Source organism: Xenopus tropicalis, chromosome 8, assembly GCF_000004195.4.
Source record: "Xenopus tropicalis strain Nigerian chromosome 8, UCB_Xtro_10.0, whole genome shotgun sequence".
Taxonomy (NCBI): Eukaryota; Metazoa; Chordata; class Amphibia; order Anura; family Pipidae; genus Xenopus; species Xenopus tropicalis.
In genome coordinates, this window is record NC_030684.2 from 140,848,730 (window position 1) to 141,097,083 (window position 248,354).

General features: G+C 43.5%; 4 protein-coding genes and 1 long non-coding RNA gene across 5 annotated transcripts; all 5 read left to right on the top strand.

Annotated features, from left to right (window-relative positions):
• Nucleotides 1-294: 294 nt before the first annotated feature.
• On the top strand, nt 295-18,339 carry LOC101733331 (butyrophilin subfamily 3 member A2). The gene is made up of 6 exons (XM_004919652.2): nt 295-386; nt 2,598-2,791; nt 5,668-6,015; nt 10,683-10,769; nt 12,354-12,383; nt 15,824-18,339. Exons 2-6 carry the CDS (start codon nt 2,656-2,658, stop codon nt 15,865-15,867), a joined length of 645 nt encoding a protein of 214 aa, XP_004919709.1. The 5' UTR covers nt 295-386; nt 2,598-2,655; the 3' UTR covers nt 15,868-18,339.
• A 20,498-nt stretch (nt 18,340-38,837) lies between these two features.
• On the top strand, nt 38,838-65,669 carry LOC101733514 (selection and upkeep of intraepithelial T-cells protein 1). Its single transcript, XM_031891170.1, has 11 exons — nt 38,838-38,885; nt 41,950-42,110; nt 46,272-46,619; nt 53,000-53,020; nt 53,974-53,994; nt 55,400-55,420; nt 58,330-58,350; nt 59,558-59,578; nt 61,299-61,319; nt 62,458-62,475; nt 65,097-65,669. The coding sequence occupies exons 2-11, from the start codon at nt 42,026-42,028 to the stop codon at nt 65,105-65,107; spliced, it is 588 nt and encodes a 195-aa protein (XP_031747030.1). The 5' UTR covers nt 38,838-38,885; nt 41,950-42,025; the 3' UTR covers nt 65,108-65,669.
• A 2,770-nt stretch (nt 65,670-68,439) lies between these two features.
• LOC116406861 (butyrophilin subfamily 3 member A3-like) lies at nt 68,440-103,212 on the top strand. The gene is made up of 8 exons (XM_031891844.1): nt 68,440-68,485; nt 70,523-70,614; nt 80,716-81,063; nt 89,522-89,791; nt 97,735-97,833; nt 101,447-101,473; nt 103,048-103,061; nt 103,165-103,212. The coding sequence occupies exons 2-8, from the start codon at nt 70,530-70,532 to the stop codon at nt 103,210-103,212; spliced, it is 891 nt and encodes a 296-aa protein (XP_031747704.1). The 5' UTR covers nt 68,440-68,485; nt 70,523-70,529.
• Nucleotides 103,213-103,253: 41 nt separating this feature from the next.
• Nucleotides 103,254-132,485, top strand: LOC116406656. The gene is made up of 7 exons (XR_004219723.1): nt 103,254-103,275; nt 109,548-109,561; nt 110,832-110,852; nt 118,458-118,478; nt 124,773-124,793; nt 130,583-130,600; nt 131,877-132,485. It is a non-coding gene; the product is annotated as an uncharacterized LOC116406656 (long non-coding RNA).
• A 23,328-nt stretch (nt 132,486-155,813) lies between these two features.
• Nucleotides 155,814-241,845, top strand: LOC100496402 (E3 ubiquitin-protein ligase RNF213). The gene is made up of 66 exons (XM_012953685.3): nt 155,814-156,099; nt 158,636-158,819; nt 160,209-160,381; nt 160,602-161,780; nt 162,170-162,261; nt 169,770-169,925; nt 174,630-174,826; nt 175,223-175,503; nt 176,829-177,082; nt 177,591-177,794; nt 180,670-180,862; nt 183,165-183,220; nt 184,885-185,035; nt 186,104-186,256; nt 188,898-188,987; nt 190,324-190,446; nt 190,964-191,147; nt 192,491-192,664; nt 192,992-193,138; nt 194,726-195,369; nt 196,845-197,010; nt 198,216-198,433; nt 198,635-198,775; nt 199,585-199,749; nt 202,185-203,334; nt 204,360-204,553; nt 204,647-204,802; nt 205,517-209,083; nt 209,277-209,413; nt 211,161-211,256; nt 211,543-211,670; nt 211,887-211,991; nt 212,457-212,545; nt 213,580-213,721; nt 215,178-215,313; nt 215,685-215,876; nt 216,160-216,293; nt 216,867-217,021; nt 217,202-217,411; nt 218,384-218,565; nt 219,755-219,875; nt 220,574-220,674; nt 220,873-221,006; nt 221,112-221,208; nt 222,842-222,941; nt 223,384-223,588; nt 224,270-224,454; nt 227,160-227,282; nt 227,638-227,742; nt 229,257-229,499; nt 230,436-230,511; nt 233,171-233,205; nt 233,705-233,799; nt 234,297-234,450; nt 234,556-234,736; nt 235,652-235,746; nt 237,041-237,298; nt 237,413-237,545; nt 237,639-237,722; nt 238,465-238,645; nt 239,138-239,339; nt 239,471-239,548; nt 240,106-240,303; nt 240,845-240,934; nt 241,218-241,396; nt 241,522-241,845. Exons 2-66 carry the CDS (start codon nt 158,669-158,671, stop codon nt 241,664-241,666), a joined length of 15,663 nt encoding a protein of 5,220 aa, XP_012809139.1. The 5' UTR covers nt 155,814-156,099; nt 158,636-158,668; the 3' UTR covers nt 241,667-241,845.
• The last annotated feature ends 6,509 nt before the right edge of the window (nt 241,846-248,354 follow it).

A 248,354-nucleotide genomic window follows, 5' to 3' on the forward strand; every position in this document is an offset into this window, starting at 1 on the left:
GATTATCTGTATTATCTCTCACCCCTCTGTATCAGTAGTGTTACCTGCATTGTTAGTAAGTGTATCAGGATGAATTCGTCTTTTCTTTCCCAGTAACAGAATGTGTATATATATATATATATCCGTGTGTGTCCCAGTCTATGAATGTGTCTATTCTCCCCACTCCCGGCCCCTCCTGGCTGTGCCAGTCTGGATCAGGCCCCCACCCAGCCTGTGTGTGAGATACACTCTCTGTGTGTTATTGTACCCTCCCTTCCTCATTCTGCCCCCCCTCCCCATGTCAGGCGGCTTCTCTCGTCCAATCACAGCTGCTCAGCTCTAAAGGGAAAGTGAAACTGTTTCTTCTTCCCGGAACCCAGAGCAGAGACACAAACAGCACGGTCACTGTGAGTAATAATTAGCATTAATATTGTTCTTTATAAATCATCCGATACATCATCATTCTCTATAAAGGGTAGGGAATATATTTCAGGCTTTTTATTTTCTGTTCTTTCATGTATTTTAGCTCCAGTTCAGCTCAGGGCAGAGAGGGTGTCACTGCAATAAACATTGTCCTTCAGCAGACAAAGGGAAGCCGGGAGTTAAACAGTATAAGTTGCTATATGGTATATAGTGAATAAAGTGCCCCCTATTGTAAAATATAGGGATATTATAAGGCACAGAGGGGTTCCATGGCCATATAAAGGTTATTTGTGGCTCCTGTATATTATATAGTGAATAAAGTGCCCCCTATTGTAACATATAGGGATATTATAAGGCACAGAGGAGTTCCTTATAATATATAGTGAATAAAGTGCCCCCTATTGTAACATATAGGGATATAATAAGCCCCCGAGGAGTTCCTTATAATATATAGTGAATAAAGTGCCCCCTATTGTAACATATAGGGATATTATAAGCCCCCGAGGAGTTCCTTATAATATATAGTGAATAAAGTGCCCCCTATTGTAACATATAGGGATATTATAAGGCACAGAGGAGTTCCTTATAATATATAGTGAATAAAGTACCCCCTATTGTAACATATAGGGATATTATAAGGCACAGAGGGGTTCCTTATAATATATAGTGAATAAAGTACCCCCTATTGTAACATATAGGGATATTATAAGCCCCCGAGGAGTTCCTTATAATATATAGTGAATAAAGTGCCCCCTATTGTAACATATAGGGATATTATAAGGCACAGAGGGGTTCCATGGCCATATAAAGGTTATTTGTGGCTTCTGTATATTATATAGTGAATAAAGTACCCCCTATTGTAACATATAGGGATATTATAAGTCACAGAGGGGTTCCATGACCATATAAAGGTTATTTGTGGCTCCTGTATATTATATAGTGAATAAAGTACCCCCTATTGTAACATATAGGGATATTATAAGGCACAGAGGGGTTCCTTATAATATATAGTGAATAAAGTACCCCCTATTGTAACATATAGGGATATTATAAGGCACAGAGGGGTTCCTTATAATATATAGTGAATAAAGTACCCCCTATTGTAACATATAGGGATATTATAAGGCACAGAGGGGTTCCATGGCCATATAAAGGGTATTTGTGGCTCCTGTATATTATATAGTGAATAAAGTACCCCCTATTGTAACATATAGGGATATTATAAGTCACAGAGGGGTTTCATGGCCATATAAAGGTTATTTGTGGCTCCTGTATATTATATAGTGAATAAAGTACCCCCTATTGTAACATATAGGGATATTATAAGGCACAGAGGGGTTTCATGGCCATATAAAGGTTATTTGTGGCTCTTGTATATTATATAGTGAATAAAGTACCCCCTATTGTAACATATAGGGATATTATAAGGCACAGAGGGGTTCCATGGCCATATAAAGGTTATTTGTGGCACCTGTATATTATATAGTGAATAAAGTACCCCCTATTGTAACATATAGGGATATTATAAGGCACAGAGGGGTTCCATGGCCATATAAAGGTTATTTGTGGCTCCTGTATATTATATAGTGAATAAAGTACCCCCTATTGTAACATATAGGGATATTATAAGGCACAGAGGGGTTCCATGGCCATATAAAGGTACAAGGCTGAAGGCTGAGTTCTTTTCTACAGGCCATGGAACGCCGAAGTGAATATCCTCACATTTTACAACAGGGGGTACTTTATTTATTATAATATACAAGTTTGAGTGAGTCATGTGACAGAAATGAAATCACTAAGCTTCGATTATAACTGATGACATCACTAAGCACCGTTTATAAGGATATCATTTGCAGTTAGGTCCCATATGGAAATGACCAAACTGTGTATTATATGGTTATTATATCCACATCCTACCCAGGGCCATATTTATATATAGGCACCCGGGGGCCTGTGCTTAGGGCGGCAGCTCTCCTGTGCCTATATAACTGAGTAATATTTTTTAAAGAAAAATAAAAAATCACCCTAGGAGACTTCCTATGTAAATACGGCAGTGGAGCTAGTGGAGGGGAGAGAGGTATTTGCGTGAAAGTGACATCAATTGGGGGGGCACACTTAGGTCCCTTCTTTTTGTTTTTTTTTTTTAAATGTGTCTATTATGCTCTTTTTTTATAATGAGTTCTTCTTCTTTTTAGGCCAATTTCTCTTACTTCCAGATTTGAAACCCCCCCCCCCCTATAAAAAGAAGACTGAATGAGAAATTGTTGCTATAAGAAGTCTACCCCCCCGTATTGCAGAGATCACATGATCGAAGCCATGGCCGGACTCAGGATAACCACCATCTTTACATTCATGTCCCTTATAATAACCCTTCAGACTTCATCTGCACGTAAGACTTTTATTAAATCATTTTTATCTTCTTTTTTTCTTATAGAGATGTTATACTGTATATGCCTTGCATGATTTAGATGGTAAGCTCTTTGCTATAGGGACTTCTTCTTATACGTAGAATAGATATTTTCTTTTCTGTCTGGAAAGTGAGTGCTGAATGGAAAGTGAAGGTTTTTGTTATATCTTAAAGGACAAGTCAACCCCAAAATAATTCCAAGCAACTTTCCAATGGGAACTTATTGAACATTTTTAGTTATTTAGAATATTGTGTAAATGTAATTGTTATTGAAAGCAGCATTTGCTGAACTCCTGGTTGTTACTTTCAAAACATTGTTGCAAAGTTCAGTCTCCTCCAGCGAGTCAGGTCTGTCTGTCAGGGGTAGGCAGAAGAGGCAGCTGCCTAGGGTGCAATGATTGGGGAGTGCCAGACAGGAGCCTCTCCTGCCTACCCCTAGTCCTCCTCCTTTGTCATTGCCTCCGCCGCTTGTCATTAGCAGTGGAAGCAATGACCAATCGGATCGATCCCTGGATCGCTGTTTGGCGGGGGGAGACGGAGGTGGCCGACCGGGTTGCCTAGGGTGCCCAGATGGCTTGGCCCGCCCCTGCTGTCAGGCTGCTGCCTTGTGTCAGAGTCAGAGCCCCCAGGGCAGGGAATAGAAAGGGACAGACAAACAAGGCTTCTAATAGCAATTATATATACAAATAACTCTAAAACTGTTACAGATTTGTTATGAATGTATATTGCAGAGTTACTTAGAATTTTGTTTTCTTTTATTAGTTAAAAATTATATTTTGGGTTGACTTGTCCTTTATGTCTGCAGCCTTATGCCTTGATATGGGCACAGAACCCCTCAGTGACTTCTAATATCCTTATCATTTACAGTAGGGGGTACATTATCCCTTATAATACATGAGTGATACTCAGAGTTCCCTGTATAACTCAGCCTGCAGCCTTGTGCCTTTATATGGGCACAGAACCCCTCAGTGACTGCTAATATCCTTATCATTTACAGTAGGGGGTACATTATCCCTTATAATACATGAGTGATACTCAGAGTTCCCTGTATAACTCAGCCTGCAGCCTTGTGCCTTTATATGGGGGGCACAGAACCCCTCAGTGACTGCTAATATCCTTATCATTTACAGTAGGGGGTACATTACCCCTTATAATACATGAGTGATACTCAGAGTTCCCTGTATAACTCAGCCTGCAGCCTTGTGCCTTTATATGGGGGGCACAGAACCCCTCAGTGACTGCTAATATCCTTATCATTTACAGTAGGGGGTACATTATCCCTTATAATACATGAGCGATACTCAGAGTTCCCTGTATAACTCAGCCTGCAGCCTTGTGCCTTTATATGGGCACAGAACCCCCCCGTGACTGCTAATATCCTTATCATTTACAGTAGGGGGTACATTATCCCTTATAATACATGAGTGATACTCAGAGTTCCCTGTATAACTCAGCCTGCAGCCTTGTGCCATTATATGGGCACAGAACCCCTCAGTGACTGCTAATATCCTTATCATTTACAGTAGGGGGTACAGTATCCCTTATAATACATGAGTGATACTCAGAGTTCCCTGTATAACTCAGCCTGCAGCCTTGTGCCTTTATATGGGCACAGAACCCCTCAGTGACTGCTAATATCCTTATCATTTACAGTAGGGGGTACATTATCCCTTATAATACATGAGTGATACTCAGAGTTCCCTGTATAACTCAGCCTGCAGCCTTGTGCCTTTATATGGGGGGCACAGAACCCCTCAGTGACTGCTAATATCCTTATCATTTACAGTAGGGGGTACATTATCCCTTATAATACATGAGTGATACTCAGAGTTCCCTGTATAACTCAGCCTGCAGCCTTGTGCCTTTATATGGGCACAGAGCCCCTCAGTGACTGCTAATATCCTTATCATTTACAGTAGGGGGTACATTATCCCTTATAATAGATGAGTGATACTCAGAGTTCCCTGTATAACTCAGCCTGCAGCCTTGTGCCTTTATATGGGGGGCACAGAACCCCTCAGTGACTGCTAATATCCTTATCATTTACAGTAGGGGGTACATTATCCCTTATAATACATGAGTGATAATCAGAGTTCCCTGTATAACTCAGCCTGCAGCCTTGTGCCTTTATATGGGGGGCACAGAACCCCTCAGTGACTGCTAATATCCTTATCATTTACAGTAGGGGGTACATTATCCCTTATAATACATGAGTGATACTCAGAGTTCCCTGTATAACTCAGCCTGCAGCCTTGTGCCTTTATATGGGCACAGAACCCCTCAGTGACTGCTAATATCCTTATCATTTACAGTAGGGGGTACATTATCCCTTATAATACATGAGTGATACTCAGAGTTCCCTGTATAACTCAGCCTGCAGCCTTGTGCCTTTATATGGGCACAGAACCCCTCAGTGACTGCTAATATCCTTATCATTTACAGTAGGGGGTACATTATCCCTTATAATACATGAGTGATACTCAGAGTTCCCTGTATAACTCAGCCTGCAGCCTTGTGCCTTTATATGGGGGGCACAGAACCCCTCAGTGACTGCTAATATCCTTATCATTTACAGTAGGGGGTACATTATCCCTTATAATACATGAGTGATACTCAGAGTTCCCTGTATAACTCAGCCTGCAGCCTTGTGCCTTTATATGGGCACAGAACCCCTCAGTGACTGCTAATATCCTTATCATTTACAGTAGGGGGTACATTACCCCTTATAATACATGAGTGATACTCAGAGTTCCCTGTATAACTCAGCCTGCAGCCCTTTGCCATTGTGTGACATTAATGACAATCTATTAGTGCACTGATATAGTTTCTTTTATCTATTAATTGTCTTTATTTTGCAGAGAGGTTTGACATTAAGGTCACAGAGACACCAGTTATCGCCCCTGAGGGCAGTGATGCAGATCTGGGCTGTTCCCTGGTACCTGCAGGCAGCGCTGAGAGTATGACAATCAAGTTCCATCGGGGAAATGCAAGCTCCTATGTTTATATGTATGAGAAGGGAAAGGAGGATCTCAGTAATCAGAATGAGACATATAAGGGCAGGACGGAGTTTCTGACAGGGAACATCACACAAGGACAAGTGACATTAAAGATAAAGAATGTTCGGCCGTCGGACACAGGGAACTACACCTGCCTGTTTGTTTCTCCCAATCATTACAGCACAGGAATTGTGGAACTACAGCTGGCAGGTCAGTGATCCCTTTCTCTACTGCTTTGTACTCTGTTAATAAAGGGGAATTATCATGAATGGAATCTGCGTAACTGGGCTCAGTGCTGACCCAATTCCCCTTATATTGTCTGGCACTTTCCCTCTCACTCAGCTGAATCACTAACAAACATAGGAAAACATGAAAGAAGCCACAAATCACTTGCTTTTTCTTTGCTGAGCAGAGCGATATAGTTATTTGGCACAAAGGCCCAGCAATACATACATGCCAAGTGAGCTGGCAGGGGATGCTGGGAGTTGTAGTTAAAAAATAACTTACTGTATATATTAACATTTGCCTGTTGTCGAACTTATAAATAGGGATGTAGTGAACATCGCCAAAAATGTTCGCGGACCCGTTCGCGGACTTTCGGCAAAACTCGCGAATATTCGCGAACTTTGCGAACCCCATAGACTTCAATGGGAAGGCGAACTTTAAAACCTAGAAAAGCCATTTCTGGCCAGAAAACTGATTTTAAAGTTGTTTAAAGGGTGCCACGACCTGGACAGTGGCATGCAGGAGGGGGATCAAGCAAAAATTTCTCTGAAAAATACTTCGTAAATAAAACGCCAAAAAAAAAAAAACGCAAAACAATAACGCAAAAAAAAAAACGCCAAAAAATAACGCCAAAAAAAAACCGCCAAAAAAAAAAAACGCAAGCTATTCCTATGTATATGCATAGGCGATAAAACGAAGCGAAAAAACGCGGCGGAAACAGAAAGGCGAAAAACCGCGGCGCCAAAAAAACCCGCGGCGAACCCAAAGTGGCGAACATCGGCAAAAGTCCGCGAATTTGCGCGAACGCGAACACCCGCGTGAATTAGTTCACCGGCGAACAGTTCGCTACATCTCTACTTATAAATAAATGTTATTGGAACAATAACTTGCGCTACTGTTTGTGCAATAACATTGCAGTCACTCTTTATATGCATGCAAGCTAATCGATAACAGAATATATGGCCATTTCTTAAGAATACAGGTTATAATCCATTATCGTTTACGAGAATTTATTTATTTAATTTTAACTTTGGTTCCAAACTGGGAACCACAAATACAAAAGAGACATTACTCAGAAGGCAGATCAATCAATTCAGGGGAAAAGAAAAATCCATTAGAAATAGAAACAGTGCCCCCCTGCAAAAAAATCTTTGGAGGGGCCTGGTGCACACTGAAGCCTAACCCACCCCCCCTACAGGCCAACACATGCACAAATAAGTGTGCACCATTAGCATCAGTAGCACAATCAGTGGCTATAGGGAAAGCAGACCCCATGGTCTGAGCCCCCTAGCGACCAGAGAATCTGTTTCGCCTATAGTTACACCTCTGTTAGGTTACAGCCCATACCCCAGAAACTATTCTACTAAATTCTACAGATTGATCAGGCGGCCTGATGAGACTCAGTCAATCTCAGGGCAATCAAGAAGCCTGAGAGCGTGGCTCAGGGTCAGACTGGGCTGGCCCAGACCCAATCCCCGCTGGTGCTCCAGAGTAGCGCTGGTCTCCTTTTCCACCCCCTTACATATGTGGGCAAGAAACCATAATTAGGGGGCTGATTTACTAAGACACGATTTCGAATCCGAATTGGAAAAATTCCGATTGGAAACGAACATTTTGCGACTTTTTCGTATTTTTTGCGATTTTTTCGGCGTCTTTAAGATTTTTGCGTAAAAACGCGAGTTTTTCGGCGTCTTTACGATTTTTGAGTAAAAACGCGAGTTTTTCGTAGTCATTACGAAAGTTGTGCAAAGTCGCGATTTTTTCGTAGCGTTAACACTTGCGCGTAAAGTCGCGCCTTTTTCGTAGCGATAAAACTTAAAAGGCGTGACGTTTCGCGCAAGTTTTAACACTACGAAAAAATCGCGACTTTGCGCAACTTTCGTAATGGCTACGAAAAACTCGCGTTTTTACGCAAAAATCGTAAAGACGCCGAAAAAAAATCGCAAAATTACCGATCATTACGAAAAAAACGCAATCGGACGCAATCGGCCCGTTCGTGGGTTAGTAAATGTGCCCCTAAGTGTTATTGCTGTTCCTGTGCCTCCCTCTCCTTCTTTCATCATCTTTTTTTTTTTTTTTTTACTTTTAAAACATTTTATTGAAGTTTTGCAATAAACATGTAAGATGAATAATGACAGATTATTTAAACATACGTTGTACAACAATAGTCACATTCGACAGTTCGACTTACAGAGAAACAAAATAAGTGATTTAAATCGAGAAAAACAAAAAAAAAACAAATGAACTAACTTTGCCCAGTGGATAAACTATAAAAAGAATAGGGAAGAAAAGTTTCCTAGAGAGCAAAATTAAGGATAATTTTGCTCTATGTTTGTGAATTTTTGAAATAAATCTATATATGCTGCATTTTATAAATCTGATCCTTATTACTTATATCTATAGCATTAAAGAAATCCTTCTTTCATCTTAATCCCCAAATCTTTTAATCTGGGTACCACATGAGATTGGATCATCATCTGCTAAAGCCTCACCAGTATCATCAGCTAAAGCCTTGTCACTTTACAGAAGTCTCTGTATTACTGGCCAACCAGCTAGCCAACCTTCTAGTAGTGTCTTTTTTACTATCAGAAGAAGATGCAGCAGATGAAACTTGCCTCATGGATCTGTATTTATCAGGCTGTTTAAAAACTTGCCAAGATTCCTCAAATCTTCTTTTGTTTATATATTGTTCAGAAAGGGGGGGGTATTTTGTAAAATTCTGCACAATTCGTTTTTCTATAGCTCTGAGCTCTTCATTTATTTTGTCAACTTTTGATAAATAAAAGTCTTGCATATCCACAGCAGCAGTTGCATAGATATTATGTATTGTAACTGACTGGGTTAGGGTTCATTTAGGAAAAAGAAAAGATAATGGGGCTCAGGGTCAGACTGGGCCCCCGGGACACCGGGAAAAATCCCGGTGGGCCCCGGCCCTAGTGGGCCCCAGCGGCCCAGTCCGACCTTTGCCGGCGCTCCCCCTACTGACTGTTCCTCCCCGACGCATTCAATTTATACGCGCTCGGGGAGGACGTCAGACGGGGGCCCTGCGGGGGGGGGTTAGGGGACGCGGCTGGGCACCTGCAGGGCCCCTGGGTGGGAGCCTCAGTGGGCCCTGCACTCCCCAGTCCGACCCTGATGGGGCTTCTGCTATTACCACTTGTAAGGGTGCCCTACAGTTAACATAAGCCTTAAGCTGCCAGTAATACCAAGGATCCCCTAAAGATAAACATTTTGATTTCTCCCCCAATAATGTAAAGGAAAGCATGCACTTACTGTACCTGTAGGAAGTGGGTTCATCCAGGATAAACATAGTGAGAGAGATTGGTGGGACCATATTTATTGGTTAGTGCCCCAATCCTTACCCACAGGGATATATTAAGGGCGGTACAGTGCATAAAGCAACTAACAAATTCCCTTCCCTTTAAAGGAGACATATCCTATAAAAATTAACAATGTACCAGTGAATTATACTCCTCTAGATATAGAAGGATTGTGCTAAAAAAGTTGTGTTTTGGACTGATTTATTGAGAAATTTAACCAAAACCCCACTAGCCCCGCCCATCTGTGCCACTTCCTGCTGGCTGAATTCTCTGGATGAACTGGGGAGCCGGCGGCCCTCCGTACCCTGCACTGTAGGATAGGAACCAATCAGCAGCTAGGCTGACTTGATAGGGAACTGAAGCCTGTCTGTGCTTGTGTGAGTGCAGGGCTGTGATTGGCTCTCCCCCTCCTACTGTGCTTCTGGCAGGGAACGTTAGGACACGCCTACTCTTCATTTCAAACTCGGACAGAGAAGTGAGAGGATCTATAGGGAGCTCCAATAAAGGGGCCATTGTTACAGATAGGGTTAATGTTTAGCCAAAAGGGAAACCAGCACCGTATATTATTCATAATTGCCTACAAAATTAGGGTTTTTACCATTTATCCAATATGTCTCCTTTAAAGGCAAACTATACCCCCAGAATATATACTTTACCAACAGACAGTTTATATTATGTTAAGTGGCACATTAAAGAATCTCCCCAAACTAAAATATATATATCAGTAAATATTGCCCTTTTACATCCTTTCCCTTGAGCCGCCATTTAGTGATGGGCTGTGTGCTCCCTCAGAGATCAGCTGACAGGAAGTGCTGCAGCTCTATCTGTAACAGGAAGTAGTGTGGGAGCAAAAGGCAGAACTCTACCCATTCATTGGCTGATGGGGCCTAGCATGTATGTGTGCCTTGTTTGTTGCTCAGAGTCCACCGCTGTACTTACATGACAGATCTGTCACTCAATAACATGGCAGTAAGCAATTGCACTAGCAAGAAAGTAGAGCCGAGAAGGGAACACAACAAAGGCACGGGGATAAAGAAAAACAGGCGAGACAGAGAGAACAAGGGAGCAGGAGAGAAATTGCAGAATGGAAAGGCCAAGGCAATGGCAGAAAAATACTAAAAAATGAAGGTGAATGTTCCAATAAAAGATGGATTATCACATTCTATAGAAAGTGGCACTGCAGGAGTGGCCCTACTTATGTGTAGGGAGTGGCACCAAACTGAGGCAGGAGGGGGCGCTGTGGGGCACAGTAATGAGGGGGCACAGCTTGCATGCAATGGGGGAAAATCATTTATTTAACTAATTCACCCGGTCTTTTTTCTCTTCCTAAAGGCTCCCTGAAAGCCTGGCAGATTGCACTAATAGCCGTTGGGTGCATTGCTGCTGTTGCTGCCTTGGGTTTGCTCATCTATAAGTTCAGTAAGTATCAAGCATGGAAAGTTTTAGTCTAAAGAAATGGAAAACCCTGTTTGCTTAACCAAGTGGCACTTTTATTCTTGCAGCCAAAATGGCCGCCACACTTCCTGTTGTCTTTCCTTCTTGTTTCAATCAACTTTATCACTTTATACTTTGAAAATACTTTCCTTTTGTATTACTGCCACCTTGTGACCCCACCGCCTAAAATACTAACAAACATAATACATTTCACTTCTTTACACACCTACGGTACCTGCAAACTATATTGCTTGTCCCGAGGCAGGAATAGGGGCGTGCTTAAATGGGGCACTAAACCCTGCTGCACAGTGCGGCTCAACCAAACTTTACTCAGTTGTTGCCGGACTACAAATCCCAGAATAATATAACATATAATGAAGGGTGAGGCATGCTGGGAGCTGTAGTCCAGCAACACCAGGGTTGTATTCTTAAAGCAATATTGCACAATGCAATTTTTCCAAAACTTTCCCCGAAATCTCTAGGGCCAAGGGCTGCATTAAAATGCAAGAAATCCTCCAATGAGAATTTTATAGCTGGTCTGTATAAATGTTACTCCATTTTCTCTATTCCTGCAATTGGAGTTGGGAGCAAAAAGCACAGTTTCCCAGCACTGAACAAGTCTGTCCCTTTATCCCCATGTCTGATTCCTGTGAAAAGGGAATCATTTAACCATGAAATAAACCCAATAGGGCTGTTCTGCCCCAATAAGGGGTAATTATATCTTAGTTGGGATCAAGTACAGGTACTGTTTTATTATTACAGAGAAAAGGGAATCATTTAACCATGAAATAAACCCAATAGGGCTGTTCTGCCCCAATAAGGGGTAATTATATCTTAGTTGGGATCAAGTACAGGTACTGTTTTATTATTACAGAGAAAAGGGAATCATTTAACCATGAAATAAACCCAATAGGGCTGTTCTGCCCCCAATAAGGGGTAATTATATCTTAGTTGGGATCAAGTACAGGTACTGTTTTATTATTACAGAGAAAAGGGAATCATTTAACCATGAAATAAACCCAATAGGGCTGTTCTGCCCCAATAAGGGGTAATTATATCTTAGTTGGGATCAAGTACAGGTACTGTTTTATTATTACAGAGAAAAGGGAATCATTTAACCATTAAATAAACCCAATAGGGCTGTTCTGCCCCCAATAAGGGGTAATTATATCTTAGTTGGGATCAAGTACAGGTACTGTTTTATTATTACAGAGAAAAGGGAATCATTTAACCATTAAATAAACCCAATAGGGCTGTTCTGCCCCAATAAGGGGTAATTATATCTTAGTTGGGATCAAGTACAGGTACTGTTTTATTATTACAGAGAAAAATAAAATCATTTTTAAAAACTTGAATTATTTGATTAAAACGGAGTTTATCAGAGTTAGCCTTCCTGTATTTTGGAGCTTTCTGGATAACGGATCCCATACCTGTAATTCAGGACAAATTTTTATTGGGGTTGCCTTGGCTTTTACGTATCTCTAAGGATATTATTCCCCTAATACACAGCAAGCAGAAGTGTTTCGGCTGAAATAGTAATCATTTTTTTTCTTGTTTTTTCCTTAACAGTGAAAAAGAAAGCAGACAGTAGAGAATATAGTAAGTAATTATTTTTCATGCTGCCTGTTTTGAGGCCACACTTAACTCCCAACACATCTTCTTGCTGAGAGAAACACATCTGGGAGATTCATTGTTCAATATGACCAATTATTGCCCGTGGTCCCAAACATTTGTTTATGCCAGGAGTCCTCAAACTATGGCCCGTAGGGCAGATCTGGCCCCCCAGGGTAATTTACCCGGCCCCCACTGTGTCCTCACCCCAAGCAGCGGAGAGAGGACTCAGCAGGGAGTGGGACTGGAGAGCCGAGAGGGAGAATGGGCTCTTACAGAAAGAGGACTAGATGGAGGGAAGACTGGGGGGAGCTGGAAGAGTTAGGACTCAGTGGGAGGGTGGACAGACGGAGCTCAGGAGGTTGGACAGACTGTTAGACGGGGGAGGGGGCAGGTTGGTGAGGGGTGCTGGAAGAGAATGCAGGAGCGGGGGAGTGGGCCATAGTTTGATGACTGTCTGTGGTGCCATGAACTGGCCCCTTGCCTAAGAAGTTTGAGGACCCCTGTTTTATGTGTTCAGGTTTGACTGCACCTAAACGCATTTGCTAATGGATTCCATTATATTCCATTTTTGTCTGCAAACACCAGATCCAATGACATGATAAGGGGATTCCTCAATTGACCCTTCGCCTTGTGGCACCCCACTGAACCCCCTTGTTACACACCTTAATGAAACTCCAGGAGACAGAGGTGGAGAAAATGGCCACAGCATTTATTCACATTTTATCAAATAAATAGGACCTTGCCAGCCTCACCCCAAGGCAATATTCAAAGCCAGAATTCCATAAGAGATTGCTACTATGATCTGCCGTTCCCCACTGAAGACTGGAATTTTACTTCCATAGTGGCCATTTGTGATCAGCACTATGTCATTATATCTGCCACTGAGTATTAGGCTGCCTCTACCTACAGAAAGGAGGGCCCCAAACTCTGCTACCAGCAGGAGCTGCATCTCCCAGCATGAAAGCAGTTCAGCAGCCCTGCTGCCGGTCCTGAATCTGCAGTGTATAGGAAATCCAAGCAGGCTGTCACCTAGCACAAGCAGTAGTAGCGTCTGTGTGCAGTAACAGGAGAGACCCTCCTTCCTCCCTCTGCTAAAATGACCTGTGCAGTACACTGGCAAGGTCCTACTGCTGCTGTGACAAGTAAAACTTAAAATACATTATCATACCTCCCAATATTTCATTAAGAGAAAGAGGGACAAAAATATTTGGCGTGGGTAGTGCGGCAAAAAAATGTTTTGCCCATGCCCACTTTGTGACCATGCCCATGTGTCACACCCACCTTACATGCCCCAGATGTGCCAGTATAATCACTAAATAAAAAGAATAAAGGACATATTAACTTCAAACGTGCCAGTATGACTACATTAAATTGATAAAGGGCATATTAACCCCAGACATGCCAGTAAAATTACTAAATGAAACTGATAAAGGACATATCAACTTCAGACATGCCAACAGTTCTGTGCATTTGCCAAAGTTATAAACAGGGCCAATTCTAGTGGTACATAAATCTATGTTATTTCCTTCCATTCTTAATCAGTTGAAAGCAAAACAATATTAATGTACCACTAGAATTTCTAGCCATATTAACAAGGCCAGCCTAAGGTTCCCAAAATTATAAGGGCCCCTTATAAATGTCTGCTAGATTTTATGAATGGATCAGCGTTACCTCTGTCTTTTCCTGCATGCTGTGCTCTGCCAGAGATTCCCAGGAGTGAGAGATATATGTTAGGGGTGGGAAGGTGAAACCGCTCAGCACACAAATAAAGGCAGCAGCCTCTTCTGCCTGATACAAGACAGAGCGCACTCCCAGCCCCTGACCCACTGAGCAGGAGCAAGGAGAGGGATGCCGCCAATGCCGATAGTTGACCCTTGTCTGACACAAATGCTCCTCCCAGGACAATTAAATGGGTAAACCTGTGAGCTTGAAGTAGCAGGGGAGATTGAAGAGTTAAGGGGGTGGGCTTTATTCCCCGGAGCAGAGCAGGCACAGCAACCAATTAAATGGCAATGCTGAGAAGCGGGACATCTAACAATGAATCCAGGACAGCGGGCAGTGCCATAAATATCGGGACAGTTGGGAGGTATGCATTATTATATATAAACTCTTTTAACCCAGAGGATGGCAAAAACCCAACCTGAAGCCTGTGCCAATTATGCCCCAAGAGGGGAAAAAAAATCCTTCCTGACCCCCATGGCGATCGGAAACATTCCCTGAATCAAGCAGTCGTAGTCATCATGAATTAAATACAGTGCTGACTCTCTTTATACCGTATAAAATACAGAAAGCGCAATATAACAGTGCATTCAGGAAAATATCCACATTCAGTTATTAATATGAGAACTTAAAGAAGAAAATTCTTGTCATTTTTGCAAAATATCCTTTTTATTTTTACTGCTGCGCTGCAAGTTGGAGTGATATCCCACCCCCAGCAGCCGATCAGCAGAACAATGGGAAGGGAGCAAGATAGCAGCTCCCAGTAGGTATCAGAATAGCACTCAATAGTAAGAAATCCAAGTCCGGCTTGGGACTCCTCCAGTTACATGGGAGTAGGAGAAACAATAGGTTAGCTGAAAGCAGTTCTAATGTGTACCGCTGGCTGAAAGCTCAGACTCAGGCACACTTTACTGCTGCGCTGCAAGTTGGAGTGATATCCCCCCCTCACCCCCAGCAGCCGATCAGCAGAACAATGGGAAGGGAGCAAGATAGCAGCTCCCAGTAGGTATCAGAATAGCACTCAATAGTAAGAAATCCAAGTCCGGCTTGGGACTCCTCCAGTTACATGGGAGTAGGAGAAACAATAGGTTAGCTGAAAGCAGTTCTAATGTGTAGCTCCGGCTCCTTCTGAAAGCTCAGACTCAGGCACACTTTACTGCTGCGCTGCAAGTTGGAGTGATACCCCCCTCCCCCCAGCAGCCGATCAGCAGAACAATGGGAAGGGAGCAAGATAGCAGCTCCCAGTAGGTATCAGAATAGCACTCAATAGTAAGAAATCCAAGTCCGGCTTGGGACTCCTCCAGTTACATGGGAGTAGGAGAAACAATAGGTTAGCTGAAAGCAGTTCTAATGTGTAGCGCTGGCTGAAAGCTCAGACTCAGGCACACTTTACTGCTGCGCTGCAAGTTGGAGTGATATCCCCCCCTCACCCTAACTTATTCCAGGTTCCCCTATGGAGAAACATGGACATCCCCCGTTGTGCTCCTACATTAGAGACCCGTAGGGGAGATTCAAATTAACTCCTGCCTTGCCGGGTTTTGGAATGGGCAGAATACTCACCAAATGCCAAAAGGCCCTGGGGGGCAATACAATGCAGCCTGTATTATGTGTGTGTGGAGGCAACTCTATTAATGGCTTGGTGGTAAAGGGAAAGAGCTGAAGGGAATAAAAGATAATATTTATTTTGTTTTTCTCTTCTATTCTAGGGACAGGAAACAGAGAGGAGTACGGAAAGCCTTTAGATGATTGATATTTCGTCTAAGACTGGGGGTCCTGGGAATGCTGCACTGAGGCCCTAAATGATGTCCCCATGAAGGAGCATTTCTCCCACAGGGTCCCCCCTTCATCCCTTTTATATCAGCCACATATATAATCCCCGTGCTACATGGCTGGTTAGCAATGAGCAAGAATGCTGCAGGACACACTGGGGCTCATTTACCAACGCATCGCAGCGCTGTAATAGTCGCAGAGGCAAAACTTTTGCCCTGCGCATAAGCATATTTAAGAGTATATTGCAAAAAGGTTCATGCTCTATTTTTGACGCAAACTGCTGCGCCATACAAACATGCGCATATGACGACGCAAATGTAGATGGCGCAAGCTAATGCTCTAATAAACCCGCAGTCAGAATTACGCCACAAATGAACAGGCATAAAGATTTCAATGCAGCCGTGCCTGCCCAAATCTGCCCCTATATACGCGCCAATAGCACATATATAGGTGCAAAGGGCACACTCACGCAAAAATCGGGCACTTAAAACCCGCCCCTAGCCACACACCCCAAAAAATACGTTGTTGCTTGCAACATTATTGCCCAGTATTTGCGACATGCGCATAAAAAGAACTGGCGGAAAAATAAATGAACCAACACAATGTAACGCATATGCGATTGCGTGTGCGCACAAAATGGCGCATAATCATAATTGCGCCTGTTTGTGTGCTGCGATGCATTGATAAATGAGCCCCACTGAGTTCTAAGCAGCCATGCAATTCTTACCTATGCTGATTAGTACTCAGACATGTACATCAGAATTTCATATCTGGTCCGTAACTGAGGAGGCAGCACTTCTTTCTGGTATTTTATTGTACAGCGCTGCGGAATATGTTGGCGCTTTATAATAATAATAATAAAAAATATGTTATGTAATATGTTATGGGACCACAGGTCAGACTGCTTCCGCATTAGCCCCACCCACTGGGGAATTTTTCCACCTTAATAACGTAATATATTTTATGGCTTAATAGGAGATCAGTCTCCCTGTGGGCAGGGCCATATACAGTAGATACTTACCAGCAATTACAGGCAAGAAGGGGCCATGACAGATCCCAAAGGCCTGCTGGGTAAAGCAAACTGAATTATGGGGGATAATAGCCAAGCTGCTCCCGAATAGAGACTTCTCATTGTGAGATGGGAAATTTAGTTACTGTCGAATGTTATACTCAGCTTTAGCTCACAAGCTCAAGTCAGCAACTTCACCCCAATAATAAACATTTGCTGACCCCAGAAAATGTATTTAGATTGTACAGGGTTTGTTTTTCTTATCACTTTGATAATAATATTATCATTCTCTTTGCAAGGGTTGGACTGGATCGCGGAGCACTGGGTTAAAAAACTCAGGGGGTCCTATCAGCCCAGGCTTGGGCCACCAGTCTCCCTTTGTGCACTCGGGGGTCATATGGGCCCCTATGGGGAGTGTGGAGGCTGTGGCAGGGGCCCCGGGGCACCCCCCCAGTCCAACCCTGCTGTTTGCTATTTAACTATGAATACTATATTTTAAGTATTTACTGATGTTATATTTCTTATGTTTTGGTGTTGTGTTTATAGAATAATAAAGTATTGTATGTGTTATACATTATGTACATAGGATCCAGTACAGAACATTAGGGCAGTGCCCCACAGAGAGATTAGTCACTCATGTTAGATCTCTGCTACCGCGGGGGACTAATCTTTCCGAAATGCCGAAAAGGCATTGCTTCTGCTTTCCGAAGTTGCACAAAGTTGTCTGCAACTGTCTGCAAATTTCCCGCAACTTCGGAAAACTAAAGAGATGGGTAGGCTTTTCCATTGGCGAATCCCTTTGTTGCTGGTGGAAAGGCATTTCGGAAAGATCTATCACGGTGACTAATCTCTCTGTGGGACATAACCCTTAGCAGGATAAGTAATGAGAATAGGATTAGACCCTTGGGGGCGGGTACTGCTGGTGGATCCTCCCACATCCTTCTTCAATGAGCGGCATTGCTGGCACTTACTCAGGGTGGCAGTCACAGCACCACCCATTGGGTTCAGTAGGGCCCCAGTCACCTTGGTGATACAGACGTGCTGTAAACTGCCCTGTCTTCCTTTGACCAATAATGGATATATTAGGATAAATGATTGTATTTTGTGACTACCAAAGAAAATGGGTTTCCTGTGATCTGTTATTTAATGTAAATCTCAGGCTTAATTGGCTTTTGTGTTACCGAGTACAAATGCACAAACACCACAAGAGGGATGGGAAACCAATGGGAAGGATAGAGGAACATTAGTAACTCCACGAAGAGATCAAGGACATACAGGGGCTTATCATAGATTGTAAGCTCTTTTGGGCAGGGCTCTCTTCACCTCTTGTATCGGTTATTGGTTGCTATCTTGTCCATTAAGTGTCTTAATTTGTACTTTTGTAATGAAATTTGTACTTTTGTGTCTGTGTAATGTAACAATAAAACTTGATATGGAAATAAATCATGTTCTACATTCTGATCTATTATGGGGAGTTGCCACTGGGTGGGGATCCAATGAAAGGAGCCCCCCAACAGAAGTCATAGAGTTTATGGATAGTGTGTTTATATGTATATGTTTTATATCTTGCAACATTTTCAGGAAGTGATTGGTAATGCAACCATATTTTAAGAGCCAGCCAATCAGGAGTTGCCAAATTTGTAAAATTTTTGTGCCAAAACTTCATGGAATTTCACAAAAAAAGTCACCAATGGCGTCATGTGGAAATTCGCTGCCATTCCATGCCTGGTAGTTCATCGCTAGTCTGTTTCATACCACCCACCTCAATGAGATTAGAAGTTCAGAACCAATTAGGTGATGTTAGGTGATCATTTCACCCCAGATCTACCCAAGCTCCGCCCATTTGACGGGTTCACAGGCAAAATAGGCTAAAAGGTAATTTTATTAAAAATTAACTCAAAGGTGAATCACCCCATTAATGAAAAAACAGTTGCAATTTAATATACTACACAATAAATATTTTATTATGTTATGTATTTAGTACAGATCAGGAGAAAGCTTTCGTCACAGTGGTGCAATCTAGAATAGCTGCTTTTTACTTGTTGCCCCAACAACAAGTATACATGCTCTTTTGTTTCCTGCTCTCAAAGATCCTTCAGAGCTTGGCAGGAGTCTACTCAGTTTGCTCCTCTCTCCCTCTTCCCCTCCCATCTCTCTTCTCTCCCCCTTCCTTCTCCTCCACTCCCCTCCCATCTCTCCTCTCTCCCCCTCCCTTCTCTGCTGTGTAATCTGAGCTTAGAGCTGTCAGACCAACCTAAAATGGCAGCTGCTATCTTAAACAGACAGAGGGAGCTTCTATGGCTGTTTACTCAGTTATGGTAAAGCTTTCTGCTGAATAAATATATGGTTTACGTTGCAGTATATCATTTGAGAGTGTGACTAACTTTGGAAAGCAAGCTGGACAGAGCTGAGAGACGACTGGAAGAACCAAGGTGTTGGTTGGGCAATTAAAGGGACTGTGGGACATTTGAACAACAATCTGGGACAGTGGGCTGTGCTATAACAATTCAGACATTCCCATGAAAAGCAGAACAGTTAAGAGATATGAATTAATATGGCACCAAGTGCTCTAGAACTGCTCACCAAGAATCCAGTGTATCTCAGCACTAAGGGGCCTGTGGTTTGGCTGCTTCCGCTTTCTCCTCTCCCTGACACAGAATGTGTGAAAACTTCTCTTGTATTTATGTGTTACAGCAGTTTTACACTCACCCAGCCCAAGTGCTTGGTGCCAATGCAGGAGAATCTCTCTGTGACTCCAGTGGTAGGGGGCTGGGTGCAAGGGGGCTCCAGAGGTGAGTGTGGGTGCCACTTGGAAGTCATGATGGAATTTGTACCTATTATGAGTATTTGGGGAGGGAGGTATCTTTATCTGGAAGGACTAGACACTAGAAAGGAACTAACTAAGCAAACTGTGAATAAAGTAGAATCATTACTAATGAACATTGTTTCCAAAATGAAATAACAAAATGTCTTAGTTAAGATTCCAACTAAATAAAAATGTGTTTATTGCAATAGAGACAGCAGCTGGGTTATGTGTTTATTCTTCCTTGCATTCACTTTTACCAGATACCAGAAAGCCTTCTAAACTCTAGCACCTCCTCCCAAGCCCAAGCTCCTATGGCTTTGCTGCCACCTAGTGGCCAATATCTGCCATACACATAGGCATTCAGAGTGGGTGCCCACCCTCTAGGACAGGGGTGGGCAAACTTTTTGGCTCACGGGCCACATTTACTTACCCCCGGGCCGGACCGGGCCAGGGCGGGCAGGGCCAGGCCAGCGTTACGCCCCCTTCGTCTCTTTAATTCCGGCCCACCAATGACACTTAGTCTCGCGTCGTCGGCGGGCCGGATTAAAAAGTCCAAGGGGCCGGATGTGGCCCGCGGGCCGTAGTTTGCCCACCCCTGCTCTAGGAAGTGGCTTCTGTGGGAGCTCCAGGTAAGTACCTCAAGAAAACACAACATTGATACTAGCAGTTACAATGATTTGTATAAAGGCAACACACAATGCAATGTGTGAATGCAATGTAGAATGCAAATACACAATATTTGTATGAATATGTTGCAAACACAACACACAAGCAGCTCAGGCACACTTACAGCTCACTCCCACCACAGCTGAGATGCACACCAAACACAGTAAGGCTCCTATATAAGCATTATAGTACATTGTTTAAGGAGAAGGAAAGACATTTTGGCATTTTACTGCCAATAGATCAGCCACATTAGTGCCACCTAGAGCGCTATATTTATACTGCTGAAAGCATTACATGAGTAACAGCCCTAGAAGCTCCCCTGTTTGTTTAAGATAGCAGCTGCCATTTTAGCTTGGTCTCAGTAGCCTCCTGCTGCAGCTCTGGCTGCTGGTAGCTCAGATTATATACAGTAGCACAGTTAAGAGGGGGAGCATATTCTGATGGGAGGGGGAGAGGCAGAAAGGAGAGAGCTGAGCATGCTTGTGCCCGTGCCCTGAAGGATGTTTCTGAGAGAGGAAGTCTGACACAGAAGAACATGTTTACAAAAAAGGAGACAAGAAATCCTGTGTTTCTTTTGATAGAGAAGTCAGTGCAGCGTTTCTGTGAGTGCTTATGGCTGTATTTACACCTTTCTGATAAAGCTTACTTAGTGTAACCCTTTCTTGGCACACTCACTAAATTTGGGCTGTATATATATGCTTGAAACAGGAGATGTTTATTCTCTTGAATTATAAGATACTGGGAACTGGGAATCAGCGCAGTGCCTCCACCTAGGAAGGCTCATAGTAGGACTTCTGTACTGTTGAGCCTGTGTAAGTCTTACAGTTCCGGGCCTGATGACCCATCACATGGTACTTGTACATTTCCCTTGGAATCTCTTACGCCACCGACGTACTTTACACAGTGCAGACTGGACCTGAACCTCATCAGGAACAGGGCAGTTTGGCTGTATGTGGCCTATTCTACCACACCGGTAACACTTTGGAGGTTTCCTTGTCTCAGTTGGGGTTTTGGCTCTCAGACAATTGAGCTTTTAACTCCTCCAACTCTTTGTGAAGTTTCTTATTTTCCTTCAACAGTCTTGCATCAGCAGGGGACTTCTCTGCATGCCCTTGGGTGGAACTCCTCTTCCCCCTCACATAGGCATCAGCCTCCTCCCGCCAAACTCTCTCCATCAGAGCAACATAGCCAGGGGTTAGTGTATCCTGGTAGTGAGCTCTAATTGTCACGGCAACAGGGTCACTATTCAAAGTCCCTCTCCTCATTTGGTGAACCCTCAGGGAATCCATTTCAGAGCTTTGGATTACCCCACGACTCACCTGCAGTCTCAGGCCTTGCTCCACCTGCACCAGATAGGCAGACAGGGCTTCCTTCTCTTTCTGGGAGGTAGAGTGGAAGTTGTGGAGCATCTCTGTAGTACCTCTAGGACTTCAATCAGGTCGCCTGAAGTAGCATCAGGGTGACTAACTAGGTAGGATTTCACCACATCCACAGCCGGATGGCAAAGACTCTCAAGGATCTTCTTTCTCATGGTTGCCTCAGGGCCGGCCCAATCTCTCATGGACACCACAGTAGAATCTCTCCAACTCTCAAAGGATTCCTCACCCGAGGGTACAGGATCTGCACCTGAAAACACTTCTAAGTCTTTTAAAATTACCATTCCAGGCCAGCTGAGTCAGTTGGTCAGTCAGTAGCCCCAGGGCACTCACAATATCTGGGGTATCCAGCTGGCCTCCTGAGCTAGGCCGACTCCCCTTGGAGACCACGCTCTCGCAGGATGGACCTTGCTTTACTTAACTCTGTTCAACTGGTGAATCAAACAGTCTCTTATTGGGCAGCACACCTCCTGGTGCTGTAACTGCAAACTGGGAAACAAGGGTGTCAACATGGGTAGTTAAATCATCTGCGTCATCAGACAGATCTGGCAGAACAACCCTCCATGGCCCTTCATCTGCCGCATCAATATCCTGGGGAACCCTCTCACGGTCTATCTCTCTGGGGCTCTCTATAAGGACATTCAGCAGAACCCCGGCAGAATCTCGCCGTGATGCAACCACTCTTGGGTGGTAAAATATTTGTTCCCATCAAGGATTTCATAAATAGAATCTTCTTTTACTCTTGGCATCATGGGCCCCACAACAGCAACCTTCCAGGGGTTAATTCCCAAAGCATTGCACCACTGGCGAACAGTTTGTGGGGTTTCATGTGCAGACATGCTTTCATCCAACATTCCCAGCTTCCCAATAGCATCTCAGCAGTGCCTCCAAAATGTAACCCTTTATTGGCACACTCACTTCTGTTGGGCTGTATTACTTGTTTTGTACAGGAGATTTGCTCTCTTGAATTATAAAGATACTGGGAACTGGGATTTTAGCGCAGTGCCTCCACCTAGTGGACACTGAGGAGCACACCTCAAGGGACTTTCCACTAGGAATAATCACAGCAATATTAAACTTTATATAACTGTTGAAATAGAATAAAACAACTTTATGGATAACTGAATTTCCTGCCCTGAGGAATCCATACAGTCTATCCATTCCTGGCACAGTCTCTGTAGGTGCCCAGTCCCAACTTGGATCCGGATAGACCCCCAACCCTTTTATTCAGTTCAGTCCCTTCCCCAAGAGCTGTTAAGTCCCCCTAGGTAGCGCTACCTGACCAGAGTACCTTCCCCTTGGAAAAGGTGGCTGCTCCCATGTAACAGGCAAACAAGCAATACCTGTCCTCACCAGGGGACACACACAGAGATTCCACAGAGGACTTTGTAATCACTGGCAGCCCTGCAGACTCTTTTCCTTTTAGTCTGAACTCACAACAGTGGTACTGGCTGCTCACTCTGTATCTCTCTTTCAAAACTGGCAAAAACAACAGGGGCTCCCTTTATCAACTGCTGGGCCCACCCCTAGAATTTTGGCTCCAAACCTTAAGCACACCTCCTCCCAGAGGTGCACTGCTACATCCAGCCAATCGGGTCCATCCCCAGTCTGTAGCTGGGCAGGATGATGTCAGACTGAGAAACAGGGGAGAGAGTTCTCTGATCCCCTACACACCAATATTACAGACAATTGTGTGTGTACAGGAACATAGAGAGGTGTCAATCCAACATATAGGAGTCTAAGTCTCTCAGTCAGAGCTATATACTGGCTAACCAGGCCAGGGTCAATTTAGGGGGGTGCAGGGCCCCCACACCTGCCCTGCAGGGTCCCAAACCACCCACCTAACTCCCTCCCCTGAGCTTACAATTTTTAAGTAAAAAAATGTATTCTATTCTGCCCCAATAATTGCCCTATCCTGTAAACCATTTATTATTTTGAATGTTTTTTTAGAAAATACCTGTTAAAACTTGGCTTCTGGTGATTTGAAAAAAGGCAATACGGCGATGCAGGGGAAGCATCCACTATGCGACGATCGATTGATCGATCCTAGCCTATACAGAAGGAGTCTGTTACTTTTCCTTTAAACTTACTTATGTTTCCCTGGAGCGCCAGCGGGGATTGGGTCTGGGCTGGCCCAGTATGACTCTGAGCCAGGCTCTCAGGCTTCTTGATTGCCCAGCTGAGTCTCATCAGGCCACTTGGTCAATCTGTAGAAATTACTAGAATAGTGTCTAGGGTATGGGCTGCAATCTAACTTTATATTCAGAGGTGTAACTATAGGTGAAACAGCAGTTCATAAAGGGAGCCCCTGTTGGTTTGCCAGCTTTTGGAAGAGAGACCCAGAGTGAGTAGCCAGTACCAATTGTGTGAGTTCAGACTGCAAAGAGAGAAGGCTGCTGGGCTGCTGGTGATTACAGAGGCCTCTGTGGAATCTCTGTGTGTGTCCCCTGGTGGTGAGGGCAGGTATTGCTTGCTTGCCTGCTATGTGGGAGCAGCCACCTTTCCAAAGGGGAAGGTACTCTGGGGCAGGTAGCGCTACCTGGGGGGACTGTTGGGGAAGGGATTGAACTGAATAAAAGGGTTGAAGTCTATCCGGATCCAAGTTGGGACTGGGCACCTACAGAGACTGTGCCAGGAGTGGATAGACTGTATGGATTCCTCAGGGCAGGATAATCAGTTATCCATAAAGTTGTTCTTTATTCAGTTTCAATGTTTATAAAAAGTTAATTGCTGCAAAGTGTGTGCTAATTATTTTTCCTAGTGGAAATACCCTTGAGGCGTGCTCCTCAGTGTCCACTAGGGGGAGGCACTGCACTAAAATCCCAGTTCCCAGTACCTTTCTCATTGCAAAGAGAACTATAATTTTCCTGTTATAAAGAAAGTATACAGCCCTGTAAGATATTTTCACAGAATTATAAATCCACAGCATATGAAATGTATACCTGCCAGTCACACATACTTGTAAGTTAATTTGGGAAAGGACTGAGCCGCCTTTTAACATATGTTCTTGCCTTTTATAGATACTTGGGGGGTAGGGACATACTGACACCCGGCATATACTCTGGGACACAAGTCTCTTGCTCTCTCTCTCTCTTCCCAGGAGGGACAGACACATCTCTCTCTCTGCCCTGGAGGGACAGACAGGTCTCCCTTCCTGAGAGATGGACACACACACACATATATGAAACATACACACATATCACATATACTTAACATTATATTTATATGTAGAGATGTAGCGAACTGTTCGCCGGCGAACTAATTCGCGCGAACATCGGGTGTTCGCAAGTCCGCAAATTCGCGAACTTTTCGTGATGTTCGCAATTTGGGTTCGCCGGCACCGAAAAAATCGCAAAACTTACGATAACGGTACGAAAAAGTCGCAAAACTTATGATAACGGTACGAATGATCCGAAAAAGTCGCAAAACTTACGATAACGGTACGAATGATCCGAAAAAGTCGCAAAACTTACGATAACGGTACGAATGATCCGAAAAAGTCGCAAAACTTACGATAATGTTACGAAAGCTCCGAAAAAGTCGCAAAACTTACGATAACGTTACGAAAGCTCCGAAAAAGTCGCAAAACTTACGATAACTTTACGAAAGCGCCGGAAAATACGAAAAAGTCGCAAAATTACCGATCATTTCGAAAAACGGCGTGTGTCAATTTTTCAGAGGTTTTTGCCCTTGATCCCCCTCCTGCATGTCACTGCCCAGGTCGTGGCACCCTTTAAACAACTTTAAAATCAGTTTTCTGGGCAGAAATGGCTTTTCTATTTTTTAAAGTTCGCCTTCCCATTGAAGTCTATGGGGTTCGCAAAGTTCGCGAATATTCGCAATTTTCGGCGGAAGTTCGCGAACAGGTTCGCAAACTTTTTTTTTGAGGTTCGCTACATCCCTATTTATATGCATTAATTGTACAGATTACTCCTGTGAGCTGCCAAGGGTATGTGTGACTGGCTGTTTGTACTTTGCATATAATTTATAATTCCACACAATAAAATATATTTTGTTATCACCTTGGTGAGTGGTACTTTGACCATAATACACAAAATTTTATAATAAATAGATGGGATTCTGCAAGCCTAAATAAGTGAGTGTGCCAAGAAAGGGTTACAGTCTATTTTGTATTTGTGGTTCCCAGTTTGGAAACAAAATTAGAAAAAAGAAAAAATAATTTCTCGTAAACGATAATGGATTATAACCCTGCTTGAGGCCAGTCCCTGTATTCTTATGAAATGGCCATATATTCTGTTATCAATTAGCCAGAAAAGATGGACAGGTGGGGGTTGAAGTTTAGATGTCAGTCAAGAAAAGGTTGGCCCCTCCCATCCCTCTCTGCTCAGAACACAATGTGCCTGACAGCACTGAGCCCAGTTACGCAGATCCCATTCATGATAATTCCCCTTTATTAACACAAAGCAGTAGAGAAAGGGATCACTGACCTGCCAGCTGTAGTTCCACAATTCCTGTGCTGTAATGATTGGGAGCAACAAACAGGCAGATGTAGTTCCCTGTGTCCCACGGCCGAACATTCTTTATCTTTAATGTGACTTGTCCTTGTCTGATGTTCTCTGTCAGAAACTCCGTCCTGTCCTTATATGTCTCATCCTGACTGCCGGTATCATCTGATCTCTTGTTATACACATACACATAGGAGTTTGCATTTCCCCGATGGAACTTGATTGTCATACTCTCAGCGCTGCCTGCAGGTACCCGGTAACAGCCCAGATCTGCATCACTGCCCACAGGGGCAATAACTGGTGTGTGAGAGGCAATAACATCAAATCTCTCTGCAAAATAAAGACAATTAATAGAAAATAGATCAGTGCACTAATAGATTGTCAATAATGTCACACAATGGCAAAGGGCTGCAGGCTGAGTTATACAGGGAACTCTGAGTATCACTCAGGTATTATAAGGGATAATGTACCCCCTACTGTAAATGATAAGGATATTAGCAGTCACTGAGGGGTTCTGTGCCCATATAAAGGCACAAGGCTGCAGGCTGAGTTATACAGGGAACTCTGAGTATCACTCATGTATTATAAGGGATAATATACCCCCTACTGTAAATGATAAGGATATTAGCAGTCACTGAGGGGTTCTGTGCCCCCCATATAAAGGCACAAGGCTGCAGGCTGAGTTATACAGGGAACTCTGAGTATCACTCATGTATTATAAGGGATAATGTACCCCCTACTGTAAATGATAAGGATATTAGCAGTCACTGAGGGGTTCTGTGCCCATATAAAGGCACAAGGCTGCAGGCTGAGTTATACAGGGAACTCTGAGTATCACTCATGTATTATAAGGGATAATGTACCCCCTACTGTAAATGATAAGGATATTAGCAGTCACTGAGGGGTTCTGTGCCCCCCATATAAAGGCACAAGGCTGCAGGCTGAGTTATACAGGGAACTCTGAGTATCACTCATGTATTATAAGGGATAATGTACCCCCTACTGTAAATGATAAGGATATTAGCAGTCACTGAGGGGTTCTGTGCCCCCCATATAAAGGCACAAGGCTGCAGGCTGAGTTATACAGGGAACTCTGAGTATCACTCATGTATTATAAGGGATAATGTACCCCCTACTGTAAATGATAAGGATATTAGCAGTCACTGAGGGGTTCTGTGCCCCCCATATAAAGGCACAAGGCTGCAGGCTGAGTTATACAGGGAACTCTGAGTATCACTCATGTATTATAAGGGATAATGTACCCCCTACTGTAAATGATAAGGATATTAGCAGTCACTGAGGGGTTCTGTGCCCCCCATATAAAGGCACAAGGCTGCAGGCTGAGTTATACAGGGAACTCTGAGTATCACTCATGTATTATAAGGGATAATGTACCCCCTACTGTAAATGATAAGGATATTAGCAGTCACTGAGGGGTTCTGTGCCCATATAAAGGCACAAGGCTGCAGGCTGAGTTATACAGGGAACTCTGAGTATCACTCATGTATTATAAGGGATAATGTACCCCCTACTGTAAATGATAAGGATATTAGCAGTCACTGAGGGGTTCTGTGCCCATATAAAGGCACAAGGCTGCAGGCTGAGTTATACAGGGAACTCTGAGTATCACTCATGTATTATAAGGGATAATGTACCCCCTACTGTAAATGATAAGGATATTAGCAGTCACTGAGGGGTTCTGTGCCCATATAAAGGCACAAGGCTGCAGGCTGAGTTATACAGGGAACTCTGAGTATCACTCATGTATTATAAGGGATAATGTACCCCCTACTGTAAATGATAAGGATATTAGCAGTCACTGAGGGGTTCTGTGCCCATATAAAGGCACAAGGCTGCAGGCTGAGTTATACAGGGAACTCTGAGTATCACTCATGTATTATAAGGGATAATGTACCCCCTACTGTAAATGATAAGGATATTAGCAGTCACTGAGGGGTTCTGTGCCCATATAAAGGCACAAGGCTGCAGGCTGAGTTATACAGGGAACTCTGAGTATCACTCATGTATTATAAGGGATAATGTACCCCCTACTGTAAATGATAAGGATATTAGCAGTCACTGAGGGGTTCTGTGCCCATATAAAGGCACAAGGCTGCAGGCTGAGTTATACAGGGAACTCTGAGTATCACTCATGTATTATAAGGGATAATGTACCCCCTACTGTAAATGATAAGGATATTAGCAGTCACTGAGGGGTTCTGTGCCCATATAAAGGCACAAGGCTGCAGGCTGAGTTATACAGGGAACTCTGAGTATCACTCATGTATTATAAGGGATAATGTACCCCCTACTGTAAATGATAAGGATATTAGCAGTCACTGAGGGGTTCTGTGCCCATATAAAGGCACAAGGCTGCAGGCTGAGTTATACAGGGAACTCTGAGTATCACTCATGTATTATAAGGGATAATGTACCCCCTACTGTAAATGATAAGGATATTAGCAGTCACTGAGGGGTTCTGTGCCCCCCATATAAAGGCACAAGGCTGCAGGCTGAGTTATACAGGGAACTCTGAGTATCACTCATGTATTATAAGGGATAATGTACCCCCTACTGTAAATGATAAGGATATTAGCAGTCACTGAGGGGTTCTGTGCCCCCCATATAAAGGCACAAGGCTGCAGGCTGAGTTATACAGGGAACTCTGAGTATCACTCATGTATTATAAGGGATAATGTACCCCCTACTGTAAATGATAAGGATATTAGCAGTCACTGAGGGGTTCTGTGCCCCCCATATAAAGGCACAAGGCTGCAGGCTGAGTTATACAGGGAACTCTGAGTATCACTCATGTATTATAAGGGATAATGTACCCCCTACTGTAAATGATAAGGATATTAGCAGTCACTGAGGGGTTCTGTGACCATATCAAGGCATAAGGCTGCAGGCTGAGTTATACAGGGAACTCTGAGTATCACTCATGTATTATAAGGGATAATGTACCCCCTACTGTAAATGATAAGGATATTAGCAGTCACTGAGGGGTTCTGTGCCCCCCATATAAAGGCACAAGGCTGCAGGCTGAGTTATACAGGGAACTCTGAGTATCACTCATGTATTATAAGGGATAATGTACCCCCTACTGTAAATGATAAGGATATTAGCAGTCACTGAGGGGTTCTGTGCCCATATAAAGGCACAAGGCTGCAGGCTGAGTTATACAGGGAACTCTGAGTATCACTCATGTATTATAAGGGATAATGTACCCCCTACTGTAAATGATAAGGATATTAGCAGTCACTGAGGGGTTCTGTGCCCATATAAAGGCACAAGGCTGCAGGCTGAGTTATACAGGGAACTCTGAGTATCACTCATGTATTATAAGGGATAATGTACCCCCTACTGTAAATGATAAGGATATTAGCAGTCACTGAGGGGTTCTGTGCCCCCCATATAAAGGCACAAGGCTGCAGGCTGAGTTATACAGGGAACTCTGAGTATCACTCATGTACTATAAGGGATAATGTACCCCCTACTGTAAATGATAAGGATATTAGCAGTCACTGAGGGGTTCTGTGCCCATATCAAGGCATAAGGCTGCAGGCTGAGTTATACAGGGAACTCTGAGTATCACTCATGTATTATAAGGGATAATGTACCCCCTACTGTAAATGATAAGGATATTAGCAGTCACTGAGGGGTTCTGTGACCATATCAAGGCATAAGGCTGCAGGCTTAAAGTAGAAGTCAACCCAAAATATATTTTTTAAATAGTAAAAGAAAACTAAATTCTAAGCAACTTTGCAATATACATTCATTACACACAGTATTTGTAATAGTTTTTGAGTTATTTGTATATACAATTGATATTAGAAGCAATGCTTGCCTGTCTTTTTCCATCCCCTGCCCTGGGGGCTCTGGCATATGAAACAGTGTAACACAAGGCAGCAGCCTGACAGACCTGACTCACTGGGGGAGACTGACCCCTGAAACACTGTAACACAAGGCAGCAGCCTGACAGCCCTGACTCACTGGGGGAGACCGACCCCTGAAACACTGTAACACAAGGCAGCAGCCTGACAGCCCTGACTCACTGGGGGAGACTGACCCCTGAAACACTGTAACACAAGGCAGCAGCCTGACACACCTGACTCACTGGGGGAGACTGACCCCTGAAACACTGTAACACAAGGCAGCAGCCTGACAGACCTGACTCACTGGGGGAGACTGACCCCTGAAACACTGTAACACAAGGCAGCAGCCTGACAGACCTGACTCACTGGGGGAGACTGACCCCTGAAACAGTGTAACACAAGGCAGCAGGCTGACAGACCTGACTCGCTGGGGGAGACTGACCCCTGAAACAGTGTAACACAAGGCAGCAGGCTGACAGACCTGACTCGCTGGGGGAGACTGACCCCTGAAACAGTGTAACACAAGGCAGCAGCCTGATAGACCTGACTCGCTGGGGGAGACTGACCCCTGAAACACTGTAACACAAGGCAGCAGCCTGACAGACCTGACTCACTGGGGGAGACTGACCCCTGAAACAGTGTAACACAAGGCAGCAGCCTGACAGACCTGACTCCCTGGGGGAGACTGACCCCTGAAACAATGTAACACAAGGCAGCAGCCTGACAGACCTGACTCCCTGGGGGAGACTGACCCCTGAAACAATGTAACACAAGGCAGCAGCCTGACAGACCTGACTCCCTGGGGGAGACTGACCCCTGAAACACTGTAACACAAGGCAGCAGCCTGACAGCCCTGACTCCCTGGGGGAGACTGACCCCTGAAACAATGTAACACAAGGCAGCAGCCTGACAGACCTGACTCGCTGGGGGAGACTGACCCCTGAAACAGTGTAACACAAGGCAGCAGCCTGACAGACCCGACTCACTGGGGGAGACTGACCCCTGAAACAATGTAACACAAGGCAGCAGCCTGACAGACCCGACTCACTGGGGGAGACTGACCCCTGAAACAATGTAACACAAGGCAGCAGCCTGACAGACCCGACCCACTGGGGGAGACTGACCCCTGAAACAATGTAACACAAGGCAGCAGCCTGACAGACCCGACTCACTGGGGGAGACTGACCCCTGAAACAGTGTAACACAAGGCAGCAGCCTGACAGACCTGACTCACTGGGGGAGACTGACCCCTGAAACACTGTAACACAAGGCAGCAGCCTGACAGACCTGACTCGCTGGGGGAGACTGACCCCTGAAACAATGTAACACAAGGCAGCAGCCTGACAGACCTGACTCGCTGGGGGAGACTGACCCCTGAAACAGTGTAACACAAGGCAGCAGCCTGACAGACCTGACTCCCTGGGGGAGACTGACCCCTGAAACAGTGTAACACAAGGCAGCAGCCTGACAGACCTGACTCGCTGGGGGAGACTGACCCCTGAAACAGTGTAACACAAGGCAGCAGCCTGACAGACCTGACTCGCTGGGGGAGACTGACCCCTGAAACAGTGTAACACAAGGCAGCAGCCTGACAGACCTGACTCACTGGGGGAGACTGACCCCTGAAACAATGTAACACAAGGCAGCAGCCTGACAGACCTGACTCACTGGGGGAGACTGACCCCTGAAACAATGTAACACAAGGCAGCAGCCTGACAGACCTGACTCACTGGGGGAGACTGACCCCTGAAACACTGTAACACAAGGCAGCAGCCTGACAGACCTGACTCGCTGGGGGAGAATGACCCCTGAAACAGTGTAACACAAGGCAGCAGCCTGACAGACCTGACTCGCTGGGGGAGACTGACCACTGAAACACTGTAACACAAGGCAGCAGCCTGACAGACCTGACTCCCTGGGGGAGACTGACCCCTGAATCAATCTAACACAAGGCAGCAGCCTGACAGACCTGACTCACTGGGGGAGACTGACCCCTGAAACAATGTAACACAAGGCAGCAGCCTGACAGACCTGACTCACTGGGGGAGACTGACCCCTGAAACAATGTAACACAAGGCAGCAGCCTGACAGACCTGACTCGCTGGGGGAGACTGACCCCTGAAACAGTGTAACACAAGGCAGCAGCCTGACAGACCTGACTCCCTGGGGGAGACTGACCCCTGAATCAATCTAACACAAGGCAGCAGCCTGACAGACCTGACTCACTGGGGGAGACTGACCCCTGAAACAATGTAACACAAGGCAGCAGCCTGACAGACCTGACTCGCTGGGGGAGACTGACCACTGAAACACTGTAACACAAGGCAGCAGCCTGACAGACCTGACTCCCTGGGGGAGACTGACCCCTGAATCAATCTAACACAAGGCAGCAGCCTGACAGACCTGACTCACTGGGGGAGACTGACCCCTGAAACAGTGTAACACAAGGCAGCAGCCTGACAGACCTGACTCACTGGGGGAGACCGACCCCTGAAACAGTGTAACACAAGGCAGCAGCCTGACAGACCTGACTCGCTGGGGGAGACTGACCCCTGAAACAGTGTAACACAAGGCAGCAGCCTGACAGACCTGACTCACTGGGGGAGACCGACCCCTGAAACAGTGTAACACAAGGCAGCAGCCTGACAGACCTGACTCGCTGGGGGAGACTGACCCCTGAAACACTGTAACACAAGGCAGCAGCCTGACAGACCTGACTCACTGGGGGAGACCGACCCCTGAAACACTGTAACACAAGGCAGCAGCCTGACAGACCCGACTCGCTGGGGGAGACTGACCCCTGAAACAGTGTAACACAAGGCAGCAGCCTGACAGACCTGACTCGCTGGGGGAGACTGACCCCTGAAACACTGTAACACAAGGCAGCAGCCTGACAGACCTGACTCACTGGGGGAGACCGACCCCTGAAACACTGTAACACAAGGCAGCAGCCTGACAGACCCGACTCGCTGGGGGAGACTGACCCCTGAAACAGTGTAACACAAGGCAGCAGCCTGACAGACCTGACTCACTGGGGGAGACCGACCCCTGAAACAGTGTAACACAAGGCAGCAGCCTGACAGACCTGACTCACTGGGGGAGACCGACCCCTGAAACACTGTAACACAAGGCAGCAGCCTGACAGACCCGACTCGCTGGGGGAGACTGACCCCTGAAACAGTGTAACACAAGGCAGCAGCCTGACAGACCTGACTCCCTGGGGGAGACTGAGCTTTGCAACATTGTTTAAAAAGTAACAACCAGGAGTTCAGCCAATGCTGCTTTCAATAAAAATTACATTTACACAATATTCTAAATAACTAAAAATGTTCAATAAGTTCCCATTGGAAAGTTGCTTGGAATTATTTTTGGGTTGACATGCCCTTTAAGATAAAACAAAAATCATAGAATTTTTTTAAAATTAAATCAATAGGCAAAAAGTATATTCGGCTCATGCCCGATTCATTGCATTGATGTAGAGCCGGGGGGGTATATAGTCCCTTTACATAAAGGCACATTTTATTTAAAGCGGACCTGTCACCCAGACATTAAAAAAAAGCTGTATAATAAAAGTCCTTTACAAAAGTCCTTTTCTTATTAACACATCCATACCCATTATAAAGGCATTTAAAAATCCCAGCTGTCAATCATATATTGCCTCAGGCATGGGGGCGGGGCAGATAATTACTTTCACTTTCCATTCAGCACTCACTTTCCCTCTTCCTTTTTACCATCTAAATGTGTAGCCAGTACATGGGCATGGGCATCAGGCCCCCATTCTGGCAAATAAACTAGATTTTGGCAGGATACAAAGCTTGCCTTAGTGCCCACAAAATGGCAGCTGCCTGCTGGCTGTGAGTGTGTAATTCCCAGACTGAAGGAAACAAGATTTATATTATTTATATAGTGTAAGTGAGGGTTATTTTGCTTGACAAGCACAATAGAAAATCACTCTTTACGTTATATTAAACGTTAATATAAAGGTTAACAACCCATTTAAGCCCTTTCACTGATTATAAATGGGATATTTTGCCAGTGGGTGCCATGCTGCCATCTGCTTTCCTGCCCCTGGGTGCAGCACCCCTGGGCTATGTCTATGGGCAGCTTTTCATATCTAAGTTCCCAGTTTGCACAGCCCGGGGCAGCTGAGAGGGATCCTGGGAGAGATGATCAATGCTATACACAGTGCATAGGAGTAACTATTATAGAATATTATAAAAAAGAGCATCACAGACACATTTTTTTAAGAAACAAACATTTTTTACCTTGGTACTTTTTCCAGTTTTTCACGCCACCATTGCCAATCTGGTATACCTATAAGTTATTTTTTAATTACCAGCTTCTGACCAGCATTGACTAAAAATGTGCTCTTGTTTTTAGGCATGGTGCCACCCTAGGCAAGGGACCTAAGTGTGCCCCCCCCAGTTTGCGAAAGTGACAACACTTCCACGCCAAATACCCCTCCCCCCCCACCAGCTCTTCTGCCGTATTTACATAGGAAGTCTCTGGCAGTTGGGGAGATTTTTTATTTTTCTTAAAAAATATTACTCTATTATATAGGCACAGGAGAGCTGCCCCTAAAGCTGCCGCCCTAAGCACAGGCCCCCGGGTGCCTATATATAAATATGGCCCTGAGTAGGATGTGGATATAATAACCATATAATACACAGTTTGGTCATTTCCATATGGGACCTAACTGCAAATGATATCCTTATAAACGGTGCTTAGTGATGTCATCAGTTATAAGCAAAGCTTAGTGATGTCATTTCTGTCACATGACTCACTCAAACTTGTATATTATAATAAATAAAGTACCCCCTGTTGTAAAATATGAGGATATTAGGAGTTCCATGACCTGTATATATGCACTCGACCTATGGTCATGGAACCCTTCTGTGACTCTTAATATCCCTATATGTTACAATAGGGGGTACTTTATTCACTATATAATATACAGGAGCCACAAATAACCTTTATATGGTCATGGAACCACTCTGTGCCTTATAATATCCCTATATGTTACAATAGGGGGTACTTTATTCACTATATAATATACAAGAGCCTCAAATACCCTTTATATATGGCCATGGAACTCCTCTGTGCCCTATAATATCCCTATATGTTACAATAGGGGGCACTTTATTCACTATATATTATAAGGAACTCCTCTGTGCCTTATAATATCCCTATATTTTACAATAGGGGGTACTTTATTCACTATATATTATAAGGAACTCCTCTGTGACTTATAATATCCCTATATGTTACAATAGGGGGTACTTTATTCACTATATAATATACAGGAGCCACAAATAACCTTTATATGGCCATGGAACCCCTCTGTGCCTTATAATATCCCTATATTTTACAATAGGGGCACTTTATTCACTATATATTATAAGGAACTCCTCTGTGACTTATAATATCCCTATATTTTACAATAGGGGGTACTTTATTCACTATATAATATACAGGAGCCACAAATAACCTTTATATGGGTATGGAACCCCTCTGTGCCTTTTAATATCCCTATATTTTACAATAGGGGGTACTTTATTCACTATATAATATACAGGAGCCACAAATAACCTTTATATGGCCATGGAACCCCTCTGTGCCTTATAATATCCCTATATGTTACAATAGGGGGTACTTTATTCACTATATAATATACAGGAGCCACAAATACCCTTTATATGGCCATGGAACCCCTATGTGCCGTATAATATCCCTATATATTACAGTAGGGGGTACTTTATTCACTATATACCATATAGCAGTGATCCCCAACAAGTAGCTCGGGGGCAACATGTTGCTCCCCAACCCCTTGGATGTTGCTCTCAGTGCCCCCAACAGGTAGTTATTTTTGAATTCCTGACTTGGGGCAATATAAACAAGACTTACTACCAAATAAAGCCCCTGTAAGCTGATGCTGAAGCTGTGAGCATAGAGGCCCCTAATAGCCAATCACAGCCCTTATTTGGCTCCTCCATGAACTTTTATGGTGCTTGTGTTTCTCTCCAAGTCTTTTTATATTTGACTGTTTATCACGAGTGAAAAAGGTTGGGGACCCCTGCCATTTAGCAACTTAATACCATATACTGTTTAACTCCTGGCCTCCCTTGTCTGTTGAATGACAACATTTATTGCAGTGACACCCTCTCTGCCCTGAGCTGAACTGGAGCTAAAATACATCAAAGAACAGAAAATAAAAAGCTGGAAATGTATTCCCTACCCTTTATAGAGAATGATGATGTATCGGATGATTTGCTGATTTATCATATATCATAATATATCATATTAATGCTAACTATTACTCACAGTGACTGTGCTGTTTTGTGTCTCTGCTCTGGGTTCCAGGAGGAAGAAACAGTTTCACTTTCCCTATCTATATATATCATTGTAACCCCTTATTGGCTGAAAAGCACTTGTAAACACCAGGCTATGGTAAGAGCATGGGGCACATTAGGACTCTCTTTCAAAGGAGTGCACCTTTGCTAAGTGGAAGGTGACTTTCACGATGTTGTTGTACTACAACTCCCACAGTACTGTGTATGGTGTTAAGTAATAGGATGCCAGGAGCTCTTGCAGATTGACTAGTTAACTCTTTATTATCCAATTCACATGTTATTATCACAGGGATCAGTAAATACTCACAGCAGTTGAGGTAGATTGATACAGTTGGTAATAGCAGTAGTAAAGCACAGAAACAGCGCAGCACCTCAATAGATACTCTTTGTGAGGTACTAGCAGGAGTCCCAAGGATGAATACCCTTTACTGGACCAGATCCCTACAGCCAACGGTGGTTCAGGGGTAAATACTAGCCTGATACCTGTGTCTGAACTGGGGTCCCTACAGCAAGGCAGACAGAGCCTGGGGAATGCTAAACCCACTAAATTCTCCTATGTTGGAGCGATAGCTTCTCTTTCTAAGTAGCCCTGACTGAGTCCCAATCCTAGAGCTGCTATAACAGAGTCTGAGACTAACTTAACCTCGTTCACGGGGCCCTGTCCCCGACTTCTCCAGATAGTGTGTATAATGTGTATCTGGGGTAAAATGGCTGTACTGGGGCCTATGTCTGCACCCAGGCTCAATGGAGCTGTTGATGGAAAGCAGACAGGCAGCCAAAGAGGAAGCCACTCCTCCTTGCTAGACACTTTATCAGTCTGCAGGGGGAGTGGTCAACCTGTATAGACCTATAGGGCATAGTGTTAGAACTGTAACTTAAGTACAGGGGCTAGTACTATCATGTCTCCAGCACAGCTTCCATCATTTTGCTTTATTGTTTATTGTTGCTCATCTGCTGGCTGTTTGCTGCAAAAGCAGGTATTCGTTTTCTGTGTAACCTATGACCTATGGGACCACCATACTTCCTGACATGTGACATTTTGCAATGCATTGTGGGAGCACATACTCCATTTTGTAGCCCATGCTGTGGAAGAATAATTACCCAATAACAATAGAGGTGTGAAGAGGTAGGGGATAAAGCGATAGGGAGCTTAACCCTATGGGTCACTACATAATAAAGTGTCAGCACTCACAGGTTTTAAATTTTTTTGAAAAAAAGGTACATTTTATCACAAAATATGAAAAAGGAACATTACAGACCTCAACGTTTCAGTCCCCCACAGGGACTTTCATCAGGAGGCAGAGAAAAGACAGTACAAACATCTCTCACTCAAGACCTTTATATATACTCCCAGGGGGAGGTTCTTTGGCACCTGTATACGGCTGCCTGCCCACCCCCCCAAGCCCCAATTGTAACTCTTAGATCAACATGCAGGAATGTATAAAAGCAGTTAGATCGAGATTATAGTCATATGATAAATATATCATTAGATACTTAGATTGTAAGCTCTACGGGGCAGGGACCTCCTTCCTACTGTGTCTCATACCACATGGCACTTATATATATATACATATATGTATTTATTGTATTTATTTATTATATCACTTGTCCTCCCTGTGTGTAATTTTGTATTCTGTAAGACTGTACAGTGCTGCATACCCTTGTGGTGCTTTATAAATAAAGTTATACATACATACTGTACATACATATGCCCCATACAGCAGTAAGGGAAGCCATTAGTATTTGTACAGTGCCACTGGGACCCCACGTGGGGAAATATACCCTCTGTGCAACTGTATGTGTGAGTTGTAGTTCCACAATAGATTCCAGCTGAATATCGGGGGGCATTTTGACTCATACCCACATGTTCCCATCTATATACACACCTACGTGGCTTTGTAGTGTGTAGTAATGTAGTTCTGTTTGAACTCCAACAAGAACAGGTTGGCATATGATGGAGCTAATGCACTGCCATTGCCGTACCAGTCAGCTGTAGGAAGAATGTATTTTCAAATCTAAAGTAGTTGTGAGTGAGAACTAGTTCCAAAAGTTCCAACCGGAATTGTTTTGTTGGACTATAGTTACTATAAACATGACATTTTATCACAACTAACATACTTACTGTAAGCTTCCAAGTAACCCTCACAATCCTCACAATGGGGTTTGTGGGGTCCCAGTGGCACTGTACTAATGGCTTCCCCTACTGTTGTATGGGGCATATCTAATGATATATTTATCATATGACTATAATCTCGATCTAACTGCTTTTATACATTCCTGCATGTTGATCTAAGAGTTACAATTGGGGCTTGGGGGGGTGGGGGCAGCCGTATACAGGTGCCAAAGAACCTCCCCCTGGGAGTATATATAAAGGTCATGAGTGAGAGATATTTGTACTGTCTCTTCTCTGCCTCCTCACAAAAGTCCCTGTGAGGGACTGAAACCTTGAGGTAAGTAATGTTTCTTCTTCATATTTTGTTATAAAATTTACCTTTTTTCAAATAATTTCAATCCTGTGTGCTGACACTTTTTTGTTTTTGTCATTGTGAGTAATAATTAGCATTAATATTGTTCTTTATAAATCATCCGATACATCATCATTCTCTATAAAGGGTAGGGAATATATTTCCAGGTTTTTATTTTCTGTTCTTTGATGGATTTTAGCTCCAGTTCAGCTCAGGGCAGAGAGGGTGTCCCTGCAATAAACTGTCATTCAACAAACAGAGGCCGGTAGCCGAGGAGATGACCAGGAATGTGCAGGGAGACCAGTGAGGGAATGTAGTGAGGAGCAGGGAGACCAATGAGGGAATGTAGTGAGGAGCAGGGAGACCAGTGAGGGAATGTAGTGAGGGGCAGGGAGACCAGTGAGGGAATGTAGTGAGGGGCAGGGAGACCAGTGAGGGAATGTAGTGAGGAGCAGGAGACCAGTGAGGGAATGTAGTGAGGGGCAGGGAGAACAGTGAGGGAATGTAGTGGGGAGCAGGGAGACCAGTGAGGGAATGTAGTGAGGAGCAGGGAGACCAGTGAGGGAATGTAGTGAGGAGCAGGGAGACCAGTGAGGGAATGTAGTGAGGAGCAGGGAGACCAGTGAGGGAATGTAGTGAGGAGCAGGGAGACCAGTGAGGGAATGTAGTGAGGAGCAGGGAGACCAGTGAGGGAATGTAGTGAGGGGCAGGGAGACCAGTGAGGGAATTTAGGACAAATGTTATAATAAATAAATACAAGTGTTATAATAAATAAATACAATAAATAAGTATAAATACACAGGGAGTAAGTGCCATGTGGTATGAGACACAGTGGGAAGGGGGTCCCTGCCCCGTAGAGCTAAGTGGGTGGGTAACATACAGGCACAAACTGAAGGTAAGAGTGCACCAGGTATGGGCATTTGCCCTTGAGCGCAGGACTGGGCAAAATAATGTTTTAGTGCTCCAGAAGGTAACAGCTGAGCTTTCTCTTAAAGAGAGTGGGTGAGTGTTCCCTACGGAGGTATTCAGGGATAGAGTTCCAGAGGGAAGGAGCAGTGAGATAGAAAGGGTTAAGCCGAGAGAGCGCAGTGGGTGTGGGTGGTCAGGCTGGTTTGGGAGAGGGCCTTTTGTTGCCATGTGCAGCACTGATATCTGACCAATTTCAGTCCCTCCTGAGAGCTGACTGTACTAAGATTTACTTGAACTTTTTTATTGTCTGGGCCCATTCATTGCAGGGATCTTGGAGCTCTAATAGTTAAACTATTGAGGAAAACAAAATTGCATAATGTGTGAAGAGAGGAGGGAAAAATATATGATTATGCGCCTGATATACGTTGTACCAACTGGATTTGCCCAGAAACAGCCCAGTGTGTAATTACCCACAGCAGAGACTAGTGCTCTATTTGCTTTTACCAGGGGGTCATCTTAATCACTCTTAGCACTTCCCACATTCCAGAAAAAAGATAAGGAAGGAGAAGCCTGGTGTCAAAATGGACCCCTTCTGTGCACGTTCACGTTACTTTCCAGGCACCACCTGCTGTCTGAAAACAGAATTACAGCCTAAGAAGGATTTTTTCCCCTGACACAGCAGGGAGGTGGCATGAGATAACACAAGATAACACAGGCTATCCTGTTTGTAACTAGTTAAGTTTTGGGATGCCCACCGCTTCATCTGTAAATCTTGTTTTTATTCAACCAAAACTTGCCACCAAGTCAGGAATTCAAAAATAACTCCCTGGTTTAGGGGCACTGAGAGCAACATCCAAGGGGATGGTGAGCAACGTGTTGCCCCCGAGCCATTTGTTGGGGATCACTGCTATATGGTATATAGTGAATAAAGTACCCCCTATTGTAACATATAGGGATATTATAAGTCACAGAGGGGTTCCATGGCCATATAAAGGTTATTTGTGGCTCCTGTATATTATATAGTGAATAAAGTACCCCCTATTGTAACATATAGGGATATTATAAGTCACAGAGGGGTTCCATGGCCATATAAAGGTTATTTGTGGCTCCTGTATATTATATAGTGAATAAAGTACCCCTATTATAACATATAGGGATATTATAAGTCACAGAGGGGTTCCATGGCCATATAAAGGTTATTTGTGGCTCCTGTATATTATATAGTGAATAAAGTACCCCCTATTGTAACATATAGGGATATTATAAGCCCCCGAGGAGTTCCTTATAATATATAGTGAATAAAGTACCCCCTATTGTAACATATGGGGATATTATAAGGCACAGAGGGGTTCCATGGCCATATAAAGGTTATTTGTGGCTCCTGTATATTATATAGTGAATAAAGTACCCCCTATTGTAACATATAGGGATTTTATAAGGCACAGAGGGGTTCCATGGCCATATAAAGGTTATTTGTGGCTCCTGTATATTATATAGTGAATAAAGTACCCCCTATTGTAAAATATAGGGATATTATAAGTCACAGAGGAGTTCCATGACCATAGGTCAAGTGCATATATACAGGTCATGGAAGTCCTAATATCCTCATATTTTAAAACAGGGGGTACTTTATTATAATATACAAGTTTGAGTGAGTCATGTGACAGAAATCACATCACTAAGCTTTGATTATAATTGATGACGTCACTAAGCACCGTTTATAAGGATATCATTGGCAGTTTGGCCCCATAGGGAAATGACCAAACTGTGTATTATATGGTTATTATATCCACAAACTGCCCAGGGCCATATTTATATATAGGCACCCGGGGCCTGTGCTTAGGGCGGCAGCTTTAGGGGCAGCTCTCCAGTGCCTATATAACTGAGTAATATTTTTTAAAGAAAAATAAAAAATCTCCCCAACTGCCAGAGACTTCCTATGTAAATACGGCAGCAGAGCTGGTGGGGGGGAGAGGGTTGCTGATCAGAAGCTGGTAATTAAAAAATAACTTCGAGGTATGCTAGATTCGCAATGGTGGCGTGAAAAACTGGAAAAAGAAACAAGGTAAAAAATGTTTGTTTCTTAAAAAACTGCGTCTGTTATGCTCTTTTTTATAATATGAGTTCTTCTTCTTTTTAGGCCAATTGTGACTCTATAAAAATAAGATTGAAATTGTTGCTATAAGAAGTCTACCCCCCCGTATCGCAGAGATCACATGATCGGAGCCATGGCCGGACTCAGGATAACCACCATCTTTACATTCATGTCCCTTATAATAACCCTTCAGACTTCATCTGCACGTAAGACTTTTATTAAATCATTTTTATCTTCTTTTTTTTTCTTTATAGAGATATTACATACTGCATATGCCTTGCATAATTTAGATGGTAAGCTCTTTGCTGTAGGGACTTCTTCTTATCCGTGGGAAAGATATTTTCTTTTTTGTCATTTTTTGCTAATATAACCCTATCTTGGCCTAAAAGTTCCTTTCCAGCTAGTGAAGGTAGAACATGGGTCAGACTGTACTCCTACCCAGATGGGCCCTCACTAAATGGAAGAGGATGTGGGATGGTGTTGTGCAACTAGACCTCTTCTGATGCAGTGTAGAAATAAGGCTAGTATGCAAGAGGTTCTTGCCAACACAAGCAAAGGGTTTTTTGAACCACACCACAGGGTTAATACTCACAGATCAATGGGGTAGTATGCTTGCTGTGAAATACAGTCATAGGTAAAGCAGGGTTCTGTGACACTACAGTGGAAATGCTTGTCGGCCTGGGAGTCCAGGAGTAACTGGGAGAACATCCTATTCAGTACTGTGGTCCTTTCACTTTAGGACAGTTATGCCTAAGGGAGCGCTACCTCTATCTATCTATCCTTGGGTAGAGCACAAGCTTGCCTTACTATCTTACATTTCTAGAACTTACTCCTGACACAGGTAATCCTGTAATCTAACCTAACTCACAGGGAATCTGGTCCCTTTCACAAAGGGTTGTCTGTCAGGAACCAAACTGTACCTGCACTAACCTTCTGAGCCACTGGAGACTCATGGGGTTGGGGTTGGCCAGTTATTCTAATGTCCATCCTTTATGCCTCTGTACTGCTCTCTCTTCTCTGCCTACCTCATTATTTTCATGTGGCTTCAATTAAGCCCCTATATAAGCCTGTTTCCTGCAACCCATGTTGCTTGATCATTGAAGCCTTTCAGCCTGATCTAGCCTATGTATCCATTGTCCTGTGATTCCCTTGCCTGGTTCCTGCCCGTATTCCTGCCTTTTTCTCTGTTCCAGGTTCCTCCACTTTAATTCTCTTAACCTGAATCCAATTGTATCTGCTATTATGTGACCTTGGCCTGTTTTCTGGATCCTCCTCTATCTCAGCCTGCCCCCAACTTTGGCCTCTTATATGGACTTGTGATTGTTGCTGCTTGCCCCTGACCCCTGGCCTGGTATAAGGACTCGAGTATCTCTTACATTCACTCTGTATTTTGGCATCTTTCTGTTTATCATTAATAGATAGTTTCTCTATTAACATGGCTTCTGCTTCTCATCAAGCCCCATTTGTTACCCACGTTACTCAGCTTTCAGGCTCCAACCTGCCAGTTATTCACCGGTGACCTTACCTGACAGAATGATCAAGCAACATGGGTTGCAGGAAACAGGCTTATATGGGAGCTTAATTGTAGATTGAAGCCACAAAAGAATAACAAAGTTGGTGAAGAAGAGGGGGCAGCATGGAGGCATAAAGGATGGACATTAGAATAAGTGACCAGCACCAATCCCATGAGCCCCAGTAGGGTTTGATTCTGTGTGGTTCCTGACAGTTGTCCCACTAGGGCAGAACTCTTTACTGGGCCTTGTAGACACCAGACTTCACCAGACACATCCACCTGGGGCAGAAGATGGAGGCCAAAGAGGAAGAACCATCCCTTTCTAATCACTATTAAAGTGCCACAGGAAGCAGGCACTAAGCTGGGCCAATAATGGAGATATGCTACTAAGATAACTTAGATCAGTGGTTCTCAACCTGTAGGTCGGGAGCCCTTTGGGGGTTGAACAACCCTTTCACAGGGGTCGCCTAAGACCATCAGAAAACACATATTTCTGATGGTCTTAGGAACAATTTTATGGTTGGGGGTCACCACAACACGAGGAACTGTATTAAAGGGTCGTGGCATTAGGAAGGTAGAGAACCATGGACTTAGATAGACAGGCTTCTGCCTAGCAACTAGGGGTATAGCACTTTTAGGGGCTTTCTATCTACAGGGACTGTTAACCCATTAACTAATTAGCAATTTGGACTTTACTTAGTTTATTACATGGTTGGAACACACAGTACATACAAAGCACCCTAAATCTGATGGGTTCATTGCATTGCACTTCACATTAACAAACCTCTACAGTGACAAGATATCACCCCCCAGTGCTGAAGTCATGCCTGACCCCACCCCAGATATACTCCAACTCAGTGCCAACACATCTGAAAGCTGATTGGAGCACAGGGGTGATTCTCGGCTTTTGTTTATCTGTGTGGCTTAAAAACATATGTTGACCAACATAAGTCAAATTCCCATTGTGAAGCAGTGGGAAAATGCCCTATCATTTCTCCCAGGATCCCTCTCAGCTGCCCCGGGCTGTGCAAACTGGGAACTTAGATATGAAAAGCTGCACATAGACATAGCCCAGGGGTGCTGCACCCAGGAGCAGGAAAGCAGATGGCAGCATGGCACCCACTGGCAAAATATCCCAATGGCACCCACTGGCAAAATATCCCATTTATAATCACTGAAAGGGCTTAAAGGGGTTGTTCACCTTTATATTAACGTTTTACGTTATATAACGCAAAGAGTGATTTTCTGTTTTGTTTGTCAAGCAAAATAAACTTCAGAAAGTAAAGGTAATTGCCTGCCCCACCCCTATGCCTAAGACAATATATGATTGGCAGCTGGGATTTTTAAATGCCTTTATAATGGGTGTGGGTGTGTTCATAAGAAAAGGACTTTTGTAAAGGACTTTTATTATACAGTTTTTTTTAATGTCTGGGTGACAGATCCGCTTTAAATAAAATTTGCCTTTATGTAAAGGGACTATTTACCCCCCTGGGTCTACATCAATGCAATGAATAGGGCATGAGATGAACATACTTTCTGCCTATTGATTTAATTTTAAAAAAATTCCATGATTTTTGTTGTATCTTACAGTCAACCCCAAAATAATTCCAAGCAACTTTCCAATGGGAACTTATTGATCATTTTTAGTTATTTAGAATATTGTGTAAATGTAATTGCTATAGAAAACAGCATTTGCTGAACTCCTGGTTGTTACTTTTTAGGGCTCTGTCACACGGGGAGATTAGTCGCCTGTGACAAATATCCCTTTTCGCGGGCGACTTATCTTCCCGAATTGCCATCCCACCGGCAAAAAGCAAAATCGCCGGTGGGATGGCATACGCAGCACCACAATTTCAACGTAATTCGGGGAGATAAGTCGCCCGCGAAAAGGGAGATTTGTCACAGGCGACTAATCTCCCTGTGTGCCAGAGCCCTTAGACAATGTTGCAAAGCTCAGTCTCCCCCAGTGAGTCAGGTCTGTCAGGCTGCTGCCTTGTGTTTCAGTCAGAGCCCCCAGGGCAGGGAATAGAAAGGGACAGACAAACACTGCTTCTAATAGCAATTATATATACAAATAACTCAACAACTATTACAAATATGTAATGAATGTATATTGCAAAGTTGCTTAGAAATTAGTTAGAATTATTTTATTAGTTATTATTATATATTATTAAAATATATTTTGGGTTGACTTGTCCTTTAAGCCTGCAGCCTTGTGCCATTATATGGTCACATAACCCCTCAGTGACTGCTAATATCCTTATCATTTACAGTAGGGGGTACATTATCCCTTATAATACATGAGTGATACTCAGAGTTCCCTGTATAACTCAGCCTGCAGCCTTGTGCCTTTATATGGGCACAGAACCCCTCAGTGACTGCTAATATCCTTATCATTTACAGTAGGGGGTACATTATCCCTTATAATACATGAGTGATACTCAGAGTTCCCTGTATAACTCAGCCTGCAGCCTTGTGCCTTTATATGGGCACAGAACCCCTCAGTGACTGCTAATATCCTTATCATTTACAGTAGGGGGTACATTATCCCTTATAATACATGAGTGATACTCAGAGTTCCCTGTATAACTCAGCCTGCAGCCTTGTGCCTTTATATGGGCACAGAACCCCTCAGTGACTGCTAATATCCTTATAATTTACAGTAGGGGGTACATTATCCCTTATAATACATGAGTGATACTCAGAGATCCCTGTATAACTCAGCCTGCAGCCTTGTGCCTTTATATGGGGGGCACAGAACCCCTCAGTGACTGCTAATATCCTTATCATTTACAGTAGGGGGTATATTATCCCTTATAATATATATTATCTATTTATTGTCTTTATTTTGCAGAGAGGTTTGACATTAAGGTCACAGAGACACCAGTTATTGCCCCTGTGGGTAGTGATGCAGATCTGGGCTGTTCCCTGGTACCTGCAGACAGCGCTGAGAGTATGACAATCAAGTTCCATCGGGGAGACCCAAACTCCTATGTGTATGTGTATAACAAGAATCCCTATGACCCCGGCAGTCAGGATGAGAAGTATAAGGACAGGACAGAGTTTCTGACAGAGAACATCAGACAAGGACAAGTGACATTAAAGATAAAGAACGTTCAGCCGTCGGACACAGGGAGCTACACCTGCCTGTTTGTTGCTCCCAATCATTACAGCACAGGAATTGTGGAACTACAGCTGGCAGGTCAGTGATCCCTTTCTCTACTGCTTTGTACTCTGTTAATAAATGGGAATTATCATGAATGGAATCTGCGTAACTGGGCTCAGTGCTGACAGGCACATTGGGCCCGATTCACTAAAGTGTGAAATAACGTGCGCTAAAAATTTTACCGCTTCTTAATTTTGGCGACTTTTCGCACGATTCACTATAAGCATACTTGCGCTTTTTTACGCGCGATATTGCATGCATTATTTAACTCGCGAAGACTATTTCAATGCGGTATTTGCCGGTACATGCACTAAATTACGCACGCGAATAGTTGCCGCATATGAATGGTAGCTTAGAAATAGTGTATAAAAATTGTCGCCGCATATAAATGGTGTATATAAATATTAGCCACATATAAATGGTAGCATATAAATAGTATCATATAAATGGTAGATGCTTATAAATAGTAGCCACTAGTGATGAGCAAATGTGTTCTGGTTTCTTTAGTGAAAAATTAGCAAATCTTTCGAAAGATCCACGAAACGGCAAAAATGTCGTGCAGGCAAAATTTTTCATGCGTTTTGCCATTGGCGGATTGTTTTGCGAAACGCATGAAAAAATCTGCCGCGGAAAAATTCAACGCACGTCCAAAACTTTGCTGCGAATCCATGCCTGGCGAAACATTTCATCACTTGTAACCAAATATAAATAGTCACGCAAATGAACGCACGCCATGTTAGCCATACACGCCAATACTTGTGGAAAATTACTGTATAAAAAATGAACATTTCGCTGCAAACTGGCGGCTGCGTCACTCTGGGGGAAACACAGACTTGAATAAATAACCCTGCAAAGTCCATATTTTATTGCCAAAAGCTCATTTACTGTACTTTTCTATAATTATCGTCTGCCTGTAGTAGGTGTTAATTTTCGCATAGCCGAATGCGATATTTAGCGCGCCTAAGTTATAGTGAATCATGCGATCGTATTCTTTTCAGCGCGGAAATTAACGCATGCGGTAAAACTAGCGCGAGAAATACCGCATGCGAAAATGGCGAATTATCGCACACGATAATACTATGGTGAATCTCGCGCAAATTATCGCGTCTTTTTTACCGCAAAAAAGCGTGCAATAATTTTTATCGCACTTTAGTGAATCAGGCCCATTGTGTTCTGAGCAGAGAGGGATGGGAGGGGCCAACCATTCTTGACTGACATCTAAACTTCAACCCCCACCTGCCCATCTTTTCTGGCTGATGGAAACCCTGGAGAAGACTTTGAAGAAGGTCTAAAAATTCAACCCAATTCCCCCTCACATTGTCTGGCACTTTCCCTCTCACTCACCTGAATCACTAACAAACACATAGGAAAACATAAAAGAAGCCACATATCACTTTTCCTTTGTTGAGCAGAGCGATCTAGTTATTTAGTATAAAGGCCCAGCAATTTGAAACATACATGCCAAGTGAGCTGGCAGGGGATGCTGGGAGTTGTAGTGAAGGGAACAATAACTCGCACTTCTGTTTGTGCAGTAACATTGCAGTCACTCTTTATATGTATGCAAGCTAATAAATAACAGAATATATTGCCATTTTATAAGAATACAGGGACTGGCCTCAGGCAAGGTTATAATTCATTATCGTTTACGAGAAATAATTTTTTCTTTTTTCTAACTTTGTTTCCAAACTGGGAACCACAAATACAAAATAGACTGTAATCATTTCTTGGCACACTCACTTATTTAGGCTGTATACTTGCTTAAAACAGGAAAATTACAGTTCTCTTAGCAATGTGAAAGATACTGGGAACTGGGATTTAAGCGCAGTGCCTCCCCCTAGTGGACACTGAGGAGCACACCTCAAGGGGATTTCCACTAGGAAAAATAATTAGCAGACACTTTGCAGCAATTAACTTTTTATAAACATTGAAACTAAATAAAGAACAACTTTATAGATAACGGATTATCCTGCCCTGAGGAACCCGTGCAGTCTATCCACTCCTGGCACAGTCTCTGTAGGTGCCAGTCCCAACTTGGATTCGAATAGACCCCCAACCCTTTTATTCAGTTCAGTCCCTTCCCCAAGAGCTGTTAAGTACCCCAGGTAGCGCTACCTGCCCCAGAGTACCTTCCCCTTTGGAAAGGTGGCTGCTCCCATGTAGCAGGCAAGTGAGCAATACCTGCCCTCACCACCAGGGGACACACACAGAGATTCCACAGAGGCCTCTGTAATCACCAGCAGCCCAGCAGCCTTCTCTCTTTGCAGTCTGAACTCACAACAATTCTCACAAGCTACTCACTCTGGGTCTCTCTTCCAAAAGCTGGTAAACCAACAGGGGCTCCCTCTATAAACTGCTGTTTCACCTATAGTTACACCTCTGAATATAACAGGTTACAGCCCATACCCTAGAAACTATTCTAGTAAGTTCTACAGATTGACCAGGTGGCCTGATGTAACTCAGCTGGGCAATCAAGAAGCCTGAGAGCCTGGCTCAGAGTCAGACTGGGCTGGCCCAGATCCAATCCCTGCTGGCGCTCCAGGGGTGTGGCCTCATGACATGCCACAGCAAATGAGTTTTCTCTCTGCTCTGTCACTCACACATTTCTGCGTCACTGACACAGACCAAGGAGCCAGAGATTCTGGAGGGTGGGGGGTAGGAGGCTCCTTCAATAATTACCTATAACTTTGTAATGGTGCAAAATTTCTAAAAGCTATAAATTGTCAAAATATTTGTCTAAACTTTGTATTTTTAATGTTCTAAAAGATTTTTCATGATTGTTCCCACAAAGAAAATACAGCAGGTGGCCTAGTTACTACTAAACAGAGTTTGGACACAAAGGGCCTGATTCACTAAAGGGCAATAAAATGTGCGCTATTCTTATTGTGCGCTAAAATTTTTACCGCCGCTTAATTTTGGCGATTTTTCGCACGATTCACTATAAGCATACTCGCGCTTTTTTACGCGCGATATTGCAAGCGTTATTGAACTTGCGAAAGACTATTTCAATGCGGTATTTGCCTGTACATGCGCTAAATTACGCGAATAATCGCCGAATATGAATGGTAGCATAGAAATAGTGTATAAAAATTGTCGAAGCATATAAATGGTGCATATAAATATTAGCCACATATAAATAGTAGATGCTTATAAATAGTAGCCACTAGTGATGAGCAAATGTGTTCTGGTTTCTTTAGTGAAAAATTAGCAAATCTTTCGAAAGATCCACGAAACGGCAAAAATGTTGTGCGGGCAAAAAAATTGTTGCCCGTGACTATTATTTTTTGACACTTGTATCAATTTTTGGACGTGCGGTGAATTTTTGCGTGGCAAATTTTTTCATGCGTTTTGCCATTGGCGGATTGTTTTGCGAAACGCATGAAAAAATCCGCCACGAAAAAATTCAACGCACGTCCAAAAATTTGCTGCAAATCCATGCCTGGCGAAACATTTCATCACTTGTAGCCAAATAGAAATAGTTGCGCAAATGAACGCACGCCATGTTAGCCATACACGCCAATACTTGCAGAAAATTACTGTATTAAAAATGACCATTTCGCTGCAAACTGGCGGCTGCGTTACTCTGGGGGAAACACAGACTTGAATAAATAACACTGTAAGTCCATATTTTATTGCAAAAAATCATTTACTGTACTTTTCTATAATTATCGCCTGCCTGTAGTAGGTGTTAATTTTCGTATAGCCGAATGCGATATTTAGCGCGCAAAAGTTATAGTGAATCATGCGATCGTATTCTTTTCAGCGCGGAAATTAACGCAAAACGGTAAAACTAGTGCGAGAAATACCCCATGCGAAAATGGCGATTTTTCGCACGCGATAATACTATGGTGAATTGCGCGCAAGTTATTTTGCGTTTTTTAACGCGAAAAAGCGTGCGATAATTTTTATCGCCCTTTAGTGAATCAGGCCCAAAGTCTAGTACAATGGCAGTTTTGCTCTAGAGTTAACATTGTTTTCCATGTCAGAACTCATACACAGCGTGCTGCCATCAGTACAGCAAAAGTTTTGAGAATGACACAAGTATTAGCTTTCACAAACTGCTAAACTGCTTTTAGATCTTTGTTTCAGTTGTTTCTGTGATGTACTGAAATATAATTACAAGCACTTCATACGTTTCAAAGGCTTTTATCGACAATTACATGACATTTATGCAAAGAGTAAGTATTTGCAGTGTTGGCCCTTCTGTTTCAGGACCTCTGCAATTTGACTGGGCATGCTCTCAATCAACTTCTGGGTCAAATCCTGACTCATAGCAACCCATTCTTTCATAATCACTTCTTGGAGTTTGTCAGAATTAGTGGGTTTTTGTTTGTCCACCCACCTCTTGAGGATTGACCACAAGTTCTCAATGGGATTAAGATTTGGGGAGTTTCCAGGCCATGGACCCCAAATTTCAACGTTTTGGTCCTCGTGCCACTTAGTTATCACTTTTGCCTTATGGCACGGTGCTCCATCATGCTGGAAAATGCATTGTTCTTCACCAAACTGTTGTTGGATTGTTGGAAGAAGTTGCTGTTGGAGGGTGTTTTGGTACCATTCTTTATTCATGGCTGTGTTTTTGGGCAAAATTGTGAGTGAGCCCACTCCCTTGGATGAGAAGCAACCCCACACATGAATGGTCTCAGGATGCTTTACTGTTGGCATGACACAGGACTGATGGTAGTGCTCACCTTTTCTTCTCCGGACAAGCCTTTTTCCAGATGCCCCAAACAATCGGAAATCGGCTTCATCTGAGAATATGACTTTGCCCCAGTCCTCAGCAGTCCATTCACCATACTTTCTGCAGAAGATCAATCTGTCCCTGATGTTTTTTTTGGAGAGAAGTGGCTTTTTTGCTGCCCTTCTTGACACCAGGCCATCTTCCAAAAGTCTTTGCCTCACTGTGCGTGCAGATGCGCTCACACCTGCCTGCTGCCATTCCTGAGCAAGCTCTGCACTGGTGGCACTCCGATCCCGCAGCTGAATCCTCTTTAGGAGACCATCCTGGCACTTGCTGGACTTTCTTGGATGCCCTGAAGCCTTCTTAACATGAATTGAACCTCTTTCCTTGAAGTTCTTGATGATCCTATAAATTGTAGATTTAGGTGCAATCTTAGTAGCCACAATATCCTTGCCTGTGAAGCCATTTTTATGCAATGCAATGATGGCTGCACGAGTTTCTTAAGCAGCAACTTTTCCAATTTCCAATATTTATGTAATTCTCAAAACTTTTGGCCTTGACTGTAGAACCCTCCCCAAATCTTTAAAAGATTAACTTTTTATTCTTCTGCTTATGATCCCTATTAAAGGAGAAGGAAAGTCATTTTGGCATTTTACTGCCAATAGATTAGCCACATTAGTGCCACCTAGAACACTATATATATTGTGCAGAAAGCTTTACCATACCTGACTAAAGAGCCATAGAAGCTCCCTGTGTTTGTTTACAATACCAGTTGCCATTTTAGCTTGGTCTCAGTAGCTTCCTGCTGCAGCTCTGGCTGCTGGTAGCTCAGATTACACATTCCTAAGGGAGGGGGAATAATAACTCATTGTGCAAATGTAACTGATTACTATAGCCCAGTAGGTACTGTTACTCACAGCTATTCCCCCCCCCGGTACCCCCATGTCTGGGAGACTCATTGTGCAAATGTAACTGATTAATATAGCCCAGTAGGTACTGTTACTCACAACTGTTTCCACTGGCACTAAAACATGTATTTTCCTTGTTTTTTTTCATAACAGGAAACAATCAAGCACGATCTAGTAAGTACCTGTTTTGTATGAAACCTGATCTATTTGAGTCCACACTTACCTCCCAACCCATTTCCTTCTTACTGAGACAAACCCCCCTGTACCCCCATGTCTGGGAGACTCATTGTGCAAATGTAACTGATTAATATAGCCCAGTAGGTACTGTTACTCACAGCTATTCCCCCCCCCGGTACCCCCATGTCTGGGAGACTCATTGTGCAAATGTAACTGATTAATATAGCCCAGTAGGTACTGTTACTCACAGCTATTCCCCCCCGGTACCCCCATGTCTGGGAGACTCATTGTGCAAATGTAACTGATTAATATAGCCCAGTAGGTACTGTTACTCACAGCTATCCCCCCCCGGTACCCCCATGTCTGGGAGACTCATTGTGCAAATGTAACTGATTAATATAGCCCAGTAGGTACTGTTACTCACAGCTATCCCCCCCGGTACCCCCATGTCTGGGAGACTCATTGTGCAAATGTAACTGATTAATATAGCCCAGTAGGTACTGTTACTCACAGCTATTCCCCCCCGGTACCCCCATGTCTGGGAGACTCATTGTGCAGATGTAACTGATTAATATAGCCCAGTAGGTACTGTTACTCACAGCTATTAACACTTGCAAAAAAACATTTATTTTCCTTGTTTTATTTATTAACAGGAAACTATCGAGCAGCACCTAGTAAGTATCTGATTTTTATGAAACCTGTTCCAAACTTACCTCCCAACCCATTTCCTTCCTGCTGAGACAAACCCCCCCGGTACCCCCATGTCTGGGAGACTCATTGTGCAAATGTAACTGATTAATATAGCCCAGTAGGTACTGTTACTCACAGCTATTCCCCCCCGGTACCCCCATGTCTGGGAGACTCATTGTGCAAATGTAACTGAATAATATAGCCCAGTAGGTACTGTTACTCACAGCTATTCCCCCCCCGGTACCCCCATGTCTGGGAGACTCATTGTGCAAATGTAACTGATTAATATAGCCCAGTAGGTACTGTTACTCACAGCTATTCCCCCGGTACCCCATGTCTGGGAGACTCATTGTGCAAATGTAACTGATTAATATAGCCCAGTAGGTACTGTTACTCACAGCTATTTCCCCCCCCCCGGTACCCCCATGTCTGGGAGACTCATTGTGCAAATGTAACTGATTAATATAGCCCAGTAGGTACTGTTACTCACAGCTATTTCCCCCCCCCGGTACCCCCATGTCTGGGAGACTCATTGTGCAAATGTAACTGATTAATATAGCCCAGTAGGTACTGTTACTCACAGCTATTTCCCCCCCCCCTGGTACCCCCATGTCTGGGAGACTCATTGTGCAAATGTAACTGATTAATATAGCCCAGTAGGTACTGTTACTCACAGCTATTCCCCCCGGTACCCCCATGTCTGGGAGACTCATTGTGCAAATGTAACTGATTAATATAGCCCAGTAGGTACTGTTACTCTCAGCTATTCCCCCCCCCCCGGTACCCCCATGTCTGGGACACTCATTGTGCAAATGTAACTGATTAATATAGCCCAGTAGGTATTGTTACTCACAGCTATTCCCCCCTCCCCCGGTACCCCCATGTCTGGGAGATGTGCACAAAAACATTAATTTTCCTTTTTCTTTTTTCTTAACAGGAAATGATCAAGAAGCTTGTAGTAAGTACCTGTTTTATATGAAACCTGTTCTTTTTGAGTCCAAACTTACCTCCCAACCCATTTCCTTCCTGCTGAGACAAACCCCACCGGCACCCCCATGTCTGGGAGACTCATTGTGCAAATGTAACTGATTAATATAGCCCAGTAGGTACTGTTACTCACAGCTATTCCCCCCCCCCCGGTACCCCCCATGTCTGGGAGACTCATTGTGCAAATGTAACTGATTAATATAGCCCAGTAGGTACTGTTACTCACAGCTATTCCCCCCCCCCCCGGTACCCCCATGTCTGGGAGACTTATTGTACAAATGTAACTGATTAATATAGCCCAGTAGGTACTGTTACTCACAGCTATTCCCCCCCGGTACCCCCATGTCTGGGAGACTCATTGTGCAAATGTAACTGATTAATATAGCCCAGTAGGTACTGTTACTCACAGCTATTCCCCCCCCCCCGGTACCCCCATGTCTGGGAGACTCATTGTGCAAATGTAACTGATTAATATAGCCCAGTAAGTACTGTTACTCACAGCTATTCCCCCCCCCCCGGGTACCCCCATGTCTGGGAGACTCATTGTGCAAATGTAACTGATTAATATAGCCCAGTAGGTACTGTTACTCACAGCTATTCCCCCCCCCCCGGTACCCCCATGTCTGGGAGACTCATTGTGCAAATGTAACTGATTAATATAGCCCAGTAGGTACTGTTACTCACAGCTATTCCCCCCCCCCGGTACCCCCATGTCTGGGAGACTCATTGTGCAAATGTAACTGATTAATATAGCCCAGTAGGTACTGTTACTCACAGCTATTCCCCCCCGGTACCCCCATGTCTGGGAGACTCATTGTACAAATGTAACTGATTAATATAGCCCAGTAGGTACTGTTACTCACAGCTATTCCCCCCCCCCGGTACCCCCATGTCTGGGAGACTCATTGTGCAAATGTAACTGATTAATATAGCCCAGTAGGTACTGTTACTCACAGCTATTCCCCCCCCCCCCCGGTACCCCCATGTCTGGGAGACTCATTGTGCAAATGTAACTGATTAATATAGCCCAGTAGGTACTGTTACTCACAGCTATTCCCCCCCCCCGGTACCCCCATGTCTGGGAGACTCATTGTGCAAATGTAACTGATTAATATAGCCCAGTAGGTACTGTTACTCACAGCTATTCCCCCCCCCCCGGTACCCCCATGTCTGGGAGACTCATTGTACAAATGTAACTGATTAATATAGCCCAGTAGGTACTGTTACTCACAGCTATTCCCCCCCCCCCCGGTACCCCCATGTCTGGGAGACTCATTGTGCAAATGTAACTGATTAATATAGCCCAGTAGGTACTGTTACTCACAGCCATTTCAACAGGCACACAAACATATATTTTCTTTTTTTTATCTTAACAGATAATAATCAAGAAGCATCTAGTAAGTACCTGTTTTATATGAAACCTGTTCTTTGAGTCCACACTTTACTCCCAACCCATTTCCTTCTTACTGAGACAAACCCCCCGGTACCCCCGTGTCTGGGAGACTCATTGTACAAATGTAGGGACCAATAGGGTTAAGCTCCCTATGGCTTTACCCCTACCTCACAAGCTTTACTGTTATTGGGCAGAGCCCCTTTTCTCAGGTTCAGTTATGTAACTGTATTCCTTATAGGTTTGTACAGGTTGACCACTCCCCCTGCAGACTGATATAGTGTCTTGCAAGGAGGGAGTGGCTTCCTCTTTGGCTGCATGCTGTGCCCTGGGCAGAGCTCCATCTGAGCCTGGGTGCAGTCAGGCCCCAGTAACACTACTGGAACAACTAAAGTCGGGGACAGGGCCCCGTGAATGAGAACAAGTCAGCACAGCAGATCTATTTAATAGCACTCGCTAGGAGAAGTGAGCACAGTCAGTCTAGCTAGAAAGGGCAGCCATTAGCCCCACCAAAGGAGACACTAAGGGTTTAGCCTACCCTGGCTCTGTATGCCTTGCTGTAGGGACCACAGTTAAGACAAAGGCTCAGGCAGTACTTACCCCTGAACCTCCATTGGCTGGAAGGGATCCAGTCCAGTAAAGGGCATCCATCTTGGGCTCTCAGCTAATACCTCTGCACATCTCTATGCTGGGCTATGCTGTTCTTAAAGGTCACAACTGCTATTTATCACTGTGACAAAGTCTATATCTACTGCTTGTGAGTATATACAACCCTGCATAACCTCTGTGTCTTGGACAATAAATCTGTATTATAGTTTACCATAAGAATCCTCTGGCGTCCATTAATATCTATTGCACCACACAACCTCAGATAGTTGTAGTTCAACTACACCCTCGCTCCATAGTAATTCTCCCACTTAGCGGAGGCCCACTCCTAAGTATTAAGTGTCGCATGTAACACATGCTCTATACCATTTACTAGCCCAGGTTTTGCCATATCCTAGCCAAACAAGTGTTACACAAATATAACTGAATAATATAGCCCAGTAGGAACTGTTACTCACAGCTATTCCCACCCCGGTACCCCCATGTCTGGGAGACTCATTGTGGAAATGTAACTGATTAATATAGCCCAGTAGGTACTGTTACTCACAGCTATTCCCCCCCCCGGTACCCCCATGTCTGGGAGACTCATTGTGCAAATGTAACTGATTAATATAGCCCAGTAGGTACTGTTACTCACAGCTATTCCCCCCCCCAGTACCCCCATGTCTGGGAGACTCATTGTGCAAATGTAACTGATTAATATAGCCCAGTAGGAACTGTTACTCACAGCTATTCCCCCCCCCGGTACCCCCATGTCTGGGAGACTCATTGTGGAAATGTAACTGATTAATATAGCCCAGTAGGTACTGTTACTCACAGCTATTCCCCCCCCCGGTACCCCCATGTCTGGGAGACTCATTGTGGAAATGTAACTGATTAATATAGCCCAGTAGGTACTGTTACTCACAGCTATTCCCCCCCCCCCCGGTACCCCCATGTCTGGGAGACTCATTGTGCAAATGTAACTGATTAATATAGCCCAGTAGGTACTGTTACTCACAGCTATTCCCCCCCCCCCGGTACCCCCATGTCTGGGAGACTCATTGTGGAAATGTAACTGATTAATATAGCCCAGTAGGTACTGTTACTCACAGCTATTCCCCCCCCCAGTACCCCCATGTCTGGGAGACTCATTGTGCAAATGTAACTGATTAATATAGCCCAGTAGGGTACTGTTACTCACAGCTATTCCCCCCCGTTACCCCCATGTCTGGGAGACTCATTGTGCAAATGTAACGGATTAATATAGCCCAGTAGGTACTGTTACTCACAGCTATTCCCCCCCGGTACCCCCATGTCTGGGAGACTCATTGTGCAAATGTAACTGATTAATATAGCCCAGTAGGTACTGTTACTCACAGCTATTCCCCCCCGTTACCCCCATGTCTGGGAGACTCATTGTGCAAATGTAACGGATTAATATAGCCCAGTAGGTACTGTTACTCACAGCTATTCCCCCCCCCAGTACCCCCATGTCTGGGAGACTCATTGTGCAAATGTAACTGATTAATATAGCCCAGTAGGTACTGTTACTCACAGCTATTCCCCCCCGTTACCCCCATGTCTGGGAGACTCATTGTGCAAATGTAACGGATTAATATAGCCCAGTAGGTACTGTTACTCACAGCTATTCCCCCCCGGTACCCCCCATGTCTGGGAGACTCATTGTGCAAATGTAACTGATTAATATAGCCCAGTAGGTACTGTTACTCACAGCTATTCCCCCCCCAGTACCCCCATGTCTGGGAGACTCATTGTGCAAATGTAACTGATTAATATAGCCCAGTAGGTACTGTTACTCACAGCTATTCCCCCCCCCCAGTACCCCCATGTCTGGGAGACTCATTGTGCAAATGTAACTGATTAATATAGCCCAGTAGGTACTGTTACTCACAGCTATCCCCCCCCCCGGTACCCCCATGTCTGGGAGACTCATTGTGCAAATGTAACTGATTAATATAGCCCAGTAGGTACTGTTACTCACAGCTATTCCCCCCCCCAGTACCCCCATGTCTGGGAGACTCATTGTGCAAATGTAACTGATTAATATAGCCCAGTAGGTACTGTTACTCACAGCTATTCCCCCCCCCCAGTACCCCATGTCTGGGAGAACTCATTGTGCAAATGTAACTGATTAATATAGCCCAGTAGGTACTGTTACTCACAGCTATCCCCCCCCCCCGGTACCCCCATGTCTGGGAGACTCATTGTGCAAATGTAACTGATTAATATAGCCCAGTAGGTACTGTTACTCACAGCTATTGACACTGGCACAAAAACACTTATTTTCCTTGTTTTTTTTCCTAACAGAAAACTATCAAGCAGCATCTAGTAAGTACCTGTTTTGTATGAAACCTGTTCTTTTTGAGTCCACACTTACCTCCCAACCCATTTTCTTCTTACTGAGACAAACCCCCCTGTACCCCCATGTCTGGGAGACTCATTGTACAAATGTAACTGATTAATATAGCCCAGTAGGTACTGTTACTCACAGCTATTCCCCCCCGGTACCCCCATGTCTGGGAGACTCATTGTGCAAATGTAACTGATTAATATAGCCCAGTAGGTACTGTTACTCACAGCTATTCCCCCCCCGGTACCCCCATGTCTGGGAGACTCATTGTGCAAATGTAACTGATTAATATAGCCCAGTAGGTACTGTTACTCACAGCTATTCCCCCCCCGGTACCCCCATGTCTGGGAGACAAATTGTGCAAATGTAACTGATTAATATAGCCCAGTAGGTACTGTTACTCACAGCTATTCCCCCCCCCCCGGTACCCCCATGTCTGGGAGACAAATTGTGCAAATGTAACTGATTAATATAGCCCAGTAGGTACTGTTACTCACAGCTATTCCCCCCCCCCCCGGTACCCCCATGTCTGGGAGACTCATTGTGCAAATATAACTGATTAATATAGCCCAGTAGGTACTGTTACTCACAGCTATTCCCCCCCCCCGGTACCCCCATGTCTGGGAGACTCATTGTGCAAATATAACTGATTAATATAGCCCAGTAGGTACTGTTACTCACAGCTATTCCCCCCCGGTACCCCCATGTCTGGGAGACTCATTGTGCAAATGTAACTGATTAATATAGCCCAGTAGGTATTGTTACTCACAGCTATTCCCCCCCCCCCCCCGGTACCCCCATGTCTGGGAGACAAATTGTGCAAATGTAACTGATTAATATAGCCCAGTAGGTACTGTTACTCACAGCTATTCCTCCCCGGTACCCCCATGTCTGGGAGACTCATTGTGCAAATATAACTGATTAATATAGCCCAGTAGGTACTGTTACTCACAGCTATTCCCCCCCGGTACCCCCATGTCTGGGAGACTCATTGTGCAAATGTAACTGATTAATATAGCCCAGTAGGTACTGTTCCTCACAGCTATTCCCCCCCCCCGGTACCCCCATGTCTGGGAGACTCATTGTGCAAATATAACTGATTAATATAGCCCAGTAGGTACTGTTACTCACAGCTATTGACACTGGCACAAAAACACTTATTTTCCTTGTATTTTTTCTTAACAGAAAGATTTCAAGCAGCATCCAGTAAGTAGCTGTTTTGTATGAAACCTGTTCTTTTTGAGTCAAACTTACCTCCCAACCCATTTCCTTTCTGCTGAGACAGACACCCCGGTACCCCCATGTCTGGGAGACTCATTGTGCAAATGTAACTGATTAATATAGCCCAGTAGGTACTGTTACTCACAGCTATTCCCCCCCCCCCGGTACCCCCATGTCTGGGAGACTCATTGTGCAAATGTAACTGATTAATATAGCCCAGTAGGTACTGTTACTCACAGCTATTCCCCCCCGGTACCCCCAAGTCTGGGAGACTCATTGTGCAAATGTAACTGATTAATATAGCCCAGTAGGTACTGTTACTCACAGCTATTCCCCCCCCGGTACCCCCATGTCTGGGAGACTCATTGTGCAAATGTAACTGATTAATATAGCCCAGTAGGTATTGTTACTCACAGCTATTCCCCCCCATACCCCCATGTCTGGGAGACTCATTGTGCAAATGTAACTGATTAATATAGCCCAGTAGGTACTGTTACTCACAGCTATTCCCCCCCGTACCCCCATGTCTGGGAGACTCAATGTGCAAATGTAACTGATTAATATAGCCCAGTAGGTACTGTTACTCACAGCTATTCCCCCCCGGTACCCCCATGTCTGGGAGACTCATTGTGCAGATGTAACTGATTAATATAGCCCAGTAGGTACTGTTACTCACAGCTATTCCCCCCCCCCGGTACCCCCATGTCTGGGAGACTCATTGTGCAAATGTAACTGATTAATATAGCCCAGTAGGTACTGTTACTCACAGCTATTCCCCCCCCCGGTACCCCCATGTCTGGGAGACTCATTGTGCAAATGTAACTGATTAATATAGCCTAGTAGGTACTGTTACTCACAGCTATTCCCCCCCCCCGGTACCCCCATGTCTGGGAGACTCATTGTGCAAATGTAACTGATTAATATAGCCCAGTAGGTACTGTTACTCACAGCTATTCCCCCCCGGTACCCCCATGTCTGGGAGACTCATTGTGCAAATGTAACTGATTAATATAGCCCAGTAGGTACTGTTACTCACAGCTATCCCCCCCCGGTACCCCCATGTCTGGGAGACTCATTGTGCAAATGTAACTGATTAATATAGCCCAGTAGGTACTGTTACTCACAGCTATTCCCCCCCGTTACCCCCATGTCTGGGAGACTCATTGTGCAAATGTAACTGATTACTATAGCCCAGTAGGTACTGTTACTCACAGCTATCCCCCCCCGGTACCCCCATGTCTGGGAGACTCATTGTGCAAATGTAACTGATTAATATAGCCCAGTAGGTACTGTTACTCACAGCTATTCCCCCCCGGTACCCCCATGTCTGGGAGACTCATTGTACAAATGTAACTGATTAATATAGCCCAGTAGGTACTGTTACTCACAGCTATTCCCCCCCCGGTACCCCCATGTCTGGGAGACTCATTGTGCAAATGTAACTGATTAATATAGCCCAGTAGGAACTGTTACTCACAGCTATTCCCCCCGGTACCCCCATGTCTGGGAGACTCATTGTGCAAATGTAACTGATTAATATAGCCCAGTAGGAACTGTTACTCACAGCTATTCCCCCCCGGTACCCCCATGTCTGGGAGACTCATTGTACAAATTTAACTGATTAATATAGCCCAGTAGGTACTGTTACTCACAGCTATTTCCACTGGCACAAAAACAGTTATTGTCCTTTTTTTTTTCTTAACAGAAAGATTTCAAGCAGCGTCTAGTAAGTACCTGTTTTGTATGAAACCTGTTCTTTTTGAGACCACACTTACCTCCCAACCCATTTCCTTCTTACTGAGACAAACCCCCCTGTACCCCCATGTCTGGGAGACTCATTGTACAAATGTAACTGATTAATATAGCCCAGTAGGTACTGTTACTCACAGCTATTCCCCCCCCCCCCGGTACCCCCATGTCTGGGAGACTTATTGTGCAAATGTAACTGATTAATATAGCCCAGTAGGTACTGTTACTCACAGTTATTCCCCCCCCCGGTACCCCCATGTCTGGGAGACTTATTGTGCAAATGTAACTGATTAATATAGCCCAGTAGGTACTGTTACTCACAGTTATTCCCCCCCCCCGGTACCTCCATGTCTGGGGAGACTCATTGTGCAAATGTAACTGATTAATATAGCCCAGTAGGTACTGTTACTCACAGTTATTCCCCCCCCCCCCGGTACCTCCATGTCTGGGAGACTCATTGTGCAAATGTAACTGATTAATATAGCCCAGTAGGTACTGTTACTCACAGTTATTCCCCCCCCCGGTACCCCCATGTCTGGGAGACTTATTGTGCAAATGTAACTGATTAATATAGCCCAGTAGGTACTGTTACTCACAGTTATTCCCCCCCCCCCCGGTACCTCCATGTCTGGGAGACTCATTGTGCAAATGTAACTGATTAATATAGCCCAGTAGGTACTGTTACTCACAGCTATTCCCCCCCCCCCCGGTACCCCCATGTCTGGGAGACTCATTGTGCAAATGTAACTGATTAATATAGCCCAGTAGGTACTGTTACTCACAGCTATTCCCCCCCCGGTACCCCCATGTCTGGGAGACTCATTGTGCAAATGTAACTGATTAATATAGCCCAGTAGGTACTGTTACTCACAGCTATCCCCCCCCCCCCCCCGGTACCCCCATGTCTGGGAGACTCATTGTGCAAATGTAACTGATTAATATAGCCCAGTAGGTACTGTTACTCATAGCTATTCCCCCCCCCCCCCGGTACCCCCCATGTCTGGGAGACTCATTGTGCAAATGTAACTGATTAATATAGCCCAGTAGGTACTGTTACTCACATCTATTGCCACTGGCACAAAAACACTTATATTTCTTGTTTTTTTTCTTAACAGAAAGATTTCAAGCATCTAGTAAGTACCTATTTTGTATGAAACCTGTTCTATCAGAGTCCACACTTACCTCCCTACCCATTTCCTTATTGCTGAGACAAACACCCCGGTACCCCCATGTCTGGGAGACTCATTGTGCAAATGTAACTGATTAATATAGCCCAGTAGGTACTGTTACTCACAGCTATTCCCCCCCGGTACCCCCATGTCTGGGAGACTCATTGTGCAAATGTAACTGATTAATATAGCCCAGTAGGTACTGTTACTCACAGCTATTCCCCCCCGGTACCCCCATGTCTGGGAGACTCATTGTGCAAATGTAACTGATTAATATAGCCCAGTAGGTACTGTTACTCACAGCTATTCCCCCCCCGGTACCCCCATGTCTGGGAGACTCATTGTGCAAATGTAACTGATTAATATAGCCCAGTAGGTACTGTTACTCACAGCTATCCCCCCCCCCCCCCGGTACCCCCATGTCTGGGAGACTCATTGTGCAAATGTAACTGATTAATATAGCCCAGTAGGTACTGTTACTCACAGCTATTCCCCCCCGGTACCCCCATGTCTGGGAGACTCATTGTGCAAATGTAACTGATTAATATTGCCCAGTAGGTACTGTTACTCACAGCTATTCCCCCCCGGTACCCCCATGTCTGGGAGACTCATTGTGCAAATGTAACTGATTAATATAGCCCAGTAGGTACTGTTACTCACAGCTATTCCCCCCCCCCGGTACCCCCATGTCTGGGAGACTCATTGTGCAAATGTAACTGATTAATATAGCCCAGTAGGTACTGTTACTCACAGCTATCCCCCCCCCCCGGTACCCCCATGTCTGGGAGACTCATTGTGCAAATGTAACTGATTAATATAGCCCAGTAGGTACTGTTACTCACAGCTATTCCCCCCCCCCGGTACCCCCATGTCTGGGAGACTCATTGTGCAAATGTAACTGATTAATATAGCCCAGTAGGTACTGTTACTCACAGCTATTCCCCCCCCCGGTACCCCATGTCTGGGAGACTCATTGTGCAAATGTAACTGATTAATATAGCCCAGTAGGTACTGTTACTCACAGCTATTCCCCCCCCGGTACCCCCATGTCTGGGAGACTCATTGTGCAAATGTAACTGATTAATATAGCCCAGTAGGTACTGTTACTCACAGCTATTCCCCCCCGGTACCCCCATGTCTGGGAGACTCATTGTGCAAATGTAACTGATTAATATAGCCCAGTAGGTACTGTTACTCACAGCTATTCCCCCCCGGTACCCCCATGTCTGGGAGACTCATTGTGCAAATGTAACTGATTAATATAGCCCAGTAGGTACTGTTACTCACAGCTATTCCCCCCCCCCGGTACCCCCATGTCTGGGAGACTCATTGTGCAAATGTAACTGATTAATATAGCCCAGTAGGTACTGTTACTCACAGCTATTACCCCCCCGGTACCCCCATGTCTGGGAGACTCATTGTGCAAATGTAACTGATTAATATAGCCCAGTAGGTACTGTTACTCACAGCTATTCCCCCCCGGTACCCCCACACTTTACTGCTGCGCTGCAAGTTGGAGTGATATCCCCCCCAGCAGCCAATCAGCAGAACAATGGGAAGGGAGCAAGATAGCAGCTCCCAGTAGGTATCAGAATAGCACTCAATAGTAAGAAATCCAAGTCCGGCTTGGGACTCCTCCAGTTACATGGGAGTAGGAGAAACAATAGGTTAGCTGAAAGCAGTTCTAATGTGTAGCGCTGGCTGAAAGCTCAGACTCAGGCACAAGGCACTGAGATGGCGCCTACACACCAATATTACAGCTACAAATACATTTGTTGGTACAAGAATAAAAGTTTAAATGACAGAGGGAATTATTTACTGTGTAACAGTGTCATTTAGAAATAAAAAGTGCCCCATAAATATCATGGCAGTGTCACTATAAAGGGGTGGGTCACCTTCAAGTTGACTTTTAGTATGTTATAGAATGGCCCATTCTTAGTAACCTTTCAGTTGATCTTCATTTTTTATTTTTTTTATAAATTTTCTCTTCAGACTCTTTCCAGCATTAAGATGGGGGTCACTGACCCCGGCAGCCAAACAACTATTGTTCTGTGAGGCTACAATTTTACTGTTATTGTTATGTTATATTACTTATCTTTCAATGTGGGACCATCTCTATTCATATCCCTGTTCCTTTTTTAAGTCACTGCCTAGTTACTAGGTGAAATTGGGCCCTAGCAACCACATGGCTGCTGAAATGCCAAACTGGAGAGCTGCTGAACAAAAGCTAGATAATTTAAAAACCGCAAAAAAATCAAACATATACACCAGTTGCGTATTGTGTCAGAATGGCACCCTCTACAGCATACTGTATGTGTCTTTTACACCATGGCAATGCAGGAGTTAACTTATTGTTCCCCTATGGAGAAACATGGACATGCCCAGTTTTGCTCCCACATTAGAAACCCATAGGGGAGATTCAAATTAACTCCTGCCTTGCCGGGTGTTGGAATGGGCAGAATACTCACCAAATGCCAAAAGGCCCTGGGGGCCCATACAATGCAGCCTGTATTATGTGGATATTAATGGCTATAGGGAATAGAAGATAATATTTATTATATTTTGTTTTTTCTTTTCTATTCTAGAGGCGGGATAGAGAGACGACACTGGACTGAGGCTCTTAATGATGTCCTCACCGGGTCCCCGCTTCATCCCTTTTATGTCTCCCACATATATAATCCCCGTGCTGCATGGCTGGTTAGCAATGAGTAAAAATGCTGCAGGACACACTGAGTTCTAAAAGAAAAAAAATTTCACGCTGTCGTGTAAAAATGGTTGTGGTCACGTCAAAAAAAGGGCGCAGCCACGGCAAACTGGGCGTGGTCAAATCAAATTGGGCGTGGTTGCATCAGAAAAGGGTGCTGTTGCGTCAAAAAAACACAGGCAACAAAAAAACCTGCGGGCGCCCCCCAAAAAAATTCGCCATTTTTCGAATCTTCTTGCTGTTTCGCAAATTTTATGGCGATGCAAAACGGGACAGATTCGCTCATCACTACTGTTATGTATTTAGTACAGATCAGGAGAAAGCTTTCCTCACAGTGGTGCAATCTAGAATAGCTGCTTTTTATTTGTTGCCCTAACAACAAGTATACATGATCTTTTGTTTCCTTCTCTCAAAGATCCTTCAGAGCTTGGCAGGAGTCTACTCAGTTTGCTCCTCTCTCCCTCTTCCCCTCCCATCTCTCCTCTCCCCCCATTCCTTCTCCTCCGCTCCCCTCCCATCTCTCCTCCTTCCTTCTCCTCTGCTCCCCTCCCATTTCTCCTCTCTCCCCCTCCCTTCTCTGCTGTGTAATCTGAGCTTAGAGCTGTTTTTTAGGAGCAGTGCACAGAACTGAAGTCAGACCAAGCTAAAATGGCAGCTGCTATCTTAAACAAAGAGAGAGAGCTTCTAGAGCTGTTTACTCAGTAGTGCAAGCTAGATCACTATATTTACTCTGCAGAAAGCTTTACCGTACCTGAGTAACAGCCCTAGAAGCTCCCTCTGTTTATTTAAGATAGCAGCTGCCATTTTAGCTTGGTCTCAGTAGCTTCCTGCTGTAGCTCTGGCTGCTGGTAGCTCAGATTACACAGCACAGTTAGGAGGGGAGTGAATTCTGATGGGAGGGGGAGAGGAGAGAGCTGAGCAGACTTGTGCCCGTGCCCTGAAGGATGTTTCTGAGAGAGGAAGTCTGACACAGAAGAACATGTTTACAAAAAATGAGACAAGAAATCCTGTGTTTCTTTTGACAGAGAACTCAGTGCAGCGTTTCTGTGAGTGCTTATGGCTGTATTTACATAGACCTTTCTGATAAAGCTACTGAGTTTTTACCTTTCTTTCTCCATTAAACTTGCATGCAGACTGACACAGACTATAGATGGGGTCTGGCTTTGCCATGTCTGGTCTCCCAGTAGTTGATTTGACACAACTGTGCCAGGCATATTGTCATATTGAGCAATGGGTAAATAACCTGTCAATTGCATCCAAAATTATCGCTTTACACACTGCTTTGAGGATGAAAACTGCCCATTAGGCCTTTGATTATTTGGGGTTTAAAGAAAGTTCCTCTCTTTTATGTTGTTTCTTCAACAAATCTACCGTTCTTGGCTAAGAACCTCCTCCGATGAAGCACCCAACGGTGCGAAATGTGCACTGGGATGCACCTGACTGGCGTTTGGTATTGGTTTGCGTTTTTGAATTGTATAATTTTGAGCCAATAAATGGTTGTTTATTTCACTGAATAAATTGTTGATTGATTATCTATATATTCAGGACCTATCAGTGGGATATAACTTACAGATTCTCTTTCTTAATCTATTAATAATATTGTTGTGTCTTGGCTAAGAACCACTGGCGCCCGGGTCTCATTGGGAGAGTGAATGAGTTGAGAAGTAGAGGGGAGGCCGTTGCTCTGTTACCTCTGGGAGGGTCCAGCTGAGGTGGGAGTAACATGTAGTAGAGCAGGTAAGAAGGTTCCCCCCAAGTACCTATAGGGGTACAGGAGCTTTCCATAAAATCATGGTCTCTTGAAACACACAGCCACTGTAGCAGCAATAAAAGCAAATGTGTTTCATTTACTTCTTTCATTCTCTACTTTCTCCTTCCTTTTATCCCCCCAGTACTATTATAACTTAGGGTCTTTCCCTAAAATGTGTTCCATCCATCCCCATACTGACTGTACATATGTTTATAGCCCAGCAGTCTAATCAACTGCCCAGGGCATCAGAACCATTAGGGGCACTTGTGTGATTATCCGGCCCCCTTACCCTGTAACAGTTACACTCCCCCCAAAACAACTTCTATAGGGTGAATAAAGGGTGGGCTGTGATGTAAAGGGGTGTGAAACATTTAATCAATTGTAGCCGCATAAAAATTGTTGCGGGCAACAATTTTTTTGGCCGCACGACATTGCGAATTTTTCGCTAAAGATAAACGGAACAGATTCGCTCATCACTAGCAGTTACTATTTATAAGCAGCTACTAATTATATGCTACCATTTATATGTGGCGACAATTCATATACAGCTACTATCTATTTGCGCGACTATACGCGGGCGTTAATTAGCGCATGTTTCTCAACTCACCTAATGGCAGAAGCGCCCCTGAGTACAGGTACTGTTTTATTATTACAGAGAAAAGGGAATCATTTAACCATTAAATAAACCCAATAGGGCTGTTCTGCCCCCAATAAGGGGTAATTATATCTTAGTTGGGATCAAGTACAGGTACTGTTTTATTATTACAGAGAAAAGGGAATCATTTAACCATTAAATAAACCCAATAGGGCTGTTCTGCCCCAATAAGGGGTAATTATATCTTAGTTGGGATCAAGTACAGGTACTGTTTTATTATTACAGAGAAAAAGGAATCATTTAACCATTAAATAAACCCAATAGGGCTGTTCTGCCCCAATAAGGGGTAATTATATCTTAGTTGGGATCAAGTACAGGTACTGTTTTATTATTACAGAGAAAAGGGAATCATTTAACCATGAAATAAACCAAATAGGGCTGTTCTGCCCCCAATAAGGGGTAATTATATCTTAGTTGGGATCAAGTACAGGTACTGTTTTATTATTACAGAGAAAAGGGAATCATTTAACCATTAAATAAACCCAATAGGGATTTTCTGCCCCAATAAGGGGTAATTATATCTTAGTTGGGATCAAGTACAGGTACTGTTTTATTATTACAGAGAAAAGGGAATCATTTAACCATTAAATAAACCCAATAGGGCTGTTCTGCCCCAATAAGGGGCAATTATATCTTAGTTGGGATCAAGTACAGGTACTGTGTTATTATTACAGAGAAAAGGGAATCATTTAACCATTAAATAAACCCAATAGGGCTTTTCTGCCCCAATAAGGGGTAATTATTATATCTGTCCCCCTCCCCATGTCAGGCTGCTTCTCTCATCCAGCTGCTCAGCTCTAAAGGGAAAGTGAAACTGCTTCTTCTTCCCGGATCCCAGAGCAGAGACACAAACAGCACGGCCACTGTGAGTAATAATTAGCATTAATATTGTTCTTGATAAAGCAGCAAATCATCCTATTCATCATCATTCTCTATAAAGGGTAGGAAATATATTTCTAGGTTTTTATTTTCTGTTCTTTGATGTATTTTAGCTCCAATTCAGCTCAGGGCAGAGAGGGTGTCACTGCAATAAACATTGTCATTCAACAAAAGGAGGCTGTTAGTTAAATAATATGTGGTATTAAGTTGCTATATGGTATATAGTGAATAAAGTACCCCCTATTGTAAAATATAGGGATATTATAAGGCACAGAGGGGTTCCATGGCCATATAAAGGTTATTTGTGGCTCCTGTATATTATATAGTGAATAAAGTACCCCCTATTGTAACATATAGGGATATTATAAGGCACAGAGGGGTTCCATGGCCATATAAAGGTTATTTGTGGCTCCTGTATATTATATAGTGAATAAAGTACCCCCTATTGTAACATATAGGGATATTATAAGGCACAGAGGGGTTCCATGGCCATATAAAGGTTATTTGTGGCTCCTGTATATTATATAGTGAATAAAGTACCCCCTATTGTAACATATAGGGATATTATAAGGCACAGAGGGGTTCCATGGCCATATAAAGGTTATTTGTGGCTCCTGTATATTATATAGTGAATAAAGTACCCCCTATTGTAACATATAGGGATATTATAAGGCACAGAGGGGTTCCATAGCCATATAAAGGGTATTTGTGGCTCTTGTATATTATATAGTGAATAAAGTACCCCCTATTGTAACATATAGGGATATTATAAGGCACAGAGGAGTTCCATGATCATATAAAGGCTATTTGTGGCTCCTGTATATTATATAGTGAATAAAGTGCCCCCTATTATAAAATATAGGGATATTATAAGTCACAGGGGGGTTCCATGGCCATATAAAGGTTATTTGTGGCCCCTGTATATTATATAGTGAATAAAGTGCCCCCTATTATAAAATATAGGGATATTATAAGGCACAGAGGGGTTCCATGACCATATAAAGGTTATTTGTGGCTCCTGTATATTATATAGTGAATAAAGTACCCCCTATTGTAACATATAGGGATATTATAAGGCACAGAGGGGTTCCATGGCCATATAAAGGTTATTTGTGGCTCCTGTATATTATATAGTGAATAAAGTACCCCCTATTGTAACATATAGGGATATTATAAGGCACAGAGGGGTTCCATGGCCATATAAAGGGTATTTGTGGCTCCTGTATATTATATAGTGAATAAAGTACCCCTATTGTAACATATAGGGATATTATAAGGCACAGAGGGGTTCCATGACCATAGGTTGAGTGAGTATAGACAGGCCATGTCACTCCTCGGTGACTTCTAATATCCTCATATTTTACAACACGGGGTACTTTATTTATTATAATATACAAGTTTGAGTGAGTCATGTGACAGAAATGACATCTTCGATTATAACTGATGACATCACTAAGCACTGTTTATAAGGATATCATTTGTAGTTTGGTCCCATAGGGTAATGACCAAACTGTGTATTATATGGTTATTATATCCACAAACTGCCCAGGGCCATATTTATATATAGGCACCCGGGGCCTGTGCTTAGGGCGGCAGCTTTAGGGGCAGCTCTCCAGTGCCTATATAACAGAGTAATATTTTTTAAAGAAAAATAAAAAATCTCCCCAACTGCCAGAGACTTCCTATGTAAATACGGCAGCAGAGCTGGTGGGGGGAGGGGTATTTGGCGTGGAAGTGTTGTCACTTTCACAAACTGGGGGGGACACACTTAGGTCCCTTGCCTAGGGTGGCACCATGCCTAAAAACAAGAGCACATTTTTAGTCAATGCTGGTCAGAAGCTGGTAATTAAAAAATAACTTATAGGTATACGAGATTTGCAATGGTGGTGTGAAAAACTGGAAAAAATAACAAGGTAAAAAATGTGTCTATTATGCTCTTTTTTATGCCCCCCCCAATGTGACTATAAAAAGAAGACTGAATGAGAAATTGTTGCTATAAGAAGTCTACCCCCCCGTATTGCAGAGATCACATGATCGGAGCCATGGCCGGGCTCAGGATAACCACCATCTTTACATTCATGTCCCTTATAATAACCCTTCAGCCTTCATCTGCACGTAAGACTTTTATTAAATCATTTTTATCTTCTTTTTTTTTTCTTATAGAGATATTACATACTGTATATGCCTTGCATAATTTAGATGGTAAGCTCTTTGCTGTAGCCACTTTTTTTTATTCATGGGAATTTTTTTTACAGAGAAAAGGGAATCATTTAACCATGAAATAAACCCAATAGGGCTGTTCTGCCCCCAATAAGGGGTAATTATATCTTAGTTGGGATCAAGTACAGGTACTGTTTTATTATTACAGAGAAAAGGGAATCATTTAACCATTAAATAAACCCAATAGGGCTGTTCTGCCCCCAATAAGGGGTAATTATATCTTAGTTGGGATCAAGTACAGGTATTGTTTTATTATTACAGAGAAAAGGGAATCAATTTTAAAATTCTGAATTATTTGATTAAAATGGAGTCTATGGTAGACAGGCTTTCCATAATTCAGAGCTTTCTGGATAATGGGTTTCCAGATAAGGGATCCCATACCTAATTGTTTACTAATATAACCCTATCTTCGCCTAAAAGTTCCTTTCCAGCTAGTGAAGGTAGAACATGGGTCAGACTGTACTCCTACCCAGATGGGCCCTCACTAAATGGAAGAGGATGGGGGATGGTGTTGTGCAACTAGACCTCTTCTGATGCATTGTAGAAATAATAATAGGATTCCAGAGGTTCTTGTCAATACAAAGTTGTTTTTTTAACCATACCACAGAGTTAATACTCACAGATCAATGGGGCAGTGTTATTGCTGTCAAATACCATCATACATAGGTAGAGGGTGACTTTTTTGTTTGGGGAGGCTAAAGATGGCCCATACACAGACTGACCTACAGCTAATGTGACACTTAGTGGATTCACTGCTGGTGTAAAAAATTAACCTCCCAACTACCTCTTGCCGTTCCCACTGACTCCCAGGGATACTGTGCAAAAGTGCGGGTGGGAGGGCTTTTTTAACCCTAAAATGCTTAGAATGTAAAAGCATTCATACGTGCACTACTGTTAGGGGTTCTCTATACATTTGTGTTTGGGATCAGTTAGCTTCAAGGGGTAATTCACCTTTAAATTCACTTTTAATATAAGGTAGACATTGATATTCTGAGACAATTTGCAATTGGTTCTCTTTTATTTTTTATGGTTTTTTGGTTATTTAGCTTATTGTTCAGCAGCTCTCCATTTGGTATTTCAGCAGCTATCTGGTTGCTAGGGTCTTATATACCAGGTAGTGGTTTAAACAAGAGATGGGAATATGAATAGTTAAGGGGCCTGCATGGAAAAATAAAACTGTAGCCTCACAGAGCAATACTTTTTGGTCAGTGACCCTCATTTGAAAGCCGGAAAGAGGCAGAAGCGAAAGGCAAATTATTAAAAAACTATAAAAAATTAACTAGGAAGACCAATTGCAAAGTTGCTAGGAATTGGCCATTCTATAACATACTACAAGTTAACTTAAAAGTGAACCTCCCCTTTAGATGTGTTTAAGTTAGCTTTATAGAGAGAGAGGCAGCAGTTACTGACATCCCAGGCACGTTATATACAGTGAGACACAGTCTTTATATACAAAACCAGCACATTATATACAGTGAGACGCAGTCTGTATATACAGAACCAGCACATTATATACAGTGAGACGCAGTCTGTATATACGGAACCAGTACATTATATACAGTGAGACGCAGTCTGTATATACAGAACCAGCACATTATATACAGTGAGACGCAGTCTGTATATACGGAACCAGCACATTATATACAGTGAGACGCAGTCTGTATATACAGAACCAGCACATTATATACAGTGAGACGCAGTCTGTATATACAGAACCAGCACATTATATACAGTGAGACGCAGTCTGTATATACAGAACCAGCACATTATATGCCATGAGGAGCAGTGGGTACTGATGGCAGATATTCAGGCCCTGGCACAATAACACTGGCACTGATACACAACATTGGCTCCACTGTAACTAACTAGAAATTAAAAAAACAACGACATAAGTAAAAGAAAAATAGAAAGTGCAAAACACCATAACAAATATATAAAGGCACAATGAACTTTGTCAGGGGGAAAAGTTAACTTACCCTGTTAGGGTAGGGGATAGGGATATTATAGATGTCAGGTGGCAACAAAACAGTTTAATTTCAGCTAGTGGGTCAGTCTTTAGAACATATACAGTATAGTACCTGTGAATAGTACCTGTGTATAGTACCTGTGTATAGTACCTGTGTATAGTGCCTGGGTATAGTGCCTGTGTATAGTGCCTGTGTATAGTGCCTGGGTATAGTGCCTGGGTATAGTACCTGTGTATAGTGCCTGTGTATAGTGCCTGTGTATAGTGCCTGTGTATAGTACCTGGGTATAGTACCTGTGTATAGTGCCTGGGTATAGTGCCTGTGTATAGTGCCTGTGTATAGTGCCTGTGTATAGTACCTGGGTATAGTGCCTGTGTATAGTGCCTGGGTATAGTGCCTGTGTATAGTGCCTGTGTATAGTACCTGTGTATAGTGCCTGTGTATAGTGCCTGTGTATAGTGCCTGGGTATAGTACCTGGGTATAGTACCTGTGTATAGTGCCTGTGTATAGTGCCTGTGTATAGTGCCTGTGTATAGTGCCTGTGTATAGTACCTGGGTATAGTACCTGTGTATAGTGCCTGGGTATAGTGCCTGTGTATAGTGCCTGTGTATAGTACCTGTGTATAGTACCTATGTATAGTGCCTGGGTATAGTGCCTGGGTATAGTGCCTGGGTATAGTGCCTGGGTATAGTGCCTGGGTATAGTACCTGTGTATAGTGCCTGGGTATAGTGCCTGGGTATAGTGCCTGTGTATAGTGCCTGGGTATAGTGCCTGGGTATAGTGCCTGGGTATAGTGCCTGGGTATAGTGCCTGGGTATAGTGCCTGTGTATAGTACCCGTGTATAGTACCTGTGTATAGTACCTATGTATAGTGCCTGGGTATAGTGCCTGGGTATAGTACCTGGGTATAGTGCCTGGGTATAGTACCTGTGTATAGTGCCTGGGTATAGTGCCTGGGTATAGTGCCTGTGTATAGTGCCTGGGTATAGTGCCTGTGTATAGTGCCTGGGTATAGTACCTGGGTATAGTGCCTGGGTATAGTGCCTGGGTATAGTGCCTGTGTATAGTACCCGTGTATAGTACCCGTGTATAGTGCCTGGGTATAGTACCCGTGTATAGTACCTGTGTATAGTACCTGGGTATAGTACCTGGGTATAGTGCCTGGGTATAGTGCCTGGGTATAGTGCCTGGGTATAGTGCCTGGGTATAGTGCCTGGGTATAGTACCTGTGTATAGTACCTGTGTATAGTACCTGGGTATAGTGCCTGTGTATAGTGCCTGGGTATAGTGCCTGGGTATAGTGCCTGGGTATAGTACCTGTGGGATGAAAACTGCAGCAAAAGTTTAAAGTTGGTTCTTGGGTAAAGTTTACAGCCTGCAGATTCTTCTTTTTTTAGTCTTCAATTCTGCACTTGCCTCCAGTTTGCAAAATCTCCCAATCCCTGTCTGCATCTGTGCCTTGATTGGTCAATTTTACTGCTTGTCAAGAAAGCTGTGCTCTGATTGGAGAATCCACAAGAAGAAAGATCCAATCAGAGCACAGCTGATTTCTGCAGAACCCGGAGAAGATTTGCAGGACAGTGCAGAAACGGAGCCAGGTGTTAAGGTGCCAAAGCAGGTTTGGGGAGGCTTAGCCTCCCCAAGCCGTATTGAAAATCCGCCTATGCCGTCATAGGTAAAGCAGGGTTCTGTGACACCACTGTGGAAATGCTTGTTGGCCTGGGAGTCCCTTTAAGATTAGCAGCTAATGACCCAGATCCCCTCAGCAGAAATGGGTCAGGGAGTAATTTTCTAAGCCTGAATCCCTATTCAGTACTGTGGGCCTTTCACTTTAGGACAGTTATCCCTAAGGGAGCGCTACCTCTATCTATCTATCCTTGGGTAGAGCACAAGCTTGCCTTACTATCTTACATTTCTAGAACTTACTCCTGACACAGGTAATCCTGTAATCTAACCTAACTCACAGGGAATCTGGTCCCTTTCACAAAGGGTTGTCTGTCAGGAACCAAACTGTACCTGCACTAACCTTCTGAGCCACTGGAGACTCATGGGGTTGGGGTTGGCCAGTTATTCTAATGTCCATCCTTTATGTCTCTGTGCTGCTCTCTCTTCTCTGCCTACCTCATTATTCTCGTGTGGCTTCAATCTACAATTAAGCCCCTATATAAGCCTGTTTCCTGCAACCCATGTTGCTTGATCATTGAAGCCTTTCAGCCTGATCTAGCCTATGTATAGGGATGTAGCGAACATCGCCAAAAATGTTTGCAGACCCGTTCGCGGACTTTCGGCAAAACTCGCGAATATTCGCGAACTTTGCGAACCCCATAGACTTCAATGGGAAGGCGAACTTTAAAACCTAGAAAAGCCATTTCTGGCCAGAAAACTGATTTTAAAGTTGTTTAAAGGGTGCCATGACCTGGCAAGTGGCATGCCGGAGGGGGATCAAGCAAAAATTTCTCTGAAAAATACTTTGTAAAAAAAACGCAAAAAAAACGCAAAAAAATAACGACAAAAAATAACGCCAAAAAAAAAAAATGCAAGCTATTCCTATGTATACGCAAAGGCGAAAAACCAAAGTGAAAAAAAACGCAGCGGAAAAACGCGGCGCAAAAAAAAACGCGGCGAACCCAAAATGGCGAACATCGCCAAAGTTTGCGAATTTGCGGACTTGCGAACACCCGATGTTCGCGCAAATTAGTTCGCCGGCGAACAGTTCGCTACATCTCTACCTATGTATCCTTTGTCCTGTGATTCCCTTGCCTGGTTCCTGCCCGTATTCCTGCCTTGTTCTCTGTTCCTGGTTCCTCCACTTTAATTCCCTTAACCTGAATCCCATTGAATCTGCTATTATGTGACCTTGCCCTGTTTTCTAGAACACCCTCTATCTCAGCCTGCCCCCGACTTTGGCCTGTTATACGGACTTGAGTATCTCTTACATTCACTCTGTATATTTGCATCTTTCTGTTTATCATTAATAGATAGTTTCTCCATTAACATGACTTCTGCTTCTCATCAAGCTCTGTTTGTGTGCCAGTTACTCACCGGTGTCCTTACCTGACAGAATGATCAAGCAACATGGGTTGCAGGAAACAGGCTTATATGGGAGCTTAATTGTAGATTGAAGCCATATGAGAATAACGAGGTTGGTGAAGAAGAGGGGGCAGCATGGAGGCATAAAGGATGGACATTAGAATAACTGACCAGCACAATCCCATGAGCCCCAGTAGGGTTTGATTCTGTGTGGTTCCTGACAGTTGTCCCCCTAGGGCAGAACTCTTTACTGGGCCTTGTAGACACCAGACTTCACCAGACACATCCACCTGGGGCAGAAGATAGAAGTGGTCACTAAGCTGGGCCAATAATGGAGATATGCTACTAAGATAACTTAGATCCGTGGTTCTCAACCTGTGGAGTCGGGACCCCTTCACAGGGGTCACCTAAGACCATCAGAAAACACATATTTCCAATGATCTTAGGAATAATTTTATGGTCACCACAACATGAGGAACTGTATTAAAGGGTCGCATCATTAGGAAGGTAGAGAACCACTGACTTAGATAGACAGGCTTCTGCCTAGCAACTAGGGGAATAGCACTTTTAGGGTGTTTCTATCTACAGGGACTGTTAACCCAATAGGCCCATAAACTAATTAGCAATGTTGACCATTACAAGTCGCCAATTATGTAGTAGTGTGCAAATGCCCTATGCACTGTGTATAGCATTGCTCATGTCTCCCAGGATCCCTTTCAGCTGCCCTGGGCTGTACAATAGAGTAAATTGGGAACTGGCAGCATGGCACTCCCTGGCACAATATCCCATTTATAATCACTGAAAGGGCTTAAAGGCAGGCCCGGATTTGTGGCATGCCGCCCCGCCACAGCGCAATATTTACATTTTACTCCCATACGGAGCAATCGGGACCTCTCCCCAATGCTCCGTATGGGACTTCTTTTGTTTGTGCATGCGCGCTCGGTGGCGGGGGGGGGGGGGGCGAAGAAATCCGGCCTTGCTTAAAGGAGTTGTTCGCCTTTATATTAACTTTAAGTATAATGTAAAGAGTGATATTCTGAGACATTTTGCAATTGGTCTTCATTTTTTCTTGTGATTTTTGCATTATTTAGCTTTTTATCTAGAAGCTACTGGAATATAATAGGAGTGGACCCAAATAGAAAAGAAGTGATAAAAAGTAACAATAAGATTGTTGCCTGACAGAGCAATAGTTTTGGGCTGCCGGGGTCAATGACCCCCATTTGAAAGTTGGAAACAGGCAGAAGAATAAGCCAATTAATTCAAAAACTATAAAAAAGGAAAAATGAAGACCATTTGAAAAGTGGCTTAGAATTAGCCAATATACAAAGATAACTTAAAGGAGAACAACAAGCTTTAATAAACTGGCACCTCTCCAGTAAGACTTTGCTCTGCATATTGGGCCAATGGGTAAGAGTCACTTCCCTCTGTCCCAACAGGGCTTTCCCCTGTCTATTTGACATGGGTTATTTACATCACTTACCTTGTCATAAGTGATTTTCTGGTGTTAATTGAGTGAGAGAATCAGGTTCATGTTAGATCACTGGCAGGATCAGTAAGTGCTCGGAGGCAGAACTCAAGTTTATTGAGTGTTGGGTGGCAGGGACAACAGATTCATAGTGGTGCCTAAAGGTGCCCATTTCAGCTGCCCATATCTGCCCTTTAAACTGATTGGCAGCTTACCTGCCCGTATATGGGCCCCCCCGACGGGCCTACCTGACCAAAATCTGGCCTGAAATTGGGCAGATGTTGATCAGGCAGGTTTAATTTTTCAGTCAGATCGGGGACCGCATCGGCTTGTTGATGTGGTCCCCGATACAATGGCACCTATGCCTGCCATTTAAATTCTACGTAAACACAACAAAAGACCTTATACGCACACCCTTAACTCTCCTCAAAAGTTTGCGCTCGGTGCTCACTGCAGGGGGATCGGCACTCTATTTGGATTCTATTTGCCATTTAAATTCTACCATTTGGTCCTAGGGCCAAATGATCGAATTAGCCTGATATTGCCCACCCATAGTTCCTTCAGTGTATGGCCCCCTTTAGGGGTCCATGCCGCCAGTAATTCCATGGTTCCCTTGGATCAGTGTGTGCACCATTTGACCAGAGCAGGCTGGAAGGCCACATTGGTTCTCACAGCAGGTTTAATGGAGGGTGAATAGGTGCAAGTACCTTTTCATATAACACTGATATGCGCTTAGTTACAAACTTACATTTGCATTTGCACTTATGATAAAGTTTGCAAAGTTACAGCTTACCTCCCTAATGTAAAGCAGTCCCCTCACATTGAACAGCACTACATTTATTTAAAGGGGACCTGTCACCCTAAGAAATAATTCCAAATTGTGTTCTACTGTGTTAGTCAAGCAAAATAAACTTCACTTATACTATATAAATAATATAAATCTTGTTTCCTTCCGTCTGGGAGTTACACAGTCACAGCAAGCAGGCAGCTGCCATTTTGTGGGCACTGTTATTAAGGCAAGCTTTGTATCACCCCAAAATCTAGTTCATTTGCCAGAATGGGGGACCTAATGCCCAAGCACTGGCTAGACATTTAGGGCTCTGGCACACGGGGAGATTAGTCAACCGTGACAAATCTCCCTTGTCACGGGCGACTAATCTCCCTGAACTACCATCCCACCGGCGAACATGTAAGTCGCCGGTGGGATGGTACACGCTGTGCAGGCGATTTCGGCAAATCAGCGAAGTTGCCTCGCGAGGCATTTTCAGCGATTTGCTGAAATCGCGCCGCCGCGTGTGCCATCCCACCGGTGACTTACATGTTCGCCGGTGGGATGGTAGTTCAGGGAGATTAGTCGCCCGTGACAAGGGAGATTTGTCACGGTTGACTAATCTCCCCGTGTGCCAGAGCCCTTAGATGGTGAAAAGGAAGAGGGAAAGTGAGTGCTGAATGGAAAGTGAAGGTAATTGTGTGCCCCGCCCCTATGCCTAAGGCAATATATGATTGACAGCTGGGATATTTGTAAAGGACTTTTATTATACAGCTTTTTTTAATGTCTGGGTGACAGGTCCGCTTTAAATAAAATGTTGACCCTGGTTCAACATCAATGCAATGAATAGGGCATGTGCTGAACATACTTTTTGCCTATTGATTTCATTTAAAAAATTCTATGATTTTTGTTATATCTTAAAGAAAAAGTCAACCCCAAAATAACTTTTGCCTAATGAAAGAAAACATAATTCCAAGCAACTTTCCAAAATAAGTGTATAAAAAACTTTCAGTGCTTTAAAAATTATGTGTAAATGTAATTGTTATTGAAAGCAGCATTTGCTGAACTCCTGGTTGTTACTTTTTAAACAATGTTGCAAAGCTCAGTCTCCCCCAGCGAGTCAGGTCTGTCAGGCTGCTGCCTTGTGTTACATTGTTTCAGGGGTCAGTCTCCCCCAGTGAGTCAGGTCTGTCAGGCTGCTGCCTTGTGTTACACTGTTTCAGGGGTCGGTCTCCCCCAGTGAGTCAGGTCTGTCAGGCTGCTGCCTTGTGTTACACTGTTTCAGGGGTCGGTCTCCCCCAGTGAGTCAGGTCTGTCAGGCTGCTGCCTTGTGTTACAGTGTTTCAGGGGTCAGTCTCCCCCAGCGAGTCAGGTCTGTCAGGCTGCTGCCTTGTGTTACACTGTTTCAGGGGTCAGTCTCCCCCAGTGAGTCAGGTCTGTCAGGCTGCTGCCTTGTGTTACACTGTTTCAGGGGTCAGTCTCCCCCAGTGAGTCAGGTCTGTCAGGCTGCTGCCTTGTGTTACACTGTTTCAGGGGTCAGTCTCCCCCAGTGAGTCAGGTCTGTCAGGCTGCTGCCTTGTGTTACACTGTTTCAGGGGTCAGTCTCCCCCAGTGAGTCAGGTCTGTCAGGCTGCTGCCTTGTGTTACACTGTTTCAGGGGTCAGTCTCCCCCAGCGAGTCAGGTCTGTCAGGCTGCTGCCTTGTGTTACAGTGTTTCAGGGGTCAGTCTCCCCCAGCGAGTCAGGTCTGTCAGGCTGCTGCCTTGTGTTACACTGTTTCAGGGGTCAGTCTCCCCCAGTGAGTCAGGTCTGTCAGGCTGCTGCCTTGTGTTACACTGTTTCAGTCAGGGAATGGAAAGGGACAGACACTGCTTCTAATAGCAATTATATATACAAATAACTCAAAAACCATTACAGATTTGTAATGAATGCATATTGCAAAGTTGCTTAGGATTTTGTTTTCTTTTATTAGTTAAAAATTATATTTTGGGTTGACTTGTCCTTTAAGCCTGCAGCCTTATACCTTTATATGGGCACAGAACCCCTCAGTGACTGCTAATATCCTTATCATTTACAGTAGGGGGTACATTATCCCTTATAATACATGAGTGATACTCAGAGTTCCCTGTATAACTCAGCCTGCAGCCTTGTGCCTTTATATGGGGGGCACAGAACCCCTCAGTGACTGCTAATATCCTTATCATTTACAGTAGGGGGTACATTATCCCTTATAATACATGAGTGATACTCAGAGTTCCCTGTATAACTCAGCCTGCAGCCTTGTGCCTTTATATGGGGGGCACAGAACCCCTCAGTGACTGCTAATATCCTTATCATTTACAGTAGGGGGTACATTATCCCTTATAATACATGAGTGATACTCAGAGTTCCCTGTATAACTCAGCCTGCAGCCTTGTGCCTTTATATGGGGGGCACAGAACCCCTCAGTGACTGCTAATATCCTTATCATTTACAGTAGGGGGTACATTATCCCTTATAATACATGAGTGATACTCAGAGTTCCCTGTATAACTCAGCCTGCAGCCTTGTGCCTTTATATGGGGGGCACAGAACCCCTCAGTGACTGCTAATATCCTTATCATTTACAGTAGGGGGTACATTATCCCTTATAATACATGAGTGATACTCAGAGTTCCCTGTATAACTCAGCCTGCAGTCCTTTGCCATTGTGTGACTTTAATCTATTATCTATTAGTCCACTGATCTATTTTCTTTTATCTATTAATTGTCTTTATTTTGCAGAGAGGTTTGACATTAAGGTCACAGAGACACCAGTTATTGCCCCTGTGGGCAGTGATGCAGCTCTGGGCTGTTCCCTGGTACCTGCAGGCAGCGCTGAGAGTATGACAATCAAGTTCCATCGGGGAGACCCAAGCTCCTATGTGTATGTGTATAACAAGAATCCAGAAGACCCCGGCAATCAGGATGTGAAGTATCAGGACAGGACGGAGTTTCTGACAGAGAACATCAGAGGAGGATACGTGACATTAACAATAAGGAATGTTCAGCCATCGGACACAGGGAACTACATCTGCCTGTTTGAAGCTCCCAATCATTACAGCACAGGAATTGTGGAACTACAGCTGGCAGGTCAGTGATCCCTTTCTCTACTGCTTTGTGTTAATAAAGGGGAATTATCATGAATGGAATCTGTGTAACTGGGCTCAGTGCTGACAGGCACATTGTGTTCTGAGCAGAGAGGGATGGGAGGGGCCAACCTTTTCTTGACTGACATCTAAACTTCAACCCCCACCTGCCCATCTTTTCTGTTTCATAGAAACCCTGGAGAAGATTTTGAAGAAGGTATAAAATTTAACCCAATTCCCCCTCACATTGTCTGGCACTTTCCCTCTCACTCACCTGAATCACTAACAAACACATAGGAAACATGAAAGAAGCCACATATCACTTTTTCTTTGCTGAGCAGCAGCAATCTAGTTATTTAGTATAAAGGCCCAGCAATTTTACACATACATGCCAAGTGAGCTGGCAGGGGATGCTGGGAGTTTGTAAAACAATAACTTTTATTTTAACATTTTATTCCTATAAAACTACAATTTGCCTTTTGTATAACTTATAAATAAATGTTATTGGAACAATAACTTGCGCTACTGTTTGTGCAATAACACTTTTTATGTGTATGCAAGCTAATTGATAACAGAATATATGGCCATTTTATAATACAGGAACTCGCCTCAGGCAGGGTTATAACCATTATAATTTATGAGAAACTGTTTTTTTTAAACTTTGTTTCCAAACTGGGAACCACAAATACAAAAGAAACTGACCATTTCTTGGCACACTCATGTATTTGGGCTGTATACTTGCTTATAACAGGAAATTTATAGTTCTCTTTGCAATGAGATACTGGGAACTGGGATTTTAGTGCAGTGCCACCAGGAGCACACCTCCAGGGGATTTCTACTGGGAAAAATAATTACACACACTTTGCAGCAAGGATAACTTTATATAACCATTGAAATTGAATAAAGAACAACTATATGGATAACTGATTGTCCTGCCCTGAGGAACCCGTGCCGTCTATCCACTCCTGGCACAGTCTCTGTAGGTGCCCAGTCCCAACTTGGATCCAGATAGACCCCAACCCTTTATTCAGTTCAGTCCCTTCCCCAAGAGCTGTTAAGTCCCCCCAGGTAGCGCTACCTGCCCCAGAGTACCTTCCCCTTTGGAAAGGTGGCTGCTCCCACATAGCAGGCAAGCAAGCAATACCTGCCCTCACCACCAGGGGACACACACAGAGACTCCACAGAGGCCTCTGTAATCACCAGCAGCCCAGCAGCCTTCTCTCTTTGCAGTCTAAACTCACACAATTGGTACTGGCTACTCACTCTGGGTCTCTCTTCCAAAAGCTGGTAAACCAACAGGGGTTTATAAACTGCTGTTTTGCCTATAGTTACACCTCTGAATATAAAGTTAGGTTGCAGCCCATACCCTAGAAACTATTCTAGTAAGTTCTACAGATTGACCAGGTGGACTGATGAGACTCTTCCTCCCCTGATGCACTGAAAGTAACTTTAACTTATTGGGTGGGTGGTTTGGGACCCTGCAGAGCAGGTGTGGGGGCCCTGCACCCTCTAGTTTGACCCTGGCCTGGTTAGCCAGTATATAGCTCTGACTGAGAGACTTAGAGAGGTGTCAGTGAATCCAACATACAGGATTATATGTGCCTCTACACACACAATTGTCAGTAATATTGGTGCAATTGATGTATCACTGTCGTTGGTATAGAGGAAGTCTCTTATACACACTTTTGTTGCCCCTGTATCTGGCTATTGAAGTTTTGTATCTGCGTGAGTAAATTGCAGGAGGGTGACTGGCAGCAGATCTAAGCCTGTGGGTGAGCAGCACAAACCTGAATGCAAAAGAGCCTGAAGTGCTGTGTATATGTGGATATAAAGGGTATAAACAATAATCTACTTTACTGTTACATGTGCAAGTCAGCACCCAGCCCAGCCCGGCTCCATTCCTTTACTTTCCCTTTCCACATCTGCTATTTAGGGGTGTGGCCTCATGACATGCCACAGCAAATCAGCTTTCACTCTGCTCTGTCACTCTGCTCTGTCACTCACACATTTCTGCATCACTGACACAGACCAGGGAGCCAGAGATTCTGGGGGGTGGGGGATGGGAGGCTACATCAATAATTACCCATAACTTTGTAATGGTGCAACATTTCTATAGCTATAAATTGTCAAAATATTTGTCTAAACTTTGTATTTTTAATGTTATACAAACATTTTTCATGATTTTTCCCACAAAGGAAATACAGCAGGTGGCCAATAGATTAGCCACATTAGTGCCACCTAGAACACTATATTTTTTCTACAGAAAGCAATACCATACCTGAGTAAACAGCCCTAGAAGCTCCCTCTGTTTGTTTAAGATAGCAGCTGCCATTTTAGCTTGGTCTCAGTAGCTTCCTGCTGCATCTCTGGCCGCTGGTAGCTCAGATTACACATTCCTAAGGGAGAAGAGTGAGTTTTATGAATTCTTATGGGAGGGGAAGCAGGAGAGAACTGCACAGACTCCAGCCCCGGGAATGAAGGATGTTTCTGAGAGATGTTTTCTGAGAGAGAAAAAAATAAATCCTGTGTTTCTTTTGATAGAGGACTCAGTGCAGTGTTTCTGTGAGTGCTTATGGCTGTATTTACTTAGTTTGTACCTTTCCTTCTCTTTTAAACCAAGTTTCTTTTTAACCTTTTACCTTTTAGCCTTGGAAAAGAATTAGGCCTTCAAACAAGGAATTCTAGGGACTAGGGTTTTGGTCCTTGGGATCTTTTATCCCCGAGGGTATGGAGTCCTCAGTGCTTAATCTTCTGGATCAGGTAGGGCACTATGATGCTATTTCTGATATAGCTTGTTTGTCCTTGATCCATGTGCCCCCTAGGCTGCTTACTGCATTCTGGGTACATTTGTTGTTCTACCTGCAGCTGGCTGAAAGCCAGCCACTAATTGGTTACTGTGGGTAACTGCCCAGTTTTGATAAATGAGCCCCTAGGAGTATCAGGGACTGTTCTCTGTGTTACACTTATGTACTATTAAGTCAGAGCTCAGGTTGCTTTAAACTGACTACACTTTGCTTGCGAATGCTTATCTTACCCAGAGTCCAGCTTGTTTTAAGAGTTAGGGAATGGGTGTCTTGCAATATATTGTGTATATAATGTTATTCTGTTCAGCCAGTGTGTATGTTGGGGTACTGGCTAGCCTGGGACCCAGACACAGTGTATGGCACTTGGCTCCTCAGCAAGGTGTTAAATTTGGACTAATTGTCTGCCTTGGTGCACAATCCCTAGCACTAGGTAAAGCTCACAGTGGTCCCACACTCCTTAAGCCTGACCCCTTGATTCCCTATACTGGCAGCATTGACACAGCAGGGAACTAATCCCTACTAGTCTCCTTGTCAGAGCCTCTGGCTGCTCTACTAACTACCCTGATCTTGTCTCTCACACCTAAAGTGAGCTATTACAAATCTATTCTCACACTTAATACTCCTACGAGAACCTACCTCTTTCCCAGGCCCTCCAGCACCACACCACCTCCTCCAGTAAGTGGATAATCAAATGTGATTGGGCACATGGTGCCTTTAATAACCTGGGGGAAATCTGACACCTTACACTGGCCAAAACCCTCCTGAGGAAACTAAGAGTCAAAACCTTTACCCTCCGACAATGGTGTTTGCCATCTCATCTAGTGGTTTACTCATACTCTGGCACAATGCAGGGCCTTTTGGTCTGGTGCAGTCCAACTTCTGATATATAGTGGGCCAATTATTTATACAACATACAACATGTTTGAGGGCTGGATTATGTTAACAAGATGATATTTTAAAATAGTCTATGGAGCCCTTGAGCTTAAATATCCTTTGAAGGGCCAGTGTCAGCGAGACATCCCTGATGTGGAATAAGTTCAGGTTTCTTATCTTGAGCACTGTAGCATATTTGGCTACACTATACAGCTGTATATTGATTTTTGTGCTATGTCTTATCCAGGTCTTGTAGATAAAGTGTATCAATGACTGTTGGTTTCTTTCTTCTGCTAAGTCTTTTTCTGCATGTGCCCAATTTCATAAGCAATCTAACAGCGCTACATACAAAAATTATTGTGCGATTTTGGCATCATTATATGCAATCAGACATGGGGATAAAGGGACTTGTTCAGTGCTGGGAAACTGTGCTTATTGCTCCCAACTCCAATTGCAGGAACAGAGAACATGGAACCAGATGTGTACATGTTCTCATTGGAGTATATTGAGTATATTCATGCAGTCGCTGTCCCTGAGAGCTGGGGAACAGTTTTATTGAGTCATAAAAATAAAAGTTTTATTGAGTCATTAAAAATACAGCCCTGATGTTACTGGACTACAACTCCAGGTATGCCTTACCGCTGATAAAGTTTCATTATGCTAGTATTTGTACTCCAGCAATAACTGAGGAAATGGGGTTGAGCAGTGCATTGCAACAGGGTTTAGTGCCTATTAATTGTTCTCAAGAGGTTACTTTGAGGCAGCCTGAGCAAGTATAATGTTTGGTCATTTTGTGCCCAATCACCAGCATTCTATTGAGATATCAATACTTTTTCTTAAAAATATTATATATACATATATATTACAAAATACTACAATATTAATATATACAGGTATATATATAATTCTGTCTCACAATGCCCTGTTATAAAGATAAAGAAAGAATCCCCAAACACAAAAAGAAAGAAAAATAACTAAGGTAAATTTTAGAATATGAAATCCCTCTGTAAGGATTTATTGGAAGAGGATTTTGATCTTTACAACTGCCTTATAAAACACAACTGTCTTGCTATAGATGACACTATCTTCTCAGCAGTCACAGCCACCCCAAAAGTGTATTTACAATGACCCTGCCAAAGATTATATTTGTAGGCAGTAATAATGATGTACACAGTCTCACTTTGGGTGTTATGGCCTCTTACTAAAACACCATGGGGCATATTTATTAAAGTACGATTGGGTCCGAATGGGAAAATTTTTTATTTTTTCTAATTTTTAGAATTGTGCGTATTTTCTACAATTTTTTTTGTTTTTCGTTGGGCCAGGTTGGAGCTGCAGAGCGCCATTGAGCCCTACGGGAGACTTTCCTTGGGCCGGGTTGGAGCTGCAGAGTGCCATTGAGTCCTATGGGAGACTTTCCTTGGGCCAGGTTGGAGCTGCAGAGTGCCATTGAGCCCTATGGGAGACTTTCCTTGGGCCGGGTTGGAGCTGCAGAGTGCCATTGAGTCCTATGGGAGACTTTCCTTGGGTCGGTTTGGAGCTGCAGAGTGCCATTGAGCCCTATAGGAGACTTTCCTTGGGCCAGGTTGGAGCTGCAGAGTGCCATTGAGCCCTATGGGAGACTTTCCTTGGGCCGGGTTGGAGCTGCAGAGTGCCATTGAGCCCTATGGGAGGCTTTCCTTGGGTCGGGTTGGAGCTGCAGAGTGCCATTGAGCCCTACGGGAGACTTTCCTTGGGCCGGGTTGGAGCTGCAGAGTGCCATTGAGCCCTATGGGAGACTTTCCTTGGGCCGGGTTGGAGCTGCAGAGTGCCATTGAGCCCTATGGGAGACTTTCCTTGGGCCGGGGTGGAGCTGCAGAGTGCCACTGAGCCCTATGGGAGACTTTCCTTGGGCCGGGTTGGAGCTGCAGAGTGCCATTGAGCCCTATGGGAGGCTTTCCTTGGGCCGGGTTGGAGCTGCAGAGTGCCATTGAGCCCTATGGGAGGCTTTCCTTGGGCCGGGTTGGAGCTGCAGAGTGCCATTGAGCCCTATGGGAGACTTTCCTTGGGCCGGGTTGGAGCTGCAGAGTGCCATTGAGCCCTATGGGAGACTCTCCTTGGGCCGGGTTGGAGCTGCAGAGTGCCATTGAGTCCTATGGGAGGCTTCCAAAATCATGCGCTGAGGGATCAAAGTCAGAACCATGTACCATGTACGATTTCATGTACTTTCGGATCGTACCACAATATTTTCGTACAAGTACGATGCGTAATTTTGGTGCTTTTAACGCACATCAGAAATTATCGGATTTAATCCGAATTTTTTCAATTGTACTTTTAAATGTCCGAAATTTGGACTTGACTTGATAAATGGGCCCCCATATGTCAGTTCAGCACTAAAAATGCAGCACACAGGGCCTGGGAAACCTGACAAAGGATATTGCATGCTAGGGGGCACTGCAAAAGAAAATGTTCTTTGGATTCCTCCACACCACATCCCCAGGAACAATTCCTATATACTACAGACAGAAAACTCAAATTCCCCCTAACAAAGAGCCTTCCCTGAAGAGAGAGCCATGCTATGAGCTATTCCATGCCATGATTGAAAAACTTGGGAGGTAGTCTCCTACTGGCTAATCTGGTGGTTCACAATTTCCCTTGAATGTGACTCTCCAGGGAATCTGAACCTAATCTGCATAACCCCAGTTCCTTTTGCTGGAACAGAGGAGAACAGAAAAGACAAGGTGATCAGAGTAGTCAACCAAGATTTCCTTCATCTGCGTAACAACCTCTGCTTTTGAAACAAAAGCCATGTTAATCCTACTGCTTTCACCCACACAATGATGTGTGCTTTGCCACCCGGCCACTATGGGTGAAGACACCAACCAAGTCTGCCTGCTGGAGTATGCTTTTTTAGAAAATTACTTTTATATTTATCAAAAGAAAGCCTTGATCTATCTTCTGCTCTAAGGACCTGGTTAAAGTCACTAGTCATGATGACCAAAGTGAAGGTATGAAGATACACCTGAATTTCCTTTAAGTGCCTGCAGTTTCTAATGCTGGGAAAGGGAACCTCTGTTATGAAAACTGTTGGCTCTTTATTTTCTACCTGAGAGAAAGAGGAAACAGAATTTCCTACATCTCTTGTCATGGCTGACTGATCTTTTGCCATATCATGAGGATAAGAAGAGGGAATGACAAAAGGTTGAGAAGCAGACTGGAAATAATTCATCTCCTCCTCTACCTCTTCCAATATATCCTTTGCCATCTCTTTCTCCAACTGAGGGCAACTCTCCATTATGTTATGTAGAGCCTCTGGACAAGCCCTGTGCGAGTGTCCATAGCTTCCACACAAGTTACACTTCACATCATCTCATTCTTTTCCAGTGTGCCCTACATCAGCACATAGTGAACAACTGACCACCGCACAGGCACTTGCCTGGTGTCAAAAAGAACCATATTTGAAACAGGCCCTTGGTGAAACACCACCCCACGCTCAGTACCAATGAAGACAGAATTTGGAAGATGCTGTGGCAAATTGTACCTCATGTACAATTCCACATTAGTACACCATCCGCCTGACCAATATCCATTATTATCAACGTCCATCTTCAAAGGGGTAAGCACCTTACAATGCCATCTAAGCCATATTAGAATATCTTCCGGTGGGTCACAATCATTCTTAAATAATATGGTGACTTTGTCTCTGGCTTAGTTATTGGGATGACTCTGAAGCTTTTCCACAGGCCTGAATTCTTAAAATTGTCATAATCCTGCCAGAAGAATAAACCTTTCCCTTCTACATTCTTTGCATCATCCACGCTGAAGATAAAACTAGCCAAATGGATCTGAGCAATCACCATTTTTTTTGTCTCAGCTAGCCAACCTTCTAGTAGTGTCTTTTTTACTATCAGAAGAAGATGCAGCAGATGAAACTTGCCTCATGGATCTCTATTTAGCAGGCTGTTTAAAAACTTGCTGAGATTCATCAAAATTTCTTTGTTCATATATATTTCAGAAAGGGGACCTATTTTGTAAAATTCTGCAAAATTAGTTTTTCTATAGCTCTGAGCTCTTCATTTATTTTGTCAACTTTTGCTAAATAAAAGTCTTGCATATCCACAGCAGGAGTTGCATAGATATTATGTATTGTAACTGACTGGGTTAGGGTTCATTTAGGAAAAAGAAAAGATAATGGGGCTTCTGCTTTTACCACTTGTAAGCTGCCAGTAATACCAAGGATCCCCTAAAGATAAACATTTTGATTTCTCCCCCAATAATGTAAAGTAAAGGGTGCACTTACTGTACCTGTAGGAAGTGGGTTCTTCCAGGATAAACATAGTGAGAGAGATTGGTGGTGACACAGGAGTAAATGGAGATAACAGTTAAATTTAGACCCTCACCCCCCACCTCCAATGTTTCAGGCAGAGAGATTAAGAAAATTAGATCCCTTGGAGATGCTGTTAGGAGCAGATGAGAAGAATGGAGTAGATAAGGAATACAGATACAGATAAATGGCAAATACTTGGTTCTTGCAGAGGGAGAGACACATGGAGCAGATATCAGAGCAAAAATGGATACTTTCCTTTTCATATCTGCTCCATGTGTCCTGTCAATGCAGGGAAAACACAGACAGTGGGAAGCCAAAATGAAGGCCTTTATCTGTTAGCATATTAGTAGCTCTTTAATAGCAGTTTGATTTAAACTTTCTGATGCCCATCAACTAATCTGTTGTTGAGATAAGCATATCACTTGATTTGTATTTATATGGTAAATAACAATCCTGATACAATCTGTGCTCTCTTTCAGCCATTGGGAAAGAACCTACCATCCAGCAAGGAAAGAATGGGAAAGTGACTGGGCCCTGTGAATCTAGCGGCTGGTACCCTGAGCCCAAGTTACAGTGGATAGACAGCGAGGGGCACATACTGGAATCTGAGGTTTCCATAACATATATAGATGAGACAACCCTGTATCGGGTATCATCTCCAGTACCCCAATATGCCCATTCCCGAGTGACCTGCCTCATAACTAATGAGCTCCTGAATGTAAAACAACAGAAATCTGTCGACCTACCAAGTAAGGAACCCATATAACCGGCTAATTTACCAGGCTTTTTACCTGCATTTTTTAAACTGTGTGTGGGCTGACCTGCAGGCAAGAAAAAGTAATCCTCTGCCCTCAGAGAGATACAGTAAGGACATTAAGACATTAAGGGGCCCATTTACTAAACCACGATTGACCATGATTAAGTATTTATGAGAAAAATTCATATTTCCCTGGTTACTATGGCAGCCTTCACACCTCTGGGTATTTCCCCGCCCTCGCTTACTGATAGGACAGAAAGTAATTAATCCAATTAACAACTCTATAAGGTTCCCCCCCCACCATAAGCTCCTTGTCTTTTTTCTGTCCACACTTTTAGGATTTTGGATGCAATATTTTTATTTTGTGGCTCAATTGGACCCATGTTTGGGATCCCATACCTGGGAAGTTGGCCTCTCTTCCTGGTAGGGCTATGCACATGTATTTCCTCTCAGAGGAGGTCAGCTAGCCAGCCCCGTTATTAGGCAGCCTGGGGTTATTTTATCATGCAGCTCCGTGTCTGATACATTCAATTGGAGTGATTGTTATTGCACCTAGGTCTCAGACCAGGTCTTGGGTGGCACTGTTAGTTATTCTTTTTGTTCTTGCTACTTTTTCTCTGTCTGCAGCTTCCCTTCACTTACTTGTTTAGCTGTGTCTGTAGCGAGTCCAGAAGCACTGGGTAATGGACGCGATGTGTTCCAGCTTGGAATGCAAGTATCGCTTCTGGTTCTGATGTCACTTCCGGGTTCGTGAGGCGCTGAGAATGGAACGAACACAGAACTTAAAGAAGGGGATTAGGCTCGGTGCGCCCCCTCTCCTAAGCCCCTTGCGTTTGAGCACCTTCTTGCTGGAGCCCCCTGCTTCCTCTGCGCCTCTCTCCTGAGCTTTGCTCTGTCTGTCAAGGTATGTTAGTTTCTGTTTGGTGAACACAGTTTTTTGGTTGTGTTCACAGGGGTAATTTAGCAGCTGTTTCTTTTTCTTATAGATGACTTCTAATCTCCAAGTGCCTAGTAGCCCAGAAAATGCTGCCAGTGATATTAGGAGGTGAGCCACTGTGTAGGTAGGTGTTTTGGGTCTGAATAAAGTTATTATGTTTTTTATATTTTATTTTAGTGTGCCTACCCCAAGAAAGTCAGCTTCCAAAGAAAAACATAAGAACTGTGTGGCTTGTGATAATCCAGCACTGAAACATTCTAAATTGTGTGAAAGATGTACTAGAAGATTAGCAGGAGATGCTGCAGCGGATGCTGCTGATGTCATGAGGTGGATTAGAGATGCAGTAGCAGAAGGTGTAAATATGGCTACAAAGTGATCTGCACAAGTGCAAAGGTTTGGAGACTTGGTGGCCAGTCGGAACAGGTCACCAGAATCATAATCTATGGCAGATTCTGAGGAAGAAGAGAGCTTTCAGGAAGAACTTTCTTCTTCTTTTGATGTGACTCTTGTAGACCCTTTAATAAAAGCAGTAAGGTCTCAGCTAGAACTACCGGAGGAATCAGAGCAACAGCCATCTTCTTCAAATCCGTTTAAATACTTAAAGAAGGAGAGAGCTACTTTCCCTTTACATGAGGTGATTAAGGAGATTGTTGTCAAAGAGTGGGAGAAAACTGATGCAAAGTATCTGATTCCACCAAGAGTGCAGAGGTGCTATCCTTTTGCAAAAGAGGAAGAGTTAGTTTGGGATAAGCCTCCAAAAGTCAATGCAGTAGTCTCTAGACTGTCTAGGAAGACTCTCCTGCAGGTTGATGATGTAGTGCCTTTCCTTAATCCAATGGATAGAAAGATGGAAGCGTCTTTGAAGAAGGCACACTTAGCGCTGAGTGCAACCTGTAGACCGGCTTTGGCTCTCACCTCTGTATCCAGAGCTATGCAAATGTGGATGCAGAATGTTGAAGCTGCACTTAGAGAAGGTGTAGACAGAAGAAATATTATTGATGACTTGGCAGAACTAAAGTTAGCCATGGAATTCGTTACAGAAGCCTCAGTGGATTTGGTTTGTTCCTCCTCCAGAGCAATGGCTCTTTCAGTGGCAGCAAGAAGAGCCTTGTGGCTAAGGGCATGGGATATGGACAAAGCATCTAAGATGAATCTATGTAATTTGCCTATCCAAGGTCGCATGCTTTTTGGGGAAAAGTTGGATGACATTATTAAAAGAGTGACAGGAGGAAAAAGTGTGTTTTTACCTCAAGAGAAGAAAGCATTTAAAGCATCAGGATTTAGTGCTGACAGAGCTTCCTTTCGGAATAAAACTTCATCTGCAGAGCAGAGACAGTTTAGACCTTCAAGACAGTTCAATCAATCAACCCAATGGAGAAGGGGACAGAACTCACTGTTCAAGAACTCGAGCGGCAGAGGAACAGCAGGAAACCATCAAGGAAGTTCTGAAGGCATGGTAGTTCAGACTTCGAAGATACCCGGAAGATTGACATACTTCGTAGAAGTCTGGACAAAGTCAATTACTGATCATTGGGTATTGCAGACACTAAGGCAAGGTTACTCTCTGGAATTCGAGAAGACTCCGCGACACAGTAATTTTGTAATCTCAAAGATTCCTTTTCGGACAGAACACAGGAAGATTTTATTCCATTATGTTCAGCAGCTTTTGGTAGATGGAACCATTTTACCTGTCCCCAAAAGATTTCGGGGACAAGGAATTTACTCGACTCTCTTCATGCTAAGGAAGAAGACAGGAGATTTCCAGCCAGTCTAGACCAATAAATACGTTTCTCCACTTAAGAAAGTTCAAGATGGAATTGATATTTTCAATAGTAAAGATCCTTCAGGCAGGGGATTGGCTCCTGTCATTAGACTTAAAGGATGCTTATTTCCATGTACCTATAACTCTGTCCCACCAAAGATTTTAGAGGTTTGCGATAAGCCTGGATCTACATTTTCAATTTACCTGCCTTCTGTTCGGGTTGGCAACATCCCCTCGAGTATTTTCGAAGATTCTTCAAACATTAATAGCAGAGATCAGGAGGTCTGGAATTCAGATATATCATTATCTGGACGATATTCTTTTTATAGCTCAGGATCGGAAGCTCTTGATTCACCAGAGAGACCGGGTTATTCAAATACTTTCAGAGCACGGATGGATCTTGAACTTAGAGAAGAGTCAACTGATACCTTCACAAGATCTGATTTATCTGGGAGCCAGATTTATAATGAATCAGGACTTGGTGACTCTGCCAGAAGAAAAGAAAGACAGAATAAAGATGGCATTGAAAGCACTGAGGAGCAAGACTTACAGTACGGTGAGACAAGTTGCCAGTGTTCTAGGTTTGCTCCATTCAACTTTTCTGATGTTGAAATGGGCAAGGTGGCATGTCAGACCATTACAGAGAATGTTTCTGAGTCAGTGGGATTCAACAGTACAAGACTGGGATCAGAGTATTTTCATGGAAGCTCATTTCAGGAAAGAACTAAAGGTGGTGGCTTCTAGATGAGAATTTAATGAAGGGTCATCCTTTGGCAGAGACAACGTGGGAAACTCTAACAATAGATTCAAGTCCTTTAGGATGGGGAGCCCATCTGAGAAGAGAGTACTGCCAGGGACTGTGGACGAGGGAAGAACAGAGTCTTCCAGCCAATGTCTTGGAATTAAGAGCGGTTTGAAAAGCAATTCAAGTTTTCAGCTGTCATCTGACAGGTACATCGTTATTAGTGAAGATGGACAACAGGGCAGCAATTTCCTACATAAGGAAGCAAGGAGAAACTCACAGCCAGAGCCTCATGACAGAGTTACACCCAATTCTGAGTTGGGCAGAGAAAAATCTACAAGAGATATCAGCGCTGCATCTGCTAGGGAAACAAAATGTAGTGGCAGATTTTCTAAGTCGAACTTTGATAGGCAAGCACGAGTGGGAATTAAATTCAGAAGTGTTTGTGAAAATTGTGAAGAGATGGGGTCTTGCGAAGGTGGATCCGATGGCCACCCCGAGCAACTGGAAAGTGAAGAGATTCTTCTCCCAGTATTATTGTACCCAAGCATTAGCAGTGGATGCCCTTCAGCAGAACTAGAGTCAGGAACTCCTATACATTTTTCCACCAATACCTCTAATACCACGAGTATTGAGGAAAATCAAGAAGAACAGGGCCAATGTGATTGCAATTATCCCAAATTGGCCAAGGAGAAGTTGGTATCCTCTGTTGAATCTGATGAGCATACAGGAACCTTTAGACCTACATTACAGAGAAGATTTGTTGAATCAAGGGCCAGGGAGGCATCCCAATCCACACATATTTTGCCTCTTTGCTCGGAGGCTGAAAGGGACAGGTTGAATGAGGAAGGGCTGTCAGAAGCAGTGATAGAAACCATGCTATCGGCCAGAAAATTTTCAACCAATAAGATGTATAATAGAATTGGAAAAGTGTTTTCAGAATGGCTGGCTGCAAGGTAAAAAGACACAAACCAACTGTCTGTATCCCAGGTTTTGGATTTCTTTCAATCAGGCCTTGACATGGGTCTAAGTTTAAGAACTTTAAAGCTCCAAGTCTCAGTGATCTCAGCATTGACAGGCATACGTTGGGCCGCAAATCAGAATGTGGCAAAATTTATGACGGGAGTTTTGCATCTTAGACCTCCAGGGAGAGCACTTTTGGCTACATGGGATCTGCCCTTGGTCTTACAAGCACTTACAAAGAGGCCTTTGGAACCTATTGACAGCATATCAGAGATGATGCTATCAATCAAGGCTGTTTTTCTGACAGCAATTACATCCTCCACGCTAAGCAGATGGATTGTGAAATGCATTCTTATAGCTTACCAAACAGAAGGACGGCAGGTTCCAAAAGGGGTCAAGGCACACTCCACAAGGGCATTAAGTGCTTCTTGGGCGTTTCAGGTGGATGTCACACTGGACCAAGTGTGTAGATCGGCTTCATGGATTTCAGCCAAGACATTTTTGAAACATTATCATGTTAATCTTGTTTCCTCAAAAGAGGTTAATTTTGGGAAAATGATTTTGGAAGCAGTTCAATTCACTAAAGAATAAAAATATTGAGCATTTATTTTTGTATTATTTTTTCCCACCCCTTCTGATTGCTGGAGTACAGACCCAGAGGTGTGAAGGCTGCCATAGTAACCAGGGAAAATGGAAAAATTTTGCCATACTTACCGTAATTTTAGTTTCCTGGTTACTATGGGCAGCATTCACACCGAAACCCTTCCCAGAATTATCTTGGACTTAAAGATAAGGGTCTTATGGTGGGGGGGAAGCTTATAGAGTTGTTAATTGGATTAATTACATTCTGTCCTATCAGTAAGCGAGGTCGGGGAAATACCCAGAGGTGTGAATGCTGCCCATAGTAACCAGGAAATGAAAATTACGGTAAGTATGGCAAAAATTTTCAGTTTTTTTCTAATTTAGAGAACATTTTGTAATGTCCACGATAATTTCGTTAAAATTCAATTACTTTTTTGTGGTTTTCATTAACTTCCACAAAAAAGTCATACTTTTTGCAAAGACTATGAACATTTCATTATTCATTCAAGCTTTGGTATCGTGTCTATCTTTTGGCCAGGTTGGAGCTGCAGAGTGCCATTGAGCCCTATGAGAGACTTTCCTTGGGCCGGGTTGGAGCTGCAGAGTGCCATTGAGCCCTATGGGAGACTTTCCTTGGGCCAGGTTGGAGCTGCAGAGTGCCATTGAGCCCTATGGGAGACTTTCCTTGGGCCAGGTTGGAGCTGCAGAGTGCCATTGAGCCCTATGGGAGACTTTCCTTGGGCCGGGTTGGAGCTGCAGAGTGCCATTGAGCCCTATGGGAGACTTTCCTTGGGCCGGGTTGGAGCTGCAGAGTGCCATTGAGCCCTATGGGAGACTTTCCTTGGGCCGGGTTGGAGCTGCAGAGTGCCATTGAGCCCTATGGGAGACTTTCCTTGGTCCGGGTTGGAGCTGCAGAGTGCCATTGAGCCCTATGGGAGACTTTCCTTGGTCCGGGTTGGAGCTGCAGAGTGCCATTGAGTCCTATGGGAGACTTTCCTTGGGCCGGGTTGGAGCTGCAGAGTGCCATTGAGCCCTATGGGAGACTTTCCTTGGGCCGGGTTGGAGCTGCCATTGAGCCCTATGGGTGACTTTCCTTGGGCCGGGTTGGAGCTGCCATTGAGCCCTATGGGAGACTTTCCTTGGGCCGGGTTGGAGCTGCAGAGTGCCATTGAGCCCTATGGGAGACTTTCCTTGGGCCGGGTTGGAGCTGCAGAGTGCCATTGAGCCCTATGGGAGACTTTCCTTGGGCCGGGTTGGAGCTGCAGAGTGCCATTGAGCCCTATGGGAGACTTTCCTTGGGCCAGGTTGGAGCTGCAGAGTGCCATTGAGCCCTATGGGAGACTTTCCTTGGGCCGGGTTGGAGCTGCAGAGTGCCATTGAGCCCTATGGGAGACTTTCCTTGGGCCGGGTTGGAGCTGCAGAGTGCCATTGAGCCCTATGGGAGACTTTCCTTGGGCCGGGTTGGAGCTGCAGAGTGCCATTGAGCCCTATGGGAGACTTTCCTTGGGCCGGGTTGGAGCTGCAGAGTGCCATTGAGCCCTATGGGAGACTTTCCTTGGGCCAGGTTAGAGCTGCAGAGTGCCATTGAGTCCTATGGGAGACTTCCAAAATCATGCATTGAAGGTTTCAAAGCCAGAAAGGTTTTTGCGCCATTTATGAATGTTCGGATCCGAAAATGTTGTGACTTTCAGATCGCAACCACAATATTTTCGTACGATAAAATCATTTTCATGACATTTTAGAACATCAGAAATTATCATGGTTACTCAAGTTACTAATTTTTTCCATATTGTGATTTTAACCAAGAAAAAATCGTGATTTAGTAAATGGGCCCCTAAGTCCGTGCAGACAGCTACTAACTAATGCTCCCCCTAGCAAACCAGAGATTGTTTGTCCATGTATCAAAATCTATTTAAGCTGCCCAACTGTGTCATGCCCCCCATTTGTCCCCACTTCTGTAAAACCTGAATTTTTGTGAAGGCTGAAAATACTAATCAGTGTTGGGGCTACCTGGTGCCTAAGTGCAGAAGTATACAGTCGGGGTTTATCAACAATAACATTTTTGCTTGCATTGTCCTTCTTACAGCTGATTGTTGCTATAGCTTGAAGCCCAGGTACAAATTGTCCCAGAATGAGCCCCAGTTGTGTCTGTAACAGTACAATGTGTACCTTACTCTCTGTATTAGCAGCAAAGAGTTATTCACATTTATGCTTGAATTGTGGGAAATCTGCTGGTTAAAAACCCAGTTTGCTTAAAATAACTTATAGGCAGCCATACAGGGTTAAAGGGCCAAATGAACGGAGAGCTTATGAGGGGCCACAGGTAGTTTGTGCAGAGTATACAAACACATAAGCGTTTTAACCATTTTAACAATTCACAAGGGTGCAGAAGAAAACATTGTGGGGAGTAGGGAAAATAGGGAGAGAGTGAAATACAGACTAGGGAAGAGCAAAAAGAAGTGAGAGAATTGGATACATTTGAGCAATGGTTCACAAGGGGATATGGGACATATTTTCACCCACCATTTTGTAGCTCAGTGGGTGGGGACAAAACACTTAGAAACAACCCCTCATTTATGCAAATGGGAATCTCCTGAGGGCAGCCAGTGCACTTCCATGACAGACCTATTACTCATATACAGGGCAGTAAGCCATTGCACTCCCTGGAAAGAAGTAGAGATGAGAAGGGATCAACACAAGGGGATAAGGGGATTAAAAACAAAGCAGCCAGATAGAGATGAGTACAAGGGAGCAGGAGAGAATGGAAATACCAAGGTAACATTAGAAACACACTAATAATAAAGATATTGCATTTAATATCCAATTAAAGATGGAATAACACACTTTACAGAGAAAGTGGTCCTGCAGGAGTCGCCCTACTTATGTATAACAACAAACTTCAGCTTAATGCAATAAACAAAGTCACTTTGCCATTTTTGCTTCCAAAAGGCTCCAGGAAAACCACCGCAATTGCAGTAGTAGGGACTACTGCTGCTGCTGCTGTTGCTGCTGCTGTTGCTTCCTTGGGTTGTTACATCTATAAGAACAGTAAGTATGAAGCACAAAAACTTACAGTACCTGCACTCTGTCGCTTTTCCTGGGGCAAGAAAATGAAAAGGGTGTGGTTAAGGAAGATGTGGGTGTGGTTATGGGAGGTGTGGGTGTGGTTAAGGGAGGTGTGGGTGTGGTTAAGGGAGGTGTGGGTGTGGTCTGGATGGATTCAGGGTAAGGGCAAAAATGCCTTTCAATTTGAAATGTTGCACATAAACACCTATGCACAAAAGTAGGTCTGGAAAATTTCAAGGCACCTATCATTCATAAATTGTGTCCCCCACTGGGGGACAGGCTTCTAAAGCCCACAAAAAAAGCCCCAAAAAATATATACATTATATATATATATATATATATATAACAATGCAGAGGAATGGCACTCACAGGATTTGCTGAATCAAACTTCAAGTTTTATTTTGCGCAACGTTTCAGTCCCCCACAGGGACCTTCATCAGGAGTCACATATATATATATATATATATTGAAAAAAAGACCAGCAACACTGAGTTTATTACAAAAAAATCAATTATGTATTAAAAAAAACACATGAACAGTCTTTTTTTCAATATCTAAACCATTTACCTTGCACCCGAGACAAAGACTGAAGCTGAGTGTTATCCTTGGTTTCATATATTTATAAAACAAATGATTGTAACACACTCCCAATATAGAAGAGAATGGATCAGGCGCATCTAATAGAGATGAAAAAAAGTTTCACGCATCCATGGGGCTGATTCACTAAAGTTCGATAAAACAAACGCTATTTGTAGCATGCGTTAAAAAATTTATGGCTTCTTATTTTTTGCGACTTAACGCTCGATTCACTACAAGGACACTTGCGTTAATTAAGAAGCAATTTTATTGTCGTTATTTATCTGGCGATACATTTTCAAGTGGTATTTTCTGCCGCATGCGATATAATTCACATGCATTATTACCACGCGATCTTCCACAAGTAAGCGTTAGGCATCGCGTACCACATGACTTCCGACATTTTGTGCAGTTTTGCAGAGATGCTTAAAATCAACTTCTAGACCAGAAATTTAGCCCAAACCACCAAACATGCAAGTGTTAGTAAATGTTATTTGAAAATTAAAATACCTATTCATGTTAATGACAGCAGTGACAGTTCAGATGTTAGTAAATATGACACAACAAACTCAACACAAAAAAAAAAAAAGTGCACTTTCACATTTGGCCAACAGTGAGGACGAGAAGCCTGGCTGATATTGAGGGCACAGGTAAAGATTATTATGCAGAGGAAGCCAGTGAAGCTGGAAAGTAAGGAACTTCACAGTACAGTTATACAGAATATAAGGGAGAGGGATGGGAGTTAGCGAGGCCAGTTAGTAGCAAGTTGCAGTAGTTTAGTAGGGTTAGTTTCAGAGCATGCCTTAGTATTCTATTGATAACAATGGGAAGAAAAGGATTCATTTGGGCAACAATGAGTAGCAAAAAGTCACTATATTGTGATGGGATTGCTTATTGGAGCCAACACAATAAAAGCATTTGTATATTTTTTTATATAAGTCTGGAACTGGAGGTGCTCCTTGTAAAAAGGTTTTCTTCACATGAACTTTGTAATGTCCAAAAATACCAGAATTACATTATTGTCCATGAAGTTGTATGTTTCATGTCATGATGATCATCATTGAGAAGATTGGCAAAAATATATCATTTTTTCCAACAACATCAAAAAGGTCAGTGGGTTGTAAAGTCAGCAAGACAGCTCCACAGAGAACCACAACAAAAGAGGTTTATTGCTAATCATAATGCAAGACTGATGCAAACATTAGTCCTATGTGATTCTAGTGCTATGTAATGAAACATTTCTGTTTTTACTATTTGTTGTGGGGGGGGGCTCCCCCGCTCCAAGGGACATGAGCCATAAGTTCTTAGTGAATCCCAGTTACTGTGAATGCAGAAATGTTGCATATTGCCACTCACTACTGCTGAGCTCAATAAAATAAATACAATTTTTTAAAAAGTGTGCAACTATTTTCACAGGAAAGAAAAAGAGTATTGTTTGAGATGTTGTTTTGTGTTTGTTTTCTATTCTAGTAAAGATTGTAGGTACTTACATGCAAAGTCATTGTTTAGGATTTCTCCCCGTACTCCATTGCCTCTGTCATCAGCACTTTGTACACGATATATGGGATGATTTGGATCATCAGCCACAAACCCAGGCAATCCATGATGATTGGCAATATTGTGCAGTACAGCAAAGGCTACTGCCATTTGTGGCACTTTACTGGGGCTTTACCTCAGGCTTCCACTCAACTTGTCCAGGCATCAGAAGCAGCTTTTCACAACCCCAGCACAGAAGTTTGTCAGTGCCAGGAACAGCATGGCTTCTGCATGTCAGTGGCTAAGGCCCCAGTACGCCTTACAGGCTATAGATTGCTGGGGGTTAGTGGCTGCGGGTAAGGCCCCAGTACCCCATACAGGCTATAGATTGCTAGGGGGTTAGTGGCTGCGGGTAAGGCCCCAGTACCCCATACAGGCTGTATATTGCTGGGGGTTAGTGGCTGTGGGTAAGGCCCCAGTACCCCATACAGGCTATAGATTGCTGGGGGTTAGTGGCTGTGGGTAAGGCCCCAGTACGCCTTACAGGCTATAGATTGCTGGGGGTTAGTGGCTGCGGGTAAGGCCCCAGTACCCCATACAGGCTATAGATTGCTGCTCTATGTAACCTATAGCGCCTCACTATTTCCCCCTCTGATAATCCCCCAAGAGTTGATCTTTCCGTAAAAACTGTAGGATGCATCACTCTAGGGCGATCACATACTTGATCCTCTTCCTCACAAGGCAAGGAAAATCTGACTGCCAAGTCCATGTTGTGTTGCCAAACGCTCACGAGGTACAATGTTCTTTAAGTACTGCCTCCCCCAAGCGTGTGTTAATATTCGCCCAGCTTCTCGCGATATTTAGCGCGTTTAACGCTTCATGTGCTTTTGTGAATCATGCATTAGTATTCTTTTCATTCGGTAATTACTGCAATGTGTTAAAATTAACACATTGCGGTAATGCGCTATTTAATGCATGCAATATTACTTTAGCGAATCGAGCAGTATTTATCGCATGCTTTTTAACGCAAAAGTATGCGATAACGCTTATCGCACTTTAGTGAATCAGCCCCCATTAGTGCTTCATTTTTTCATGTGGAGATTTTTAAAGCCCTTGCCAGCACTATGCTACTCACACTAGGAGGGAGCACCCATTTTGGGTGACTATGTTTGTTGACACACTTGCGCATAATTAGCCTTCTGACTCCCTCATTATGTGCGTATGTGACATAGCGCAAGGGGGCGTGCCCCAATCCTACCCATGCACATAATGATAAAACTGGGGTGCTCACTCATTATGCACATGTGGGCGCTGACATAGAGTTTCACACCAGGTCAGGGCCATTAAAAAAAATGAACAAAACATAATTTCCCCAACAAGGAGTGAGGGCTCTATTTGCACCTCCAGTGGAGGAAACTATTTTTAAATAATAGGTGCCCTGTTAGTGCTGTCTGGGGATACTAATTCTCTAGAAAATTTTGACATATAATCATAATATATTGAATATAATTGACTGACATAATGATCCTTTTTCTCTAAACAGTAAAAGGAAAAGCGGATAGAGAACTTCGTAAGTACATAGGTTTAGAAACCTCTTTTATTTAAGGCCACACTTACCTTCTAACACATTTCCTTCTTATTGAAAAAAACCCGGTACCCCCATGTCTGGGAGACTCATTGTGCAAATGTAACTGATTAATATAGCCCAGTAGGTACTGTTACTCACAGCTATTCCCCCCCCCCGGTACCCCCATGTCTGGGAGACTCATTGTGCAAATGTAACTGATTAATATAGCCCAGTAGGTACTGTTACTCACAGCTATTCCCCCCCCCCCGGTACCCCCCATGTCTGGGAGACTCATTGTGCAAATGTAACTGATTAATATAGCCCAGTAGGTACTGTTACTCACAGCTATTCCCCCCCCCCCGGTACCCCCATGTCTGGGAGACTCATTGTGCAAATGTAACTGATTAATATAGCCCAGTAGGTACTGTTACCCACAGCTATTCCCCCCCCCCGGTACCCCCATGTCTGGGAGACTCATTGTGCAAATGTAACTGATTAATATAGCCCAGTAGGTACTGTTACTCACAGCTATTCCCCCCCCGGTACCCCCATGTCTGGGAGACTCATTGTGCAAATGTAACTGATTAATATAGCCCAGTAGGTACTGTTACCCACAGCTATTCCCCCCCCCCCCGGTACCCCCATGTCTGGGAGACTCATTGTGCAAATGTAACTGATTAATATAGCCCAGTAGGTACTGTTACTCACAGCTATTCCCCCCCCCCCCCGGTACCCCCCATGTCTGGGAGACTCATTGTGCAAATGTAACTGATTAATATAGCCCAGTAGGTACTGTTACTCACAGCTATTCCCCCCCCCCCGGTACCCCCATGTCTGGGAGACTCATTGTGCAAATGTAACTGATTAATATAGCCCAGTAGGTACTGTTACTCACAGCTATTCCCCCCCCCGGTACCCCCATGTCTGGGAGACTCATTGTGCAAATGTAACTGATTAATATAGCCCAGTAGGTACTGTTACTCACAGCTATTCCCCCCCCCCGGTACCCCCATGTCTGGGAGACTCATTGTGCAAATGTAACTGATAAATATAGCCCAGTAGGTACTGTTACTCACAGCTATTCCCCCCCCGGTACCCCCATGTCTGGGAGACTCATTGTGCAAATGTAACTGATTAATATAGCCCAGTAGGTACTGTTACTCACAGCTATTCCCCCCCCCCGGTACCCCCATGTCTGGGAGACTCATTGTGCAAATGTAACTGATTAATATAGCCCAGTAGGTACTGTTACTCACAGCTATTCCCCCCCCCTGGTACCCCCATGTCTGGGAGACTCATTGTGCAAATGTAACTGATTAATATAGCCCAGTAGGTACTGTTACTCACAGCTATTCCCCCCCGGTACCCCCCATGTCTGGGAGACTCATTGTGCAAATGTAACTGATTAATATAGCCCAGTAGGTACTGTTACTCACAGCTATTCCCCCCCCCCCGGTACCCCCATGTCTGGGAGACTCATTGTGCAAATGTAACTGATTAATATAGCCCAGTAGGTACTGTTACTGACAACTATTTTCACTGATGCAAAAACATTTATTTTCCTTTTCTCTTAACAGAAAGAAATGAACTGGTAAGTACCTGTTTGAGTAGAACCTGCTCAATTTAAGGCCACACTTACCCCCCAACCCATTTCCTTCTTGCTGAGATATAACCCCCTGTATTCCCATGACTAGGAGACTCATTCTTTTAATCTGACTGATCTACTCAACAATTTCTGCTGACGTAATAAACATTTATTTTCTTCATTATTTTTCTCTTAACAGAAAGAAAAAGAAGACCATTCAGTAAGTACCTATTTTGAGTACAACTTGTTGAGATCACACCTACCTCCCAATACATTTTCTTTGTGCAGAGATTTTGAATCACCTATCATCACAATGAAGGGGTCTGTGAATTCCAACAGCCAATGGAGGCCATCTGTATTCACTGGCCAATCAGAGGTGCTCAGGGGAAGAAGCAGGAGACTGAGGACTTAGCATTTGGAGTTTACCTGTTCCCTCTCAGTTCCCTCCCAGTAAATATCAAAAGAGGGAAAGGCTACATGGGTGAGCTTGACTGCTGGCAGGTACCTCTTCTTTTACCTACCTCTAGTTCCAGACCCTTTCGCAACCCTGCCGCCCTGTGTGTGCGCATCATGCGATCATTTGTGCATGAGCGTGCACAGGAAGGGAGGGATTGGGGGTGCTGGTTGGGGCAGGCAAAGCTCATCAGGTTGCCTAGGGCGCCCGGTCGACTTATCCCGGAACTGGCTGCAGTTGTTCTGGGTTAATAGTGGAAGTGGAAATTTCCTCACCTGTTTCTCCTGGTCAATTTCAGCAGTTTAAGTTGTTCTGAACCAGTGAGGTCCGATCCCAGAGCTGTAAGCCTTGACTGATACTTCACCATAGTGGGGTCATCCTCCCCCTGACACACTGCTGCTCTGTGTATTGGCAGTTCAGTCTCTGGTCCAATAATGGAGGTAACTCCTCTATCCATACCTCTCAACTGGGCTGATTTTTGCAGGACAGTCCCTCTTTTGACAGCTCAGCCCCCAGTCCCGGATTCTAAGCCCCTCATTTCCCATTGATCTCCTGCACTGAATGCTAAAAAAAGATACAAATTTAATTAAAAGTAGCTTTTGGCAGAGCCCAGAAATCTTAACGAGCTTCAGCTGCAGTTAGATACATTGTTTCTCATATTTGGCTTTTGGCAGAGCCCAGAAAGGTAAAAAGCCCCCCCTGCACTGAGATACAAGTGTAACTAATAAGCTAAACAGGTCTCTTGGGGGAACTGAGACTCACAGCTTAAAGGGCAACTTCACCTTCATTAGCAAAACTGTAATAACACATCAAACCTCCAGAAATGTGTTCAAACTTTAAATAACCTGCCAAATTTAGTCAAATTGGAGTGGTATTTAGGGGGTGTGGTCACAAAAATAGGCGTTGTCAAAAGAAATTTGCTTGGCATTTGTTTTCATCCATCTTTCTGTTTTTAAAATGTTGGGAGCTTTGCTCTATCCATTTCACTTGCATGTGTCATCTGGTTTGATGATTGGCCTGACGAGGTACCGTGATGTCATTAATTACTGCTCACCAGCAACCACAATTGCAAGTAAAAAAACTCCTAATGGAAACACTCCAAATGGCCAGTCCCCAGTCCCCTGCTTCTTCCCCTGAGCTCCTCTGATTGGCCAGTGAATACAGTTGGCCTCTATTGGCTGTTCGAATTTACAGACCCCCTCACTGTGAGAATAGGCAACGTGACACAATGCCAGATATATTTATAAATACCTTGTACCGACTGCAACCAAAGTAAAACTATATACATAAATAATCACTCCCCGGCTACTAGCATAGGGGGGCACCCGTCACACACTGGTATCCCCATGTCTGTCATTTTTTAAATCTCCAATACATTTTCTTTCTGCAGAGATAAACCCCTGTATCCCCATGTCTGGGAGATTCATTGTGCAAATACATAGTAACATAGTAAGTTTAGTTGAAAAGAGACATACATCTATTAAGTTCAACCATAATGCCTGTATATAACCTGCCTAACTTCCAGTTGATCCAGAGAAAGGCAAAAACCCCATCTGAAGCCTCTCTAATTTGCCTCAGAGGGGAAAAAATTCCTTCCTGACTCCAAGATGGCAATCGGACCAGTCCCTGGATCAACTTGTACTGAGAGCTATCTCCCATACCCCTGTATTCCCTCACTTGTACTGAGAGCTATCTCCCATAACCCTGTATTCCCTCACTTGTACTGAGAGCTATCTCCCCTACCCCTGTATTCCCTCACTTGTACTGAGAGCTATCCCCCTACCCCTGTATTCCCTCACTTGTACTGAGAGCTATCCCCCCTACCCCTGTATTCCCTCACTTGTACTGAGAGCTATCTCCCATAACCCTGTATTCCCTCACTTGTACTGAGAGCTATCTCCCATACCCCTGTATTCCCTCACTTGTACTGAGAGCTATCTCCCATACCCCTGTATTCCCTCACTTGTACTGAGAGCTATCCCCCCTACCCCTGTATTCCCTCACTTGTACTGAGAGCTATCCCCCTACCCCTGTATTCCCTCACTTGTACTGAGAGCTATCCCCCCTACCCCTGTATTCCCTCACTTGTACTGAGAGCTATCTCCCATAACCCTGTATTCCCTCACTTGTACTGAGAGCTATCTCCCATACCCCTGTATTCCCTCACTTGTACTGAGAGCTATCTCCCATACCCCTGTATTCCCTCACTTGTACTGAGAGCTATCTCCCCTACCCCTGTATTCCCTCACTTGTACTGAGAGCTATCTCCCATACCCCTGTATTCCCTCACTTGTACTGAGAGCTATCCCCCCTACCCCTGTATTCCCTCACTTGTACTGAGAGCTATCTCCCCTACCCCTGTATTCCCTCACTTGTACTGAGAGCTATCTCCCCTACCCCTGTATTCCCTCACTTGTACTGAGAGCTATCTCCCCTACCCCTGTATTCCCTCACTTGTACTGAGAGCTATCTCCCCTACCCCTGTATTCCCTCACTTGTACTGAGAGTTATCTCCCCTACCCCTGTATTCCCTCACTTGTACTGAGAGCTATCTCCCCTACCCCTGTATTCCCTCACTTGTACTGAGAGCTATCTCCCCTACCCCTGTATTCCCTCACTTGTACTGAGAGCTATCCCCCCTACCCCTGTATTCCCTCACTTGTACTGAGAGCTATCCCCCCTACCCCTGTATTCCCTCACTTGTACTGAGAGCTATCTCCCCTACCCCTGTATTCCCTCACTTGTACTGAGAGCTATCCCCCCTACCCCTGTATTCCCTCACTTGTACTGAGAGCTATCTCCCCTACCCCTGTATTCCCTCACTTGTACTGAGAGTTATCTCCCCTACCCCTGTATTCCCTCACTTGTACTGAGAGCTATCTCCCCTACCCCTGTATTCCCTCACTTGTACTGAGAGCTATCTCCCCTACCCCTGTATTCCCTCACTTGTACTGAGAGCTATCTCCCATACCCCTGTATTCCCTCACTTGTACTGAGAGCTATCTCCCCTACCCCTGTATTCCCTCACTTGTACTGAGAGCTATCCCCCCTACCCCTGTATTCCCTCACTTGTACTGAGAGCTATCCCCCTACCCCTGTATTCCCTCACTTGTACTGAGAGCTATCTCCCATACCCCTGTATTCCCTCACTTGTACTGAGAGCTATCCCCCATATCCCTGTATTCCCTCACTTGTACTGAGAGCTATCCCCCATACCCCTGTATTCCCTCACTTGTACTGAGAGCTATCCCCCCTACCCCTGTATTCCCTCACTTGTACTGAGAGCTATCCCCCTACCCCTGTATTCCCTCACTTGTACTGAGAGCTATCTCCCCTACCCCTGTATTCCCTCACTTGTACTGAGAGCTATCTCCCCTACCCCTGTATTCCCTCACTTGTACTGAGAGCTATCTCCCCTACCCCTGTATCCCCTCACTTGTACTGAGAGCTATCCCCCCTACCCCTGTATTCCCTCACTTGTACTGAGAGCTATCTCCCCTACCCCTGTATTCCCTCACTTGTACTGAGAGCTATCCCCCCTACCCCTGTATTCCCTCACTTGTACTGAGAGCTATCCCCCCTACCCCTGTATTCCCTCACTTGTACTGAGAGCTATCTCCCATACCCCTGTATTCCCTCACTAGTACTGAGAGCTATCTCCCCTACCCCTGTATTCCCTCACTTGTACTGAGAGCTATCTCCCATAACCCTGTATTCCCTCACTTGTACTGAGAGCTATCCCCCCTACCCCTGTATTCCCTCACTTGTACTGAGAGCTATCTCCCATACCCCTGTATTCCCTCACTTGTACTGAGAGCTATCCCCCCTACCCCTGTATTCCCTCACTTGTACTGAGAGCTATCTCCTCTACCCCTGTATTCCCTCACTTGTACTGAGAGCTATCTCCCCTACCCCTGTATTCCCTCACTTGTACTGAGAGCTATCTCCCCTACCCCTGTATTCCCTCACTTGTACTGAGAGCTATCCCCCCTACCCCTGTATTCCCTCACTTGTACTGAGAGCTATCCCCCTACCCCTGTATTCCCTCACTTGTACTGAGAGCTATCCCCCTACCCCTGTATTCCCTCACTTGTACTGAGAGCTATCCCCCCTACCCCTGTATTCCCTCACTTGTACTGAGAGCTATCCCCCCTACCCCTGTATTCCCTCACTTGTACTGAGAGCTATCTCCCCATACCCCTGTATTCCCTCACTTGTACTGAGAGCGATCTCCCCTACCCCTGTATTCCCTCACTTGTACTGAGAGCTATCCCCCCTACCCCTGTATTCCCTCACTTGTACTGAGAGCTATCCCCCATACCCCTGTATTCCCTCACTTGTACTGAGAGCTATCCCCCCTACCCCTGTATTCCCTCACTTGTACTGAGAGCTATCCCCCCTACCCCTGTATTCCCTCACTTGTACTGAGAGCTATCTCCCCTACCCCTGTATTCCCTCACTTGTACTGAGAGCTATCCCCCTACCCTGTATTCCCTCACTTGTACTGAGAGCTATCCCCCCTACCCCTGTATTCCCTCACTTGTACTGAGAGCTATCCCCCCTACCCCTGTATTCCCTCACTTGTACTGAGAGCTATCTCCCCTACCCCTGTATTCCCTCACTTGTACTGAGAGCTATCCCCCCTACCCCTGTATTCCCTCACTTGTACTGAGAGCTATCCCCCATAACCCTGTATTCCCTCACTTGTACTGAGAGCTATCTCCCCTACCCCTGTATTCCCTCACTTGTACTGAGAGCTATCTCCCCCTACCCCTGTATTCCCTCACTTGTACTGAGAGCTATCTCCCCCTACCCCTGTATTCCCTCACTTGTACTGAGAGCTATCTCCCCCTACACCTGTATTCCCTCACTTGTACTGAGAGCTATCCCCCCTACCCCTGTATTCCCTCACTTGTACTGAGAGCTATCTCCCCTACCCCTGTATTCCCTCACTTGTACTGAGAGCTATCCCCCCTACCCCTGTATTCCCTCACTTGTACTGAGAGCTATCTCCCCTACCCCTGTATTCCCTCACTTGTACTGAGAGCTATCTCCCCTACCCCTGTATTCCCTCACTTGTACTGAGAGCTATCCCCCCTACCCCTGTATTCCCTCACTTGTACTGAGAGCTATCTCCCCCTACCCCTGTATTCCCTCACTTGTACTGAGAGCTATCTCCCCTACCCCTGTATTCCCTCACTTGTACTGAGAGCTATCTCCCCCTACCCCTGTATTCCCTCACTTGTACTGAGAGCTATCTCCCCCTACCCCTGTATTCCCTCACTTGTACTGAGAGCTATCTCCCCCTACCCCTGTATTCCCTCACTTGTACTGAGAGCTATCTCCCCCTACCCCTGTATTCCCTCACTTGTACTGAGAGCTATCCCCCTACCCCTGTATTCCCTCACTTGTACTGAGAGCTATCCCCCCTACCCCTGTATTCCCTCACTTGTACTGAGAGCTATCTCCCCTACCCCTGTATTCCCTCACTTGTACTGAGAGCTATCTCCCCCTACCCCTGTATTCCCTCACTTGTACTGAGAGCTATCTCCCCTACCCCTGTATTCCCTCACTTGTACTGAGAGCTATCTCCCCTACCCCTGTATTCCCTCACTAGTACTAAGAGCTATCGGGGAGGGAATTCCAGAACTTCACAGCTCTCACTGTAAAAAATCCTTTCTGAATATTTAAATGGAACCTCCCTTCTTCTAAACGGAGTGGGTGCCATTGTGTCCGTTGGAAGGCCCTACTGGTAAATAAAGCATTAGAGAGGTTATTATATGATCCCTTTATATATTTATACATAGTTATCATGTCACCTCTTCAGCGCCTCTTCCCCAGTGTAAACAGACCCAACTTGGCCAGCCTTTCCCCATAACTGAGACTTTCCATACCCTTTACCAGCTTAGTTGCCCTTCTCTGGACCCTCTCTAACTCAATAATGTCCCGTTTGATTAAGGGATTAATATAGCAAAGTAGACACTATTACTATTTCTGCTTCGAGAATAAACATTTCATTTTCTTTTTGTTTTTAACAGAAACCTTTGAGAAAGTAAGTTCCTATTTTGACTAGAACCTGTAAGGGCCACACTTACCTCCCAATACATTTCCTTTGGTGAGAAAAAACTGTGTCTGGGAGACTCATTGTGCAAATGTAACTGATTAATATAGCCCAGTAGGTACTGTTACTCACAGCTATTCCCCCCCCCCGGTACCCCCATGTCTGGGAGACTCATTGTGCAAATGTAACTGATTAATATAGCCCAGTAGGTACTGTTACTCACAGCTATCCCCCCCGGTACCCCCATGTCTGGGAGACTCATTGTGCAAATGTAACTGATTAATATAGCCCAGTAGGTACTGTTACTCACAGCTATTCCCCCCCCCCGGTACCCCCATGTCTGGGAGACTCATTGTGCAAATATAACTGATTAATAAAGCCCAGTAGGTACTGTTACTCACAGCTATTCCCCCCGGTACCCCCATGTCTGGGAGACTCATTGTGCAAATGTAACTGATTAATATAGCCCAGTAGGTACTGTTACTCACAGCTATTCCCCCCCCGGTACCCCCATGTCTGGGAGACTCATTGTGCAAATGTAACTGATTAATATAGCCCAGTAGGTACTGTTACTCACAGCTATTCCCCCCCGGTACCCCCATGTCTGAGAGACTCATTGTGCAAATGTAACTGATTAATATAGCCCAGTAGGTACTGTTACTCACAGCTATTCCCCCCCCCCGGTACCCCCATGTCTGGGAGACTCATTGTGCAAATGTAACTGATTAATATAGCCCAGTAGGTACTGTTACTCACAGCTATTCCCCCCCCCCCGGTACCCCCATGTCTGAGAGACTCATTGTGCAAATTTAACTGATTAATATAGCCCAGTAGGTACTGTTACTCACAGCTATTCCCCCCCGGTACCCCCATGTCTGGGAGACTCATTGTGCAAATGTAACTGATTAATATAGCCCAGTAGGTACTGTTACTCACAGCTATTCCCCCCCGGTACCCCCATGTCTGAGAGACTCATTGTGCAAATGTAACTGATTAATATAGCCCAGTAGGTACTGTTACTCACAGCTATTCCCCCCCCCCCCCGGTACCCCCCATGTCTGGGAGACTCATTGTGCAAATGTAACTGATTAATATAGCCCAGTAGGTACTGTTACTCACAGCTATCCCCCCCCGGTACCCCCATGTCTGGGAGACTCATTGTGCAAATGTAACTGATTAATATAGCCCAGTAGGTACTGTTACTCGCAGCTATTTCCACTGGCAAAAACATTTATTTTCGTTGTTTTTTTTTTCTTAACAGGAGAAAATCCAGCAGTGACTCGTAAGTACCTGTTTTGTATGAAACCTGTTCTATTTGAGGCCACACTTACCTCCCAACCCATTTCGTTCGTCCAGATACAAACCCTCTGGTACCCCCATGTCTGGGAGACTCATTGTACAAATGTAACTGAAAAATATAGCCCAGTAGGTACTGTTACTCACAGCTATTCCCCCCCCCGGTACCCCCATGTCTGGGAGACTCATTGTGCAAATGTAACTGATTAATATAGCCCAGTAGGTACTGTTACTCACAGCTATTCCCCCCCCGGTACCCCCATGTCTGGGAGACTCATTGTGCAAATGTAACTGATTAATATAGCCCAGTAGGTACTGTTACTCACAGCTATTCCCCCCCCCGGTACCCCCATGTCTGGGAGACTCATTGTACAAATGTAACTGAAAAATATAGCCCAGTAGGTACTGTTACTCACAGCTATTCCCCCCCCGGTACCCCCATGTCTGGGAGACTCATTGTGCAAATGTAACTGATTAATATAGCCCAGTAGGTACTGTTACTCACAGCTATTCCCCCCCCGGTACCCCCATGTCTGGGAGACTCATTGTGCAAATGTAACTGATTAATATAGCCCAGTAGGTACTGTTACTCACAGCTATTCCCCCCCCGGTACCCCCATGTCTGGGAGACTCATTGTGCAAATGTAACTGATTAATATAGCCCAGTAGGTACTGTTACTCACAGCTATTCCCCCCCCCATTCCCCCATGTCTGGGAGACTCATTGTGCAAATGTAACTGATTAATATAGCCCAGTAGGTACTGTTACTCACAGCTATTCTCCCCCCCGGTACCCCCCATGTCTGGGAGACTCATTGTGCAAATGTAACTGATTAATATAGCCCAGTAGGTACTGTTACTCACAGTTATTCCCCCCCCCCCGGTACCCCCCATGTCTGGGAGACTCATTGTGCAAATGTAACTGATTAATATAGCCCAGTAGGTACTGTTACTCACAGCTATTCCCCCCCCGGTACCCCCATGTCTGGGAGACTCATTGTGCAAATGTAACTGATTAATATAGCCCAGTAGGTACTGTTACTCACAGCTATTTCCCCCCCCGGTACCCCCATGTCTGGGAGACTCATTGTGCAAATGTAACTGATTAATATAGCCCAGTAGGTACTGTTACTCACAGCTATTCCCCCCCGGTACCCCCCATGTCTGGGAGACTCATTGTGCAAATGTAACTGATTAATATAGCCCAGTAGGTACTGTTACTCACAGCTATTCCTCCCCCCCCCGGTACCCCCATGTCTGGGAGACTCATTGTGCAAATGTAACTGATTAATATAGCCCAGTAGGTACTGTTACTCACAGCTATCCCCCCCCCCCAGTACCCCCATGTCTGGGAGACTCATTGTGCAAATGTAACTGATTAATATAGCCCAGTAGGTACTGTTACTCACAGCTATCCCCCCCCCAGTACCCCCATGTCTGGGAGACTCATTGTGCAAATGTAACTGATTAATATAGCCCAGTAGGTACTGTTACTCACAGCTATCCCCCCCCCCAGTACCCCCATGTCTGGGAGACTCATTGTGCAAATGTAACTGATTAATATAGCCCAGTAGGTACTGTTACTCACAGCTATTCCCCCCGGTACCCCCATGTCTGGGAGACTCATTGTGCAAATGTAACTGATTAATATAGCCCAGTAGGTACTGTTACTCACAGCTATTCCCCCCCGGTACCCCCATGTGTGGGAGACTCATTGTGCAAATGTAACTGATTAATATAGCCCAGTAGGTACTGTTACTCACAGCTATTCCCCCCCCCCCCGGTACCTCCATGTCTGGGAGACTCATTGTGCAAATGTAACTGATTAATATAGCCCAGTAGGTACTGTTACTCATTACATTTACATTACATTAACATTTATTTATAAAGCGCCAACATATCCCGCAGCGCTATACAATAAGTGGGTTACATACATTGGACATACAGAGTAACATATAAAGCAATCAATAACCGATACAGGAGGGGAAGAGAGCCCTGCCCAAAAGAGCTTACAATCTACAAGGAGAAAGGGTTGAGACACAAGGTGTGGGAATGGGCATGACCAGAGTTGTGAGAGTTGGGGCACAGGGTGTTGCTAAACTAGATTAGGGTAAGCTTCTCTGAATAAATGTGTTTTTAGAGATCTCTTGAAGGCAGAGAGATTGGGTGAAAGTCTGACAGTTTGTGGGAGCGAATTCCAGAGAAGGGGGACAGCCCTTGCAAAGTCTTGAATGCGAGTGTGTGAGGAGGGAATGAGAGAGGAGTTGGGGAGCAGGTCAGTAGGGGGCGTAACAAGCGGGTTGGATGGTACCTAGAGATGAGTTCAGAGATGTAGGGTGGGGCAGAGTTATGAACTGCTTTAAATGTGAGAGTCATTAGTTTGAATTTTATCCTGGATGGTAGGGGAAGCCAGTGCAGGGATTGGCAGAGTGGCACGGCAGAGGGACTGGCAGAGTGGCACGGCAGAGGAGGAGCGGTTGGAGAGGTGTATGAGCCGGGCAGCAGTATTCATTATGGACTGGAGAGGGGACAGTCTTTGGAGGGGAAGGCCAATTAATAGGGAGTTACAGTAGTCCAGGCGAGATATTATAAGAGAGTGAATAAGAATTTTGGCAGCATCTTGGGTGATAAATGATCGGATTTTGGAGATATTTCTTAGGTGAAAGTGACATGATTTGATAAGTGATTGGATATGAGGGGTGAAGGACAGGGCAGAATCAAGGATAACCCCAAGGCCTGGGAAGATGGGGTGATGGTAGAATTGTTAACCGTTATAGATACCTCGGGAACAATGTGGGCGTTGGATGGGGGAAAGAGAACCAGTTCAGTTTTAGAGAGGTTTAATTTAAGGTAACGTTGGGACATCCAAGTGGAGATAGCGGACAGGCAGGAAGAGACACGAGTTAGAAGCTCTGGGTTGAGATCAGAAGAGGAAAGATAGATCTGAGTATCCCCAGCATAGAGGTGGTACTGAAAGCCAAAAGAACTGATTAATTTGCCAAGTGAGGAGGTATAGAGAGAAAATAGTAAGGGGCCCAGGACAGAGCCTTGAGGAACCCCGACAGAAAGAGGCAGGGGAGAAGACGATTCATTATTGTAAGAGACACTGAAGGATCAATCTGAGAGATAAGATGAAAACCAGGATAAGGCAGAGTCACGAAGGCCAAGAGAGCGGAGAGTCTGGAGGAGAAGAGGGTGATCCACAGTGTCAAAAGCAGCAGAGAGATCGAGAAGTATTAGTAGCAAGTAGTGTTTTTTGGCTTTAGCCGAAAGGAGGTAATTTGTTAGTTGGGTTAGAGCAGTTTCGGTGGAGTGTTGTTGTCTAAAACCAGATTGTAGGGGATCCAGGAGGTTATTGTCAGAGAGGAATAGCGTCAGTCGGTTGTATACTAGGCGCTCAAGCAGTTTGGAGATGAATGGGAGCAGAGAGATAGGTCGGAGGTTAGTAGGATTGGAAGGATCTAGGGAGGGTTTTTTCAGAATAGGGGTTACAATTGCATGTTTAAGTTGGGAGGGAAAGATTCCAGTAGAGAGCGAGAGATTGAATAGATGAGTTAAGGATTTGATAAGACAGGGGTTACTCACAGCTATTCCCCCCCCCGGTACCCCCATGTCTGGGAGACTCATTGTGCAAATGTAACTGATTAATATAGCCCAGTAGGTACTGTTACTCACAGCTATCCCCCCCCCGGTACCCCCATGTCTGGGAGTCTCATTGTGCAAATGTAACTGATTAATATAGCCCAGTAGGTACTGTTACTCACAGCTATTCCCCCCCCCCGGTAGCCCCATGTCTGGGAGACTCATTGTGCAAATGTAACTGATTAATATAGCCCAGTAGGTACTGTTACTCACAGCTATTCCCCCCCCCCCGGTAGCCCCATGTCTGGGAGACTCATTGTGCAAATGTAACTGATTAATATAGCCCAGTAGGTACTGTTACTCACAGCTATTCCCCCCCGGTACCCCCATGTCTGGGAGACTCATTGTACAAATGTAACTGATAAATATAGCCCAGTAGGTACTGTTACTCACAGCTATTCCCCCCCCCCCGGTACCCCCATGTCTGAGAGACTCATTGTGCAAATGTAACTGATTAATATAGCCCAGTAGGTACTGTTACTCACAGCTATTCCCCCCCCCCGGTACCCCCATGTCTGGGAGACTCATTGTGCAAATGTAACTGATTAATATAGCCCAGTAGGTACTGTTACTCACAGCTATTCCCCCCCCCCCCGGTACCCCCCATGTCTGAGAGACTCATTGTGCAAATGTAACTGATTAATATAGCCCAGTAGGTACTGTTACTCACAGCTATTCCCCCCCCCCGGTACCCCCCATGTCTGGGAGACTCATTGTGCAAATGTAACTGATTAATATAGCCCAGTAGGTACTGTTACTCACAGCTATTCCCCCCCCCCCCCGGTACCCCCCATGTCTGAGAGACTCATTGTGCAAATGTAACTGATTAATATAGCCCAGTAGGTACTGTTACTCACAGCTATTCCCCCCCCCCCCCCCGGTACCCCCATGTCTGGGAGACTCATTGTGCAAATGTAACTGATTAATATAGCCCAGTAGGTACTGTTACTCACAGCTATTCCCCCCCCCCCCGGTAGCCCCATGTCTGGGAGACTCATTGTGCAAATGTAACTGATTAATATAGCCCAGTAGGTACTGTTACTCACAGCTATTCCCCCCCGGTACCCCCATGTCTGGGAGACTCATTGTACAAATGTAACTGATAAATATAGCCCAGTAGGTACTGTTACTCACAGCTATTCCCCCCCCCCCCCCCCGGTACCCCCATGTCTGGGAGACTCATTGTGCAAATGTAACTGATTAATATAGCCCAGTAGGTACTGTTACTCACAGCTATTCCCCCCCCCCCCCGGTACCCCCATGTCTGAGAGACTCATTGTGCAAATGTAACTGATTAATATAGCCCAGTAGGTACTGTTACTCACAGCTATTCCCCCCCCCCGGTACCCCCATGTCTGGGAGACTCATTGTGCAAATGTAACTGATTAATATAGCCCAGTAGGTACTGTTACTCACAGCTATTCCCCCCCCCCCCCGGTACCCCCCATGTCTGGGAGACTCATTGTACAAATGTAACTGATTAATATAGCCCAGTAGGTACTGTTACTCACAGCTATTCCCCCCCCCCCCCGGTACCCCCATGTCTGGGAGACTCATTGTGCAAATGTAACTGATTAATATAGCCCAGTAGGTACTGTTACTCACAGCTATTCCCCCCCCCCCCGGTACCCCCATGTCTGGGAGACTCATTGTGCGAATGTAACTGATTAATATAGCCCAGTAGGTACTGTTACTCACAGCTATTCCCCCCCCCCGGTACCCCCATGTCTGGGAGACTCATTGTGCAAATGTAACTGATTAATATAGCCCAGTAGGTACTGTTACTCACAGCTATTCCCCCCCCCCCCGGTACCCCCCATGTCTGGGAGACTCATTGTACAAATGTAACTGATTAATATAGCCCAGTAGGTACTGTTACTCACAGCTATTCCCCCCCCCCCCCGGTACCCCCATGTCTGGGAGACTCATTGTGCAAATGTAACTGATTAATATAGCCCAGTAGGTACTGTTACTCACAGCTATTCCCCCCCCCGGTACCCCCATGTATGGGAGATTCATTGTGCAAATGTAACTGATAAATATAGCCCAGTAGGTACTGTTTACTCACAGCTATTCCCCCCCCCCCCCCGGTACCCCCATGTCTGGGAGACTCATTGTGCAAATGTAACTGATTAATATAGCCCAGTAGGTACTGTTACTCACAGCTATTCCCCCCCCGGTACCCCCATGTCTGAGAGACTCATTGTGCAAATGTAACTGATTAATATAGCCCAGTAGGTACTGTTACTCACAGCTATTCCCCCCCCCGGTACCCCCATGTCTGAGAGACTCATTGTGCAAATGTAACTGATTAATATAGCCCAGTAGGTACTGTTACTCACAGCTATTCCCCCCCGGTACCCCCATGTCTGGGAGACTCATTGTGCAAATGTAACTGATTAATATAGCCCAGTAGGTACTGTTACTCACAGCTATTCCCCCCCCCCCCGGTACCCCCATGTCTGAGAGACTCATTGTGCAAATGTAACTGATTAATATAGCCCAGTAGGTACTGTTACTCACAGCTATTCCCCCCCCCCCCGGTACCCCCATGTCTGGGAGACTCATTGTGCAAATGTAACTGATTAATATAGCCCAGTAGGTACTGTTACTCACAGCTATTCCCCCCCCCGGTAGCCCCATGTCTGGGAGACTCATTGTGCAAATGTAACTGATTAATATAGCCCAGTAGGTACTGTTACTCACAGCTATTCCCCCCCCCCGGTAGCCCCATGTCTGGGAGACTCATTGTGCAAATGTAACTGATTAATATAGCCCAGTAGGTACTGTTACTCACAGCTATTCCCCCCCGGTACCCCCCATGTCTGGGAGACTCATTGTACAAATGTAACTGATAAATATAGCCCAGTAGGTACTGTTACTCACAGCTATTCCCCCCCCCCCCCCGGTACCCCCCATGTCTGGGAGACTCATTGTGCAAATGTAACTGATTAATATAGCCCAGTAGGTACTGTTACTCACAGCTATTCCCCCCCCCCCCGGTACCCCCATGTCTGGGAGACTCATTGTGCAAATGTAACTGATTAATATAGCCCAGTAGGTACTGTTACTCACAGCTATTCCCCCCCCGGTACCCCCATGTCTGAGAGACTCATTGTGCAAATGTAACTGATTAATATAGCCCAGTAGGTACTGTTTCTCACAGCTATTCCCCCCCCCCCCGGTACCCCCATGTCTGGGAGACTCATTGTGCAAATGTAACTGATTAATATAGCCCAGTAGGTACTGTTACTCACAGCTATTCCCCCCCCCCCGGTACCCCCATGTCTGGGAGACTCATTGTGCAAATGTAACTGATTAATATAGCCCAGTAGGTACTGTTACTCACAGCTATTCCCCCCCCCGGTACCCCCATGTCTGGGAGACTCATTGTGCAAATGTAACTGATTAATATAGCCCAGTAGGTACTGTTACTCACAGCTATTCCCCCCCCGGTACCCCCCCATGTATGGGAGATTCATTGTGCAAATGTAACTGATTAATATAGCCCAGTAGGTACTGTTACTCACAGCTATTCCCCCCCCCCCCCGGTACCCCCATGTCTGAGAGACTCATTGTGCAAATGTAACTGATTAATATATCCCAGTAGGTACTGTTACTCACAGCTATTCCCCCCCCGGTACCCCCCATGTCTGGGAGACTCATTGTGCAAATGTAACTGATTAATATAGCCCAGTAGGTACTGTTACTCACAGCTATTCCCCCCCCCCCCGGTACCCCCATGTCTGAGAGACTCATTGTGCAAATGTAACTGATTAATATATCCCAGTAGGTACTGTTACTCACAGCTATTCCCCCCCCGGTACCCCCATGTCTGGGAGACTCATTGTGCAAATGTAACTGATTAATATATCCCAGTAGGTACTGTTACTCGCAGCTATTTCCACTGGCAAAAACATTTATTTTCGTTGTTTTTTTTTTCTTAAAAGGAGAAAATCCAGCAGTGACTCGTAAGTACCTGTTTTGTATGAAACCTGTTCTATTTGAGGCCACACTTACCTCCCAACCCATTTCGTTCGTCCAGATACAAACCCTCTGGTACCCCCATGTCTGGGAGACTCATTGTGCAAATGTAACTGATTAATATAGCCCAGTAGGTACTGTTACTCACAGCTATTCCCCCCCCCCGGTACCCCCCATGTCTGGGAGACTCATTGTGCAAATGTAACTGATTAATATAGCCCAGTAGGTACTGTTACTCACAGCTATTCCCCCCCCCGGTACCCCCATGTCTGGGAGACTCATTGTGCAAATGTAACTGATTAATATAGCCCAGTAGGTACTGTTACTCACAGCTATTCCCCCCCCCCCGGTACCCCCATGTCTGGGAGACTCATTGTGCAAATGTAACTGATTAATATAGCCCAGTAGGTACTGTTACTCACAGCTATCCCCCCCCCCGGTACCCCCCATGTCTGGGAGACTCATTGTGCAAATGTAACTGATTAATATAGCCCAGTAGGTACTGTTACTCACAGCTATTCCCCCCCCCCCGGTACCCCCCATGTCTGGGAGACTCATTGTGCAAATGTAACTGATTAATATAGCCCAGTAGGTACTGTTACTCACAGCTATTCCCCCCCCCGGTACCCCCATGTCTGGGAGACTCATTGTGCAAATGTAACTGATTAATATAGCCCAGTAGGTACTGTTACTCACAGCTATCCCCCCCCCCCCGGTACCCCCATGTCTGGGAGACTCATTGTGCAAATGTAACTGATTAATATAGCCCAGTAGGTACTGTTACTCACAGCTATTCCCCCCGGTACCCCCATGTCTGGGAGACTCATTGTGCAAATGTAACTGATTAATATAGCCCAGTAGGTACTGTTACTCACAGCTATTCCCCCCCCCCCGTACCCCCACGTCTGGGAGACTCATTGTACAAATGTAACAGATAAATATTGCCCAGTAGGTACTGTTACTCACAGCTATTCCTCCCCCCCCCCGGTACCCCCCATGTCTGAGAGACTCATTGTGCAAATGTAACTGATTAATATAGCCCAGTAGGTACTGTTACTCACAGCTATTCCCCCCCCCGGTACCCCCATGTCTGGGAGACTCATTGTGCAAATGTAACTGATTAATATAGCCCAGTAGGTACTGTTACTCACAGCTATTCCCCCCCCCCCGGTACCCCCATGTCTGGGAGACTCATTGTGCAAATGTAACTGATTAATATAGCCCAGTAGGTACTGTTACTCACAGCTATCCCCCCCCCCCGGTACCCCCATGTCTGGGAGACTCATTGTGCAAATGTAACTGATTAATATAGCTCAGTAGGTACTGTTACTCACAGCTATTCCCCCCCCCCCGGTACCCCCATGTCTGGGAGACTCATTGTGCAAATGTAACTGATTAATATAGCCCAGTAGGTACTGTTACTCACAGCTATCCCCCCCCGGTACCCCCCATGTCTGGGAGACTCATTGTGCAAATGTAACTGATTAATATAGCCCAGTAGGTACTGTTACTCACAGCTATTCCCCCCCCCCGGTACCCCCCATGTCTGGGAGACTCATTGTGCAAATGTAACTGATTAATATAGCCCAGTAGGTACTGTTACTCACAGCTATTCCCCCCCCCGGTACCCCCATGTCTGGGAGACTCATTGTGCAAATGTAACTGATTAATATAGCCCAGTAGGTACTGTTACTCACAGCTATTCCCCCCCCCCCGGTACCCCCATGTCTGGGAGACTCATTGTGCAAATGTAACTGATTAATATAGCCCAGTAGGTACTGTTACTCACAGCTATTCCCCCCCCCCGGTACCCCCATGTCTGGGAGACTCATTGTGCAAATGTAACTGATTAATATAGCCCAGTAGGTACTGTTACTCACAGCTATTCCCCCCCCGGTACCCCCCATGTCTGGGAGACTCATTGTGCAAATGTAACTGATTAATATAGCCCAGTAGGTACTGTTACTCACAGCTATTCCCCCCCCCCCCGGTACCCCCATGTCTGGGAGACTCATTGTGCAAATGTAACTGATTAATATAGCCCAGTAGGTACTGTTACTCACAGCTATTCCCCCCCCCCGGTACCCCCCATGTCTGGGAGACTCATTGTGCAAATGTAACTGATTAATATAGCCCAGTAGGTACTGTTACTCACAGCTATTCCCCCCCCCGGTACCCCCATGTCTGGGAGACTCATTGTGCAAATGTAACTGATTAATATAGCCCAGTAGGTACTGTTACTCACAGCTATTCCCCCCCCCGGTACCCCCCATGTCTGGGAGACTCATTGTACAAATGTAACTGATAAATATAGCCCAGTAGGTACTGTTACTCACAGCTATTCCCCCCCCCCCGGTACCCCCCATGTCTGGGAGACTCATTGTGCAAATGTAACTGATTAATATAGCCCAGTAGGTACTGTTACTCACAGCTATTCCCCCCCCCCCGGTACCCCCCATGTCTGGGAGACTCATTGTGCAAATGTAACTGATTAATATAGCCCAGTAGGTACTGTTACTCACAGCTATTCCCCCCCCCCGGTACCCCCCATGTCTGGGAGACTCATTGTGCAAATGTAACTGATTAATATAGCCCAGTAGGTACTGTTACTCACAGCTATTCCCCCCCGGTACCCCCCATGTCTGGGAGACTCATTGTGCAAATGTAACTGATTAATATAGCCCAGTAGGTACTGTTACTCACAGCTATTCCCCCCCCGGTACCCCCATGTCTGAGAGACTCATTGTACAAATGTAACTGATAAATATAGCCCAGTAGGTACTGTTACTCACAGCTATTCCCCCCCCCGGTACCCCCATGTCTGAGAGACTCATTGTACAAATGTAACTGATAATATAGCCCAGTAGGTACTGTTACTCACAGCTATCCCCCCCCCCCCGGTACCCCCATGTCTGGGAGACTCATTGTGCAAATGTAACTGATTAATATAGCCCAGTAGGTACTGTTACTCACAGCTATCCCCCCCCCGGTACCCCCCATGTCTGGGAGACTCATTTTGCAAATGAAACTGATTAATATAGCCAAGTAGGTACTGTTACTCACAGCTATTCCCCCCCCCGGTACCCCCATGTCTGGGAGACTCATTGTGCAAATGTAACTGATTAATATAGCCCAGTAGGTACTGTTACTCACAGCTATTCCCCCCCCCCGGTACCCCCATGTCTGGGAGACTCATTGTGCAAATGTAACTGATTAATATAGCCCAGTAGGTACTGTTACTCACAGCTATCCCCCCCCCCGGTACCCCCATGTCTGGGAGACTCATTGTGCAAATGTAACTGATTAATATAGCCCAGTAGGTACTGTTACTCACAGCTATTCCCCCCCCCCGGTACCCCCATGTCTGGGAGACTCATTGTGCAAATGTAACTGATTAATATAGCCCAGTAGGTACTGTTACTCACAGCTATTCCCCCCCCCGGTACCCCCATGTCTGGGAGACTCATTGTGCAAATGTAACTGATTAATATAGCCCAGTAGGTACTGTTACTCACAGCTATTCCCCCCCCCCCCGGTACCCCCATGTCTGGGAGACTCATTGTGCAAATGTAACTGATTAATATATCCCAGTAGGTACTGTTACTCACAGCTATTCCCCCCCCGGTACCCCCATGTCTGGGAGACTCATTGTGCAAATGTAACTGATTAATATAGCCCAGTAGGTACTGTTACTCACAGCTATTCCCCCCCCGGTACCCCCATGTCTGGGAGACTCATTGTGCAAATGTAACTGATTAATATAGCCCAGTAGGTACTGTTACTCACAGCTATTCCCCCCCCGGTACCCCCATGTCTGGGAGACTCATTGTGCAAATGTAACTGATTAATATAGCCCAGTAGGTACTGTTACTCACAGCTATTCCCCCCCCCCGGTACCCCCATGTCTGGGAGACTCATTGTGCAAATGTAACTGATTAATATAGCCCAGTAGGTACTGTTACTCACAGCTATTCCCCCCCCCCCGGTACCCCCATGTCTGGGAGACTCATTGTGCAAATGTAACTGATTAATATAGCCCAGTAGGTACTGTTACTCACAGCTATTCCCCCCCCCCGGTACCCCCCATGTCTGGGAGACTCATTGTGCAAATGTAACTGATTAATATAGCCCAGTAGGTACTGTTACTCACAGCTATTCCCCCCCCCCGGTACCCCCATGTCTGGGAGACTCATTGTGCAAATGTAACTGATTAATATAGCCCAGTAGGTACTGTTACTCACAGCTATTCCCCCCCCCCCCGGTACCCCCATGTCTGGGAGACACATTGTGCAAATGTAACTGATTAATATAGCCCAGTAGGTACTGTTACTCACAGCTATTCCCCCCCGGTACCCCCATGTCTGGGAGACTCATTGTACAAATGTAACTGATTAATATAGCCCAGTAGGTACTGTTACTCACAGCTATTCCCCCCCCCCGGTACCCCCATGTCTGGGAGACTCATTGTACAAATGTAACTGATTAATATAGCCCAGTAGGTACTGTTACTCACAGCTATTCCCCCCCCGGTACCCCCATGTCTGAGAGACTCATTGTGCAAATGTAACTGATTAATATAGCCCAGTAGGTACTGTTACTCACAGCTATTCCCCCCCCCCCCGGTACCCCCATGTCTGGGAGACTCATTGTGCAAATGTAACTGATTAATATAGCCCAGTAGGTACTGTTACTCACAGCTATTCCCCCCCCGGTCCCCCATGTCTGGGAGACTCATTGTGCAAATGTAACTGATTAATATAGCCCAGTAGGTACTGTTACTCACAGCTATCCCCCCCCCCCGGTACCCCCATGTCTGGGAGACTCATTGTGCAAATGTAACTGATTAATATAGCCCAGTAGGTACTGTTACTCACAGCTATTCCCCCCCGGTACCCCCCATGTCTGGGAGACTCATTGTGCAAATGTAACTGATTAATATAGCCCAGTAGGTACTGTTACTCACAGCTATTCCCCCCCCCCGGTACCCCCATGTCTGGGAGACTCATTGTGCAAATGTAACTGATTAATATAGCCCAGTAGGTACTGTTACTCACAGCTATTCCCCCCCCCGGTACCCCCATGTCTGGGAGACTCATTGTGCAAATGTAACTGATTAATATAGCCCAGTAGGTACTGTTACTCACAGCTATTCCCCCCCCGGTACCCCCATGTCTGGGAGACTCATTGTGCAAATGTAACTGATTAATATAGCCCAGTAGGTACTGTTACTCACAGCTATCCCCCCCCCCCCGGTACCCCCATGTCTGGGAGACTCATTTTGCAAATGAAACTGATTAATATAGCCCAGTAGGTACTGTTACTCACAGCTATTCCCCCCCCCGGTACCCCCATGTCTGGGAGACTCATTGTGCAAATGTAACTGATTAATATAGCCCAGTAGGTACTGTTACTCACAGCTATTCCCCCCCCCCGGTACCCGCATGTCTGGGAGACTCATTGTGCAAATGTAACTGATTAATATAGCCCAGTAGGTACTGTTACTCACAGCTATTCCCCCCCCCCGGTACCCCCATGTCTGGGAGACTCAATGTGCAAATGTAACTGATTAATATATCCCAGTAGGTACTGTTACTCACAGCTATTCCCCCCCGGTACCCCCATGTCTGAGAGACTCATTGTGCAAATGTAACTGATTAATATAGCCCAGTAGGTACTGTTACTCACAGCTATTCCCCCCCGGTACCCCCATGTCTGGGAGACACATTGTGCAAATGTAACTGATTAATATAGCCCAGTAGGTACTGTTACTCACAGCTATTCCCCCCCCCCCCCGGTACCCCCATGTCTGAGAGACTCATTGTGCAAATGTAACTGATTAATATAGCCCAGTAGGTACTGTTACTCACAGCTATTCCCCCCCCCGGTACCCCCATGTCTGGGAGACTCATTGTGCAAATGTAACTGATTAATATAGCCCAGTAGGTACTGTTACTCACAGCTATTCCCCCCCCCCCGGTACCTCCATGTCTAAGAGACTCATTGTGCAAATGTAACTGATTAATATAGCCCAGTAGGTACTGTTACTCACAGCTATTCCCCCCCCGGTACCCCCATGTCTGGGAGACTCATTGTGCAAATGTAACTGATTAATATAGCCCAGTAGGTACTGTTACTCACAGCTATTCCCCCCCGGTACCCCCATGTCTGGGAGACTCATTGTGCAAATGTAACTGATTAATATAGCCCAGTAGGTACTGTTACTCGCAGCTATTTCCACTGGCAAAAACATTTATTTTCGTTGTTTTTTTTTTTCTTAACAGGAGAAAATCCAGCAGTGACTCGTAAGTACCTGTTTTGTATGAAACCTGTTCTATTTGAGGCCACACTTACCTCCCAACCCATTTCGTTCGTCCAGATACAAACCCTCTGGTACCCCCATGTCTGGGAGACTCATTGTACAAATGTAACTGATAAATATAGCCCAGTAGGTACTGTTACTCACAGCTATTCCCCCCCCGTACCCCCATGTCTGGGAGACTCATTGTGCAAATGTAACTGATTAATATAGCCCAGTAGGTACTGTTACTCACAGCTATTCCCCCCCCCGGTACCCCCATGTCTGGGAGACTCATTGTGCAAATGTAACTGATTAATATATCCCAGTAGGTACTGTTACTCACAGCTATCCCCCCCCCGGTACCCCCATGTCTGGGAGACTCATTGTGCAAATGTAACTGATTAATATAGCCCAGTAGGTACTGTTACTCACAGCTATTCCCCCCCCCGGTACCCCCATGTCTGGGAGACTCATTGTGCAAATGTAACTGATTAATATATCCCAGTAGGTACTGTTACTCACAGCTATCCCCCCCCCGGTACCCCATGTCTGGGAGACTCATTGTGCAAATGTAACTGATTAATATAGCCCAGTAGGTACTGTTACTCACAGCTATTCCCCCCCCCCCCCCGGTACCCCCCATGTCTGGGAGACTCATTGTGCAAATGTAATTGATTAATATAGCCCAGTAGGTACTGTTACTCACAGCTATTCCCCCCCCCCCCCCGGTACCCCCCATGTCTGAGAGACTCATTGTGCAAATGTAACTGATTAATATAGCCCAGTAGGTACTGTTACTCACAGCTATTCCCCCCCGGTACCCCCATGTCTGGGAGACTCATTGTGCAAATGTAACTGATTAATATAGCCCAGTAGGTACTGTTACTCACAGCTATTCCTCCCCCCCCCCGGTACCCCCATGTCTGGGAGACTCATTGTGCAAATGTAACTGATTAATATAGCCCAGTAGGTACTGTTACTCACAGCTATTCCCCCCCCCCCCCCGGTACCCCCATGTCTGAGAGACTCATTGTGCAAATGTAACTGATTAATATAGCCCAGTAGGTACTGTTACTCACAGCTATTCCCCCCCCCCGGTACCCCCATGTCTGGGAGACTCATTGTGCAAATGTAACTGATTAATATAGCCCAGTAGGTACTGTTACTCACAGCTATTCCCCCCCCCCCCCCCCCGGTACCCCCATGTCTGGGAGACTCATTGTGCAAATGTAAGTGAATAATATAGCCCAGTAGGTACTGTTACTCACAGCTATTCCCCCCCCCCCCGGTACCCCCATGTCTGAGAGACTCATTGTGCAAATGTAACTGATTAATATAGCCCAGTAGGTACTGTTACTCACAGCTATTCCCCCCCGGTACCCCCATGTCTGGGAGACTCATTGTGCAAATGTAACTGATTAATATAGCCCAGTAGGTACTGTTACTCACAGCTATTCCCCCCCCCCCCGGTACCCCCATGTCTGAGAGACTCATTGTGCAAATGTAACTGATTAATATAGCCCAGTAGGTACTGTTACTCACAGCTATTCCCCCCCCCCCCGGTACCCCCATGTCTGGGAGACTCATTGTGCAAATGTAACTGATTAATATAGCCCAGTAGGTACTGTTACTCACAGCTATTCCCCCCCCCCCCGGTACCCCCATGTCTGGGAGACTCATTGTGCAAATGTAAGTGAATAATATAGCCCAGTAGGTACTGTTACTCACAGCTATTCCCCCCCGGTACCCCCATGTCTGGGAGACTCATTGTGCAAATGTAACTGATAAATATAGCCCAGTAGGTACTGTTACTCACAGCTATTCCGCCCCCCCCGGTACCCCCATGTCTGGGAGACTCATTGTACAAATGTAACTGATTAATATAGCCCAGTAGGTACTGTTACTCACAGCTATTCCCCCCCGGTACCCCCATGTCTGGGAGACTCATTGTGCAAATGTAACTGATAAATATAGCCCAGTAGGTACTGTTACTCACAGCTATTCCCCCCCCCCCGGTACCCCCATGTCAGGGAGACTCATTGTGCAAATGTAACTGATTAATATAGCCCAGTAGGTACTGTTACTCACAGCTATTCCCCCCCCCCCGGTACCCCCATGTCTGGGAGACTCATTGTACAAATGTAACTGATTAATATAGCCCAGTAGGTACTGTTACTCACAGCTATTCCCCCCCCCCCGGTACCCCCATGTCTGGGAGACTCATTGTGCAAATGTAACTGATTAATATAGCCCAGTAGGTACTGTTACTCACAGCTATTCCCCCCCCGATACCCCCATGTCTGGGAGACTCATTGTGCAAATGAAACTGATTAATATAGCACAGTAGGTACTGTTACTCACAGCTATTCCCCCCCCCCGGTACCCCCATGTCAGGGAGACTCATTGTGCAAATGTAACTGATTAATATAGCCCAGTAGGTACTGTTACTCACAGCTATTCCCCCCCCGGTACCCCCATGTCAGGGAGACTCATTGTGCAAATGTAACTGATTAATATAGCCCCAGTAGGTACTGTTACTCACAGCTATTCCCCCCCCCGGTACCCCCATGTCTGGGAGACTCATTGTGCAAATGAAACTGATTAATATAGCCCAGTAGGTACTGTTACTCACAGCTATTCCCCCCCCCCCGGTACCCCCATGTCAGGGAGACTCATTGTGCAAATGTAACTGATTAATATAGCCCCAGTAGGTACTGTTACTCACAGCTATTCCCCCCCCCCCCCGGTACCCCCATGTCTGGGAGACTCATTGTGCAAATGTAACTGATTAATATATCCTAGTAGGTACTGTTACTCACAGCTATTCCCCCCCCCCCGGTACCCCCATGTCTGGGAGACTCATTGTGCAAATGTAACTGATTAATATAGCCCAGTAGGTACTGTTACTCACAGCTATTCCCCCCCCCCCCCCCCGGTACCCCCATGTCTGGGAGACTCATTGTGCAAATGTAACTGATTAATATAGCCCAGTAGGTACTGTTACTCACAGCTATTCCCCCCCCCCCCCCCCGGTACCCCCATGTCTGGGAGACTCATTGTGCAAATGTAACTGATTAATATAGCCCAGTAGGTACTGTTACTCACAGCTATTCCCCCCCCCCAGTACCCCTATGTCTGGGAGACTCATTGTGCAAATGTAACTGATTAATATAGCCCAGTAGGTACTGTTACTCACAGCTATTCCCCCCCCGGTACCCCCATGTCTGGGAGACTCATTGTGCAAATGTAACTGATTAATATAGCCCAGTAGGTACTGTTACTCACAGCTATCCCCCCCCCCGGTACCCCCATGTCTGGGAGACTCATTGTGCAAATGTAACTGATTAATATAGCCCAGTAGGTACTGTTACTCACAGCTATTCCCCCCGGTACCCCCATGTCTGGGAGACTCATTGTGCAAATGTAACTGATTAATATAGCCCAGTAGGTACTGTTACTCACAGCTATTCCCCCCCCCCGTACCCCCATGTCTGGGAGACTCATTGTACAAATGTAACTGATAAATATTGCCCAGTAGGTACTGTTACTCACAGCTATTCCTCCCCCCCCCGGTACCCCCATGTCTGAGAGACTCATTGTGCAAATGTAACTGATTAATATAGCCCAGTAGGTACTGTTACTCACAGCTATTCCCCCCCCCCCGGTACCCCCATGTCTGGGAGACTCATTGTGCAAATGTAACTGATTAATATAGCCCAGTAGGTACTGTTACTCACAGCTATTCCCCCCCCCCCCGGTACCCCCATGTCTGGGAGACTCATTGTGCAAATGTAACTGATTAATATAGCCCAGTAGGTACTGTTACTCACAGCTATTCCCCCGGTACCCCCATGTCTGGGAGACTCATTGTGCAAATGTAACTGATAAATATAGCCCAGTAGGTACTGTTACTCACAGCTATCCCCCCCCCCGGTACCCCCATGTCTGAGAGACTCATTGTGCAAATGTAACTGATTAATATAGCCCAGTATGTACTGTTACTCACAGCTATTCCCCCCCCCCCCGGTACCCCCATGTCTGTGAGACTCATTGTGCAAATGTAACTGATTAATATAGCCCAGTAGGTACTGTTACTCACAGCTATTACCCCCCCCGGTACCCCCATGTCTGGGAGACTCATTGTGCAAATGTAACTGATTAATATAGCCCAGTAGGTACTGTTACTCACAGCTATCCCCCCCCCCCGGTACCCCCATATCTGGGAGACTCATTGTGCAAATGTAACTGATTAATATAGCCCAGTAGGTACTGTTACTCACAGCTATCCCCCCCCCCGGTACCCCCATGTCTGGGAGACTCATTGTGCAAATGTAACTGATTAATATAGCCCAGTAGGTACTGTTACTCACAGTTATTCCCCCCCCGGTACCCCCATGTCTGAGAGACTCATTGTGCAAATGTAACTGATTAATATTGCCCAGTAGGTACTGTTACTCACAGCTATTCCTCCCCCCCCCCGGTACCCCCATGTCTGAGAGACTCATTGTACAAATGTAACTGATAAATATTGCCCAGTAGGTACTGTTACTCACAGCTATTCCTCCCCCCCCCGGTACCCCCATGTCTGAGAGACTCATTGTGCAAATGTAACTGATTAATATAGCCCAGTAGGTACTGTTACTCACAGCTATTCCCCCCCCCCCGGTACCCCCATGTCTGGGAGACTCATTGTGCAAATGTAACTGATTAATATAGCCCAGTAGGTACTGTTACTCACAGCTATTCCCCCCCCCCCCGGTACCCCCATGTCTGGGAGACTCATTGTGCAAATGTAACTGATTAATATAGCCCAGTAGGTACTGTTACTCACAGCTATTCCCCCCGGTACCCCCATGTCTGGGAGACTCATTGTGCAAATGTAACTGATAAATATAGCCCAGTAGGTACTGTTACTCACAGCTATCCCCCCCCCCGGTACCCCCATGTCTGAGAGACTCATTGTGCAAATGTAACTGATTAATATAGCCCAGTATGTACTGTTACTCACAGCTATTCCCCCCCCCCCCCGGTACCCCCATGTCTGTGAGACTCATTGTGCAAATGTAACTGATTAATATAGCCCAGTAGGTACTGTTACTCACAGCTATTACCCCCCCCGGTACCCCCATGTCTGGGAGACTCATTGTGCAAATGTAACTGATTAATATAGCCCAGTAGGTACTGTTACTCACAGCTATCCCCCCCCCCCCGGTACCCCCATATCTGGGAGACTCATTGTGCAAATGTAACTGATTAATATAGCCCAGTAGGTACTGTTACTCACAGCTATCCCCCCCCCCCGGTACCCCCATGTCTGGGAGACTCATTGTGCAAATGTAACTGATTAATATAGCCCAGTAGGTACTGTTACTCACAGTTATTCCCCCCCCGGTACCCCCATGTCTGAGAGACTCATTGTGCAAATGTAACTGATTAATATAGCCCAGTAGGTACTGTTACTCACAGCTATTTCCCCCCCCCGGTACCCCCATGTCTGGGAGACTCATTGTGCAAATGTAACTGATTAATATAGCCCAGTAGGTACTGTTACTCACAGCTATTCCCCCCCCCCCCCGGTACCCCCATGTCTTTGAGACTCATTGTGCAAATGTAACTGATTAATATAGCCCAGTAAGTATTGTTACTCACAGCTATTCCCCCCCCCGGTACCCCCATGTCTGGGAGACTCATTGTGCAAATGTAACTGATTAATATAGCCCAGTAAGTATTGTTACTCACAGCTATTTCCACTGGCACAAAAACACTTATAGTTCTTGTTTTTTTTCTTAACAGGAAGATTTCGAGCATCTAGTAAGTTCTTGTTTTGTATGAAACCTGTTCTATCAGAGTCCACACTTACCTCCCAACCCATTTCCTTATTGCTGAGAAAAACACCCCGGTACCCCCATGTCTGGGAGACTCATTGTGCAAATGTCACTGATTAATATAGCTGAGTAGGTACTGTTACTCACAGCTATTCCCCCCCGGTAACCCACACTTTACTGCTGTGCTGCAAATCCACCTCCTCGCCCCCAGTTGCCGATCAACAGAACAATGGGAAGGGAGCAAGATAGCAGCTCCCAGTAGGTATCAGAATAGCACTCAATAGTAAGAAATCCAAGTCCGGCTTGGGACTCCTCCAGTTACATGGGAGTAGGAGAAACAATAGGTTAGCTGAAAGCAGTTCTAATGTGTAGCGCTGGCTGAAAGCTCAGACTCAGGCACAAGGCACTGAGATGGCGCCTACACACCAATATTACAGCTACAAATACATTTGTTGGTTCAAGAATAAAATGTTAAATGGCAGAGGGAATTATTTGCTGTGTAAGAGTGTCATTTAGAAATAAAAAGTGCCCCATAAGTATCATGGCATTGTAACTATAAAGGGGTGGGTCACCTTCAAGTTGACTTTTAGTATGTTATAGAATTGCCCATTCTTAGTAACCTTTCAGTTGATCTTCATTTTTTATTTTTTTTATAAATTTTCTCTTCAGACTCTTTCCAGCATTAAGATGGGGGTCACTGACCCCGGCAGCCAAACAACTATTGTTCTGTGAGGCTACAATTTTACTGTTATTGTTATGTTATATTACTTATCTTTCAATGTGGGACCATCTCTATTCATATTCCTGTTCCTTTTTCAAGTCACTGCCTAGTTACTAGGTAAAATTGGGCCCTAGCAACCACATGGCTGCTGAAATGCCAAACTGGAGAGCTGGTGAACAAAAGCTAGATAATTTAAAAACCGCAAAAAAATCAAACATATACACCAGTTGCGTATTGTGTCAGAATGGCACTCTCTACAGCATACTGTATGTGTCTTTTACACCATGGCAATGCAGGAGTTAACTTATTGTTCCCCTATGGAGAAACATGGACATGCCCAGTTTTGCTCCCACATTAGAAACCCATAGGGGAGATTCAAATTAACTCCTGCCTTGCCGGGTGTTGGAATGGGCAGAATACTCACCAAATGCCAAAAGGCCCTGGGGGCCCATACAATGCAGCCTGTATTATGTGGATATTAATGGCTATAGGGAATAGAAGATAATATTTATTATATTTTGTTTTTTCTTTTCTATTCTAGAGGCGGGATAGAGAGACGACACTGGACTGAGGCTCTTAATGATGTCCTCACTGGGTCCCCGCTTGATCCCTTTTATGTCTCCCACATATATAATCCCCGTGCTGCATGGCTGGTTAGCAATGAGTAAAAATGCTGCAGGACACACTGAGTTCTAAAAGAAAAGAAATTTCACGCTGTCGTGTAAAAATGGTTGTGGTCACGTCAAAAAAAGGGCGCAGCCACGGCAAACTGGGTGTGGTCAAATCAAATTGGGCGTGGTTGCGTCAGAAAAGGGTGCTGTCGCGTCAAAAAAACATAGGCAACAAAAAAAACCGCGGGTGCCAAAAAAAAAAATTTTTGCCATTTTTCGAATCTTCTTGCTGTTTCGCAAATTTTATGGCGACGCAAAATGGAACAGATTCGCTCATCACTACTGTTATGTATTTAGTACAGATCAGGAGAAAGCTTTCCTCACAGTGGTGCAATCTAGAATAGCTACTTTTTATTTGTTGCCCTAACAACAAGTATACATGATCTTTTGTTTCCTGCTCTCAAAGATCCTTCAGAGCTTGGCAGGAGTCTACTCAGTTTGCTCCTCTCTCCCTCTTCCCCTCCCATCTCTCCTCTCCCCCCTTCTTTCTCCTCCGCTCCCCTCTCATCTCTCCTCTCTCCCCCTTCCTTCTCCTCCGCTCCCCTCCCATCTCTCCTCTCTCCCCCTTCCTTCTCCTCCGCTCCCCTCCCATCTCTCCTCCTTCCTTCTCCTCTGCTCCCCTCCCATCTCTCTTCTCTCCTCCTCCCTTCTCTGCTGTGTAATCTGAGCTTAGAGCTGTTTCAGGAGCAGTGCACAGAACTGAAGTCAGACCAAGCTAAAATGGCAGCTGCTATCTTAAACAAAGAGAGAGGAGCTTCTAGAGCTGTTTACTCAGTAGTGCAAGCTAGAACACTATATTTACTCTGCAGAAAGCTTTACCATACCTGAGTAACAGCCCTAGAAGCTCCCTCAGTTTATTTAAGATAGCAGCTACCATTTTATCTTGGTCTCAGTAGCTTCCTGCTGTAGCTCTGGCTGCTGGTAGCTCAGATTACACAGCACAGTTGGGAGGAGGAGTGAATTCTGATGGGAGGGGGAGAGGCAGAGAGGAGAGAGCTGAGCAGACTTGTGCCTGTGCCCTGAAGGATGTTTCTGAGAGAGGAAGTCTGACACAGAAGAACATGTTTACAAAAAATGAAACAATAAATCCTGTGTTTCTTTTGACAGAGGACTCAGTGCAGCGTTTCTGTGAGTGCTTATGGCTGTATTTAAATAGACCTTTCTGATAAAGCTACTGAGTTTTTACCTTTCTTTCTCCATTAAACTTGCATGCAGACTGACACAGACTATAGATGGGGTCTGGCTTTGCCATGTCTGGTCTCCCAGTAGTTGATGTGACACAACTGTGCCAGGCATATTGTCATATTGAGCAACGGGTAAATAACCTGTCAATTGCATCCAAAATTATCGCTTTACACACTGCTTTGAGGATGAAAACTGCCCATTAGGCCTTTGATTATTTGGGGTTTAAAGAAAGTTCCTCTCTTTTATGTTGTTTCTTCAACAAATCTATGGTTCTTGGCTAAGAACCTCCTCTGATGAAGCACCCAACGGTGCGAAACGCGTTAGGAGAGTGGAGTATGGGTACCACGAGGCACTGGGATGCACCTGACTGGCGTTTGGTATTGGTTTGTTTTTTTGAATTGTTTTGCATAATTTTGAACCAATAAATGGTTGTTTATTTCACTGAATAAATGGTTGATTGATTATCTATATATTCAGGACCTATCAGTGGGATATAACTTACAGATTCTCTTTCTTAATCTATTAATAATATTGTTGTGTCTTGGCTAAGAACCACTGGTGCCCGGGTCTCATTGGGAGAGTGAATGAGTTGAGAAGTAGAGGGGAGGCCGTTGCTCTGTTACCTCTGGGAGGGTCCAGCTGGGGTGGGAGTTACATGTAGTAGAGCAGGTAAGAAGGTTCCCCCCAAGTATCTATAGGGGTACAGGAGCTTTCCATAAAATCATGGTCTCTTGAAACACACAGCCACTGTACCAGCAATAGAAGCAAATGTGTTTCATTTACTTCTTTCATTCTCTACTTTCTCCTCCCTTTTATCCCCCCAGTACTATTATAACTTAGGGTCTTTCCTCTTTTCCATAAAATGTGTTCCACCCATCCCCATACTGACTGTACATGTTTATAGCCCAGCAGTCTAATCAACTGCCCAGGGCATCAGAACCATTAGGGGCACTTGTGTGATGATCCAGCCCCCTTACCCTGTAACAGTTACACTCCCCCCAAACAACTTCTATATAGGCTTGCCACCTTTTAACATACATTTACTGGCAAGCAGGGGGGGTGGAAACAAACGGGGTGGGCTGTGAAGTAAAGGGGTGTGGCAATAACAAAAGGGGTGGGCTTTCATGTAAAGGGGTGTGGAAATAACAAAAGGGGTAGGCTGTGACATAAAGGGGTGTGGTAATAACAAAAGGGGCGGGGATGTGGTGTTACGAACATTAGTAGGATCGGGAAAGGAGGGAAAGAAGGATGAGGTAGGGTAAGTTTGGGGTGGGGTCTGGGCAGATTGAGGGTTAAGGGGCCGGGCCAGGGGCAGAACTTCAGGATATTACAGGTTTACCGGCAGCTACATTACTGTATATTTGTAATTCTTATCCCGCCTTTGGCAGGTGTTTTACCAGCTGGGCCAGAAAAATACCATCTGGGTGGCACCCCTACCTCTATACATTCCATGTAACATCCCCACACTGCTATGGTTTATTGTAACTAAGCACTTGTAACCCCTATTTGGCTGTATTAGTCAATCTGTCCAGCTAGGATAGAGCACGGGGTAAATTTGACTTGTTTCACAAGATGGGCCTTCGCAATATGGAAGGTTGCTAAAGGGAGGGTGTTGTATAACTACACCTCCCACTGCCTAGTGTAAAGTGCAAGAATTAAACAGGTGGATGCCAGGAGCTCTTTCTGATGAACTAAATAACAGGTTTATTGATGCACAAAATGTAAAGAGGCAGGGTTCAGTGAATATACTCACAGCCCATGAGGGTTTATACCAAGGCAGATGTACGGATAATATAGCAGACCAGTTCGGACCCACTGTGGAGGGACTAGGGAAAGTAGTTCTTTATCCTTAGGATATCACCCATATTGGACCGGATCCCAAACGGCCGATGGTTCAGGGATTTACACTGACTTGCAACCTGTATCTAACCCATGGTCCCTAAAATAAGGCAACAGGGCCGGTAAAGGGGACTAATCCTCTATCCTCCTCGATGGAGCCAGAAACTGCTCTTACTAAACAAGCTGTCTATCTCAGGTGGTTACACAGGCTATGGCACATGATAGTCTGCCTAGCTCCCCGACTTCTCCAAGGGTGCTGGTCTCCCTTGGGGCCTAAACTTCTTGGCCGGTGTCGATTCCAGGCTTCAAGGAGCTTTCACACAGAACAAATGCTGCAGGCCAAGAAGGCAGAACCACCCATTTCCCAACACTATATTAATGTGGGGTAGGGTGTGGTCTAACCTTGGGCCAATAGCAGGGTATATCTAAATACTAAATATGATACATGGGTCTTTGCCCAGTAGCAGGGAAAGAAGAAGTGAAGGACTTAAAGCCATAGGGGCATATTAATGGGTCCCTACATACATGTACTGTTTTATTATTACAGAGAAAAAGAGAATGATTTGCTTATAATGGAGTCTATGGGAGATGGCCTATCTGTAATTTTAAACTTTCTGGAAAAAGGGGGTAATCCTTTCTTGGCACACTCACTTATTTGGGCTGTATACTTGCTTACACAGGAGATTTTTAGCTAGTACTCTTTGCAATATGTGTAAGATACTGGGAACTGGGATTTTAGCGCAGTGCCGCCACCTAATGGACTTTGAGGAGCACACCTCTAGGGGATTTCCACTGTATAACAGTTGAAATAGAATAGAACCACTTTATGGATAACTGATTATGCTGCCCTGAGGAACCCGTGCAGTCTATCCACTCCTGGCACATGGGAAATAGAGCAGCCCAGTTGGGACAGCGATGGCCAAGAAAGGTCTTAGTCCCCCCCCCCACATTATTCACTATATAATATACAAGAGCCACAAATAACCTTTATATGGCCATGGAACCCCTCTGTGCCTTATAATATCCCTATATGTTACAATAGGGGGTACTTTATTCACTATATAATATACAGGAGCCACAAATAACCTTTATATGGCCATGGAACCCCTCAGTGACTTATAATATCCCTATATGTTACAATAGGGGGTACTTTATTCACTATATAATATACAGGAGCCACAAATAACCTTTATATGGCCATGGAACCCCTCTGTGCCTTTTAATATCCCTTTATGTTACAATAGGGGGTACTTTATTCACTATATATTATACAGGAGCCGCAAATAACCTTTATATGGCCATGGAACCCCTCTGTGACTTATAATATCCCTATATGTTACAATAGGGGGTACTTTATTCACTATATAATATACAGGAGCCACAAATACCCTTTATATGGCCATGGAACCCCTCTGTGCCTTATAATATCCCTATATGTTACAATAGGGGGTACTTTATTCACTATATAATATACAAGAGCCACAAAAAACCTTTATATGGCCATGGAACCCCTCTGTGACTCATAATATCCCTATATGTTACAATAGGGGGTACTTTATTCACTATATAATATACAAGAGCCACAAATAACCTTTATATGGCCATGGAACCCCTCTGTGCCTTATAATATCCTTATATGTTACAATAGGGGGTACTTTATTCACTATATATTATAAGGAACTCCTCGGGGGCTTATAATATCCCTATATGTTACAATAGGGGGTACTTTATTCACTATATAATATACAGGAGCCACAAATAACCTTTATATGGCCATGGAACCCCTCTGTGCCTTATAATATCCCTATATGTTACAATAGGGGGTACTTTATTCACTATATAATATACAGGAGCCACAAATACCCTTTATATGGCCATGGAACCCCTCTGTGCCTTATAATATCCCTATATGTTACAATAGGGGGTACTTTATTCACTATATAATATACAGGAGCCACAAATACCCTTTATATGGCCATGGAACCCACTCTGTGCCTTATAATATCCCTATATGTTACAATAGGGGGTACTTTATTCACTATATAATATACAGGAGCCACAAATACCCTTTATATGGCCATGGAACCCCCTCTGTGCCTTATAATATCCCTATATGTTACAATAGGGGGTACTTTATTCACTATATAATATACAGGAGCCACAAATACCCTTTATATGGCCATGGAACCCCTCTGTGACTTATAATATCCCTATATGTTACAATAGGGGGTACTTTATTCACTATATAATATACAGGAGCCACAAATACCCTTTATATGGCCATGGAACCCCTCTGTGCCTTATAATATCCCTATATGTTACAATAGGGGCTCTTCATTCACTATCTATATAAATATGTATAGGTTTTTTTTAGAGAGACCTGCATAATTCTGGGTTGTAACTACCTTTTTAAGTATGTATCTATGTATGTATGTATGTATGTATGTATGTATGTTTGTTTGATATAATTAGAGCAGGTGGTGCCCTGAGGCATGAGTCCTGCCCCTAACTTCTAGTATAATCTAAATTCTGATTTTAGTTTTAGGTTTTTAGTTAATGGGAATCAAGATTATCTATGTGTAAAGAGCAGAGAATGGTACTGACCATTTAACTGAGTAAAAATCAAATCATCCCCAGTATTACAATAGTAGATTGTGGATCCACTTGGGGGTATAAGGCTGCACCTGGGGCATTCCCTATGGGACCCAGCTAGGGTTGCCACCTTTTGTCTTCTTCAAACCCAGGAAGTGACATCACAGGCAGGGCAATTAAATCAATAGACAGGGTAATGACATGATGGGTGGGGGTTGGCCCACTTCCATTGGCCAGTGGACCTCAACCCATTGGTTAGTTGATGCATTTTACCAAGATATATTACAATTGCTCATTAATTAGGCCCATTAGGCCCCTACACTCCCGGGCCTCCCTGAAACCTGCCGGCTTCCTCTGTATTTCCTTATTTGGCCCTGGGGCCCATAAGTCCTTAGATACATTTTTGAGTAGCAATTCCAATGGCACAGCATCTACATAGAGGATATACAATATAGAATTCCTTTTCCTGTCATTTTTACAATCGGAAGATTATTTTTGATGACATTCTGTAGAATTTATCATGAAATAACATTTGTGAGAGAATAGACCTGTATGTAGCATTGGAACAGGTAAATCTGACCAAGTCATCAATCAATATAGGGCCCAACTGTAGGATGTTGTGAAAGTGGTAGAATTCCAGTGTTACACACCATTGTACCACAATGAGCCCAGATACTTGATGAAAAGGTAACACCACTCTAGGTACTGGGTGCAAAAATGGTATGGCTCCAGCTGTGTAGGCTAGCACCTTGGGGACTGTCACAGGGACTTCACGTAATGGGGTCATTGAACCTACAGCTGGAGGACCCCAAAGTGAAGGCACCTCAGCCTGAGCTTCTATAGCACTGGGGAACCCCCATGACAGAACAGGACCATGTAATGGGCTCTTAGTGTCCTAGGCTTTTATAAACTATTAGGGTGAAGACACACAGAGCTACTAGTAGCAGCTTCTTCTCATGGCTACTAAAATAGACAAGGCTGATCGTTTGCTGATAATTGTCTCCATGTGTGTATTAGCATATGCAATTCTCACTATTGTCTATGGCAGGGGATTTTCTGGAGCCATGAAAAACTAGCAGCTAATAGTGGCTCCGTGTGTCTTCACCCTTACCCCCATAGTCAATGAGTAAATATACCACCCATTATGGCACCTCTAAGCTTCATCAGTCTAACTCACTCCCCAATATATCATCACTCACTTCATATGAAATATTGATACAAGAGAGAACAGAATTTTTTTTTTTTTTAATAAAATATAAGAAATATTTGCACTTTTAATTTTGCCCCCTGAAATTTACTGCCCAAGGCCTGGGCCACATTGGCTTCTATAATATATACACCCCTATGTCCTGTGCAGGTATTGGCCAATAGAGAATAGGGGCATTGCTCAAGTTATAGGGCGAATCTGGGAAAGGCAAGCTGATGGGATGCCCAACTGATGATTCCATGACCTGGGCTGGAGGCCAACCTTCATTAGGAGAAGCCGTTTCCATCCATATCTTCTGACCTCCTTGGAATTTCATAGAAAACGGAATTTTTGCCCTGCGTCAAAAAATGTTTGCATCAGTTGTAATTGTTCAGAGAGCTCTTTTAAACACATTGGCAATTTACATGGATTATTATACTATTTTGAAGCCCAGTCTGGACCTGGACTTAGGTGTGTCTTCAGAACTTACCTGCCATCAGTGAACGTCCCCATCAAGGGGTGGAAATCCCTTGCCCTTAAACCTTCCACCTTTCAAACTCTACTGTATGGAATTCATTTACTTCTATTAGCCCAAGCAGATCAATGCAGTAAAAAAAAAAAACTCCATCAGATGTTTCAGAGAAGTCCAAGCCCCAATCCCTGCCTGAACATGGGAAATAGAGCCGCCCAGTTGGGACAGCGATGGCCAATGAAGGTCTTAGTCCCACAGCAAACCATGGCATTTTATTGCCAATAGATTAGCCACATTAATGCCACCTAGAACTCTATATTTATTCTGCAGAAAGCTTTACCATACCTGAGTAAACAGCCCTAGCAGCTCCCTCTGTTTGTTTAAGGTAGTGGCTGCCATTTTAGCTTCAAATTAAATCTCCTTGGCCCAACTTTGTAGCATCATCATATGAACAGAATATATTAGGAAAGCAATGCAGGAAGAAGATAGAGCTAAGGCCATACCTGTCTGAGGTCTTGGTTTGGTTGAGTTTCTATTCTGGCCCCCTGGCACTTCAGTACAGCATAGGTGACACCTCCACCCTAAAGATACAAACTGGTCATTACACAGCTCATACATGTAACTCACGTGTGGGACAGGTATCCTAAATAAGCAGCAAGCACTAAGCAAAACCTTACTAACACCACCCAACCATTAGACCTATTACTGGCTGTGCAGAAGAAGCACTATGTACTATATATTGTAGGAAAAGGTCTAATTCCTATCTTGTAGGTCAGTGGCTTGGCAGACCTGGTAGAGAACTGCAGTACATATTTCCCTGTGTAAGGGCAATGTTGTGATTGGCTAAGGGTCATAACACCCATATCCTACAGTGCTTCCTGGCATGAACGTTAAGACACTCCCAGTGCTCAGCTGTAGACACACAACCACCAACCAGAGAAGATCTATCTCCACCCACAAACTGGTCAGTCTACTGCAAGTCAGATAACGAGCACAGAGATCTGATTGGCTGCACCTTATTTGAATTGGATATTATTGAAATCAAGGGAAACAAAGTGCTTCTACTCACCGATATCTTCCTGGCAGCTGAATGGTGTGGAAAAGAAATAAGAACTCGTTATATGGATGAACTGAGCTACTGGCAAAGGCGTAAATGAGTTGCATTCAGATGTACTTTTGGGCTGAATTTGAAAAAATGATTAGTGATGGGAGAAATGTTTCGCCAAGCATGGATTCGCGGCGAATTGGTCGCGGGCGTCAAAAGAATAGCCGAGCGACGAAATAATAGCCGCGGGCGACAAAATAATAGCCACACAACAAAATAATAGCCGCGGGCAACAAAATAATAGCCACGGGCGACGAAACAACAGCAGCGCGACAGAATAATAGCCTTGGGCGACAAAATAATAGCCGCGGGCGACAAAATAATAGCCGCGGGCGACAAAATAATAGCCGCGGGCGACAAAATAATAGCCGCGGGCGACAAAATAATAGCCGCGGGCGACAAAATAATAGCCGCGGGCGACAAAATAATAGCCGCGGGCGACAAAATAATAGCCGTGGGCGACGAAACAATAGCAGCGCGACAAAATAATAAAAAATTTTAAAAAATTTGTCGCACGACATTTTCGCCGTTTTGCAAATTTTTTCGCCGTTTTGCTGATCTTTTGAAAGATTCGTGAATTTTTCGGCGAAGCGAAACGGAACAGATTCGCTCATCACTAAAAATTAGCTGTTTTGGGGGGTATGTGTATAAAACAGGGGTGATCCCATGTCTTTTTAGATGCTTAATTCATGTTATTGTTGAGTAAATCAAGAGATTTGCCAATTGACATCATAGTACGGCAATCGCAAGGGTACTTTGCCTTTAAAATCTAAGAAGGGGATGTTAGCATTATTGGTATGGCAGCTCCCATTCATACATGGAGGTAGAACAGGCTCCCTATGCAGGATCTGGGCCAATGTGGCCTCAATGTGTATAAAAACATTTCAAAATATGGTCACCTACCAACCTACCTACCTACTCTAAGATATATCATATGGAACCCACCTACAGATGGAGCAAACTCAACATGGCACCTCTTTTCTACTCAAGTCAATGGTGTACCAACATATTGCATTATACTGAAGCCCATAAAGCTCCATCTACAGGGTCTGTAGGGAAGTAGGTCTAGGTCTCCGCCTTCTAAATAGGAATAAGCTCAGAACCAGGAAGTAGATGTAGATCACATGACTGCTGACAGAAAGCGCTACTGACCTTTAGGATATCGATTAAAATCAACATAAACGTAACACAAATCTTCCTCCGCCATCTTGTTTCTCTCTACGGTGAGAAAGAGGTTTCAGTTGCCGGAACTCATTACTATTAAGTTTCATTTCTGATATCATGAACATAAATTAAGGGGACAGTGACGCCCCAAAACTAGTCACAAATGTGAGGACTAGGGTTTCCTGGCCGTGGTTGGCTCTGATTGGTGGAAGGATTGTCTTGCCTGAAAAGCAGGAAGTAAACCGAAGGATGCCCCGCCCCCTGACACTATGGAGAACAGAGAAGAGTCTGCAGGAAGAAGTGTATTGTGTCATAGAAGCAACATATATGGCAGTTCTGGTAACTCATAGCAACCAATCAGAAGGCAGTATTTTATGTATTTTAGTAAGTCAGTGGCCAATCACTATAATGATTCCTTCCATTAGTGGGTATGGGAAATTATAGGCCATCAACCTTCTATGATCAGCTTTCAGCATGGGCTCCGTTACCTGCGCTGGGTGGCTGCTCACTGTAGTGACTTCTGACTGACAGGTTACGCTTGTGCCTCCGTTTGAAGAGAGCATTGACCCACATGAGGAATACTAATAGTACCGGCAATGCTGTCACCAATGGGATAATGACACTTACTGGTGAGGCTTTGCTACCTGTGAAAAGAAAGCATTGGTGCACTGTATTTACTGTACTTGTGTTAGGGCCTAATGCAGCCAGTAACTCTGGGAATGAGAGAATTATAGGAAAGGTACTAAGCACAACTCAGCAGGAACAGCCCCCTAAGTTTGCTCATAGCCTGTACAGAGAGATACCATAAAACTATGGCACATAGGGATTCCCCTGTACTAAGCACAATTCAGCAGGAACAGCCCCCTAAGTTTGCTCATAGCCTGTACAGAGAGATACCATAAAACTATGGCACATAGGGATTCCCCTGTACTAAGCACAATTCAGCAGGAACAGCCCCCTAAGTTTGCCCATAGCCTGTACAGAGAGATACCATAAAACTATGGCACATAGGGATTCCCCTGTACTAAGCACAATTCAGCAGGAACAGCCCCCTATGTTTGCTCATAGCCTGTACAGAGAGATACCATAAAACTATGGCACATAGGGATTCCCCCTGTACTAAGCACAATTCAGCAGGAACAGCCCCCTAAGTTTGCTCATAGCCTGTACAGAGAGATACCATAAAAATATGGATGCTTAGGGATTCCCCTGTACTAAGCACAATTCAGCAGGAACAGCCCCCTAAGTTTGCTCATAGCCTGTACAGAGAGACACCATAAAACTATGGCACATAGGGATTCCCCTGTACTAAGCACAATTCAGCAGGAACAGCCCCCTAAGTTTGCTCATAGCCTGTACAGAGGGATACCATAAAACTATGGCACATAGGGATTCCCCTGTACTAAGCACAATTCAGCAGGAACAGCCCCCTAAGTTTGCCCATAGCCTGTACAGAGAGATACCATAAAACTATGGCACATAGGGATTCCCCTGTACTAAGCACAATTCAGCAGGAACAGCCCCCTAAGTTTGCTCATAGCCTGTACAGAGAGATACCATAAAACTATGGCACATAGGGATTCCCCTGTACTAAGCACAATTCAGCAGGAACAGCCCCCTAAGTTTGCCCATAGCCTGTACAGAGAGATACCATAAAACTATGGCACATAGGGATTCCCCTGTACTAAGCACAATTCAGCAGGAACAGCCCCCTAAGTTTGCCCATAGCCTGTACAGAGAGATACCATAAAACTATGGCACATAGGGATTCCCCTGTACTAAGCACAATTCAGCAGGAACAGCCCCCTAAGTTTGCTCATAGCCTGTACAGAGAGATACCATAAAACTATGGCACATAGGGATTCCCCTGTACTAAGCACAATTCAGCAGGAACAGCCCCCTAAGTTTGCCCATAGCCTGTACAGAGAGATACCATAAAACTATGGCACATAGGGATTCCCCTGTACTAAGCACAATTCAGCAGGAACAGCCCCCTAAGTTTGCCCATAGCCTGTACAGAGAGATACCATAAAACTATGGCACATAGGGATTCCCCTGTACTAAGCACAATTCAGCAGGAACAGCCCCCTAAGTTTGCTCATAGCCTGTACAGAGAGATACCATAAAACTATGGCACATAGGGATTCCCCTGTAATAAGCACAAAAGTTTCCAGTAATTATTCCCATGTCAATAATTGGCTCCCAGGCCTGTAGTTACCTGATTGGCTGGTACTATTGATATAAGGGTTCGTTGTATTTTTCATTACCCCTCCTGTTAAGAGAGATGAGATATAGGGATACTCAAGATGAAAAACAAGTGACTGTCTGTAAAACAATGAAATAAATAGTATCATTTTGCAGATAAAGTTACAGACCCGTTTCCTGGTACTTACGCCTGTTATGTGCTCGCAATATTAGGTGTGAACCAGTGACCCAAAATAGAAAGCGAGTCTATTTACTCTGAAAGGTAAACAATGTGTATTGCGCTGAGTTAGATACAGTATAACCATGCAATGCTGGGTTACAAGAAATAAAACTAAAGTAGGGAGTAAAACTAAAGTAGGGAGTAGGGAGTAAAACTAAAGTAGGGAGTAGGGGCAGCAAGGCAAGTAGGGAGTAGGGGCGGCAGGGCTAGTAGGGAGTAGGGGCAGCAAGGCAAGTAGGGAGTAGGGGCGGCAGGGCAAGTAGGGAGTAGGGGAGGCAGTGCAAGTAGGGAGTAGGGGCGGCAGGGCAAGTAGGGAGTAGGGGCGGCAGGGCAAGTAGGGAGTAGGGGCGGCAGGGCAAGTAGGGAGTAGGGGCAGCAGGGCAAGTAGGGAGTAGGGGCGGCAGGGCAAGTAGGGAGTAGGGGCGGCAGGGCAAGTAGGGAGTAGGGGCGGCAGTGCAAGTAGGGAGTAGGGGCGGCAGGGCAAGTAGGGAGTAGGGGCGGCAGTGCAAGTAGGGAGTAGGGGAGGCAGGGCAAGTAGGGAGTAGGGGCGGCAGGGCAAGTAGAGAGTAGGGGCGGCAGGGCAAGTAGAGAGTAGGGGCGGCAGTGCAAGTAGGGAGTAGGGGCGGCAGTGCAAGTAGGGAGTAGGGGCGGCAGTGCAAGTAGAGAGTAGGGGCGGCAGGGCAAGTAGAGAGTAGGGGCGGCAGGGCAAGTAGAGAGTAGGGGCGGCAGTGCAAGTAGGGAGTAGGGGCGGCAGTGCAAGTAGAGAGTAGGGGCGGCAGGGCAAGTAGAGAGTAGGGGCGGCAGGGCAAGTAGGGAGTAGGGGCGGCAGGGCAAGTAGGGAGTAGGGGAGGCAGGGCAAGTAGGGAGTAGGGGCGGCAGTGCAAGTAGGGAGTAGGGGAGGCAGGGCAAGTAGGGAGTAGGGGAGGCAGTGCAAGTAGGGAGTAGGGGAGGCAGGGCAAGTAGGGAGTAGGGGAGGCAGGGCAAGTAGGGAGTAGGGGAGGCAGGGCAAGTAGGGAGTAGGGGAGGCAGGGCAAGTAGGGAGTAGGGGAGGCAGGGCAAGTAGGGAGTGGGGCAGCAGTGCAAGTAGAGAGTAGGGGCGGCAGGGCAAGTAGGGAGTAGGGGCGGCAGTGTAAGTAGAGAGTAAGGGGGGCAGGGCAAGTAGGGAGTAGGGGCGGCAGTGTAAGTAGAGAGTAAGGGCGGCAGGGCAAGTAGGGAGTAGGGGCGGCAGTGTAAGTAGAGAGTAAGGGGGGCAGGGCAAGTAGGAAGTAGGGGTGGCAGTGCAAGAAGAGTGTAGGTTCCATTACTAACCCATTAGAAGGAGCAGTCTGAGTGTTGCTCTGGTGCCTGTAAATAACCCAATTCCTTGTGTAAAACAGAATTAAGACCCCCGTGCTGCCTTCCTGTGTGTTGTTTCATTGCGGCTGAGAGTCTGCGCCTCCTTGTGGGGCTGTTTCCTGTGGTCTGGCAGCGCCACAATCTGCTCTGTGAGATGTATGGGGGCGGCCCCCTATCCTACATTCCGCTAGCTCTGATCCACTCTATGTGACAGCAGTGAATAAATGAATGAGGTTTGCCCTTTGTAATACAGGGGCAGCATTAGGGGCAGAACTGGGCACAGAATTGCCCCCCTACTATTGTGCTTTAGCCTGAATGGCCTTGTACTGAGCACGAGGCACCGTAGAATCTTCATTTCTCATAATGAGCTTCTGAGTAGAATAAAACCAAAGACAATTTCTAACATTTAAAGTTATAAATCCTGGGGGGGGGGGGGGGGGCGGCTTCTCACACTTCAGCCACATGAGGCATTATAAGTACAACTAGTGGTTAGTACATAGCACATGCGTCAACAGAGACTTTAGCAGTACATCCGTAGTTAGTATTAGGGGCTACGTCTTTATGATACTTTGTTTATGTGGTTACTACAGAGTGTGTAGTGATGAGCGAATCTGTTCCATTTCGCTTCGCCGAAAAACTCGCGAATATTTCAAAAGATCCGCGAAACGGTGAAAAATTTGCGAAACTGCGAAAATGTCGTACGCCAAAAAAAATTGTCGCCCGCGGCTATTCTTTTGTCGCACGGCTATTATTTTGTCTCCCGCAGCTATTATTTTGTCGCCCGTGGCTATTCTTTTGTCGTGCAGCTATTATTTTGTCTCCCGCAGCTATTATTTTGTCGCCCGCAGCTATTATTTTGTCGCCCGCAGCTATTATTTTGTCTCCCGCAGCTATTATTTTGTCTCCCGCAGCTATTATTTTGTCGCCCGCAGCTATTATTTTGTCGCGCGGCTATTCTTTTGTCTCCCGCAGCTATTCTTTTGTCGCACGGCTATTATTTTGTCTCCCACAGCTATTATTTTGTCGCCCACGGCTATTATTTTGTCGCCCGCGGCTATTATTTCGTCGTGCAGGTATTCTTTTGACGCCCGTGACTATTCTTTTTTGACACCGGCGACGTGCGGCGAATTTTTCCGCAGCAAATTTTTTCATCCGTTTCGCGAAACAATCCGCCAATGGCGAAACACGGAAATTCGCCACGAATCCATGCCTGCCAAAACATTTCGCCCATCACTAGTGGTTACTACGGAGGTCAGTGGTCAATAGTGATGAGCCAATTCGTTTTGTTTTGCCCAAGAATTAATGAAACAGTTAACAAAATTGCGAAATGTGACTACCAGGACTGTAAGGTTTGGAAGTGCCTTGGAGATAATTGGGGAGAGGGACCCCATGAATGAGGGCTGCTAGTTACTGGCAGGTAATAGTAAAATCTATGGGGGTGAGATAGACCGTGTGTGTGAGTAAGAGTCGTTCTGAGCTCCAACAAGGAGAGTGTAGTGGGTTGATTCCTAAGTGACATCTCTCAGACTAAAGCAATTCCAGTGGTTAGGGCCCAGGGTAGCAAGTGAAATCCCTTTGAGCCAACACTGAAAGATCCTGGTACCCCGGGGGGGGGCAGTTACTGGTGGTGTGAGTTATACCTATGTGGGTCTCTGACACTCTCCAGCCAAAGTCAACATCAAATGGACAGACAGGAGACCCTTATATCTTCACAAATCTCAATAACATCTGGCCTTTCATTTTAAAATCGGAAAAGAACAAGTCTCGTAAAGTTTGACATGATTCCAATTGCAAGCCATTAAGCTGACCAATTGCAACTTTTATGCAAAGAAGAGATACAAATGAATTTACCTTCCCATTTTATGTGTCACCTATGCCCTGGGGGCGGGATGTGTTCCCATTGACATGGGGGAGTTTGATTTCCACCAAAACAAGAGGATGAGGATGTACTGGGGGGCCTGAAGCAAGAAGACTTGGTAAAAAGGAGACAATACCCTAATGTAGCCCAGACACTTTAGAGGAAATTGGGGAGGAGAACATGCACAGCTCTCTTATCTCTCCCCCCCTCCTTCTCCCCCCCCTCCCAGAATTCACTCCCACTCCCAACTGTGCTGTGTAATCTGAGCTACCAGCAGCCAGAGCTGCAGCACAGAAGCTACTGAGACCAAGCTAAAATGGCAGCTGCTATCTTAAACCAACAGAGGGAGCTTCTGGGGCTGTTTACTCAGATATGGTAAAGCTTTCTGCAGAATAAATATAGGTGGCACTTATGTGGCTAATCTATTGGCAGTAAAATGCTCTGTGCAAGGCACTCTGGGAAACAAATTCTATAATATAGCCAGAAACCTTGGCTTTTCTTGGAATTTCCGCTTATCTTTTAAGAATGAGTTCCTACCCGTGACACACTGAGCAACTGCCGTACGCTAAGGAGAGCGCTGATAGACACACCCAAGAATTAAATGCTGAACCTCATCCCTTGGGCTATATCGGTAAGGAAATGCAGATAACAAGACATTCTTTTAACCCTTTCTTGCCATTAATACCTTATTTCAGCTGCTCTCCAGGCATTACAACATTACACTGCCATTGTCTTTCAGATCTACCCTCTCAAAGTAGTGGAGGAGGGGTTCTAAGAAGCTAAACTTCAAAGGGGACATATAGGATAAACCAAAAAAACTCTAATTCTGTAGGTAATTATGAATAATATACGGTGCTGGTTTCACTTTGGGCTAAAAATGAATATTCTCTGTAGAAATGGCTCCTTTATTGGAGCTCCCTATAGATCCTCTCAGGTCCCTGTCTGTGTTTCAAATGAGGCGTGGGCGTGTCCTAATGGTCCCTGCCAGAAGCACAGTATAAGGGGGAGAGCCAATCACAGCCCTGCAGTCACAAAAGTAAAGAAAGGCTTCAGTTCCCTATCAGGTCAGCCTAGCTGCTGATTGGTTCCTATCCTACAGTGCAGTGTGCTGGGTGCTGAAAGTAGGTTTAACTTACAAGCACTCAGGGGAGGGAGTTGGGTGGGTGGTGGGTGCCAGTTGGGGCCATGGCGGGGGCCCCTTGGGGGTGCAGCCCCTGCACTTTCCAGACCGACCCTGTGCGTATTTATATTAAGGTACCCAAGGGCCTAAGAACAGGCCCTTGGGTGCCTTAATATAATGGCACTCGGTGGCCCTCGGGTGCCTATATTTTGCCTTTATGTTTGTTTTTAAATGCCCCCAGCCCCAGCTACAAATTTCCGGCGGATACATGGGGAACAGGGGAAATGAAGAAATACTGGAAAGGTGTTTTTGTTTCCAGTAGTAAAGAATCCAGCAGAATCTTCAGTTCCGCGTTGTACTTATATTACTGTTATATTACTTGTGTTACCTTGATTCTGCAGGGTGACAAGTGATCAGGCACCCTAAACGCAAATCACATGGGATAATCACATATTTATTGAATTTTCTTGCATTTTTTAGTTATTTCATTGCATTTTTAGATTTGTGTTACTGTTCATTTACTGTTCTTGTTTAAGGTCCCCATACACGGGCCGATCCGCTCACCAAGCGAGCAGATCTTCTCCCGATATCCCCACCTACAGGTGGGCGATATTGGGAGAATCAAGGATAATTTGATCGTTTGGCCCTGGGCCCATTTTCCCCTTGAGATCCCCCAATTTACTGCAGTTGCTGGTGTTAAGGTGGACACCATGAATTTTGAACCTATTGATTTTTTTTCAATAATATATCACTAAGGCCATCCTTCAGGATATGGTCCTCTATACCAATTTGTACGCCGAGCAATATCTTGCCCAAATACCTCAATATCTTGCCCAAAATCCCATATCTGGGTATACTCGAGCTCAGGCATGGCATCCCACTGACATTGCCGATATGAAAAAGTTCTTGGGACTCATTTTAGCTATGGGTCTCATAAAAGCCTACTGGGATACCAGCTACAGCTCCAGTTTCTGCATTTCAACAATAATGCTACAGCTGTACCCCCTGATGAATACCCCGCTGTGTAGCCCCGGGGGCAGCCATTCCTGCACTGGTACAGCTGGGGTGTTTGCTACAGAAACCCTACTATAGTTTATATAAATACCCCGCTGTGTAGCCCCGGGGGCAGCCATTCCTGCACTGGTACAGCTGGGGTGTTTGCTACAGAAACCCTACTATAGTTTATATAAATACCCCGCTGTGTAGCCCCGGGGGCAGCCATTCCTGCACTGGTACAGCTGGGGTGTTTGCTACAGAAACCCTACTATAGTTTATATAAATACCCCGCTGTGTAGCCCCGGGGGCAGCCGTTCCTGCACCGGTACAGCTGGGGTGTTTGCTACAGAAACCCTACTATAGTTTATATAAATACCCCGCTGTGTAGCCCCGGGGGCAGCCGTTCCTGCACCGGTACAGCTGGGGTGTTTGCTACAGAAACCCTACTATAGTTTAGTGCTGTCCAACTGGCGGCCCGCGACCCCCCTCTGTGTGGCCCCCCACCTGTCTGGCTGCTTTGATGGCTTACTCATGTGTAAGATTTAAATGGTATCAGTACTGAGATTAACTGCCCCCCCTGCATGGTTCTCACCTCAGATTCAGGCTGTAATCAGGCTGTATTGTTTAAATATGTAATCCCCTGTGTTGTTCACACCTTTTAATCTCTGCATTGTTCACCCCCTGCAGTGTTCACACCTCAGGCTCAGGCTGTAATCACCCATATTGTTCCCCTGTTCACACCTCAGGAGCAGTAGAAACCCACAAATAATTCCTGCTTACTACAAAAAGAACATATACTGAGGTGGTACTGCAATTAAAAAGTTTTTTAATATATAGTTATTGTGCAGTCTGTAGGAGCAGTGCCAGCATTGTGTCACTGTAGGCTGCCTGTGTGTGCCATACACACAGGCATCATAGGGCAAGCAGAGTATGGCACACACAGGCAGGGTAGGGAAGGCAGAGACGGCACACACAGGCAGAGTATGGCACACACAGGCAGGGTAGGGAAGGCAGAGTATGGCACACACAGGCAGAGTATGGCACACACAGGCAGAGTATGGCACACACAGGCAGAGTATGGCACACACAGGCAGAGTATGGCACACACAGGCCAAGTATGGCACACACAGTGAAAGTATGGCACACAGGCAGGGTAGGGCAGACAGAGTATGGCACACACAGGCAGGGTAGGGCAGGCAGAGTATGACACACACAGGCAAAGTATGGCACAAACCAGCCAAGAATGGCAAACACAGTGAAAGTATGTCACACGCAGGCAGGGTAGGGAAGGCAGAGTATGGCACACACAGGCAGGGTAGGGAAGGCAGAGTATGGCACACACAGGCAGGGTAGGGAAGGCAGAGTATGGCACACACAGGCAGGGTAGGGAAGGCAGAGTATGACACACACAGGCAAAGTATGGCACAAACCAGCCAAGAATGGCACACACAGTGAAAGTATGGCACACAGGCAGGGTAGGGAAGGCAGAGTATGGCACACACAGGCAGGGTAGGGAAGGCAGAGTATGGCACACACAGGCAGGGTAGGGAAGGCAGAGTATGGCAGGTTTTTGCTGTACTACAACCATTAATATGGGTATGGTCATGTGAAAACATGGGTGTGGTTTCAAGTGGGTGCGGTTTCAAAAAGGGGAGTGGTCAAAACTGGCTTCCATTATCGACCCTCCACCACGTAGGTCGGAAAAATTCCGGCCCTCGGTACAACAGAAGTTGGACAGCACTGGTTTATATAAATACCCCGCTGTGTAGCCCCGGGGGCAGCCATTCCTGCACCGGTACAGCTGGGGTGTTTGCTACAGAAACCCTACTATAGTTTATATAAATACCCCGCTGTGTAGCCCCGGGGGCAGCCATTCCTGCACTGGTAAAGCTGGGGTGTTTGCTACACAAACCCTGCTATAGTTTATATAAATACCCCGCTGTGTAGCCCCGGGGGCAGCCATTCCTGCACTGGTACAGCTGGGGTGTTTACTACAGAAACCCTACTATAGTTTATATAAATACCCCGCTGTGTAGCCCCGGGGCAGCCATTCCTGCACTGGTACAGCTGGGGTGTTTACTACAGAAACCCTACTATAGTTTATATAAATACCCCGCTGTGTAGCCCCGGGGGCAGCCATTCCTGCACTGGTACAGCTGGGGTGTTTACTACAGAAACCCTACTATAGTTTATATAAATACCCCGCTGTGTAGCCCCGGGGGCAGCCATTCCTGCACTGGTACAGCTGGGGTGTTTGCTACAGAAACCCTACTATAGTTTATATAAATACCCCGCTGTTTAGCCCCGGGGGCAGCCATTCCTGCACCGGTACAGCTGGGGTGTTTGCTACAGAAATCCTACTATAGTTTATATAAATACCCCGCTGTGTAGCCCCGGGGGCAGCCATTCCTGCACTGGTACAGCTGGGGTGTTTGCTACAGAAACCCTACTATAGTTTATATAAATACCCCGCTGTGTAGCCCCGGGGGCAGCCATTCCTGCACTGGTACAGCTGGGGTGTTTGCTACAGAAACCCTACTATAGTTTATATAAATACCCCGCTGTGTAGCCCCGGGGGCAGCCATTCCTGCACTGGTACAGCTGGGGTGTTTGCTACAGAAACCCTACTATAGTTTATATAAATACCCTGCTGTGTAGCCCCGGGGGCAGCCATTCCTGCACCGGTACAGCTGGGGTGTTTGCTACAGAAACCCTACTATAGTTTATATAAATACCCCGCTGTGTAGCCCCGGGGGCAGCCGTTCCTGCACCGGTACAGCTGGGGTGTTTGCTACAGAAACCCTACTATAGTTTATATAAATACCCCGCTGTGTAGCCCCGGGGGCAGCCATTCCTGCACTGGTAAAGCTGGGGTGTTTGCTACACAAACCCTGCTATAGTTTACATAAATACCCCGCTGTGTAGCCCCGGGGCAGCCATTCCTGCACCGGTACAGCTGGGGTGTTTGCTACAGAAACCCTACTATAGTTTATATAAATACCCCGCTGTGTAGCCCCGGGGGCAGCCGTTCCTGCACTGGTACAGCTGGGGTGTTTGCTACAGAAACCCTACTATAGTTTATATAAATACCCCGCTGTGTAGCCCCGGGGGCAGCCGTTCCTGCACTGGTACAGCTGGGGTGTTTGCTACAGAAACCCTACTATAGTTTATATAATACCCCGCTGTGTAGCCCCGGGGGCAGCCATTCCTGCACTGGTACAGCTGGGGTGTTTGCTACAGAAACCCTACTATAGTTTATATAAATACCCCGCTGTGTAGCCCCGGGGGCAGCCATTCCTGCACTGGTACAGCTGGGGTGTTTGCTACAGAAACCCTACTATAGTTTATATAAATACCCCCGCTGTGTAGCCCCGGGGGCAGCCATTCCTGCACCGGTACAGCTGGGGTGTTTGCTACAGAAACCCTACTATAGTTTATATAAATACCCCGCTGTGTAGCCCCGGGGGCAGCCGTTCCTGCACTGGTACAGCTGGGGTGTTTGCTACAGAAACCCTACTATAGTTTATATAAATACCCCGCTGTGTAGCCCCGGGGGCAGCCGTTCCTGCACCGGTACAGCTGGGGTGTTTGTTACAGAAACCCTACTATAGTTTATATAAATACCCCGCTGTGTAGCCCCGGGGGCAGCCATTCCTGCACCGGTACAGCTGGGGTGTTTGCTACAGAAACCCTACTATAGTTTATATAAATACCCTGCTGTGTAGCCCCGGGGGCAGCCATTCCTGCACTGGTACAGCTGGGGTGTTTGCTACAGAAACCCTACTATAGTTTATATAAATACCCTGCTGTGTAGCCCCGGGGGCAGCCATTCCTGCACTGGTACAGCTGGGGTGTTTGCTACAGAAACCCTACTATAGTTTATATAAATACCCCGCTGTGTAGCCCCGGGGCAGCTATTCCTGCACTGGTACAGCTGGGGTGTTTGCTACAGAAACCCTACTATAGTTTATATAAATACCCCGCTGTGTAGCCCCGGGGCAGCCATTCCTGCACCGGTACAGCTGGGGTGTTTGCTACAGAAACCCTACTATAGTTTATATAAATACCCCCGCTGTGTAGCCCCGGGGGCAGCCATTCCTGCACTGGTACAGCTGGGGTGTTTGCTACAGAAACCCTACTATAGTTTATATAAATACCCCGCTGTGTAGCCCCGGGGGCAGCCATTCCTGCACTGGTACAGCTGGGGTGTTTGCTACAGAAACCCTACTATAGTTTATATAAATACCCCGCTGTGTAGCCCCGGGGGCAGCCATTCCTGCACTGGTACAGCTGGGGTGTTTGCTACAGAAACCCTACTATAGTTTATATAAATACCCCGCTGTGTAGCCCCGGGGGCAGCCATTCCTGCACTGGTACAGCTGGGGTGTTTGCTACAGAAACCCTACTATAGTTTATATAAATACCCCGCTGTGTAGCCCCGGGGGCAGTGTGTCTCTGGCATTACAGTAATGGCTGTCTGTACCCTGCACTGATCTGAGCAGCTGATATAATCTCCCAATTGCCCCATTTAACATGTTTTTTATTTACCTTTCTCACCGAATGCTTTATATTGGGTGGACTTTATCCCCGGGTTATCTGACACAGCTTTTTTTTATTATTATCCTTTATATCCCCAGGTGATTCAGCGAGAGCAGAATAAACAGTGACTAATACAGAGAGACCTTTGGGATATTCTTTTTACTGCACAATGTGGGTGTCACGGGAATAGAGGCAGCCGGTCATGAAAAATAAAATAAAAACAAGAAAAAACAAGTTTCTTTTCTTGACTCAGAAACTTACGGGAAACTGAAAGCTCTGGGAGAGTGAAAGTGAAAGGAGAGACGGGGAAGTAAAGGGCGGAGATTGTATTCACTGTACAAAGAACAGACTGAGAGGTAAGGGAGCTGGGAGCCATACACAGCACTTTGCTGGGCAGTGAACTTATCCTTAGCCTGGAGAGGGGATCTTATCCCTGGCCTGAACACCCCAGAGGGACCTTATCCCTGGCCTGAACACCCCAGAGGGACCTTATCCCTGGCCTGAACACCCCAGAGGGACCTTATCCCTGGCCTGAACACCCCAGAGGGACCTTATCCCTGGCCTGAACACCCCAGAGGGACCTTATCCCTGAGCTGGAAACCCCAAGGGGGACCTTATCCCTGAGTTAGAAACCACAAGGGGGACCTTATCCCTGGCCTGAACACCCCAGAGGGACCTTATCCCTGAGCTAGAAACCCCAAGGGGGACCTTATCCCCGAGCTTAAACCCCAAGGGGGACCTTATCCCTGAGCCGGAAACCCCAAGGGGGACCTTATCCCTGAGCTAGAAACCCCAAGGGGGACCTTATCCCCGAGCTAGAAACCCCAAGGGGGACCTTATCCCTGGCCTGAACACCCCAGAGGGACCTTATCCCTGAGCTAGAAACCCCAAGGGGGACCTTATCCCCGAGCTAGAAACCCCAAGGGGGACCTTATCCCTGAGCTAGAAACCCCAAGGGGGACCTTATCCCTGAGCTAGAAACCCCAAGGGGGACCTTATCCCTGGCCTGAACACCCCAGAGGGACCTTATCCCTGAGCTAGAAACCCCAAGGGGGACCTTATCCCCGAGCTTAAACCCCAAGGGGGACCTTATCCCTGAGCCGGAAACCACAAGGGGGACCTTATCCCTGGCCTGAACACCCCAGAGGGCCCTTATCCCTGAGCTGGAAACCCCAGAGGGATCTTATCCCTGAGTTGGAAGTCTCGGGGGGATCTTATTCCTGGCTTGGACACCCCAGAGGTAAGTGCTGAAGTTACAGAGGAGTTGCAGGCTGAGCTTACCAATTTATCGAATGATCATGTTTTCATATGACCCAATGTTGCTTCTGAACTGATCTTTTTTAAATGACAAATTCCTGCATCATCATCATATATACCTCACTATACTCAAAAACATCCCAATTGGGCTACTAATTTAAAGCCCAGGCGGGTTTCCAAAGTACAAATCCACCAAGGTACAGTTTTGGGCTATTTTTTGGAGCCTTGGCGGGTTTGTCGTTTGGAAACTAGCCAAAGTTTTTTCCCCCCTAGTGTGCCTGTCCCACTGCATGCTGGGTAATGTAGTTTGTGTCTAACAATTAGCCTACAGCTAGGATTAATATAAAACTACAATACCCAGCATGCAATTGGACAGTATAGACAGAGGCTACTTTCAAAGTGGCTTTTGGCTAGTTTTGGGCTGGTTTTAGAACTGACTTTGGCTAGTTTGGAAAAAGTAAATCTGGCAACCCTGGCCACAGGGGATCCTGGGAGTAGGGGGAGGGGCGCTGCTTGTGTCTGTGTGAGGCAGTTTTATTTTTGGAGGGACAAGAAAAACCAGCAGTAAAGTGAATGGAAAAGCACAGAGAAAAGACAAGTGAAGCTGCAGCCATGAAAGGGAGAAAGGGAGGGAGAATGAGGGGAGGAGTCTGTGAGGGAACGGGACTCAATTTACCACACATGGGACTAAGGAAGTGAGGGGTCTGCCCATAGATACAAGTGTAATGCAGCAAAGTCTGAGGTAAAAATTCATCCCTGAGTCCCACACAAGCCATTCGCTGCTCATAACTGCCGCTACCACTGCATATACTTAGTTGAAGGGGTTAAAGCACAGGGTTATAGGCAGGAATCTGCATTCAGATGGCAGCGCAGCGAGCGGCGAGGAAAACAAAGATTCTAGTTTGTCTTGTGGAACAAATAAAGCGAACTTTCAGCCAACATCATGTGACCGCCGGAGGCAAAACAGCAGGGGAAGTTTAAAGTGCTGTGGCGCAGTCTCCATTGGATTAAACAGAGAAAGTAAGTGGGTCTGGCTGAGGCGAAATACGTATTAACCCCTATTAACCTATAAGGGAGCAGCCAAGGCTTCACTAGGCAGAGACATTATGTTACGCAGGGACTGATAAACATCTATTGTCAATTTGAGGCCCCGTACAAGTTATTTATATGGGGCCCCCCCATGAACACAAAAGGTGCCTCCGCTGACGTATCACCTGAAGGGCCCCCCCTGTGCAGCGTTGGACTGGGAGGTGCGGGGCCCCAAGGTACCTCCGCTGACGTATCACCTGAAGGGCCCCCCCTGTGCAGGGTTGGACTGGGAGGTGCGGGGCCCCAAGGTACCTCCGCTGACGTATCACCTGAAGGGCCCCCCCTGTGCAGGGTTGGACTGGGAGGTGCGGGGCCCCAAGGTACCTCCGCTGACGTATCACCTGAAGGGCCCCCCCTGTGCAGCGTTGGACTGGGAGGTGCGGGGCCCCAAGGTACCTCCGCTGACGTATCACCTGAAGGGCCCCCCTGTGCAGGGTTGGACTGGGAGGTGCGGGGCCCCAAGGTACCTCCGCTGACGTATCACCTGCAGGGGCCCCCCTGTGCAAGGTTGGACTGGGAGGTGCGGGGCCCCAAGGTACCTCCGCTGACATATCACCTGCAGGGGCCCCCCTGTGCAAGGTTGGACTGGGAGGTGCGGGGCCCTAAGGTACCTCCGCTGACGTATCACCTGAAGGGCCCCCCCTGTGCAGGGTTGGACTGGGAGGTGCGGGGCCCCAAGGTACCTCCGCTGATGTATCACCTGCAGGGGCCCCCCTGTGCAGGGTTGGACTGGGAGGTACGGGGCCCCAAGGTACCTCCACTGACGTATCACCTGCAGGGGCCCCCCTGTGCAGGGTTGGACTGGGAGGTACGGGGCCCCAATGTACCTCCGCTGATGTATCACCTGCAGGGGCCCCCCTGAGCAGGGTTGGACTGGGGGGTGCAGGGGCCCAGCAGGTGCCCCAGCCTGCCGTGCCCCTACCCCGCCATGGGCCCCCCTAACCCCCCCGCAGGGCCCCCACCCAACATCCTCCCCGAGCGCGTATAAATTGAACGTGTCAGGGGAGGAACAGTCAGTAGGGTGAGCGCCAGCAAAGGTCGGACTGGGCCGCCGGGGCCCACCAGTATTTTTCCCGGTGTCCCAGCAGCCCAGTCCGACCCTGTCCCCATGCAGGGTCCACCCGTCGCACAAACCCCCACCCGCCCAACGTCCTCCCCTGAGTTTGCTTATGAGAAACGCATCAGGGGAGAACTTTGCTGGCCAGGAGGAGCGGCAACAGGGTCGAGTCTGGGCCACTGGGGCCCGGCGGCCCAGTCCAACTCTGTTCTGTTCATATAAAGAGTTCTATGAATTCATGTGCTAACTGTCAGCTCATTGGGGGTTAGTGAAGTTTGCCCTAACTTTAACCCCTTCCAACCTACCTGCCCCTGCTCTGAGCCGTCAATGCTTTATCTGGAAGTTACGTGAGTTTTTGCACGTAAACTATGTAGAATTAGGAGCCCCATAACTAGTCCGTATTCAAAAAAAATAGTTGGTGGCGTTTATAAGTAAGTTGTATAAGTTTCTTTGTAAGTAATATAAGTTTTTGAATTAGTTACGTAAATTGCGTAACGCCCAATAACACCTTCTGGAAAGTTAATGTAGGAAACACTCATATAATTCAGTAATTATATAGCTGATGTTACTCTATAATAACCAGTCCATAAAAATAGTTAATGGGCTAATAAGTCAGTCAGTTTATTGGGGGCAATGGAATTTACCTTTTTTGATTCATTGGGGGTCAGTGGAGTTTGCCCCCTGCCTGCCCACTCAAGCTTTTCAGCATTGTATTTTATTTGATACGCAAGTTTCTTAGGTTTCTACGTTACATTGTTTTTGAGTAAGTTGCATACAGGGTCGGAACTATGGGGGGGGGGGTGCAGGGTCCTACTGCCCCAGGGGCCCCGCACACCTCACTATACCTCCGCCAGACCCCGCCGTGCACCACCGTGTATTTTCCCGGTGTCCTGGCAGCCCAGTCCGACCCGTAAATTGCCTAAGTTTTACCATAACATTATACATTATATACCAGCACACCAGTACCCCCTCTCCCCCTTATGGCGGCCCTGCCAACTGGCATAGGATAGGTGGTAAGTACAGGGCCCGTGCCCACCACAGCTCCCTAACTTGCCCTTCTGGATGGTGCAGGTAGCACTGTATTCATGGGGCAGCCACAGGTTTCCATTTGGAGCACAGAGACCCCGTCCTTCATGTTGTAAATGACCCCTGTCTCTACTGTTAGACAATAAATTTATGGAGAATCTACATAGTTCTACACCGCTGCCTTCAATATTGTTTACTGTGACTTCTGGTTCAAGCACCATTTTTCCTTCAACCATATTATAGAAAGTTCTAGGGCAACAAATAATTACGCCACATCTCAGCTTCAGACTGGGCTTTTGTGTGTTGTTGTTGTTTTGTGTGTAAGTGTTGTGACTTGTGAAAAGAATAACTTATATGCCAGTCCTCCCCTTAATTGTACTGCAGGTTCTTACTGAAGAGCTTCCTTTGCCGTAGAGGATGATATGTGGAGGCTGTGGCCATGAATCAAAAGATTCAACGCCGAAATTCTGCAGTGAATGCGGCCAACGCATGGTTCCTCCTGTCGCCACTTTGGAAAATCAAAGCAGATCAGGTGATTATCTCAGAGACCCAGCACTGAAATCAGCAGGTATGCACCGTAGGGGTGTTAGTACTAGTTTGGCCACTCTTAGTGAGAAGCTGTTTAAAGGGACACTGCCATGATTTTTATGGGGCACTTTTTATCTCTAAATGACACTGTTACACAGCAAATAATTCCCTCTGCCATTTAACATTTTATACTTGAACCAACAAATGTATTTGTAGCTGTAATATTGGTGTGTATGCGCCATCTCAGTGCCTTGTGCCTGAGTCTGAGCTTTCAGCCAGCGCTACACATTAGAACTGCTTTCAGCTAACCTATTGTTTCTCCTACTCCCATGTAACTGGAGGAGTCCCAAGCCGGACTTGGATTTCTTACTATTGAGTGCTATTCTGATACCTACTGGGAGCTGCTATCTTGCTCCCTTCCCATTGTTCTGCTGATCGGCTGCTGGGGGGAGGGGGGGGATATCACTCCAACTTGCAGCGCAGCAGTAAAGTGTGCCTGAGTCTGAGCTTTCAGCCAGCGCTACACATTAGAACGGCTTTCAGCTAACCTATGGTTTCTCCTACTCCCATGTAACTGGAGGAGTCCCAAGCCGGACTTGGATTTCTTACTATTGAGTGCTATTCTGATACCTACTGGGAGCTGCTATCTTGCTCCCTTCCCATTGTTCTGCTGATCGGCTGCTGGGGGGAGGGGGGATATCACTCCAACTTGCAGCGCAGCAGTAAAGTGTGCCTGAGTCTGAGCTTTCAGCCAGCGCTACACATTAGAACTGCTTTCAGCTAACCTATTGTTTCTCCTACTCCCATGTAACTGGAGGAGTCCCAAGCCGGACTTGGATTTCTTACTATTGAGTGCTATTCTGATACCTACTGAGAGCTGCTGGGGGGTTCTCAAAGAGGTTTTCAGTTATGTTTCTTCCAAATATTGTAAATATAAGTAACTAGACCCCAGAGCGAAATCACCTTAGGGCCTCCTATGCCGGGACTTATTGTAATTATGGATTTTAGGGACACTGACTTACACCACTTGGTAATACTTGGTTCAGTGTCTTGTGTAAACCTACATAACTGTTCTAGCCTCTTTATCGGTCCTCTGTCCTGTTCATGGCTTCCAAATTCTGCTTCCATCTCTGGCCCTTCTCACAAAACATAGCGAGAAGAAGGAGAAAAGGACCCAAGAGTTGGGGCTTTATTAGAATATGCATGGTTGTAGCTGTTGATGATTAATGGGGGTAAGTAAAGGGACCCAGCTTAAGAAGATAACCATGGTACTGAGGGGACTAACTATATCTTCAGAACCACCCAGACCCTTGGAATGGAATGCTGGGTATTATGTTTTCTCTTCTTCTTTACAAAGAAATGTCGTGTGAAGCTTTTTTCTTAGCTGACTTAGCAAAACAAATTTGTAACAGTATCATTGTATCTACAGGAAATGAGGACACCAAACCAGCACTTGCTTGTGAGAACAAATCGAAGCCTGGAGATGGCCCAAGTATGGAAATATCCACTGCCACTGTCCCTGACGCTAGTGAGGTCTCTCAGAGTCACAAGATATCGCTCTCGTTACAGGAAAAGGATGTGGCTTTCACAACCGAAAAACCAGTAAGGATAATGTGTGCTCTGCTAATTATAAAACATAATGGATGAACTGAGACGAAAATAGTTTATATAAGATGTTCCTCAACTAAGTGGTTCTTGCTTTTCACTCACAACTTATGCATGAAATAATGATTATACCTATAATTTATTATTTATACAGGAAATCAATATAACTGCAGTGAGTTGCTGCAATAGCATTTTACATTGTGTGTGTGTCTTACAGACAGAGGATAAAACCGCGAGCTGTTGCACCTCAATAAATTCAGAGGCACCAAGCCCGTGCGGGTCTGGAGATGACGGCTCTGCTGCAGAAACAGAAGAAGGGAATATGCTTAAAGACTGGGAAGTCATCAAGGAGGATGTTGAACAATATGAAAGTGCAGAGGAGGATCATCCTACCCAAGCATGTGAGGAAGATACGACTCAAGGAAAAGAGGATTTGTTTTATCAGCCAAAAGCCAATGTTGATGCAGATAAATCTGAAAACGACGACACTGACAGGGCTAACAAAACTGCTCAGATGCAAACTACTCAACACCTTCTATCCCCACACCCCTCTGATTCAGATGGGGAGCAAAGAAGAACAGATAGTGTTACACAAATAGCCCAAAACATTGGAAACTTCAGACAAACTTCTGTAACAGGGAGTGCTAGTAATGAAAATGTAGAGGAAAGTACCACAAGAAACAAAGTAGTAACAGGCAAGAACAAAGAGAGTAATGGGAAGGCGTTTGGAAAAAGTACAAGCATGGAAAGTTCTGGAACAAAGCAGGAAAACAGCAATTTATGGCAAAAAGATAATGGCCCTGATGGTGGTAGGATGGAATATTCTACAGCTCTAGGCTCTTTTAGTAGAAATGTTAAAAGTGAGGAAGAAACTAATGATCATGCAGAGGAAAGCCTAAATGATGTGCCGTGCCAACCAGATACGAGCAATAATTCAGAAGAAGGGCTCAAGTTACAAAAATATGACAATAACAAAACTAAGAAGACCTCAGAAAGCCACATAGCTCATAAACCTGATACAATTAGATCGGAAGGAAAGGGAGCAGGTAATGCAAAACCAACCCAAAGCAGTAAGGGCGCCAGAGAGACAACCCAAGGCAAGAGTTCTGGTAGCCATAACCCAAAGGAAAGCACCGATAGAAATAGGCCAACTGGCGGGAGAGAAAGCCCCATGGATTCTTCTAAAAATAAGGCAGGTGTAGGAAATGCTTCCAAAACCAAGCAGGGAAGCACTAAACCACAAACTGGTGATCCAACTAAAGATGGAAGAGGCAGCTCTAGAACCCCTACTCCAGACTCATGGACCTCTAACACTGTGGAGGAACGGAACCCAAAGTTAGAAAATGAGAGCTATTTGACTACTGGGGGCCAAGAAAAAGCAAAAAAGGGAGCTAAGGTAAGTGGAACTTGCCTGTAAAATCAATGATTAATGTTGGCATTTTCATTGCAAAGCTCTGTGGCTTTACTCTCGCACACCCCAACATTCTTGTAGTACTAATACATCCACTAATTATCAGTATATTCAGCTATTATATTGATGTTATTATACAGTACAGCTTATGTCTCACCCAGGTGTGTAGGGACGGTCTTTCACTTAGTTAAGACCCCACCACTGAGAGACACTACAGTAATTCATTATTGCTTGGACATCCTTGTATGCATTTGGGCAACAATTTCCACTATATCCATAAAGGCAATAGAGTATTTATTGTGGACCCTGGCATAAAGGCCCGGTTGTGAAGGAATCATGTTAATACAGTATTTAATCTGGTGACATTTTTACAGAAAGGGAAACAGAAGAAATCACAGGAACAAATGAAAGATATAAGCGGGCCTTCATCGAACAGAGAAAAGCCTGTGAAAGGAGGAACCACAAGGTATGCTTGTTTTATATTAGATATGTTATTGGATATGTATTATTATTTGGAAATGAATACAGGTATGGCACCTGTTATCCAGAAACCTATTATCCAGAATTTTGGGAAGGTCATCTTCCATAGACTCAGTTTTGATCAAAAAAATCAAAAATGTTCTTTTACTCTGTAATAATAAAACCCTTGATCTTAACTAAGCTGCATGAATCCATATTGGTGGAAAGCTAAACCTATTGGGTTTATTCAATGTTTAAATGATTATTCCGTAGACTTAAGGTATGGCGTTCCAAATTACAGAAAGACCCCTTATCCGGAAATCCCCAGGTCCTAAGCATTCAGGAAACTAGGTCCCATATCTGTGTATAGTAAACAGCCCAGTAGTCAACACTCTCCCAGTACAGGTATGGGACCTGTTAGCCAGAATGCATGAGACCTTGGGTTTTCCGGATAAGGGATCTTTCCGAAATTTGGATCTCTGTAACTTAAGTGTGCTAAAAATAATTTAACCATTGAATAAACCCAATAGGACTGTTCTGCCCCCAATAAGGGGTAATTATTTCTTAGTTGGGATCAAGTACAGGTACTGTTTTTTTATTACAGAGAAAAGGGAATCATTTAACCATGAAATAAACCCAATAGGACTGTTCTGCCCCAATAAGGGGTAATTATATCTTAGTTGGGATCAAGTACAGGTACTGTTTTATTATTACAGAGAAAAGGGAATCATTTAACCATGAAATAAACCCAATAGGACTGTTCTGCCCCAATAAGGGGTAATTATATCTTAGTTGGGATCAAGTACAGGTACTGTTTTATTATTACAGAGAAAAGGGAATCATTTAACCATTAAATAAACCCAATAGGGCTTTTCTGCCCCCAATAAGGGGTAATTATATCTTAGTTGGGATCAAGTACAGGTACTGTTTTATTATTACAGAGAAAAGGGAATCATTTAACCATGAAATAAACCCAATAGGGCTGTTCTGGCCCCAATAAGGGGTAATTATATCTTAGTTGGGATCAAGTACAGATACTGTTTTATTATTACAGAGAAAAGGGAATCATTTAACCATGAAATAAACCCAATAGGGCTTTTCTGCCCCCAATAAGGGGTAATTATATCTTAGTTGGGATCAAGTACAGGTACTGTTTTATTATTACAGAGAAAAGGGAATCATTTAACCATGAAATAAACCCAATAGGGCTTTTCTGCCCCCAATAAGGGGTAATTATATCTTAGTTGGGATCAAGTACAGGTACTGTTTTATTATTACAGAGAAAAGGGAATCATTTAACCATGAAATAAGCCCAATAGGGCTGTTCTGCCCCAATAAAGGGTAATTATATCTTAGTTGGGATCAAGTACAGGTACTGTTTTATTATTAAAGAGAAAAAAGAAATCATTTTGAAAAATTAGAATTATTTGCTTATAATGGAGTCTATGGGAGATGACCTTTCCGTAATTCGGAGCTTTCTGGATAATGGGTTTCCAGATAAGGGATCCCATACCTGTATAAGTTGCCTCCAACACTAAAGAGTCCTGAAAAGCTCAGCATTCTAAGTAGACATAATGTGAATTCTTCAAAGTATTTTATTCAGTCACATAACTCTCCCACCCTGGTACTTACAGCCTCTACCACTTCTGGGCCTAAATCAGCTGCTTCTACAGGTCAAGTCTATGGTCAAGCACCCATTCATTTTGCCTCGTTCTGTGAGCTTCATTCCACGGATACACTTTAGATTATGTAGCAGGAAGCATTTTACTTGTGACCTATTTATATATATATTTATTATAGTAAATACCTGGTTACAATGGGTTTCTTCTCCTGTGCAAATTTTATGCCTTCTGTTTACATCAGCGGTTCTCAACCTGTGGGTCGAACGACCCATTCACAGGGTCGCCCAAGACCATCGGAAAACACATATTTCCTATGGTTTTAGGAATAATTTTATGATTGGGTGTCACCACAACATGAGGAACTGGATTAAAGGGTCGCGGCATTAGGAAGGTTGAGAACCACTGGCTTACATGATATGTACTGATTTAGCACATATTTTGCATATAGTACCAACTCAGTTATCCAGTGTGTCTCACAGTTCCACATTCCATGAAATTGTGAAATGATTATGACACATGATTTAGATTTACAGAAAGTCTTTTGTCAGAAATAACGAGAATTATGAAAGAAAACAAAGGGCAATAGCTCCATACAGCAAGTCAGAATTAACAAGTTTAGGAAATTCAGTAAACTGTAGACACTTTCTTCCTTAATTGGCTGAACCCCCCCGAATCCATTGTAAGGGATTCATCCGAATACCGAATCGAATTCTAATTAATATATGCTAATTAACCCTTTTACTGCCAGCCATTTTGGTCAAAGCGGAACTTGTATTGCCAGACAGTTTTTGAACATTTTGCACTGTTTCACTTTAGGGGCCTTTCCTCGGGGGGACTTTTAGTTTACCAAGGAAAACAATATATCGTTTTTTTCAGAACAACCTAAGCTTTCAAAATATGGTAGAATTTTTGTGTAATTCCAATTCTGTAACAAGATATAGGCTTCTAAATGTCTAAAAATGCAAAAAAAATCAAATTTTCCATAATATAATCACACATACTAGAAACAAAAATTATTTTATGCATGAATATACAACTGATTTGGAAAGTCCCATGTCTCCTGAACGTGCCAATACCAAATATATATAGTTTTATGGAGATTTCTCACTTGTATAGGTCAAAAACTCCCAGCAGTACACTACCAAATTCCCAAAGCACTGCTCCAAAAAAACTGCATACTTTGGATTTCAAGGCCAAAATTCCACTAACAGAAGGTTTATCCCAGAAAATTGTACATTTTTGGAAAGAACAGATTCTGGGGAATACAGAATAGGCACAACTGTCTGTCTACTCCAAACTATCAAGTCGCAATGCTTTCCTAAAGTTATTGGTTTTTATCAATATTTGTGATTTTTTTTAAAAATCGCTTCAAAGCTTCTAGTCTATAGTATCTTATCTCCTACAGGTCATAAAGTAACCAAATAAAACACCCTAAATATGAATGCCTGGGGTCCACTGAACAGTTTGATGCCCAATATGTATAGGTTTACCTAAGTATGTGGCATGTAGGGGCCCGAATGTGAACATACCCCATATGAACTGTCATTTCTGTCATTTCAGCTTCTGCAAAATCAACACATTTACATCATTATATGTGGGATAAAGCTAGTAAAAAGTATGCTCACCCCAGAAAGTCATATATTTTTGGAAAGTACACATTCCCCCGAATCTAAAATGGGTACCCATGTCTTTCTACTCCAAAGTACCAAGCCGCACAGCTTTTCTAAAGTTAGCAATTTTGATGACATTTCCAAAAATCCCCTCAAAGCTTCCACTTTGAAGCATCTTATCTCCCACATAGCATTAGGTACCAAGATAAAACACCCTGAATTTGAACGCCAGGGGTCCACTGAACAGTTTGATGCCCAATATGTATAGGTTTACCTAAGTATGTGGCATGTAGGGGCCCCAATGTGAACATACCCCATATGAACTGTCATTTCTGTCATTTCAGCTTCTGCAAAATCAACACATTTACATCATTATATGTGGGATGAAGCTAGTAAAAAGTACGCTCACCCCAGAAAGTCATATATTTTTGGAAAGTACACATTCCCCCGAATCTAAAATGGGTACCCATGTCTTTCTACTCCAAAGTACCAAGCCGCACAGCTTTTCTAAAGTTAGCAATTTTGATGACATTTCCAAAAATCCCCTCAAAGCTTCCATTTTGAAGCATCTTATCTCCCACATAGCATTAGGTACCAAGATAAAACACCCTGAATTTGAACGCCACGGGTCCACTGAACAGTTTGATGCCCAATATGTATAGGTTTACCTAAGTATGTGGCATGTAGGGGCCCCAATGTGAACATACCCCCATATGAACTGTCATTTCTGTCATTTCAGCTCCTGCAAAATCAACACATTTACATTATTATATGTGGGATAAAGCTACAAAAAAGTACGCTCACCCCAGAAAGTCATATATTTTTGGAAAGTACACATTCCCCCGAATCTAAAATGGGTACCCATGTCTTTCTACTCCAAAGTACCAAGCCGCACAGCTTTTCTAAAGTTATCAATTTTGATGACATTTCCAAAAATCCCCTCAAAGCTTCCATTTTGAAGCATCTTATCTCCCACATAGCATTAGGTACCAAGATAAAACACCCTGAATTTGAACACCAGGGGTCCACTGAACAGTTTGATGCCCAATATGTATAGGTTTACCCAAGTATGTGGCATGTAGGGGCCCGAATGTGAACATACCCCCATATATACTGTCATTTCTGTCATTTCAGCTTCTGCAAAATCAACACATTTACATCATTATATGTGGGATAAAGCTAGTAAAAAGTATGCTCACCCCAGAAAGTCATATATTTTTGGAAAGTACACATTCCCCCGAATCTAAAATGGGTACCCATGTCTTTCTACTCCAAAGTACCAAGCCGCACAGCTTTTCTAAAGTTAGCAATTTTGATGACATTTCCAAAAATCCCCTCAAAGCTTCCACTTTGCAGCATCTTATCTCCCACATAGCATTAGGTACCAAGATAAAACACCCTGAATTTGAACACCAGGGGTCCACTGAACAGTTTGATGCCCAATATGTATAGGTTTACCCAAGTATGTGGCATGTAGGTGCCCGAATGTGAACATACCCCCATATATACTGTCATTTCTGTCATTTCAGCTCCTGCAAAATCAACACATTTACATCATTATATGTGGGATAAAGCTACAAAAAAGTACGCTCACCCCAGAAAGTCATATATTTTTGGAAAGTACACATTCCCCCGAATCTAAAATGGGTACCCATGTCTTTCTACTCCAAAGTACCAAGCCGCACAGCTTTTCTAAAGTTAGCAATTTTGATGACATTTCCAAAAATCCCCTCAAAGCTTCCACTTTGCAGCATCTTATCTCCCACATAGTGTTAGGTACCAAGATAAAACACCCTAAATTTGAACGCCAGGGGTCCACTGAACAGTTTGATGCCCAATATGTATAGGTTTACCTAAGTATGTGGCATGTAGGGGCCCCAATGGGAACATACCCCCATATGATCTATCATTTCAGCTCCTGCAAAATCAACACATTTACATCCTTTATGTGGGATAATGCTACAAAAAAAGTACATTCACCCCAGAAAGCCATATATTTTTGGAAAATACACATCCCCCCGAATCTATAATGGGTAAATATTTCTTATTGCTACAAAGTACCAAGCTGTAAAGCTTTCCTAAGTTTGCAGATTTATATGACATTTCGAAAATCGCATAAAAATGTTGCAATTTGCCGCATTTATCTCTCACAATTTCTTGATAAAGATCAGATAAAGACAAATCACCCCAAAAAGGAACACCAGAGGTCTACTGAACAGTTTGATGCCCAATATGCATAGATATACCAAAGTCTGCGGTATGTACTGAACCCAAAATGAAAATAGCGCATAAGGATTTCTCGCCTGCCAGCTCAGCTTTTGCACACAGAGCCCCCTGTCAGTGTATTATGTGCCAAAACTTCCCCTAACCATACAGTGACCCCCACAAAACCATATATTTTTGGAAAGTACACATTCTGACAAATCCAACAAGGGTAAAGAGTCCTTTCTACACCAAAGTACCAATCTGCAGAGCTTTCCTAAATTTATTGGTTTTTATGACATTTCAGAAAATTGCCTAAAAATGTTGCAATTTGTCGCATTTATCTCACACAATTTCGTGCGTACAAAGGCAAGTCACCCCAAATAGGAACACCAGAGGCCTACTGAACAGTTTGATGCCCAATATGCATAGATATACCAAAGTCTGCAGTATGTACTGAACCCTAAATGAAAATAGCGCATAAGGATTTCTCGCCTGCCAGCTCAGCTTTTGCACACAGAGCCCCCTGTCAGTGTATTATGTGCCAAAACTTCCCCTAACTATACAGAGACCACCACAAAACCATATATTTTTGGAAAGTACACATTCTGACAAATCCAACAAGGGTAAAGAGTCCTTTCTACACCAAAGTACCAAGCCGCAAAGCTTTCCTAAAGTTATCGGTTTTTATGACATTTCAGAAAATCGCCTAAAAATGTTGCAATTTGCCGCATTTATCTCACACAATTTCTTGAGTACAAAGGCAAGTCACCCCAAATAGGAACACCAGAGGCCTACTGAACAGTTTGATGCCCAATATGCATAGATATACCAAAGTCTGTGGTATGTACTGAACCCTAAATGAAAATAGCGCATAAGGATTTCTCGCCTGCCAGCTCAGCTTTTGCACACAGAGCCCCCTGTCAGTGTATTATGTGCCAAAACTTCCCCTAACTATACAGTGACCCCCAGAAAACCATATATTTTTGGAAAGTACACATTCTGATGAATTCAAAATAGGTAAAGTTATTTTTGTACACCAAAGTTACACCTGGCAAAGCTACGCTAAAAACAGATCAGGAATACTTATATAGGGATAAAATGTGATAAAACCACAAAAATTGTGCAAATCAGTGAAACAACAAAATAAGTCACATGACAGTGTAATTAGTGGCCAGAATATCTGATCCAATAGTTACGCTGTCAAAATAAACAGTTTTTAGGTAAAAGAAAATAAAAACAAAGTGGTAAAATGAAAAAAAAAAAAAAAGCAAAACAAAAAAAAACCAAAGTGTTTGTGTATACATGTGTGTACATGTGTAAAAGTTGTGTGATAGTGTGTAAGTGTGTATATGAGTGTAAATAAGTGTATAAAAGTGTGAAAAATGAAAAAAAATAAATAAAAAAATGCTAAAATGTGTGCTGTAAGTGTGTGTAAATGTATGTAAGTGTGTATAAATGTATGTAAATGTGTGTATAAGTGTGTAAAAGTGTGTAAAAGCAATAAAAAAAAAACTCCTTACCTGTTCCTGAAGACCCGATCGCTCCTGGCTCAGTTGGGCCGGCGCTGGGGGAGAGGGAGAAAGCAGGAAGCAGCAGATGCGATGCGATCGCGTCTGCTGCTTCCTGGAGGGTCCTGCGAGCGATCGGCTCGCAGGACCCTGATGACAGCCCCCCTGGCACATTGCCCAGGGGGGCTGTCATTGTTAGAAGCCCTCTGCAGCGGCGGCACATGCCGCCGCTGCAGAGGGCAGCGCTTAAACGCCAACGACGTATGAGACACGTCGTTGGCGTTTAAGCCCTTTTACTGCCAGCACGTATGCCATACGTGCTTGGCAGTAAAAGAGTTAAAAGAGTTAAATTTTCCACTTCCGCGTTCACACGGCAACATTATAATTAGCAAATACTAATTAGGATTCAGATTTGATTCGGCCGAATCCAAACCCTGCCGAAAAAGGCCAAATCCTTGATTCGGTGCAACCCTAATTATTTGTAGTTTGAAAATAAGACTTTCTAAATATTGATAAAATACACATGCGAAAAAAGGATATTGTGTATCGCCTCTGTTTCTTTATCTGCAGATTTGGGGATCCATCAGATCTTATTTCTGTCTATTTCCACGTCCTCGTTTCCAAAGACTTTAAACTCAACCAAGACAACGCTGTGATCGTGAGAGCTGCCTACTTGGAAGGGTACTGCAACTGGTATGACACGGTGTGCCACCTGAATTTTTCAAGGTAAAGGAAAGCATCAATCTATGGCATGTATTTACATAATACAAAATTAGCTAATTGGGTAAAGTGGTCCTCTGAACTGTGGGCTCAACACATAGACAAAAGTTATGATGCGCTTTGCTCACTATCAATTACGATGAACACAAAACATTTATCATTTATTTTCTCAAGAAAATTGTGATCCTGATTGTTTAAAAAAAAGGTTGTTTATAGACATTGCTTAAAAAAAAAGATTAGGGGGCACATTTACTAAAATCCGATTTTTTGGGGGCTTAAAAACACAATATGGTAAAAATTTGGAGTAACCACGAAAATGTCTCGAAAATGCGTTTATCGGCCGTACGAAAATATCACAATTGCGTTTCTAAAGTCACAAAATTTTCTGCCCGAAACGTTCGTAAACACCACAAAAACCTTTCTTGCTTTGAAGCCTTCCATGTCTGGCTTTGTTAGCCTTCCATAGGACTCAATGGTTCTCGACAGATCAAACCTGGCGAAAAGATAGTCCCGATGAAAGTTTAACCACAGCGTTAATGAATTCGGAAATGTTTGTAGTCTTTGCGAAAAATAAATTTTTTTCATGCGTGACTTTTTCATACTTTGCAAAATTTGTGCAACAAAATCGTATTTGTCGTGGCGAGTACGAAAGTTTCGGATTCATTAAAGCTTCATTATCGTGACTTTCCTTGGGCCAGGTTGGAGCTGCACAGTGCCATTGAGCCCTACGGGAGACTTTCCTTGGGCCGGGTTGGAGCTGCAGAGTGCCGTTGAGCCCTACGGGAGGCTTTCCTTGGGCCGGGGTGGAGCTGCAGAGTGCCATTGAGCCCTATGGGTGACTTTCCTTGGACCAGGTTGGAGCTGCAGTGTGCCATTGAGCCCTATGGGAGACTTTCCTTGGGCCGGGTTGGACCTGCAGAGTGCCATTGAGCCCTATGGGAGACTTTCCTTGGGCCAGGTTGGAGCTGCAGAGTGCCATTGAGCCCTATGGGAGACTTTCCTTGGGCCGGGTTGGAGCTGCAGAGTGCCATTGAGCCCTATGGGAGGCTTTCCTTGGGTCGGGTTGGAGCTGCAGAGTGCCATTGAGCCCTATGGGAGGCTTTCCTTGGGCCGGGTTGGAGCTGCAGAGTGCCATTGAGCCCTATGGGAGACTTTCCTTGGGCCGGGTTGGTGCTGCAGAGTGCCATTGAGCCCTATGGGAGACTTTCCTTGGGCCGGATTGGTGCTGCAGAGTGCCATTGAGCCCTATGGGAGACTTTCCTTGGGTCGGGTTGGAGCTGCAGAGTGCCATTGAGCCCTATGGGAGACTTTCCTTGGGCCGGGTTGGTGCTGCAGAGTGCCATTGAGCCCTATGGGAGACTTTCCTTGGGCCGGGTTGGAGCTGCAGAGTGCCACTGAGCCCTATGGGAGACTTTCCTTGGGCCGGGTTGGAGCTGCAGAGTGCCATTGAGCCCTATGGGAGACTTTACATTGAGCCCTATGGGAGACTTTCCTTGGGCCGGGTTGGAGCTGCAGAGTGCCATTGAGCCCTATGGGAGACTTTCCTTGGGCCGGGTTGGAGCTGCAGAGTGCCATTGAGCCCTATGGGAGACTTTCCTTGGGCCGGGTTGGAGCTGCACAGTGCCATTGAGCCCTATGGGAGACTTTCCTTGGGCCGGGTTGGAGCTGCAGAGTGCCGTTGAGCCCTACGGGAGGCTTTCCTTGGGCCGGGGTGGAGCTGCAGAGTGCCATTGAGCCCTATGGGTGACTTTCCTTGGACCAGGTTGGAGCTGCAGTGTGCCATTGAGCCCTATGGGAGACTTTCCTTGGGCCGGGTTGGACCTGCAGAGTGCCATTGAGCCCTATGGGAGACTTTCCTTGGGCCAGGTTGGAGCTGCAGAGTGCCATTGAGCCCTATGGGAGACTTTCCTTGGGCCGGGTTGGAGCTGCAGAGTGCCATTGAGCCCTATGGGAGGCTTTCCTTGGGCCTGGTTGGAGCTGCAGAGTGCCATTGAGCCCTATGAGAGACTTTCCTTGGGCCGGGTTGGTGCTGCAGAGTGCCATTGAGCCCTATGGGAGACTTTCCTTGGGCCGGATTGGTGCTGCAGAGTGCCATTGAGCCCTATGGGAGACTTTCCTTGGGTCGGGTTGGAGCTGCAGAGTGCCATTGAGCCCTATGGGAGGCTTTCCTTGGGCCGGGTTGGAGCTGCAGAGTGCCATTGAGCCCTATGGGAGACTTTCCTTGGGCCGGGTTGGTGCTGCAGAGTGCCATTGAGCCCTATGGGAGACTTTCCTTGGGCCGGGTTGGAGCTGCAGAGTGCCACTGAGCCCTATGGGAGACTTTCCTTGGGCCGGGTTGGAGCTGCAGAGTGCCATTGAGCCCTATGGGAGACTTTACATTGAGCCCTATGGGAGACTTTCCTTGGGCCGGGTTGGAGCTGCAGAGTGCCATTGAGCCCTATGGGAGACTTTCCTTGGGCCGGGTTGGAGCTGCAGAGTGCCATTGAGCCCTATGGGAGACTTTCCTTGGGCCGGGTTGGAGCTGCACAGGGCCATTGAGCCCTATGGGAGACTTTCCTTGGGCCGGGTTGGAGCTGCAGAGTGCCATTGAGCCCTATGGGAGACTTTCCTTGGGCCGGGTTGGAGCTGCAGAGTGCCATTGAGCCCTATGGGCGACTTTCCTTTGGCCGGGTTGGAGCTGCAGAGTGCCATTGAGCCCTATGGGAGACTTTCCTTGGGCCGGGTTGGAGCTGCAGAGTGCCATTGAGCCCTATGGGAGACTTTCCTTGGGACGGGAAGTCCTATGGGAGACTTTCCTTGGGACGGGGAGTCCTATGGGAGGCTTTCCTTGGGCCGGGTTGGAGCTGCAGAGTGCCGTTGAGCCCTATGGGAGACTTTCCTTGGGTCGGGTTGGAGCTGCAGAGTGCCATTGAGCCCTATGGGAGACTTTCCTTGGGCCAGGTTGGAGCTGCAGAGTGCCATTGAGCCCTATGGGAGACTTTCCTTGGGCCGGGTTGGAGCTGCAGAGTGCCATTGAGCCCTATGGGAGACTTTCCTTGGGCCGGGTTGGAGCTGCAGAGTGCCATTGAGCCCTATGGGAGACTTTCCTTGGGCCGGGTTGGAGCTGCAGAGTGCCATTGAGCCCTATGGGAGACTTTCCTTGGGCCGGGTTGGAGCTGCAGAGTGCCATTGAGCCCTATGGGAGACTTTCCTTGGGCCGGGTTGGAGCTGCAGAGTGCCATTGAGCCCTATGGGAGACTTTCCTTGGGCCAGGTTGGAGCTGCAGAGTGCCATTGAGCCCTATGGGAGGCTTCCAAAATCATGCACAGAAGGATCAAAGTTAGAAAGGTTTTCCTGCCGTTTACGATCTTTTGGATACAAGAATTTCATGACTTTCGGATTGCCAATATATTATCGTGACTAATACGATTTTTTCGTAAGCATTTTCGTGACATTTCCAATCATCAGAAATGATCGTATCTAATCCGAATTTTACCCATTTCGGGATTCGAACTCGTACCTTGATGAATCTGCCCCTTAGACCATTGTGTTCATGAATCTGGGGGAAAGCAGTTTTGACAAACCTCCTTGTAATCCAGTAGCCTAAACTGGAAGGTTTATTGGTTAATGCCGCTTGTCATCAGGCTCATGGAACATCGGCAGATGAGGAAGTGAGAAGATATGTCATTCCTCTTCAGTTCCTCTCTGAAAAAAATATTCTACCCACTAGACCCAGTAAAGAAAACATTATTTTATCATACCGATATTATGCCTGTCTGGCCCACTGCCTAACTGGTAGGGATGTAGCGAACCTCAAAAAAAAAGTGTGAACGTTCTCGAACTTTGCGAACCCCATAGACTTCAATGGGAAGGCGAACTTTAAAACCTAGAAAAGCTAGGCCAGAAAACTGATTTTAAAGTTATTTAAAGGGTGCCACGACCTGGACAGTGGCATGCAGGAGGGGGATCAATGGCAAAAATTACGTTGTTGACACAGCGTTGCGTAAAAACGCAAGCTATTCCTATGTATACGCAAAGTCAGCTGGCAGACCTAGCGGAAATACGCGGCATTTTTTGCTATTTTGCACTATTAGCACCATGGAAAGAGGATTTGCTTACGTCGCCAGTACTAGGCTGAAAAACGCCATGTGTGGCTTGTGCGGCGTTTTTAGGCTGAGAAAAAAAGCAGCGGAAAAACGCCTAAGGCGAACCCAAATTGCGAACATCGCGAAAAAGTTTGGGAACTTGCGAAAACCCGATGTTCGCAATTTGGGTTCGCCTTAGGCGTTTTTCCGCTGCTTTTTTTCTCAGCCTAAAAACGCCGGCGCCAGTTCGCTACATCTCTACTAACTGGTAACATCAGTTATTAACATCAAAATTATAAACATCAGTTATTAGTCAAGGTTAGTGATGATCGAATCTCTCCTGTTTCGCTTTGCCGAAAAATGAGCAAAACGAAACGGCGGAAAATTCGGGAAACACGGGTGTCAGGCAACTTTTTTTGACGCAGCAAATTTTCGTGGAAGTTACGCGAAACAATTCGCCAATGGCACAATGCGGAAATTCGCTGTAAATCCATGCCTGGCTCACCATTAGTCAAGGTACCTGTTAAAATAAAGCCAAAAGAGTCTGTCCCAGCCCAACATGTTACTGATAGATGAGAGTAAGAGTTTTTTTAACTTAGACTTGTCATATGTGTATTTTATTTTTCCGCTCCATCGCTGCGTGAAGGGACTACAAGGGTAATTTGCTGTATGAAGGCCACACTGAAATTTCCAAGAACAACCTGGGTAAAAACATTCCATACAAGTACGTCATTTGTCATGGAAAGAAAGAGGAATACGAGTTCATTTACAAGAGTGACTGTAAAGCTGATGTAGCTGTGAATCGCTGCCTCTACATTCCATCAAACCTTATCAGCCAGAGAGGTACGGAAGCCCATCAGCATGGAATTAATATACACTGTATAATGCAATGGTCATTGTAGAGATAATTGCAGAGATATGGCATAGCTTTAGATATCACATTGAGATGGCTCTGTCTGAGAAGATATCAGCAAACTATTGCCTCAGATACGAATGACTTGGTAGAAGGACATGTCCTAACTGCTCACATTTATTGTGACTGGAATAACCATAAGTGTAAAGTATGGCATTTTGTCCCTCAATACAATTTATAGTAAGAACTCTATGTTTTTGATGGCATGTCCAATTCTCATTGGTACAATGAAATGCCATGAAATGCCATAGTCAGTTCATTTTTGCTTGACATGTGATCTTGAAAAGCTAATATCTTAACCCTGACATCTCTCCTTGTATTTCCAGAATGGCACCAATACGACGACATGTGTATGAAGCACGACACAGGATTTTTGAATACAATGTTCAGTTATATAGGATGGAACAAGTCTCCCATTTTTGAAGGGAAGAAAAAGGCAGGAAATATCATGTTGGATGGAATCTTTAGTCTTCTCACTGCCTGTGACTCCAAGAACTTGTCAAGTTTTCTTAATCAACTCCATCAGTTTTATTATGTTTCATCCCACTCAATGGTGTTTGAAGATGGACCCACGCCCTGGAGATCTCATGGGTTTGGAGAGAAGGAGGTACAGTATACCAGTTACAGTGCTAATGGTGTATTTATTATCCACGTAACTGTTTTGTTAAAGCATAGTTAATGGATAATGAAACTTGCACCTTGCCCGCTTCTTGACCACTAGGAGGCAACTCTGTACTGTCTTAGAATAAAGTGCAAAAACTTATACCTTGGTTTTGCACCTAGGTTCAGTGAGGGGAGCAGGATGGCACATGGGTATCCCCTGTAATGCACCCTACCTTGCATGGCATTCTTTTGTGCTGAGTGACACAAGGCACTTCAAATGTGTAGCCCTGGGGCAGCCATTCCTGGGGTGTTTGCCACCATTTAACATTTTATTCTTGAACCAACAAATGTATTTTTAGCTGTAATTGGTGTGTAGGTGCCATCTCAGCGCATTGTGCCTGAGTCTGAGCTTTCAGCCAGCGCTACACATTAGAACTGCTTTCAGCTAACCTATTGTTTCTCCTACTCCCATGTAACTGGAGGAGTCCCAAGCCGGACTTGGATTTCTTACTATTGAGTGCTATTCTGATACCTACTGGGAGCTGCTATCTTGCTCCCTTCCCATTGTTCTGCTGATCGGCTGCTGGGGGGGAGGGGGTTATCACTCCAACTTGCAGCGCAGCAGTAAAGTGTGCCTGAGTCTGAGCTTTCAGCCAGCGCTACACATTAGAACTGCTTTCAGCTAACCTATTGTTTCTCCTACTCCCATGTAACTGGAGGAGTCCCAAGCCGGACTTGGATTTCTTACTATTGAGTGCTATTCTGATACCTACTGGGAGCTGCTATCTTGCTCCCTTCCCATTGTTCTGCTGATCGGCTGCTGGGGGGGAGGGGGGTTATCACTCCAACTTGCAGCGCAGCAGTAAAGTGTGCCTGAGTCTAAGCTTTCAGCCAGCGCTACACATTAGAACTGCTTTCAGCTAACCTATTGTTTCTCCTACTCCCATGTAACTGGAGGAGTCCCAAGCCGGACTTGGATTTCTTACTATTGAGTGCTATTCTGATACCTACTGGGAGCTGCTATCTTGCTCCCTTCCCATTGTTCTGCTGATCGCCTGCTGGGGGTGAGGGGGGGAAGATGTCACACCAACTTGCAGCGCAGCAGTAAGGTGTGACTGAAGTTTAGCACTGGTCACATGACTGTGGCACCCTGGGAAATGAAGAATAAGGCTAGCCCTGTGGGAATAACGGATTACAATGCAGGATTCTGCTGGAGAAGCTCTATTAACTGAAGGGTTTTCCCATGACAGTATCCCTTTAAAATTAACAATCAATGGTGCTGTGCGCCAATAACAAATCCATGCTTGTTTGTTTTTTCCCTTAAAACAGCTGAATAGTCTAATAATGGAAAAGCTTTGCCAACATTTCATCAATAAGAATTTAGCAGCAGCAGAGGATGCCATTATAAAAGACAGGCTGGTGGCTGGATTGCTCTGCGCCAAACTGATAGAAACCTACCAGCTTCCTGCTGACAGGGATTCCCTTGTAAAGATCTGCAGGCTTCTCTCTTTGGAGCAGATGATTAACAGAAACCTACCCATCCAACTTGAGGAACTGAAACAAATCTTCTCAGTCTATGAAGGGTAGGTGTTCACTTTGTTAAAAATAACAGTAATGAAAATGGTATGGGTTTTATTGAAGCCCAATTTACAAAAAGTTACAAACAGGAGTTGAGAAGAATTGTCTTTGAAGAAAAATGGCCCCCTTTTTGATATTGCTTATTCAGTTGAGCTTATGTAGAAAAGGTTCATAAATCAGAACTGTCAAATATAAATTTATATTATTTTTACACATACATACCCAATTCTTTAGATTCAAGGGAAGCCATAATAGTCTTCCTCCGACTCATAAGAACCATTTCCAACACCCCTTAGGCTACCAACCCTCCCTCAACTTCTTTCATTGTGAAGAAATGGAGTAGAGGACTTGTAGTCCCTTTGGTTTCCATTGTGGATGGTGCACGGAGTCTCTGCCCCCAGCAGAGGGGGCATTAGAGTTACCTTTACTGCACACTACTTAGGCACAATTGCAAAAATGCAATTTGAGCTTTGGATAATGTATTGGGATCTTAACACCAGAATCTCTTTACAGAACAGAATATTCCTTGAAACAATTCTGCATCAGATGCATTGATAGTGAAATTAAAGACTGGGTTGATATACTGCCTGTTTATCACGCATTAAATGCTCCGGCTAATGCAGAGGATTCCACACAACTGAAGCAAGAAGAAAACTGGGCAGGTTTGGACGGACTCCCATATCAAACATTTGTGATATGGTCTCAGTTTTACAACAGGTAAATGATTTATTTTCTGGTATTTACAGTATATAGCACCAACTGATTTGCACATAGATTATACACCATTGCCTGCCGCAGTGGAACTTGCAGACTAAAGCCCTATAACAAACACAGAAACTATGGTCAGTTTATATCAGCAGCCAATAAACCCTCCTGTATGTTTTTGGAGTGTGGGAGAAAATCCGAGTACACAGAGGAAACCCACACAGACACAGGAAGAACATACAAACACTATGCAGATAGGACCCAAGCTGGAATTGAACTCAGGATGACAGCGCTGCATGACAGCTAGCCACTGAGCCTCCATACTACCCTGCCCCATTGTATGAATTTTTTTTATCACTTCCCTGAAATGGGTCTGTATGTGAGTGGATAGATAGGTCAGTGTGGGTCTGTATGTGAGTGTATAGATAGGTCAGTATGGGTCTGTATGTGAGTGGATAGATAGGTCAGTGTGGGTCTGTATGTGAGTGGATAGGTCAGTATGGGTCTGTATGTGAGTGGATAGGTCAGTGTGGGTCTGTATGTGAGTGGATAGATAGGTCAGTGTGGGTCTGTATGTGAGTGGATAGATAGGTCAGTGTGGGTCTGTATGTGAGTGGATAGATAGGTCAGTGTGGGTCTGTATGTGAGTGGATAGGTCAGTGTGGGTCTGTATGTGAGCGGATAGATAGGTCAGTGTGGGTCTGTATGTGAGTGGATAGGTCAGTGTGGGTCTGTATGTGAGTGGATAGATAGGTCAGTGTGGGTCTGTATGTTAGTGGATAGATAGGTCAGTGTGGGTCTGTATGTGAGTGGATAGATAGGTCAGTGTGGGTCTGTATGTGAGTGGATAGATAGGTCAGTGTGGGTCTGTATGTGAGTGGATAGGTCAGTGTGGGTCTGTATGTGAGTGGATAGATAGGTCAGTGTGGGTCTGTATGTGAGTGGATAGGTCAGTGTGGGTCTGTATGTGAGCGGATAGATAGGTCAGTGTGGGTCTGTATGTGAGTGGATAGATAGGTCAGTGTGGGTCTGTATGTGAGTGGATAGATAGGTCAGTGTGGGTCTGTATGTTAGTGGATAGATAGGTCAGTGTGGGTCTGTATGTGAGTGGATAGATAGGTCAGTGTGGGTCTGTATGTGAGTGGATAGATAGGTCAGTGTGGGTCTGTATGTGAGTGGATAGGTCAGTGTGGGTCTGTATGTGAGTGGATAGATAGGTCAGTGTGGGTCTGTATGTGAGTGGATAGGTCAGTGTGGGTCTGTATGTGAGTGGATAGGTCAGTGTGGGTCTGTATGTGAGTGGATAGGTCAGTGTGGGTCTGTATGTGAGTGGATAGGTCAGTGTGGGTCTGTATGTGAGTGGATAGGTCAGTATGGGTCTGTATGTGAGTGGATAGATAGGTCAGTGTGGGTCTGTATGTGAGTGGATAGGTCAGTATGGGTCTGTATGTGAGTGGATAGATAGGTCAGTGTGGGTCTGTATGTGAGTGGATAGGTCAGTATGGGTCTGTATGTGAGTGGATAGGTCAGTGTGGGTCTGTATGTGAGTGGATAGGTCAGTGTGGGTCTGTATGTGAGTGGATAGGTCAGTGTGGGTCTGTATGTCAGTGGATAGATAGGTCACTAAGGGTTTATGTATGTGCTGGGATCACTTGGAAGGGTTAAACTTGATGGACTTTATGTAACTATAGCACTATGTAATATGTTGGTACTTTATAAATACATATTAATAATAATGATAATAATGATGCCAGCATTCTGAGAATGCTAAATATATGACCTCATTGCTTGTGCTGTGACATCTCAATTACTACAGTATGTAGATAATAACTAGGATCAGCCCTACTTCATGTGGAAATCCATGTGAAAATAACGATCCCCCTCTGCTATGTCTGAGATTGAAGCTGTCCTAGAGGCCTAACCTAATTATCAGTAATTATCCTTGACGTATGGAGACCTGAATGGCATAGCAGGTCTCTGACATGGGGTTTGTCCCTCTTGTTTATTATTCAAGGACAGTCTGGTATTGGGCATCATCTGACGATAGACCCTTGGTCATCAGTTTCATGCAGGATCTTTTAGACCAGGGATCCTCAACCTTTCTTGCTCGTGAGCCAAAGTCAAATGTAAAAAGACTTGGAGAGCAACACAAGCACCATAAAAGTTCATGGAGGTGCCAAATAAGGGCTGTGATTGGCTATTAGGGGCCTCTATGCATCATGTCAGCTTACAGGGGCTTTATTTGGTAGTATATCTTGGTTTTATTCAACCAAAACTTGCTACAAAATCAGGAATTCAAAAATAACTGCTTGGTTTGGGGGCACTGAGAGCAACATCCAAGGGGTTGACTATGAAGATTTTCATTCATCCAGGTCATGGTATATGAAGAGTTACAAAGTTCCATTGTGACTGGATTAGTGGAAGAGTATATATGCTGAGGGCTTCCCATACCAGTCAGTTGAACTGAAGAAGCTGCTCGGATGAGTAGTGAAACATCTTCAATGACTACTTAACAAGTCCAGTTGCTTTAGATTTATTTATACTAGATATCCAAGGGGTTGGTGAGACACATGTTGCCCGAGAGCAACTGGTTGGGGATCACTGTTCTAGACTCTCCCTATGAATGCCTAGCCCATTTAATATACCTTTTTATTGTCTTGTTTTTCTTTTTGATTCTGTGCTACTTTCTTTTGCCAAAATGAAGTGGGGATTACTATATAGAGTGGGAATCTTGGGTTGATCAGGGCTTGTCTGCACAAATGAAAGCCTGGTCTGTGTGATCAAGGCTGGAGTCCCCCCCATCGTATTTTTATTTAATTTCTTGAATGTTAGTAGTTGAGCATTTGGGTCGAGGCACAATTAGTGCTCACACGTGACTTTATTACAGAGATGTCCTTACACACATGAGGCGGGAGGAGAGTTTGCAGCCGGCAGGCAGAACCTTGCTCAGATCTTGGCTGTGCCTTGTGCCACTGGAGAACCTGTCTACGTTTTTGGGGAAATTTCGCACCGATTTCCGAGATGCTTTTACCGCCTCCTGGTACAAGATTCAAAAGCAATCCTCGAGCAGCAAAGATAAGGTTTGTCTTATGCGCACTGTGTTACATCAAATGGCAAATCATTTCAATGTGTGAAGGGAACAGAAATAGCTAAAATATATTAAAAATATATATAAAAATTGTTTTTTGCTCACATATAACATTTAGGGGCACATTTACTAATCCACGAACGTCCGAAAAGCATCCGAATGCGTTTTTTTCGGAATGATCGGTATCTTGCGACGTTTTCGCAAATTTTTCGAGTGCTCAATATGAAAAAATCGCGACAATTCGCGAAAGTCGTACTGGCTATGCAAAAGTCGCAACAATTCACGAAAGTCATAATGGCTATGCAAAAGTCGCGACAATTCACAAAAGTCATAATGGCTATGCAAAAGTCGCGACAATTCGCGCAAGTCGTAACGGCTACGAAAAAGTCGCAAAAAATACGAAAAAGTTGCAAAATGTTAGTTTCCAATCCGATTTTTTCCCATTTGGGATTCGGATTCGTGGATTAGTAAATCAGCCCTTTAGGATGGTCAAAGCCAATTCCATTTTCCTTTTTTTTTCACGAGACCACCGACAGACCTTGGCAATCACAGTTTACTTATCATATAATGCATTGGGACTAGGTCCCTCATTCTGGCACATACACAAGACTTTGGGGTGATACAAAACTTGCCTTAATAACAGTGCCCACAAAATGGCAGCTGCCTGCTGGCTGTGATTGTATATTCCTAAGGCTGAAGGAAACAAGATTTATATCATTTATATAGTATGTGAAGCTAATTTTGCTTAACAAACACAATAGAAAAGAAATTGGAATTATTTGTTTGGGAGACAGGTCCCCTTTAATACAAGTGCTACATAGCAACCAGTAGTTAGTTCTAAACAGGCTATGCTTTGACTTATTACTATTTAGCAGCCATTTTGAGTCTGCCCATATATATGGGAATGCAACTCCTGTAATGCATAGGGACATATTTAATATTCAAAAGCAAGTTTCAGAAAATAATGTATAAACATTTTATGAATTTATGATCTTAAAGAAGTAAAGATAAAAACTCAGTAAGCTTTATCATAAAGGTCTGTGTAAATACAGCCATAAGCACCCACAGAAACGCTGCACCGAGTCCTTCAAAAGAAACACAGGATTTCTTGTCTTCTTTTGTGTAAATATGTTCGTCTGTGTCAGACTTCCTTTCCTTTAGGGCTCCATCAGGTTTAGGGTCTGTGCCGCTCTCTCCCTCTCCCCCTCCCATAAGAATTCATAAGACTTCACTCCCCCTCCCATAAGAATGTATGATCTGAGCTACCAGCAGCTAGAGCTGCAGCAGGAAGCTACTGAGACCAAGCTAAAATGGCAGCTGCTATCTTAAACAAACAGGGGGAGGTTCTAGGGCTGTTACTCAGGTATGGTAAAGCTCTCTGCAGAATAAATACGTTCTAGCTTCCATTATTGTGACACTAATGTTGCCTTTCCTTCTCCTTTAAATATATTTTAGTAAAATATTTTTGAATCAATTCAAATGAATTTTTGAGATTTATCAAATGACAAAATCTTAAACTAATTTAAGAAACCCCAGCTAGTAAAAGTCAATGGGAAGTGTATCTAAAGCCTTCAAACAATTTACTTTTCAGGTAACACTTTTCAAACTCAAGTTTTTGAGATTTTTTTAACTGACAAAATATATATATATTTTTTTTTCTTTTGTTTTGTTATATTTTTTTTTTGTTTTTGGAATTAATTGTTTCTGCCTCATTGAAATGAATGAGAGAATGTGGTTTGCTTTGCAACTGACTTTTCTTAATTAAATGCAATCATCATTAACCCATTCAAGCTTTTCCTAAATATGTTAAGGGACCTATTAAAGAATCTGATATACTGATATATATCCGTAAATATTGCCCTTTTACATCCTTTCCCTTGAGCCGCCATTTAGTGATGGGCTGTGTGCTCCCTCCGAGATCAGCTGACAGGAAGTGATGCAGCTCTAACTGTAACAGGAAGTAGTGTGGGAGCAAAAGGCAGAACTCTGTCCACTCATTGGCTGATGGGGCCTAGCATGTATGTGTGCCTTGGCTTGTTTGTGTGCACTGTGACTCCTATGATCCCAGGGGGCGGCCCTTAGTACTTAAAATGGCAGTTTCCTATTTAGGATTACCCAATGGCACATACAGCTAAATAAGTATATTTATATGAAAATGGTTTATTTAGATGCAGCAGGGTTTTACATATGAGCTGGTTATGCAATATATTTGTATAGAGACATTGTTTGAGGGGGTTAGTTTTCCTTATTATAATGCAGCAAAAGTCTGAGCAAGTCTTTTATTTACATTACAGCATATTGAGAATGTTCTAAACAAACTTCTGGAAATGACGGATCAACTTAGTCAAAAGTAAGTACAACATCTAAAGTTTTCTCTATTTAACTGATGCTCTAAACAGGATTTGGACACACATAATTGTAAGTTGTTTTTTTTAAAGGATAAGAAAACCTTTTAAAAAATGTATGTAAAATTGCTCAGGGTATTTTTTTTAAAGCACATTTAGGATTACCCAATGGCACATACTGCAAAAAAAGTATATTTCTATGAAAATGGGTTATTTAGATGAAGCAGGGTTTTACATATGAGCTGTTTATGCAATATATTTTTATAAATACCTACATTGCTCATGGGTTTAGTTTCCCTTTAAGCAGGAAAGTGCCTTGTGTGGCATGATGGCATTTGATCTCCTAACCTTGTCACATTTGCCATTTTTTTCTTAAAAATTTACATTTTGCAGAAAATGAGTAGGACAATACGATTTTAGTGTAACTTTTCATGCAATTTAACACAAGCAAGGTTTTTGGATTGAAGTTTTTGTAAATATGCTGGAAATCGAGAAAAAAACGGCATATGCAAATTAGGAGTCCGTTCAGTAGTCCAATAAATATTATTATTATTTATATAGTTCCATCAATTTACGCAGGGCTTTACAGAATAGAGGGGTACAAAAGACAGAAGAGTTAACACGTACATATAAACAATTCACAAAAATGGTTTGCAGTTACATTGTATCGGAGACACTAGGGGGAGGGCCCTGCTCGCAAGAGCTTACATTCTATAAGGGAGGGCTAAGACATAAGGTCAGGGTAGATCTGACAGGGAAGATCGTGTATTCAGTTGAATCCGAAATAATAAGATTTAGTGCATCCCTAGTTAAACCACTCGATAAATAACTTTTAATTCACTTTTTTATTGGGGGTCGTAAACCCTGCTGCACAGCGCGGCTCAACCAAACTATATTCAGCTGTTGCCTGGCTACAAATCCCAGAATAATGTAATATATAATGAAGGTTGTGTTCTTAAAGCAATATTGCACAATAATACTTCTCCCAAATCTCCACAGCCAGCAACTTCATTAAAATGCAAAAAATCCCCCAATGAGAATCCCAGCTGATGTGAGTAAATCCGGCTCCCTGTTCTCTGTTCCTGCAATTGGAGTTGGGAGCAATAAGCACAGTTTCCCAGCACTGAACAAGTCTGTCCCTTTATCCCCATGTCTGATTCCTGTGCCATATAATGACGGGAAAATGACATCATTATCTCTATATGTAAGGTACCAGCAAGATGGCTGACACAGTGCTGGGAATCAGCATTCTCATTGGTCACTTCTCCTGCATTTATAATGAAGTTTTTGGTCAGTAGAATTCTCATTGGTGAATTTTATTGCATCTATAATTACGTTTTTCAGCAACTTCTATAAATAACTGGGTTGTGCAGTGGGACAGCGTTGCAGTTGGGTTTACAAACCCAAAAAATAAAATTAATTTATATTTACTAAACAATTCAATTCACTTTGTGGAAACAAAAGTTTTATATTGTCCCACGGACTGGATATTTTACTGTTGATGTTACTTTTTATTTTAAAAAGGATGCAGTCATTGACTTTCATTGTAAGATATTAGGTCACATATTCCACCCAATGAATTAGGAGTTTTGTGTTCGGACTGTTGTGGGTACGTTTTTTCTTAAATATTTTTTACGTTGTGAATTTGAAATTTGGGGTTCTATTTCAGGTCACTGCAAAAGGACTCCATATACTTGTGTAATATCAGTTTGAAAATTCACCATTTAATCTGCATTCAAACTGAGCTGAAAAGAAACAATCATCTCCCACCTCTATCTTTTAAGATCCTACTAAAGCTTTTTGGAGCTGCAGGGAAACAGGTGAGTATGTATGTATGTATATATGTATGTATATCTTTATTTATAAAGCGTTACTTATGTACCCAGCGCTGTACAGTAGAATACATTAATACAAACAGGGGGTTAATAAGATAATAATAGATAAATACACAGTATAACAATAAATACAGATAAATACAAGATACAGTAACAGTTGCAATAAGTTAAGAGTCAAAGACACAAGAGGATGGAGGTCCCTGCCCCGTAGAGCTTACAATCTATATGGGAGGGTAAGAGTCAAAGACACAAGAGGATGGAGGTCCCTGCCCCGTAGAGCTTACAATCTATATGGGAGGGTAAGAGTCAAAGACACAAGAGGATAGAGGTCCCTGCCCCGTAGAGCTTACAATCTATATGGGAGGGTAAGAGTCAAAGACACAAGAGGATAGAGGTCCCTGCCCCGTAGAGCTTACAATCTATATGGGAGGGTAAGAGTCAAAGACACAAGAGGATGGAGGTCCCTGCCCCGTAGAGCTTACAATCTATATGGGAGGGTAACTTACAGACACAAATAGGCAAATATAAGTGTTGTAGGTCACAGTGGGTGACACTACAATATAAGTGCTAGGTGAGTGTGAGTTTCATCCAGCTGGCGATCTTGCTCTGCTCTACATTAGGCTCCATATCTATAAATCATCAACTGCTCCTGGAAACTTCAACTCCCAATTAGTCATATCTGTTATACAGTGAGTTTGATAAATTGGACTTCCCCATAGGCATTATCTTTAACTTACTTTCTCATGAATTTGATTCAGTATTTGAATGATCTACACCACTTTAACTATCTAAACCACCTTGCACTTTCATTTTACAAACATAAAGGCATAAATAGAGCAAACTATCTTTGAGTAATCATTGACGATGTTTCCCTTCTCATCGGAGCAGATTCTTCAGTTCAACTGGAGTTGAACTGAAGAAGCTGCTCGGATGAGCAGTGAAACGTCTTTAATGGTTACTCGGCAAGTCCAGCCGCTTTAGATTTACTAGATATATTGTTAGGTGCTATCCCTGCTGTAGATTTAATCTGTGATTATCCATTATTGAATCTAGGACTCAACAAAAGGGAGGGAGACAAGTTTTTCTGAAGTACAAAGCAATTTACACAAAGCTGTTGAGATGACTAAAACATGGCTGAAAGACTGTTTTGGACATAAATTTAATTTTAGTCGCTATATGTATCCAACATTTAAGGATGAGCTCAAGGTAAGTGTAGCTGTGTTTTTGTTTGCTTTATAATCTGCATAGTTAATTCAGATAATTCAGTATTCTCAATGCTAAACGCAGCTGGCCAACCCATAGTTGACCTATAAGGTTTTTGTAGTACCAATATTGATTAGGGCAATAACTCAAACTTCCTGGGACAGAGGTGACAGTTTGTCGCCCTATTACTTGCCCTCAGTAAACCTTTGTGCGGGGCATCTCCCAGAAGCTTTCGCTAGAGAAGGTGTTACATGTGACTCTCTGTCTCTTTCAAGACTGGCCCTCATAGCTTAGCTGGAGTAATTGTACCCACTCTGATTTCACTTACACACAGTTAGATCTCTCAAGTCAATGGGCATTTTTTGCAGCTACTGTGTAATTATATCTTAGTTGGGATCAAGTACAGGTACTGTTTTATTATTACAGAGAAAAGGGAATCATTTAACCATGAAATAAACCCAATAGGGCTGTTCTGCCCCAATAAGGGGTAATTATATCTTAGTTGGGATCAAGTACAGGTACTGTTTTATTATTACAGAGAAAAGGGAATCATTTAACCATGAAATAAACCCAATAGGGCTGTTCTGCCCCAATAAGGGGTAATTATATCTTAGTTGGGATCAAGTACAGGTACTGTTTTATTATTACAGAGAAAAGGGAATCATTTAACCATTAAATAAACCCAATAGGGCTGTTCTGCCCCCAATAAGGGGTAATTATATCTTAGTTGGGATCAAATACAGGTACTGTTTTATTATTACAGAGAAAAGGGAATCATTTAACCATTAAATAAACCCAATAGGGCTGTTCTGCCCCAATAAGGGGTAATTATATCTTAGTTGGGATCAAGTACAGGTACTGTTTTATTATTACAGAGAAAAGGGAATCATTTAACCATTAAATAAACCCAATAGGGCTGTTCTGCCCCAATAAGGGGTAATTATATCTTAGTTGGGATCAAGTACAGGTACTGTTTTATTATTACAGAGAAAAGGGAATCATTTAACCATGAAATAAACCCAATAGGGCTGTTCTGCCCCAATAAGGGGTAATTATATCTTAGTTGGGATCAAGTACAGGTACTGTTTTATTATTACAGAGAAAAGGGAATCATTTAACCATTAAATAAACCCAATAGGGCTGTTCTGCCCCCAATAAGGGGTAATTATATCTTAGTTGGGATCAAATACAGGTACTGTTTTATTATTACAGAGAAAAGGGAATCATTTAACCATTAAATAAACCCAATAGGGCTGTTCTGCCCCAATAAGGGGTAATTATATCTTAGTTGGGATCAAGTACAGGTACTGTTTTATTATTACAGAGAAAAGGGAATCATTTAACCATTAAATAAACCCAATAGGGCTGTTCTGCCCCAATAAGGGGTAATTATATCTTAGTTGGGATCAAGTACAGGTACTGTTTTATTATTACAGAGAAAAGGGAATCATTTAACCATGAAATAAACCCAATAGGGCTGTTCTGCCCCAATAAGGGGTAATTATATCTTAGTTGGGATCAAGTACAGGTACTGTTTTATTATTACAGAGAAAAGGGAATCATTTAACCATGAAATAAACCCAATAGGGCTGTTCTGCCCCCAATAAGGATTATTTATATCTTAATTGGGATCAGTTACAAGTTACTGTTTTATTACTACAGAAAAAAGGAAATCAGTTTTAAAATTCTGAACTATTTGCTTATAATAGAGTCTGTGGGAGACGAGCATTCCGTAATTCAGAGCTTTCTGGATAACAGGTTTCTGGATAAGGGATCCCATACCTGTACTCTTTTGAAAGTGTCCAATCCCTAAATACAGGGATTCCCAACCTTTTTTACCTGTGAGCAACATTTCAATGAAAAAAAAGCTAGGGAGCAACACAAGCACAAAAACATTCCTAGTAGGTGACCAATAAGGACTCGGATTGGTTAATTAGTGGCCCAATGTGTACTGGCAGACTACTGGAGTGCACATGGTCTTTATGCCTCCAAATCATGCCTGCAAATTTTATAATGTGCACCAACTTTGAAGCCAATGGGAGCAACATCAAAGGTGTTGGTGAGCAACATGTTGCTCACAGGCCACTGGTTGAGTATCACTGCCTACATACAAGGCCCTCCATTTGGAACTTTTGTGGGATGTATCTCTATCCCTAAGTCTGTACACCTGATTCCCTACTTTGCCAGTTGGCATCCAGGATTACTAATCCTACTATTCTCCTTGGTGGAGCTCTGGTTGCTTACTAAATAACCCTGTTCTTAGCACAATAATTCTATAACAAAAATATATCCTACTTAACCCTACCTACACCTTAGGCTATGAGTATCCATACCCCTCCAACAGGTGGGATCCTTATGGAGACAAAGAATATGGTGTCTTCCCATTTAAAGGTTATGGAACCTTACACTCCTGGACAATAAAGGAACTGCAAACCCAAAAGGATCACAAGCAAATTTATACATATTCCCTTGGCTGTGTAAATGAAATCTAGAATGCTTCAGGCCATTGTTAGAACAGGGATTGTCGTATTCTCTGGAATTGTTGTGTTAGCAACTGGTGTGATCAATATAGTTTTGCTATTGGTTGTACTGTATCAAAACAGATTCCAGTAATATTTGCATTTTTCACATTTATCTCATCTAGATCTGGAATAGCCTTCTTGAAAATGAAGAAGCTACGGACCTCAAGTGGAAAGAACTGTTCCTCTCAGATCTAGCCAGAAAAATTAAGGAGGTAATCTCACAAAATCACAAAATATCTTTTAGATTACTTCCATGAAAAAGTAAATTTTTATACATTTATAAAAAATATTTATATTTTTTATAAATTGATATGGTTACCTGGAAACAACTTTTAGCATAAGAATACGTCCTTACAGTTACATTATTTAAGCTATAAGGAAATGTAGCTTGTCAGTGTTTAGACATCGCTGATGTGAGAATAAATAAATATATTTTCCCTGAATATTTTAAAATTTGATGTACCTGATAGCTTTACTTTGATGTGTTAATGTTATGAAATTGCTAATTTTTTATAGTACTTTAATGAGGAAAATCTCAATCTCTCCACTCTGCTTTCACTTTTGGGCCATTAATATTTTGAAAAGAAGTCAAAAAACAAATTAACTATTAAGGGGCACATTCATCAAAGTACGATTGAGTCCGTATACAAAAGAAACGTATTTTTTCTAAGTTTTTTTGTGATTTTTTCGTTAATTTGCACGACTTTTTCGTACCTTACGACAATTTGCGCAACAAAATCGTATCTTTCGTACTTTGCGACAATTTGCACGACAATTTGTGCGACAAGATCGTATCTTTCATACTTTGCGACAATTTGCACGACAATTTGTGCGACAAAATTGCATCTTTCATACTTTGCGACAATTTGCACGACAATTTGTGCGACAAAATCGTATCTTTCGTACTTTGTGACAATTTGCACAACAATTTGTGCGACCACGAAAGTTCTGAGATTTTTGTATTGAAACAAAAAAAATCGTATTTTGTGATACGGATTCGTACTTTGATAAATCTGCCCCTATGTGTTTTAAAGGCCCGATACAACTTCAAAATTTCTACTGCTGGGATAGTTTTGTGGTGTCTCTTTGTACAGGCTGTGAGCAAACTCGTTCTTCTGAATTGAGTTGAATACAAGGGAATACCTGTTCTTTCAAAGATTCTCCTTTCGTGGCCCCTAGACAGGCCTCTAGTAACGTCATACTGTGTCCCTTTTCTGTCAGGCCACAACCCTCCCTGGATTCTAGAAATGGGACTATATAATGGGTATTCGGGAAGGTAAATGGCGCTTGCTCCATAAAACCACAATATCCCTTGATCTATTATCTGCCATCTTTATCTCCATTACCTTCAGTTCACCAGTTCCAACAGCTTCATCTCTCCAGCTCTGTCTGACTCCCTGCCACGTTAGCTCCCCATGTCAAGTGCAATTCCCCTAACAGCAGAACTAGCCCCTCCCCCAAATCCAGCCAACTGAGTAGAAGGGAAGGTATTTCACTACCATCTTTTATCTTTACTTTCTTCTTTCTATATTTCTTTTTTTTATACAGGAAAGTCCTGTGGAACAAATAAAAATCTACTGCAAGGAACACTCAGTGTTGCAAGATCTTCACATCTCCATCGGGGAATGCTTTGAGGAATGCGCCATTAATGCTGTTTATAATGCCTATCAGGTAAAAACTCAGAGTTTACCATGAAGCTGACGATTTTCGATATTTTGTGCGACCATTGGTCGTATGAAAGATCGTTCCAACCCTCCACTGACGTTAAGGGCTGAATTGTCAGATATGGAGGTAGAAACAATAGGATTTCTACCTCCTTCTGCTGATTGAGCCCTGAAGGTAGATTCTACTCGGACGCCTTCAATGGCGCCAGATCAAAATCTTTTAACCCGCCCGATCGGCGAGTCGACCGATATCCACAGCCTTCTGTGATATTGGTTGCCTCGCCGAGTTGCCATACACGCACCGAATATCGTACGAAACGAGGTTTCGTACGATATTATTGGTGCGTGTATGGCCATCTTAAATGTATGAATAGGAATAGGTGAGTGCTGGCCTGGCTCATCTGGCGCATTTGTTTCTTTATTATGTTCTCTACCAAAGGGTGCACATTTTTCTTCATCCCTTACATTTTCTATAAACCTTATCACAAGCTCATGAATTGTTCTATCTTTACCTTTCCTCATAGTCTCACGACAACGTTCTCAACCAAATCTCAATAAACAGTCTGCAAAATTTTACAAAACTGGTATCGACAATTATAAGGAATTCCTGGCCGAAAGACAAGCAGGGAAACCCAACTGAGAACTATAAGGAGATTTTGAAGCACATGTTGCACTGGAAGGATTTCACTCATATATTCAAACTATATGGTAAGAGATACTGTCATTCAATACATGTTTCCCAACTGGATTTTAAATCCAGTACAGGTATGGGACCTGTTATCCAGAATGCTCGGGACCTGAAGTTTTCCGGATAAGGGATCTTTCTGTAATTTGGATCTCCATAACTTAAGTCTGCAAAAAATCAGTCAAATATTGAATAAACCCAATAGGCTTGTTTGCCTCCATTAATGATTAATTATATCTTAGTTGGGATCAAGTACAGGTACTGTTTTATTATTACAGAGAAAAGGGAATCATTTAACTATTAAATAAACCCAATAGGGCTGTTCTGCCCCAATAAGGGGTAATTATATCTTAGTTGGGATCAAGTACAGGTACTGTTTTATTATTACAGAGAAAAGGGAATCATTTAACTATGAAATAAACCCAATAGGGCTGTTCTGCCCCCAATAAGGGGTAATTATATCTTAGTTGGGATCAAGTACAGGTACTGTTTTATTATTACAGAGAAAAGGGAATCATTTAACCATTAAATAAACCCAATAGGGCTGTTCTCCCCCAATAAGGGGTAATTATATCTTAGTTGGGTTCGAGTACAGGTACTGTTTTATTATTACAGAGAAAAGGGAATCATTTAACCATGAAATAAACCCAATAGGGCTGTTCTGCCCCAATAAGGGGTAATTATATCTTAGTTGGGATCAAGTACAGGTACTGTTTTATTATTACAGAGAAAAGGGAATCATTTAACCATGAAATAAACCCAATAGGGCTGTTCTGCCCCCAATAAGGGGTAATTATATCTTAGTTGGGATCAAGTACAGGTACTGTTTTATTATTACAGAGAAAAGGGAATCATTTAACCATTAAATAAACCCAATAGGGCTGTTCTGCCCCAATAAGGGGTAATTATATCTTAGTTGGGATCAAGTACAGGTACTGTTTTATTATTACAGAGAAAAGGGAATCATTTAACCATGAAATAAACCCAATAGGGCTGTTCTGCCCCCAATAAGGGGTAATTATATCTTAGTTGGGATCAAGTACAGGTACTGTTTTATTATTACAGAGAAAAGGGAATTATTTAACCATTAAATAAACCCAATAGGGCTGTTCTGCCCCCAATAAGGGGTAATTATATCTTAGTTGGGTTCGAGTACAGGTACTGTTTTATTATTACTAAGAAAAAGGGAATCATTTTAAAAAATTAGAATTATTTGCTTATTGTGGAGTATATTGGGCATGGCCTTTCCAAAATTTGGAACTTTCTGGATAACTGGTTTTCAGATAAGGGATCCCATACCTGTATAAGTAAAATAATAAGTAAATGAATAAATCATGTTTCAAACCAATTTTGTTTCCTTTAACAGATCCCAACCAACCAGTTGCTTCTCAGTTTGTAGAAGAAACACAAAAGCTTGTTGCTTTGTCAGACTCAGTCCTTCTTGACACTGTTGCCAACCTAATGCATGGAGATATTCTATACGAACACCTTAAGTTGATACTGGACCGTGAGAATCAGTTTGTGGCTATATGTAGACTCAGTAAGTCGAGGATTTTTTGTCTTAATAAAAATACAATGGTGCAAATGTATTGAAATCCGAATGTGGCTTTTTGTAACCGTTTAAGAAAACTGAGGCAAAAAAACATGAATTACACTATTTTCAAATTTGAGTTCTCAGAACTCACATTTTTGTGAATTATCGAAAAAATCTTACATTTGAATAAAAAAGAATTAACTAAAACCTGACAATCATCTGTAGAAGAACACAATCAATTTATTAGCAATTGTTTTATGATGAAACCTGAATTTGAAAATAAATAAATCACCCTCCCCGTATCATGCACTGCTCACCCATACTTTCTTTTAGGATTAAGCAAAGGAGAAGCCATTAAGGTAGAAGATGTTAAGAAAGTTCTGGGTTGGAGGAACGAAGAGCTAAAAAAAGTCGACTGTAAGAAAACATGGTTGAAAAACTTGCTAAAAACTTGCCAGGACATCAGCAAGTCTGTCCGAGGTAACAACAAACACTTGATTTGTTTCAAATGACGTTTTGTAGCATTTTTTCACAGTCTCCTACATCTTCAAGTAATGCAGATATTTTATTTTGAAATAATAATGTTGAATGTCAAAAGGAGAACAGGTATCTTAGAAGGAATTTATTGGATAATGAGCCATCCCACTTGGGCATTCCCTTCATAAATAATCATCATCTGATTATGGCAAGATCAGGCTGGCCCACTGGGGATCGAGACAAATCCCTGATTCTGATCAAATAAAACATATACAACCGGGTTATTTATTAATTATTTATTAATGCGCATTAATGTCTCTGGTCCCTTGTTACATTAGTAAGGTTATATATCTATAGAGGTGCTTTTAGTTACAAAGTTCTGATCATATAAGCCCTCATCCCACATCAAGGTAAACCCCACATGGTGATCCTAACTACATACCTCAAATCACACTTTTCACAGACTGGTTTTTATACCCCAACCACCATCTATATCTTTTATAGAAGAAAATTTGGCACAACCATAACAATTGTGGTCTCTCAGGCTTAATCCTCCACTGCTTAGGGCTTTTATAAGATAAAGATCACCCATACCAACAACCAGTACTCTGGTCAGGAGACCAGGGTCGGACTGGGCCGCCGGGACACCGGGAAAAATCCCGGAGGGCCCCGGCCCCAGCGGCCCAGTCCGACCTTTGCCGGCGCTCCCCCTAATGACTGTTCCTCCCCTGACGCGTTCAATTTATACACGCTTGGGGAGGATGTCAGGGGGGGGTTAGGGGACGCGGCTGGGGCGGGAGCCCCCGTGGGCCCTGCACCCCCCAGTCCGACCCTGCAGGAGATACTTTTCCAATAGAAATGCCACCATGCAGGGAGGTGCCAGCCTGAAACAGGATCAGTAAGTCTTTCATTTTGTGTCGGGGGACACAGGAACCTTGGGTTATAGCATCCACCAGACACAAAACCACCCTGGAAAGTTGCTTAAAATGACCTTTTCTTTCATTATGCTTAAACAGTTTTTGGGTGGGTGCCCTTTAATAATGGGTTCCATTGGCACCAGGTGAAAATATCATCCATTTACACTGTACATTAGTGTAGGCTGACTGGGCAGATGGGTACATGAGTCTTGATAAATGAATCCTGCATATTTTGGTTGACCATTCCACGGTGCTTGTGGCAGAACATGTTTGTTAGTAACACAATTGATTGTAGGTAGTTCAGTCACACATGTGACTTGTTCCAAGAAATATCAGTTCAATAAACTATTCTGATGCTGATGTTTATTGGGTTCTTTATCTGTCAAGTGCTTTCCGAAGCTCTGTAGTCAGGCAACTTCAACTCAATAAAAAAGTCCAAATATAAGAAAAGCCGGGAATAGATGGATCTCCCCAAAAAATTCAAAGTAAACAACAAAAGTAGAAAATCTCTTGCAGTTAAAAAAGAGGTGGGTTGTATGTCTAGGCGCTAATGGGGCAAGTTCTAATGTATTGTATTATGATATATCTTTAAATGGGCATTATACTCCTGCTATACTGTATTATCATTATATAATAATATATATATTATTGTATTTTGTTTTTCCCCCCATAGTAAATACTGAGGAAATTCAAAAAATCCTTTCTGTTAATTTGGGATCACAAAAATTAAGTGATTTATTACCCGTTAAGACACTGGGTGCTACTGAACCTCCTGAAGACACAGTGACATTGTTTAGCAACCTTAGTTTAACTTTAATGTCAATGGCCGAGAATCTTCAGACCCACCTGCACAGCCATGTTTTCCGCAACTTGTGGAAAGAGGCCGTCAGCTCCTTTTCAAAGACACGTTGTTCGGATGAAAATTTAGAAAGCGATGATGATGAAAGTGATGATGATGAAAGCGATGAAGATGATGAACTTACTCTGGATGAAATGGAGGACTCCTTGTTCACGCCATGTTTTAATGAATACACCAAGATCTATGAAGACATCAGGTCTGAAGAAGTGACATTTGAAGTCCTGGACACATATTTCAAGACTTTCAAAAAGCGTTACCAAGTCCTGCATAAAGAACTACAAACCATGCGTCAGTTAGATCTAGAGGATAATGGTTTATGGATCAAGGGCCGAATAAGGAAGATTGAGCAGTACCATGAGCTGTGTGAGGCCTTCGAATCAGCCCAGATTGTTGATGACATCAGAAATTTCTGTAAACTTTCAGGAGATTTTGAGACCTTGAACACTCTGCAACAATTTGTAAGTACAGTATTACTCCAAACACAGCGTTCAATGACAGCTTAGACCATTAATTTAGCACTAATAAACAATAATATAATACCGTACCAAGCAGTCTGTGGGTCACATGGGCAGGCTGGGAGGGGTCATAAAAAATACCAATGTTCTCTTATTGGGCAGCCCCATTTATTGGTGAATATTATTCAGTGTAACTAGTGATGAGCAAATCTGTCCCATTTCACTTTGCGAAACTGCTGAAAAATTCACAAAATGGCAACAAACTTGCGAAGTCAATGGGTGACTTTTTACGCGCAACTTTTTTTCTTACTCCAATGAATGTTTTTTTCACTCCAAATGCATTAAAGTCAATGGGTGTTTTTTCCCCAACATATAATAATCTAAAACTTCTATAATGGTCATATCTATCTGATTCTGAGCCACTGCTGAAAATCAACCTTGTCCTGTTTTACTTCTTTTTGTTGTGACTAATTGAGGCTGGATCACATGGGACAAAGCCACACCTTCTCCAAAGAATGTATTAAAAATCCATCTTTATTTCAGGCTAATAAAAACATAACACAGTATGGTAGCCAATGCAGGAATTGCATTACCTGACACGTTTTGGACCTCTGGTCCTTAATCTTAGCGTCCCACTAGATTCCTGAACACAAGTATATACACATGAAGAAAAGTCACATGTTAGCAGCAACCAGTCAAAATAAAGTTGTATAAAAACACATTCATAACTAAAAGTCAATGTCTAACATATACACATATGTCCAAATATTCTTCTAAAAAATATATTTTAGAAAAAACAAGCCATTCACATCCCACCTCTTGTTCAAACCTTTTGGGATTCTAATTTTTATTTAATAAGCTCTACAATAGATAATTACAGACATAATATCACTTATTGGTGAACTCACCTTCTCTATTACTTGTACTCTGAGGGAACTCTTGTCTCCTGTAGTACGTTGGGTAAAGTGTCTACCTATTGGGGTATCTCCGTTCTTATTTGCTAGATGTTTCCTGACCTTGTCTTTTAGTTTGCAAACAGTACATCCAACATACTGAATATTGTAGTCATTTGCTATTCAGATGAAGTCACCCCTAATACGAAGAGAACCGTCATCTACCACCTGGCAACCCATACATCGCCTCTTTTAGTTCTGACTAATGTCCTTGAGGTACTTCTTTTATGTTGGACCTTATTGTCCTCGGTACCTTTTCTCCTGCTTGTGAGTTGTATAGTGCTTCTCAAATACGTTCCTCTGGTGTTAAAACCTTAGAGTTCCGTATTTGTTTGTTACAAAAATGATGACGGAATTTTTCCCTTATCATTCCCCTTAGATCGAAAGGGCACAGTAGGTTATACAATCTTTTATGCATGTAGGACATCTACAGTATACAGGTTTTTATAGTCACTCGTAAAAGATGAAATGCTTTTGAAACACTTTAACAGGGCTTTAACAATGGCGGGTTTATTTGCTTTGCAGGGTGTTGGCTTTAACGACTACAAGCAGAAGCCATTATCTTTCATCACCGAAGACATTGTAAAGACAAAGGAAGCTCTTTGTGAGATAACGAATGAGCGCGCCGAGGCACTGAAGGAGGCTTTAATGAGAAAGGAATTTATAAAGTGGGTTCAAGACTCACTAGAAGGTAACAGTCGATTGCAGTTTCACTTCACTTTGCCTTTATATTTCCCTGTACAGGTATGGGACCTGTTATCCAGAATGCTCGGGACCTGGGGTTTTACGGATAAGGGATCTTTCCATAATTTGGATCTCCATAACTTAAGTCTGCTAAAAATCATTTAAATATTGAAAAAACCCAATAGGATTGTTTTGCCTCCAATAAGGGGTAATTATATCTTAGTTGGGATCAAGTACAGGTACTGTTTTATTATTACAGAGAAAAGGGAATCATTTAACCATTAAATAAACCCAATAGGGCTGTTCTGCCCCAATAAGGGGTAATTATATCTTAGTTGGGATCAAGTACAGGTACTGTTTTATTATTACACAGAAAAGGGAATCATTTAACCATTAAATAAACCCAATAGGGCTGTTCTGCCCCCAATAAGGGGTAATTATATCTTAGTTGGGATCAAGTACAGGTACTGTTTTATTATTACAGAGAAAAGGGAATCATTTAACCATGAAATAAACCCAATAGGGCTGTTCTGCCCCAATAAGGGGTAATTATATCTTAGTTGGGATCAAGTACAGGTACTGTTTTATTATTACAGGGAAAAGGGAATCATTTAACCATTAAATAAACCCAATAGGGCTGTTCTGTCCCAATAAGGGGTAATTATATCTTAGTTGGGATCAAGTACAGGTACTATTTTATTATTACAGAGAAAAGGGAATCATTTTTAAAAATTATAATTATTTGCTTATAATGGAGTCTATGGGAGATGGCTTTGCCGTAATTCGGAACTTCAGATCCCATACCTGTACTAAGCAGAAAACCAGTGGCAGAGCAAATGCAAGTGTAAGAACTGACAACAATTTGCAGTTGTCTGTGCTCATACAGGATCGATTTTAGCACAAAACATGCAAGTTTTAATTTTCAGGCTGAAATCTGCCTTTTGTGAGCATCGACAGGGGCAAGACAGTTCCTACCAATAGTGATGAGCCATTGGCGAAATGCGGAATTTTGCTACGTAAGAAAAAATTCGCTCTTTACTACCTGTCAATGCTCACAGAACACTGGACAGATTGACATTTGTATCACCAGGGATATACTGTATATCTATAATAAAATCGAATAGAAATCTTTCAGAAACTCACAGGGGCAAGAATTGGACAAGGTTTTTCAGATGCTAGCTAAATTCTAAACTTATTAACGTTCTTGCCCAGATGTCAATGAGCTGAAGGTGTTTGTGGATCTGGCCTCCATCTCTGCCGGTGAGAATGACATGGATGTTGACCGCGTTGCTCAGTTCCACGATGCAGTTTTGGGCTACGCCCCCATTTTGTATGAACTCAAAACAGAATTTGGATTCAGTGAATTAATGTTGTGCTTGCAAAAACTTTGGAAAGCCCTGGAAAGTGACCCAAATCTGCACAAAAAGCTGGTAAGCCTAAAGATAATCCTTGTAGTAATGTTCTAGATCTTGTAAATGTTAAATACTCCATAAATTCAGCTTCTTTAGGATATAATAGACAGAGTAAAATAAGTATCCAGCATATAAATTATAATCAATTTTTGTGGTTTTGCACATTTTTAACTACATTGACAGTATTTCAGATGGGAAAACATTTGTTTCTTCTCCTAGAGGGACTCTGCCCGTCACATAGAGTGGCTGAAAACAGTAAAGGAAAGTCACGGATCTGTGGAACTCTCCTCGCTATCTCTGGCTTCTGTTATAAACCAAAGAGGCGTCTACATCATTCAAGAACCCAAAGAGAACCAAAAGGTATTACGTTAATATACAAAATCAGTTCAAAAACTTTAGCATCGTTTACACGAGATTGGATATGGGAGTAAAGAATTACAATTCAGAAAATGTTTATAAAGAAGAAGAAGAAGAAGAAGTTTTGAAAAATATCAAACATTTCTGTTTCTATTGCAATCGGTTTTCAATCGATTTTTGTAAAATTTATTACATTGAGGTCCTTTGACATCATTTGCAGGGATTGTTTTTTGTTTGTCAGAATTCAATTTACAAAATGTAAAAATAAAGCAGCCAGTTTACTCATAAAAAGTAAAGAGCAATCATTTCAAATAAAGAAATTCGTATTTGATGACATGACATATATAAAAATTAAGAATGTACTAGTGAGTTATACTTCTCTAAATATAGAAGGATTGTGCATAAAAAAGTTGTGTTTCGGACTCTTTTATTGAGAAATTCCACCAAAACCCCAGGGGTGCCAGCGGCACTCGGTACACTGCACTGTAGGATCAGAATCAGCAGCCAGGCTGACCTGATAGGGAACCGAAGCCTGTCTTTGTTTGAGTGCAGGGCTGCGATTGGCTATCCCCCCTCCTGCTGTGCTTCTGGCTGGGACTGTAAGAACACGCCCACACTTCATATGATACACAAACAGGGACCTGAGAGGATCTATAGGGAGTTCCATTAAAGGGGCCATTTTTACAGAATGTATTCAATTTTAGCCCAAAGTGAAACCAGCACCATATATTATTCATAATTACCTACATAATTAAACAAGAAAGCAATAGCAAATGAAGCTACCTGTATTCACTAATGTTATTCCTGCGCAGATTACCCCAGACAATGTCCTGAGACTAGAACTGCCTGATGAAGATCAGGAACAGCACCAGGTTCGCACCTATAATCTAGAAGAACTGAAGGAGCTGTTGAGCAAGCTCATGCTTATGTCTGGGAAAGGGGAGCAGGGCAATGCTGAAGTTGAAAAGTTTTCAGAGGTAAGCTAAGGCCTTATTATTTTAACACTCTCAATACTATGTGCAAAATGTCATTTTATGAACACATAATAATACTTCATATACTTCAGATATTAGAGGATTTTGTAAATATGATATCTCTTGGTCATACCAAGTTGTGTGCTTGAATGTGTCAGCTGTCAGTTGTCTGGGGAGAGGTTCAAGATGTAGGTTGACCATGTATCGAAAAAATCTGTGTGTGGATTGTTTTGTTGGTGGATGCCTCAAGCCAATCCATCTTTTTTTGACAGATGTTTGTTAATGTTGTATATGTTTGTACATAGATAGTGTTTTCTCCCTAGCTTTGACCCCCCCCATTCTCCTAATTAATATTCCAACTAACTAAAACAATGCAGTTCACAACTCCTCTCTACCCTACATCTCCGAACATATCTCCAAGTACCAATCAAACTGCTTTTTATGCTCTTCTACTGATCTACTTCTTAACACCCCACTCATTACCTCTTTATATAATCACATTCAAGGCTTTACTAATGCTGCTCCTCTTCTTTGTAAAATAATTTTTCTGATCTTTTTGACTTTCATTTCATAAAACACTGCTGATATTCACATATACCTTTCCTCTCCAGACTTGCCCCCACTTTTAGCTTGTGTCACAGACCTTCGATTTCTGCATTAATGCCCTCTTGTTGCCTAAAAATCAACATGGACAAAACTGAACTAGTTGTCTTTCCACTTTTGTTCTCCTGCCTGACATCACGGGAAAACTATGTGTAAAACAATGGGGCCCATTTATCGAAGTCCGAATTCCGATTGTTTTAAAGTACTATTTGTGAAAATTCGTATTCTTAACAATAATTTCTGGTGTGCGGAAATGTTACGAAAATTTGTGGTATTGTGGTACGATCCGAAAGTTACAAAATGTTCGTATCCAAGTGATCGTAAACGGCGCAAAAAACTGACTTTGAAACTTCAATGCATGATTTTGGAAGCTTTCCATAGGACTCAATGGCACTCTGCTGCCACAACCTGGCCAAAAGATAGTCACGATACCAAAGCTTGAATGAATTCCGAAACTTTCGTTATCGTTGTTCAAAGTACGTTTTTTCTGTGCAATAACGGTCGTATCACAAAAAAAGTCATACTTTTTTAACAATATTTTTGTTAACAGTACGAACGATTCTAAACTTTAGAAAAAGTAGGAATTTTTTTGTATTCAGACCCATCATACATTGATAAATGGGCCCCTATATGTAAAAACAATGTGTAAAATACCAGTATAACCCCAATTTCTCAGGTTTGATTTTACCCTCTCATTCATTCCCCACATTCAAATCCTTATATGCCTCTCCTTCCTCTCCACAAGTGCTGCCCTGCTTTTCCGCTCCCGGCACTGGCTACCTATAATACACAGGATTCAAGTCAAGATTCTTACAAAGCTCTCACTAATGGTACTCTGATATACATAAACTCATTAATTACCAAGTACATCCCCAGACATAACCTTCAGTCTGCACATAACCTCCTCCTCTCTTTCTCACTTATCACTTCTTCTCACTCCCACATCCAGGACTTTTCACATGCTGTACCCATCCTCTAGAATGCTCTTCCCCATTACATTAGACCAGGGATCTCCAACCTTTAATACTCGTGAGCCATTTAAATGGAAAAAGTGTTGGGGAGCAACACACACATGAACAAGGTTCCTGGGGGTGCCAATAAGGGCTGTAATTGGCTATTTAGTAGCCCCTTTGTGGACTGGCAGCCTACAGAAGGCTCTGTTTGGCATTATAGTTGGTTTTTATGCAACCAAAACTTGCCTCCTTACCAGAAATTCAAAAATAAGCCTCTACTTTGAGACCACTGGGAGCAACATCCAAGGGGTTGGGGATCAACATATTGCTCCTGAGCCACTGGTTTGGGATCACTGCATTCGACACTCTGATCAAATGATCACTTAAGACACACTCTTTTTATTCAAACCCATAACCTAAGTCCTCCACATCTAGTCTACCCACCTGACTCCTTTACTCTTTTTGCCTGAAGAAGGGGCCATAGAGCTCCGAAAGCTTGCAGTGTATTTTTATTCTTAGCCAATATAGGTATCATTTCTACAATACTCTTGTATTTGTGTTTTTTTTATTATTTCTCTCGCACAAACAAACTAACTACTGGAATCCATATTTCACTATGCACTTAACTATTACTACTAACCAATAGGAACACTACAATCATACTGGCTATCCTCACCATATGTCTTGCTTTTAGATTGTGAGTTCTCAAGAGCATGGCCCTCTCCTACTCACCCACCTAACAATATCTAATTGTAACTGTGATTTGATTCTGGTAAAATGTTTGTCTGTATATGTAAACAGTTAGTCATGAATTTGTATTCTTTACTCTGTAAAGCACCATGGGGAATGATGGCGCTGAACTCTCATTCTCTTATTCTGCAGATTTTCTCCAATGTTCAGAGACTTGTCAAGGCCTACATTGACCTCTGCTTGTCTGGAGACATTCTATTCAAAACTTGGGAAGCCACTATCTATTGCTCGGATGACAGTAACATTGCAATTCGGATGAAATTCAAAGTAACAGCCATTGGGGAGATAGAATCATCAGGAAATATTTCTGAACTGCTTCCCAAAATCTGCCAAACAATGGAAGACTTATTAGAAAAAAGGCAAGTTTTTATGGATGAAAAACGGTTTCTCCATTATTTCCTAAATTACTACACAGCAGAGCAGCTGGTCTTCCTTAGCCAGCAGATTCAGAAGCCTGATGTTAGTGAAGAGCTGCTTGTTATGTTATCTTTTATCAAGCCCGAGTGTACAAAAGCTGATACCCAGGATGCTTTATTAGCTGCACGGAGGAAAGGTTCATCAAAGCTCGCCACGTCTAATAATTCTGCTTTGTTTAAATTTAAAAAATCGACTGATGTGCAAGAGAAACTACAGATTGCTTGGAAATACTCCATGGACTGCATGAACAATTTGTTTCCGGGATGCTTGGATATAAATACACTGGGAAGGTGCTTAACTGAACTGGCAAAAAAAGAAAAGAGTCTGGTGACCAGAAGTCTCCATCCCAGTCTGAAGCCTGGATGTCCCAATTTGGTACTCTGTGCATCATCAGAGATTCTACCTTCGGCTCTGGCTGTATATATGCAGAATCTAAACCAGCCGCTTCCATCTTATGATGAAGTGCTTCTCTGCTCACCTCAAACTACTTACGAGGAGGTGGCATTATTTTTGAGAAGATGCTTCACACCGGGCTACAGCGGGAAGAAGATTTACAGTTTGCTGTATGCAGACGAGCTTAGCTACGATACAGCCTATAGAGCTGAACAGCTGTTTTACCAACTGCAAAAAAACAAAGGCCTCGACTACTACCTCGTGATTATCTGCAACCGTGAGAGACATCATTTGCAAATACCATCTACCTTCAGCCAATACAAAGTGCAAGTTGTCCCTCAGAAACCATTTGTCGACGTTCAAAAATATTTATTGCAGCATTTTACTATTGAACCAAATGCCATCTCTGCTGCCTCAGTATTTAAAAGAGGTGTTAGTGTCGGAATAGTGACCTCCAAACGAGCAGGAGTTGGTGAGTATGAACTGAGTTTAGATTTTGTGCTAAATTGGTCAACCATTATATCAACTATTAATCTATGAACCAACCATCATCTATTTTATCTAATTACCCCAACCAACCAACAATTCTCAGTTAGAACGATCAATATGCTACATATGGATCAGTTATATCTTAACCCACTATTGGTAAACTAGGGTTTCTCCTCTATCTTCTGCTTTCAACCATGTCAATCAAACCCCTAGCAACAGTTCTATAAAGTAGAACAATATTTGCTTCAAATAGGGTCACAAGGCTTGTGATTCAGAAATAACAACATATAAAGACTAGATGAAACCTCTTGCTAGTTGTTAATCATTTTTCTTTTCTTTTTTTTGGTCTGTGCAAGAACTTATATATATATTCTCCCACTGAGAAGTGCCATGACCTGGTACTCTCTCCTATTACATTATTAAAATAGATCTAATGCTCAATATATGGAAGTGCTCTCTCTCTCTCTCTCTCTCTCTCTCTCTCTCAAGTGCCCAAGCTTTAACTATGAACAATGAAGATATTTCAGCTTCTCATAATCTTTAGTCCTACTACCAAAATATCTAGCTATTATATACATTTGTAATACTTTTTAGTTGAAATAACGAGATTAAAAGATGCCATTTTACAGTAGTATACCCTCTATGGCTGTTGTACTCCTGGTAGAGCTACATAGAGACAAGGGCTAGAGAGTGAGTAGAGAAAAAAGGGATTGGGATAGAAAACAGTAGAGGAATAAAGCATGGTGGATGGAAGGTGGAGGAAAGTAAGGAACAGATAGACAACAGAAAACAATAGGAAAAGTAAAAAGCACAAACAATGATAATATGAAAAGTAAGATGAAAAACCTAAGAAATAATAGAAATGAAAAAAGTAGGAGTCACTAATGCTGCCTTTGTTTAAGGCTTTCTGGTACAACCCCACTGCCCAGTCTGGCAAAGGGACGAGCACAATTGTTTCATATAGGGTAGCTTGTTTTTAACCAATAATGGCTTGTTATTCATTTCCAGGAAAGTCACTCTATGTAAAGAGACTATATGAAAGGCTAAAATTGGAATTTCCGAATGAAAAGCCTCTCTACAATATAATCCGATTGTTTCAGCCCCAGGTGGATGAGAATAAAGTTCTGCAGAAGCTTCTTCCATTTCTAAACAAGGAACACAAAAACATTCCCGTAATATTTCATATCGACGTCACTTCTTCTGTAAGTATCTTGGAAAAGCACCAGCATTGTCACTTATATTATACAAAACATATGCTTGTGTGATGGTCAAACTATGTTTTGTTTTTTTAACAGGTTAATAGTGGAATATCAGAGTTTCTTTTTAAACTTTTGATTCTCCAATATTTAAAAGATGATGAAGGCAGAATGTGGAAGCGCCAGGCTTGTCAGCTTTACCTTATTGAGATCTTAGAATCTTCTTGCGTCATTTCTGAGAAGCAAAAAAAACCTGTGAGTGATTAATGTTCACCAATTAAAGAATATGTCATGTGCCTTGCATATCATTACTTACAAGAAATACTAAATACTGAATTTAATAAAACTTTCAACTCTTTAATAAAGTTCAGCTAAATGCAAACAAATTCTAAAAATATATTTTGGAAATGTCTATATTTTTTTATTTATTATATGTGTTTAATTTAATTTTATTGGTGATATTTTGTAGAAACATATATAGATACTGTAGATTCTCTCAATATAGATAGATTTTAAGATCGTTATGTTCTCATTTTAACGTCTAGATTTAGGGGCACATTTACTAATCCACGAATGTCCGAAAAGCGGCCGAATGCGTTTTTTTCGTAATGATCAGTATTTTGCAACTTTTTCGAGCGCTCAATACGAAAAAGTTGCGACAATTCGCAAAAGTCGTAATGGCTATGAAAAAGTCGCGTCAATTCAAGAAATTTGTAATGGCTATGAAAAAGTTGCGACAATTCAAGAAATTTGTAATGGCTATGAAAAAGTTGCGACAATTCGCGCAAGTCGTAACGGCTACGCAAAAAATACGAAAAAGTTTCAAAATGTTTGTTTTCCAATCCGAATTTTTCCCATTCGGATTCGTGGATTAGTAAATCAGCCCCTTAGGGTCACAATGCAAAAAATTGCTCTTTAAAAATGTTTATTTCAGCTGTTTCTCAAAAAAATATATTCTTCTCTTCACAGTCGTCTCAAGTGATGCAGAACATTTTTATGGACTTTTTCCCTAAAATATCCTGCTGTTCTCCAAATGAGGTGCTGACGAAAATGATGGAAAATCAGACTGGACAAAATGAAGATCCGGGAATGGACAAGAAGGAATTTGAGAGTGAATGTTTTCAGCGGCCTTTTCAGTATTTGATACGGTTTGAAGGGAAACAAAGTCTGGATAAATTTACATACATGAAAGGTTCAGTAGAAGGAAATGAGGCAAGATGTTTGCAGTTGTTCCTTTTGCACTGTGGGGTTATGGACCCATCATGGGCAGAACTTCGAAATTTTGCATGGTTCTTAAACGTTCAATTGAAAGATAGTGAGAATTCTGTTTTCTGCAAGCCAGAATTTGTGGAAGATGCAATGCAAGGTTTCAAGAATTTTGTAGTGGACTTTATGATTTTGATGGCAAAAGATTTTGCAACCCCTTCATTACAGATTACTGACGAGAGTCCAGGCAGACAAACTTGTGAAGAAGCCTGTGCTAATGATGGAGACCTTGCTCCATTCCAGATACGTAAGAAATGGGAATCGGAGCCACATCCCTACATTTTCTTCAATGATGACCGCATGACAATAACATTTATTGGTTTTCACTTGCGCCTAAACAGCACTGGAAATGTTGATGCTATAAACCCAAGAGATAATAGCATTATAAAGAAAAATATTATGACAAGACAACTTTACCGAGACTTAGAGAATCAAAGAGTTCAGTTTAATATAGACTTTGATACCCTACCGAGGGAGGAGAAGATAACTATGTTATCCAGAGTTTTGGGAATAAATAAACCACAGGATCCAGATGAAACGTATGAGCTGACTATGGATAACACACTGAAGATTCTGGCTGTTACAATGAGGTTCCGATGTGGAATTCCGGTTGTCATTATGGGAGAAACAGGGTGTGGAAAAACCAGACTCATCAAGTTTATTTGCAAATTATGGAAAGGGAATCTGAATGCAGAAAATATGACATCTGCTGCAGAAAATATGAAACTTGTAAAGGTTCATGGTGGTACAAGTGCTGAGATTATTTACAAAAATGTGCTGGAGACACAAACCATTGCCCTCGCTAACAAACAAAACAAATGTGATACAGTGCTGTTTTTTGATGAAGCAAACACAACTCAAGCCATAAGCAGTATCAAAGAGGTCCTGTGCGACCACACTGCAGATGGCATGCCTTTAATCGGCAACTCGGGTCTACAAGTCATCGCTGCATGTAACCCCTACAGGAGGCACACAGAAGAAATGATCACACGACTGGAATCTGCTGGTTTAGGGTACAGAGTAAAAGCCGATGAAACTAATGAACGACTGGGGTCCATTCCATTAAGACAATTAGTTTATCGTGTTCATCCATTGCCTCCAAGTATTATGCCTCTAGTTTGGGATTTCGGTCAACTAAATAACGAAACGGAAAAGAAATACATTCAACAGATAGTACAGCATTTGGCAAATGAGACTGAAATGGATCAGAGGGATATACAGCTATTGACCAATGTGCTTTCGGCTTCTCAGTCATATATGAGAAATAGAAGTGATGAATGCAGCTTTGTAAGCCTCCGAGATGTTGAACGTTGTGTAGAAGTGTTTAAATGGTTCTACCGCAATAGTGACCTATTGCAGGCGAATATGGAAAACATGTTTCCCAGGTATGAAATACAAAATAAAAAGGCGTGGTCTCTTGTTCTGGCCATTGGGGTATGTTACCACGCCTCATTAGAGAAGAAAGATGCTTACAGGAGGGCAATTTGCCAATATTTTCCTGGTCTCTACAGAGACCAAAAAGCAATCCTAGAGGTAATAACAGGTATCCAGGACCTCTTTTTAGATCGTATACACCTAAGAGACAACATTGCCAAGAATCTTGCTTTGAAGGAAAATCTTTTTATGATGGTGATTTGCATTGAACTCAGGATCCCATTATTTCTTGTTGGGAAACCTGGAAGCTCTAAATCCCTTTCAAAGACCATAGTTGCTGATGCTATGCAAGGCCAAGCATCGCACACAGAACTGTATAAACATCTTAAGCAAATCCACCTTGTGTCTTTCCAGTGTAGTCCTCACTCAACTCCAGAAGGCATAATTGGCACTTTCAGGCACTGTGCCCGTTTCCAGAAAGACAAGAACCTACATGAATATGCATCTGTGGTGGTGCTAGATGAAATAGGGCTGGCAGAGGACTCTCCTAAAATGCCTTTAAAAACACTGCATCCTTTGTTGGAGGATGGTTGCATAGATGATGAGACATCACCTTACAAAAAAGTTGGCTTCATAGGAATTTCTAACTGGGCACTAGATCCTGCAAAAATGAATAGAGGCATATTTGTATCCCGTGGAGACCCTGATCAGAATGAGCTCATTGAAAGTGCAAAGGGAATCTGTTCGTCTGATGACTTGATCATCAATGATATTGATCATCATTTCAAAAAATTTTCTGATGCATATCTAACACTGTGTGAAATGCAAGATAAAGAATTCTTTGGTTTACGTGATTTTTACAGTTTGATTAAAATGGTTTTTGCCTTTACGAAGCACTCGAAAAATGAACCAACACAATGTGAGATTGCCACAGCAATACTGAGGAATTTCAGTGGGAAGGATGACTTGGACGCCTTGAGTATTTTTATATCAAATCAAGAAGCAAACACATATAGGGAGGAAATTAAAATAATGGATTTGGTAATGGAGAACATAAGAAATGAGAGTGCTGATATAGAGTCTCGATACCTGCTGTTGTTAACTAGAAATTATGCAGCACTACAGATTCTCCAGCAAACATTGGCTAAAGAAAACCAACATCCTGAGATTATCTTTGGGTCCAGCTTTCCAAAAGACCAAGAATATACTCAGATCTGCCGAAACATCAACCGTGTTAAAATCTGTATGGAAACAGGACAGACAGTTGTCCTTCTTAATCTCCAAAATCTTTACGAGAGTCTCTACGATGCATTAAATCAATATTATGTCTATCTAGCTGGCCAGAAATATGTTGACTTGGGTCTAGGTACACATCGAGTAAAATGCAGGGTCCACCCAAAGTTTAGACTGATAGTCATTGAAGAGAAAGAAATTGTATACAGAGAATTCCCAATTCCTCTTATTAACAGACTTGAGAAACATTATCTGGACCTTAACACAGTTCTAGAGAGAAGACAAAGACTAACTGTAAAGGAACTGAATTACTGGGTTCAAGATTTCACTGCTGGAGACAAAGAACAACTTATTGGGCAGAAACAGGACTATCAACCTGCAGATGTCCTCATTGGTTACCACTCCGACACCTGTGCATCAGTGTTGTTACAAATAACAGGGAAACTGAAAGAAGAATACTGTGATAATGACCTAGAAGTAGCAGACGTAAAAGAGGAGGCAAAGGCTGCTTTGCTGAACTGTGCAACACCCGATGCCGTCATTCGACTGGGCAGAAACGAGTTGGTCGATGAGTACTTCAACAAACAGAAGCATGGGTCTCTAGTTGACTTTGTTAAGAGCCACATTCATTCAGGATCCAAACATCAAACTGTATTTACAGAGGTAATTTTAAAATTATTACTGGCTTAGTAAGTGGTTAAATGTAATGGACATGGTACTCCAGCTCTAGTTTTAGCCATTTTATTCCATATGGTGCCAAAACAGTTGTAGCCATAAAGCCATACAGCTTTAGTTTTATGTTCTTATCCACGTAGTCGACCTCTCACTGCAATAAAAAATATTTCTCTCTGTGAAGATCACCACATTCTCACGACTTTTGATGTCAACCGACAAAAGGATTTTGGAAGCCGAGACAAAGGATGACGTCGAAAGTGTGGAGGTTCTGTCTTTGCAGCAGTTTGATACGGAACATTCTTTCCTGAAAAAAATCAAGTAAGTCATTGTGAAAACTGAAATCGAGTCCAATAAAGATAAGATTTCCAGAAAACCATCTACTTATTAAACATTGCTTGCATATTTTTTGAATACATTAAAACAACAAATTATTATGTTGATGGACTGTGCCTGTATTTTTATGTAGGAAAGGTAAATACTATATACACAAGGGGGTTCGTTTATTAAAATTTGAGATCACAAATTATTTGCAACTCGAGATAATCATGGCGACGAAGAAGCAAATCAATATTTTTCGAACTTGAGTTTTTGACATTTCAATCAATAAAAAAATCCTAAAACTTCAAATTAAAAATATTTGGCAACTAAAGCCTGGAAGATTTCTATAGAGTCAGTGGGAGGTTTCCTTATTATTTAAGCAAACATTTTAAAATTTGGGTATTTTTTTTTAAAAAAGTACATTTTTAAAAATGAATCGATTATTAGGATTTTAGGCAATTTGCTTTTTTAAATCTATAAAATGATCGACTTCTTGATTCAGGTTTTTTTGGAAATATTACCATTTGACTATTATCACAGAAAGAAACTCAGTCAAGTTTATTCATTATTTTTCATGGATTTTTGAATTAATTAATTAGTAATGTGGCCTCCCCAGCTTTTATAAACAAGTTTTTATAAAGACTTAATACATTGTATGTATGTATGTATATCTTTATTTATAAAGCGCTACTTATGTACGCAGCGCTGTACAGTAGAATACATTAATATAAACAGGGGGTTAATAAGATAATAGATAAATACAAAGTATAATAATAAATACAGATAAATACAGCAGCAATAAGTTAAGAGTCGAGGACACAAGAGGAAGGAGGTCCCTGCCCCGTAGAGCTTACAATCTATATGGGAGGGGTAACTAACAGACACAAATAGGCAAATATAAGTGCTGTAGGTCACAGTGGGAATCATTATATAACAAAATAAGTGCCAGTTCCCAGATTAGGTGCTGGGCGAGTGCTCCAAAAGGTAGTCTTTAACCTTAGTTTTAAAAAGACTGGGGGAGGATTCTCTCTGGAGGAAATCAGGGAGGGCATTCCAAATGTAGGGGGCAGCCAGGCAGAAAGGTTTAAGGCGGGAAATCGCAGTAGTAGTGGGGGGCGCAACCAAACGATTGCTCTGCGAGGAACGAAGGAGTCGGCCGGGAACATACGGAGACACAAGGGACGAGATGTAGTGAGGAGCAGAGGAATGGAGGGCCTTGAAGGTTAGGAGAAGGAGTTTGTAGGATATTCTTTGTTTGATAGGAAGCCACGATAAGGCCTTTAGCAGGGGAAGGGCCTGAACTCTCCTGGATGAGAGGAGTAGTACCTTTTCCTGCACACCATCGATCATCTTCACACTCTGGAACTGAAGACTTAATGTATAGCAGTGATCCCCAACCAGTGGCTCGGGGGCAACATGTTGCTCCCCAACCCCTTGGATGTTGCTCTCAGTGCCCCCAAACCAGGTAGTTATTTTTGAATTCCTGACCTGGGGGCAAGTTTTGGTTGAATAAAAACAAGATTTCCTACCAAATAAAGCCCCCTGTAACCTGATAGGGTGCATAGAGGCTGCCTAATAGCCAATCTTAGCCCTTATTTGGCCCCTCCTGGAACTTATATGATGCTATTGTTGCTCTCCAAGACTTTTGACATTTGACTGAGGCTCATGAGTAAGAACGGTTGGGGATCCCTGATGTTGACACTGTGATGCTTTAATAATGATCATCTTCATCCGTAATTTATTACAGGAGTTTTCTCAAAGGATCCACTGGTAATAAAATACTGATCATACAGACAGACTTCGAGGATGGATCTCAAGGAGCCCATTTAGTTGCTTCAGCTAAGTAAGTTGATTGGAAATCATATACCCCACATATACAGACCCCTATAAATATAATTTATAGACCAACACATACATTAATTATTCCTATTCAGTGCTTAATACACCACAACCCACTGTACTCTCTATATAATCTGATCTATTATGTTATGGATCTTTGCACCACACTTGTTGTGCTGGATAAATTTCTTATTGAATTTCTTATTGGACTGTTATGGATCTTTGCACCATCAGAAAGCAAAAAATGTATTCATTCTAGAATTCTTACTTACTTACTCTCTCTTTTTAAGGTACGCCACTGTAAATGAAATAAACAACCTAAAGAAAGCCAACACCGAAGAGACGTCGACCTTTGTCTATTTTATAACTAAACTTCCGAGAGTACAAGGAGGGTCATCCTATGTGGGATTCCATGGAGGTAATGTTTTAGTGGGTTTAAAAGCTATTTGAGGGTTCTTGCACTGGATAGCTGTTCAATATATAGGGGGAAAACACGGGAAAAGTATTGGAAGGGTTGTTGTCTGCTCTCCCTTTTGTTTCCCCTACAAAAATAGTAATATCCCAAAGTGAAGCTTCTATAGGGTATTGGTTGATTAGAAGTACAATGTAAGTTGCATGGTCTGTATTGTTGCAGGACTTTGGCAATCTGTTCATATTGATGACTTAAAGGAACCAAGCGACAAGTTGCCAGATGTTACTGCCCTTCAAAATACGACAATAAGCCAGTTATTTTATGGAGGTGAGTTGGAGACAAATGCTACTACAGTAGGGCAGTGGGGAAGGGGCATCATTTGTGGAATATTGTGAGAGTTCTGTAAAGGTGACAGTAGCATAACTAGATGTTACCGTCCCTTACAGTTATTTAATTTGCACCACCAAAACTTAGAGAAGTTGGCCTGTTTTACTAACATGTAAGGCCCTGATTGCCCCTCTGCACAGCTGGGTCCTCCGGGTGGATGTTCAACAATAAACATTGGTGCAGGGAGATTAGTAATACCAGAACGTTGCTTGTTCTTGCCTCTATTTTGAGATGATGAACCATTTGATGTTTGTGTCCCTAATGTAACGTTTTCTCACTTAAGTGTAATGATGATGCCCCCCTATGGCGTCATATACATAATTATATTTATTTGTAAATATTTTGGCAACTTTCTGATTTATTATGGACCTGATTATCCTTTTCTTTATATTATGGTTATCATAGCCACAGTTGAATCACAGTTAAGAGAGATGGATGGTATGGAAGGTGACCCAGACGCTAGTTATGACATTGAACCAAACCAGATACCAGAGGTAAGTGCATCTTGCAAACTAAATAATGAATGGAAATAATGCAGAATTTCTGGTAAAAGTTTACCAACTCAGGACTAAACTAACCCTTTCTAGATATTAGGGCACACTTAAATGAACCCTGTTTGTTGCAAAGGAGGGGAGGGTAGAAAATTAAAATTAAGAAGAGGAGCGAAACAAACAAATACAATTACATGGAGAACAAAGAGAGAGAGAGAATAACATAAGAGTAGTGATGAGTGAATCTGTCCCGTGTTGACGAAAAATTCACAAATCTTTCAAAAGATTCGTGAAACCGTGAAAATGTTGCACGTAAAAAAAAAATTTGTCGCCCGCGACTATTGATTTTGACGCCGCGACAATTAATTTTGACTCCGCGACTATTTATTTTGACGCACGACTATTCTTTTGACGATGCAACTATTTATTTTGACGCTGCGACTATTTATTTTGACGCACGACTATTCTTTTGACGTTGCGACTATTTATTTTGACGCCTGCGACAATTTTTGAAAGCACGGCGAATATTTCTGCAGCAATTTTTTTATCCATTCCGCAAAACAATCCGCCAATGGCGCAACGCGGAAATTCGTCGCGAATTCATGCCTGTTGAAACATTTCGCCCATCACTTCATAAGAGCATAATAGGTGAGAGGCATGAAGAATATGTTGAGAGAGGAAGGAAAAGCAATAGAAAGGTGGTGTACCGAGCATGGACACAAGGAGACAAACACAAGGAGGAAAATAATAGGGCAGAGAAGAGAGATTAAAATTATAAAAGAAGAAGAAACTGAATACAAATGGGTGAGCAGGGTCCCAAACCCTATACTCTGTGACAAATTCTTTGATATGAATACACCCATTTCCCCTTTATTTGGTGGAATGTTCTAGACTGATGCCAATAAAATTAAAATGCTGATGAGTGGGCTCCTTCTTTGAAATCTGGCTTCTGGCACCTCAGTATTTGTGCAATTTCCAAAACACTTCTTTTGCACCTAGTAAATATAGGAATAAGGGCGATTTGTTGCATTTTTCAGGTAGTCAACACCACCTTTCTCATTCGAAGCTGCGTTCAGAGCGCAGTGGGTATGCTTACGGATGAAGAGCACATTCCTAGCCGCAGCACAAGGAGGATTGAAATACTGGTTAATCTACTGAGCACTGAGGATGAAGTAAGAGGTAAAATGAACATTAAAGATACCTTTCCCAACTGTCCTGGTACTTCCTACCCGGCATCTACAGAACTCTCAATGAGTGTGTGGTATTAATAATAATTAATACTATTCGGCTCCCTCAATCCGCCACCTTCTTTGTTTTATAAAGCATGTTGTGTACTTGTGTCTGTTTACTGTAAGAGAGTGATTTATCAGCGTTCAAATTAGATTTTTTTTCACGATTCGAGTTTTTTTGTTCTAAAAAAAATCTCGAAATTTAAATTTTGGTTCAAAAACCCAAATGTCTGGTATTTATTAAGGACAAAAAGCCAGAAAACTTGAATGTTAAACTTCACCATTTAAAAGCTTGTGAGTCTCGTTTACCACATTAATAAATAAGTGAGCATTCCATATGTTTAATCGATTTAGAAAAACAAACTCAAAAACTGATAAGCCCATTGGTCTAGGATTTCTTTAAGTCTAGCTGTACCTAGATAATGACTGGTGTTAAACTGCTCCTTATTAGCAGACGGTAAAACTAGGATGAAGGGTTGGCTTCTTGCTCCACCTAACTGGAACATGTCTCCACCATGTTTTTGTGTTATGGTACAAAGAGTTTTTCACATTTCTATTATGCTTTTGGTTTACTGTTCTTTAATCTCACCTTATACAGTGTTGTTACTGTAGTTACCAATGTTATACTATTCAACTATTTATTTTCAAGATATGATCTGTTCTAGTCTGAAAATTAATTGTCTGAACCTCCATTATCCACATACAACTTGCTCTGGGGATTATGAATATGGATAAGGGTTATTCCCTGGTAGGGATGTAGCGAACCTCAAAAAAAAAGTTTGCGAACGCGTTCGCGGACTTACGCCAAAAAGCGTGAATATTCGCGAACTTTGCGAACCCCATAGACTTCAATGGGAAGGCGAACTTTAAAACCTAGAAAAGCCATTTCTGGCCAGGAAACTGATTTTAAAGTTGTTTAAAGGGTGCCACGACCTGGACAGTGGCATGCAGGAGGGGGATCAAGGGCAAAAATTTCTCTGAAAAATACTTTGTTGACACAGCGTTGCGTAAAACCGCAAAGGCAGCTGGCAGACCTAGCGGAAATAGGCGGCGTTTTTTGCTATTTCGCACTATTAGCACCATGGAAACGGGATTTGCTTACACCAGTACTAGGCTGAAAAACGCCATGTGTGGCTTGTGCGGCGTTTTTAGGCCGAGAAAAAACGCAGCGGGAAAAAAAACGCGGCAAACCCAAATTGCGAACATATGTGAAAAGTTCGCGAACTTGCGAACACCCGATGTTCGCGCGAATTAGTTCGCCGGCGAACAGTTCGCTACATCTCTATTCCCTGGCTCACTCTTAGCTCACTCTCCACTGAGATTGAGACCTATCTAACATACAGTCTTCTTTTGCACCATATTATTACATATTACTGACCTTATATTTTTCATATAACCTCCACCAGCTTCCCTTCTACAAATACTGAAAGTTCGCATTTATGAAATTCTGAAGAACCAGGAAGAGAATTCGTATAACCCAAATGAGTGGCTCATAAGGGCCGCCTCCAACCTTGAGGCATTGCAAGAAGCCGGCACATTCAGGTATAGCAGACATTTTGTTCTTCTATTTTATCAACCACTGTTAAATCTTCTTCTAGCTTATTGCCCCTTCTTAGAATTAATTTTTATTTATAGCTTATTCTAGCTTGAACTTTTTCTCCACACTTACTAGTATCATAGTCTTCTGTAGTCTCCATTGGTTGCTTTTTGTTTTATTTTTGATATTATTAAACCTTCCCTTTCTCTTTTGCTGTCTTCTTGTACCTGACTTCCATATCTGATTTTTGAGGGCAGGTGGTATACTGGGAGAAAAAGGAATAAACAGCTTATGGGCAAAGACTCAGGATATAAATTCTGGCAACAAAGTAATCAGATAATTATCGAGTATCTATTTTTATTGGATTATTCCACAGATATACTCTTTGGAAACGTATCCAAGCTGCCGTGACCCCAATATTCGCTCATTTCATTTGGCTGATGGACTGCGATGCCAACCTGGAGATCCTGGTGAACCCACAAACTGAGGACTTTCTGAAATCTTTATGGATATACATTTTCAAAAACAAAAATCTTCTAAATATTTCCAGCAGACTTGGTAATAATAGGTATGTACCCGATGGAAATAAATTGATTTCTATAACAGTTTAGAAAAAAACAATTGTCAAGTAAATAAAATGCCCTTAGTACAGCGGTTCTCAACCTGTGGGGTCACCTAAGACCATCAGAAAACACATATTTCCTATGGTATAATAATAATTTTATGGTTGGGGGTCACCACAACATGGACACTGTATAAAAGGCTTGTGGCATTAGGAAGGTTGAGAACCACTGCCTTAGTGTATGATACTTTTAGTATGATTAAATTTATTTATGTTTGTTTGTTTACAGTTCTCAGACACTAAAGGCAACTAATTACATGAACCTGTTGTATTGTGAGGGAAATTCAGTTCCATTCAGCTGGAGAATTAAGGATTATCTGGAAGAAATTTCCGCACAAGCTCAGTACATCAATAGTGTAGAAGGTAAGATTTAATATTAAACGTGTAAAGTGTATATCAGAGGTTGCCAAGCTGAGAGGCTAATCATACGTGATGGAGCGCAAAATCAGGGCCAATTAGGGTGTAGTTCGCAAGTGAAGAACAATAGAACTATATCAAGAAGACTTATGAAGACCATATTTTCATATAACCTTAACCTGAGTCAACTGTGGCCTGGCCAAGTGTTCCAAAGAAGTCTCAAACCAAAATAGGTCTACAAATGTTTTTGCTGTATATATTACTCCTCCTAATGTAAACATCCCCACAGATGTTTAGGAAATTTGGCTTTTACAGGGAGATTTATTGAAAATTATTCTCAAATCTTCTCTCCTTATTTTGTGATTGAGAAATGCTGTGAAGCCAAAGTGATGGCCAAAGTGATGCTGCCGCCGCTTTAACCCCCAATCCCCATGCACGTAACTTTTTAGCATCTTGACTTGTATATGATCAGTTCACACAATGAACACTTATGAGACATTCATACTTCTCAAGAAAATTGTATTTATAAAGTATCTTCAGGACTGAATATATTGCATATCACATATTTTATATTTTTAGGTCCGGAGATGAAGTTTGTTAATATGTTTAGCAAAGGGCCTTTGGGGCAGTATATATGTAACATGGAGGAAAATGACCAACAGAAGCTGTTCCAGTACTACAAACGAGACTTTTTGCTTCTGACTGTGAATATATCCTCCAGGGAGGAACTCAAGGTACAACATTATTTACTCTATTCTCTGATTAGAAATATCTGTGTGTGTTATAGAACACTAACATGGCTCAGGTAAGCTTTATTGGGATATTTTCTAATAGCCTGTAGGCTCCAAAAGTGAATTCTGTATTCTGTATGAATTTAATTCAGTTTCCAATCCTTGTTCCCGTATCTTTCACAGTTTTTAGAGATTTCGCTTTCCGCTTGTATTGATGAATTTACAAGAAATGAAGACGTGGAAGAGCTGACACTCCCATGGGTGCATCTCGCTTATCACCATTTTCAGCACAGGTTCCAGATATTTTCTAGGATTGTAGCGATTAGCCCACCTGCTCTGGAGAGGATGAATGAGGCATTCGAAGAGATAGAAGACATTCTAACCAATCAGATGGTAGGGCTGAATTCTCTTCTCCAACCCTGATTTCTGACCCTCAAGTTTGTGATGGTTGGGCAAGAAAGTCTAAAGGAAGTTTGTCAGATATTGATTGCTAAAGGGCAACTACACTTAGGGGCTGATTTACTAATCCACGAACAGTCCGAAGGCGCCCGAATGCGTTTTTTTCGTAATGATCGGTATTTTGCGATTTTTTCGTAAATTGTCGCGACTTTTTCGTAGCCATTACGACTGTTTCGCAAAATGTCGTGACTTTTTCGTAGCGTTACGACTTGCGCGAATTGTCGCAACTTTTTCGTAGCCTTCGCGCCGAGTACGAAAGTTTCGGATTCATTCAAGCTTCAGTATCGTGACTTTTCTTGGGCCAGGTTGGAGCTGCAGAGTGCCATTGAGTCCTATGGGAGGCTTCCAAAATCATGCTAAGTCTGAAAGTTTTGCCCGCAGTTTACGAGCGCTCAATACGAAAAAGTCTCGACAAGATACGAGCAAATCGTAATGGTTACGAAAAAGTCGCGACTTTTCGCGCAAGTCGTAATGGTTACGAAAAAGTCACGACAATTAACGAAAAGACGTAACGGCGACGAAAAAATCGCAAAAAAATACGAAAAAGTCACAAAATGTTCGTTTTCCAATCGGAATTTTTCCAATTCGGATTCGTGGGTTAGTAAATCAGCCCCTTAGGGTCTGATTTACTAATCCACGAATCCGAATGGTAAAAAATCGGATTGGAAACGAACCAAATACCGAAAGTCGCCAAATACCGATCATTACGAAAAAAACGCATTCGGTCGCTTTTCGGACGTTCGTGGATTAGTAAATGTGCCCCTTAGACTTTACATACTATTTTAATACACTTAGAAAATAGAAATCAGACATAAATGTATATGGATATATTGATTAAATAACTATTTATAAGTAATCTTGATCGTATTGCCAAAGTACTCATGCAATATCTCCTTCTCAACTCAGGCTATTGATATATGTGCTGGATTTGAATGCTTAGACATTTTGGAAGCCACCATTCTGGACCCGAACCCTCAAGCTTGGTTGAATGAAGTAAAAAACCTGCAGCTGCCAATTGAACTCATTTGCTCAGAAAAATATTTAGAAGGGGGCAGTGACTGGTGCACCCAAAAAGTTGAGGAAATCCGGTAAGGTTTTTTTTACCTACTGTATACTAATAAACATCATTCGGCATCCAGGCAACTGGTGATTGTTTAGGAGGTTAAGTCTGAAAGTTAGTATTAACTGAAAATCTGAAATCAGTATTAGTGATTCCTGCCTCCCCAGGCTATATTTGAAATTACAATCCAATACAATATCCCGTACAAACTAATGACTGTATCTAACGAAGGTAAAACGATATCATCAAGAGCATACTTACAATCCACTAGTCCGTAGGGACAACATATAATATAGTTCAATGACAGTCAGCTGGGTTTCAGTTCTCTCTCTTCTTTAGACCTTAATGGGGGCATTGGTATAACAGTCTCTCATGGGACAGACCTACAACAAGCACTTCCTTCCCTTCCCACAAAGGTTACTATGTAAACAGTCTCTCTGGCTCTCTATGATATAGGCACAATAAGGCTCATTTATTAAGACTTGAAACTTAGCAATAACCATTGCAATCAGTCATTGGTTAGCTGTTTTCCTCCAACTGCCAATAGAATGATGAATGCTACATTTTCATTGGTTGACATGAGTTACTAGCCAAGTACAAATTTGCCCAGTGCTCTTAATCCACTCTTTTGGTAACATGCACTCCTCATGCTAGATAGGTGGCCATGACACAAGCGTACAACCATTATAGACAAAAGTAGCACAAACCTACATGCATCTGTTGTCTTGTTCCTTGTTCTTCTCTTAGAACTCTACTGTTTTCTACTATTTGGAATCCCACCTTCTCACCAAAGCTCTTCAATTAAAAAGAACATCTTTCCCACCTTTTGTCATTTGGTTAAACTGGGGCCAGTTCACAGAAATGTCAAAGACATTACCTGGAATTAGGCATCTCCTGAATTTCATGGTTGCTACATATTATTCTATTATTCTTTTAATTTGTGTTGGAGGAACCTATTGGTGAAGAGCCAAGGATATGATCTGTCCTGTATATGCTTTTTATATATATATTTGTAATATTATATTCTGACCCAGCATACTGTGAGTTCTCCTCCATTTAAAACCAAAATATTTAGACTATAGTTTATTTTCTCTTGGTTATCTTTAGCTAGCTGGGTGTGATGTGCAATGTAATTATTTCTGCTTGTGTTTTATTAGAGAAATCTGCTTGTAATACCCTTCACAAAAGTTGTTTCACTTGGCCGTTCTTCTTTTCAGGACCAATTGGCATTGTATCTATGCCATGGCATTATTTACAGAACATGTCATTTTGGATGAGAATCTGCAGAACCCAGAGACCCAGCAAAGACTTAAAGAGCAAACTATTATGTTTGGCCAGGTAAGAAAATGAAATCATATGCCAACTTCTTTAAAAGAAATCCAAAAACTTGCAATGAGCATTGAACTGGTATTATATCTCTATATATCTCTATCACTATCATTGTCTTTCGGCTCATAAAACAAACCCCACACGAATTAAGGAACTCACTGTGAGTTTCAGGGAAACATACCTTGTTAGTTGAGGTAACTTTCCCAGAGTGGGATTTCTGAAATTTGGTAGCTTTTAGGGGTCAGTAATACATAGTAACATAGTAACATAGTAAGTTGGGTTGAAAAAAGACGTACGTCCATCACGTTCACCCATAATGCCTATATCTAACCTGCCTAACTACTAGTTGATCCAGAGGAAGGCAAAAAACCCATCTGAAGCCTCTCTAATTTGCCCCAGAGGGGAAAAAATTCCTTCCTGACTCCAAGATGGCAATCGGACCAGTCCCTGGATCAACTTGTACTTATGTAGTCTTCCCTTTTGGTCTTCAAGTATGCAAAAAATGCATTGAGGACAAGGAGGTTAAGGACAAAACTTATAACATTGATCATATAAGATTACCAATAAAGTTCTTCGAATTTATAAAAAAACAAAATCACACTCCCTCCTGATTATTCTACCCCTCCTATTAATGAGTGTATAGATCCACACAAGACAGACACAGATTTTGGCATTTTCAATATCACTATTTCCTTTTCCTTCAACAGCGAATCAAAGGCTTTCCTGAAATAAAGTCACTTGATCCTTATAAGGCAGTGATTGAGGTTCTTCAGATGAGCAGAGAGGCAGTAGCTGGATCGCTTTCCAGGTAAAATAGTAGGGATAAAGTTCTACTAATACCCAAATGGCTGTGCTGCTCTGTAGTGTCCCATTGATGACCGTGGAAAGGTGAGTTTAGGGGCAAATAGTTACTTGCTGTGGTGGTTGTTTCCATATAAGATCTTCCAGGAGATGTTTCCTAAAGAAGCAGTCTAACATGTACTTACATACTGTCTCTTTCCCTTAGGGAAGACAATGTTCAGTTTCAGCAAAACTGCAATGGATTCTTCATTGACATTCTATGTACTCGGTTCTTTGAAGGCAACTCTCCCCCAGACAAAGAAGTTGTTCAAAAGCTGCTTTCTTCTCTTTTCATAACTGGTGAGCGATGTATGAAGCATAAGCGTTGAGACTTGTGATTTGGGATAGTTTACATGGGCTAGATTCTGGCGTTGTTGTGTTGAGACCTACATTTCCTTACGACAGGTTCAGAGAACAATACAGACCTGTCACCTTTTACTGCTGGAAATAATGAAAACCCTGCCATCCGATCTGTGATCCTGAAGATGCTCCTCAAGTACAGGTTAAAAACATTCATATATTCATTTAATTAGAGTATTAATAATATTATTATGTATTAATTATTTCAAAATACTACTTGAACATCTTTTTTTATAGAAATAACAAAATATCCCAGTTTGATATATGAGTGTAAAATAGAGCCGTGTTATTTACGGATTGATAAGTTATTTTCCCTATGTTATGCAACCGTAGCAAAATTGAGCATGCATTGTCACTATTCATAGGTTTTTGTACTTATGTACACCCCTTTAAACTTGCAGTGAACTACAGTGTGCCCTTGAGCCTCCTCTGATTAGTTACACTGCAACTGCATGCACAGCTGTAAGGGAGCCCTGGGGCCAAACGATCGAATTAGAATGACGGGTATAGGCATCTGTCGGTTCGGGAACCACATCAACGAGCCGATGCGGTCCCCAATCCGAGCAATTTTCAAACCTGCCCGATTTCAGGCCAGATATCGTTCGGGCAAGCCCGTCGTTAGTTCCCATACACGGGCCGATAAGCTGCCGAATCCGTCTAAGGTACCAATGTTGGCAGCCAGGGTCGGACTGGGGTGTGGAGGGCCCACCGGGGCCCGCGCCCATAGCGTACCCCCCGAGGGCCCCCCCAACCCCCCTCACAGGGCCCCCCCTAACCCCCCTTGCAGGGCCCCCCAACCCCTATCACAGGGTCCTCCCTAACCCCCCTCGCAGGGCCCCCCACCCGACGACCTTCCCCGAGAGCGTAAATATAACGCGTCAGGGCAGGAGCGTTCGGGCAGGGGGAGCGCCGCAAAGGTCTGGTCTGGGCCACCGGGGCCCACTAGAGCCGGGGCCCACCGGGATTTTTCCCGGTGTCCCGGCGGCCCAGTCCGACCCTGTTGGCAGCTAGAATCGGCCCATGTATGGCCCCCTTTAGAGGCCCATTTATCAACATTCTAATTTTAGGGTTTTTTTGTGGTTTTTGGAACCAAGACAACACCCTTTTTCTCCTAAACCACAAATGGCAAGTTATTTATTAGTACAGCCTTAAAAAAAGGAAAAAAAATTATGAAAAGGATCCCTGAATACCTCCAAATAATGAAAAAATAATTTTCTTGAGAATATTCGTACGTACATACAAAAGCTTCTGAAAAACCTGAAAACCTCTAATACCAAAAAGCAAAGAAAGATCTTCCAACTGAAAAAAGGACAGCTGCCATTGACTTCTACATGACCGTGACATCTGTTAGATAGGGAAGTTTTCTATTAGTGTTTTTTGTGTTTTTTAGACTTAATAAATCACACATTTTCTGCGGTTTAGATGATTTATAGCTCAAAAAAATACAATTGTTTTTTAAAAATAAAAAACCACAACCTTTACTAAATGGGCCCTTTATTTTCAGCCTGGACCTCTGGTATCTAGGGTTCCCTTAGCAGACTTGTATTAAGTGAATTCAATGCCAATGCCATATTTAATGCTGCTCCAACACAAGTAATAAAGAAATAGCATGTCCCACAACAAAAGGGAGAATTACTTGTGTCCGTATTGTGCTGTATTGTTCATAAAAAGAAAATGCCAATTTGGACTTTTTCTCCGTTAAATGCTTATTTTTGTTTTTTCGTTACGTCTTCTGGAACCTAATGTATTCTTCTAATGCCATCCTCTCTAATTAGCTTTGAAGAAACACAGAAATATATTCAGGACCACTTAATCAGAATGCAAGGAAGCAACCTGGCGGCAGAAATACACGTGCTTTTTATCAACTGCCTTGAGGTAATTACAGTCGCATCATACCGATTGTAAAATCTAAGATGGTCAAAAAGTAAAACCAATAAATAAAATCACAGACTTTCCCAAAGATTGTACAAATGAATCTATTGCGTGACAAAGACGGAAAGGTCTTCTCTAAGAATTACACATGGACTTTATTACACACTATATAATAAGTCATATTACCAGGTTTGAATGTTCAAGAAACGTCTATATATTATTGAGTAACTTTTTGATATTCTATATATCTCCAACCTGGTTTCTTCTACAACTTTTTATGAGATCTTAAAATCAATCTACAAATTCTCTGTCACGACTCTCCCAAAAACGGTTCTTTTTAACCTTTTTGTCTTGGATTTATTCTGTAGTGAGAAAAGTTGGATTTATGTAGCAGCCTATGTTTTGATTTCTCATAAAAACTGATAAATGACAACTTGTATTGTAGGACTGTATGTATGAAAGATTCCAAGCTCTGCGGGAGGCAGACAAATTGCTTGGTCTTAAAGACCAAGGTAAATTTCTGGAAGACTTCCTGCAAAATGGCCGCCAACCCAATTCCCTGGAGACTGTGGTTGGGTTCCTACAAGATCTTGCCAGGGTTAGGTTTGCCCTGAATGCGGCAGTGGAACTGCTCTCTGAAACAGACAATGGTAAGTGCCGGTTTAGTTATTATCCTTTAGTGTATATAACATCAGAATATTGTGATATGTAAAAGTTGACCCAGGTACTGGTGATTTTTCAGTAGACTTAAGGTACGGAGATCCCAATTACAGGAAGACCTCTTAAACGGAAAACCCCAGGTGCAGAGCATTTTGGATAACAGGTCCCATACCTGTACTATATAGTAGAATTATAATCACATTATATTATATCCAATTTATATTTGATGTGCAAATTATTCTGTTTCTCAATCGTATCTCTGCCATTTTATATACAAACCTAAAAAATGTCTCCTATATTAACTCTGTTTGCCCATTAAAATGGGTTACGTTTTTGCTGAAATCTACACATAAAACATTGCAATATTCTGTAATAGGATTGAATCTATTTGTGCCATTATTTAAAAGGCTCCTATTGTTGGCTCATTAAATGGGGTTACATTTTTGTTGAAATCTACACAAAAAAGCCTGAAATTTGTTGAAATAGAATTTATAGTTTATTTGTTGGGCTGTTGGATTGTGTTACAGTATTGCTGAAATCTACACAGAAAAGGTAACGTTCTGTTTAATATATTTAATATGCCTGATTTTGTTTCTGTATTAATCTACTCTTCATTTGTGCTAGGAAACATTTTTCTTATAATAAATCCTGTCCATTAAATTGCATTTCAGTTGTGAACGAGAAGAGGGAATTTCTCCAAAATGTACAGAATTTATGTGAACGGTCAGCGAATGACTGGTACCGAGTGTATTTGATCCGCAAGATGGGAAATGAGTCAGGAAGTGAATATGTCCAAAAACTTAGTAAGGATGAAGGGTTCAGATGGTTATTCCCACATCAAATCTTTGGGGAAAAGGTAACATCATCTTCAGTTCTATTTTTTTTTTTTATTCTAAACCCCTTTCTACTCACTACTGTCTCCATCTTTCCCTACTGTCTCCATTTTGTCCTACTGTCCCCATCTTGTCTACTGTCTGTCTCCATCTTGCCCTACTGTCTCCATCTTGTCCTACTGTCTCCATTTTGTCCTACTGTCCCCATCTTGTCTACTGTCTGACTCCATCTTGCCCTACTGTCTCCATCTTGCCTTACTGTCTCCATCTTGTCCTACTGTCTCCATCTTGCCCTACTGTCTCCATCTTGTCCTACTGTCTCCATCTTGAACTACTGTCTCCATCTTGCCCTTCTGTCTCCATCTTGCCCTACTGTCTCCATCTTGAACTACTGTCTCCATCTTGCCCTACTGTCTCCATCTTGTCCTACTGTCCCCATCTTTTCCTACTGTCTCCATCTTGTCCTACTGTCTCCATCTTGCCCTACTGTCTCCATCTTGCCTTACTGTCTCCATCTTGTCCTACTGTCTCCATCTTGCCCTACTGTCTCCATCTTGCCCTACTGTCTCCATCTTGCCCTACTGTCTCCATCTTGTCCTACTGTCTCCATCTTGTCCTACTGTCTCCATCTTGAACTACTGTCTCCATCTTGCCCTACTGTCTCCATCTTGCCCTACTGTCTCCATCTTGAACTACTGTCTCCATCTTGCCCTACTGTCTCCATCTTGAACTACTGTCTCCATCTTGTCCTACTGTCTCCATCTTGAACTACTGTCTCCATCTTGAACTACTGTCTCCATCTTGAATTACTGTCTCCAATTTTCCCTACTGCCTAAATCTTGTACTACAAGGCAAGCATGGTAAAACCTTAACTGTACTAATAATGTGGTAAATTGCCATAAAGGTGCCCAAGTCGCAATACTATGCACAAATTATAACATTACTCTTCGCAATGTGTACACTTGATAGAACAGACAGTAAATCATATTTATAGCACTCAAATTTAGACACGGGTAGCAAATGGTGCAATGATATTTCAAGCAGATGTGGGGGGCCAAGTGGTGCAATGGTGTTAACTTGTGGTGGAACTTTATATAAATTAGCTTTTTTGTTAAAATAAATGCTGTGCTCTTTAGCTCACCAACCAGCCACTGCTGGGTATCTTGATATTCCTCCCAAATGCAAAAATCATAGATAAATGTTCTCATAACAGTAAGATAATTGAGGGTAAGAGCTCTGCAATCTACAGAACAGTAGGTTTTTCTGGAGTTGCTCCTCTGCTGCTTAGAATGTTCTTAATAACAGCTCTGTCACATATAAAAAGATGTATGCTGACGATACTCAGATCTATCTTTCCTCTCCTGATCTCAACCCAGAGCTTCTAACTGGTGTCTCTTCCTGCCTGTCCGCTATCTCCACTTGGATGTCCCAACGTTACCTCAAATTAAACCTCTCTAAAACTGAACTGGTTCTCTTTCCCCCATCCAACACCCACATTGTTCCCGAGGTATCTATAACGGTTAACAATTTTACCATCACCCCATCTTCCCAGGCCCGGTGCCTTGGGGTTATCCTTGATTCTGCCCTGTCCTTCCCTCCTCATATCCAATCACTTATCAAATCATGTCACTTTCACCTAAGAAATATCTCCAAAATCCGATCATTTATAACCCAAGATGCTGCCAAAATTCTTATTCACTCTCTTATAATATCTCGCCTGGACTACTGTAACTCCCTATTAATTGGCCTTCCCCTCCAAAGACTGTCCCCTCTCCAGTCCATAATGAATACTGCTGCCAGGCTCATACGCCTCTCCAACCGCTCCTCCTCTGCCATGCCGCTCTGCCAATCCCTGCACTGGCTTCCCCTACCATCCAGGATAAAATTCAAGCTATTGACCCTCACATTTAAAGCAGTCCATAACTCTGCCCCACCCTACATCTCTGAACTCATCTCTAGGTACCATCCAACCCGCTTGTTACGCCCCCTACTGACCTGCTCCCCAACTCCTCTCTCATTCCCTCCTCACACGCTTGCATTCAAGACTTTGCAAGGGCTGCCCCCCTTCTCTGGAATTCGCTCCCACAAACTGTCAGACTTTCTCCCAATCTCTCTGCCTTCAAGAGATCTCTAAAACTCATTTATTTAGAGAGGCTTACCCTAATCTAGTTTAGCAACACCCTGTGCCCCACCTCTCACAACTCTGGTCATGCCCATTCCCACACCTTGTGTCTCAACCCTTTCTCCTTGTAGATTGTAAGCTCTTTTGGGCAGGGCTCCCTTCCCCTCTTGTATCGGTTACTGATTGCTTTATATGTTACTCTGTATGTCCAATGTATGTAACCCACTTATTGTACAGCGCTGCGGAATATGTTGGCGCTTTATAAATAAATGTTAATAATAATAATAAATGTGTTGGGTTTTTGACCACAAGCTTTGAGGCTGAGAAGTTTAGGGCGAAGACACACGGAGTTAGAAGTAGCAGCTACTTGTCACGGCTACTAAAACAGACAATGCTGATCATTTTCTGATAATTGTCTCTGCATGTGTTTTAGCAGAGGCAATTCTTAGTATTGTCTATGGCAGGGGATTTTCTGGCGTTTAGCAGCTTTGACACGTAGCTGCTACTAAGTAGTCCTGTGTGTCTTCACCCTTAGTGTTCATCTGTTATGTTATGCAGTGCCAGGATGTGATATGGGCCCATTCAGATGTTTGTTTGTCCGTATAGGAGAGCAGCACTAACCAGCTCGACCGATTTTTGGTGCATAAGGACGGTTACAGGGACTTAAGAGAAGGTGTTGGAGAAACCGTTGTTTCAAGAAAGGAGGAAAGTCTTCAGCAAAGACTGGAGGTACCACTCATTTATTTACCTACAGTAGTTATGGAGAGTGAAAAACCAGGGCTTTATTTTGTATGAAATCCTGGTTTCGGAATAAATACATTTGAGTTAACAATATTATAAACATTTTATAACATGGTCTGAAGTTAATTTACCTGTACTTTAATGGGGGATAGCACAGGTATTTAAGTTACATTCACCTATATGATGCTAAAAGGCCATAGTCCCTCATATAGACTCATAGACTGATACTGAGTTCACACAGAAGAACCCGTAGTGCATGTTCCATGACACCCTGTGATAATATCTGGCATCAATTAGTACAAGGCAAAGATTTATAAATGTGTTGTGTTTTTTTCCTTTGTAGTTGAGTGAAAGTTCTGCCCAGGAACAAGCTGTTTACCTGCTCCTCGCCATTTTCAGCGAAGTAACGATGAGATACAGAGATAGAAACAGGGCCGTCGCTCATGATGTAAGTGAGAGCTTTGCCTTTCTGGTAGAACATTTGCCGTTAATATAGCTCATTTGATTGTTTCTAAAATAAACAGAATTACCAGTTACTGGTAACTACTGTACTGGCAGCTATGCTTAATAAATTCCTATCTGATATTTGGATAACAGGAAATATTGCTGCATTTGTTGCTCCATGTTTATCAACCAAAAATATTTGGGCAATTCCTTGTTGGAGTCCAACCATGCAGAATCCACACACCTCCAGGGGTGGCAGAATCCACACAATCCAACAGAGGTGGCACAATCCACACAATCCAACAGAGGTGGCACAATCCACACACCTACAGAGGTGGCACAATCCACACACCTCCAGAGGTGGCACAATCCACACACCTCCAGAGGTGGCACAATCCACACAATCCAACAGAGGTGGCACAATCCACACACCTCCAGAGGTGGCACAATCCACACACCTCCAGAGGTGGCACAATCCACACACCTCCAGAGGTGGCACAATCCACACACCTCCAGAGGTGGCACAATCCACACAATCCAACAGAGGTGGCACAATCCACACACCTCCAGAGGTGGCACAATCCACACAATCCAACAGAGGTGGCACAATCCACACACCTCCAGAGGTGGCACAATCCACACACCTCCAGAGGTGGCACAATCCACACACCTCCAGAAGTGGCACAATCCACACACCTCCAGAGGTGGCACAATCCACACAATCCAACAGAGGTGGCTTCTTACTCCATAACTGATTTACTACAAGTGGGATCTGCAATGTAATTTTTACTTACTCCAGACATGAGCTATTCCAGATATAGGAAAGAAAAGAGAATCCCTCACCCTGTCAGTTTAGTTTTGTTACCCACCTTGTGCCCAATACACCAGGTGTGTAAGACCTTAGACCTAATTGTCAGGTTAATTAACCCTCACAAGACTCTGCCTTTGACCAGAAAGATCATATGTAAGAGGTTTATTTTGGCTTTGGTTTACTTGGTACTTTCTTTTAAATGAGAAGGAAAGGTAAAAACTCAGTAAGCTTTATTAGAAAGGTCTATGTAAATACAGCCATAAGCACTCACAGAAACTCTGCACAAACGAGTCCTCTATCAAAAGAAACACAGGATTTCCTTTCTTCTTTTATGTACACATGTTCTTCTGTGTCAGACTTCCTGAAGAAAAATATATCAGGGCACTGCACAAGTCTGCTCAGTTTGCTCCCCATCCTTCTTCTGCCACCGACCCTCCCATCTCAACTTGCTCCCCCTCCCAATTATGCTGTGTAATCTAAACTACCAGCAGCCAAAGCTTCAGCAAAAAGTTGCTGAGATCAAGCTAATATGGCAGCTGCTATCTTAAGTAAACACAGGGAGCTTCTAGGGTTGTTACTCAGGTATGGTAAAGCTTTCTGCAGAATAAATATAGCATTCTAGGTGGCAATAATGTGGCTAATCTAATGGCAGTAAAATGCCAAAATGACTTTTTGTGTGTTCAAAATTTCCTTTTTTTTATTTACAGGAGACTGATAATTTAAAGAATTTCATTGAAAATGCCAACATTCTCCAGGAACAGTCTATTCAGCAATTTGCCCAATCCCTGCTAAGGAACGGCCGGCCCTTAGCGAGAGTTGCTCCCGACATGACAAGTTCTCAGTACGCCATAGTGTCCCTGGCTGTACATCTTGGCGCGGTGCTACTGAGCGGAGATAATGATCTGTTTAAGCCACTGAGGAATTTGGCCTTTTCCCCTGATAGAATGCAGGTATTAATATAGATTTTTTTTTTTTGTTTTTAGAAACTCGCATAAACTCCTGAGAATTTTTGATAAAAAAATGATCAATGATTTATTTGTTAATAGTCACAATAATTAGTAATTTAAGTGTCCAAATGTTTCTAATTTTGTGTTATTTTTATGCAAAATTAAAAAATTTTGGTGACAGTTTTATGAAATTTTCAAAAATATATTGCCATTTGTGAAAAATTTTGAAATCAAAATGGACGTTCATTTCCACGAATCCTCTTTATGTTTCCTAAACAGGAAGTGCCCCAGCAGCCATTTTAGGAGCATTAGCGCTCATTTTTCTCACTTGTATCTTGGAAAACAATAATGCATTTAAGTTGCTCTTAAAAGTGTGTAAAATAGAAAACAATAATGTGATTAATTTCTCCTTAAAAATGCTTAGTAAATGGGCCCCCTAGTGTTCAGGTAAAGGGGTGCAAGAGGACAACCACATCAAATATTGACTCTCTGTAAAGATATATTGCATTTTTGTTCCCATTTTGAACCAGTTGGCTTAGACTCAAGTCATTTTCATGTTAATCACTCGAAGTCAGGCAGGTAGGGTTTTATTGATATAAAAGAACCCTGGGCGCCTTAGTATAGGCAGTGGAGACCAGTAAATAAGGAACACCCATAAAAAACTTGAATATCTTGAATAATTTGAGTTCATGAGCTCTGAAAAATTTGAACAATTGGAGTTTTAGAATATGGCTTGATATTGCCTTTGACAACTCCCATTGACTTCTATAGAAACTCGCAAGCTAAATACCAGACATTCGAGTTTTTGAACCATAACTCAAATTCAAGTTTTTTAAGCGCAAAAAAAAAAAAAAATCAGAGAAAAAAAATCTGATAAATCACCCCCTATGTTACTCTACTATATAGGTCGGCACCTAATTTTTGTTCCCTTGTTTTCAGCAATCATACCTGCCAACAATGCCACAGGACATGCTAACCAAAGCTAGAGAAGTATTGGGAGCTGAAACTTGGTATGGTAAGAATTGAATAACATTTAAATGTATCTATGTTAAAACAAAAACAATTGCAATAGTAGTCTTATAACCTTCATCCAAGAACCAGTGATGAGCAAGCGTTATGTGAACAAGAACCTCCTGAGTAGTGATGTGTGGGCCGGGCCACCACTTCAGGTGTGAGTTATCATTGAGAAGAAACCTAACTTCCTTGTTGGCGGGATAGTGTTGGTGAGATTGTTGGTGGGATAATGTTGGTGGAATCATTGGTGGGATAGTGTTGGTGGAATCATTGGTGGGATAGTGTTGGTGGAATCATTGGTGGGATAGTGTTGGTGAGATTGTTGGTGGGATAATGTTGGTGGAATCATTGGTGGGATAGTGTTGGTGGAATCATTGGTGGGATAGTGTTGGTGGAATCATTGGTGGGATAGTGTTGGTGAGATTGTTGGTGGAATCGTTTGTGTGATAGTGTTGGTGGGATAGTGTTGGTGAGATTGTTGGTAGAATCGTTTGTGTGATAGTGTTGGTGGCATAGTGTTGGTGGGATAGTGTTGGTGAGATTGTTGGTGGGATAGTGCTGGTGGAATCGTTGTTAGGATAGTGCTGGTGGAATCATTGGTAGGATAGTGCTGGTAGAATCATTGGTAGGATAGTGCTGGTGGAATCGTTGGTAGGATAGTGCTGGTAGAATCATTGGTAGGATAGTGCTGGTGGAATCATTGGTAGGATAGTGCTGGTGGAATCATTGGTAGGATAGTGCTGGTAGAATCATTGGTAGGATAGTGCTGGTAGAATCATTGGTAGGATAGTGCTGGTAGAATCATTGGTAGGATAGTGCTGGTGGAATCGTTGGTAGGATAGTGCTGGTGGAATCATTGGTAGGATAGTGCTGGTAGAATCATTGGTAGGATAGTGCTGGTGGAATCGTTGGTAGGATAGTGCTGGTGGAATCGTTGGTAGGATAGTGCTGGTGGAATCGTTGGTGGGATAGTGTTGGTGAGATTGTTGGTGGGATAGTGTTGGTGGGATAGTGCTGGTGGAATCGTTGGTGGGATCGTTGGTGGGATAGTGCTGGTGGGATCGTTGGTGGGATAGTGCTGGTGGGATTGTTGGTGGGATAGTGCTGGTGGGATCGTTGGTGGGATAGTTTTGGTGGGATAGTGCTGGTGGGATCGTTGGTGGGATAGTGTTGGTGGGATAGTGCTGGTGAATCGTTATTGGGATAGTGCTGGTGGGATCGTTGGTGGGATAGTGCTGGTGGGATCGTTGGTGGAATAGTGTTGGTGGGATAGTGCTGGTGAATCGTTATTGGGATAGTGTTGGTGGGATCGTTGGTGGGATAGTGTTGGTGGAATCATTGGTGGGATAGTGTTGGTGGGATCGTTGGTGGGATAGTGTTGGTGGAATCGTTAGTGGGATAGTGTTGGTGGGATCGTTGGTGGGATAGTGTTGGTGGAATCGTTGGTGGGACAGTGTTGGTGGAATCGTTGGTGGGACAGTGTTGGTGGAATCGTTGGTGGGATAGTGTTGGTGGAATCGTTGGTGGGATAGTGTTGGTGGAATCGTTGGTGGGATAGTGTTGGTGGAATCGTTGGTGGGATAGTGTTGGTGGAATCGTTGGTGGGATAGTGTTGGTGGAATCGTTGGTGGGACAGTGTTGGTGGAATCGTTGGTGGGATAGTGTTGGTGGAATCGTTGGTGGGACAGTGTTGGTGGGATAGTGTTGGTGGAATCGTTGGTGGGATAGTGTTGGTGGAATCGTTGGTGGGATAGTGTTGGTGGAATCGTTGGTGGGATAGTGTTGGTGGAATCGTTGGTGGGATAGTGTTGGTGGGATCGTTGGTGGGATCGTTGGTGGGACAGTGTTGGTTGAATGGTTGGTGGGATAGTGTTTCTGGAGCCTGCCTCTTTCTGACATCAGAGGGATCAGGTCTTTAAATGGGTTGTTTACCTTTATGCTAACTTTTAGTATGATATAGATAGCACTGTTCTGAGACAATTTGCAGTAGGCATTTATTTTTATTATCCGTGGTTTTTGAATTATTAAGCTTTTTGTTCAGCAGCTCTCTGGTTCCTGGAGTGCAATTTATTCTAACAACCAGGCAGTGGTTTGAATAAGAGACTGAAATGTAAATAGGAGAGAGACTGAATAAAGAGATAAGTAATAAAAAAACCCAATAGAATTGTAGCCTCACAGTGCAATAGCTGGTTGACTGCGGGGGTCAGTGACTCTATTCGAAAGCTGGAAAGAGCCAGAAGAGCAAAGCAAGTAATTGCAAAAACTATACAATCTAAATAATGAAGGCCAGTCGGAACATTGCTAAGAACTGGCCATTTTATAACATACTAAAAGTCAAGAAGGGGCAAATAAGGGTGGGTCCAGGTCAGAATATTTCCAACCCACACATCACTTCTCCTATGGTTCAGCAAGTCTGTCTGAACTGGCAATGATGACTAGTTCAATAATGTTTAAGATTAAATCAACATAGTTCCACCAGAAATACTAGAGTATACTATAGAGTCTATTGCACAGGGAGCGTTTTCAGTAATATTCCAGGAATGCTACAGATACCCCAGAGCTTTGTGGGTAACCTTAGCCCCAGAGCTAATCGCTAGACGTATGAAGTGCAGGGCTATGTAAATTAATAGTGAAATAACTAATATTCTCTTTTTTTATAGTGTGCGACAACAACCATTATGTTCCAGTTCCCGGAGTAAGCACATGCATTTTCATATTCTGTAATAGAATTCTTAAGTGGTAGTAGTTGTAGTGCAAAAATGGAGTGGAGTAGAGTGGACGAGAACACTCATTAGAATGCTCCACCCCGCTGCTTGAGTTACAGGTTCACTGCCTCGTCCATTGTTCTAATTCCCTCCCACTCAGCCACTCACTTCCTTAGTTACAGAGTCCTACTACTCACTGTCATAACAGTGATCTAGTTCAGCAACTGCTTCAGTAAAATATCCCCTGCTCCCCCATAAACTGGTTTTAGTGTTTTGTCCAGCCCCATTCTTGAGTTAAAAACTTCTATTCCTCTCCCACCCTGTAAGCTACCATTATAGTACTTTGTTCTTGCACAGCCCACCACTAGAACACCATTTGACATCTTGTAATTCCATGATTTTGTTTTTCTACCATTGGGAAATGCTTTTGATAACCATATCCTCTGAAGATTGAAAGATTTTTATATATTTGTCCTCATTTTATTGCAGTGTGGGATGCCGATGAGCTACGCCAGGTGCCTGGAATGTGGAATTGAACTGGGGGGCACTGACCACAAAACATTTATAGGGATGAGGAAGCTTGAGTAAGTCTTTCTATGATTCCTCTATCTATATTTATTATGCAGAAAGCTTTGCCATACCTGACTAACAGCCCTAGAAGCTCCCTCTGTTTGTTTAAGATAGCAGCTGCCATTTTAGCTTGGTCTCAGTAGCTTCCTGCTGCAGCTCTAGCTGCTCGTAGCTCAGATTACACAGAGTTTGGAGAGGGAGCAAATTCTGATGGGGGGGGAGGAGAGGGAGAGAGAAGAGAGCTGCACAGACTCGTGCTCATACCCCGAAGGATTTTTCTGAGAGCAGGAAGTCTGAAACAGAAGAACATGTGTACACAAAAGAAGAAAATAAATTTTGTATTTCTTTCGATAGAGGACTCAATGCTGCTTTTAAGTGAGTGCTTGCCGCTGTATTTTTCTGATAAAGCTTACATAGCTTTTAGCTTTCCTTCTTTAATCACAGAGTTATGGTTACACCTCACATATAGAAAGATGTTTTCACCAAGGCATTACTTTTGTTATTGTAACAGGCAGGACATTGACGAGACAGGACATATTTTGGGATCACCAGAGACTCCAGTGTCAGTTGCAGCAGAAGACAGAGGCATGACTCCACCTGTTTTTAACGTATTGCGGCTGTTGGCCCACCTGGCGATATTACTGGGGGCGGAACAAAATCTAGAGGTTGAGTTTCTCACTAAAATAAATATAATTCACCTTTACCTACTTGATATATTTAGCATTAGTCATTAAAACTCCAAGTTCAGCCCTTCAGTCTCTCTCTTACAGAACGTGAGGACCCTCGTGAAACCAGGGGTGGGAGATATCGGGACGTTCCTTTTCCGGCATCTAGAGAAAAACCTAGAACAAGTGAAGAACTCCCTAGGGGAAAGCGTGGATAATACGGCCACTGTACTCCATCTTGTTCTCTGCAGGATGCTCACTATTTCCATTAATCAACCTGACCAGCGTAAGTTATAAATAACCCCTTACAACCTTACTAATATAGAAAACACGTTGAGTGAGATGCCATTTTCAAGTAACTTGGTGCTTCTGACTTAGACGAGAGATGAGTGAATGTGTTTGCAAATCGACACTACAATTTCAAAAGAACCTCAAAAAATCGCATTGTTTGCTCCAGTAAAAAAACACCAATGGTGTTGTTAGAATTTCTCCATGTTTTGTTTCGTCTATTCAAACGTCTATTGTCTTCAACGCATTTGACCAAATTTTGCCATTTTTTTTAAATCTTCTGTGGCTTCAGAAGTTTTTTGGTGAACCAAAATAGGCCAATTACTATTTTAGACCATTCATATACAAAGTGAAATTGGTTACAATTGATATTTGTATATTCTAGGGATGCACCGAATCCAGGATTCAGGCAAGATTCACCATTTTGCATCCCTAGTATATTCCAAAGCGAACAGTGATGGGGTGGCTCAGGTTTCACATATATACGCACAGAGGGCCTCATGAAGCGAACATCAGAATTTCCCAGCATGCCCAGTAACTTTCTCATCATGCCTGGGAGTCGTAGCTGTTTGTGCCCCATGCACCAAGCACTTGTTGGCGTATAAGATCTTTGGGCATAGAGAAGGAATTCTGTGGGTGGAAGATCTGCTCTTCTACTGAATGCCATCTTATTGGGGCAACTAGGAAGAGGTGGAACATGGTGGTATGTTCCATCTGCTCCTGGTTATTACAGTGTTCTCTAAAGCCCCCAGTAAGGCTCCATTGGCAAAAGGACCTATGTCAAACTGTGTTTAACTGATCCTTAATAGAATACTAAAGTAAATGGAATTCCAACTTAAGTTGGAATAAATTCCTGTTTCAGAGTTACACAAATCTGCATGAGATGTTCCATTTCTTTCTTCTTGCCCCTTAGGTCTTTTGCCTTTTGATCATACTCTGTCGACAAAGGACGTGAGAAGCAACTGGGAGAGAAATATGGCGGCATCGGTCATTGTTCCTGTGCTTACGGTAAAGCTACATTTTATGACAAACTTGAGATTAATTTGAAGTACAACATTTGAGATGAAATTCAGAGTCTACAAATAAAAAAGGATTTACAATATAGTAACTAATGTAGGAATGAAAAAGGGTCTTTTCTTCTCAGTTGATTCCCTTGGTGGAGATGTAAAATATCTCATCAGTTTATACTATGGGCCAGTAGATTAGGTGTTGGCCTTGTAGCTCCAAATAACTCCAAATTGTAAGTGAAATTCAGCCCAAGCGTCCTTCCACATGGAACATAGGGCCCTGTTTGCTAAATATTTATTAAAGAGGTAACTCACTTGTATTATCTTTAGCATGATGCAGACAGTAACATTCTAAGTCCATTAGCAGTTGGTCTACATTTCTCGTTTTTTTGTGGTTTTTGAATTCGTTTTTTTTGCAAAGCAGCTCTCCAATCATTCAACCTTCTGACCATTGTAATGGTGTTATGCCACCTCCAGACATAAACAGTCAGCAGAGTAACTTACTGATGCTTTAGTGAATTGTAGTGAAACCGTAAAAAAATGGTAAGAAAACACAAAGATTTATACCTGTCTGCACATTTTTAGCAACAAGATAGTGATTTTTTTTAAAAAAATTACTGTTTTTTCTTTCAAACCTTAACAAACAGACCCAGAGTTACTGCTTGGAGTCTCCCCAGGATCCCATAATGTCAGGGCAGCAATTGTTCTGTCTCATTTAAGGTCTTCTCTTTCATTCTTCTCTTTCATTTCCTAATTAAATTCATACATTACCACCGATGGTGACAAGCCACCCAGCACTACTGTTCAGACATAGATATATCTCATACATTGTAATATTTGGACTTTTTGGTATCGATAGTTGACATGAATAGGTTTAGAACACTAGTTTTAGGACATCTTGGAAGCACCAAGGCAAACCCTGAAATGTTGATACAGATTTCACCCTCTTCACACCAACACCTTACTACACAGCCAACTCTTATGCCTCAACCATTTCACACAGTTTGAGCAATCCCAAACAAAACCAGAATGCAAGTTTTTGGAACTTGTGGTTATGTGTGACCTCAATTTTCAAAGGAAAAGTTAAGAAAATGGCCAACAAATGAGCTGGACACCAACAAATAGGTTAAATTGCAATGATTTGTTAAAAAAAATCTACAAAATATATTTAGAGTGCCAGCCTCAGGAAGCCATCTACTGTAAAATATTATCATCTGCCAAAATATTGTTTTTTTTATTTTTTAAAGCAGTCATTGTTCCTGAGAAAGAAAGTAACTGTATCTCTTCGCTTACAGAATTTAAACCATGATCTTGGTGACGTCAATAATTACATTAGGAACGATGAGAGAATAAGTTCCGACCCAATAATCAGAATCATATATGGGGATCCGTTGCGTAACAATGATATTGTGGCACTGCCAATACATGGACTCATTCCCTACCCCAAAATATGGAGCTGCAGGGCAAGAATCACTGTTGGGCATCTTCAGCATTTGGTTCAGCAGAGGGATGGGGGGAACAATCTGCCAATGCTGTCAACGTTTCTGGAGAATGTGAGTACCAACGAACAGATTTTAGTCTTTTTGGACCTTCTTAAATGTTTTCTATTGAGAAGTCAATTTCAACAAACCTTCCATATCTAAGAATTATCTCTTTTTTTCCCATAGGAAAGTGAACTCCGCCTGGTTAAGTTCCTACCAGAAATCTTAAATCTTCAAAAAGAGTTGGTGAAAAGATTCCAGAATTTCCGAGATGTGAGCAACCAGACAATTGGGGAATTTTTAGCCAGCATAACTGTTGGTAAGTGACAGCCCTGTGAGAGTATATAAAGCTCAATGATCTATCCTGGATGTACATCAGTACTAATCTGTTCTTTCAATACTTTTTACAAAGATGGTGCTCGACGTGTGTTTGAGAAGAGAATACAAACCTTCCTATTTACATGGAACTGTCTAAGAAATTCTCTTCTTATGAAAGGTGAGTTTTAAGAAAATGTAAACTATACTTGGGGCTTTGCAAGTGCTAATACTCTATGCGATATTGTGGTACTTGAGGTTGGTTTTGGTGTTAGGACAATACTCAAAGCCAGAGATAGTCTTGGTCTTCTGCACATGTTCTCGTCTTACTCTTGTTTGATGTTGAAAATGGTCCTTGTCTTGGTGCTTTGTACGGTTACACTTGGTTTTCTCATTGTCCTTTGTACTTTGTCACTTGCTTTTTTATTTGTCTTGTGTTCCAGTCTTCAGGCTGCCATACACGGGCCAATTCTAGCTGCCGATATCAGTCCCTTAAACTGATTCGGCAGCTTATCGGCCCGTGTAGGGGCACTAACAACGGGCCTGCCGACCGACATCTGAAATCGGCAGATCTCGATCGGGCAGGTTTGAAATTTAGTCGGATAGGGGACCGCATTGGCTCGTTGATGAGGTCCCTGAACCGACGGACGCCTATACCAGCCGTTCTAATTCGATCATGTGGCCCCAGAGCCAAACGACTAAATTAGTCTGATATCAGGAGAAGATTAGCTATAGTCTTGACTTAGACTTGACAATTGTCTTTGTCTCATGTTTCTTAATGAGAGTAAATATATGATCAACATAATAAATAAAGGTTGTATCTCTTTCACATATGATAGGTCATTATACTTGGTGAGCTTGTTCAGGATTAGATGTAAGCTGCAGCTCTGTATAAGTTCAATGTTCTCCTATTCACTCCGCAGGGGAAATAAAACTCCCAGAAGAAGCCTGTGCCAATGACCTTACCCCAGCGAGTGATTTTGCCATTCTGCTTCCTAGTCGGCAAGGACAGGGTCTCTGTGCCACAGCCTTGGTCAGCTATCTCATCGCTCTGCACAACAGCCTGGTTTATGCTGTGAGGCGCTTCACCAGAGATGAGCAGACGTATGTTGGCCTCCAGCCGTGTCAAAATGTTTCATTTCATAACTTATCTATATCAATATAGCCAACTACCGCTTCTTCCAACTTAGCCTTGATGGGACTTATTTCATATGAAGTCATTACAATGGCACCATTAATGGCCCCTTTTGTGGGAAGCCATTGTAAATGAAACCCATGGTTAAGGAGAGCATCATGTCATGTAGCACATACTATATAGGAGGTATCATCAAGGGAGGTAAAGTGCTGAGGGGAACCTTTGTTGATTTCAGGATTAGAATGAAGTCCTTAATAGAATCATGTGATGATCACAAGCAACTGATTATAATGCATGTAAGACATGCCCCTTGATTGGTTTATACATAAAGCCTCTGGATATTTAGCCTTATTCACAGACACAGCAATAAATGGGCTAATTACAACTCCAAGCAGAGTGTGGATTAATGTTTGCTTGTGATTGCTTGGTTGCTTCATACTACTGTATGTACCTTTGCACAGATACTCTATTGGGGCAGCTGAAGTCATGGACCTACATGTGATCAGTTATGAGGTGGAAACCGATCTGATGCCAATAATTCTGTCCAACTGCCAACACAACACCCAGAGTGATGGGAAAGCCTTAGAGGAGATTGATCTGCAAAGGATCCAGCGTCAGATCATTAGCCGTTTTCTCCAAGGCAAACCTCGTATTACCCTTGCGGTAAGCTCTCTTCATTTTATTCTATTTATGTCTCTGTCTCTACGTACTTTTTGTATTCATCAGTCTAATTCATTCTGCAATGAAGTATTTCATTGGTTCACACATTTCTCGTGGCTTCTTGTTTAATTTAGGGGCTGCCCACCATTGTCCACTCCCAAGATCGCAACTATGAGAACATATTTAGAGATGTGAGGGCAAAAGTCTTACAGGTAAGGGCTGGAGCTCTGTGAAAGGTTCTGTAAGCCATTAATGATGGGAGCCAGGAGCCATAGTGAGCAGAGGAAAAACTGCCTTTTATTTAACCATTTCTACAATGTACATAGGGTTTTTCTGTTTCTGGGAGATGCCTCATTACTGTCATTTAAAAAACTCTTTGTTGCACCTCTTCTGATGAGGTATAGAGCGATGTGGTTGACGTTCTATGACTTGATTCTACAAAGTAAAGGCTGTTAGCTCTTCTCATCATATGTTTGGCTGATAACTATCTGTCATCAGTGAAGGGAATAGAAACTGGGGCCAGAGAGAAAGCAGACAACAGTAGGAAAGGTAAATGGCAGGCAAAAGCAACTGGGGTTAGTCAGTAGCACAATGACTTTCTTCTTAAGAACGTTGTATTGCAGTAAAGTGGGAATCGTTTCTGCTAACAAAATGGCTCGGGGTATCTAGTTTATTCAAAAGTTCTAATGTTATTGGATTTTACTTTGAAAATGTTCCTCCTAATACATATTTCTTAAATTCAGTTGCTTATTTTTCCTTGTTTTTCGAGGAACCTCTGCTAGATTCGGTGATAGAAAACATAAGCAAAGATCTGGATTTGTACAGCGATGTCTGCGATGCGCTTCAAATCATTGAGACAATGTTGGGGTTCTTAGCAACGTCTGGGGGCAATCCAGATCTCCCGCTGACCGCTTATGTAGAAGATGTCCTACAGATGAAGGATCAGAGCGAAGAGAACATCCTGGAGGTCAGTTCTCTCCAAACATCTTATAATAAATCACATGACTGCCAGTTAAATATCCCGCATATATTATAGAATAGCGGTATAAGGGAGAAGTAAGAAAACCAATGTCGGGGAGAGCTTAAGGAAGTCTTCTCATTGTCTGCCACAGCCGCCCACCCACACCTAAAGATCAGGAATATCAGACTGGGGCCTAGCAACCATGTCCCTCACCCATCTAGTTATGTGAATGATCTAATGATCTGGTTCAGTCCACCCTTCCCACACTAATTACACACCAAAGTATAGAACAATAACAGTTATTACTATAGGTCATCAGACCTAATTCTAGCATTGACCATTGCCTCCTCACCCCCCAGTGTTATGTCCATGGCATAACAAGAAGCTACGGGGTCCCACAGCAGGATCATTTTAGGGCCCTAAACTCTAAAGTGGGGTGTGCCTCCTCTATAGTTATTCCCAGCATATATGTCGTACTCCCCCATTTATAACTACTAGTATTTTATTTTACAGATTCACCATTTTCTGTTGTTGTTGTTCTTTCCAGGCGCTGAAGCAGTGTCAGTTGAAGCACACAATCTCACTATGGCAGCTTCTCACCGCATTACAGTCCGAGCATCGCATACGCCTTAAAAACGTAACGTTACACATTTAGGCTTTAATAATATTTTCTCCCAACTGAAACCTTTGCTCCCAGTGTAACCCTCCGACCAGGAACGTGTCGGTGTCACTTGAGGAGATTATTTCCTTCACTCAGCTTGGGGGTGGTTCCTTGAGTATCTTGATGCACGGTATATTGGTGGGGATCATGTTATTACTATAGCACAAATGAGGGACTTTCAAAAAGTTTGAATTCTGGGAAAGTAAAATAGAATGGCTGATAATGTTTCCTTCTGTCTGGGTGTTTTTTCCCTTTGCAGGATCCATTTGCAGATCTGGATGAAGGGTATAAGCAGGAATTAGATGAGGAGAGCCAGAAGCTCCTGACTGCGTTCTTGGCGCAACATGGACTCAATGTCTTCCTTCTGGAATTACATGAAACGATCATCTTAAAGCTCAAGAAGCAACGTGGGGCCAATGATTTCCCACCTGCATGGGGGTAAGAAGGGTCCCTGATGGCCCAACAGCTGGAACATTCCAGGAGCAGAGCATGTGCTCTTTGTGGGTTATGTTATGTTTGATTGATTCAGACTAAAGTTTAAAGAGAAAACAATTTAATTGCAGGTTAAGAGACGTTCTGGGCCCATTGCTTGATGGGAAAGAGCAACCATTCCCGGCGCTGGAGGAGGATTTCCCAGAACAGATCTGTTTGGCTCACTGTGCCGAGAGTTGGAAGGTGGCGGCCGCCATGAAGTGGAAACGCCATTGATGTTATACAAACACATCCAAGTTAACAATAGAATGCAATAATCAAAATAATACCCTTTTTACTTTTATATCTGAAATGTATATATCTTCTGGTCTCTGGGGTCAATGATTCTAGTAACCAGTAAGAAGATGTATTATGGTTGTTATCTTTATGTTTAAATACTCTCTTCTGTACTATCACTACACTCGTCATTAGTCCTTTATTGTTTCTTTCTCGATTGAGATGTTCAAGTACATCCAGAGTGGGTAACATGTGAGACCCCTTCCCCTATTGCTGGGGGGGGGTGCAATTTATACATACAGAAAACATACATGGGGGTGTGTCATATTGCACTTGGGGGGCACGGTGCTCTACGCTGGGCTGCAGGAATACATGAGGGGGTCATTTACAAGGCCCCATGCAGTACAAACAAAGGCCACAATCGGGCGTTTACCTTTCTATTCTTCATTAATAGCAACACCTTCCCCTGTGAAACCTGTGGTTCCAGTTGCACCGGATAATCTGTTCCCTTTCTCACCGGACATGTTTAGCCAGACACAGTGACTGATAAAGTCCCGGAAACAGAGACAATTGGACAAACAGGACTGGGTTTCTAAAAATGGAACTAAAAAGTAAATTCATTTCTGGATCACCTGTAAAAGACAGGAGGGTAATGGTATTGTTTGTTTTACCCAATCATTGGTATTGTTTGTTTTACCCAATCATCTTTCTGACTTTAGAAAAAACAAACAAACAACAAAACCCAGTGTTGGCCAACCTCTACGACAAAGTGGTACAAATTGGGAACACTGTAATGGTACCTGAAAGTGCTAATCTTTTTACTTACATAGAGTTGGATAATGATTAGTTATACAGGGTGTACAATAATACACAAATGGAAGGTTTTGAAACAAATGATGGTTGCTAGGGTGTTATTAAGGGCTGTGTGTAATTTGGTTCATACATTTCCCTGGGGTGGATGTTTGGGCTTTGATGAAGCCTTAGACTACATTCTTGCAAGGTTTTTCTGACCAGGTATTCTAAGGGCCTTTGCCTTTAATAGAAATGCCATTTAAGAGAGTGGGTGTGGACCTTGTTGGTCCTTTGGAAGCTTCTCCAAAAGGGCACAAGTTTATCTTAGTAGTCTTTGACTACACCACCAGCTGAAAACAACCCCAGCCCTTTAGCAGGGAAAATCTGTGCCCACAAAGACGCCCCCAGTAGCCCCCTATCTTTTTTTTCTGGTGATTCCCAGCACATTCTCTGTGCTGCCGTCACTTTCCTGAGCTTGGGGACCAAGACACAATATATTGTATATATAGAATATAAATGTCAATATAAGGCTGACTAGTAATTAGCATCAGAATCTAATAACCAGCCTTATTGCATCATTATATAAAAGGCCAATCTCATTTTCTGCTTGATAATTTGCAACGACCCCTGAGCTCAGCTTCTCAACAGCTGCCCAGAGCCCACTGAGCACGTGGCAGACACTTTCCAGGATGGGGACAAGTCTGAAGGTCTGGATCATTGCTGCTATAGAGATGCTAAACGTTTAGGCTGGTGCAGTAAGTTCAGTAGATAAAATACAGCATTTTTAGCAATATTAGTAACTCAGAAAAAGATCTGCTGACTCGGATCTCATAGTTAACACTCTGCATCTTATGACACATCAAGAAACATAAAGACACAGACTCTGGGCTGAAAGTCAGATCTCGCCATTATCACCTCGCTGACAGTACAAAATGCCTTGTAAGGAAGGAGCTGGTAGAAATGCTTAAATTGGGGGTAATTGAGGAATCAAATCATGCCTGGTGTAGCCCCATAGTTCTGTTCCGTAAGCCAGATGGGTCAATAAGGTTTTGTGTAGACCTGCATAAGTGTCTAGGTTTGATGCCTACCCAATGCCCTGAGGATATAAACTAATAGAATCCTTGGGTGAGACAGCTTAGTTATCTTCCTTAGACTTAACAAAGGGCTGTTGGCAGATTCCCCTTGAGGAAAAGTCCAAAACTGCTTTTTCAACTCCATATGGGTTGTACCAGATCACCATGATGCCATTTGGCCTGCATGGAGACCCTGCTACTTTCCAAAGGCTCATGGATAAGGTGTTGCACCTCATGCAGGTTATGCTGCTGCCTATCTGGATGACGTTGTAGTTTATAGTTAAACTTGCCAAGGTCATCTGACCAGTATTGCACTCCATAAAAGAAGCCGGCCTGACAACGAATCCCAAAGAAACGCATTGGGTAAAGCTGAAGCAATATACTTGTGATGAGCAGTGGGTTATGAGCAGGGGAGACTTGTAGTGGCTCTCAAACAAACCCCTGTTACTAATACAAAAACTGAGGCATGGTCCTTTTTGGGGGTTTGCTGGCTACTATCACCAATTTATCCTCCTTTATTCTACAATCACTTCTCCACTTACAGACTTGACAACGAAATGTGCCCCAACAGAGGTAGTCTGGTCACATAAGTGTTACGGGGCATTTGACCATATCAAAAACCGTCAGTCAAGCTCACTGACTTGAAAAAGTCTGGAGTTTAATAAACCCTTTCTCTTGCTGACAGACGCCTCAGAGGTAGGCCTAGAGTCTTTTTGAGCATCCAGTACTTTATCTTAGTAGGAACCTTTTCCCCAGAGAGAAGAACTACTCTGTAAAAGAGTATCTGGCTGCTAAATGGGCCATTGAGGCAAAATGGGACACATTCATTCATCACTAGGGGTTGTTCACAGTTGAGTTAACTTTTAGTATGATGTAGAGAGTAATGTTCTGAGACAATTTGCAATTGGTCTTCATTTTTTTATTTGTGGTTTTAATTATTTCACGTTTTGTTCGTCGACTCTACAGCTTGGAATTTCAGCATTTATGTTAATACTTGTGAGGGACACAAGCCATAAACATATTGCCCTGAGTCACTATTGTCATGATATCTTTTAGAGAACAAAATTAGCAAGGTCAGCAGGCAAGTTTATCTTTGCCCAATATGGCCACCTATGTGCTGGGCTGATTGACTGTTTGGATCACAAGCCAATAATTAGATCATATTAGAGGCCAATGCAATGTGTCAGAAGAAGACCTAATCATTAGGGCATTAATTCATTCTGTGCACAGTCACATGTCCTATATATATATAGATAATTGGACCGCTTGTTTCTGAGTAAAGGTCCCCATACATGGGCCGATTATAGCTGCCGATATCAGTCCCTTGGACCGTTTCGGCAGCTTATCGGCCCGTGTAGGGGCAGAACTGAGGGGGAGGGGCCTGGCTGACCGATATCTGGCCTGAAATTGGCCAGATATCGATCGGGCAGGTTAGAAAATCCAGTCGGATCAGGGACCGCAACAGCTTGTTGATGCGGTCCCCAAACCGACTGCCCCATTGCCACGTGTAGAATTCGATCGTTTGGCCCCAGGACCAAACGATCAAATTCGCCTACGTGCCTCCCCGATATCACTCACCCATAGGTGGGGATCGCCAAGCGAGCGGATCTGCCCGTGTATGGCCAGCTTAAGTCACTCCATGGGTTCTTGCCCTAAGGTCAAAAAACAAGTATGAGCAGCTCAGAACAAGGCATTCTGGGAAACAAACCTAATTTTCTCGCCAGAATGTTGCTTGGAGTTTCCCCTCTATCTTTCATGTTCCTGTTCCTAGGTATGACGCAGCAGACAGGCACGCCCAAGAATTGAATATACAGTATAACCTTATCCCTTTGGCTATATCTGCCCAAGGAATGCAGATCACTAGACATTCCGGCACGTGTGCTATTTACAAAATTCATAAATATGAGGTGGGAAACTTCTACAGAATTTATTAAATGGAAAAAGAATCAGCCTGAATGCAGGAGTTTATTCGGTTTGGTGGTGTAACGTGGCCTTGGATTGTATGAGACCGCTCTTGCTGTGGGAGAGGGAAGGGAGCAGAGCTGGGGCTGGACCAGAAGGGATAGGGAGATACTGTACATAGGGGTAAGGGTGCGAGGAACAGGGACACATTACTGAAAAGGTTTATTTGCTTCCATTTTAGATACTACAGTATTGATTAGTAGTATCAAGTGTAAATATTATACACAGGTAGTCCATCAAGTTCGGCCCACCCAAATGACCCCAGTGCAAATATATACATACAAACCTATAAACACACACACACACATGAACTATATATATACCCCATTCCTGATGAACAACCCCAACCCTGACAGTCTAACCTCATAGTTTAACCCTTCCATCCCCTTAACCAGTCTAGTTGCAGTCTCTGCACTCTCTCCAGCTCATTAATATCCTTCTTAAGGACTGGAGCCCAAAACTGCCCCCATACTCACTGTAACTGCCCCCATACTCACTGTAACTGCCCCCCATACTCACTGTTACTGCCCCCCATACTCACTGTCACTGCCCCCCATACTCACTGTCACTGCCCCCATACTCACTGTCACTGCCCCCCATACTCACTGTTACTGCCCCCCATACTCACTGTCACTGCCCCCCATACTCACTGTCACTGCCCCCCATACTCACTGTCACTGCCCCCCATACTCACTGTCACTGCCCCCCATACTCACGGTGAGGCCTTACCAGGGACCTATAAAGGGGCAAAATTATGTTCTCATCCCTTGAGTCAATGCCCTTTTTTATACAAGACAGCACTTTATTTGCTTTAGTAGCCACAGAATGACACTGCCTGGAATTAGACAACTTGTTATCAACAAAAAACCCCAGATCCTTCTCCATTAAGGAAACCCCCAACTTACTCCCATTTAGTGTATATAACCATTATATGCCTGTAGGCCAAAAACAAGTTGGGCAATTCTGCAGAACTGAAGATACACCATGCTTTTGTATATGAGCCACTCAAGGAGGGGAGAGAGAGACAGAAAGATCATATTTAGTGATGAGCGAACCTGTTCCGTTTCGCTTCGCCGAAAAATTTGCGAATCTTTCAAAAGATCCGCGAAACGGTGAAAAATTTGCAAAACGGAGAAAATGTTGTGCGACAAAAAAAAATTGTCGCCCGCCGCTATTATTTTGTCGCGCGCCTATTGTTTCGTCGCCCGCGGCTATTATTTTGTCGCGCGGCTATTGTTTCGTCGCCCGCGGCTATTATTTTGACGCGCGGCTATTGTTTCGTCGCCCGCGACTATTATTTTGTCGCGCGGCTATTGTTTCGTCGCCCATGGCTATTATTTTGTCTCGCGGCTATTGTTTCGTCGCCCGCTGCTATTATTTCGTTGCCCACGGCTATTATTTTGTTGCGCGGCTATTGTTTCGTCGCCCGCAACTATTATTTTGTCGCGCGCGCCTATTCTTTTTTGACGCCGGCGACAATTTTTGGACGTGCGGCGAATTTTTCCGCGGCAAAATTTTTCATCCCTTTCACGAAACAATCCGCCAATGACGAAACGCGGAAATTCGCCGCAAATCCATGCCTGCCGAAACTTTTCACCCATCACTAATCATATTGCAAAGTCCAAAACAGGTACAAATCTTTTAGCTTCTTGCCCCTCTCCAAAGTTGGCCCTTTATGCAATTCTTTGTGTTCAAAACCATTGCACCTCTCTAAGTATTGCAGCTACGATGGAAAGGAATCAGGAGAAAGGAGACAGACAGAGAGCTAGGATGGACAGAAGTCTGGGAGAGAGAGAGGTGGTGATTTCATTTGGACAGAATAAGGAGACAGAGGGAGAGATAAAATGAGACAGAGGGAGAGAAAGAAGTTGAGAAATAATGTGAAAGGAGACACAGACACCTATATAACATACAGAAAGGAGCCTATTTTGTTGAACTGATTGGAAAAGCTGAAATCAACTTTCAGTTACCCCATTTATGATGATTTGTTATTTTCTTTAGCACTGAACGGCTTATTTTGGGTGGAATTTCCAAAAGAGGAGTCCCTAGGTCTGTCTGCTCCCGGCAGGTATATGTGCTGGCTCACCCCTGAGAACTAGGGACTGGTATAATTGTAGCCCACTTGTTAAATGCTTGTGTGGCACTACCTACTGGAGCACTATACTTGGCGCTACAGGAGTCCTGAGCCCCCCACTTACTATGGGGGTTTACAAGGGATTCTCCCCTAAATGGCGTGCCTCCACCCAGGGATGGTGGTGTGGACCTGTATTCCACCCCCTGGGAACTTCATAGGTTGTTATGCCCCTCTGGGCTGATAGATCTCACCACACGTGAATATGAATAAAGTAAATGAAAAGGTTTATTGGACGAACACCTCTCCAGGAGCAGCTTATCAATTGTATACAGTGCAGGGTATATCTCCATATGTCTCATTGAGTACCTTCTCCTGTTGGCCTACCCAATGGTACTCGCGCTCATGTGCTCCCCTCTAGGGGCTCTCCCCGGTACTCTCGCCAAAGACACTCTCTCTTAGAGTTCTCCCGGTACTCACGCTAGGACGTTACCCCACAGGGACCCACACCGGTACTCTCACTGGGCATCCTCAGATCCGGCCTCCTGGACTAGTGGTGACCTGTTCCACCTACCTAGCCACTTAGTTCCCTGCACTCCAGCCGATGTAATGCTGGGAGGTCTTAACCTCGCTACTACTCCTGGAGGGGCCATGTCCGCCCATTCTAAACTAGGCTGTCCTACATATCACTCCTAGAGCGATCTATTATAGAACTCCTATCTAAGAACTATGCCCGGGGCACTCACTCCACTACTGGAGCAGTCCCTGGACTGACCAACAACAACCCTAC

Bases quoted from the DNA above. Each gene is read 5' to 3' on its own strand.
- LOC116406861 (XM_031891844.1), top strand. From the start codon at position 70,530: ATGATCGGAGCCATGGCCGGGCTCAGGATAACCACCATCTTTACATTC. The intron at 81,064-89,521 runs GTCAGTGATCCC...GCTCTCTTTCAG, and splicing joins TGTGGAACTACAGCTGGCAG to CCATTGGGAAAGAACCTACC. The intron at 89,792-97,734 runs GTAAGGAACCCA...TGCTTCCAAAAG, and splicing joins GAAATCTGTCGACCTACCAA to GCTCCAGGAAAACCACCGCA.
- LOC101733514 (XM_031891170.1), top strand. From the start codon at position 42,026: ATGATCGGAGCCATGGCCGGACTCAGGATAACCACCATCTTTACATTC. The intron at 46,620-52,999 runs GTCAGTGATCCC...ATTTATTAACAG, and splicing joins TGTGGAACTACAGCTGGCAG to GAAACTATCGAGCAGCACCT. The intron at 59,579-61,298 runs GTAAGTAGCTGT...TTTTCTTAACAG, and splicing joins AAGATTTCAAGCAGCATCCA to AAAGATTTCAAGCAGCGTCT.
- LOC100496402 (XM_012953685.3), top strand. From the start codon at position 158,669: ATGATATGTGGAGGCTGTGGCCATGAATCAAAAGATTCAACGCCGAAA. The intron at 191,148-192,490 runs GTAAGAGATACT...TTCCTTTAACAG, and splicing joins TCATATATTCAAACTATATG to ATCCCAACCAACCAGTTGCT. The intron at 233,206-233,704 runs GTAAGCACATGC...ATTTTATTGCAG, and splicing joins ATTATGTTCCAGTTCCCGGA to TGTGGGATGCCGATGAGCTA.
- LOC101733331 (XM_004919652.2), top strand. From the start codon at position 2,656: ATGAGAAATTGTTGCTATAAGAAGTCTACCCCCCCGTATTGCAGAGAT. The intron at 10,770-12,353 runs GTAAGTATCAAG...TTTCCTTAACAG, and splicing joins TTTGCTCATCTATAAGTTCA to TGAAAAAGAAAGCAGACAGT. The intron at 12,384-15,823 runs GTAAGTAATTAT...CTTCTATTCTAG, and splicing joins AGCAGACAGTAGAGAATATA to GGACAGGAAACAGAGAGGAG.